General features: G+C 34.4%; 32 protein-coding genes, 2 long non-coding RNA genes and 3 other non-coding genes across 70 annotated transcripts; 22 read left to right on the top strand and 15 right to left on the bottom strand.

Annotated features, from left to right (window-relative positions):
* Positions 1-7,620: 7,620 nt before the first annotated feature.
* LGT8 (glucosyl transferase family 8) lies at positions 7,621-9,251 on the top strand. Its single transcript, XM_022295498.2, has one exon. The coding sequence runs from the start codon at positions 7,829-7,831 to the stop codon at positions 8,924-8,926; it is 1,098 nt and encodes a 365-aa protein (XP_022151190.1). The 5' UTR covers positions 7,621-7,828; the 3' UTR covers positions 8,927-9,251.
* Positions 9,252-13,199: 3,948 nt separating this feature from the next.
* On the top strand, positions 13,200-16,962 carry LOC111019115 (neurofilament heavy protein). Of its 5 annotated transcripts, none has more exons than XM_022295405.2 (8): positions 13,200-13,301; positions 13,668-13,771; positions 13,878-14,007; positions 14,237-14,914; positions 14,990-15,415; positions 15,560-15,624; positions 16,013-16,220; positions 16,554-16,962. In XM_022295405.2, the coding sequence occupies exons 3-8, from the start codon at positions 13,963-13,965 to the stop codon at positions 16,581-16,583; spliced, it is 1,452 nt and encodes a 483-aa protein (XP_022151097.1). In that variant the 5' UTR covers positions 13,200-13,301; positions 13,668-13,771; positions 13,878-13,962; the 3' UTR covers positions 16,584-16,962. The 5 variants fall into 5 exon arrangements, with proteins under 5 accessions (XP_022151097.1, XP_087974084.1, XP_087974083.1 ...); XM_088117958.1 differs by lacking the exon at positions 13,200-13,301 and adding an exon at positions 13,352-13,370; XM_088117957.1 differs by lacking the exon at positions 13,200-13,301 and adding an exon at positions 13,377-13,578.
* A 145-nt stretch (positions 16,963-17,107) lies between these two features.
* Positions 17,108-20,123, bottom strand: LOC111019114 (formin-like protein 4). Its single transcript, XM_022295403.2, has 2 exons — positions 18,651-20,123; positions 17,108-18,566 (listed from the first exon to the last, which is right to left on the bottom strand). Exons 1-2 carry the CDS (start codon positions 19,871-19,873, stop codon positions 17,258-17,260), a joined length of 2,532 nt encoding a protein of 843 aa, XP_022151095.1. The 5' UTR covers positions 19,874-20,123; the 3' UTR covers positions 17,108-17,257.
* Positions 20,124-27,723: 7,600 nt separating this feature from the next.
* Positions 27,724-28,896, bottom strand: LOC111019068 (two-component response regulator ARR5). The gene is made up of 4 exons (XM_022295352.2): positions 28,650-28,896; positions 28,462-28,541; positions 28,272-28,349; positions 27,724-28,185 (listed from the first exon to the last, which is right to left on the bottom strand). The coding sequence occupies exons 1-4, from the start codon at positions 28,810-28,812 to the stop codon at positions 27,829-27,831; spliced, it is 678 nt and encodes a 225-aa protein (XP_022151044.1). The 5' UTR covers positions 28,813-28,896; the 3' UTR covers positions 27,724-27,828.
* Positions 28,897-37,133: 8,237 nt separating this feature from the next.
* LOC111019240 (zinc ion binding protein) lies at positions 37,134-42,246 on the top strand. Of its 4 annotated transcripts, none has more exons than XM_022295586.2 (12): positions 37,134-37,289; positions 37,787-37,900; positions 38,017-38,141; positions 38,227-38,273; positions 38,342-38,442; positions 38,859-38,946; positions 40,310-40,423; positions 40,855-40,963; positions 41,136-41,295; positions 41,421-41,492; positions 41,630-41,743; positions 41,833-42,246. In XM_022295586.2, the coding sequence occupies exons 1-12, from the start codon at positions 37,188-37,190 to the stop codon at positions 41,923-41,925; spliced, it is 1,239 nt and encodes a 412-aa protein (XP_022151278.1). In that variant the 5' UTR covers positions 37,134-37,187; the 3' UTR covers positions 41,926-42,246. The 4 variants fall into 4 exon arrangements, with proteins under 4 accessions (XP_022151278.1, XP_022151279.1, XP_022151280.1 ...); XM_022295587.2 differs by having other exon boundaries at positions 41,142-41,295; XM_022295588.2 differs by lacking the exon at positions 40,310-40,423.
* Positions 42,247-43,516: 1,270 nt separating this feature from the next.
* LOC111019150 (zinc finger MYND domain protein) lies at positions 43,517-47,492 on the top strand. The gene is made up of 7 exons (XM_022295463.2): positions 43,517-44,107; positions 44,526-44,666; positions 44,752-45,117; positions 45,231-45,473; positions 45,786-45,878; positions 46,779-46,979; positions 47,077-47,492. Exons 1-7 carry the CDS (start codon positions 43,793-43,795, stop codon positions 47,287-47,289), a joined length of 1,572 nt encoding a protein of 523 aa, XP_022151155.1. The 5' UTR covers positions 43,517-43,792; the 3' UTR covers positions 47,290-47,492.
* A 5,673-nt stretch (positions 47,493-53,165) lies between these two features.
* Positions 53,166-53,978, top strand: ZFP5 (zinc finger protein 5). Its single transcript, XM_022295526.2, has one exon. The coding sequence runs from the start codon at positions 53,272-53,274 to the stop codon at positions 53,890-53,892; it is 621 nt and encodes a 206-aa protein (XP_022151218.1). The 5' UTR covers positions 53,166-53,271; the 3' UTR covers positions 53,893-53,978.
* Positions 53,979-60,660: 6,682 nt separating this feature from the next.
* Positions 60,661-63,240, top strand: LOC111019086 (IAA-amino acid hydrolase ILR1-like 1). The gene is made up of 5 exons (XM_022295371.2): positions 60,661-61,125; positions 61,664-61,789; positions 61,933-62,247; positions 62,346-62,474; positions 62,562-63,240. Exons 1-5 carry the CDS (start codon positions 60,754-60,756, stop codon positions 62,940-62,942), a joined length of 1,323 nt encoding a protein of 440 aa, XP_022151063.2. The 5' UTR covers positions 60,661-60,753; the 3' UTR covers positions 62,943-63,240.
* Positions 63,241-63,988: 748 nt separating this feature from the next.
* On the top strand, positions 63,989-64,061 carry TRNAR-ACG (transfer RNA arginine (anticodon ACG)). The gene has a single exon. It is a non-coding gene; the product is annotated as a tRNA-Arg (tRNA).
* A 1,069-nt stretch (positions 64,062-65,130) lies between these two features.
* Positions 65,131-68,747, bottom strand: EMB3108 (DEA(D/H)-box RNA helicase family protein). Its single transcript, XM_022295441.2, has 8 exons — positions 68,273-68,747; positions 67,653-67,940; positions 67,392-67,505; positions 66,842-67,302; positions 66,112-66,436; positions 65,766-65,918; positions 65,422-65,473; positions 65,131-65,283 (listed from the first exon to the last, which is right to left on the bottom strand). Exons 1-8 carry the CDS (start codon positions 68,597-68,599, stop codon positions 65,255-65,257), a joined length of 1,749 nt encoding a protein of 582 aa, XP_022151133.1. The 5' UTR covers positions 68,600-68,747; the 3' UTR covers positions 65,131-65,254.
* A 66-nt stretch (positions 68,748-68,813) lies between these two features.
* POL{LAMBDA} (DNA polymerase lambda (POLL)) lies at positions 68,814-73,144 on the top strand. Of its 4 annotated transcripts, none has more exons than XM_088117313.1 (14): positions 68,814-69,078; positions 69,165-69,302; positions 69,531-69,830; positions 70,082-70,160; positions 70,250-70,380; positions 70,813-70,875; positions 71,030-71,209; positions 71,300-71,353; positions 71,584-71,672; positions 71,963-72,053; positions 72,159-72,239; positions 72,450-72,517; positions 72,691-72,808; positions 72,905-73,144. In XM_088117313.1, exons 1-14 carry the CDS (start codon positions 68,968-68,970, stop codon positions 73,001-73,003), a joined length of 1,602 nt encoding a protein of 533 aa, XP_087973439.1. In that variant the 5' UTR covers positions 68,814-68,967; the 3' UTR covers positions 73,004-73,144. The 4 variants fall into 4 exon arrangements, with proteins under 4 accessions (XP_087973439.1, XP_022151134.1, XP_087973440.1 ...); XM_022295442.2 differs by having other exon boundaries at positions 72,724-72,808; XM_088117314.1 differs by having other exon boundaries at positions 69,534-69,830.
* Positions 73,145-73,757: 613 nt separating this feature from the next.
* PRIN2 (Serine/Threonine-kinase) lies at positions 73,758-74,870 on the top strand. Its single transcript, XM_022295555.2, has 3 exons — positions 73,758-74,018; positions 74,115-74,210; positions 74,297-74,870. The coding sequence occupies exons 1-3, from the start codon at positions 73,794-73,796 to the stop codon at positions 74,489-74,491; spliced, it is 516 nt and encodes a 171-aa protein (XP_022151247.1). The 5' UTR covers positions 73,758-73,793; the 3' UTR covers positions 74,492-74,870.
* Positions 74,871-74,980: 110 nt separating this feature from the next.
* LOC111019215 (Putative thiol-disulfide oxidoreductase DCC) lies at positions 74,981-76,729 on the bottom strand. Of its 2 annotated transcripts, none has more exons than XM_088118124.1 (3): positions 76,320-76,729; positions 75,568-75,735; positions 74,981-75,194 (listed from the first exon to the last, which is right to left on the bottom strand). In XM_088118124.1, exons 1-3 carry the CDS (start codon positions 76,645-76,647, stop codon positions 75,178-75,180), a joined length of 513 nt encoding a protein of 170 aa, XP_087974250.1. In that variant the 5' UTR covers positions 76,648-76,729; the 3' UTR covers positions 74,981-75,177. The 2 variants fall into 2 exon arrangements, with proteins under 2 accessions (XP_087974250.1, XP_022151245.1); XM_022295553.2 differs by having other exon boundaries at positions 74,981-75,349; positions 76,320-76,724.
* Positions 76,730-76,799: 70 nt separating this feature from the next.
* Positions 76,800-76,873, bottom strand: TRNAN-GUU (transfer RNA asparagine (anticodon GUU)). The gene has a single exon. It is a non-coding gene; the product is annotated as a tRNA-Asn (tRNA).
* A 374-nt stretch (positions 76,874-77,247) lies between these two features.
* On the top strand, positions 77,248-77,321 carry TRNAV-AAC (transfer RNA valine (anticodon AAC)). The gene has a single exon. It is a non-coding gene; the product is annotated as a tRNA-Val (tRNA).
* A 6,630-nt stretch (positions 77,322-83,951) lies between these two features.
* On the top strand, positions 83,952-87,286 carry LOC111019208 (cyclin-D1-1). The gene is made up of 6 exons (XM_022295541.2): positions 83,952-84,360; positions 84,658-84,744; positions 85,435-85,533; positions 85,614-85,815; positions 85,895-86,025; positions 86,143-87,286. The coding sequence occupies exons 1-6, from the start codon at positions 84,115-84,117 to the stop codon at positions 86,371-86,373; spliced, it is 996 nt and encodes a 331-aa protein (XP_022151233.2). The 5' UTR covers positions 83,952-84,114; the 3' UTR covers positions 86,374-87,286.
* A 3,819-nt stretch (positions 87,287-91,105) lies between these two features.
* LOC111019054 (protein PLASTID REDOX INSENSITIVE 2, chloroplastic) lies at positions 91,106-92,516 on the top strand. 2 transcript variants are annotated; one of them, XM_088117364.1, is made up of 3 exons: positions 91,106-91,503; positions 91,590-91,688; positions 92,156-92,294. In XM_088117364.1, exons 1-3 carry the CDS (start codon positions 91,108-91,110, stop codon positions 92,159-92,161), a joined length of 501 nt encoding a protein of 166 aa, XP_087973490.1. In that variant the 5' UTR covers positions 91,106-91,107; the 3' UTR covers positions 92,162-92,294. The 2 variants fall into 2 exon arrangements, with proteins under 2 accessions (XP_087973490.1, XP_022151033.2); XM_022295341.2 differs by having other exon boundaries at positions 91,119-91,503; positions 92,166-92,516.
* Positions 92,489-93,732, bottom strand: LOC111019055 (uncharacterized). 2 transcript variants are annotated; one of them, XM_022295343.2, is made up of 3 exons: positions 93,268-93,732; positions 93,060-93,184; positions 92,489-92,861 (listed from the first exon to the last, which is right to left on the bottom strand). In XM_022295343.2, exons 1-3 carry the CDS (start codon positions 93,668-93,670, stop codon positions 92,751-92,753), a joined length of 639 nt encoding a protein of 212 aa, XP_022151035.1. In that variant the 5' UTR covers positions 93,671-93,732; the 3' UTR covers positions 92,489-92,750. The 2 variants fall into 2 exon arrangements, with proteins under 2 accessions (XP_022151035.1, XP_087973492.1); XM_088117366.1 differs by lacking the exon at positions 92,489-92,861 and adding an exon at positions 92,903-92,938 and having other exon boundaries at positions 93,268-93,670.
* LOC148209327 (uncharacterized) lies at positions 92,756-93,782 on the top strand. The gene is made up of 2 exons (XR_015787184.1): positions 92,756-92,896; positions 92,983-93,782. It is a non-coding gene; the product is annotated as an uncharacterized LOC148209327 (long non-coding RNA).
* A 6,626-nt stretch (positions 93,783-100,408) lies between these two features.
* LOC111019117 (nucleobase-ascorbate transporter 7) lies at positions 100,409-106,042 on the bottom strand. 6 transcript variants are annotated; one of them, XM_022295412.2, is made up of 16 exons: positions 104,856-106,042; positions 104,469-104,510; positions 104,013-104,188; positions 103,426-103,523; positions 103,138-103,314; positions 102,938-103,038; positions 102,677-102,752; positions 102,509-102,568; positions 102,207-102,391; positions 101,970-102,066; positions 101,788-101,874; positions 101,624-101,682; positions 101,431-101,522; positions 101,270-101,347; positions 101,016-101,176; positions 100,409-100,895 (listed from the first exon to the last, which is right to left on the bottom strand). In XM_022295412.2, the coding sequence occupies exons 3-16, from the start codon at positions 104,125-104,127 to the stop codon at positions 100,677-100,679; spliced, it is 1,605 nt and encodes a 534-aa protein (XP_022151104.1). In that variant the 5' UTR covers positions 104,128-104,188; positions 104,469-104,510; positions 104,856-106,042; the 3' UTR covers positions 100,409-100,676. The 6 variants fall into 6 exon arrangements, 5 of the variants coding, with proteins under 5 accessions (XP_022151104.1, XP_087973344.1, XP_022151105.1 ...); XM_088117218.1 differs by having other exon boundaries at positions 104,013-105,095; positions 105,171-106,042; XM_022295413.2 differs by lacking the exon at positions 104,469-104,510.
* Positions 106,043-106,175: 133 nt separating this feature from the next.
* On the bottom strand, positions 106,176-108,609 carry LOC111019118 (RNA-processing, Lsm domain-containing protein). Its single transcript, XM_088117219.1, is given in 4 exon segments — positions 106,176-106,614; positions 106,730-106,853; positions 107,925-108,005; positions 108,108-108,609. Coding segments are annotated over 4 exon segments (651 nt in total). The 5' UTR covers positions 108,506-108,609; the 3' UTR covers positions 106,176-106,566.
* Positions 108,610-112,752: 4,143 nt separating this feature from the next.
* TBL27 (TRICHOME BIREFRINGENCE-LIKE 27) lies at positions 112,753-114,826 on the top strand. The gene is made up of 2 exons (XM_022295366.2): positions 112,753-113,377; positions 113,509-114,826. Exons 1-2 carry the CDS (start codon positions 113,152-113,154, stop codon positions 114,597-114,599), a joined length of 1,317 nt encoding a protein of 438 aa, XP_022151058.1. The 5' UTR covers positions 112,753-113,151; the 3' UTR covers positions 114,600-114,826.
* A 1,281-nt stretch (positions 114,827-116,107) lies between these two features.
* LOC111019212 (Acyl-CoA N-acyltransferases (NAT) superfamily protein) lies at positions 116,108-117,969 on the top strand. 4 transcript variants are annotated; one of them, XM_022295547.2, is made up of 3 exons: positions 116,108-116,274; positions 116,445-117,156; positions 117,432-117,969. In XM_022295547.2, the coding sequence occupies exons 2-3, from the start codon at positions 116,522-116,524 to the stop codon at positions 117,697-117,699; spliced, it is 903 nt and encodes a 300-aa protein (XP_022151239.1). In that variant the 5' UTR covers positions 116,108-116,274; positions 116,445-116,521; the 3' UTR covers positions 117,700-117,969. The 4 variants fall into 4 exon arrangements, with proteins under 4 accessions (XP_022151239.1, XP_022151240.1, XP_087973968.1 ...); XM_022295548.2 differs by having other exon boundaries at positions 116,451-117,156; XM_088117842.1 differs by having other exon boundaries at positions 116,108-116,270; positions 116,451-117,156.
* A 1,895-nt stretch (positions 117,970-119,864) lies between these two features.
* On the top strand, positions 119,865-120,580 carry LOC111019213 (MLP-like protein 423). Its single transcript, XM_022295550.2, has 2 exons — positions 119,865-120,079; positions 120,158-120,580. Exons 1-2 carry the CDS (start codon positions 119,893-119,895, stop codon positions 120,427-120,429), a joined length of 459 nt encoding a protein of 152 aa, XP_022151242.1. The 5' UTR covers positions 119,865-119,892; the 3' UTR covers positions 120,430-120,580.
* Positions 120,581-122,296: 1,716 nt separating this feature from the next.
* Positions 122,297-124,986, bottom strand: UMAMIT36 (nodulin MtN21 /EamA-like transporter family protein). Its single transcript, XM_022295389.2, has 7 exons — positions 124,734-124,986; positions 124,573-124,641; positions 124,073-124,189; positions 123,574-123,829; positions 123,312-123,470; positions 122,886-123,037; positions 122,297-122,643 (listed from the first exon to the last, which is right to left on the bottom strand). Exons 1-7 carry the CDS (start codon positions 124,934-124,936, stop codon positions 122,490-122,492), a joined length of 1,110 nt encoding a protein of 369 aa, XP_022151081.1. The 5' UTR covers positions 124,937-124,986; the 3' UTR covers positions 122,297-122,489.
* A 10,805-nt stretch (positions 124,987-135,791) lies between these two features.
* LOC111019104 (protein RICE SALT SENSITIVE 3) lies at positions 135,792-138,314 on the top strand. Its single transcript, XM_022295390.2, has 7 exons — positions 135,792-136,015; positions 136,104-136,154; positions 136,230-136,415; positions 136,570-136,678; positions 136,796-136,837; positions 137,170-137,226; positions 137,719-138,314. The coding sequence occupies exons 1-7, from the start codon at positions 135,879-135,881 to the stop codon at positions 138,193-138,195; spliced, it is 1,059 nt and encodes a 352-aa protein (XP_022151082.1). The 5' UTR covers positions 135,792-135,878; the 3' UTR covers positions 138,196-138,314.
* Positions 138,315-139,422: 1,108 nt separating this feature from the next.
* LOC111019059 (uncharacterized) lies at positions 139,423-142,605 on the bottom strand. Of its 3 annotated transcripts, none has more exons than XR_002602496.2 (3): positions 142,176-142,533; positions 141,659-141,763; positions 139,423-139,643 (listed from the first exon to the last, which is right to left on the bottom strand). It is a non-coding gene; the product is annotated as an uncharacterized LOC111019059 (long non-coding RNA). The 3 variants fall into 3 exon arrangements; XR_002602495.2 differs by having other exon boundaries at positions 141,642-141,763; XR_015786990.1 differs by having other exon boundaries at positions 139,423-141,763; positions 142,176-142,605.
* A 5,773-nt stretch (positions 142,606-148,378) lies between these two features.
* LOC111019200 (transcription factor) lies at positions 148,379-149,110 on the top strand. The gene has a single exon (XM_022295534.2). It carries the CDS (start codon positions 148,685-148,687, stop codon positions 148,958-148,960), a length of 276 nt encoding a protein of 91 aa, XP_022151226.1. The 5' UTR covers positions 148,379-148,684; the 3' UTR covers positions 148,961-149,110.
* A 1,470-nt stretch (positions 149,111-150,580) lies between these two features.
* Positions 150,581-152,939, top strand: LOC111019155 (RING/U-box superfamily protein). 3 transcript variants are annotated; one of them, XR_015787067.1, is made up of 2 exons: positions 150,581-151,313; positions 152,210-152,350. XR_015787067.1 is itself a non-coding variant. In XM_022295469.2 (2 exons), exon 2 carries the CDS (start codon positions 151,677-151,679, stop codon positions 152,736-152,738), a length of 1,062 nt encoding a protein of 353 aa, XP_022151161.1. In that variant the 5' UTR covers positions 150,912-151,313; positions 151,501-151,676; the 3' UTR covers positions 152,739-152,939. The 3 variants fall into 3 exon arrangements, 2 of the variants coding, with proteins under 2 accessions (XP_022151161.1, XP_022151162.1); XM_022295469.2 differs by having other exon boundaries at positions 150,912-151,313; positions 151,501-152,939; XM_022295470.2 differs by having other exon boundaries at positions 150,912-151,313; positions 151,513-152,939.
* A 475-nt stretch (positions 152,940-153,414) lies between these two features.
* On the bottom strand, positions 153,415-168,543 carry LOC111019153 (AP-1 complex subunit gamma-2). Of its 4 annotated transcripts, none has more exons than XR_002602503.2 (20): positions 168,134-168,543; positions 166,773-167,075; positions 166,476-166,617; positions 165,900-166,073; positions 165,195-165,374; positions 164,498-164,652; positions 163,702-163,792; positions 163,033-163,196; positions 162,131-162,185; positions 161,610-161,732; positions 161,364-161,462; positions 160,029-160,156; positions 158,127-158,231; positions 157,735-157,991; positions 156,005-156,247; positions 155,746-155,921; positions 155,018-155,122; positions 154,606-154,730; positions 154,312-154,510; positions 153,415-153,619 (listed from the first exon to the last, which is right to left on the bottom strand). XR_002602503.2 is itself a non-coding variant. In XM_022295467.2 (19 exons), the coding sequence occupies exons 1-18, from the start codon at positions 168,163-168,165 to the stop codon at positions 154,635-154,637; spliced, it is 2,628 nt and encodes an 875-aa protein (XP_022151159.1). In that variant the 5' UTR covers positions 168,166-168,543; the 3' UTR covers positions 153,921-154,510; positions 154,606-154,634. The 4 variants fall into 4 exon arrangements, 2 of the variants coding, with proteins under 2 accessions (XP_022151159.1, XP_022151160.1); XR_015787066.1 differs by lacking the exon at positions 153,415-153,619 and adding an exon at positions 153,921-154,084; XM_022295467.2 differs by lacking the exon at positions 153,415-153,619 and having other exon boundaries at positions 153,921-154,510.
* Positions 168,544-169,696: 1,153 nt separating this feature from the next.
* LOC111019143 (putative alpha,alpha-trehalose-phosphate synthase [UDP-forming] 9) lies at positions 169,697-174,890 on the bottom strand. 2 transcript variants are annotated; one of them, XM_022295455.2, is made up of 5 exons: positions 174,734-174,890; positions 173,446-173,928; positions 170,976-173,062; positions 170,607-170,880; positions 169,697-170,507 (listed from the first exon to the last, which is right to left on the bottom strand). In XM_022295455.2, the coding sequence occupies exons 3-5, from the start codon at positions 172,958-172,960 to the stop codon at positions 170,184-170,186; spliced, it is 2,583 nt and encodes an 860-aa protein (XP_022151147.1). In that variant the 5' UTR covers positions 172,961-173,062; positions 173,446-173,928; positions 174,734-174,890; the 3' UTR covers positions 169,697-170,183. The 2 variants fall into 2 exon arrangements, with proteins under 2 accessions (XP_022151147.1, XP_022151146.1); XM_022295454.2 differs by lacking the exon at positions 173,446-173,928.
* Positions 174,891-181,909: 7,019 nt separating this feature from the next.
* Positions 181,910-188,023, bottom strand: LOC111019199 (potassium transporter 6). 2 transcript variants are annotated; one of them, XM_088117721.1, is made up of 8 exons: positions 187,268-188,023; positions 186,658-187,150; positions 186,491-186,544; positions 184,986-185,246; positions 184,840-184,892; positions 183,614-183,731; positions 183,257-183,511; positions 181,910-183,133 (listed from the first exon to the last, which is right to left on the bottom strand). In XM_088117721.1, the coding sequence occupies exons 1-8, from the start codon at positions 187,316-187,318 to the stop codon at positions 182,064-182,066; spliced, it is 2,355 nt and encodes a 784-aa protein (XP_087973847.1). In that variant the 5' UTR covers positions 187,319-188,023; the 3' UTR covers positions 181,910-182,063. The 2 variants fall into 2 exon arrangements, with proteins under 2 accessions (XP_087973847.1, XP_022151225.1); XM_022295533.2 differs by having other exon boundaries at positions 187,277-188,022.
* A 9,328-nt stretch (positions 188,024-197,351) lies between these two features.
* Positions 197,352-201,742, top strand: RSZ21 (RS-containing zinc finger protein 21). 2 transcript variants are annotated; one of them, XR_002602499.2, is made up of 7 exons: positions 197,352-197,509; positions 197,783-197,895; positions 198,620-198,708; positions 199,735-199,969; positions 200,097-200,222; positions 200,739-200,987; positions 201,120-201,742. XR_002602499.2 is itself a non-coding variant. In XM_022295362.2 (6 exons), the coding sequence occupies exons 2-6, from the start codon at positions 197,807-197,809 to the stop codon at positions 200,743-200,745; spliced, it is 546 nt and encodes a 181-aa protein (XP_022151054.1). In that variant the 5' UTR covers positions 197,352-197,509; positions 197,783-197,806; the 3' UTR covers positions 200,746-201,073. The 2 variants fall into 2 exon arrangements, 1 of the variants encoding a protein (XP_022151054.1); XM_022295362.2 differs by lacking the exon at positions 201,120-201,742 and having other exon boundaries at positions 200,739-201,073.
* Positions 201,743-201,870: 128 nt separating this feature from the next.
* Positions 201,871-204,634, bottom strand: LOC111019077 (spermidine synthase). Its single transcript, XM_022295361.2, has 9 exons — positions 204,353-204,634; positions 204,083-204,159; positions 203,860-203,982; positions 203,332-203,436; positions 203,110-203,182; positions 202,946-203,017; positions 202,674-202,869; positions 202,327-202,453; positions 201,871-202,230 (listed from the first exon to the last, which is right to left on the bottom strand). The coding sequence occupies exons 1-9, from the start codon at positions 204,522-204,524 to the stop codon at positions 202,165-202,167; spliced, it is 1,011 nt and encodes a 336-aa protein (XP_022151053.1). The 5' UTR covers positions 204,525-204,634; the 3' UTR covers positions 201,871-202,164.
* A 3,140-nt stretch (positions 204,635-207,774) lies between these two features.
* EMB1220 (pre-mRNA processing ribonucleoprotein binding region-containing protein) lies at positions 207,775-212,043 on the top strand. 3 transcript variants are annotated; one of them, XM_088117728.1, is made up of 9 exons: positions 207,777-207,998; positions 208,112-208,185; positions 209,078-209,140; positions 209,236-209,390; positions 209,787-210,679; positions 210,780-210,850; positions 211,321-211,423; positions 211,542-211,617; positions 211,751-212,043. In XM_088117728.1, exons 4-9 carry the CDS (start codon positions 209,280-209,282, stop codon positions 211,856-211,858), a joined length of 1,362 nt encoding a protein of 453 aa, XP_087973854.1. In that variant the 5' UTR covers positions 207,777-207,998; positions 208,112-208,185; positions 209,078-209,140; positions 209,236-209,279; the 3' UTR covers positions 211,859-212,043. The 3 variants fall into 3 exon arrangements, with proteins under 3 accessions (XP_022151139.1, XP_087973854.1, XP_022151138.1); XM_022295446.2 differs by having other exon boundaries at positions 207,778-207,998; positions 209,253-209,390; XM_022295447.2 differs by lacking the exons at positions 211,321-211,423; positions 211,542-211,617; positions 211,751-212,043 and adding an exon at positions 211,200-211,245 and having other exon boundaries at positions 207,775-207,998; positions 209,253-209,390.
* A 1,073-nt stretch (positions 212,044-213,116) lies between these two features.
* Positions 213,117-214,682, bottom strand: XTH33 (xyloglucan:xyloglucosyl transferase 33). The gene is made up of 4 exons (XM_022295449.2): positions 214,199-214,682; positions 214,006-214,106; positions 213,723-213,931; positions 213,117-213,640 (listed from the first exon to the last, which is right to left on the bottom strand). The coding sequence occupies exons 1-4, from the start codon at positions 214,413-214,415 to the stop codon at positions 213,277-213,279; spliced, it is 891 nt and encodes a 296-aa protein (XP_022151141.1). The 5' UTR covers positions 214,416-214,682; the 3' UTR covers positions 213,117-213,276.
* Positions 214,683-219,712: 5,030 nt separating this feature from the next.
* On the top strand, positions 219,713-222,086 carry LOC111019071 (U-box domain-containing protein 19-like). Its single transcript, XM_022295354.2, has one exon. The coding sequence runs from the start codon at positions 219,773-219,775 to the stop codon at positions 221,825-221,827; it is 2,055 nt and encodes a 684-aa protein (XP_022151046.1). The 5' UTR covers positions 219,713-219,772; the 3' UTR covers positions 221,828-222,086.
* Positions 222,087-226,241: the final 4,155 nt, after the last annotated feature.

The following is a 226,241-nucleotide window of genomic DNA, read 5'->3' on the forward strand; positions in this document are numbered from 1 at the left end:
TGATATATAATATTAATTAGTATTCTTCATTCATACTAACCGTCTCTAACTAACCACTGCCTATCTTCTTCTTGCACATATTAATATCCATGATCCCAGAAATTAACATCCTCAATTTTATTTTATTTCTTCGATGAAACCTACTTACAGATGATATAATTGATGTTTTAGGGTGGGGTGAATTTATTATAAAAAAAAAAAAAAAACCTTAAGCTATGAGATAATCTTCTCACAAAATCAACTTTTGGAGGTCTTTCCTTAAATGATGCTGTTTTGGGGGAGAAATCAGGTAGCCACGTGGAAGATGATCATTTGTTATTAGGGAACGACCCTAAGTACATTTTGTGCAGTTCTGCCTCGGAATCATCCGAGGTGGGTGACAACCATTTTCTCCAAGGAACAAATTATCATCACGAGTAAGTGTCTGAGTTCAATCTGCTCGAACTCGATGTGTCCAACCTCATATCCAACCTGGGTAACCGCTTGTCGAAATCCCTATCGGAACTTAATACCCATAAATAGAGAGCTTCATTTCACCATCAGGTATGAAATTTCTCGCAAGCTACCCACTTGAGAAGCTAGTCGCCAGAAAGAAAAGAAGCGACGAGGAAGCGAAGCTGTCGTAGAAGCTTTGCTTCCCCCTGTAGTCGTAGTACTCGGTTCGTTGCTACTTTGATTCAAAAAGTCACCGACGGTTCCCGACTTTCTCCGATTTCCGCAACCGTAATCATTTGTCACTCCGATTACTTCATCCATCAACCTTTTTTTATTACTAGTGGATTAGCACGTGCATTGCACGAGTTTATTTTTCTTTATTTTTTATGTTTTTTTTAAACTAACTTATTTATTATTTTGAGTTTTAATTAACAATTGATTTAAAGTATAAATTAATTATAATCATTCAAAATTGTTTTTAATAATACGTGTAATTTATTTTGATATTTATGTCTAGTAACCTTTCAAAAATCAAAAATAAAAGATAATATTTAATAGTAAAATGGATTAAATATATATATATATACACACGGTATCAAAACATACAAATATGAATTAAATTATAATACATTTTGTATTCTATTAAACATTTAAATTATTTTATGTATTTATTATTTGAATTTAAAAGTTTTTTAATCATTTTATGGTATCTAGAAAAAATCATTATTACTGTATTTTTTTAATTGAAATTTTTTATTTCATTTTTGAAGATAAATATAATTTGTTTATATGAAAGCTTATTTATATATAAAAACGTTGTGTATTTTATTTTTAATTAAATTATATTAATTTTTGTAGTAACTATTTAATAGTTACTATAAAATTATGGTTGATACTATTTTTTGCCATAAATTTAAGATAAAATTAATCAATAATTATTTTATATTCAAACATGCATGAGTTTAAACATAAATAGCAAATGAGGGGAATCATTTTCGTGAGATATATGATTACCTCTTGCAAATATATGAACTATGATGACTGCTTCTCGAGATACAAATATCTATGGTTGTTAAACTACATTATTGTTCAATTACTCCAAAAAAAAATTGAAATTACTACAACGATTGTGTGGAGCAAAAAGTATATAGAGAAGAAAACTCAAAATATTGTAGATAGTGCATCAAAGATTGTGATGATTTGATTGGGAATAAAATGAGGTTATAAACTTTTGAGATTTCAAACCCTTTGTATTCTATAATTAAATGTTATTAAAGATAAACATATTTAATTTTATAATTAATTTTGTATAAATTGAATATAAAACTTTTCATATTCTAGCATTTACTTCGTTTCCACACTTGCATCTCATTTGTTTGATTTTTAATATTCTTAACAAAATTATAATCCTTTCAAAATTTAAGAAATTGAATTTAAAAACAAATTTTTATTACTTTTAATATTTCAAATTTAAAAGTATAATTATTCTCATGTTTTTATTTATTTAAATGGTTATTCTCACAATATGAAATTACACTATATATATTTATTTAAATTAGAGAGATACATTATTAATTAATTAAAGAAAAATAAAATAATCTAAGATTTAAATAATTATAGAGAAGGAAGAAGTTACAAGGTTTTTGAGATTTTCAAACTCTCGATATTGTACTATTAAATTCAAATGAAAGTAAAAACATATTTAATCATATAGTTCATTTACGTAAATAAAAGCAAAACTTTTCATTTTTTAGCATTTGATGTTTATTATTACGTTATTGTAAGCTTTAAAAAAAGCAATAAATTTTTTTATGGTCTCTTAAAATTTTTTATGGACTCTTAAACTTTTTTTTTTTGGACTTCTGAACACAGGAGAGCTCGAACCTAGATTTTAAGCCTCATGCCACTGCACCAACACCCGAAGGTTAATTTATTGATTAGAATTCATAGTGATTCTATCAATTTAATGATAATAGTTGTACAAAAAAATAATGACATGGTAAAATACTAAATTTGTAACCTATCATCTCTTCATCGTAAAAGTAATTAGTTTGATTTCTTATATTGAATAATTAATTTTAACGTCAAATTAAAATTTGATATAATTGTTGTACATTTGTAATTAATGTTGTTATTAATATATAAATTTATTAACTATTAATATTTTCAAAAAATAACAAATAAAAGGTGGTTAAATCAAAATGAGGTTTGTGATTCATAAAACACAAAGGGCAAGATGATGTTCTAAAAAATGATATATTTGTAATTTTACACAACAAAAAGGGTAATATGGTCTAAAAATATTTTTCAAACATCTATACTTTTTAACCTAGTATAGATATAAATATAAATATGATGGACAATGAATAAATATGTTAAAAGTAAATTTTATTATTTTGAATGACAATTTTAGAAGTTTTGCATATGTATTTTAAAACTGAAAAACTTACCCATAATTAAAAATAAATCAAATGTCATTGTTTTAATGACATTTTTATTAAAAAAAATTATTGAAGGATCTTTTTTTCTAAATAGAATGTTACATATTTTGAAAACCCTAATTTTACTCCCTCATTTTACCACTCTCATGACCATCACTCAAATAGGATTTGGGTTGATTTTCTTCCACTGCATGCATTCTCATCGTTGCACGCCTCGACTCGAAACCGATATAGGAGAAAGAATGGGTTGATTTTCTTCAACTACATGCATTCTTGTCGTCGCACGCCTCAGCTTACTTCCTCATTTTACCACTCTCACAACCATCATCTAGAAACAAATAGGATTTGGGTTGATTTTCTTCCATTGCATGCATTAATTCTCGTCGTCGCACACCTCGACTTGAAACCGATCTAGGAGAAAGAATGAGTTGATTTTCTTCGACTGCATGCATTCTCGTTGCCGCACGCCTCGACTCGAAACCAATCTATGAGAAAGAAGGAGAACAACAATTTTGCGAGGACTTATTGTAGAGTAGTGAAACCATGTTTTGAGGATGAAAACAATGGAGTCGGGATTTTAGAAATTCAATTTTAAAATTGAATTTGTTTGTGCAACTTCCGCCTCCTTCCGTCGATTCACATCCTGTTGGTGGAAATCATCACACCAAACTTATTTAGAACCAATCACCACACTGAACTATCTCTTCTCCACCACAATTTATAGAATTGGAAAAATTGGATTTTATAAGTTAATAGAATTTGAAAGGGTTTTTATAAATAAAAAAAATGAAAGGTCATTGAAACGGTACTCTAATAAAATCATAAATAAACGGTTGGAGTTATAAAATCGTAAATTAATTATAATTTTCAATGCACATATCAATTTAATTATATTTTTTAATGCACGATTGTGAATTACTATGAATATTATTTATGTAATTTAGTTAAATTTAAAAGGGTATTATGGACTAAAAATGTTTTTCACAAATCCTTCCTTTTTAATATAGTATAGATTTCAATAGCGGTACGCTCTAAAAAAAAGTCAAGGAGTTGCTTGCATTCTAAAATGCCCTATATAAAGGGTTTGCCTCCTTCGTGAGTTGTTCCCTTCCCTTTTCTAAAATGCCCTATACAAAGGGTCTGCCTCAGCAAATGGACAAAGTGGACCGCAGTTTTTCGAACTTAATATTGAGTCCGAGTTGCTTACTGATTTGAGCGTCAGAGATTTTGTCTTCTTGTGCAGGTCTTCCTTAAAGTTTCAGGTCGGAGCGAGGACAGAGTTCGAGCTTGGCCTAGTGAGACATTGTGCAAATCTTTGCATAAACAGATGCGATAAGTGGTGCACTCCAAGATATGCTAAGAAATGCACTAAAGCTGCTAAAAAAACACATAAAAAATACATTAAAACTTCATGCGCTAAAGTCACACTATATAGGTTGGCAGAGCTATTTTAACGCAACATAGGGTAGAGCTATTTCAATGCAACATAGGTTAGAGATAGAACCGAAATATAGTGGTTACAGGTGGGCATCACCAATAGTCTCACACGCCATGAGGCCACCTTGGCTAACCACTTAGGTCGGTCATAGGTTGATCACACATCCGCCAACAACTTAGGTCGGCCTCACCTCGACCTTGCGTAGATTGGCTATGCCTTGACCATTATAGGTCGGTCGTACCTCAGCCTCACTATGAAAATAGGTCGGCCGCACCTCGACCAACAACTTAGATCGGCCATAGGTCAATTGTATCTCGACCTCACTACAGCCACACATAGGTCGGCAACACCTTGCATAGATCTGGCACATCCTGACCATTTTAGGTTGGCCATTCATCAGCCAAAGCAACCTAATAACCTCCCATGTCCATGAACTTCCAAGGTATGCATTTCCTCTCAAGTCACTATTTACTTCTCTCAAGTCACTATTTACTTCTCTCCAAGGTGTATGTATTTCCTCTCAAGTCATTATTTATGACTCTCCTCTAAAGCTCATATATTGAGAGTGTAGTATAGGGCGGTGCCATGTTGGCATCCACTCACCATTCCTTTTGTGTAGGTCACCTTTACCTCAACTTCCTGAGCCAATATCTCACGTACACTATCAACTCTCTTAATCTTTCAAACAACAAGATCTCGTCCTTCCCTTGTTCATAACTCATCGGATCACGACTTCTCCTAGCTAGATCCAACCTCTCCTTGATTACTGGACGATTGATCTACCTGAGTCAATGTTCTCTCTCTAATGTCGGTCTTCTTTGACTTGAGATACAAGTCGATGTACCTTAAGCATCTCATAACGATTTTGCAACGTGGCTCTTTTAGCTTTCTGCCACATAGCATCTATATATATATACACACGTACTTTAATTGATGTGCTAATTTAAATTTAGGAAAAATACATGGGTCATAAGTTATGTAAGTCATAAGCGAGGCACGTGTGCGCAAGTTCCTTGGTGGGTGTGGCAGCTGTTATATTATGTGTTAAATTTTAATTAAGTGGAATGAATAATGATGAAATATTATTATTATTATTATTATTTGTTTTTGAAAATTGAAGTGATGCGCGTAAGGCATTAAAATGATCGTGCGAGGGGGGATGTTTACGTTGGAAAAATTCAAAAAAGATTTAAATGTGATATTAAACATTAATGTACCAAAAACCAAACAGGCGTGACAGACATGTCAGGCAATTTAGTGGACTTTCTCAAAACCCCCTCTCCTTCCCTCTTCCATTTCCCTATTAAATTCCCATTTTCATTTTTTTGTTACCAACTTTCGTCATTTATTTATACATTAAAAACAACCGTTGATTTATTAAAATACAAAAAAAAACGTAATTAAATTTAAAACTTAATTGGTGGAGATGAAATTTGATAGGAGGGAGGTGGTGGCAGTCTGAATTTCTGAAACGGAAACACCGATACAGAGAAGAGTGTCCACATCAATTCAGAAACGCTGAGCTGGCTTTAAGAATTTTCACAACTGGACTCCACCATATTTCTCCATGGGTTTTTTTTTTCTTTCAAATTTCAAATTTCAATTTTCAACCCAACTTATTATTATTGCGTCATCCACGTTCCTTCTTATTCTTTGCTTCTCTTCTTCTCTCCGTCCTCCTTTTATTTTTTTCTCTAAACTTTTAAAAAAATTAAATTAAAACAAACTTTGTACAGAAAATTGATTTGAATTTGGAGCAATTATTAAAGCTTTATGCGGCGGATATGTGTTCCTTGTTGGAATTGGTCTGTTTATTATTATTCGCTCGCTTTCTCTACCTCTCTGGCCGATGCTGATTAAAAACTTCGGCCAGCCGAAGAAACCGTCCACGTTGCACTCTTCCAAATACTGACAGCTGTCCCCCACTTTGAATTCTCCATCTTTTTTATTTTATTATTTTCATTTTCATTTTTGAATAATGATGATAATAATTAATAAATAGTAAAATAAATAGTATTTTGGTGGTTGGTGTTTGTTTGGTGGTGCCCAAAAGCAATGCTTTTCGAAAGGATTTTATTCAATCGGGTCGCTGATGCCCTTTCCCCATTTCCCATCTTTTCAGTTTCATTCCTCCCCACTTCCCTCCCTTCTAATTAAGATGGAGGAGAGGATTCGAACTCGCAACTTCTTGATTTGAGATATATATTAATTACGGTTGAACTATGTTCGTTTTGACTTGTAAATATTAGTTTCAAGATTACAACAACAAAACAGTAATAATATTTATCCTTGCCATATTTTATTTTTATTTTGATGTCTGATTGTATTTTGATTTTTGATATTTCCAATCTGTATGTTCCAGGGGTGACTGTAATTATAAGTGTTAGTAAGCTTAGCTGACAGCTTACTCATAGTTGTATAAATGTGACAGGTTTATCCATTAATAAGATTAAGAGTTACTTTAGTTATTGGGTGGAAATCTTAAAAAAAAAAAGTTATTTTTTAAAAGTTTAATAACTCTTTAAATTTAATAACTAAAATATAAATTTATAAAATTTAGAAACTAAAATTAAATAATAGCATGCAAATAAAATTTAAACCTTAGATTTACTATTCAACATATATTGTTTTCTAGTATATATCATATACATTTTCCTCCCATTTTTATTCTTTTTAGGTAATAATTGGGACGAATATAATGACTTTAGAATTGAAAAGTGTTATTTGTTGTTATCATCAAGTAAATACAGCCACATTACAAAAAGTTTCACAGGATGGCACTATAATAACAGATTCAATCATGCCTGTCCTTAATTACAGAATTATTTTTATATCCCTGCCTTGCAATGCAACTAATCACACATTTAAAAAAAAATGATTTTCCATTTGATATTCTCACTTCACATGGCTCCGTCATTTTTAATCTAAATGTGAAAATAATAAGAAAATACATTTAGACTTCATCCCATAATTAACCATAAACTCATATAACTGACAAGCACATGGGATTCCCTTCCCCGAACTCAAAAAATAAAATAAAAATACTTCATCGGTAGAGGTAGAGATTATAAATATTAATATTAATTAAACTAAATTATTGAGAGTGGGAAGGGAAATGGTCAGACTCAGAGGTGTCATTTTAAATGGTAAAAATAGTGCGTTGACGTAATTGCCCTTTTTTGTAAGAAAGTAAAATAGTGAAATTAAAAAAAGAAAAGTATTCCTTACTTAGCGAGGCAGACAGCGAAGGAGACAGCCAACAAATTCCATTTATATAAATATGTAAATGTAATCGATTTTTTCCCCTCACTCACACTTTCCTCTGCCCTCTCTCGAAGAGAGAGAGAACGCGCGGAAAACCGCGTTTGGTAAACTCGAACAAAAGCAAGGCCAGGCCAAGCATCAACATTATTCAACCACAACAAAAATTTATAATCTCAATTCTTCCTTGTCTTCTTCTCCCATTTCCCTTAAAACCCCCCCGATTCATCTTCTTCACTCATCACTCATCGCCATGGAACCTCTGATTTCACGATTAGCCCTTTCTCTGCTGCTTTTCCTCCCATTTTGCTTCGGGATTCGGACTTTTCGCTCCGGCGAGGATTTCGGCCGATTTTTTGAGGCGCCGGGGTACCGGAATGGCGCCGAATGTCCGGCTTCCTCCGGCGACCCGTCCTTGGTGCACATCGCAATGACCTTGGATTCCGAGTACGTCCGCGGCTCCATGGCTGCGATTCACTCCGTACTCAAACACGCATCCTGCCCGGAAAACGCGTTCTTCCATTTCATCGCCGCCGAGTTTGACCGTGCGAGTCCTCGCGAACTCAGCAAACTCGTCCGATCCACGTTTCCCTCACTCAGTTTCAAGGTCTACATCTTCAGGGAGGACACCGTAATCAATCTGATTTCGTCATCCATTCGGCAAGCCCTAGAGAACCCCTTGAACTACGCCAGAAATTACCTGGGCGACATTCTTGATTCCTCCGTTGACCGGGTCATCTACCTTGACTCTGACGTGGTCGTGGTCGACGACATTCACAAGCTCTGGAAAATCAACCTCACCGGGTCGCGGGTCATCGGAGCGCCCGAGTATTGCCACGCCAACTTCACCAACTACTTCACCGACAAGTTCTGGTCCGACCCGGTTCTATCCCGGGTCTTCGCCTCAAGAAGGCCCTGCTATTTCAACACCGGAGTTATGGTGATGGACCTCTCCAGATGGAGAATCGGGAACTACAAGAAGAAGATCGAGAGCTGGATGGAGCTCCAGAAGCGCACAAGGATTTACGATCTGGGGTCGCTCCCGCCGTTCTTGCTTGTTTTCGCCGGAAATGTGGAGCCGATCGACCATCGGTGGAACCAGCACGGCCTCGGCGGCGACAACGTCAAAGATAGCTGCCGGACACTGCATCCGGGTCCGGTGAGTTTGCTCCATTGGAGCGGGAAGGGGAAGCCGTGGGTCAGATTAGACGCTAACAAACCTTGCCTTCTGGATCATCTATGGCAACCCTACGATCTGTACAGACTTCCGCGCATTGAAAACAGAGCACAAGATTCGGCTTCACCAACACCCTCATCGTCTTCGACATTGATTAATTATTTAAGTTATTAGATTTGGAGATAGAATTCTTTGGTACAGAGTCACCAATTCTTTCATTGATTAGCGGTGTACAGATTTGGGAGATGGGTTCCGTCACAAGTCGCAGGGGAAGAAGATCGATTAGTGAGACCGATCTGGTTTCACTTTTAATTAACCCTTTTTTATTTACACAGGATTAAAATTCCATCATTCTATTCAATTTATATTGGAGATTTTTGTGTGTTTTGTGGGGTTGGATTCTTTTTGTATGTAACGAGAGGAAGGAATTGATTATTCAGATTTTTGTTATCGGAAAGAAAAATGAATAACAGGCTGGTTATTCTTATTCTTATTCTTATTCCCCTCTGTGTTCAAGATTTTAGTCCTCAATTTATTTTATAAATTTATTAGATTTTCATTCTACCTCGTTTCTTTTACCCAATACTCAATCAACCCGCTTTAGAATTCTATGTTAAGCCGAATAGGCCAAGAATTTAATTGACAAAGGATATTTAAAAGACATGATTTATAGACTATAATTTTGTAATTAAAAGTAGGAGGGGGAGGTCCCCCAATAACTATTATAACTTATTCTTTTAAATTTGTAGTTCTTATGTAATTAGGATTTAGGAGATGGTTTTGCTTTTTGGTAGCCCAAAAGTTAAAAAGGGAATGTGATTTGGAGTTTGGTTGATTTAAACGCCAAGAGAGCAGAACGAGGCTTTGGAAGGTAGGGAATTCGGCACTTGATTTAATGTTATTGGATAATATTTTTCCACCACGATCTTCTTATTTCATAGTCATATTTAAACATGGCACAAAAAGAAAACAGAGAAAAATTGATAATCATATTTTAGTTAAAACCACCTGTAAAGATATGAATTTTGACTGTTCTTTCGTTCTCTTTTTTTTTTTTTGTTGAGAATGTATACTTTAACTAATTAAATTATATCCAATTTAGCCACCCGTGAATTGTTATAAAAGTAGAAGTGAATCTTGACTTTGTAAATTATTTTCTTTAGTTGTTAGGCCATGGAATTAATGTCAAATTACCCAGCCTTACTACACAAAATTCTTTACTCCATCCAATAAAAAAAATACTAAAGAAAAAGAAAAAAAATGCTGTATTATTCGGAATTTTAAAATTTTAATGTAATATATAAAAAAAAAAACATAATTTACAACGTCAAGGTTGAATTATTCAATTAATTTCCTACGTATAATTTGTGAAACAACATAATTTGCCGGTTCAATGGTTTAATTTTGGCTGAATTGCCAAAAGTTATTGATTAGAAATATATCAACCAGCCCAGCTTTCTTTTTTCCTTTTTTTTTCAATACTATTTTGGTTCCGTATCCTCGTAATTTAAAAAATTTTATTTCGGTTCTTATACTTTCAATTTTTGTTTATTTTAGTCTTGTACATTTAAAATATTTATTTTGGTCACTATAATTTAATTTAAAAGGAACCATTTTGATTAATTTATTTTCATTTTAATTATTCTCTATTAAAATTTTAACGTTCATAGGCATAATTTTATATTGAAAGATTTGCATGGTATATAAAATTGTGTCAAAATTTTGCAAAGGGATCAAAAGTGTCACTTTTAAAAATTACAATGACATGAACAAAACATATAGACTACATTGAATCAAGGTTGAGGGTACAATGGACATTTTAAAGTTACACTAACCAAAATAGCATTTTAACTTTTTTTTTTCCTAAGCTTAATTGGGAATGAAACTCCTATCAATAATTTAATAACATTCTTTTTTTTTTATCTCTGGTATTTAAAACTACGATATCCAAAGAAGAAAATGCATCATTTTGAGGGAGTGAAATCCAGTTTTTTCTGAGTGGTTTAGTTAATAAATTTAAATTTCGTTGTACTAAAGAAAATAATAAATAAAATTTAAAGCATATACAAAGAGGAAATATGAAAATGATAGTGAAAATAAATATCACAAAAATAGTATTTAAATAAATTTCATAAGCATGATGTCCCATTGCATTTCAATAATAAGCTTGTCTGTTTTTTTTTTTCTCAAAAAAAAAAAAGAGAGAAAGAGAGAAAGCTTGTCTGGATTTTTTTATTACCTTGATATTTAGGCTTTTTTCAAATATTATACGATTATTTTCTTTTAAATATGAGAAATTTAAGACGGTTAGACATGTCATATAAATAATTAGATTTACTTTAACTCACGAGCTTAAGATTTTGAATTCATTGTTTTAAAGATTCCACATTGAAAAAGAAAAGAAACCTTACATATGTTTATAATAGACATGGACTACCCCTTATTGTCAATTGATTTTGAAATGAAACTCTATGAATATTAATATTGTATCAAATTAGTTGGTAGTTGTCTATTGGTCATTTAATCATATTTAAGATAGACCTTTAAAATATTATTTTGATAATTACTTGGTAGTTGTTAGATGCTAGGTTTTTTTTTTTTTTTTTTTTGCTTTTTTTAGGTACAAAATGCATTCTATAGTATAGTAATTATCCAATTCATTTAATACACGTCTATTAGGTGAAATAAACAATATTTGTACATACTAATAATTTCAAATTAGTTGGCACCCCTAGCCCATCATTTTTATGTTAGGTCATCCTGTTATTAATTATTGTTATTTTAAATACGTTCACAAGCAAGGGGGAAAAAACAAGCGTATACTCTAATTGTTCTTTTCTTAAGTTTTCATATTCTTTCTCATCCCAAAAGTTGGTGAGAGTCTATTTTGCGACGCTTTTATTTCAGGATTTTTGTTTTTTATTTTTTGTTAAAAAAATAATACTTTTTTTATGATTTAAAAAACGAATAAAAAACAAAAATTAGGTTAACATACCAACACTTAATTTTTTTTTCCTAAAACTTCTATATGATTTTAAAAAATGAAAAAGGGAAAGTCAATACTAATTATCAAACGTTTCTAGTTCTAAAAATTTGAAAACAAAATACAAGAGATTGACTACATACCGACACTTAATTTTCAGAATTATTCAATTTTTGGAGGTCGGTTGATTTTTTATTTTTAGGAAAAAAAAAAGAATAAGAACAATCATTTCAATTAAAAAAAAAAAAAAGGAACCGTGTTTTTTGTAATTTGCAGTTCGGTCACATGTCAGCAGGTTCGAGGAAAGAGATTTTGTTAAAATGGCATGGCAACCGTCGGATCACATGTTCGATGGTTCAGATTTCTTCTCGAATGAGATGTGGCAAAAGAAATTAAAGTGAGAAAATGTATAATATAATATTGTGTTATAAAAGTACAGCAAGGACTGTACAGTGTCAGTGATTAGACATTGTAGCAGAGATGGGTATACTTTCTAATTTGCATACAATTAGATTTATAACTAAATGCATAATTGAAAATATCTTGGTAGATCTAATTTCACATTAAAAAAAGCATACAATATATTATTCAATTATATCATTCAGCAATAGATTTGAATTGTAATGGCCACTTGTTTGAATATGCATCTCGGTGGGGTTGAAGATGCTTATTCTTTTTTCCTTCCGCAAACAAATCTGAAAGCTATTTATTTGTTTGATAAGAAATAAAAAAATTCGAACTCATGATTTATGCAAGTGACGATTATCGTTAAGCTAAATTTATGTTCGCAGAAAATATCTCTTTTATTTTTAGATCTCTATTTTTTCTTTTTAGCTGTCAAAATTAAATTAGGTGACATCGGATAAGGAAAGAAATATTATTCTTTTAATTATAAACATTTCAGTAAAAAAATATCTACTACAATTTTAAAAGCGTCTTTCCAAACACTTCCCGCCAAAATACTAATCAAATCTATTATCACAAGCCACTTTTAAAGGGCTCTTGACTTATTCCAAAGTTTTTTCTTTGAAGTCCCAAAAATGATGATTGCAAGTGGAAAAAAAATTTAATGGCCACTATAAAAATGTAGTCTAAAACGTAATTTGTGAGGGTTGTATCCAAAACGAACAATAACATATTATAATGAAAATATTTATTTTTAGAGTATGTTGTACTTAACAATTCTCAAGTTATATCTCCGTACCAAAAACCACATTAGATTTTGGTGAATTTATACTTTCGGAAATATTATCATACACATAATTTGTACGGAAACCATACGCCATGCCACATAAATTTATGAAAATATTATTTAATAAATGACAAAAAAAGCTCTGAAATCTCAGATTTGGGCTGCTGAAACTCCGGCCCAAACGGCGGATAAGATGGGCAACCCGAACCAAAGAAGAAACATAAATGGGCCAAGGGAAAGGGATGTATAAAACGACAGCGTAAGAGGCAGTGATTAGATAATAAATGAAGAGAAGAGAGCAGCGCGGTGTGACAGTCAAGACTTTCTTTCTAATACACTCCTTCCACAAAAGTGGGCCTTACTCAATCCTCATGGTGTAGTATTATAATTATTAATTATTATTATTATTGATCCGATCCATCGTCTCCACTCAGCGACTGCGAGTATGAATTATGGAGTTGGAAAGAGGAATTAAACAAAAAGATTTTGGCTCTTTTTGATCTTCCCTTTTCCGGAGGATTTTTACTTTACCTTTTCACAATCATTACAACTTTTCCCCAAAACAAATCTCTCGCTGTATCTTGATTTTTGCTCCCCCCCAGCCACGAACTGCTGCTCCAACTCGGTTTTCTTTCCTGGATCTGAGTGTGTGTGGGCGCTGTTCATGGAGTTCTTTCTTTTCTTTTCTTTTTTTTTTTTTTTTGAAGTACAATGATTGATTAGGCATATTACTTTTGCAGTTTCCGTAAACAAACAAATTCTTTTCAATGCGGTTTGGAAAGGTGGAAGGAACTGATTAGGTGATAATGGAGGTGTACAGGGAAAAGGAGGAACCCAGTAAAAGGTTAAAACCTCGCAAACACATGCATATTATATCCACACTTCTTCTTTTTGTCTTCATTTATCAATTTTTTTTCTCTTGATTCTTCGCTTCTTTTATCCTGATCCAGTGGGCTACTCGTCTCCATTTCTTGTTTCCACTGAAATCCCGCCGCCCTAGCTCTCTGCTTTCTTCAATTCTGACATTTCGAATCTATGGACGAATCTGCCCTGGTGGATGTTCTAAACGACGAAGATAAGGTACGCCAATTTTCGCCCTAAATTTGTCCAAGATTCCCAATCATTTAACTTCTTCTTGCCGGTTACTACTTTTTTTTTCTCTAATTTATTGTCGTTTGCTTCTGGATTTGTTGATTAATTTCTGTTTATAATTGACGAATCCTTGTATTGTCTATGGTATTTTGGAGTTACTGTACCGTTACTTTGCTTGAATATACGGTTGGATTTGGTTATGGCGTCGTGTTGACAGGTGGAAGAAAATGCTTCTGGGAAACCACTTCTTGAGGTTTCGGTTTCCTTCGGTAGGTTTGAGAATGATTTACTGTCTTGGGAGAAATGGTCGACCTTCTCCCCCAATAAGTACTTGGAAGAAGTTGAGAAGTACGCAACACCCGGATCTGTCGCTCAGAAGAGGGCTTACTTTGAAGCTCATTACAAGAAGATTGCTGACAGAAAGAGCAAGTTACTGGAGCAGGAGAGGGAAGAAATGGAAGGCAATACAACAGTAGTGTCAGATGAATTGAACGGTGGAGAAGATCTAATGAACAACAGTGAAAGACTTGATTCAGAATCTGAGACGTCTAACCACCAAGTTTCTGCTGTAGAAGTTGAGCAGAACACGACGTTAATTGGTGAGGTTAGTGGTGTTTATCAAGATGAGGTGAAGGATGATGTTGAAAGTACCGCAGAATGTGAAAGTTCACCAAATGGCGAAAAGGAACAACCTGATGGCAGATTGGAATGTGTTGGTTCCGAGACAAGCAAACAAGAAGAAGTTGTTGTGAAACAAGTAGAAACTCTTCCAGTTGAATCCCGGAGCACTAAAGAGCCTCCACAAAAGTTGGTCAATAAAATCTCTGCAGTATCTAAGGTCAAACAACAGGTTCTGAAACAAAATCGACCAAAACAATCTAAGGAGGTGAAACTAGTATGTACTTCTAAATTGTTTGGAGTTACTAGGTATGGATTCACTGACTTCAATTTTGTTCATTTGTTTGTGCAGACCACTCCAGTAGTCAAGGAACGAAACAGTGCAAGTGTCAAGAAGAAACAGATATCATCCACAGCCAAAGCACCCCAGATTTCCACCCCCAAACTCTACAAGACAACACCAGGACCCACCACACCTGTTGCACGGTCTCCTGTGCCTCGGTCTTCCACAAAGAAGGGAAATAATTCATCTTTGTCAAGGAGTCAAAATCTGTCATCTGGAGAAGTCAAGAAAGTCGCTCCTAAGTCTCTGCATATGTCCCTTAGTCTGGGAACTCCCAACTCTGATCCGTCTTCTGGTACCGGAATTAGAAGATCTTTCATCATGGAGAAAATGGGGGACAAGGACATTGTAAAACGGGCATTCAAAACATTTCAGAACAGTTTCAACCAAATGAAATCATCTCCTCAAGAAGAGAAGTCTTCTGCTCCTAAGATGGTTAGATCTTCTTGCTTTTCCAGATGTAGATAATTCCAGAACTGCATATCTAATCTGAATTGATTGAGCAACATGTGATCGATTTATTTATTGTGAAGTTTTTCATTACTTGAAATTGTCATTATCTCTCAATGCCATTGACAGGTTCCTGCAAAAGAAAAAGAAATAAGGATCTCCACTTCCGTGGCCGCTAAAAAGGAGAATGGAGGGTATTATTTTTATTATATTTACTACTTCTGATATGATAACAACTGAACTTTTGGCTGCATTGCTTGCATGTATAGGTTATACGCACAGTCAATCTCTTTCCCTCATCATATTATTGGGAAACCTAATTTTGTTCATTTGTTTCTTCAATTCAGCAATTCCAACTCATTATTATGCTGCTTTCTGCCAATTACCTAACCTTTTTCTGAATAACTGTGTGAATTAGTCCTAAATTTTAGTTCTTTTTTTGGATGAGCAAAAGATCTGATAATTATCTTCCCAGAACCAGAAGTTAGTACCTAATTTAGGCCTGAAACATTTTATCACTTCTTTTTAACAAACACACATACTGCCCTCTTGCATTAAAATGACAATAATTTCTTGTGATAGGTTGAACAAAGTAAGTAGTACAATAAGAGGTACAGAGAGCAGAACTGCCAGAGTTGCTCCATCTCAGAAATTTGAAGGAAAATCCAATGCAAAAGTGGCAGGGAGAACTAACCTCCAATCAAAATCTAAGGTTGCCCCATCTCAGAAAGTGGAGGATAAATTTAATGCTAGAGAGGGAGGAAGAACAAATCTTCTATCAAAACCAAAGGTTAGCTCAAGTGCGGTATTTAGTTTTATCTTTTTTTTTTAATCACTTCATTGTTATATATCTGCTCCTGCACGTAATAAACAAAATAAAACTGGTAGATGATTAGTGGGTTTTTCTTGTCTCCCATTTTCACATTTCAAAGAATCAACGATTCTTAACATATATGTTGGGACCAATTATCCCGTAGGTGTCTAAGAATGGGCCTGTTTTTCTTTCTTTTCCTTTTCCCCTCACTTGAAGCTAAAAAAAGTAGCAGAATTATTGCTTTGCTTGGTCTCTTTTTCTTTAGAATGCTTTAAATATTAGTATCACATATGCTATTTGCTTATACAGGATGCTTCTAAGAATAGGCTGCGCTCTTAAATTTGTTGATTGGAAACGAATTATCAGCTACCAGGAAATGCATCGACAATGGGAACTGAATCAGATTGGACGATGATGAAAATTACTTCTCCCTGATGGCCCCATGTCATGAACTCATTGTTTTCCCTGAAAGTCCACCCAGAGTCTGTAGATTGGAGTGGGTTGGATCTACAATGAACAAGCAGACGACGTCATGTTTATGAGGTCTATTAGCAGTATACAGGAAGGTCGGGGGTCCCGAAACAGCCCCCATTTATATATATCTAAAGGGAATCTCTTTGTATGATGTTGAATTGTCTTGGAATTGCCTTATTTTTCTTTAAGATAGCTGCAAATGTTATATATATATATATATATATTGTATACTTTGTAGTTTGTAGTCCCCAGTTGCTATATGATGTTTGATGATACTACAATTTTAGATTAGATGGACAACTTCGGATTGGCCATGTTTTTAACTTTATTTTCATGATTAAATAATACTCTTGTTGTAAATCAGGATCTTAACATTTGGCTTCTAGATCTGGGAAACGAAAGATTTAGCTTCTATTAAACAGTTTTAAGTACATTAAAAAAATGCTCTATTGTTACATCTCTGTTCCTGATTTCGAATCTTATATACAATAATTTAACAAGAAAACAAACAATGCAAAACATTTACGAATAAGGTTTGCTCAGAAATCATTGTCTGAATCACTAGAATTGCCTCTGGACTTGTCTGACATAAAATTTTCCGGCAAGTTTGGGAAGACGGCTTTCGTTCTCCCCGGTGATGAACCCAAATTTACTGCTGATGTTCTTCTCCTTTGGAGATTTCGAGCAATTTCAACACACACCCGATCCACCATTTCTAGAAAATCTTTAACTATGATGAATAATTGAAGCCGATTTGCTTCTTTATCTTTTGAACTTCCCGCCTGATAATACTCTGTTGTCTTCTTCACAAGCTCCATCACCTTCGTCAGTTCTTCCCTCAACACCTTCAGCTCACCCTCTGCTGCTTCATGAAACCCTCTCATTTCTTTTGCAAACCCACCTCCATTATTCCCAATCTGAGCCAAAATTTGCCGGATTTCTGCGGTGCGGCCTATCAGAGACGAGGTGGAGTTGGCGAAGCTCTCGTAATCGATCCCGGCTGCTTTCTTTACATTAGAGAACTCAGCACTCAGACCTCCCACCACTGGCAATCCCAACATCATATATTCCTTTACTCTGTCCTCCTTCGAAGTAGAATTTTCGGAGCTACTGAAGCTGTTGTCGCTGCCATGGCTGCTGTTACGGCTCAAGCTCTTGTTCCTGTTTAGGACACACCTTTTCCCTTCTGCCCTTATAACTTCTTCCACCACAAAGTGAAGTAATGTGGTTTTCCCGTCAGTGCTTCTAACATCAGAGAGCTTCCGAAGAGCTGTAAGATTGAAAGCTCTGGCATTTCCTCTCGCAGTTCCTGCATTCAGGCGATTCCCAGCTTTGAGGATTGCTTCAAGCAGTTTCAAAAACAGCCCTCGAGTTCTAAGCTCTTTGCAGGCCGATTCCAGAGTTTGTAGAGATTCCTTCAAATGGAGGATATCCGAGCCGTAATTCAATCGGAAAAGCATGGCGTTGAAGCGCGTAAACGCAGATGGAACCGATTTGAGGATATGGAAAAGGAAGGATTCGGCATCAGCAAGCTTCTGGGGGTCTCCATTGTACGCAAGAATTTGGGAAATTTCTTCTTTGGTCGGAGAAATTCTGGCGAGTTTTTCAAGAATCTCTGTTTCGAGGCCTTGGCCTTCGTTGAGGGCATCGAGGATCTCGTTGCGTGGAATGGTTAAGGACTTGACTACAATGGCTATGTTCTGAGACTTTTTGGGTTCAAGAATGAAGATCTGCGCTGGCCCTGAGTTCCGGCCGCCGGCGTTTGCTGAAGAATTAGCCTCACTCCGGGGGGATTTCCGGTTGGTCGCCACGTATCCGAACAGAGCTTCCATAAGATCCCCATCAAATCTGTACCCATATGAAAATATTAATCAGTACCCAAAAGAATTTACTCGAAAGAAAAGAATATTGATGGTTTGATTAGATGATTACTTGAAAGAACCGGCGCTCATTTTGTCCCAAACCATGGAATGATCGGCATTTGCAGTGTTCACTTTATCCCAATGCAGAGGCTTCATTTTAACCTGACCATTATCCGCTGCCGTAGATGAAGACGACTCTGCTGACGATTTGGCCCCTTTTGGAACTGCTGCGGTCGCCCTTAGCGGCAATTTGGAACCGCCGGCCTTGGGCGGCGGAGGTGGTGGTGCTGCCGGATTTCCCTTGGATGGAATCGGAGGAGGAGGTGGTGGAGCTGAATTGGTCTTGGCTGGAATTGGGGGCGGCGGCGGCGGTCTTGAATTGGTCTTGGCCGCAATCGGAGGCGGCGGTGGTGGTGGTCTCGAATTGGCCTTGGCCGGAATTGGAATCGGCAGCGGTGGTGGCGGAACAGCCAAGAGAGATTGTGGCGGGGGCGCCGCCGGCTGCGGCGGCGGTGTGGACGCAAGAATTGAACTACTCGCTGGTTTTCCAACTGCCTGAACAGAATTCGCAGTAAATCGCGGAGGATTGGTAATATGGGGCGGCTGTTGCGGCGGCGGAGGGGGCGGCGGAGATGTAATCCCAATCCGAGTCGGCTCCTCCTCTTCCGGTGCAATTTTGACATGTGAACTCGAAGACTTTCCTCGAAGCAGCGGAATTTCTTGAACAGGCTCTGACTTTTTGCTCCGATTTCCTTTAACATTTTCTCCTTCTCCATTTCCATTACTCGGATCAGAGCTATTCTTGGATTTCCTTCTCTCAAGTCTTTTCCAATAAATCACATCCAACCCATTTTCATCCACAATAAATCCCTTAAGATTCCCATCAAGACGCGAAAATTCACTCTGAGTCTGAGAAACTGCAGCCTGCGACACCGGCCCCGGACCCAAACCCGGACCCGAACCCGGAGCTACCTCCTTTTTCCGTCTTCTAATCAGATATCTCTGGATTAAGAAAAAGAACAACGTCGAAATCAGAGCCACACCCACTGCAGTGACGGCCACCGCCGTCGCGATGGTCTTAGCCGACGTGGACGGCGACGGCTGGTGGAGTGAGGAGGAGGGCGGCAGTGGCGATGGTGGGGGAGAAATAATTGGGAATAAAGGGTAGGAAGTTTCGATATTTTGAGGGGGACTGAATTGGCAATAACAAACAGGGGAAACAGAGAGAAAAAATAAGAAGAGAAGAAGACGCCATGGCTGAAACTGAAGCTGAAGCTGAAGAAGCAGAGCCATGGCGGAATTGGGAAATCAGAAAAGAGAGAGGAAAAAGGGGGAACAAATTAAATCGGGGCGAAAAATTGTAAAAGATGGAAGCTTTGAAATTGGCAGCAAAAAGATCTAAAAAACATTGTCGTGTGTTTTTGGTGTTTGGTGGCTGACAGTTTCAAAGCGAGCAGTTAGTTGTTGTCTCTCTTCAATATTTCCCGGGCTCCTAAATTAAAATAAAATTAATCCTCCCATTAATATTCTTTTAATTATACAGCTGTAATATTCAGTTGCAAATATATTGCATAATTCAAATAAATCTTTTTTTTTTTCCTTCCCCTGTTGTTTATGTGATTTGCCTATTAATATAGGCTTTGACATGGAGAAATTATTATTATTATTTTTTAAACGACTCTTCAACTTTGCATCACGCGTTAAGGAAACTTCTTTTTAACAAAATAAAAAGTAGTTAAAAAGCCATGGAAGGAGTAAAAGTTAGTGGATTAATAATTAAATAATAATGAAGGGGGGAGGAAATTAGGGTTTTATTTTTTGGAGAATGTGATTGCATGATGATCCTGTCAAAGTCAAATGAATACAAGTTGCTATGAGTGGCCAACTGATAACGATAAGTTTTATAATTACCATTAATTTTATTTATTGAATAATTGATAAATATTTCCTTTTTCTTTTTTGGAAAAAAATTAATTTATGCAACCGACATTTGTATAAGTAGAAGCTGACCGATTTTAATTCTCCAATCATTCGTAGAGGCAGAGTTTCCAAAATGAAATCTCATAGTTTGACAAATTGGGATAAAGAAAATTAGTATACGAGTTTACTAAATCAATTTATGACATACTTGAAGGAGCCCTGTATTATACTATAAAGTTTGATGTTACATTTACATAAATATGCAAAGTTGGAAAGAAAAAATAAAAGGGTAAAATCGTACTTTTCGAAAACATTTATTCAAAAGAAAAGCATGGGCCATGATTATAAGTGAGGGGGAAGAAGGAAGATGGAAGAGGGTAGGGAGTTGCTCACCAACTTTCATTCGTTTCCTTTATTTAGTCTTTCTCTCCATAATTTATAATTATTGGCTTGAGCTAATTCGAGCCGTTGAATAAATGAATTATCGTCACGGTCCAAGTGGGCCAAAAGCTGAATTTCAAAGAATTTAGAAAATCTGTTCCAACGATGATAGTCATTTACATAAGACACTTATTATACAAAGCATGCTAAGTCACATTTTAACATTTTAATTAACTCGATAGATAAGATATTTATTACCATTTTAAAAGTTTGGACACATATCTTATCGAATCAATCATAAGACATATGAGAATGTCAAATGATAGGGGTTGAGTTTGATACATCAATCATCTACTTAATATCATTTTATGAGTCCACGAGATGAACCTTGATTTGGTGAATTGTATTTTGCCTATAGTTATTGTGTGTGTATTGTATATATACTGAGGTATTCTCAGTCCTAGTTTATTAAAATGATAAGAGTTACACTTCGATTCAGAAAGATGATGAATTAAAAAGTCGAAATATGGGTGGGTCAATTCTCCATCCTTGTTGAACTAAAAAAAAACTTCTTAATAAATACACATTATAGCACTCCAAACTTTATAGTTTTTACTAGGTAAAATATTATCTTAAGTTTGAAGTATAAATAATTTGTCACGTTAATATCTTAGTCAACAATTTATAGGTCACTGATAATTTTGTTACTTCAAAGACCGATTAAAATGAACATTATTGAAATTTTATAGGCAAGAATATATACTTTTTGAATCTCAAGGGAACAAATGAAAACTAAATTCAAAATTCAAACATCAAAATAGTTATTTTATCTTGTATTTCTTTAATTCCAAAATTTTAAAATATTTCAATTATATTTATAAACTTTCAATTTTAATTTTAATAAATTCTAGTTATTAATTAACTTATTTTTAATACAACATATGGATTTAGATTTAAATTAAATAAGTACCTTAATTAGTTCAACATGGTGAAATGCAAAGAAATAAAAAAAAAAAAGTCGGGCAAAAAAAAAATTCTGATAGATGGGCGGGCGTTTGTAATTTTTTTTTCTTTTTTTTTTTATCATTCTACTTTGCTCTTTTGTTCCACGGTGTGCCAAATAATCCCCTGTCAGTCTAATAAGTTATAATATCAACACAAGAATTAGAAAAAAAATAAATAAACCAAAAAAATAAAAAAAATTTAAGAAAGTAACCACAAAATTTTAAAACTTAGAAGCTAAACAAACAAAATCATCAAATTTAGGAGACAACATTTATTATTATTATTATTATTTTTTTTTTTAACTCAACAACGGTGAGAAATTCCAACCTTTAACTGTCATGGCAATAAAATAAAACCTATTAAAGACAAAGACACCCAAAATATGGTATGATAGTGTTTACTTTGAATCCAACTATCATAGCTTTATTCAACTTGAAATGTCTCATACTAATAGAGATAATTGTATCTCGTCTACATATTATGGATCACTCATTTCTCAAACCAATATAAGACCTTGTTTGTACTCCTTGCAACTCCAACAAAATCTTGACTAGTTGATCTACATAGGCTGATGTCGGTAAGAAACAAAGTCTTATAGGTCAACCTATTATAATCAACCAAATTAGAGATAAAAAAGAACTGCATTCACAAGTATAACCCATAGTTAAAGATAAGGGGTGGGGATTTAGTCTACTAAAGAAGCCAAATTTTCAGAAAAGAAAGCTTAAGGATGAAACACATTTCCAAGTTATGAGAGATAAAATTGGAAAAAGGCCAAATCAAATTGGGTGAGGTGAAGGAATTGACATTGATGGCTCAATGGGTTCCCTTCTTTCCGGAGCACTGAAACTTTGACTCAATCCATAAAGTTGCAGTGTGAAACCACAGAAAATTGTAACCCAACAGACAAAAAGATACCCTTAAAAGAGTTCCCATATGACATTTGTCCCCAAATAAAAGAAAGCCAAAATAAAGGCTAAGCCTCCCCGTGGCCTCACCATGAAGTTTCGATTCACCATTTCGTAATTTAAAAAATTATATTGATCTTTGTATAATTTCATTCATAAGTTATTTACCTATTAGTCAAGTTTCAAAAACAAAAACTAAAAATGAAATAGAGGTAAATGATGGGATTAGTGGTGAGTGATCAAAAGAGAGAGAATGGGATGATTGTTATTGGGCCTGGTGAAAAAGAAGAGGCCCTTTTGGTTGTGTAAAAGCAGGCGGGCCATGGGCCATATCTGGACCACTTGGAAATTGGAATCCAATGGAGACCAACTAAAACCAAAACCAAAAAGATAAAATCAATCAACTTGTAATGTTATGTATTGAGGTGATTTTTTTAGTGCAAAACACACCCAATTTGCCAACCCCTCAATCTCTTTCCCTTTGTTTAAAGATACGCCCATCTCACCCCACTTCATTAATTAACACACAGATCAGATCAGATCAGATCAGATCTTCCTCTTCCTCTTCCTCTTTTTTGAGTTATAACAACAATAATAATAATAGAGGGTTGTTGTCATGTAAGTTGTAAGAAAGTCGAGGAGTTTTTAAAAATGGATTTGAACAAACAAAATCGAGTCACTTCAAATACTCACATTACATTACAACATGTCAATGTCAATGTCAATGTCAAAGTCAAAATCAAAATCAAAACGAAAACGAAAAAGTGTGTTAAGAAAAGATGAAGGGGTTTTGAATAGGGGTCCCGTGGGAATGGGGAGGGGCACAATTGTTTAATGTATGTCGGATGGAGTGGGAGTGGGAGTGGGAGTGGGGTTGTTTTCTCACAGGCATTTCTACAAACAAGACATATGCAAATATGAGGCCTCCCACGGACAACTTCCCAATGCCATAACACATTAATAAAACTTAAGTTTTGCTTCTCCCAACAATGAAACTGCGCCACTTCATTTCTGCTTCTTCAAATATTCTCTTTAGCAGACAACATCTTTCCTCTTTGCCAATTTCCCAAATCTCATCTTTTTTAAACTTTACTCGGTTCCGCTATATTTTTTACTCAAATTTGTTTCCATACATGACAAATCAAAAAACATATCAAATTCATGTACTTCTATTAACAAATATTTGAAAATTAAAAGATACAAAAATACAAGAATTTAAGTCGAAAACTCTAAACGGAGTCCACGAAAGAAAACACGCTACGAAGAATTATTACAATCTCTCGCACAATTAGTATACCATACTCGAATTGTTTCAATTGTGATGAATAAAGCCGTAAACTATTGACCCTTTTTTTATAACATTTAGAACACACTTTTTCTCATTGTACCTTCCTACATGGGACAATAACTCTTTTAATATTTTGATAAAACATTGCATAAATTTAAATTTAGTTGGTATGGCTATTTTGGAATTTTGAGTAATTTCAAATGAATTTGATGGTGAGAGTGATTTCAAATCTTGCACGATTTGAAACACTGTTGTTACGTGCCAAATTTTTCATGCCAAAATGTATAATTTCACATAATTTTAAGGTAAATGATGTCTTTAGTTTTGTTATATTTTAATTTTCAATTAATAAATTAAGATGAAAATTTTATACTAGTAATTTTTTCTAATAATAAAAGTTAATTCATTTCAAATCTTTCTTATTCTAAACCAAATATGTAATTTAAAATCATTTATCATATTTCAATGGTAGAATTTAGAATCACTAAAGCGAGCATGCTTTCTAAATACTAAAATGTTGAAAGGATCATGACTTTTTAGAAACAAAATTGAAATTTTAGGTACTTATTAAACACAAAATTCTCAATTTTGAGACTTATTTAATATTTGTTTTAAGTTAATGAATTTGAGGCCAATATCTTGAAAATTAAACCAACCAGAGTAATATAAATTAATAAAATAAATTCAAATCAAATCAATTGTTTTATACTAGAAAATTGAGTCGACTCACAATACTTCGTTCCGATCAGTTTTTTTTTTTTCCTTTTAATCAACCTTACCATCTCTAGACCACAAATGCATGTTAAGAAACGACTGTGTGTTGATTTTTTTTTAAAAATAATCAAACGTGCTGCCAATATTGTATTACAAACAACTCAACGATGAAGTGTTATGATCGTCTCTCCATGTATTAAGGAAGCACAATTTTGGAAATAAATTTTAGAAAAGCATTATTTCGAAAATAAATTAAAAAGAACCATTATTAAAATGACCCAATATTCTATTATGTCTTTTTTTAGTGCAATAAATGAACGGATAATAATAATAATAATAACAACAACTTTATTGAAAGGAATGTGACATCTAATTTTTGAACATTTTTCAATGTATAAAAGTAGGTTTGATTGGAAAGAAAATCCCCAAATTCATAATTCATGAATTGATACTATTCCTCTTTTAGAATTTTAAGATTAAAGATACTTGTCTCGATGCATTTAATATAAAAGAATGAATTCGACAGAGTTAAAAGTAAAAATTTAAAAAGTTTTTTCTTTAATATATTATAATTTTAGAATTCAACTTGTACAATTGATTATGTTGGACTTAGTCTTTGATCAAATTGATAACCATACATGATACAATATACTTTTATTTTGCTAAATAGCAAATTGGTTGGTATGAATTTTTTGTCAAAATCAATTTTCTATGATTCACCTCAATCCCCATCTATTCAGTTAGATTTTTTGTTTGAACTTATGAAATCCCTATCTTTTCCTTTAGATTTTTCGTTCCAACCTACAATACTGCATTTTGCAGAATAGTCAAATTTTATATTCTTTTTGTTCAATTTATGCAATTTTTTTTTTCACCGAAGCCAGAAATTTAAACCCATTTGATAATAAATTTCATTTTTTACTTTTTTTTTTTCAAATCATGTTTGATTTGTTTAGTATATCTTATGACATTTGAATTTTTAGCTAAATTTAAAAAGGAAACAAAAGTTTTTAAAAACTATTTTTTTTAAATTTTTAAATTTAGCTAATATTATAAAAATATTAAAAAAATAGATAATAAAACAAAGAAACATATCGATAAAAGTAAAATAGTAAAGTAGTGTTTATAAATTTGGTCACGGCAAGATACCCTAATTTTACAAATTTAAGGGCAAATCTTAATAAAATGTTAATCATTATGGTTTATCTTCCTCCTTCAATTCTTCACTAATGCACTTTTTATAGTCTTTATTCATACACGTAGATCAAAATGTTATACATCTATCTTAAAGTCATATTTGAATCACCTAAAATTTGATGGATTAAAAATTGATGGATTAAAAATATATGTATTTTAAAAGTTATCAATAATTTGAATCCTCTTCACTTTCATGCCAGAAACAATTATTAAATTAATTTAAATCGAAGTTTATATTTGAGAGATATGAAAAGTTTGTAATATTTTTTAAATAACTATTGACAAAGAATTTAAATTTACTTAAAATTTCGTGGATTAAACTTTCTCTATTCATTAATTGGCCTCTAAAAAATCATTTGTAAAATTAATTTGAATTAAAAATAGGCATGAATGATAGCAAACTCTTGGAAATTTACGTCTCAAGAAAAAAGAATCTTGAAAAGGTCTCCTATCAATAGTAACTTGATTTGACCTCAGGGGCCTAAGCATTATTTATTAAAAAAAAGACCGGCACGAAAATAAAGGAGTATTTTTAATAAGTAGCAAAATTATTTATTATGTTTGTAAATATATCACTAATGTTTTTATTTTAACTGCTTATAGTATAGTGAATGAAGGTGGAGAGAATGAAGATTGCTCCAACTATGTTTAATTTTGGAATTTTATGATTGAGTTATCTAAAAAGAAAGTTCACTATTGATTCATCCATGTACCTCTCATCTCTATTCGGACGTTACATGTCTATCAGCTTTCGCTTGGTTTGTTCCCGAACCACATCATATTGGAAGAGATTATGCTCTGATATCATTTGTAACATCCTAAGTCCAGGATTCAGAATTTGGATTTGATATCTATTTGCCCCAACCATATTTATCTAAGCTATTTAGAAGAGCGAAAAATATCCATAGAAACCAACACGAATCATTTTAGCATGTTTTGTCATCACTCACACTTCTTAATAAATGTAGATCATCCGATCGAAGATTGTTCCAAAACAAACATACTTAACTTTGCTCCAAACCATCGAAAAAGAAGGTGCACATTGTTAATAATATATAGTAACTATCAATCATTCTAAACATCTTTTAACCATGTTTCTATAATCTAAAAATATGAACATCTTTTAACCATGTTTCTATAATCTAAAAATTTGATGTCATATGTATGGTTTCATCCATGTATCTCTACTATCTACTTGAATTATCAGTAGTAATCCAAAATAAAGAGTAGATAATATTATTTTATTTAATATTTGCAATTAATTATTAGTACTGATCCAAAATAAAGAGTCGAGAATATTATTTTATTTTCAACTTAACTATAATTCAATTAATTGAATTAAACTAAGGTGCGATATATTATTTTATTGAAATCAAATATTATTTCTGATTTTGGGAGACAAAATCTTGCAGTGTCTCTACCACATCTCAATCATATCCGCTGCAATCTCATTACTAATTGGTCATTTTTATCATAATTCCACCGAAAATTAACCCCAATTTAACAAAATATCCGGGAGATTATTTTTTTATTTTTCAATATTTATATGATTGAACTCTATGAATTGTACATCACGCCTTGGCCCCGGAGGATCGGACAACCCCTATGCGTTGCGTTTTAGTAATTAACGGCGATTCCCTAGCCCTAAATAACATAAGCGGACAAAACTGGGGTTTCCAACAAACGACCGTTAAAACTAACAGGACAGGGGAAAGAGGAAAATAAATAAATAAATAAAAAGGAAGATGTTTAATTTTTTCAAAAAAGAAATAATAACAGGAGGAGGAGGGGGGATATGTTGCTATTCTCGCAGGGTATTCCTGATTCATTGAGAGTCATTTAGAGCCGTCGGATTGAAGAGTAGACGTCGGAGAAGATGGTTCTGACGAAGATGGGGTGGATTGAAGCGAATCTGACGGCGATGGAGATGGAGCGGAATCGGATGATGAAATAGACGGTGACGATGAGGCGTGATCGCACGGCTCTCGTAGCTTCCTCTTGTTGATCCCACTCCTCTGAGTCGCAGTCTTTTCGTCCCCCACCATATATTCCCTGAGCCGCTTCACATCTGATAACTTCACCGGCTTCACTATGAAATCCTCCGCCCCTTCCTCCAAACATCTGTCTATACGCGCCACCACGTTCTCCGACGACATAATCACCACCGGTATCTCCCTCAGAGCAGAACATTCCTGATCACCGCCAATTTCGCTCGATTAAACCAATTCCACTTTCCAATTTCTTCAATTTTAATCAAAACTTAAATAAAAAATAATACCTTAATTTTCTTGAGCAATTCGTAACCAGTCATTCCGGGCATGCAGTAATCGGTGATGATCATATCCACCTTCAACCCCTGATTTCATTCAATCCCAAAAATATCAAAACCCAAATCTCATACATCGAAAAATTCAGAAATGAAAACCCAAAGCTCTCAAAAAAAGACTTCAAATTTCGAGTGTACTTACATCATAACCAACAGGGGAATTGGTCTCGTCTTGCAATCCAAGGTATTGCAGAGCTCTAATTCCACTATCCACCGCAGTAACTGCCAGTCCGAAGAAAACCCAAAATGAATATCCCGAGAAACAAACAGAATCCAGAGAGGGAAAATGAAATTGGAAAGAAATAAAAGATGGGCCGGATATGAACTGACCTCGGCAGGCGGTAAGGCGGAGAAGACGCTCAATTACTTTACGGTCGACGAGGCTGTCGTCGACGGCGAGAACATGGACCTCGGAATCAGAGGTGGGGATGCGATCTAAGGCGTCGATCTGGTCCGGCCTCCGCCGGCGGGAGAAGACAGGGGTTCTGGCCATGGAGAGAGAAAGACAGAGAGAGATAGAGAGAGAGAGAGAGGTCGTGTTGTGTTGTAGTTGTATTGTGTGGAGTAGGTTAAGGTTGTAGGGGTGTAATATAAAGTCCTATGTGGTATGTGTCTGTTGGAAACACAAAACTGTGTAGTTGTGTGGGGACTCTGTTTTTTTTACATAACAGGTCTCTATCGGAAATCAAATCTCTCCCTCTCTCAGAAATCCCAAATTGGCTCTTTTTTAATATTATTTTGTTTCACTTTCTTTTTTCATTTAAACTTAACTAACGTTTTAAGATACAGAGGATGAGATTCTCAAATCCACTTGGGTCAGATCTCCAAATAAACGCAATCTTCCGATATCTCGTCCTGTCGTTGTCGCCCACGAGATTTTGAGGGGGTTTTTCCGGTCAACATATTGGACTACGTGCACCCGCGTTGGACTCAGGATTGAGTTGACCGAGGTCAACGGAGGACGACGCCGTCAGATCCGAATGAGGAAATGACCGCGCGGTTCCATAACAGAACAGAACAGACAGCATCTGTCATCTGATCTAATCCCCCAATATAATTTTAATGTAAAAAGGAGGGGGTAAAAAGGGGAAAATGAAGGAGAAAATTACTGCGGTGTAAAATTTGGGAAACCGAGGCGGTGATTTAGAGACACGACAGGAACAGAACAGTAGGTGGTACGAGTATGGTGCGGCCTGTGTTACACGTGCTGCCCTCGTGCCTTTTAAAAGGAGAAAAAGGGAAAAGGGAGGGAGGAGAAGTCAAGGACTGCAACAGGGTAAATTGAGTAAAGACGACAAAAGAGAGAGAATTTGGAGATTTGGGGGAGTCCCAATGAAATCTAGAGTGGGACCCACGACATCTTATGTTGTCAAGAAAAACCTTTTTTTTTTTTTTTTTCGCTTAATGCTTGGACTTTTTCTTAGTTACCCTAATTTTTAAAATTGAAATAGGAGAATGGGAAGAATTGCATTAACTAGTACCGTAAATAAAATCTGGGGACTGGGATTTCTGCAGCTTGACTTGTCTTCCCAAGATTGATTTTTGCTTTTGGGGTTTCTTCAGCCTATTTTCTATTTGTAGGCTACAATTCAGAATTTTCTTTTTTAAATATCAACAGTCCGTAATCTTGATCCTACGGCCTACGCTCCATCAACATTAACTATTTACTTCTCCGCCTCACCGTCACCGTCCCCCACTGCCTCCATTTATTGCCTCTTCACCCTTTCCGTTCCTATTTAATTTGCATCTTTTGGTTTTTTTCCCGATATTTGATTATTATTTCATCCTTACTTCTAAAATTGTAAATAATTTATTGAGTCTGGCATCTCTAGTCAAAAGAGTGTTTGAGCTATTTTTCTCTTTGTTCATCAGCTACATCTAATATGAGCTTCACGATTTTTGATCATTTTTCTTGATCAAACAAGTATCGTTCAATTTCAATTTGATTGTTCAACTTTTAAAAGCGATGCTCTTGATTTTTTATCATTGTCGGTTGAGTTGATAATTGGTTGATTTAAAGGAAATTTTCACATGTTAGTTAATTTGCTAGAATTAATTTTAAAGGAAATGAGAGATTCTTTGTTGGTGACAATGCTATCGACTTATTCACATACGATTTCAATTGAGTTGAGACCAACGACGAATTTAACTATAATGATATGAGGTTAATAATTCACGTGTTACCATGTTAATTATCATGTCACATTTTCATATTCTAATCGAGTCAATTAATTATCAACTTAATTCAATTAAAAATAAAAAGTAATAGGACTTCATATTGTTTTTGATATTTTAGAAACTAAATAGAAGAAAAATCTAAATCTCAAATACAAAAAGAAATGTCATTGTGACACAAATAGAAAGGATGACCACATGAATGAATCGAAAACACATATATATGAGAGAGATTTTAAGATCACAAAAGAGCGTGGTTAGGAAATACTTAAAATAATTGATGGAAACAATTTATACCAACAAGGTGACATTCTCATTTCCAGTAATTTAATCATAACAACTCGAAAATTAAGGTACACGATTTGGATAACCTTGGATAAACTTCTAATAAAGACAAAGTATTATAAAAACAAAATGCGTGTTGATCTAATATGAAGAGTGAAAATTGAGTTTTGAATTTTCACCTTTTACATATTTTCTTCAATGACTTCACGCGGTCGCCCGTACATGAAAATTGGGCCAGCTGCCCCTCCCTAAAAGTCCAAATAATTTAATTAATTTATTTCTTGGTGAAACAATTTTCTTTAGTTTAACCATTATATATACTTTAATTAGTTCAATTACGTTTAGGAATAACGCTATAATTTTTATTTCATATTACATACATTCTATTAGATTTTAAGTTATGTCTTCAATTTTACCACTTATAATTTAGACTTAATTTTAAATTAATTCAGTATTAAAAGTCTCAATTTAAAAATGAGATTTAGTTTTAATTTGATTCCTATTTCTCATGATTATGTTACAATTTACAAATTGTCTTGGAACCATTTTTCCCACCTCTTTCTCCTCTAATTTACTCCATTTAAATCCTCAAATTGGTTAACAAGATCAACAAGATAGAAAATATAGCTCATTTATATTAGTAAATAGAAAGTATGCGACCTTGCTAACAGTAAATGCAATTCATAAAGTTTGACTATATTATATAGACCAAATTAAAAAATATTTAAATCCATATAAACGAGATTGAAACTTTAGTCAAAATCATATGGATGAGTTTGAAACCAATCTCAAATCATCATATGCACCAGAATTGTAATTTAATCTATATTTTATTACCTTTTCTAGTATTATCATTAATATCATAAGCGATTAAGATGATGAAATGTCAAGACCACGTCAATGAAGTTGGGATAATTGTATGTATTTATTAATTTTTCGTATTAATAATTTAATTCCTTTTGAAACAATATTATTCTCACAAATATTCTAAACTAATAACTCTGCCAACAAAATGTATACTCTATTTAGATTCTAAGCAAGTAACACAATTTTTGTTTACATAATATTTAGGAACGTAGTAGCATTGTACCCCGTTGGAGAAACATCATTCTAACTCAATACAACTAGAGTACATCTTCTATAATTAGACATAACACTCAAAGGCGCATTGATTCAAACCTAGGCCCTATACTCTAACCTTCCCTTTTGTTATTATTTCTTACTTAAATTAATGAGGAATCGTGATAGGGTAAATCTTTAGGGTATTATAGTCATTGACAATCCGTTTGTTTATTCTTTAACGAATTACTTTGATCAAAGCATGCCTCAATTTCAATGTGGTCCACATGAAGGTGGTACTTACTCTACAGTCTACAATATCATTAGGCTTGGTGATGGGAGATGTCGGTAGCAATTGCTTTGTCAAGATTGTATGACTTTAATTGGCAAGAACGAGATTCAAAAGAGGAAGAGAATGAGGGATTGAGGTTTGAGAGTAAGCGTTGTAAAAGAGGCTCATTTGCTTGTATCAAAGAGATCAGAGGTGAACATATAATCTTGACTAAGAAATTTGTATATGTGCACCGTTGGTTTTGAGAGTGGATTAGACCGCAATGTTGAACCGCCATAATTCTTCATCTGCTCGATCTTCTTGATTGACGATTCTTTGTTATTTCTATTGTTCATGCGTTGATAGTTAAAAATATTATGTTACGGCTATATTAAAATTCCCAAAATTTCTTCGATAAAAACTCCCATCGCTAATATATTTATGGAAAAAACAATACTTAGTTATTGATTGGTTAGTATATATGGATCATTATTACATCTATTCCCGGACCGAAATAGGAATATATACAATAAAGAAGTACAACAGAGATACAATGGAGAAGATTCTTTAATTTTTTCAAAAGATTAAATAGTCTTACAGAATTGTAAGGGTGATTAGCAGAAAAAAAAAATAAAAAATAAAAAATCACCAGATGAATAGCTAAGTATTATTTTTGTTAATATTATTAGTTTATAGTGTAAGTTTTAGAATATATGGAATGATAGACAGAGAAAAGGACGGCGTTTGCATGCGTTTTTTGTTTTCATTTGGAGTTGTACCTTTTTGTATGGAGCTTCCCTACGCTACAAAAAACAAATCTTTTCTTTAAACAAAATTATAAACGAATCCTAGGTTCCCATTCAAGTAGAAGCTACCGAATTCAATTTATTTTTACAGTTTACTGTTCATTCCCATGTTCCCATCTCTCTTTTTTGACCTATTTTTATAGGGGAGTCTTTAACTCAATGGATCTCCGATAACTCAACCTAGCTCGACTCCTGATTAGTGGTTTAAGAAAATAAGGAGGCTCACAGGAACCGTTATCGCAGGAGTAGGAACATGACAATTATTCCATATTTTACCACTAATATTTTCTTTTTCCTACTTTTGGATCTTGGAAACTACCATATATGGTCATGAATAAAACTCGAGTCATAATTTAAATATATTTAGCATAATATTTGATGCAACTTTCAAAATATTTAATATTTAACTATAATACCAATCATTAAATTAAGTGAGTCGACCATTAGAAATTTGTTTTTAGTTTGTTCTGAATATCGATAATGTTCTCCTTCTTGCAGATGTGGAACTATGTATGTTTCCTTAAAACAAAAGAAAGTATCATTGAATGGATGTATTTAAATAGTCATTTATTCATCTACTATCGACCACATCTAGAGTTTACATTCATGCAAATCAATTCATCTTCTTTAGAACAGTATACCGTTGGTTTGATAAAACTATAGTATGGATTATATTGTGGAATTATATTAGCACTAAGACGACCTTTCTATAGTTTCACATGATTATCTTGCGTCGTTAATTTTCATTGTTTTTTTTGTTTAGCATGCTAACACAGTTAAATTTGTTTATTTTTTGAGATGACGGCAATAAAGATCTTTTTTTTTCTCGTTATTGTTGATGTGAGATTATATTCGTATCGAGATGTAGATGTTTAATAATACGAATTTGTGTTAAATGAAACAAAAGTTTTAGAACTTTATAGCAATAGAAAGTTTATAATATTATAAACAGGTATTAGAGAGATCTAGATTAGATATGGCAAAGCACTTTAAAATTTGTTCACTTTGGACACGGCAAAGCCAGAGATAGCACGACACGATGATTATAATAATTGCAATTCTCAGAAGAAGAAAAAAAAGGTATAATGGAAAAAGGAAAAAGGAAAAACAGAAAAAAAGAAAAGAAAATGATGCGTTTAGTCAAAATTGGAATCTTGATCTGAGTTTGAGATTATGGGCCCACTTCCTCTCAGAATTTGCCACGTTTATTTCAGAATTAATTTATTCACTGTACTTCATTAATCATCAGAGTTGGCCAATAATGTCCGCTCTTCTGATAATAGCCTTTAATTATTTTCCCATCTGTACGGTACGGTCATTCTACAAAAATATCTTATTAATTTTGATTATTTTCTTTTGTAAGGCGAGATTTCATTATCGCTGAGTTAAATTTATTTCTGAAGATTTTTCTTAACTTAAGAATTAGGATAAAGGGGAAGAAAAATAATATATTCTTTCATTTTTGGGAATAAAATTGTGTGGATATGCTTTTCACTTGTACTACAAGCCATCTTTACCATCCAAGTCAAGGGTTTTTAAAGTGGTCCTTATTGCATGATAACAATACCACCTCCGACATTTTTATGGTCCTTTTTATTTACTTACCAAACATCAACAATAATTTTCTTCATCCTTGGTTGTATGTCTAATAAATGATTATGGTAATCCAACATATCTACCCATGCTATCCAATTTTTCTCTTTAAAAACTAACTGCTGCATAATCAAAAGCCTGAACTTTTTTACAGTAACGTCCTATCGTTAATTTAATGTAGTTTTAGAAGGCTAATACTAAGACTAGTGAAAGCACTTGAAGGGGAAAGAGTAAAAATTTAGTTGACCTACCGAATATGGGTTAGAATACAGAGTTTGTTTGGACTAGGGTATATGAACCTAATGGAAAAGATATCATCAGACCGCAAAGGCATGCAAAAGCAAAACATCTAACAAGATTTGAGAACTTCGAGTAAATATTTTTAATTACAAACTTCCTTTTCATACTCTAAAGTATTTTCATTTAGTCTCTAAACAAAGCCAAGATTTTAGTTAATAGACATGTTTTGTTTTTACTCTACGTTGATTAATTGGGGTTAAATTAATTACCTTCAATAGGAATATAATTCAAAGTTGGTGAAAATATAAATAGTTTGATGATTAAACGTTTATGATACACAATAAAATATTATAGCTAACGATAAATATATCTATTAGATTCAAAATTAAACATTCAGTGAGCATATAGTTATTAGAATATTTCAAAGTATATAAAGCACACAAACTTTAAAAATTCATAGACCTATTAGATGCATTTTAGATTACAAAGATTAAACATAAATCAACTTTTGAAACTTATAGATACAATTAAAGCTTACAAATTAAATAGGATACAATACCGAAAGTAGGTGTAGAGACTAAATTTTAAAAGTTGAAGAGAGAAAGTAGTGAACATAGTTAAATATTCTTCGAAAGAAAAGTACTTTTTTTTTTCTTTTAAAGAAAGAGAAATAGTTAGATATTTTATTTTGATAGCTTATAAATGATTAAGTTTACTCTAATTCATACATTCATCAGGTAGTTTAACCAATTTAATTTTAAGCAGATTAGGCATAATCTCTTCAAAGGGAGAGAGTGATTAAATATGTTATATGGGTTTGCGTCGTACGAGAAAGGATTACAAAAATGACATACAATGAACTTAACTCAGCATCTTTTGCCACCTCAAACTTTGGAGAGAAGATTTGATTTTGCTGTTTCAAATTTTGTATCTCATCTCCTCAGATTACGACAACTCACCAATCCTCTTTCTCCCCTTTTAATATTATCTTTCTTTCTTAAACCAATTTTTTTTTTTTTTCCTTCTCTCCTTTAATGTTTTTAATTTTAATTTCCCACATATTCATTTCAATTGGGTGGACGGCACCCAACACACTTGGCACTTCTTTACTCCAATTTTGACACAACTTTCACTATTGTTTCATATATTCATTGTTACATACTACCCTACTTAATTGGGTAAATGATTCATTTTTAATTTTTTTTTTATTTATGGTGTGAATCAAATTTAACTTTAAAATAGTGTTGATTTTGTAGGGTCGGAATATTTGTATCTTTATCCATATTCCATGGGGTGCGTATTCATGATATTTTAAGACATTTTTCTCTTTTTGTAAAAGTTGTGGATTTTCTTTAATTCTTGTGAGATTTGTTGACTAATTAATTTATCATGTGTACCTATTTTAATTTGCATCGCAGTTATAAATTAAATGAATTGGTTTATATGTTAGATTACTTTTAATTCCAAAAGCCATATTTGAATATTTCTTGATAAATTTGGCCCGGACAAATCTACAAAAAGATATAGTAATTTTATATATTGGACCATTGAATTTCGACATATTAGATTTCTCACAATTGTAAATGATATCGGTGGTCTCAATTTCAAATTTTCATCTTATTTATTCATGTATCTTAATAAGAAATCAACATCAAAATCAATATTGTTATTTAAATGAGTTGAACATCTCAATTTTATAGAGACGTTTTAAAAGTTTTCAAAAAAAATATAAAATTTGAAGGACATTATTAGAAGGAGTAAAAAATCAAGACATACATTATTTATTATTTATTATTATTATTTTAATAAAATATCAAATTTCAATTAACTTTGAAAATTTTATCACATGGGATACAATACTTACCATCCTTCCTTGTTGCACATTTCACGACCCGTTTTGCTTTTAATTTCACATAAAAAATCTTATATCAATGGAGATGTTGTCTCTCATTTATATATTATATATTATGATATTCTCTTTATTTAACCAATATGGGACTTTGGTTACATTCCCAACAGATTTTCATGCTATACTAAATTTGGGGAGGCAAGTTTCCTTATGTTTGCAATCCAAGTACTATCTTCACTAGTGATTCAATTTCATCACCAATCATCTTCATGGTCGTGTCAAATCAAATTCAATATGAAATTACCGCAAATTGAGATGATCAACAATACAGAATACGTAGATAATCAAGAAAAGCTAAAATAATTTTTATTTTAGAATTTGTAATTTGTAAAAATAGCCATGCGAACCATAATTTTATCACATATTCCATTAATAATTGTAATTACATATAAAATTTTAAAAGCTTTAATTGCATAGATCCGAGTTCCGGTCCAGAAGAATGGAAGAACAATCAAGGCCCAATAGGCCCATATCCAGTGCGCTATGGGTCATTTGATTCGAGCCGCGAAAGAATTCGTCTACCGGGAAAAATGGAGTGCGCCGGCAAGGGACGAGGAACTCGTTGTACGGGCCCGGCCAAACGACGCTGTGGTCGCTGCGGAGCCGTCGCTTATTGTTCAGTCGATCATCAGGTTCCTTTCTTGTTTAAAAGGCTTCCTGAAATTTTTCATATGAGTTCTGTTTTAAGTTTTAAGACGCCTTTTGACTGAGTAATTCCGAACTTGGTTATTCTCGGTTCATACGATATCATAGACTTGGAGAAGCTTTCATAGTTCGATATTCGCCCAAATTTGGGCAAGTTCTTCTTAGGTTTAGCTTAAATTGGTGATAGTTGCAATTGCACTTTGAATGACTTCTCATTTATGCTTCATCATCTTGTGAGATATGATGTTATTTTATTATGAGTCTAAGAACGAAGGAAATCAGCTTGAGGTTATATTATTTGCCATATTGAAAGTGAGGAGGATAGGAAATGCCACTGGAGCTGTAAAGTTACTTGACACTCTCCCTGTCGCACTGTTTCCTTCTAACACGGCGAAAGAGGAGTCATTAGTTTAACTTAATCTTACAGCTTGGTCAAATCTTTTCCTTGTTTCAAGCCATTACTCTATTTGACCTTTGCCCATAGGTTGAACATTGGAATGATCATAAAGACGAATGCAAAAGGTTTGAACAACAAATGGAAAGAGTAGATGTCTTGAATGAGTTTCCTTTCACATTTTCCGAGGAGGCGACTATACAGGTAACTATCTTCTAGTTAGGATATTGAATTACCCTATGCCTTCGGCCATAAAACTGATTTTACATGTTACTTTGAACATAATTGGTTGAATTTCTTTTTTTGTTGTTTTTGTTAAGTTGTGTCAAAAGCAGGAGAGCAGGTGTTCATTCTTGAACAAAAGGGCCATCCACAAAGTTGGAATGTGGTTCTACGAATGTCCTTGTGGGGAAAGGGAACCTGCTACATCTTTTAATTACACAAGGTCTCTCTCCGCTAGTTTTTCAATTTATTGAGAGACCTCTTACATTCACCGTTAAATCTTTCTACAATTTCTATTTCACTTGCAGATTAAATGATAGTTGGATTCTACCTAAAATTCTTTGTCCGTGTAGCGGTATTATCTCTCTTCTAGCTCTATACTGTGAAATTAATGCCCCTAGAAATAATCAAATAAACATGCAGAGACGCTATCTCCAATAACAAAACATTTACGCAGTTGGAAGGACTATTATGATTGGAGATGCATTCCCCTTCACTCTCCTGTTGCTCTGCTTCTTCATTGGGTATGTTAAACTAAGTAATTAAGTTAGTTAGCTTCATATTCAGTCAAATATCCTCATATAATCTTCTCACGGATTTTTACGAAGTCGAAACTTATGGTTCAAATATGATTTTTCATATTTGCATCTTGTTCAATCTTCTGGATCCCATTTAGTCTAAGATTCCAAGCAAGAAACTTCCTTTTGTGTTTTGGCAGTTTTCCATTCAGTAATGTGGGCTAACAGCCTTACACTAACATATGCGGGGTTTGAAATTATCTAAAAGTTCCATATGAAAAAGTTCCATATGAAATGACGTAAAATAATTGGACTAAATTATTGGCATGAACCTAAATACATTACCTGAAGAAATGCTGAATTCTTTTTAAGAATACTGATTATATAATCAACATTTACGTGTTGTCTGTCTTGTAATTCAGCCACTTACAATAAGGCATGCTATGCAAACCGCTGGTTTGGAGCCCATGACTCCAGAATTTGGTGACACATTATGCATACACTATCTAGGTATGGTTTACCTCCAAGTTTCTTTTTGATATCCAGCTTATAATTTGATGCTTTTTTCCTTTGAAGATACTAGCCATAAGAAATGACTTTGGCTATATAACCATACTGGATATCTAATTATATGCTTCTCTCATACGAACACACCGAGCGTAACATGTGACTTTGGTTATATATGTTTTTTGATTTTTTTTGCAAGACATAAAATAGTTCTTGATGTGACTGAATTAAAGAATACCAACTTTTCTGTATTGGAACTTTTAGAGCGCACCATACACTGGACACTGAAGATGCTCTAAAGACACGTTGCTTTAATGGGAAACCATTCTTAATGATAGTTTTCAGGTTCTCCATTATATAAGATATTTTAAGTGACGAAGGATGCAGATCTAATTGAACTGGGAGAACTGATGTTAATTGCCGACAATATATTGGAGAACCATTTTTTTATATTTTTATTTTTTCCCCTTAAAAAATGGTCCTCAATATTACGCTTCACTTCTCCAGATTGGACTAGGAATGCTTTCTTCAATATATCCCAATTCATCAATAGCATTGTTTTAATTAGAAAATAATGTATTCACGCAGTGGTGTGTTCCAAAGAAGATTAAGTTTTTTGGGTGGCAAGTCTTACTTGGTAAAGTCAATACTTTGGATCGGACTCAAAGGTTGTCTTCCTTTTGCCTGGGCCCGCAGTGGTGTGTTCTGTGTAGGAATGCCGCTGAAGATCTTGAGCATTTGTTGTGGACTTGTCAGTTTGCGCAGGAGTTATGGTGTCGTTTTTTTAGAGGTTTTGGTGTTGCTTGGGTTCGTTCCAGAGATTGCAAGGCGATGATGGAGGAAGTGTTGTTATTCCCCCCCTTTCATGATAGAGGCCGCTTTCTCTGGCAAGCGTGCTTTCTGGCTCCCTTATGGGGTATCTGGCTGGAGAGGAACAATAGGTTGTTTAGGGGTGTGGAGAAATATGTGGATTATGTTTGGGACCTCATTAGGTTTAATACTTCCTTATGGGTTTCGGCCACTAAGGCCTTTTGTAATTATCCGTTAGGTCTTAATTCTTTTGGATTGGAGCCCGTTCTTATAAGGGTTTCCTTTGCCGGGCTGTTTTTTTTGTTTGCCCTTTTTGTGTATCTTCTTTTTTCATTTCTCTCAATGAAAGTGCAGTTTCTCATTAAAAAAAAAAATTTAGAGAAAATAATGTATTCACGGGGTCCTTTTTTGCTGGAATTTAGAACACCCACAGAAATAGTGGAGACCAAGAATTGTAAATATATTTTTAATATTGCAGTGCCAAAATATTAGTACATATGTCTCTCCAGTGGGGATGTAGGGCATTATGGAATCTAAATAATATGAATGATTGCAGGAAGAGGCCAGTGCCCTTCTTTAACTACAGGCACAATATGTGGATTAAACAAACCAACTCTTATTGAAAGATTCTTACCCCTTCAAGTGACTGCATTAACCAACAAACAAAAGAGTAATTCTTTACACTCCTTTTACGTTTCCTGGAGGATTGCTCTGATCCTTGCTAAAATTACCATGGTCATGTCATCATTGCTGTTAGCCTTATAGCATATTTTTATGACATTTATATGCCGTATATTGGAATGAAAACATATGATAAAGTTGATATAAATGCTGTTTCTTTGTGATAAGTCCGTACTATCCTTCTAATGATTTTCATGTTTGGTTGTTCCCCCGGGTATGCCACTTAAGCTTGAGGTTTTTTCTCTTTCAACTTTTTTCATCAAGATGAGATGCTTTTGTGCACATTTTATGAATGTTTTCTGTTAGTTAAAAAAATCTTACTTTATGATGCTATTAAGTATTAAGTGATTCTCATACATATACACTAGTAATCCTGTTATATTTCATATTTAATATCATCTTTTGGGCTCAATGCATCAGGGCCTGAGAAGGAGCTTCTACAGCTTCCTGTCTTTGCTGAGTTGCTTGCACTTTTCCCTGGGGTGACATTACACATAGCATTTGTTGGGCCTAGCATTCCCGAAGAAATGTAAGTTGTTTGTCTCGAGGACAGGATGGATTCGAACATGTTACATTGCAATTCAGAAAGATTGAAGACTTGGTCTTTTCCCACATCTTTGCTGTGTCTTGGGCTATTAACTATCAATTATGGAACACTTCACGATATCTATGACTATTTATTTGTGCTTTGGGATTGCTAGGAACAGTGAAACCATTGACCTTTGCAGTTATGCTAAGTGCCTTCAGATGGATTGCATTTGCAAAGATGTCGACAGGGATGTATATTCTAATAAACGTCCAAGGTTGACATTGAAGCTTTGGAGAGGGCTTTACCATGATTGTTACAAAGACATTACCAAAGTTAGTTTCTTTCTCCGACTCCCTCCCAGAAGAAAACTAACTTTTATGTTCCATTTTTTTCTTTCACGCTCATTTTTCATCTTGCATGATTACTTGGTTATTTCTCTCTACTTTTCTCGGGACAGGATTATTATCCTCATTTAATCATTGCTCCAAATGCTGGTATTGCTGCCTATCCCAGTTGGCTACCTACCATTGTATGTCGATAATCTTGCCTAACTACCTTATGACTATGCATGCAGTAATTTTAAAATTCAAGGCTTATTCTTATGCTCGTCTTCTTTTCTACTCATCACCGACAGCATAGTTATTTGGAATTGAATGAATGCAACAGGAACTAATTAAGGAGATCAATGTTCCGGCAATATTTTCTGATTTCTGTGAAGAGGCTTGCCATCTTGGAGCTTCTTGTTTGAGCAGTGTTATAGGCCACTCCATTCCTTTCCCGGTGTGCCCACCATTGCCCCCTCTTTCAATATCAAGAACACTATCTACTTATTTTTGTTTGTTTTCACTAAATATCCTTCCCCCTTGCAGATTCAATTAAACCCATTCCGGCAACCAATAGCTATGGAAGACACCGCTCTGTTTCTTCCTTGCTACTCCAACTGCTTCCTCTACGGTTTTTGAATCTCCCAAAACCACCAGTTTTGCTCCATCTTGCAGAGGTAAATCAAGTGGTTGCTTGTTTATTAAAGTTTGTCTTCAATCGTCAATACATCTCCAAGGTCTTTGCCTATATAATTAATAATATATTAGCAGCCATGTGTTGTATTGTATGATTGACAGTTTTTTGGATTAAATTTTTTAGTCCAAGAATAGATGCTTACGGACTTGATCAATAGTCATGCCTTTAGGAATGAGTGCCATTTCTCCTTTATTTTTATTATTTTTTAATGTTGAACTAACGAACAGTATATAATATTACTATATATAGCATTTCTTTAATAATTGACCATGTCGACTTGAAGCCAACTCTTGGGCGGTTTCGAGAAATGCCCATTCTTCCTTTGGAAGTCAACGTTCATGAATATCTTTGAAGCCTATGATAATTTCTATTAAAGTCAATGAAATATGGATCCAATATTCCAAAGATTCTTTTTTTAATATATGTATATATTTTATCATGGACTTTTTTTATGCTTAAGTGATGAATTTTTTCCCTCCATGATTGGATGAATGTGAATTGAGATATGAGAGTAGTCTGGGATTAAATCCTTACCTTCTAATATTTCTTTTAATGAACTCACGTTTATTTGTTTGTTTGTTTTTTTTTTTGGGGTTAAAACAATGAACTCTCACCTTATTATTGTTATCTTAATCGACATTGAAGATGAAACTATACATTCATTTTACTTTTATTACCCTTTTCCCAACCATATGGAAAAATAAATTGTGGCTTAGCTTTATTTATGGGTCTCCATTGATGGCGCCTGTCCTATTTTCAAGCTATTGCCATTTATCTCCATTTTTGAATTGGTTGCATAAAACACCCAGAAACCAGTGCTGTATGTAAATTACAAGACTGCTCTTTTATCAGTCAATTTTTAAATTTTGTTTGGAGCTCCTTAATTTTTTCCATTCCTTCTCAGAAAATTTCAAATAATATCTGGTTTATGTGGTTTGCCGTTGGAATAAGTTTTAACTTGATTCTTGATAAGGAAAAAAAAAAAAAGGAAAAAAGACATTTGATTCTTTTATAAGGGTGAAATGAAAAAGAAAAGAAAACGAAGAACCATAACACAATGAGTAAATATACTCTCTTTATATAATTAATTTGGACATCTTCGTTCACAATATATTTATTGTTAAAATCTGATTTAGTTAAAGTTGTATGGACTAAAATAAGTATTTTAAAATTTCAAGATAAAAATTTGAAGGATAAAGTCATGGAATTAAATATCTGTTTTCGACACTTTAACATATCTATCGATATTTTCATATATCATCAACATCGACATGTGGGATAAATTGATATTTCCATCCAATTATAAAATAATATGAAAAATATCAATAAAATGTCACTAATATTATTATAAATAGATAAATATTAATACTAATCGTTTTTAATTTATTTATAAATAGAGAATATTTATTTATTAATTTAAATATTTTTTACGAATTTTAATTTATATAATTTTTACAGAAATATCCCTCTAAACCTCGGGTAAAATAGATATTTGAGAAGTTTGAAAATCATATATTAAAATGGAATGTTTCCGAATATCTGTTGGGTATTGCTTCGCCTTCCGGACTCGTGAGAGTTACTCGCGCGTCCGTCCTTGACCAACCCAATCCTCAATCGGATCTTTGGATGAAGATCAATTACTCCTAAACCCGATTTCCCAAACTCAATTCTTCATGGATTTCCCCAATAAACATCATTCTTGACTGTTTCCAAATGCTCGATTATTCCTAGGGTTCGGTTCCCTTCTCTGTAACTTTAATCCCAAATTTCGCTTCGAGCTTGGTCCAGATTCCTGAAGATACCAAATCCATGTCTTTTTCTTTACGATCAATATGGGTATTGGTTCTTTGCTCTTTAGCGTTAGGTTTCGGTGCGAATTTGGGTCGGGCTCTGAAGTTGCCCTTCAGGGTCAACGATGTGCTTCCGGTTCTCCCGCGGCAGATATCGTGGCCGGTGCTCAATAATCTCCACACTGCCGTGGATTTGTTGCCAGCTTATGTTGGGTCCGTGACTCCCAGTAATGGCACAATCGAGTGGAAAGGAGCTTGCTTTTACACTAACGAAGCTCGGATTGAGTTTACTGAAGGCGATAGAGGCTTGGGAGGCGGCCTTCTCCATCTCACGGTTTGATCCTTTTGTTCTTTTACTTTTATCCTTCTGTATGTATTACCATATTATACAACGACCGCGAGTTTGCCTGTCCAATCTGCATTTTTCAATTAAAGCTTAAACTCGATGCCTAAGCCTTGGGCTCCCCTTGGATGGTTATTTTCCAAGCAACTTGGATTAGTTTGTATACCAAATTGTTATAGTTTCGACGTTTATGCAATATTTCTAGTTGCATTTAATCAAATTCTACTTTCACGGGGGTAGACGGCCTAGAGTTTTTGCTGTTTATGACTTCGTATTAGTGGTTTGTGGAAGCTTAGTATTTTTCAAAAAGCTTTTGACTGATCAGCTATAATAAGTTTAGACTTACGAGACTATAGAACCTATATTATGACTTATATGTCCTTGTTAATTTCTTCCCCCCACTTTGTAGACATCTGCAGCACACAGCTGGACTTGTATGGATCTATATGTTTTTGCAACTCCCTACAGGGTTACATGGGACTACTATTTCTCTTCACGGGAGCACACATTGAAGTTTGAGTCATGGGAAGAACCTGCGGAGTTGGAATATGTATGTTTCCATGTTCATTTTTCATTATCTAATGCTCTAAAACCTTGTCGCATATTGCTAACTGTGACAGCCGACACTTGAGCAGGTAAAGCAGCATGGGATTTCTGTTTTTCTTATGCCGTCTGGGATGTTGGGAACTCTCCTCTCTTTGGTAGATGTGTTGCCTCTGTTTTCCAATACCATATGGGGCCAAAATGCAAATTTAGCTTTTCTTAAGAAGCACATGGGTGCTAAATTTAGAAAGCGATCCCAGCCTTGGCAAGCAACCATAAATCCAGATGATGTTCATTCTGGTGATTTTTTAGCAGTGTCAAAGATACGTGGACGGTGGGGAGGCTTTGAAACATTAGAAAAGTGGGTAACGGGTGCTTTTGCTGGCCATACAGCAGTTTGCTTGAAGGATGAAATGGGTAATCTTTGGGTTGGTGAATCAGGACACGAGAATGAGAAGGTATGAAAACTTCATCTGGCAGCTTATTTAGTTCAAATGCATGTGACTATGAGAAGCAAATAAATGGCGCTTGAGCTTTTAATTCAAGGGGAAGTTTCTCATGTGTGTAATAGGGTGAAGAAATTATTGTGGTGATTCCATGGGATGAATGGTGGGAGTTATCACTCAAGGATAACTCAAATCCACAAATAGCATTGCTTCCTTTACATCCAGAAATTCGTGCAAAATTCAACTCTACTGCAGCGTGGGAATATGCCCGAAGCATGTCTGGGAAGCCATATGGTTATCACAACATGATTTTTAGTTGGATTGATACCGTAACTGACAACTTTCCTCCTCCTCTTGATGCTCACTTGGTAGGTTTTCGTTTTCTTTCCCTCCTGTAATGTTTCTGTGGTAGTGAAGCTTTTGTTTTATCATCAGTGCTCACACACTTCTGCTCATACTTTCATCAGTTCACAGTTCTATTCTTTGTAGCTTTTAGATGTGTGAAATGCATTGATTCGTGTTGCACGGGACATGGATTAGGATATTATATATGTGTGTGTCAGTTATGCATGCATGCAGCACTATGTATCTGCGTAAATATGATGTGCATACACATCTATGTAGGCATGTTTAAAAAATCCTTTCAAGTAAGCTTCTTGCTGACAACTTCTCGTTTTCAGGTTATTTCTGTCATGTCTATGTGGACTAGGTTGCAGCCAGCATATGCTGCAAACATGTGGAATGAGGCTCTGAACAAGCGGCTAGGTACTGAGGTATGTCAGCAATCTTGACCCATTTTATGTTGATAAATAGAGATATGGAGAAAATTTTCAGCACAAAGAATTTTAAGGTTAGAAGAACTTAATAGGAAAAAAAGGAACCTTTTTACCCCCAAAAAGACTACTATTCAAGTGGAAATGAAACAACTCTCCTAGTACTATTCAAACCTTTGATAAGATAGTTAATCGTCAACTGCAACTGCCCCACTACTGGCTGTTGAGAATAAGGAAAAATAATTAAATTCCTGTTCACAACCCAGGACCAATATGAGAATCCCAGAACTTCTCCCGGGTGACTCCATTCCATGCCTTATTTTGTGGAGAGCCTGAAAGTAGCAGCTCTATTTCATTGGATTCAATCCATAATTATGGACTACTCATAGATGAACCGAGGGAATGGGGAAATCTTCACGGATCTGTGGGACCCACCTGATTGTAGTTGGAAATCCCTGATTTAGATAGGCTTGGTGACCGGGACAGAAGTAAAAACTTTGTGATTTAGTTTCGGGGATGAGAAATTCATTGCGCACCATGAGCCTGATCCCACCCCTATCCCCAAATTAAGCATTAAATATTTTAAAGATTAACCATTTAAACTAATATGAAATAAATCATCTTGAATGCTACTCTTGTATTCAAATTGCAAATTACTGAAACTGGTCGACTTCAATGCATCTGCAAATATACCTCCTTTATCGCATTTTGGGTACAAGCATGGAAGATTTTACAGATAGATCAGGGCATGACAGGTCATATGTCCGTTTCAAAGTTTGAGAACTTCTTTGTTAACAGTTGAGGGACAAATGTTCAAAAGATTCCATTAGCATGTTCTTTATGAAAACTTCTCATTCATATATGATTACTTAGATTACTAACTTCCTCTGTTTCATTAAGGATTTGGACTTGCACGATATCCTAGTCGAGACTGAAAAGCGAGGAATTCCTTTTGATCTACTGCTTACGATTCCGGAACAAGATGAATGGGTCTACAGTGATGGGAAATCAACGACATGCGTTGCCTTTATCCTTGCAATGTATAAGGAGGCTGGAATATTTGGTCCTATAACCAGCACCATTCAAGTAACAGAGTTCACTGTATGTCTCAAAATTCTTGAACATGTATCAACTCATGATCTTGACTTGCCTTTTCCTATACTGTTTTATCTGAACATTAAATTCTGTTGTTTTGCAGATTCGGGATGCATATATGCTGAGGATTTTCGAGGACAACCAAACGCGCCTCCCAAGTTGGTGCAACAATGAAAGTGATAAGCTTCCGTTTTGCCAGATTCTCGGTGAGTACAAAATGGAACTTCCTCAGTACAATTCCTTAAAACCTTATGCCAATATGAATGAAAATTGCCCCACCCTACCCCCTATATATGAACGACCCATTCAATGTTAAGCCCGCCTTTGCTCATTCTCTACAATGATTATGTAAACCATGTAAACATGGCATCGAAGTCTGAGATCATTCGTTAAAACATCCGATAAAAAGTGTTTGAAACCTACTATCTGCTGCTACTTTTCCACGGGAGACATTCTGTATTTGTACATAACTTTAGAAGAAACGTTGTTATGGTATTTAAAAGACTGGGTGTTGATTCATTTTCTGTTTGCACAACTTCAGAAACCTATGCCTATCCACCTAGTCGAATTGGGTCGTTTCTCACCTTAAAATAGTGGGGTTTTCCTCCATTTTTGCTCATACTGCATTCAAAATTTTGCCAAAGACGCGAGTTCAAGATTTCATGCTCAGATAACTTCATCTGTATTCTGTAGTGAATTGATGTTACATTTTCGGTTTCGGCTGTTTGTCTTTCTTTCCCATTGAGGCACAGTTTGAGCAACAAGCTGTTCTTAATGAAATAGAGAGGAAGATATAACGGACAACCAAACCAATCATAGGGAGGTTAAAATATTTAGCATCGTACCAGATTGTTCGACTTCTACGGCGTTGTTCATTATTTTATTGTCTAAACGAAGGTTCCTTTTGACACCTTCGTTGAAGAAGCCTGCCAAGCTTTCTATCTTAAGACTCATTTGTCTTTGGTGACGCTGCATTTGGACCCAACAGCCACTTTGAAAACCTACCTTAAAAATTTCTTTCTTTTTTCCAAGACTGAGACCATTTTATCATATATTTTATAGAGATCTGAACACGAACCTCAGAGTGGGCGACAAGTATAAACAACTTGGTTCTGCAGTAAACCAAACCAGCAACTAAACAACTTGGCTTCGTCTTCAAATCAAAATCTTCTTGCTTGAAATTCCACTTCAATTATTTAATTAAAACCATCCATTTTCTTCCAAATTGCACGGTCATAAAGCATAGTTCATATGAATTGGTAGCTATTTGGAGTTGGTAGTACAGTTTAGCCATCTCATATGAATGGTATGACTAGCATTGTTCGAGTTTGTCACAATTTTGACAGTGTAGAACAACTATCATCTTATCGACACATTTTAAAGTTCATAGATTTATTAGATATAATTTTGAAACTTTGGACCAAGCTTGTAATTTGACTTTGATATTACTCCAACAAAAATTTATCTCCTCCACTCAGAGAAAAACTTATGGTAAACATTTTTCTTTCGGAATGTGAACAACCATATGCAACCCCCACCAACCTTGACCTCAATTGATTCTCAAGATCTTTTAATCATTATTCATTATTTTTATTTTTATTTTATATCGATAAAAAACGATTAATGACTTATATAAGATTTATGGCTCAGACAAATAAATTATTTTTAAAAAAAATCTCTATTTTTCTTTCTTTAAGCTTTAAATATTGAGAAATCCTAAAAAATGGCTACATACATGATATCATAATGAAAAATGATATATCACCATACTTGGTAGAACATATCATGTCCATATTACCCTTGCATCATTTCTTCATTTAGCAAAATTTCTACATTGTAAAGCTACCAAATCTACATTATCAAACAACTAAATCTACCTATATCATTTAAACATTTTAAAAATATTATTAATTTGTCTCCAACATATAATCTAATTAAAATATATAACAAACCTAACTAATTGGGTAGTAAATTCTGTTGCAATCACATCTTCTAAATATTCTTACACTCATCAATCCTCATTTTTTATCAACCCAACAATCTCAAGTTCCTTGAGACATGGAGGGATCAACAAATCGAGCATTGTAAACTTCGAGTCTCCGATTCCGTGATCGAAATTTATCTGGTAAGCATTTAGATTATAAGAAGAATTCAACTCAACAATACAAGAACTGAAGGTTTTTTTCTTCTCCTTGATAGTTTTCTGCCACAAAATATGTCATCCAAACCGTTTGTTGTCATATTCATTCGAAGTGAAGCTCTACCCTAGCTTGATTCTTTGGATGTGCAGATTGTGTCATTTGAATCCCATTTTAATTTGTGCATTTGAGTCCTAATTTGCAAAAACTAGAAGCAAACATTGGAATAATCGATATTTAAGGTAATATAATTATTGAGAGTTGAGAGAAAGTAGTAGAAGATAGGGAAGATGATTGGAAAGGAAAATGAGTCTCCTTCCTCATGAGTCATTATAGTCATATAATGAGGAGTCATATGATCTCATCTCGTTTTTTGTAGCCAAGAAAAAATGTATCTTTATTTACTCTATCTTTATTCTGTCTAACACATATTTTTTTTTATTTCTGTCTATACACTTATTTACCCTATATTAGATAGAGATTATCTTTAACCATGGTAAAAACTAAGTAATGAATGGTGCAAGCAAGTCACTCATTACAATGTAAGTAAACTATTTTCAGTACTACGTAAGTATTATTATATACGACGTATGAATAAGAAAATACCTTAGCTTCATCCTCTTCCAGGTGCTTCACCACGTTTCTATTTTGTCATTACCTTTATTTGTAACCTTTTTTGTATGTTCTTTTTTGATCGATTACGTTTTTTTGGCAAGAATGAGACGGTTCGCGAGTTTGGTATTAATTTTCGTGTCTCCCAATCTAGCTACCCCCTCCATAGTTTTAAAAACAGTATTCAATCTTATTTTTTCTACTCATTTTCCACTTTTATTTACGTTTTATTAGGTCATATATTTTTCATATTTTTCTACCTTTTATATATATTTTTTCAAATCATTCATTTAACCGATTTTATTTTTGAAATTTTGAAATTTCTAAATCTAGATTTTATTTTTGAAAATTTTGAACTTTAATTCACTATTTTATTTCCTAAAATTAAGCTATAGCAAAAAGTTGTTCCAAGCTTATTTTTGCCACAAAATTTAAGGGGTAATGGTAGGATAATTTAACTGGGACGATATATTTGTCTATATTAAATTTTAGCATTGAAGTATAACTGATAGCCATTTTTGTGATATTGGATACTTTTGACCCTTTTTCAAGTGGAACTATTTAATATAGCCATTGCTCTAGTTGCCCCTTAAATATTTACCCTTTTTAAGTGAAAACCGATTCCCGCAACCAGTCCTTCATGGTTCTGCCCACGCCTTTGATTTTTGAGTGGATGAACGTTCTAGAAGCAATTTTAGAAAGAAAAAAAATATATATATATATATATATATATATATATATATTTGAAGCAATATTTAAATTAAAAAAAAAGAAGAGAGAATCAATTTTCTATTAGTATACCCAAAAAAGCACCCATATTCGTTGTAAGTTTCCCCATTCGATATTCAAGATAACTCCATCCACGAAAAGATAGAACAAGGGAGAGATAAAAAAGAGAGAGATCTTTCATCTTATGCTTCAATCAAAGGCATCTTATTAAAGAGAGATAATTTTGTTTTCTTTTGTAAAATAAGATCAACCGCATTCCACTCTATCAAAACCCAATTCAAATAAATAAATAGAAATTAACTCAAAATAAAATAATGTTTAAATTGGGATAAACGTTTTTGTTTTCCAACTCCCCACCGAGAGCTTTGATTTTTCAAGCTCTCAATTCAAGTAGTCTTAAACATTGGGTTTTGGGAAATGGAATATCTGAGACAAGAAATTGCATGGAAAGAGGAATGATTAATTAGTGGGATTCTGTTCAATCGTCCAAAATAAGAAGAAAAGAAAAAGTTTTATGTGAAATTAAATATTAGTTTAAAGAAAAGAAGTAATGGATATGGAGAGACGAAACCATATAGAGGCTTCTAATCAACTTCCCTTGTCTTTGTCTCTCACCTGACTCCGATCACTTGAAAGATCATCAATTTTGAAAAACTAAACCCTAATCTTCCTTTGTCTTCACAAATTTCAAATTGAAAAATACTGTATTTCGTTTCGGAAAGTCAAGATGCCAACAGAGAATCAAGTATTCTTCTTTTCAACCTGCATGAATGCTTATCATTAAAGATGTAGGAATGGTAGAACATGGGTCGGGTCATATTATCTGATATTTCAATCAAAACCCATATTAGAAATGAAATGAAAATTGAGGTAAAATGAAATGAATTATATTCAATCAATCAAACCAACCCCACCCACTACCATATATATTGATATTGAATTATTGGTGATCCATTTATATCTATCTTTTTCCTTTCCTCAATTTTAATATATTCCACATGTTGTGATAGTGAAATATTGCTTCATGACAGCATGCCTACTTGGAAACATTTTTCTCCAAAAGTAGGAATTTTTAGACAATGGAATACTTGGAAAATCCAACAGTTTCCAACAAGCCCTACAAACTGGGCCCCAGAAACAACACGTGTCCAACCACAATTGTTATAGCTTAATTAATTATAATTTATTATTTATGTGTGCCTCATTCATAGGATAATATTAACTGAAGATAGACCAAAAAAGAAAAAAAAAAAAAACATATGCTTTTGGAGGTGATGATAAAAATTAAATTAAATTAAAATTGAGGGCTTTGCCTGCTCTAAGAAGATATGCCCAGATCTCATCTTAGACTTTATTATTATTATTTTTTTTTTCTTGTCACAAGTATATATGCTTACATCATTCTCCACTTCTTAATATTCCTTTAATTTGTTTGGGCTTTGCCAACTACCTCTCTAATTAACTTTTTTCCCTTTGTCATTTTGGTCAACATTCATCAAAATCTTTGTTTTATTTATTTATTTTTTAATTTTATTTTAATTGTGCTTCGCCTGGCTGGACGATAATCACAAACCAATATGTAATTAACCAAATTAATTAAACCCACCCTTCACTTCATTGCTCAATCCTTAATTTTCTATATTCTTTTTATTAATAATTTAACATTTGTTCTATAGACTGTACTAGATGGGACTTCCCACCGACACCCCCTTAAATATTTCCCCGAAAAGAGTTCACTTTTAAATTTGTTCCACATCCTCTCCTTTTAAAATTTACTCTCACTGGACATGTCATGTCATTGATTCATTAATAGGTAAAAATTACATAATTTTTCAATAATTATATATCAAAGTTTGGAGACCAAGAGTATGAAAACAGAAATATAAAAATTGAGGGATTAAATGAAAATATAATTGTTTAATATAAAATATTTTTAGTTAAAAAATTATTTTCAAAATTTCCAGAGAGATATTGATTGAATTCATTTGATTTAGTAAATGTGAAAATAACACACAAAATACAAATTATCTACCAAACGTGCCCTAAATTTAGGATTGGTAATGAAAATATGGTTTGAAAACAAGCTCCCAAATAAGAACTTTACTTTTTAGAAAAATACAAAGAATCCAATGAACTATTAATATTGGGTGGTGGTTTTAGTTATCCATTGCAGCTCAGCTCTTTCCTTGAAGGTGATTACATCCCCCACCTTCTTTGACTTTTCGTCTATGTTGCTTTGCTAATATTAATTAATTAAGCTAATCTTCTCTTTGAAGCATTCGAATATTTGTTTTGTTTTGTTTAAACAAAACCCATAAGTGCTGCCTAAAATAATTGCATTCATTGATAATTTTTCTATATTAATTAAACTTTTCTTCTTCTTTTTTCTTTTAGTGCGTATCTATAACTAAATCCCCCCTTTGATGAGGAAAATTCCATGTATATCTATTACTATATGCAAAAGTTATTTGAACGCAAATATTATTGCATGACAAAAAAAAAAAAAAAAGACTTCTTCTCTGCTCTGACTTTTCCTTTTCCTTTTCCCCTCCCTTTAAAAAAGCCTTATTTTATTGACCTCTTGGCTTGCCGTTGCCGTTTCATCGATTATTATTAAATTAAAATATTTATTCTTTTGACATGTCACACACTATTATGCAAAATTAGCACCATATCATTGTAACCCAAATTTCAGTATAAAAAGAAACCCATCTCTCTCAACTCTCAATTCTCAAGTAGTCCCAAAATTAAATTCAATCGCTTTGCTTCCCATAAAATTATTTTTCTTTTTTTTTCTCTCTCTCTATTTCAACACCAATATGGGAAATGAATCATGGGGTTGTAATTTGGAAGAAGGAGAAAGTGGGTTATTTTCTTCAGGTGGTTGTGGTGAGAAAAAAGTGAAGCTTTTTGGGTTTGAGCTGAAGCCATCAAAGAACGACATGTCGGGTTCGGGTGAAGGAGATGAAAGTGTGAACTCTTCAACCACCGTGGAAAGATCAGAGGCCGCCATTGTTGTGATTAAGAGGCCAAAATTCGAGTGCCAATATTGCTTCAAAGAGTTCACAAATTCTCAGGCTTTGGGAGGCCATCAAAATGCCCACAAGAAAGAGAGATTGAAGAAGAAAAGGATGCAACTCCAAGCCAGAAAAGCCACTCTCAGTTACTATCTACACCCATTTCAATTTCAGACCTCCAACAATAATAATTTTCTCTACTCCCACGATTCCTCTCAAATTAGTTTCAGCCCAAACGACGCCGAGTTTATCCATTTCGATCCCCAAGAAAGACGGTTGTTCACTTTGACGCAGCCCGACACGTCGTCCGGACCACCCAACCCTCTCGTTTTCTACTCCTCTTCTTCTTCTTCTTCTTCTTTGCCTCTTTCCAAACAAAACCCTTCTTGTAAATCTTTGGATCTTCATCTTGGTCTCAATTAGCTTCTTAAATTTAGCTCCTAATCTCTTGTAGCAATCGGAATTCTAAATTAAGCCCATCAATACAAATTTTATGATTTTTTTTGTTACCATTACAAGTTTGGTCGAGTCTCTCTCTTAGTATATATATATGGTTGAGTCTATTTAATTTTTATTAAGTTCTTAAATTTTAATTAGTGGCATCATGAAATATTTATGGTTAAGTTAGGATTTTAGGGGTGGAGAATCGAACTCACGACCATTTAGTCAGAATTAAGTGTGTTTGTTTTAACTAGTTTGAGTTGAGTTATTATGTTTATATTGATATTAAGTTAGGACATTTTATTTAAGGTTTATAGTCAAAATTAGCCCACCGTCAACTTTAGAAATTTATGAAACGTAAACTAAATAATTGTAACCTTAAAAATTTATAATGATTTGTTATACATTTTTTAAACTACAAAAACTAAATAAACACAAAGTTTAAAATTTAATGGATGAAATTTTAATTTAACATAATATTTTAGAGCCGAAAGTATGGTTTTTATTTTTGGATGCATAAAAAATACGTATAAATATATGTAAAATGGTTGCGTTGATTTGTATTATAAAGCTAAAGCATATGATGTGGTGGTGTTAGCTTCAATAGAGAAGGGTGGCGGTCCAAAGAGATTATATTAATAGAATAGAATATTATAGAGAGCTTAAATTAATTAATTAATTAATTGTTAGGATAAATCATTAATTAGAATAGTCTGTGTTACTAGATCATCCCTGGTTCCCATAATCCATTAAATAATGTTTGATTAATTAATTGATGCTAACAATTAGTCAACCCAAATCAACTAATATCACTTAAAATATACAAAGGCATTTGACTGCTCATCAATATCGACTTTGTTTATATATTTGTTTATACTGTTCAGAGAAAGAGCACTAATTAATAAATATAATAATATATTATATTATAATAGTATATTGTCCATCTACTCTTCCACATGTTTATATAAATATATAAACATGGGAAATTTATCGGTGCAAAGATTATTATAAATTAATTCTGATGTTATAGAAGTACCGATTAATTTTATGTTCCATGTGAAATATATTATTCGTTTCATATTTATATATTTTTTAATTTCATTGACTAAACAATAAAAGGGATAAAAAAAAATTTGAATATATCTAACTTTCGGTCCTTGGATTTCGAGTATTTATTAGGTGAAATTTGGTGCGGAACGCTAGAAGACAAGAAGAATGAAATATTAAACCCACTATTGGATGATAATTTTATTTCTAAATTTGTGTTTTTGTTTAAAATATAGTAGTTTAATTTATCAATATTTTCTTTTGACTTGTCTTTTACTTTCCAACAACATATTTGAAATTACAGCTAATGCAAACATGTTTTTTTTTTTTATAATTATTTTTAAGTTTTTAAAATTTGATTCAATTTTAAGAGTAATTCTAAAAAGTGAAATTTTAAAAAATTTGATGAAACAAGATGACAAGATGATAAGATAACAAAGTACATCGTATTTTTTTTTGTTGATATTTTATATTCTGTTGAACTATTCTCTTGTTTATATCAAATTATTATTAGATTTTTTTTACGGGATCAAATCATTATTAGTTAGTTTCATTAATTTTGCCTTTATATCAGAAACAAATATTCAATAAAGTCATAATTAAAATATTTTCAAACTTCAACGGCGAAACTTTGTCCCTTCGAAATTCAAAAACATTGATGATTTTTTACCACCTTTCCTTTTTTTTCTCCCTCCTCTTTTAATACAGTTTTTACCACCTTTTAAATATGGGAAGGCAGGGCTGATATAACTATTTTAGGTAAGTTTTTACTTTTATCGGTAGAATTTTGAAATTTCGGTTTTGATCATACTTTCTATTTCAGTCATTTAATTTGAAAAATCTCAACTTTCATAAAACTTTTATTAAATTTTCCATAATTCCATAGTTACGATGATATATTATTTAAATTTGACAATTGCAAGAATAGGAGATTCAACTATCAACTTTAACTTTAAGAATACTAATAAGTGCTTAATCTATTTATGTAACTATACTTTAGATGAGTCAAATTCATAGTAATTATTAGGTTTAAATACTATTTTTGTCTCTTACTTTTTCCTTGGTTCAATTTGGTCAATGTTATTTTAAAATGTATATTTTGGTATATATACTTTTAATTTTTGTTTATTTTGATTTCTATACTTTTAAAAAAGATCTTACAATGGAAACTTTTCATACAAAAGTTCAAAAAATTGTGAGTGAAATGTCATGTTAAAATTACGAAAGAAAGAAAGAAACAAGATAAATTGACAAAGAAAGGAGATAAAAGAAGTAGTTACAAAAATCAAAGAATGAAAACGAAAGATGGTTAAAGATGGAAGAGGCAAACCCACCAAACTTAAAACTTAAAAGAATTGAAGGACCAGAAAGCAAAAGTTGAAGTTTAGAAATGAAAAAGAAGCAAAAGTTGAAGAAAAAGGTGGAAGAGTTTTGGCAGCTTATGCAGGGTGCAGAGATGAGGTGAGTGAGAGAGACAGAAGTAGAAAAGAGAAGAGAATGAGGCCTATAATAATAATGATGATGATGATAATTTGGGGCCGGTCCGGCCCACATTCCTTTCACAGTCACAGTGGACGGCGCGGCATCTATACTATAGAAAAGGACCATGGCCTGTTTTATTCACTCCACCCCCCACATTAACCCATAACTTTCACGTGCCATTCCTAACCCAACCAAAACCAAACATCACCACGCAACTCCTCACCCATCCAATTCCCTCCTCTCATCTTCCAAAAGGGGAGGAGACCTCAAAACCGGACTGGAAGTAGTGTTCTGGCTAGGGTTTGGGAGTTTGTAACTCTTAAAAGTCTCTACTCTAAGTTTGACACAGTCACTTGCGGGCCCTGACTGACTAGGCCCAAGATCGCACCTATCTCTAAAGTTCGTAGATGAGACTCAGGGAAAGCCTAACACAAAGAGTATTGAACCTTAATAGGACGGGTGTTGAACCTCCCTTTCCTTTCATGGTCTGGGTTTGCTCCTTTTTGTAAGTTCGGTTGGTGACCTTTTCGATGCTTCGACAAATTTCGTCATTCTTTCTTTCTACAAATCTATTTTTGTTGTGGGGTGTGTTGTCTCCACATTAAGTTAGGGAAGAAGAAGACCATGGGAGGCATAACATCTCCATTTGTATGAAGTATTTTAGGTGAAATAAAAAATAAAACCGTGAGGGTTATGTCTAAAATGAACAACATCATACTATTGTGAGAATGTGGAGGTTTCTTGTCCGAATGGACTCACACCACATAGTTCTTAAATGTCCACCTATGTACACAATAATATGATAAAATTGTACTCACCTATATATCTCTTCCTTCTCTAACTAACGTAGAAATTGTCTTTTTTCTTAATATAAAACGTGCGGGTGAGAATTAGAACTCATGATTTTTTCGTCATAGATAAGTGTCTCAACTAGTTGGACCCAGAAGATATTGAAATTGATACGTGGCTTGTGAGCATATGTATTTTAATTAATTAATTCTACATAAAAGATACTGTCACGAAATAAAAGGATTGATTTGATGTACCATGTGGGTTCTTTCACATGTTTCATGAGATTCGATTGTGGATGCTTAAAAACAAAACGAGATACAAGTTCAAAATAAGGGCAAATAATTCTTTTACTGCAAAGTTAAAATGTACGTTACCCTAAATGTTGGATAACGGAGAGGTTTTGGGCAAGGAGTACCACAAAATAATTGCCGCTGCTTCTGCTTCAATAAACCATACAATACTTTTCAGTCTCTTTTTTAGTTTGTCTTTAACTCCAAAATATATCAATTTTACTGCTTATTGATATTTATCATTTTTTTTCTTTATGCGGGAGTGGGGATCAGACTCACGATCTCTTAATTGGAAGATATATGTCAATTAAAATTGACCTAGGTTCATTTTGGCTTAATATTTATGAAATTGAAGAATAATATCTAACTACTTCGTATTTATGAACAAAATATCTCAATTTAGGTTTGAATAAAAAATGCAATAAGAAGCTTAGAATGTAGGCACCACCTTCAGGCTTCTATTATTAGAGTTAAATATAACATAGTTAATTAATGCATTTTTATTTGACACTGGAATTATTTAACTATATAAACTACTTTATATTATTTTTAGAGATGATATCTTCAGAGTTATTTTAGAAACTTATTTGTCTAAAATTTTCTAATTTTACTTTTAGATTTTTTCATCGGATTTTATTTTAATTTCGAATTTACTCCTATTTATTGCATTTACATTTATTATAGTTATTTGCTTTTTTTTTAAATATAAAAGATTTAATTCCATAAATTATTATCATAATCCTTTAATTAATTAATGTGGGTCTCACACCAATTTTCAACCCAAATCTCTTAATTCACTCTTTTAAAACCTTAATTTACTCCTTAAAAAAGATTGATATTCCCTTAATTTACTCCCACACCTTACTCAATCTTCAAGGACAATTCAAAATCAGATAAACATATTTTGGAGCTTCAATGAGCATATATCCGCATATTCAAAAAATATATTCAAAATCACAGTATATGTCCACTTATATATCTGTATATATACATTCAAAATCACTATAGTATATATCCGCATATCTGCATATATACAAGTTGAGTTATAAGATATATTCACTTATATATCTGCATATATACATCAGAAAGCCAAGATATAAATCACAAACGGTATATATCTACCAGTATAATATTGTAGGCAGTATATACCCACCAGATTCTTAGTTTTTTAAATCACCATCAATATATATCTGTATATATAAAACTTGAGTTATAATATATATCCTAATCTAATCACTATACTATATATCCTCACATATACAATATTTCAAACAAACGAAATCAGAAATTGAAACTTATTAGATGGAGTGCAAAACCTTCAAATTGGAGATGAACTGCTCTAGCAACTGAAAAAAAATGGAGGAGGTTGGAGACGAAGGCAGGCAGAAACTAGTGGAGAATAGGAATCGACGAAATGAAATGCTCTTGCGAAGGCGACTGCCTCCGGATAGGAAGGGAGAGCGACGACGGTCGGATAAGAGGAATGGAGGTTTCGGAGGAAGGAAAGAAAAACTAGGAAGAAGAACGGAAGTTTTGAAAATTTGGAAGTTTTGGGATTTTTCAATTTTGGAAATGTAATTAGCACATTGTTTTAAGGGATTTCCTCCCACTTTACCAATTCTATATTTTAATAATTATTTAATATTGAGATAGATCTTATGGATATATTAGTAATTGAGATTGTTTCATGACAAAATATAAATTCTATACTTTTCTATCTTTTTACGTAATTATGATTCCTAAATAGAATATCTATGTACTATTTTTACTATATTTTTTAGTTGAATATACAAAATAACTTATACTCTTATGAAATAAAAATGCTTATTCTATGGGAGAAGAAAAGACAGGATGATATACTTTTAATATTGCCATTTAAAATGTGGAATGAAAACTTAAATCTTACTCTACAATGAAAGAATAGAATAGCGAGTAGGAATGAATTTCATATGTCCCATAAATTTGATGTACTGCGAAAAATCAATTTATTAATTGATACTTGATAGCAACATAATATGCACGGGAAAAATCTTGTCCAATCATGATAAAATAACACCAATCAGTTTTGGAATTTTGAGATTTTTTCCACAAAAACTTACGGACTTCCCCCACATTTTCAAATATCCAGCAGGGAGACCATTCGAAATTAAAAATCAATAGGCCACTTGGTCTCTCAAAACTAAATTTTAAATTCCAAATCGAGTTTAAATGATAAATGATTATATTATAAGAATAATAATACAGACATGTGTGTCACGTGACTAACATTTTATTTTATTTTTTCTGGAAAGGAATTTGTACGGGTAGTTGAGCCATTACTTCATTTTAGGAAAAAAAGAAAATTATTAAATTTGCAATGAAGTAATCAAAACTATTTTGTAATACACAATAAATGGAATAAACCATTAAAATTTCATATTCTTAAGAAAACACTATTAAAATTTCAAGAAAACTTTATTGTAACTAAATACTACCTTTTTAATGTCAGCGGTTCCAATTCCATTATTCATTTGTTGACTCATAAGAATAATTAAAATTCCAATAAATCGCTACTTTACTAGTTTTTTGTTTAGAAATTTTAGAGTTTAGTTGTAATTTTCTTCCAATATATTTTAGTGAATATAAAGAAATGTGTGAAACTATTTAAATTTGAATTTAGGAGGCCCGACAAAAGTATAAACTTTTTAGACCACATCTTGTTGAATTCCATACTAGGTTGAGGTTCTATACAGGTACCATTGGATGTCCTACAAAACTCCTATTAAATACAAGGCATGCATGAAAAATGTTTTTCAAATATTCTTCAAACGAAAACTATTGTAAAAATTACAATACTTTCTAAAATTTAAAACAGACCGTGACACGTATCTAAATTGCTATTCGATGAAATTGCAAGTTTATGGTAAAATTTTGATAAATTTTATGAAGTTTAATTAAAATAAATGTCAAAGCGAGCATAGTTTGAATCTCTCCAACGTTGTATTAAAAAAAAATTTTAATTAAAAAAAATTTTAAACTGAAATAAAATAATTTAGCTAATTTTTTTATAAAAAAATCAAACTAAAAAATAAACAAATCCAAAAATGTTCTGCTAAAATAGGATTCAGCCCAAAATTATTTTTCAATTGATTTGATAGAAGTAGGAGGGGGCAAACGATCGGGGATACTGTTCATCAGTTGAGTACAAATAGATGTTCGATTCGCTTTATTACAACGTCTTCTCCTCAGCCATATGGAGTTTCTCTACTCCATATTCATCACCTCCATTTTCTGCTTCTCTCTGAAGCTTGAAGCTACCGCCCATGGAACCAGCCCCAGTTCCCTCCACACGAATCAAAATTCCTCACTCATACACCAAATTATGGAGCTCGCCAGTGATCCCAGTACTTCAAATTGGATAAAGACAATAAGGAGAAAAATCCACGAGAACCCAGAGCTTGCTTATGAAGAATTTGAAACCAGCAGGCTTATTAGGCAGGAGCTTGATCATCTCGGCGTTGCTTACCGGTGGCCAGTCGCCGGTACCGGCGTAGTGGCTTCGGTCGGCTCTGGTTCTCCTCCCTTTGTCGCTCTAAGAGCAGATATGGATGCTTTGCCTATTGAGGTCAGGTTTGGTTTATTTAATCTTTCTTCCTCCGCCATTATGCTATCTTCTGCTCGATGAAATGACTCGACCCAATTGATTCGTTCTTCTTCATCTCCATTTTTGGAACCGGCTTAATGGGAATATGCAGTCTGTTCTCGTCAGTTTAATCGTAATTTTTTATACAACTGACAAAAGTGGATTATAAAATGGACCCCCGAAAGACTATTTCATCAATGGGGGTGCAGAATCAAAGTCTGGAAAAGAACTAAATACGTCCAAACCATGTCAGAATTATTAATTTAACAAATAATTTATGAACTATTTCTGAAGTGGAAGAAGAAAGCGAGAAGCACTTTTAGTCAAATATGGTGTCAGATGTAGCAGAGTCTATCAAATAATTAAACAACCAGCCATTGAAACTATAGTTCTTTTTTTTTTTTTTTTTTTTTTTTACTGTGGAGCTTGTTCATATAGTGATATACAATGTAGGAAGAGAGACAAGTTGTGAAGTTTCGATGAGATGGGTGGAAATTAAAATGATGGAAGTTTTGTTTAGGAACTGGTGGAATGGGAGCATAAGAGCAAAGTGAAGGGGAAAATGCATGCTTGTGGCCATGATGCTCATGTTGCTATGCTCCTTGGCGCTGCTAAGATTCTGCATCAACTGCGACAGAAATTACAGGTTCTCAAAATACATTGCAAGTACTCCCCACTTCCAACAACTTCTGATTCATTTGTTTAGAAAGAAGATGATTATGGGACTCAAAATTTGTCCCCTTTTTCCTTTTTGGTTAATATGAACGAACATGTTCCCCTTCAATGCAGGGCACTGTTGTTCTTATATTTCAGCCGGCAGAGGAGAGAGGAGGAGGAGCAAAAGACATGATAAAAGAAGGCGTTCTTGATGATGTTGAGGCTATATTTGGGCTGCACCTTGTGCATAAATATCCGGCAGGTGTTGTCGCTTCACGTCCCGGCGAATTTCTTGCGGGATGTGGAAGCTTCAAAGCAAAGATAAAGGGGAAAGGAGGACATGCAGCAAGCCCACAGCATTCAATTGATCCCGTTTTGGCAGCTTCATCAGCAATTATTAGTCTCCAAAACATTGTCTCGAGAGAGATTGACCCTTTAGATTCCCAGGTACTTTCTTTCAGATGAACATGAATGAAAAAGGCCTCAAATGGATTCAATTCAGCCGTTTGTTCTTTTTCATCTTAAAGGAGAATTGAAAGTTGCAGGTGGTCTCTGTGGCTATGGTTCAAGCAGGAACTGCACTCAATCTCATTCCGAATTCGGCCACCATTTCTGGTACCTTCAGAGCTTTCAGCAAGGAGAGCTTCAATGCTCTCAGAGATAGGATAGAAGAGGTAACCCCACATCAGGATCTTCTACAAAACAGATGAATTGGGCACTGATCCTCGTGACTGAACTTTTATGTACACTTCTCATGGCAGGTCATAAATGGGCAGGCAGTGGTGCATCGATGCACCGCAGAGATTGATTTTATGGGCAAGGAACACCCCACGATTCCTCCAACTATAAACGACAAGAACGTTTACGAACGTGTTCGACGTGTCTCTATGGAAATTGTAGGAAGAGAAAAAACAGAAGTATCTCCAAGCTTCATGGGAAGTGAAGATTTTGCCTTCTTTTTAGACAGAGTCCCGGGATCATTCTTTTTTCTTGGGATATATAATGAGAAGATAGGAGCTATACACCCTCCACACAGCCCTCAGTATACAATTGATGAAAGTGTGCTTCCTATTGGTGCAGCAATTCATGCAGCATTTGCATATTCATATCTTTTGAATTCATCATCGACATCCCATTCTTAGCATGACCACGAATTGGTGCAGCAATTAGTGCACTAAATTATCTTTCAGTTCATCTTTTAAATTCATCATCAACATCCCATTCTTACCATGAGTTGGTGCAGCAATTAGTGCACTAAATAATCTTTCAGTTCATCTTGTAACTCAGTTTTTGTTTCCCTGTTCTGCATCTTGAATAGGGGAATTATTTTAGTTCTAGGTCCTGGAATGTTATGTTCAACATTAATATTGTTTTGAAACCCGTTCTCGGGTCTGAACAGATTGGCATGGTATAAAATATGATTGTTCTTAGTTATCACAAGACAGTTTGCTTTCAGTTTCGTTAGTTGATGTTTGTCCCAAATAACTCATTTGGATTGTGGAATATTATTATAACATGTCAACAAAAAAAGCCTGATAATCAGGTGAAGAGGAGAAGGATAACAAAACCCAAAGAGACAAGGAACACCCAGAGCCTGAAGGCAACAGAAAAGTAAGAGAGCTATGGAACATGAAATATCTCAGATTCTTTCCTTGACAATGAAGATGGTAAGAAGGATAAGCAGGAGGCCAAGTGCCAACGATGGACTGGTAAAGCCGGTGTTGGAGCCGAGGGATGGCGGTGGCAGTGGCGATTGTGAGGGGGATGGGGGCATGTACATGCCAGCCATAGAATCATCTGCTGCAACTGCAACTGCAACTAAGGCGAGAAGAAGAGCAGAAGAGGTTGTGAATATGACGAGCTTATTAGCCATATGGTACAAGTGTTTTGGAGTGGTTTGATGAAAGCGTGAAAGTTTCTAAGTTTGTTGCTTCTTTCATAGTGTAACCAAATGGGTGAAACATTTATATATACATATTTTTATATTTGAAAATTTGGTATTCAGTTATTAGAAGTTGGAACCATTTGGAATGGCTTTTATTGTTCGTTATAGACGAGAAACTTAGTAGCTTTGGACGACGAATCCTATTGGTTGACAGCTGTCCAGTGGTGGTTCAGAAAACAAATAGAAGTCACTGTTTTAAAAAAATAGATTAGATTTTATTTGTGTGTAATTCTAAACAACAAGGACTCCATGGCCCAATGGATAAGGCGCTGGTCTACGGAACCAGAGATTCTGGGTTCGATCCCCAGTGGAGTCGGTTTCATTTTTCCTTTTTCCGAATTGGCTACAAATTATAATGCCCAATATATAGGAAGCCCCAGTGGGAGTAGACTGCTGGACCATACCCACCTAAATAATAAATAGGAATAAATAATAATAATAAAGGAATAATTACCCAAAAAGGGTTTATTGCTTCTTAATTTCTCTCTCTCTCTCAAAATCTTTTTAGAATAAACGAAAAATTATTTACCCTTTTGGTTTTTTTTTTTTTCCTTTTAAAATCTCAGCATATCCCGAACGTGAATATTTTAGTGTTTGTGGATAGATGAACTTATTTGGTGGTCATTAATATGAATTAAGATTGCAACGTTCATTATGCAATAGTTTAATTACGTGTTTTAAGATTGCTATGTTTATCCATTCGATCCTTATAATTTTTTTTTAGTACTCCGATCCTTATAATTATCCATCTGATTGCGTTATAGGATGAGATCTAAAGTCGAAATCTTATAACTCAAATTTGTCACATTAACCTAATCTCGAAGATTTAACAAATTTATTAGTAGATAAACTGTTTAAATCTATTTCTAAAACCTCAAGCAACCTGCAGCTGAAAACTCAAAAAAAAAAAAAAAAAAAAAAATCCTAAAAAGTGAACAAAATAATAGTAGTCTAGAGTCTAGACATTGAACTTCTTTTGTAATTTATCGAAAACTCCCAAATGTAAATATATCACCAGTCTTTTCAAACTTTATTTCCTCGAGAAATGAGGTTTTTTTTTTCTTTTTAATTATGGAGATGAAATTAAAAGCCATTGATATATCATTTATCTTTCCCCTGCAAATAGTAATGCTGGATATATTTATATATAGAAGTTAGTAAATATATTTTTAGGCATTCCTTTAGCATTTTGTTGAAGCAAGAAATTCCCAAAATTTAACGACTCTTATGACAGTCTCACATTTAATCTATTAGCCATTTGGAGAGTTTCAGTATAAATATTTTTCCAAATAACACATTCTGAATTATTTTTTCTCCCAAAAAATGAAGCTAAAATTTAACCATGAGAATGTACATTCATAATCATCATACTCTAATCCCCGCAATTAAAAATTTAACTTTGGATGCAATATAAATAATCTATAAAGATTAAAAGTCTCTTTCGTTTTCATTGTTTAGACCATTTGTCATCTATACAAAATAAGAACCATATTATTATTTCTCTGCTGTTCATGCCAGAGCGCTCTCTTTTGCAGAACCTGCAAAAGTATGATAGATATATATATATATCAGCTTCCATAATCACTCAATGGGAATTCAGTGTTTTCTACATTCACCCTGGAGTTCTTTCTACTATCATATATTTTCAGATTGTGGCTAGTAGAGATCAAACTTACCTTGTTTTTTAAGCTTGTTTCGGAAGCTCCGTTTCCTGCTAAATGCTGCCTCCTGCACCGAAAAAGATAACGAAGAGAAGTTAAAACTTGACCACTGAAGAAAATTCAAGGAATTGGATCCATAAAGGAACCAATATAGCAGCAGTGAGAAGTGACTAGTAACTAGTAAAGTGAAGCAAATTCTATGTAGATATGGTCTGGGACTGGAAGACAATGATATTATGTCCTCTGGTTGTATTGGAAAAGTTAAGTTGAATAGCATCTCTGCTCGAGGCGTTAAAGGTAGAGTCGTAGAGAAGGAGGTTATTATCAGAGTGAGAAGTAGTAGTCAGTCTGACAATTACCACGGGTTGAGACAAGTTTTCTGCTCGGCGAACTGCAGCAACGAGATCGCGGTTAGCTTTAGTGTACAGGCTAGTGACAAGTCCATATTGACCAGCTCTACCAGTTCTACCAATCCTATGTAGAAAATCTACCGCAGAAGTTGCAAAGTCCGCCTGAAAAAGGGAAAAAAAAAATCTAGAGTCGTAAGGCCATACTGTGCAAAGTATTTGTCATTGTAAAATAATCAAAACAGCAACCCACTAATTTTGGTATTACATGAATCCTTTAGTTCATTCTTGAATCCCAAATCATAGATCCGGAGATGCTATAGGCATCAGATGAAAATATTTATTAAAAGAGAAGCACCTGAATGACATGGGATACGTTTGGAATATCCACACCTCTGGCTGCAGCATCAGTGCAAACAAATACACCACCTTTCTCTCTGAAATCAGCTAAGATCTTTGAGCGCTCCTCCAAACTGCGGTCCTTGTGGTAACGGAAACATTCGATACCGGCCCTCAGCAATACATTGTCCACTGCTTCGACGGTTTCAACTGTGTTTGCAAACACCATAGTTCGGATGGCACCACCATCAGGATTCCTCTGTTTTGATTTAGGTTGATTCACGGCCTTGATGAGTTCATCTACCTGATTATCAAGTGACACTTCAACCCACCTCTGCTCCAATCTAAACTAGAATATAGAGAGTAAATTATTCACCTTAATATGCAGCCAATTGCAAAAATGGCAAAAAGGAAAACTTTTAGTGAAGTTTGTAAAAGCATACAAATAATTTCAAAAACCCAAGAACAAAGAAAGAAGGTTATAGTTATACAGTATAGCTTGGACAGGACTTCTGAACTGGCACTATATCAAAGCATTCCAAGCTACCCAAGTGTTAACTCATCGTCTCAGGTAGTCAGCTTATACATGACCATTTTAAATTTTTTATAGGAAGGACAGTGAAACTTTAATTAACTGAGAAAAAGGATCTGCTAGAGCACAGAAATTGTGATTCACACAGTTATATATAGCCCTTTGAGAAAAAACCCTATGAATTTCACATGTGATCACGACCAGACTTGGGCAGTACCTGGGACTGTGGCAGTGTAGGTATTTCCCACTAACCCAGCTAGCATCTGGGAACATTTTTCGCAGCACTGCACCGGCAGTCTTTTTCCCATTCACAGGAAGAGTTGCAGCAACAAAAATGTATTGTTTACTACGCTCATAAAATTTTCGCACTCTTCTCCAGTCTTTTACTCTCCCAGACACACTTTCGGTTTGCTCCTGTATGTCGTTGGAATCAACATCTTCCTCATAACTTTCTTCCCCTTCCCCATCCTCTTCCCCCTCAGAGATGGTTTCAGTTTGCAAGTCATTCTCATCCTGTAAAATAAGCTCTGATGAAGGGTCAGCTTCTAATTCCACGAGCCTCTTTGGAGATTCTTTTGAGCGAGACAATAGTTTTTCTTCAAACCGGAGCAAGTTTATCAGACGGATGACCTTATTCTGGAAGCTGCCAACAAGAAGCATATCTGCTTCATCAAAAACCTGCAGCAGTGTCAAATGGAGCAAGTGAATAAAAAATTACATCATGCAACTTAAAAAATACTTTTAAGATTGAAATGAGAGAAATATACCACGTGCTTCACAGCGCGAAGAAAATCCAAACGACGACTCCTGTTTGGTTCAATATAATTGAGAAGAGCCGCTGGAGTCGATACAATAATATCTGGCTCATGAATTGGCCAACCCTGTTATCACATTTCACAGTCAAGATAGATACTTATCACCATGGTCAAAGTAGTAAGATGCATTCACATTCCTTAAGAAAGTGAATCACTAGGCTTGTATAACTAAATTTAGATCAGTCATACATTATCTTGAACAATATTTTTTACCTGTCTGCCACAGACAGCTGTAACTCTGAGAAGCGATTTTCCATGTTCGTCGCAAAGCGTATTAGCCATTTGAACCACTTGCTCACACAACATTACATTTGGACAAAGAACAAGAGAAAGCTTATTAAACGAAGCCAAGTCTTGGTCGCTACCAGTCAACTTGTTATCACCATGTTCACTGCATATCCTATTGATTAGAGGTACCAGATAACCATGTGTTTTTCCGCTACCAGTTTCAGCTGCAATGACCACATCGTTTCCTGACATTATAGAGGGAACGCAAGCAGCCTAAATGGAACAAGAAAACGTCAGAAGTGATATAAAGTAGAGAACAATAAAAACAGTTGCAGTAACTTCCATTGACACAGTATAGATCTTAAATGTACTTAAGAGACTAAGTTATTTTCTCATACATTTCAGTGATTTCCAATATTTGTTTTTTTGTTTTCAGGACAACCAAAAGAACACAGTGAAGGGTGAACAAGAGGGAGAATGGATTCAATCCCATTGAAACAAATCCAATTCTATAACAAGTGCTAGCTATCCGATAATCACAGTGAACCCAATAGACCAAATTTTGCTGAAATTCTAATTTTCTCGACAGGAACAGGTTCGGGTACCTGAATCAAAGATGGCATCTGGATTCCAGAACTAACAAGAGCTCGAGAAACATTATCAGAGACACCAAGTGACGTCCAAGAAACACCTTCTGCCGCAAAAAAAGTATCCCTTCCAGTTCCCTCAGCAGCAGTTGATGCAGTAGAAGCAGCAACAGTTCCAGCAGCCCTCGATTTTTCAGAGCACCGTTGTCTCAAAGAAACCAACCCAATTCGGATGGAACATGAAGTAGAGACCAAGGAGTTATAATTTTTGAATGAGAAAAGCAACTTAGACGGTAGCGCTAGTCTCTCTAAATGGAGCGCCGAAGCAGAACGATACAGAAGCATTGGTTCTGTAATCGGATTGAACCGAAAAAAATGCTTACTTACCTGCTGTCTGTATTCAGTTATGTTATCCCTATCTTCTTTATCCTGCGAAATGCTAAAGACAGGAAATTTAATTCTAGGGTTTTAGGGTTTAAGGGAAAAACCTTGGGTTTCACAGCAATGATGTTAAGCAGGAAGACGAGATTGGGTCTAATCAGACGGTCTACTGGACGTGTCTGGGGCCCATTAGGACACCTGTGAACTGATCCACGAATCATCGTCGCGCTCTTGGACACGTGTCTTGTCAGTCATAGTAAGAAAATGGAAAATTTTCTCTAGTTGTTTCGGTTTTATAATCAAGAGCACAGTCTCTTGCAGAAGAAGCTTTAATGGCGCCAAAACGAAGCAAGAGCCAAAATGTTTCTCAGGACCCACAGGGAATGTTCGCTGGGATGGTTGTCTTCTTAGTCGAAAAGGGAGTGCAGGCCCGCCGATTGCAGGTTTTACATTTCATTATCTTTCTCTGCAACTTTGTATTGCGATGAATTTTTAAGTGGTTATTTGGGTATTGGTTCCGTGGTTGAAGATTTGGAAGCAGAAATTGGTCCAAATGGGTGCTAGTATCGAGGAGCGTTTGTCGAAAACGGTCAGCCATGTATTTGCTTCGAGCTCGGACGCTCTTCGGCAAAAAGTGGACGGTGAGCGTTTGGCGCGCTTTAAAGGGGTGAGTCCTGCTTTTTGCTGAGGCATTAATTGATGCTACTGATGCGGCGATCGCTTGTGAATGGTCATTGACATCTTAACATTTTTAGATTACTGGTCATCGTCGTTGAAAATATGTGATATTCTGCACTCAGAAAGTGGTTTTCTTGAAGTGCATACAAGAAAAACTTATATTCCTCTCTGGGGTATTTAAGGTTTATGAAATAGGCTAATTACTGCATACTTTCAGAAGGTTCTCTCATACCAGTGGCTAGAAGACAGCTTAAGTTCTGGGAAGAATGTGTCAGAGGACTTGTACAACGTAAAAGTGGGTTTAGATGGAGAAGATGGAATAGATAAGACCGAACCATCTATTTCCAAAAGACTCAAATTGTCTCCCAACAATTCGGAAGCAGTGAGTGCTGAAAGTGGGGAAGATGCAAAGTCTTCGACTTCACTTCCGATGACTACTATAGATCTTGAGGACTCCAACTTGTGCATAGGTCAAACAGTAACTAGTCCAAGGACTTCTGATTCTATTAAGAGCAATGTAAGTTTCTTCAACTACTGATTCACAGTTTGATGTTGAAACGTGTTGTGTCCTGTTTTAGTTTCAACATGTTATTTCTTCCACAGATGTAATATGTCATTTAGAACTTGCTCACCAGTTCAAGTTATGAATGTTCAATTATAGACATATGGTTTGACCATGGAAGTATTCATAAGTAATTTCCAGTTCTCTTTTTAGACTACTCACATCTGAATTAATTATTGTGTTCTAACAAGGGAAAAATTTTGCAGACATCTGTGTCGTACAGTCCACCAGATATGAATAAGAACATAACTGAGATATTTGGAAAACTTATCAACATATACAGAGGTGAGAGTGACGTCCTTCAGACTACTTGGCTGCTTCTGTTTCCACACTTGAGTTTCTGATGGCTTGTTTTCTTATATTTGAAATTAAAGCATTGGGTGATGAACGAAGGTCATTTAGCTATTACAAGGCCATTCCAGTAATTGAGAAGCTACCTTTCAAAATTGAGAGCATCCACCAGGTCAAAGACCTGCCGGCTATAGGAAAGTCCTTGCAGGATCATGTGAGTGCAACAACTATAGTTCCAATTACTAATGACCAACTATTTTCTTTCTCTACAGACGCATTGCATTATGTTGTATGATGCTTTTCTTCCTTCTTTGTGTGGAATTCAGCAATATTTTTACTTAGATAGTACCTTGCCTCAAGTTACCTGCTATCAATCTGCCATTTCATAATATCCTTTCCCATTGAATCATGTCATGTTCGGGGTGGCCACATTTGGCTAGGTTGTTTCAGGAACTGAGATCTTTACTTAGATCACTTCACCTCTGCTGGACTTCATAGGAAGTCCATCTCAGCATGGGAGACAGGACATGTCCCTGGTTGAATAATATGCTCCCTCAAAGATTTTGCTATTCTTTGTTCTCGCTAAATGTACTGTAATTTGTATATGCCTACGGATTGATCAGAAGATTTTGCATTGTTCCTGCAGATTCAAGAGATAGTAACAACTGGAAAGTTATCTAAATTGGAACACTTCGAAACAGATGAAAAGGTGTTTGCAGGTTTTTAAGAAAACCTCAGATCTTCTATTCTGATGAATATCATTGACTTGCATATGCTTGTTTATCTTTGTAGGCAGTAATGATCAATGTGCATATTTTTCTTACCCCTTGTTTACATGTCCTCTGTCTTATTAACCATTGTAGGTCCGGACAATCTCACTTTTTGGGGAAGTGTGGGGCATTGGCCCAGCCACAGCTTTGAGATTATATGAGAAAGGATATAGGACCCTGGATGACCTGCAGAAGGAGGAATCCTTAACCAATGCACAGAAAATAGGGTTGAAATATTTTGATGACATTAAACAGAGAATTCCACGCAATGAGGTCGACTGCTTTCCTCTGGATTTTGCAATATTAGCTGATCTTATGGGTAAAGTGTGTTCTCAGATTTCCTGAATCTGTCTGATTTGATAGGTTCAAGACATGGAGAGCCTTCTAAAGAAGGCTGGGGAAGATGTTTTGCCAGGGGTGAGAGGCAAACCTCCCTTATAATGTGAATCCAGAAACAAATGGTTATTGGCTGTTATTGTAATTTTGCTTGTAATTTCGTATGTAAATGCTTTTTATAATCCATAACTTGAATGGTGTATCGTTTTTTGCTATTTTTGTTTTCTTTCAGTTGCACCATATTAAAGCACTACTGTACACAATTTGTGCTTACATTGACATTTTACCTATGAGTTATGTATTTATTTTAGGTTGATATTCTGTGTGGAGGATCATTTCGGCGAGGGAAGTCTTCCTGTGGAGATATGGACATTGTAATCACACATCCTGATGGGAAAAGGTTTCAAACATTCCCTCTTTCCTTTTTTTTTCTTTCTTCATTTGGTGAGTCTCAAATGAGGAGTTTATTTGTGATCATTCTTGGAAAATCTTGTTTGCATTTGATCTTCTCGCCGTGAACACAAGGTCACAATGATATACCTGTTTCAGTTGTGTGTCAATATGATGCTACCTACTATCTTCGTAGTTCATAGTTGGATGGGACCACTATCCTGCAATTTCACTGTAATGATCCTGATTTGATCCATTTTATTTATAGTTTCTTGAAAGTTGTTTTCTCTGTTATTCCAGCCATAGAGGTTTTCTACCAAGATATGTAAAGCATTTAAAGGATATAAAGTTTTTAAGGGAGGATCTGATCTTCAGTACGCACAGTGAGGAGGTCATATTACCCTTTCCCCTTTGTTTAAACTTTTTATGGTTCCAAGATGCCATGATATGCTTTTCTAAATCCCTTCATTTATTGGCATTGTGGAACCACGAACAGGGAACTGATTCTGGTGTCGACACATATTTTGGCCTTTGCACATATCCGGGAAGAGAATTGCGGCACCGAATCGATCTTAAGGCATAAACCCTCTTTATGTGCATTTTTCTAATCTGATCTTTCTTTGGCCACTTCTCCTCTGGGATAGAATGTTAACTTTGAAATAGTTTGTTAGAGAAATTGTGATTAAACAAAACCAAATTCATGTCAGTTAAGAATGAAGTGGAGGTTAAAAAAATCATGCCTGGATGCTTCCTGATGTGATGTGAACTATATTTTGGACTCTTGTAGGTGTATCCAAGAGACATATATGCATTTGGATTAATCGCGTGGACGGGAAACGACGTACTAAATAGAAGGTATGTCCATTTGTAGCTAAACCTATATGTTGACTTTGAAGTTGCTGCTTGAATCGAGTAAACGTATAAATACGAGAGACTGAAATTTGAGGTTGTGATAAGAAAGGAGAAACATCACATAAGGTTTGAAATGTATGCTTCTGTGACAGTTGAATGAAATGTTTTTTTTTAAGGTACTTAGACTGGGTTTACACTACACTCTGCAGGCTGAGATTGCTAGCAGAATCTAAAGGATTTAGGCTGGATGATACTGGACTTTATCCATCTACTCAGGGATCTGGTGGTAAAAGGGTAATTGCGATTGCCTTATTACTGAGTTTAGAAGGAACATGGCCTTAAAATACAGGGCAGGCTGTCCCTAATTCTTTGTTGGTGATTGTGGCACAGGGTGCAAGAGGAAGCGCAACTTTGAAGTTTGATACAGAAAAACAAGTTTTTGAGTTCCTTGGATTTCCATGGCTTGAACCCCATCAAAGGAATCTTTGACTGTAAAATGTAAATATCAAAACAAGTGAACTTTCCGGAGCGTTTGTGTTTGTCCATAATGTTAAAAAACAATCATTTACCTTATAACATTTATATTATCTGCTTTTGGGCAATATAAACCGTCTTTAAAAAATTATTGAATTTTTTCTTTCCTTCAATTAAGATGGTTTTTAGGCTACACCATTTATTTAGTAAAATTTTAAAATCCTCAGTAGAACCCTCCATTAAAAAAAAAAAAACATTAGAAGGAATTATAAAAATATCTCAAAAGGGATATATATACACACATTAGGTTCAAAATTTTAGATTAACAGACATAGTTTAAATTCGTAACAATTTAATCCCCATCGTAAATTCGTAACAATTTAAGTGTCAAATTTTATCCAATAACAATTTAATTTGGATCCTTATTTAGTTTATCCATATATATATGTATATAAGAAATTTGAAAAAAAATTTCACCATAAGTTCAAAGACTAAATTGGTGATAAAAAATCAAAGAATAAATTGTTACTTTAGAAAAATGGTAGAAACCATGTTTTTTTACCAAAATTTTATAAAAATGGCATAAATTATAAACTTATATAATTTTTAAAAAAATAAAGATATATTTATAAATACAAAACATTTGTAGAGAATGACGTAATTTGTGACATTGCATCCACGTGGAGGCGTGGGAGTGGGTGTACGGTTTCGTAATCCGAAGTGGTGGGTGCAAAGAGAAGATGCGTGTTGCGTTGATAAACCCTTGGGCTTCAGCTTCGGCCTTGCTAAACCCGTGCAGATAGAAATGGCATCCATATGGACTATAGCTCCTCCCCTCCATCTCCCTCCTTCTCTCGTTACGCTAAAACCCTCCATCATTCCACTACGCTTCTTCCCCAATCCTTCTGCTCCTCTCCACCGTACACGTCTCTCGCCTACCCTCAACCTTCCATATCCACTGCCCGGAGAGCGCATTTGCAGGGCCGCCGAATACAAATTTCCGGATCCAATTCCCGAATTTGCCGTCGCTGTAAGTTCCCCTCCCACACTCCCATGATTTACGACTCCTTTTCAAACTTTCTTAAGCCTATGTCTCCTCCTGCTTTCGATTTCGATTTCTCTTCAGGAGACGGAGAAATTCAGGGCCCATCTCCTCAACAAGCTCTCTAAAAAGGATATGTACGGGGATTCGGTTCCAGAGGTCGTCGGAATATGCACCGAGGTATTTCATTTCAGATCCTCTGCCTTGATTGATAAACTACATCTCTTAACGTAACCTATGGCTATGGCCTTGATCGTGTTCACCAGATATTCAACACCTTTATGCACACCGAGTATGGTGGCCCTGGGACTTTGTTGGTCGTACCTTTCATCGACATGTCTGATACCATAAACGAACGAGGATTACCTGGAGGACCGCAAGCTGCTCGTGCTGCAGTAAAATGGGCTCAAGATCATGTTGATAAAGACTGGAACGAGTGGACTGGTGATGATGGAACCTAAGATAAGTCCTCCTTCTACTTGTCTGCAGAATTCATTTTGTTGAGATGGAATGGAGTTTATTAAGTCCAATTTTGTGAGAGCTCAGATGGCTGCTTTCTTCTGCTTCTTTACCAAAGTGATTGTCAAGTCATCTGAGTGCAGATTTGTACCACAACAATGAGGCTACAACTTGGACAAAGCAAATAGAAACTCTTCATTTTCTAACTGAATCCCTAAGTTTGTGGCTCTGGACAGACTTTACCATAGTGTATTTTGAGGAGGCTTGAGCAGTCTTTGAAATCTGAAAACATTGCCAGTGTCTTTGTGGGGAATCTTTGATATGAATTGTTTTATCTGTATAGTTTGATCAGTGCAGTAATTGAAGTATCTAGATTTTGAATTTTGAATGTTGCCCGGGGAGCTGGTCATTACAGTACTCACCATGGAACCAGTGCTTCCATCCAAGTGAAGTTTTCTATCAAACTGTTAGTTCTAAAATGCATTCATTCGTATCAAGTTCGCATTCATTCGTATCAAGTTCTTTAGTACAAAATGGAGGGACTAACTTCTTTAGGTGGGGGTCAGGAACATCTTCATCCAGTAACATCTAAAATTTACAAATTTCTATGTCCATAAGAGAGAATGTAATGGACAAGATTCAATACCGATGATGTCGATCAAGCAGTTCCTCCCTATCAATAAAACGCTCAAGCAGATCTTCCTCCTGCAAAACCAAGCAATCTTCAGCCTTTCCAAACCAATCATAACGATGTCTAGCAACATGGTCATACACAGCGTCTCTAAGAGGAGTTGGAATTATCAAGAATGCGCTCAAAGCTGAATACGGGAGAGGCAAATACGACAATACCTTCAGAGCAGCTGAAAACCAAAATTTGCTCAAATGTTAACAATATATGTTTGACTGAAGTTTTCTTATATTAGTAGTAAGCCAATCTACAGAAAATAGAAAAACGCAATCTCATTTCTTAAAGTTCTGAGAAGAAAGGCATTTCATTTAGTAGGAAACTCATCAGGTGAAGGATCAAAGACATCAATGGAAGTTTATAACGGTTATCTATCAATGAGGTTTTAAGTACCGGCAGAAGCTTGGTAGTATGAACCGTAGCCCTCGACGAACAAAAAGCGACGGCTAATATCCTCTCTGTCTAGACCACTTAGTCTCAAATATGGTTCAGCAGCTCTGGACTGAAGGCAGCAAAATTTGATCTTCTTATATTTGTCTGCTTTTATCACCCACTTCACACCTGCAAGAAATAAAAACACAACTAAGTGAGGATAAAAACAGAATGCCGTAATTCTGCCTCTACAATTTTGCATGCTGAAAGTCTGGAAGTGAAATGGCATAAAAACAAGGTGGAAAACTAAAAGTTATGTAACCTGTAATTCAACACGGACAAAACTTCCGATCATTACTTCACAAATAGATTGATAGTGAACCCTGACGAACAGAATGCAGGAACGGGAGGATTTTATTTAATTACGTGGGATAAAACTTCTTTGCTTCGTTCTCAAACAAATTACTACATATAACACACCAAAATGGAGGAGTGCGGCTTCGATCAAGGTGTTAAAGACGGGGTTTAACTCACGCATTCACAATACATCGAACAGTTCGTAGAGTGTATAGACAAAGACGGATGAAGTAATTGAAGCAAAGAAAGTAAAGATGTCAAGAGGGTTAAGGCATAAACCTAAAAGACGGAGTGGTTTCAAATATAAGATATACAAAAAAATGACAAAATGTTCAAGAAAATGACAATCTGTATGGCAATGATACATTCACATCAAACAACAGAGCGAATTAGAGAGAAAGGAAAAAAGATTGTACCGCGATGGCAGAGATGGCAGACACCGTCATAGACAACGACACGAGGCTGGAGGAGAGTAGGAATCATAGTGTTGGCAACTGAAGCAGTGGAAGCAGGAGAGACGGCGTCGACCAGGTCCTCAAAACCTTCTTCAGGAACATCGGCGATATCCGCAGCGGTAGCGCAATCGATGCCGGCGGAAGAAGGTGATGCCGGTGAAGATTTAGAAGAAGATTTGCACCGGAATGGGGGAGAAGAAGATGCAGTAGTAAAGGAGGATGCTCTGATCTTCGCTGTTGATGAGAACAAAAGGTGCCGAAACCGATTCGTCAGAAGTTTGCTCGCCATTTTGGATCGTCGAGTCACCGGCGGTTTTCTCTGTTTCTAAACATTACGAAAATGGGAGGAAAAGGGGTCTGGGCCAATTTGTAGCGTTAATGGGCCTGGAAGAGGTAGACGCCTAGACGGTGAAATTGATAAAAAAAGAAAAAATCGTAAAACGCTAGAAGAAGGACTTGAACCTTCGACCTTGTGGTTAACAGCCACACGCTCTAACCAACTGAGCTACCCCAGCTTCTTGTACAGCAAAGCCACATTTAATAAACTTCTATCCTATTTTCTTTTCTTAATAAATAAAATAGAAACCTTCTTTGTTATGATATTTTTTTTAATATCCACGTCACATATCCCAGGAGACGCCAATTTTCACTTTTTGTTCTTTTTTTTTTCAATTAGTATTTCATCTTTGAACTTAGTCAAAGAAATTACTAAAACATCGGCTTATGCCATCAAATGGTGTCGTGGTGTGGTTGGTTATAAAATCAGTCTAACACACTGAAGGTCTCCGGTTCAAGTCCGGGCGACGCCAATTTTACTTTTTGTTCCTTTTTGTTCTTTGAAATTATTTATAATATAAATAATATTACAAACTGTATGATGATGTCAAATGGTGTCGTGGTGTAGTTGGTTATCACGTCAGTCTAACACACTGAAGGTCTCCGGTTCAAGTCCGGGCGACGCCATTTTAATCCTTTTAATTTTTAAATATTTTTTCCTCCAGTGGGGCGGTCTCTTTAAAATTGGGCCGAAAAAGCAAAGACTTAATCTGGGCCGAAATATTAAGCCCAAAAACATCGACGTCTAAAACTCGGTTACACCGTACAATTGATTTGATTCAAAAAATAAGAGCATCCCACACGCAATAAAGACCAAAAATCAGTCTTTTATTAGGTAAGAGTAGCTTTTCGGAGAGCGTCCCATAAAATATATATATATATATTACAAAAGCCATAATCTTTATTTCGTTTTCACTTGAATGACATTCAACTAAAAAGATTTTCATTTTTTTTCTTTTTAAAAACTAGTAGTGATGAAATGTAGCAGAATTGACACCCCATTTTGTCAAATTGAATGATTGAAAGAAATCCCACAAATTACTCCTCCTCCTTGACTTGTATTTCTAATAGTAGTTGGGACATTGTTTTAATGAGAAGAATGAACTATGCAAATTTGCAATATACAACCCACAAAGAGAAAAAAAAATATTTATTCTTTTCCTCTTTCATTGGGTTTTATTTGTTGGTCAGTTTTGGCAGCTTGGCTTTGGTACATTTCTTTATCCCCCAAAACTTTTTGAGGTTTCGTCTGCGGATGAAATAAATAATTTCATCAGCAACAAAATGGGATCGCCATCGCCACTTAAATCAAATATATTTTAGTTAAAGTGCATTTTGTTATAGTGGAGGAAGAGCTCCAAAGTATGGACAAAAGCCGCCTTGGCTTTTTTTCCCCCTAATTTCGTAATATTACAATATTTTGCTTTTATGTATTGTTAAAAATTTAGGGAAGACTTTCGTGGATTTTGTGTTCATTCCCTGTCTTTTGTTTTTTCCTTTCATTATTTTTAATGATAAATAATCATATATTTGATAAGCCTTCCCAACTATTATAAATTAGTTTTTCTTTTAGTACAATACGTGGGAGTTACTTAAATCAGAGATACATGTTTTAATCGGTTGAGTTATGCTCCGGATTACACTTTATGAGTAGATCTTTTATAAATATCATATAAATGGTAAACTATAAAACAATTAATAATAATGAATAAAATAATTTTGATTTAAAATTTTAAATACCCGAAATATTTTTTAAAAATAATGGCAGACGTGTAATTAGTGATTCTTAAAAAATATATATTTATTTTGAAACTTATTTTTAAGAGGGAATTACAAAAAAAAATGAAGAAGAACTAAAAGAAATATGTTTGATATATATAACATTAGGTTTAAATTTTTACAAAAATGACTTAAATTACAAACTTATTCATGGGACCAATCAAAATTATATATTTATTTGATGTTATTTAGTATAATTGTCTTTTTCTAATGCTTCAATTCTTATTGTTAAAATTAAAACCCGTTTCTTGAAAGACAAGATTTTGCTACGTTTGAATTTATAAAATAATAATTCATATTCTAAAAATAGTAAGATGTGTACTCAGAAAAAATAATAAAAAATAATAATAATAAGATGAAAAAAAGTGCTTTGTAATTAATGTATATTAATTATCAGTTTTTTTTATATATAAAAGTATATTATCAGTTTTAACGTGTACTAAAAAAAATTATCAGTTTTAACGTTTTGAGCAATATATTTTTATTTATTTTATTTCAGTTTACTTTCAAAGAAACTTATCAATTTAAATAATTGCATTCTTAAAAGGCAAAAAAAAAAAAAGGCTTTAATTAATATTTAAAGCCAAATAAAATAATTAAATCAAAATAATTTTGATTACCATTTGATTGTTAATTAACGTTCAAGATTAAATCAGAAAATTTAAGAATAAATAGCAGAGGCAGAATATTGATGTGAGAACTCAATAATTTGTTGAGTTTGTTGACTATGCCAAAGGCCTCCCTTCGCCTTCCCAAATCATACGTCCCTTCAACTAATTACCATCTCCATCAACTCGTTTTCTGTCTTTATCTCATTTATTCAACAATTCTATTCTTTTATTTGATTAATCCATCCCTTTTAGGATTATATTTCAGTTGGATTATTTCGTTTCAGAACTCGATAATATTTATGTTTCTTATTTTTGTTAAAATATTGTATGAAATGATGATAAATAAGTAAGAACATAGGGATAGTAACTTTTTTTTAATAGAAAATAAGTATGCTAACCAATTAAAAATATGTTCAGTTTAGTATAGACCGACACTAAACTTAACCATACAAAAGGGAGCATGAATGATAGAAGCCGAGGGGTAGGATAGGACCATTAATCTTACTCTTAAATCATATTTTGATATTCAAAACACACAATTATGCTTATTTTATTTTCTAATTTTGCATAGAAGTCTCATTCATCATAACATTTACAATATATTTAAAAAGATCCCATTTTTATCCGTCTCCTATGTAATTCATACATTTTCTCTCTTGATAAAAGCAACAAACAGGAGTGATAATAATTATTAAACAAGCTCTAAATTTCAATGCCTTAATCATAATAAATTTATGGAATTGACATTATTTTAACACGTATCATATATCCTACCCTAATTCCTATGGCTATAGCTCTATTATATAGAACCTTATTATACCAATACACACTCGCTTCTACCTAACTTTATAGAGCCATCATCATCATTTTGCACCTTAAAAAATTTTACATTAATGAACACTTATCCTAAGTTTCAACACGTTGTATTTTTTTAATATTTAGAATATCAACATCTCACCGACCATTCCTACAAAGAGATAAAACGGGACCAACTAATACATCTTTTGATCAAAGTTGAGTTAAATAATATATTTTTGTCACACCTCGCTGGATTTTTTTTTTTCAGCTACCTTAAAAAAGAACATTTTTGAAGCTACAAATTTTCAATTTAGAGAAAATTTCACGTATTTTTTGAAATATCAAAATTTTTATTTTTTATGTAGGGTATAATATTGACTTTTTTAATATATGTGTTTTATATCTGACTTTGATTCAAATTATACTATTTTTGTAAAATGTTAAACTTTGTTAAAAAATAAATATTTACTTTTATGTTATTTATGTAAATGTCCGTTCTATTCTTAAATGAGAGTAAATTTTGTTGATGTACTACAACATTTTTTAGTACCCATGATTGTCTTGTCAAAGCTTTATCGATTTTACATTAACATTTTGTTAGTACATTTAAGTCCTATGGAATTGGAATCAATTTCAAATATTGTGGTTACTAAAATTATTTTTAAATCAAAATTATATATATAAAAATAATACTATTGATTGACGTTGTGATATGAACAATTTTGATGAGAATGAAATAAAATTGTGGGGCCTATAAATTTTGGAAGGGACATAGGATCTCATCAATGAATCTTAAGCTCTCAAAATTAGGAATCTCTTTTCTATTTCCGATTTGAAATGTACTTACAAGTTGCAAAAATCATTCTCATTAGTATACTCATTTTCGTTAACGTTACTCGTGTTAATTATACCTATGAGATGGAAATTAATTAACATTTTTATTTTCTTAAAAGATGCATATAAATGGGATGTTTTTAACAATAAGTGTCAAAAATCTTATAATTTCAACATCAAGGAGATGGATTCAAATTTCGCCTTGCATCAAAAGAAGGCGAGAAGGATCAAACAAGAGGATGAAAGGGAAGGAAAAAAAAGGGGAAAGGAATTGAAAAAGGCCCACCTAAAACGAGCAATCTTATCTTGAAGAGGGGGTTTGTGGGTGGCAAATAATACAAGTTTTGAAGTGTATAAAAAGAAGAAAACAGTGAGAATGAAAGTGATGTTCCCACTTTGGGAATTTTAATTTTGAGTAGTCCTTTGACATATTATATATATATATCTAAGTTGTCATGGCCATGGTGGCACCATCTGCCTCTCATATATCCTATGGTTTGGGGGATATTTTTCATCAATCACCCAATACAAATACATATAAAAATAGCAAACTTTCTAAAATGTTGGATTATTTAGATCTTAAATTAAATGTAGTTATTCGGGACAACGAACCTCTCCATAATTTCTACAGTAATATAATATTGTTCACTTTGAATTAATATAGACTCTCCTTACTTGTTACTTTTGATGTCATCCAAAATGCTTTATACCAATAAAAGTATTGTCCTTACCAATATTGTAGAATCTCACGTTCTCCTCCTGCTATCATTGATGCAAAAAAAAAAAAAAAAAAAAAAAAAACAGCTCATGTTATGTGTTTGTAAATTTGTTATTTGTAAATAGTAAAAATATAGTTTTAGGAGTTGGGAGAAAAATAAATCTACCTATTAAGGGTAGAGTCGTGTTAAGGGTCCCATCTTGAAAAGGTAAGGGACCTAACAAATGATTTATAAGTAACTGGACTATTTCTCATGAATATTGATATGATATCAGAGTCCAAAAACTCAAACGAGCACCTGGTCAAAAAATGGGATCCGACGACCCAAGATTGATGAATCCAAAAGAGGAACAATCTCGAAGGACATGTTATCCCACGTTGAAAAGATAAGAGACTTAACAAAAATATTGATGACTCGACTTGTAATATCTATACAAATTCAAATAGCGAAGGTAAACGCACCGCTTTGAAGTGTCAAATTGTATTAATAAGAAAGTACTTTTTTTTTTGGGTCAAAAAATGGTCCTTGGCTAAACAAAAAGTTAATGAGAGAGAGAGGGTCACGAGATGGAATTGGCATGGGTTGGAGTTGGATTATATTATTATTGGAGACAGTTTCTGAGAGGATGTTGGGTTAGAGCCATTTCGGGGTAAGATGTCATCAAGGACTCAGATCCAGACAAGTGTACGGTCATTAATGTGATTTAAATTTGGGATACACAATTGGTTGGCCATTGATTCAGCTAATAAGCAAGTGTCCTTAAGATGAAAGGACGAAATACAGCACCTCAGGCCACTCATCACCCATCAACTTTGCCCTGTATTTTCCCCTTGTCTCCACCCTCCATTTCCCTTCTCTATTATTTCCACTTTATTTTCTTCCACATTGTCCATTACCAAACATACTCATCTACTCTACAGTCTCTACTACTCATTTCTCTATCAACTTTTATTCATAGGTTCTAACGTTTTTCAAATTTTTCCAACGCTCAAAATGCCCTTGTTGAGGGTAGTCAAATTTGCCAACGGCCACATGCCAAAGGGAGCTTCATCCTACGTGCCCATGTTGAGCTCCAAATAGTGTCTCAGGTAGATTCATCATCATAAATTTTGTTGTAGAATACCCTCCTTTAGAAGTCAATGCTTCTTTAAACCTCGTAGTATTGTTCTTAATTATGAATAAGACATGTTGATCTAATGAAACTAAAACAGGAGACCTGTGTTCTACGGAAAAAAGAATTAAGTATATAATTGTTTCTTCTAATGATAGCTCTTTTACTAAAATTTTATTTGTATAAAATTCAAACAAAAGAGACTTGAGTAGTTGTGGGTACGTATTATATCTTGTAGTTTTATAATGGAGGTGTTTTCAATTGTGTAATCTTAGATAGTCATTATTAGGTATTTAGAAGCAAAATAGTCATGGTAGATTATATCTTTGCAGTGACTTAGTACCAAGATTTTGTGGCGAACCAATATAAACTCTATGATGTTAAGTTGTTATATCCCTCTCTTATTACGTTTATTATCATTATGTATTTATCTGCTTTTAATCTATCGAAGAGGAAAATTAAATAGGTCATATTTGCCTAACTTACCGGAGGGATTAATATGTGTATATTTTTTTTTCCCAACAAAGCATTGATAACAATAGTATCTTTATGTATGTAAATCTTCGAGCTAGATTAGGTCTACATTTGGACAATTTGCCTAGTAATATTAGACATCAAAAAATTTGTAGAGTTTTAATAACGTAGGTAGATAGTTACCATGAAGTTTTGAACCGATCATACCACTGAAGACTTTTTTTTTTCCTTTTTTTTTTTTTTTTGCTTATCTTGAATGACTACTAGACTAATCAACGAAATGTTGTAACCACAAATATCATTAAATAAAACCTGATCCACATGAAAATCTAATTCAATTTGACACTATCACCCTATAATAATTCGACTTAGAAGTAGATAACTTTAACTCATTTCTTCCTTTCCAAGTTTTTTTTTGTCCTTCTCCCTTTCATTTTCCCGTTTGTGGAGATTGGATTACACCAACAAAACATGGAACATGTCACTATACCAACTTCTCAATTTGAAAAAAATAATCAACAAGAAGCCTAAAATAAATATATAACAAGAGGGAGAGAGAAAGACAAACTATTGAATAATAAATAAATTGAATGAATTCATATTAAAAAAAATGAATTTACGTATTTAATTCGAATTAGAAAAACAATTAAGCTCATATTTTGTAAGAGGTTAATTTCGCTGCAGTCGCTCGATCCTAAGAACAAAATAAAAATAAATTAAATAACTGACATGTGTTATTATTCGGGGCTGGATTGGAACTGTCCTCCATTGCACAAACATTCTTGTCAATAAACGGGAACCCGTTTTTCCGGGGTAAAATGTTTCCCGCACTTTTTTTTTTCTTTATAGTTTTCTTAAATATCAAATATTATATTTAAATTAAGAAAATAAAATAGCAACGCGATTATATTTACATCATATATATGCAGACAAACGATGCAACCCTCCAAGCCCCAACTTCAACCAAACCCCTTTTTCTTCACATCACACCGGCGTTAAAGATTCCGTCCACTTCTCCGATCTCTTCTCCGGCGACTTTTCAATCTCCCTCATCGGGACGATGGGAAGAGAATGAGGAGCTAGAAGCGGCGATCATGTCCGTGTCGATTTCCAAGTGCTTCTCCGATTTACTCTGCCAGGAGGATTCCTCCGGCGTCTTGTCCGGCGAGTCGCCGGGATGTTCTTCCGACCTCGATTGTACAGCCTGCGTCGAGGAATCTATTGCCGCTTTAATAGAGGACGAGCGGCACTTCGTCCCCGGTTACGACTACTTGTCCCGCTTCCAGTCTCCGTCGCTGGACGCCGCCGCTAGATTAGACTCTGTTGCATGGATTCTTAAGGTGCGGTTTTCTTCTGTGATTTTCCGTTACGTTTCACAATCGGTCAGAACTTTTCCATTTATTACCAAAATGTCACTCCTCAGTCCTCACGTGACGGATATTGCATCGATATTACCAGAATTCGTCGACGATAACTGCTACTCAGTCCCCGGCGTAGATCCGAATCGATCGACTCGGCGTCCGTGCCGGTGGCCGTCGGCGAATCTGTTTAATATATTATTATTAGTAGAACAGTAAACTTTTAATTTATCTCCGTCTCCGTCGCACGGTGGTTATATATCCGATTATCTCTTGCAGGTTCAATCCTACTACGGTTTTCAGCCGTTGACGGCGTATCTCTCCGTCAACTATTTGGATCGCTTCCTTTGTTCTCGCCGTTTGCCGGTGAGATTCTTTAGAGAGAGAAAAAAAAGAAAAGGAAAATCATTAGGCCTTGGATTATTGAAGATTCAATATGATCACCACGATATTCTTGCGATCATTGCTTTTTTTGTTTTTTCGTTTCAATGGCAGTAATTATATTTTACTTTTTCAACCATGAAAATGACTAGACTATGGCGATACTGAGCTACAACATATTACTAAACTCTATGTATTTTCTTGGTATTCAGATTAAGACAGCGATATTTATTTTAAAAATAAGTAATCACGTGACAAAAATACAAGTTCTCGAAATTCGAGATATTTTCTTTTGACTCACCAATTAACTTTACAGATGGTAGCTGTAGTTTGTACGCTTTAGGAAGACGTACTTTTAGACTTTTTTGGGAATTGGGGAAATATTTAATCAAATAATAATAAGTGAATTATGAGTGAGTATTATTGTGAAGTTTCACTTTGTTATATGGTGCTAAAGTCGTGAAAGTACGATTTTATATTCATGATGGCTTTTACAAACTTTTGTTTCTCCTGCCGCGGCACATGCAATGTGCGTGCACAGTACCGGCAAAGGAACGGATAGTAATTTGATATGACGAACCACACATGAACTACCAACCGAAAATGGCGCTGGCATTTATTATTTGCTTATCTCTTCTTAATGACGATGATGTTGATTGTTAATTATCTTTTCAGCAAACAAATGGGTGGCCTCTGCAACTCCTCTCGGTTGCTTGCCTCTCACTGGCTGCTAAAATGGAGGAACCTCTGGTTCCTGCTTTACTGGATCTTCAGGTTTATTTGATTGGAAATTAATTAATTCTTCATTATCTTGGTGGAAATTGGTGGGATTTTTAATGGATTTTTTTTTTCAGGTTGAGGGGGTTAAATATATATTTGAACCAAGAACAATATGCAGGATGGAATTGCTGGTGCTGAGGGTATTGGATTGGCGGCTGCGTTCTATAACGCCGTTCAATTTCATTGCGTTCTTTGCTTGCAAGCTCGATCCCTCCGGGGATTTCATCGGCTTTCTTATTTCGCGAGCTACAGAAATTATACTATCGAATATCCGAGGTAATTATAAATAAAGATTATTGAAGCAAAAACTGTGGCTCTTTTTACGGACTGGAAGTGATTTATATGTGGTCCACAGAGGCTATGTTTGTGGAGTACTGGCCATCGTGTATAGCGGCGGCCGCGTTGCTTTGTGCAGCAAATGAAGTCCCGAATTTGTCTGTTGTCAATCCAGAACAAGCCGAATCGTGGTGCAGTGGTCTAAGGAAAGTAAGCAACCGGATTGTGATTACGTCGGGCATGTGTGTTTTATAATTATAAAAAAAAAAAAAAAAAAAAAGAAATGTTCACAGGATGCCAATTTGGAAAGAATGTTTATATTTGCAGGAAAATATCACCGGTTGCTACCGGTTAATGCAAGAGATTGTGGTTGATAGTAGCCGGAGCAAGTGCCCCAAAATCTTACCTCAGTTTAGAGTGACAGTCCGCACTAGAATGAGATCAAGGGACTCACCCTCCTACTCCTCCTCTTCATCATCTTCGTCATCACCAAACAAAAGGAGAAAATTAAACCACAACCACTGGGTAGATGATGACAAAGGTAACACCGAAGAATGAGGAGTCAAACAAAAAAAAATTGGCCCACAACTTTGTCTAGAAAAGAAAAAAAAAGGGTAGAATCCTCGATATTTTTTGGGAGGGTTTAGAGGTTAATTAACATAACTAGAATGGTGAGTGTTAATTATAGTATATAGTTGTATGGAATCTCAGAGTTCGGTGAGCTGGGAGATCTCAATAATTTATTTATTTTATTTACTTTTTTTGTTGGTGGGCAATTGCCATTCATTAATGGCTTTGCAGATTCCCAAGGGGGAATGGAAGGGAAGGGGTTTGTTTGATTTTTAGGGAAATGGCGAGAGAGCGTTGAATAAGTGGAGTCGTGTAGTGTGAAAGAAAAGAGTTGGGGGGAAATTGAGGATTTCAAATTCTGCAACTGGGCAGTGAGTGGGACCTACTCTTGCCTAGAGAAGAGAAATCATCAAGTGGGCGGTGGCATATGGATTGAAGTTTGAAGTTTGAAGTCAGAGGTGGTAGCATTCGGCATTTGCATCAAAGTTTTCCCATCTCCAACAACTATATTTTGCTCCCCAAGGTATGGGCAGTAAATAAATTGACAGGTGGCTCCAATTTACGACTTTGAGTGGTGTGGTTATGCACACGCTTTTTGGTGCGTGGCATGCTCTTCTCTTGTGTCATGTGTGTGTACTGAACTGGAAGTGCATCTTTTTTTTTGGTACGGCCTTTAGAGCCAATTCGGCCCGGCCCTTCTGAGTTCTGAGTTGTTCTCTTCTCACACGTATATGTTGGTCATACATGTGTGACAATTTTTATTCTCTCTTTTTTCTTTTTTTCCTCACTTTTAATTTATTTATTTTTCACGGATCCAAAAAATCCCATGTATACGAAAGGTCTTTGGGGCCTTTGAATGCTTGTTGTATTGGTTTCAATCAATGTGATTAATTTTCACTCATTTCTCTGTCTCTATGTGACTCTGCCCATGACATGTGATTGACAATCAATAGTTTGTAGCTTTGTGAATTGGATTTAGCCCCGAGTATATCACAGCTTGAGAGCGGGCTCTCCCTCAACTCAACCACCATGGCTATTTTGAATTCAAATCAATGGGGGGAGTGGGGGAGTTATTTAATATTGGTAAGTTGTGTGGGTGTAAGTAGTACAAAAAACAGAGTGGGGGAAATTGTCATTTAGCCCTAGATACCCGACATATATGACGTATTATTTTGTAAAACCATGGCCCTTTTTATATATCCATTGGGGTAAAGGCAGCCCATGCGTTTAAGGCATCTGCTACAGCTTCTTATAGACTCCCACCACCACCACCAAACCAACCATTAGGCCACTCTCTACTCTCTACCCTTCTTGGACCACTTTTCTTTTTATTGTATTTTTGAAAAGACATAGTGACAATTATTACGGGACAATTTTCTGTTGGATGGGTACTTTTAGATTGCAACATATTCCATTGATTAGTCATCTTCTAGGACCATCATGTTGCGTCTACGAAATTTTTTAATTATTCCTAATTTCCTTGCTCCTTGCTCAAATAAAGGTAGGAATCTTACCTTACGAGTCTAACTTGACAGTAATTGAGAAAGACCAACCATTAGAAAATTGTACTACAAAAGAAAAGAGGAGAAATCTTTTAATTCATTTTTTTCTACTTTTATACAAAAAGGAATTGGCCTCTTGAGGAGTACCTTTTCTTTGCTATGATGGGGTTTGATTATTTGACAAACTTGGCCACTTCTACAACTATATTTTGCCAATTTTGTCAAAATTATATTCATTAGTTCGGTGTCTTGCAAGTTTGTTGACATTTTAATTGCTTCACCAAGACTTTTGTCTTATCATTTCATATTAAATAATGTTTTTTATTATTTCCAGAAGGAAAAAAAAAAAAAAAGGGTGAAACACCATGCTTCCTATGTACGTTCTCGAAAAGTATTTATTACCTGGCTGTTGAATAATTAATATTTTGTCTCTTGCTATATTTTAAAAACTTTATATTTTGTGCTTTTGTTTAAAATATAATATAGTACATATGTACAGAATACTTCCAACCACACTAGCTATTGATTTATTGAGTTAATCCTCTCTCTACCAAATATAGATGACATCTTAGGAGAAAACACAGTTAAAAGACGGGAAGAAAATAACATGGAACACTTTTAAAATTTTGTTTTTTTCTTTATATAATTCTAGATTATCTTAATAAATATCCAAACTTTAGATCATGTCACTATCTAATGCACATTTATTAGTTGAAAATTTTGCATACATTTACTAAATATTGTGGATCCCCATAAACAAAATATACAATCGAACCGCCAGAAAAGAAAACCACTTCCAAAATCTTTTATATCATCCGATGGTTGCTATTGAATTACCATTTGAAAAGGACTCCACAAATCAATTAAATGAAATGTTTAGGAGATGGGTTCCACTAGAATTTGGACTATCCCCAACACCCATGAGAGCCACGCCACCATCTTCTCCACCAAAAAGGCAGCCATTAAATTATACATGGGCCAGGATCAGAGCCTAATGATCATAAATTAATATTATCCAGCCGAGGCCAACCCCAAAATCTTCGTAAAGGTACGCACAATAATCTCCTCTACACTAACCAAAATCTAATTGGGGTTTAATTTCAATTGGGGAAAAAGGAAATTGGAATGAAATCCCATTTGAGATATTTATATATATGGGTTTTCGTGTGCTTTTGATTGGTCCAAGTGGGCAGAATCCAGCGAATATTTCCAATAAGGCAAGGCTGCTGCATAAATAGAGATGGTCGGTCACAACATGTTTGATAAAATGCTTGAATGAGTCACATGAGAAATAGGAGGGAGAACTGAGAAGGGAAGGCCAAATCGAGGCCCTTCGAAGCTATTTGAAACCGCCAATCGTGGGAGATTGATGGTGACTTGATGGGTAAAGAAAAGTGAAACCTACATATATGAGTTTTGGATTTTATCTGCCCAATTGGTTCCCACCATCATCCCTCATCATTAATCCCAAGTAGTAATGTAGTATCTCAAAGTTTGGTAAATCAATCTATGTGATCATCTAGTGGCAGCTGGAGCTATGATTGACCCATTATATATTTATATGCATCTAGGCTAAAAACCCAATGGTAATGTTCTTGAAGAACACAACCAATCAAATCATCCCACTTGTATCCAGCTTTACCCAAAAAGTTTTCTTATGTTCCCATGATATGTTATTAACGCTTTCTCGTTGATATAAAGATGAGATTTGTATTATAAATAGAACGAGTACAACTCCCAATAATGGTAATTAAAGTAGTGAAATTCTTTATCAGAAAAATTAGTGTAGAATTTGAGTGTTAGCTTGGTGTGGTTTAGAGGATGTTTATGAGTAATAGATAGAGTTAAGTGGTAGAAGTAACAGTGAGGAGTATAAATAGGAAGAAAAAAAGTGGAGATTGCTAAATGCCATGGACTAGTTGACGTAATGTTTAGATATGATAGAGGGAATTAGGAAGGAAAATGAATGAAGGGTCCCAAAAAAATCCCCTTTTTTATTTTGGCATCTTAGCTCCTTTTTGTTAAATGGCATGCAACAGTAGCTTTAGGCAGGCCAGTAGCATATTGTGTGTTTTCTCTCAATTCAAAATGGACTTTAAAGCGAGGAATCCTAAGTTGTTAAGAAAATTCAAATAAAAAAGGCCAAATTCTCTTTTGCACTCTGATCCAATTGAAAGGTATTGTTTTGTTATATATATGTGTGTGTATATTCTCCTTTTAGTGTGGGTTTTAAAATTTTTCCAGCTTTGAGTGGTGGGGATGACAAATGTTTGGTCCTTGCAGCAAAATAGCTTTGCTTTTTCTTTTTTCTGAAGGGGGATTTTTGAATAGTTGGCTTTAAAGTTTAAACAAAACAAGGAATGTGGGTTTTGCAGCAAAAAAGCTCATAGGCCCCTTTTCGAAGTGAATGGTTGAAAAGCTAAAATGATTCTGAAATTTCCTGAGATATGCCTTGAGATTTTTCTAAATTTATATATATATATATATATATATATATATATATATATTTGTGCTGAATGCAAGACAGCACTACTATCAATGCCATGGGGTACCCCTTTAGCCCTTTGTCACTCCCACTATTAACATCAATCTCCTGTGCAAAAGAAGAATGAAACAAAAGCAAAAGCAACTCAGAAAGAGAGAAAAAAGATTGTTTTATGTTCACGTACAAAAAGAGAATGTCACCTTATAATATTCACTCTTGTTTTAATTTCTTCCTTTTTTTCCCCCACTTAAAAATAAAATCATCTCTCTCCTCTACCCTAACATTGCAGAATCAGAGGTTTATCATAATAATTTTGGATTTACATACTTTGGATTCCATACCAAAAGGGAGAGAGGCAAAAGAAAAGAAAGAGACCATAGTGGGCTTTAATTTTTTTCAAGGGAGCGTCTGTGGGTATCATTTAGTTCTTCTCTTTTTTATTGTGTTTGCTTTTTTTAGTTTTTTGGTGATGAATAAAATAGTGCAATGTGAGCATGTGCATGGACCTGAAGGGCCATGGCGTACAGTGGACACAAAAAGGGTCTTCTCTATAATCATCACTGTTTAATGTTTATCTTCCTTACTTTCATCATCATTTTTTACTTCTCTCTCTTTTCTTTTCCTCTCCTAATTTTTATTTCTTTTTCTTCAATATAATATCTTCTTCTTTTTTTCCGCTTTCACAATTTCTAAACACAAGCTGTTTCCCATTCTCTTAATTAGGTAAATTTTGAAATGAATTGGAGATACTGGGCTGCATTTGAACGGAAGTGGGAATTTAGGTGGGCTTTTTGGGCTTGGTCCAGTTTTCTGACTGGGCCCGAAATTGACCCTCTGTGGGCTTTTCAAATGGACGGACGCCACACGAAGTTAGGGCTTAGCTTACGGGTGGGATACGCCATCCAAATCCATTCGATGGCGCTCCACGGTTGCGCTCTGCTGCTGGCCTCTGCCGTCCCTCCCGCCAAGATCACATGCTTCAACGGTCTTCTCCATCCGACATTTTCCCCTTTCCCTTCTCTCGTAAAGCCCTTTGTTAATTGTACCTCTACTTCGTCCTTCAGTTACAGAGCCACTCCGCTTCCGCCCAAGTTCGTCTACCCCGATCCGATTCCTGAATTTGCAGAAGCAGTGAGTTCCCGCATAGCGCCTTTGTCTCCTCAAATTGATTCTGGTTTAGGCGTTGATTTCGAGGTCTTTTCTTTTTTTCTTTGCAGGAAACCCGGAAATTCAGGGAATATCTATCGAAGAAACTCGCAGAGGATCGCGCGACATTTGGGAACGACCTCGATTTCGTTGTGGAGGTTTGCTCCAAGGTAATCATTTCTTTTTTTTTTTTTTAATTTGCGTGACTGTTAGTGAAAAGGTTGTAATTTTATTATTGGGTAATTAGAATTTAGAATTGCCTTGTATTGATGTTTTGAGAAAATGTGTGAGGGGTACCTGTTTGATGAAATGTGTGAATGAGGCTATAGTTTGCTTACGAGTTAGTTGAGTCGTGCTTTTGCCTTCAAATGTTTCCATGGCTTGAAATGCATTTCCCAACGGTTCAATAATTGAGCCCTGAAGAAACATCGGAACTGCCTATACAGCTACAGGGCGATCATTATTTTCGAGACAGCTTCCATTAATTGCGCTGAATTTTTCTGAACGTTTGACCGATGCTCCCATTATTGATATGCTTCTTGCATTTTTTGATTTTTCAAATCAATACTCAATGAATATTCCAATTTGAGTTCAGTTGTCCGAATTTATGTGAGCTTAACATGAATGTACGTGCTAGTTTTGAGCAGATATTTGGTGAATATTTGCATGTGGAGTACGGAGGTCCTGAGACATTATTGGTGGAGCCTTTCACCAATATGTTCATTGCTCTCAACGAGAGGAAATTACCTGGAGCGTCTTTGGCCGCAAGAACTTCGCTCCTATGGGCTCAAAATCATCTAGATCAAGATTGGACTATTTGGAACTCAAAAGGGCCAAAACCATCTAAATGATTTTGCTTCTTGTAGTTACATTTGTGAAGATCCTTCTTTTTGTATCGTATCTAGATTTTTCTGTTCTTTTTGCTCTTGAATTGAAGATGATGGAGTAAAATTGTACGTTCATCACAAGATACTCCAATACAATGTCAATTTCATTGATATCTTTGTTGCTATACAAATGGCTTATTTCTTGCAATACATGAATCATTCTGTGGCTGTGGTCTTACACTGAATTGGAAATTTGGATGCCCATTTTCAAGCTTTCTGCGAAGCTACCTTTCCACAATTGAGAAGTTTTTTTGCCATTGCCACAAGCATCTGAAATCAAAGTCCACTATTCTACCGTATGAACCACTGTCGCTTGTCATGATAAAAAGGGTTTGAAACATAAAATCAGCTCGCAGCTTCAGAGATGCTCTGCAATGATGGTCTCCAAGTCTTTGACCTCCCCACAGTAGCGTTAGTTGCTGGTGTTCTGATTCGATGTCTTTCATGTTTGACTGCCTGCAATGTTTTTTCAGAGAGATTATTATTTATTGGTAATGATCTTATCTTGAATATCATCTGAAGTTGGAAATGACCTGCAGTCACAGTCATATTTGACTTTTTTCATTTTCTGTTTCAGCAATCACTTCTAATTCAAAAGGAAGCAAGCTGGGATCAAACAGTGGTTTAAATTTAATCTGGGCTGTTGATCGTTACCTGGTGGTTCTTCTCAGTCTCTTCCGCTTCCCCGCCGGCAGTTGGCATCTCCGGCTTCTCTTCCGATTCCGGCAGTGGCTTCTTAGATTTTGCATGCCTTTTTGCCCGCAACACCTTCATAACCTCTGCAAGTGGAAGAAGAGAACAACAATAGTCAAAAGCTGAAGTTAAGAAACAAAACCCTTCAAAAGAAATGGAAGAGGCATACCCTGAGTGGTGACAAGGCGATAGGCATGGCCGAGAGCAAGAGTGTCGTTGGGGCGGAGAAGCTTGACACGGGTAAAACGCACCGTTTTGGGCTCCTCCCGATTGTCTTGCTCAGATTGAGGCAAGGGAATTATAAGAGAAACATAGTGACCAGGATTAGTCCTCATGACCTCACTGGCCATCACCGGCCAATAAAGCCTCTCAATCCGGCCACTTGGGTGCTGTATAACCAGCGCCGCCGCGTCAACCGCCTGGCAATTCCCCATCTGAATCTGGTAGATTGAAAGAGGAAGAAGAAGAAGTAGATAGATAAGGGAAGAGGGATAGAGAAACAAGTCTCTTTCTATACAGCTGCTCTTTGTTTGCCAAATGGGTCTACTTGGGAGTGCAGGCCGTCCATTCATATATCTCACACTTCCCAACTAACTTAATGCAACGTGGGTCAAATTTATATCGGAAATTGACAATGTAACGTACGGAGATTAGATTATTCAAGTTTTTTTTACTTTTCTTCAATATCTTCCCTTCCCAATCCCATTGATAAAAAATTTGAACTTTTTTTTTTTAATGAAACGACAAGTCGGCAACCCGCACAGCAACCGGCTCGATGGCGAATTCCACGTGGAGAGATGCCAGAAATCGTTTAACTTTGGACGGACTTGCTCAGCGGTGTCGACGGAGGTCAATGTTTTTGGGCTGAATTAAATAGATTATAATTTAAAACTCAAACAAAAAACATAATTAAATTATTATTTTTTTCTTTTTTAAAGAAGGAACTGTTGAAGACGGCAAAGCGTGCGGGTTCATAAGATTCTCAAAAAATGGACAAAGACACAGCACCATCTTATCCGCCTGCCCAAGTCAGGGAAATTTTCTTCATACTGTGTTAAACAATTTGGGAAGTTTTTCCTTTTTCTGTTTGGATGACGAGAAAATGCTGTAGAAACAGTGAACAAAAAGTGTCTGTATTTGCAGATTCGACAACCATGGAATTCGAAATTTTAACCCTGTTCCTGTTCGTGATCGAGAACTAATCATTAATTTATTAATTAACGCAAACCCACTTGGATTATTATAATTTGCAACATAATAACCACATAACTCTTTGGAAGAAAAAAAGAATGATATTAATTTTCATGACAACGAGAAAGGAAAAAGAAGTGGGTGTCGTTTTTACCAACAATTAATGCAAATCTTTGGTTTTCAATGCTGAAGCTCTCGGTTTCTTTATGGTATTTATTGAGGAAAGGGATGTGGAACAAATCACTACAACTCTCTTTTCAATATATTTTTTTACGTTAATACATTTGTTGATGCTGAATTTGTCAAACTCTAAAAATTGGGGTTGCACGGAATTGAGCCAGCCACGAAAGAGCGAGTAGTACGATAAGAAATCTGCATAGAAAAACGAACATTTTGAAACTCAAATTAGTGAATTGTCTCTGACATAATAGCATACTTGTATCAGAGGAATGATGTTCCTTTATAGACATTGTTAGGGACGACAAGTCCATTAGGATCGTTTCGATGGGAGGTTGGAGTGGTTGCAGATTGTTAGATTTGAGTCTTATTTTTCCACTTGGGTGAACAAGCTCACTATTCTTCCCGAACTGAATTGATTGGTCCATGTAATCGTGTCATTTTATGCTCCAACAACATTTGATAAACAACATTGTTAAAGCCACCCGTTGTGTTATACTATTTTTGTTTCTTTTAATTTAAAATTTGAAAATGAGTTTCATGATTAATTGCCTTTTTAAAATGGAAAATATTTAATTTTAATAATTGGTTTTATTTGTAAGTTTTTTTATAGTACAACTTTATTTGCAGGCGTTTAACAATGAAATAATGAAATAGTTTTTGTCTCAATTTAAAAATTTGAAGGAAAAATTGAATTCCTCCGAGGCTCCTACGGCTAGTTTCTAAACAAAGTTGAAAGAAAAAGTTTATTCATTATTGGAGTTGGAATTAATTCCATAAAATATCTTAATTGTTAAGTTACGTTCATATTAGTTTTCTCTCTCTTCCTATACAAGTAAGATCTTATTGATGTGCTAAATATTTTTTTCAAGAACAACGTAACATTACACATTTTCACTAAATTAATAATTATGAGTATAAAACTACGATCAAAGTATAAAGGGATTGGAATCTTTGTTTAAGTAGATCTACCAAACTTTTTCTTGGACAATTTAAACAAGATCCGAACGATATATTATTACATATACAAATCTAAAAGTACACCAACATTTTATTTAGCAAAAAACAAACGAACATTAAAACTCATGTATAATTATTATAAAACTTTTTAACAATTGGATAATATGAATTCATGTCATATATATAAATTTAGAATTATAACACATCTTTACATACTAACGTTGGCATATTAATTATAACCTCTTTTATCAACAATGTGTCATGCAAACTCAAATTCCTAAAACTCATTTTTTTATAAATTCAGATTTGGTTAAAATGGTGAGTAATGACATTAATAATACATGTTTTGGGTCTCGAATTATGAGCTGAACATTGAGAGAGAGAAAGAGGCGATCTTTGACTCTTGTAAAATCTGGGTTTGTCTTTTATCTCTCTCTGAATTACCAGTGTTTGAAAATTGAATTAAAAAAAAAAAAGTTTGCTGAAGTAAACATCTGTCTGATTAATGAGAGTCGATGTGAAGGCATGTGATGTGTTGGAAATTCTTCTTCCTCATATTAAATAAAGAATAGGCCATTTCTTGTCCCAATGTTGACTCATATATATATATATATATATATATTGCTCAACTGCATATACAAATAAAATTAATGAGTAATTATTATTGCTGCCATGTACTGCATTTATAAAATTGAATTGAAGTTGGATATATTTAAGTTCAAACCCATTAATAATAATGTTATTGAGCAAGTTGCAGGTCAAATTTTGTGTCATTTTCTAAGGTTTTAGACATTCTAATGGGCAATTAAAGGAATACCCACCAAACAAATCCGTGTCCCTTGAGGTTGAGGTCCATTTTTTTTTTGTGTTTGTGGGGTTCTTCCTTTCCTTTCCTTTTCCTTTTGCTTTACTATAAATTAAATTATGTCCTCTCCTCTCCTCAACAGGACATCCTTATTATTTATACTATAGAGTTTCTTTCTTTGCATCCCATAATACATTAAAAAAAAAAAAAACACACCTCGGAGAGAATATTTTGTTTGAGCACAAAATTCACTTAAACTAGTTGAAAATCAAACCTGTAAATGATAGATGAGCACTCCGATGTTCAAGTTAGTATAGGTTTGAAATGATTCACTCTCAAAAATAATGTCGGGATTCGCATGTACCTGAAGATAAATTTACCTTGGATATTTATATGTGTCTGATGGTTAGATTGTAACTGTCTAACGATATCTTGTCTCGAGGAGTCTAGCAGAATTACTTTCGAAATCATAGACACCTAGGATAGAGTAGTGACAATCATACCATTAGGAAGTTTTGTAGGTAGCGATATTTCCAAACTTCCATTTTCGAACTTTAGAAATAAGATAATTCGCTATGGGCAATGGTCCTCTGATCGAGTTCAAACATCTTTAAACCTAGAATTTGTGTCACTTCAGCAAATCACACGTGGTAGAAGTTTTACCCTCCTCAACAAATTTGTTGAAGGGTAACAATTATTAGAATGGGGGTTGGGTGGAGGAAGAGAAAATTTTAATTTACTTAAGAATATATGTATCATGATCACTACATATATTATTATTCTCTAGCTAAATAATGGAGGAATAATACAATATATTTATTTACAATATATGAGCATATAATATAATGGTGGCTTTAGATAATGCAATGGAGCATCTCTTTTGTTTTGCCCTCCAGCTGATGAGAAAAGACTTTAACCTTAAAAGAGAATCCTTCTTTTTAATGCCAATTTTATTGGAGCCATCACAAACTAATTTGTGTTAGGGCATCCCCATAGCTCTTTAATCAAGTTCTTTTTTTTTTTCCATAAAAAAAACATAATTAATTAAGAAACTATTTTCAAATATGCAAAATGTTTGTTGCTATCATTTCTACATTATGTTTCTTAACAAATGATTGCGTCAAACCTTGAGTGATCTGCTCGAGAAAGTGCCATTTGTGATCATGGCCTTACCCACCAAATTTAAAATAATTTGCAAGAGCTGTGGACTGTGGACTCAACTTTTGGATTCTGCAAAAGATTTGGGTTTTTGGTTAAAATAATTCAAGATATTAAATTTATCACACCCAACTTTTTTTTAGTTCAAGTTTGGAACTTTCGATCTTTTTATCCATAAACTATGTTAACTTTTCTTAAATTTTTAATACAGTTGGTATGATTTAATATGGTATTAAAATAAAATTATTTGTTTAAAAAAGTTAAATCGTTGTAAAATTAATTATCTAGTTAAAATGATTCTCAATATAATACATTTTTTAGTACAACAAAGGTAGAGATTTGAACCTCCAATTTTTTAGAGGTAAGGATTGATATTACTAACTAGTTGAATCAATGCTCATGTTGGCTTAAATAATAAACAGTTAACCTGTTATATGAAAAAGTAACGACAAAAACCTATTACATACAAGATCGAAAACTCAGACTTAATAAAAATTTCTTGAAAGTTTAAAATTTTATTTGAAGTTCTATGAAACATGAAGATTAAATAAACACAGTATCAAAATTATAATTTAACCTATTAGATAAGAGATCTAGGAAAGCGATCTTCCCACATGAAAGTTCTCTTTCTTCTTTTGTCATTAAAACTAAGGCATTTGGGACAATAGGAGCATCCTAGAGATTCTGCCCTTTGAGATTGTCAACTTCAATTAGTTAGTTCCAATTAATCATACAAGAATATTTTCCCACTAATATTATTCTTACGTAACATTAACACCTTGACCAAATTAATGAGAAAGACAAATGGAGGCAGTAGAGAGTTGATGATGATGATCCACAATCCAAAGCTATACCAAATTCTTATCCATTGAAACCCCAAACAGGAAAAGAGAATATAAAGAGATGTTTCACCATGCTCAAGCCCTTTTACACATGCATAGATAAAAAAAATTGATCTTTTTCTGAATACCCTTTTGAGTGGCATAGTTGGTAATTTGCTTTCCACTGATGTTGTCTTTAGAAGACAAGATTAAGTTGATGTTAAGTCACCAAAGTTGATGCATCTCAGAAAGAAGGCGAAATTTGGGGGTTTGGCCACTTCTTATCCTATCACAAGTGATGGTAAAATCAAAATCCTTGCCTTTACGTTTGTTTTATAGCAGAGGCCTGAGGGGCAAATGATGGATGAATTATTAAGGGGGTGGTGGGCAAAGAACATCGCCCCCCCCCCCCCCCCCCCCCCACGATTTCTTGAGCAATCAGAGAGTGACAATACGAATTACAAATGGTCACCTTGTCACCCAACTAAGCCATGGATTTGATCACATCACAGAAGCTTTTGCCTCTGTTTTTGGGGACATTTGGGAGGAACATGTTAGGCTAATCACGTGTCTTTAACTCACACTTTTGGTTTCAGATTAGAGGTTTAATTTAATGCTAATCTCTCTTTGTTTTTTAGCCCTTTTTTTGGTTTTTTTAAATTGCCCTCTCTCTTTATAGTAGAAAACAGAACCCCATTTTTGGACCCAGCCCCCTAAGACAATGCCCTGCCACTGCCACTGCCACAAGCCACAAGCCACAAGCCACAAGGGGCTTGGCCTTCAGAGATTGAGGTTTCAGTTCATCCATGGCTGGAAAATTGGACCCACTTTTGTGCCTCTGTTTCCTACTGGGTTCCTTCTCAGTTACCTCCTGCCCCACCACTTTTGGAAAGTTACCACCTGGTTTACTGACAAATGAAAGCAAAATTATCTTGAATAATTGCACAGCAACAGCATCACTCAATTTTGAAACTGGTCTTTCTTTCTTCTAAGTCTATTCAATTTGAATTCTTCACACCTAACAAATAACAGAAGAAAGGGGCTGATGGTCCCACGATTGATAACTTTGTTGAAAGGCCCTTGAAAGTGAGAAAACATATGGAAGGCCCTTGAAAGTAATTGGGCATTTTGCCTTTTGTCCATTCCCATATCGGGACAAATCAGCCTAACTACTGCATCTTTTGGACGAGATATTTGTGTTTGGATCCTCAAACCCAATGTTTATGTTAAGGGCAACAGAGTTGGTGAGGGCTTGAGATCTCTTGACCATATTGGTTTAGAGGTCTCAAGTTCGAGCCTGGTCAGCTTTAATACTAAAAACCTTTGATGAGATTTTGGAAACTCTTGGTTATACTAGTTTAAAGATCTCAAGTTCAAATCTTCTGGCGAGCTTAATACAAAAAATCTTTGATGTTCTCCGAGTTCATGCCTTGGGACAGGTGCCCCTAGGTACAAGGGAGCAAAGCTTCGACTCCCAATTCTCAAAAAAGAAAAAAAAAACAAAGATGCATTTACTTTGCTTCAACATTTATCTCATATGGGTTGTATCAAGGAGTATTTCATATTTCAAGATTATGTCTTTTCTCCTTCTACCTTATATAGGTTTTCATTTTTGGGCTTAGTTTAATCAAAGTGATTCATGTTAAACACACATCACATCTCATACAATAAAACAAATGTCTCAAGACATCTGAATTAAGTATAAATGGCTCAACTCAAGGCACCCATAAACTGTATTAATCCAGTTGTGGCTGCCCATATTTTTTACCTATAGTCCATGTGAGTTTAGCTTATAATGAGTCTTATTTTGTAACATTTAGTTATATGGATTTCTATAATCTATATTTAGATTGTGCAAACTGTAAAGGAATGAAATTTAAAACACAATATATGATTCACAGTTAGTGAGTAGATTAAAAATTTAGGTTCCTATACAAATAGTGGGATTGACAAATTTGTAATTTAGAATAAGTAAAAATGTATATGAGAGATGTAGATTTGGATTCTCAACTCAAGTCTATACAAAATTGATCTATGAGCTACACACTCTATGATTTTTTATTTAGATACAATAGCAGCTACTAAGGCAAAGGGAGAAGAAAAGTTTTAAGTTTCTTGTTTCTTTTTCTCATTTCTCACCATTTTTTCTATACCAAAGAAAACTCTCACCATTTTTTCTATACCAAAGAAAATTCAAGTTGAGCATGGCATAATTAAATTCTTTCCAAACTAAGATCGAAGAATGACAAAAAAGAACTTAATGTTTTCTTGAACAAAATTACATGTAGACGTTAGCTAAAAAAAATATGGGCAAGGCTCACAAATGGACTTTCATACACTCTTTGCTATGCTGTCCATGGTGTAATTAGAGTGAAAAACAAGGACTGGTATTGTTAATCTCACGCTCCATATTGGCATCGCCTTCAGCTTGTATGTCATGACTTCAAAACCAATCTGGAAGTGAAGTCAAACAGATGGGAAAAACTTGTTGAGATTGAAAGGAAGGGAATAGAATTCTTCGCTTCTCGTATCGGTCTTGAACGAGCGGAATCTGTCCCACCAATGCATTCCTCTGTCCTTTTTTGTTGCATTGTCCTTGCTGTGTAGCGTGACATCAAGGAACAGAGCTAGAAATCCAGCAACAAATGGCTCGGATGCGAAAGGCACGTTGATCATGTCGTTGAACTGAAACAAGGAGATCAAAACTAACTCTGAAACCATTTTGTATACATGACTAAATGACATTATTATCAAATGGTTTTTTTTTATTGATGCCGAAGTGAAAGAGGTCAGGCGGATTCATACCCATCTTGCTCTCGTGTGGACTGGACCGTAACCATTAAGGGTGGTGTACTCATTGAAGTACTGAGGAATTGATAGTCCCATGAAAATAGAGAAGCCTAATATGAATTTTGTCCTAAAACTATTGAGATTGCAAAACTGAAGGAAGCTGAGGCCTGCTGAACCTGCTCTTGCACCAATGAAACAAACCAGATCAAGTTAACCGTTTTGATTCGGAGTACAGTAGAGAAACTTTCTAGGAACTTCACAAAACGTACCAACATAGGCAAAGAAAAAGCAATATAGAGCTGCAATAATTGGTGCAGGGATCGAAGCGAAGATGGCTCCAAATTTTCCTGAATATGCATCCGCATCCTGTTGTTAATGCATATTAATAGAAACAAAATAATGACAATGATGATGAATGGAACTTTCTTACCCAGGATTGAAAAGAATAGCATAAATCCAGCAGATATTTGGACCACTCTCCGGCTACCAACGCGTGTTAATGCTAACAAACCGGCATTCTCACTGCAAGGAGAAATTAGGAGATGGCTTTATCATGTTTGAAAAGAAAAACAGAGAGACCGATGAATGAAGTCTCTTAGTTTTAGTAATAGGAGAGATCTTACATCGACACCGACGACCCATTCCCAGTGCCAAATATACCAGAGAACAGAATGGCCACTCCCTAAGATAATGAGAAGAAAGAAAAACAATAAGAAAAATTATCAAGGACTTGTATCATGTGGTTGTTTTGCACATTTTCTCTTGTATATGCAGTGACTTTATATACCTGCCAACCGACACCACGGCTAAGAACAGATGGTGGGAGTGGAGTTGCACTTGCATATCTAGACACAGCAAAGAAGGCACCAGTGGACTGTCACACCCGAAAAACATTATACCGAAAGTAAGTTATGATGTTAAAGCTTCCAACAAATATATGTTCATAAGCTCTCACAAATAATGGACAACCTCCACCAGCGCAACAAATGAAGCAGCCATCATCGCAAAAGCTTCTCCTGCATCGAATGTGGGTGCTCCCCATTGAAAGGGATACGGAATACTAATCCTATAAACAGTTCGAGATTCAGTCAGGCGATGTGTTCATATATATACCAACAGTTAATATGCATTCCCAACCCACTATATAAAGAACTTCAAAATGACAATATAAAGTGACTTGACTTGGGAGAGAGATTTTAGTCTTACCATGGAGAACCGCCTATGATTCCTGCACGGTCAGTACGACAGCTCAGTTGAGTCTTTAGACTAACATTCTTATATGCACCGCCCACGGTGAGTAGATGGGCGTATACCCAAACAATCACAACTGAAAAAATAACAGCAAAACGATCGAATACATGTCGTTCGCCATGTATCATATGAGGTATATACTGCAAAACAATTTAGACGGTACTTTTAATAAGATCAAAATTTTATCTTGGACAAGGTCAATAATGACATTGCTCAAAGATCCTTCAGTAATAATGGATTCTAAGATTGGATAATACCTGTGAAAATACCACTAGCAAAATGAGCTGTGGAAGCCCAATCTCCACACATTTTGATAGCTGCAAAACAAACGAGAAAATGATGTAAGAAAGAGATTATAAAGAGAGATTTAAGAGAATGTATTATATATTTCCTCAGTTCCCTTCAAACTGTTACAAAATACATACCACTGGGAAACCCAATTCATACAACCCAAATCCTGACAAGGCTACCAAAGGAACAGTAGAGAGTGGACTCAAAAACCTGGACAAGTACAAAAGATTATGATTTTGAATTAGAAGAGCTGAAGAAGGTAACAATCGTTAGAGAATTTCAAAACCAAGTCTTCATTGGATTAGAAGCTCTCTGTCAAAAATCCACTGAAACTAATTACATAAGGATTTGCACCAGAAAAGCTTGATAGAAGTAGAACCAAGCTAAAATGAAACCTTGCAACGTTTCGCCAAAGGCCACTAAAGCCAACAACAATCTGAAGAGTTGAGGCAACAATAAGGGCACCCTGAATTCCACGCATAATTCTCTCGAATTTCTGATATTACGGATCGTGTTAAATAAAGTTATGGTCAGCTCAAGTTAAATAAGGACCATGAGAGTAAGATTTTCGCATATGGTATCACAATAAAGTTACCTCCTGGGGATTCACAATATCACTATATCGACCCGCCAAAATAATTGAAATTGTTGTTGGCACATAGGCATAAGATGCTCCTATTACTGCAGGTAAACGAGTACCGAAAAAAGTTTGCAGAAACGTGTTCAAACCAGCGACAAACAGTAGTGTTTGGATCATCTTTGCTTTCTCCTCCTGAAATGAAAATTTGTGCCAATTTGAGTAGTAATAGAATTGAGATCCACAAGTAACATTTATCAAGAAACAAGAAATACTTCAAATATTGATCGCAATTGTAAAGCTTACATTTCCTCCTCCCATCTGGGGAACTAGAGAGGTTGGAATTAGCACTGTTGTTCCCAGCATAACCAAGTAATGCTGGAAACCAAGTAGAATTGCTTCGGCTGCATTTCAAATTTAAAATAATTACATTCAACAACTGTAAAATCTTTTTTTTTTTTTTTTTTTTTTTACAGTTTATGTTAGTTGTTGATGATCTTGTAGTTCATTGGGAACGATTAGCTGTTTCCTCCTTTATATGCAATCAAAATAAGAGAAACAAAAAACAAGGAAACATGAAAGCAAACATCAGAGTTGAAATTTGAAGTGGGTTTTGAATACCAAAACCTGATTAAAAACTAATTTGTTTAGCTTTTAAAATTTAGCTTAGATTTTGAAAGCATTTGTAACCATGGTTATTAAACAAAGCCTAAATATTCATAAAATCAGTTATGTATTTAACAATGAGGAATGGGAAATGATAACTTAACGAAAATAGTGTATATAAGCCAAATTTTAAAAAACAAAAGGGTTATCAACAGAGGCTAAATACTCATAAAGCCAATTATGAATTTAACAATGAGGAATGGGAAATAAAAACTTAAGGAACTTACGCCATGGAGGGGGACTGGTAATGCAGTAAGAAATATTTGGTAGCTGATCTTTTACTGGATGTGGCTGCAGCTCCTCCTGTTTCGGCGGTGGCGCAGATGTTCCACCTCCTGCCATGCTTCTTTGTCTTTTCCTTCCCCTCTTCCAAATAATCTACTACTTTTATGCTGAGTGTTGTCTTATAATGTTATGAAAAAACCCACCCAAGAAGCAAAAATATAAGGCAAAAACCAAGAAGTCAAAATCCCAAACAAAAGCTATGCCTTTACCCCACACGTAAACCAAGAAATGGAACAACAAAATCAAATAGAGGCCAAATTTTCACAAGGCAAGAATTGGAGAGAAGGAACTTGGAAGAAACTTGGGAGTGTGAAAAATGGGAAAAAACGAGTTTTGACAGCACAATACCCAACATAAAGGTGAGTTAAGGATGTGAAAAGAAGGAAAAAGAGTGATACCTCTCTTGGAGCAAGAAAGAAACCAGCACACCTCTCTGTAACCTAAAGCCAAAAAAGCATCTCCTAGTTCGTTATTTTATTGTCAGTCTTCCTACTTTTCTTCAATCACGTAAAGATAAAGTTTTTGTATCAATTAAAAGTTTTCTCCACCATCTCCTCTGCGAATCTCTGCAATTAGTTTATGCAATTACCATTACTTGCAGAAGGAAAAACAACTTATTCCATTCTTCTCCAAACTGAAACCCCATGGCTACCATTTCATTTTCATTAACTCATTGACGCAAAAACACAAACAACTGATGACCATAGATTCATAAAACAGCAAAAACTGGATTACTAGAACAATAAGGCAAATTCAGAGTTCAGACCCAAGTATAAGACTCTTACTGATCACCCATTGAAGTATCCATGTCTGATACGTGAAATCTCACAGAAAACAAGCAACAAGAATCATGAACCCATCATCACCCTTGAAATCTCACCCTTGAGAGCTCTTTTACTTAATGTGATTGGGGAAGACGTTTTTTTTTTTCTCCCAAGAGCTGTCAACTATGGACAAGTCCTCTTGTTTCAGAGAATTGCTTGAGCGACTAAGATTGCAGCAGATCAGAGGGAATTCTGGTTTGCCTTCACCAATTACAATAAGCCATCATCATGACACAAATTCAAATTCACACGTAAAGTTTGCAGTAACACACCCACCAAGAGCAGCTACTCTGGAAATTTGCAGATTAGCTTCGTTCAGACGAAGATGAGCTTCGTTACTCTAGAATTATAAAATGAAGTGAGATACATCCACATTTAGGTTGGTTTAAAGTAATTTTTATTCGATTCTGTACAGAATAATCAACAGGCTGAGATATAATTTTGAGATAAAATCCGGCTAATGACTCACAAGGATCAGGATCAAATTCCTTATTTAGTCAGTGATGTCAACTTTTAACAAAGAATACGATTCCATTAGAGAATGCCGCCCGTCCATCAATGGAAAATCAATAATTCAAGTGCCTACAAAATTTTCCACCCTTAATATTACGGTTGCTCCGTGGGGTTTTTATTTAATCAAGTCGTTAATTTTGAGAGCCAAAATTTTACAATTTTCACCCCAAAATTCTTTGTTTAAAAAGGAAAAAGAAAAACCCATGATTATTTGTACTGTACTTGAAATTTGAAAAGGAAGTCTTTGACCGTCCGAAAGGGCAGATAAAAGGTTACCATTTTATTCCCTGAACCAACGGGCAAAATATATTTCTTTCCAAACGTCACAGCATAAGGATTAAGAATTAGTTAGCCAATTTCAAAAGAGGAATAAAGAAACAACCCATGATGGGGCCATTAGGAAAAGCAATGGAACCAAAGAGAAAATAAATGGCATGAAAAAGAAAAATGCAGCGTTCTTTTGGCGCCATTCCAAGTACCCTATTGAAGCTTCCCATTTGCCCTCTTTCTCCTACCAAAAATAACCACAAGATCTACTAAACGTGTTCTACATTTCTTACAAGTACTTTTTAGGTCTTAACAATCGATAATCGAAAGACAAGCAGATAGCGAGATAATATAGGGGGCTTATCTTTGGCCCCAAAAAATATCAATGTTCAGCTGTTAGCCTTATGCCTGGCGCATCGACTATTTCAGAACCTGTCCTAGTTCTTTGACACTTGATACTTAACAGAGAAAAAGGTTGAGAGGTAAAACAAGAGAAACCAATGCTGGCAACTTTCCAAGTACCATCAGGATTAGTTGTTCCACATTATGATTGAAAAAGAGGTGGACAGTTATTACATCCAGTTTGCCCATTCCAAATTTGATACATTGCAGGAGAGCAAATCTGGGAAAGCTTTAAATATGGACTCCCAAAAAGCTTTGCCAGGGTGTGTCCAGTGCAATCCATAAGCAGGAGAAAATCAACAACCAGAAGTCCAATAAACATAAAAAGAAAATTTTGGCAACAGATTGGGTACCACTTAAACACTAAATCCCTTCATGATTGCTGACACTGAGATGACTCTAAAGAGATTATACCTTCCCCATCAGCAAAAGGCTCAGTACAGGCAAATTTGCCCGTCACTCAGTAACGAAGGATAGGGATGAATAATCATCACTGCCCACCGCCACGAACTTGCAACCGCTTCCTTTCCAGTTCAAGCTTTCAGGAAAAATTGGATGTGTAAAGAGATTTGTGGAAGGCATTTAAACAAAGAAGCAAAAAGCTAGTAAGCTAGTAAGCTAGTAATATCAATCAAACAACCGGAGGTTCTTACCACTTTCTTCACCCGCTCATTTGCAGCGGGGGTGCCTCCAGTAACGGATTCTGCTAGGTAGGGACTGCTAACACGTACTTCATTCATTACAACTATGACAGTCTTGTCCCAACGAACGGGAAGCCTAGAATTACACCATCAATCAGAATATCAAAACAATAATGCAGAGGCTGCCAAAAAAAAATAGCGACAACAGAAAATGATCGTGCAATAAAAAGTTTAATATAAATCCTATCATGCTTTTGTATCTCATTTATGTTGCATCTATAGTTTTGTATGTGCATGCTTCATAAAATCAGATCACTAGATGAGCATAGTTGCCTTTACAACCCCACCAGCTTTCCAAAACATTCTATAATTTTGAGACCCCATAACAATAGACAAAAGAGCAAATGCATCTAGTTTAGCCACATTAATAATAGTAAAATTCATCGAGTTGCGCATATAATTTACATATCATATTATGTATAGTGTAAATAAAACGATTTCACTATCAAAATGAAAAATGTTCTATCAACAAAGATTATAAAAGAAGGGAAGTTCTTGGTACTAACCAGGCCGGGCCGTGGAAATAAAAATGAAAACTTTGGTACTACTAACAACTTTATTACCTTCAATAGTTCGAAAAAAGACCAATATTGTAGTCAATTGTTTCATAGTTTCAATTAAAAATGTGAACTACATATAGTCTTAGTTAGTGTTATACCATCCAAAAACCAGTAAAACTTATAAAATGATTTCTTTAAAGATTCCCAGCAAATCATGGTTGATGGCACAAGCCGAATAAGTTTTGATTACCTAATTTTTTCTATTATCCCAACATCAATGAGATAAATGTGCAGGTGAAAATATTCATAATCACTAGCCCTGTTATCCAAAACCTTGGTTTCAGACCCCCTCATCCCCATAAATTAGACTGTTTTCTAATGCAACCAATAAATTTGAAGAGAGAGTAAATAAACTAATGCCCTAAACAAGCTCACCAATCCATCATATAAGATAAAGAAAAGGACTCATGACTTCTCTTCAAATGAAAACAATATATAGAAACGCGGCGTAAATGAAAAAATTACATAAACAAAGAAAACTAATAAAATTACCCCATGCTACAAAAAAAATGTGTGGAAATGGAGTACAAAAAAATCTTCAATAGACCTTCCAAATATTGTTACAACCAAAATAAAACTGAACTTACGTTTTAGATAAGGCGTCAAAAATACTTTGGGCCTCGCTGGTCACACCCACTCCTATCCTCTCCGCCTCTGCCTCTGCTTGCCTGTAAATTGCCCCACGACCGGAGCACCAAAAGAAAATGAGAACACATAAATCAATCAGAAGCTAGTAAAATACAAAAATTCAGAACTGATTATTGACATACCTAATGGCCAGTTCCTCTCGAGCACGGAGAGAATTGAGATCGAGGTAACACTTTTTGAGATCAAGAGGATCTTCGCCATGTCCCAAAAACGTAAACTCCTTTATATAATTGGCCTTCAGAAGCCTTATATTCCTATGAGGTCCCGGCTTTGAACCCTCCTGTGGCGGCAGCAAAAGAAAGAACAGAAAAGCAGTCAAGGAATTCAAGAAGAAGGGATTGAGATTCAGTTACGTGATTATATGAATTAGAAACCCAGAAAGGATATGAAGGACGAGGATGTTGGAGGGGCGGTCAAAGGTAATGACTTGTCCTTGAAATTCATCGCCTAAGGTCGTCTTAATGGAGAAGAAGGACCCAACTGCGAAGTCATCCCCATTGCCGCTACCATCCAGTGCCATTATCGCCTTCTTCTTCTCTATCAAAAATTGGAACCGTGCTTCCTCCTCCTGAAGGAGTTGGGTAACCACTGTAATTTCCTAATCCCATATAAATTAGGGCTTCTTTTCAACAATGGTTCTAAATTAGAATTATTAACATAAATAATCCTAACTCTCCCATTAATTAATCATATGAATTTAAAATGGGAAGAGACTACTTTAATTTTTTTTTTTAAAGGACTGTACTTTAATAATTACAAAAATAGATTAAAAAATAAAAGGTCATCTAAATTAAAAGTTCTTTTTTTATTATTATTATTATTATTATTATTATTATTATTATTATTATTTTGAGTTCTAAGAGATTTCGAGACACACAGTTGACAAATGGGTCCAAAGAAGTCTGACCAAAGTGAGACTAAATCAAGTAAAAAGTATTACTAGTTTGCTTCAATAAGTATTTAAATCAAGTTACGTTGACCTGAGCTAAACTAAAGTGAGTTTACATCGTCGTCCTATTGATCCTCACGAATCCGCTATGGAGTTTGGCATCATCAATTGAATAAATGTTGTGAAACTTTAAAAATCTATCTTTACAACCAACAATGGAAATTCTTATCTCGACCTACTTTACTCTTACATGACGCGGTGTGGGACTCAGAGATATTTTAGTGCTCCTAACAAAATCATTTAATAATTTCATATATCATTAATAGCCATATTTGATGTTTAAGCCATACATTTTTTTACATAACCTCAGTGTAATTAGCATGGTCATGTCCAAATTTTCATTCAGTATTTCTTAACTAGAAAAATAAATAAGATTTTTTTTCATTTTTATCCTAAATTTTATAATCTAATCTTTAGGGTAAAAGGTTTGAATGATCTTGGTTTAAGTAGGCTAAATTTAAAAAATCTGTATTTGGAGTGTAGTTTAGGAAGTCTATATTTAGAGTGCACTTTAAGAAGTTTGGGTGTGTGAGATGTTTAATTATATTAAATCAAATTTTCATTTAGACCTTTTTCTAATTAGTTACTTTTGTTATTTTAATATAGTTATGGTAACAATAAAATATTGTTATTTTAGTTGGATTAACATAAAAATAAAATATATTTTTCTAGATTATTTTAAAATCGTAAGTTTATATTTTAATATGACTAAATTTTAAAGGTGTATATCATACGTATATTTTTATTATTTTGAAGGTGGTTAATTCGACCGTCTAATATCTTTTTTACGTGGCCAATTTAGAATTTAAGACTATTTATTTTACTAATTTTATTTTTGTAAGTTTGAAGTAAAATATGTTTTTTACTTCAAATATGAAATAATTTTTTAATGTTAATTGTTAATTCAAAATTAAATAATGCTTTTTTATTTTATTTTAATACTAGTAAGTCTAAAACATATTTTGACTCTCTTAATAAAATTATATATGTTTTGAACCATTTTTAATTAAATATAAATAAATGAAAGTTCATAAGCAATATAGTTCATATTACAAATTTAGTTATTGAATTAATATTATTCAAATCAAAGTCAAAATCCCAAATTTAAAATAATATAAACTTAAAATCTTATGATTTTACAAAATATACGATAATGTTTAGTTTAGAAAAGATTTGTATTACAATTTTGATTTTGATTTAAAAAAAAAATTACAATGTTAATTTTAACAATCATAACATCTAAAATATTTGTATATCATCTATATTTAAAAATATAATTAAAATAAAAGTGAGAACGTATTTAATTTTTATAAAATTAGTAGTAAGAAAAAAAATTAGTGGAGGACTGCGGTCGAAATCAAAATGTGTGAAAGAGAAGGAAGAGAGAGAAATGAGTTTTGAATCTTTGATCCTTATTAGGTTGGGCTCCTAAATATTGGGCTTATAAAATTGGACTATTTTCTTAAGCAGAAGCCCAAAGTTTGAAACTCAAGAGCTTGGGCCTCTTTATGTCTCCGGGACCAGATTGCGGAATGTTTCTCAGTTCGTAGTGATCAGTTGCTTTCGGATAGGTGTGAGCGCTACGTGTCAATAATGGTGCCATATTTTCAAACGCCCATGCCCAATTTTAAAATTTCTTAATAACTTACCAAATTTGTCTAATCTTTTTACATTCTTTTCACTTGTAACATTAAGAGAGGGAGAGTAGTAAGATGAGGTTAGTTGGTTGAGTTCTAGTTGTCAACACATTAGTCCTTACCTTATTATTTTTTTTACTAGAAACATGGTTATATTTATTGTTAGAATATTAATATACAAAACACCTGTTTGGTAACGTTTCGGTTTCTTATTTTTTATAAAGAAAAATATTTTGTATTGTCTCAACATCCATGAATTCAATGATGATCAAACAACGTTTATATTTATGTTTTGCAATAAATTGAAAACCAAATCAATAAATAAGGAACTTGTTTCGATTGTCTCCAAAATTCATCTAATATTTTGAGAATGTTGTCAAAAAGTAGAAACGAAAAACATGATTAGTTGCAAAATACTTAGGCTTCTTAATAAAATTTGAAAACGAGAAACGAAAAACAAGATAAAAAATGTTACCAAACATACCATAAATTATCCAGAGATCATCAATTCAAACTTCTGAATTCGACATTGATTTAGAGCGGACAATGACCCACATTCCAACAAAACCAAATTGCAATCATATTGCTCCCTTCCTTATCTTCCTTCCCCTTAGCTCTACCCCTGTTCAACATGAATTTATTGAAAATTTTGGATCCAACCTAAGCTAAATGGTGACAACAAACCATATAAATTAATATTATATATATTATATGCTCATCCCTCCTCCTGTCATCAAATCAAAATTGAATTTAAAAAAAAAAGAAACGCATCTCTTCAGCCACATGCGAGTTCTGACAAAACCATTTAAACAAAACAAAAGCCCAGCCAACCATGTGACTATCAGACAACCATTTTTTATTAAATACCAAGTACACGACATTCTAATTAAGCCATATATCAACGTCATCGAAGCCTATGTCCTAGTAAAAATTTAATTGAACTGTGTTTAGCAATGAATTTCTTATTAATGCATACACATTGGGAATTAAAATGGCTTATTTATGCCATAAATACAGTTTATTATTCTACTGTTTGAGACCACAACATTAAACGTACGGTTTGAAATATCGTGACCTTAATAATTGAACTTAATGCATTGTATTTAGGCTTTCAAATCAATTACTGTAGATGAAAAGTAATTCATAGTTATCCATTATACTTGATCAAATCCTTTCCATCAGCAATTCTTTAATGTTTCCTTTTTTATATTTTTTTCATCGGAAAACAAACCATGTTTGACTTTTTTTTTTTTTAGGGTAAAAAGTCATTGGAAGGGTGAGGCAGGTGAGCGACTAAAATAATAATATTATTTCTTAACATCAACTATTTAAAGCGGGCCCTGGGATTCCTCCATTCGGGTTCGGGTTTGGTTACTGTACTCCATCATCAAATATTACGTTATTTTTAAGTTTTTTTTTTTCTTTCCGGTTAATTAATTGTCAATGAAATTAAATGTGTTAATTTTAAAATGTGCTGGAAAATAAAGAGAGCGGAAGGCGAGTTGGCTTAGCTTTGTATGTGGTCATCAATTCAATGATTGGTGTTATGCAAAAAGACTCCCAAGTCCCTTGTAAGATGTGCTTTCCTACGGAACTAATGAAGGGCTGTTTCGGATTTTCAGTTGACTTAAAACGTGGAGAGTACTATGATTAACTCCACCGGTGGAAAAAAAATGGACAATCACATAGCTCGTACGAACCCAAACCAAAAAGGGAATTATAAAACAAATGGCAAATTACATTTTTGGTCTCCATCTTGCATTTAATTTGTCTTTTAAAGTGACATTTTTAATATGTAAACTATTTAATTTATGAGTTAACTAATAGGTAATTTATACGGAAAGATGATGTGATAATTAACATGTTGAGAAAAGTTTGAAAAAAATTAAATATTTTTCATTAAGGTGTGGACATCAACTTTTTATTAGGCTTCTTCAATTGGATAAAAACAGAAATAGATCTGGAATAAATTCAATAATCTAATATGTTAATTTTAATATTATTTTTCCATAAAGACAAGACAATTAGTGATCAACTCAACTCAATTACTAAATACAAATCGAATCTAGATCCGAAAAGTCAAACATAAGAACAAATTTTCAAAACTTCGTAGAAAAATAAATGTCATTTTCAAAACATTAAGAACTAAATACAAATTAGATTCAAACTTCATAGTTCTAGGGCTAAAGAAATCGAGTCTATACAGGGGCCAAAGTGTAATTTGATCAAATTATTTTAAAAAAACAAATCAGATAGAGAGAGAAACAAAGTAATAAACGCGAAGCCTCTGGATTCTCTTTCTATCTTTTTTTTTTAAATTTAAAAAAGCATGGTTCCACCAATGAGAAGCCACCAAGTGTTAGTGGGTTTAGGGTTCCAAGCCGAAATCCACGGGAAAATGGAGTCCTTGTCTGCAAAATTGACTCCACCAGAATTCCCACTCCCTCTCCGGCCAAAAAACCAAACTGCGAGGAAAAAACTCATCAAGTGGAGAAAGGAAAAAAAGGAAAAAAAGAAAAAGATTAGAGCTTTTCGTCTCTGTCTGTGCGTTGAAGTTGCAGAGATCCAGAGGTTTCCGAAATGGGCTTAATTTCAAACTTGTTGAAGGAGAAGAAGCATTCCCAGTTCATCAAAAAGCTCATTCCATGGACTATTTACGCCCTTCTTCCCATAGCCCTCTTCCGACTATACTTCCATCCCATCCATCTTCCAGATTCCTCCATTGATCAAATAACCCAAATCGCCGTTTCATCATCCTCTTCTTCTTCTTCTTCTCTCTCACCTCCTCCTTCCTCTGTTCGCGAAGGTACGACACCAGTGAGCGTCTTTATTACTCTGTAATTTCAGGTTCTGGGTTTGGTACGATATGAATGGATGTGTTTTTTTTTCTCTCTCATTTACTAACAAAGAATCTGCAAATTTGATTGCTTTCCGCAGAGGAAGTAAATGCGATTAATGAAACTCCATGCGACTACACCGACGGGAAATGGGTCCCCGACAAGTTGGGACCTTTATACAATGGCTCGACCTGCGGTACAATCAAAGAAGCCCAAAATTGCATCGCCCATGGCCGCTCTGACTTGGGGTTTCTCTACTGGCGGTGGAAGCCCCACAGATGCAGCCTCCCGAGGTTCGACCCCAACAAATTTCTCCACCTCATGACCCACAAACATATCACCTTCATCGGCGATTCCATGGCCAGAAACCAACTCGAATCGCTCCTCTGTTTACTGTCCTCTGTTTCCACTCCTAAACTCCTCTTCAGAGACGGCGACGACAACAAGTTTCGAAAATGGTATTTCCCCTCTCATAATCTCACGCTCTCCGTCTACTGGTCGCCGTTTCTGGTCGACGGTATAGAAAAATCAAACACCGGCCCCAATCACAACAAGCTCTTCCTGAACCGCGTGAATGAGAAATGGGGCGCCGATTTGGACGATTTCCACGCGGTGGTGTTCTCAATCGGCCATTGGTATCTCCATCCGGCGGTGTATTTCGAAGGGGACGACGACTCGTCATCCGTAATGGGGTGCCATTATTGCCCTGGTTTAAACCACACGGAAATCGGCTTTTACGACGCCCTGAGAAAGGCCTTGCGGACCACATTTCAGACCATAATCGACAGGGGCAACGAAATGGACGTGTTTTTGGCGACATTCTCGCCATCCCACTTCGAGGGGGAGTGGGACAAGGCCGGGGCGTGCCCCAAGACGCAGCCTTTCGAGGAAAACGAGAAGAAATTGGAGGGAATGGAGAAGGAAATAAGGGAAATAGAAGCAGAGGAAGTGGAAGAGGCAAAAGCGAGAGGGAAGCAAATTGGTGGGCTGAGAATCGAGGCGTTGGACGTGACGAAGATATCGCTGTTGAGGCCTGATGGGCATCCGGGGCCTTATATGCATCCATTTCCTTACGCCAATGGCGTTGGGGATCGTGTTCAGAATGACTGTGTTCATTGGTGCTTGCCTGGGCCTGTCGACACTTGGAATCAAATACTTCTCCACATTCTCAACAGAGGGAGATCACAGTGAGACTCTGCCTCAGGGCATTCAAATTTCATTACATTTATCAAACATTATTATACTTGTTTAATTCTCAAATCTCAATCAATCCAAATTCTTTTGAATTTTTCCTTGTGTTGTTCTGAAGGATAGAGCTTTTTTTATCGTGTAAGACAGCTTCGAGCTTCACTTTGTACTGTGTGAAACGTACAAAAGTGAATTCATTATGAAAGGTATTGATGGCTTGGTTTTGGACATTTTTTTTTACCTTTTTTTGGGGCAATTTTTCATCACATTGTTGGTTGAATCGTGTCTTTTTGTCCTTTGGGTTGTATGGAAGTTGATTCATTTAAGGAAATTATCTCTAAGAGGAAATTACAAGCAATACATTTCTACTTGTAAATGTCACCCTAGTCCCTGGCTGGCTGTATTATTAAATTTGTTTGCTTAAATACAAATTGTCTATGAGAACAAATTAAAAGCAATACCTTTCTAGTCAAGCGAGCATAGTTTAACATAATTGATATATTTCTCCATTTAAGAGGTTCTGAATTCGATCCCACCTCCACATGTTATACTAAACTAAAAAAAGATGTCATTTTTTGGTTCATCATAATTTTATTTTTTTATAAAGAAATGCAAGCAAGCTCTTCAAAATTAGAAGTCTTCATTGCACAAGCGATTTGCGCTTCTATGGATCTTCCAAGTAGAAATTCCTCCAATCCATTTCATGAAGTTTGCAAATTTCTATAAGACTTGAATCTTGATTGTTCAACAATCTCTCAATTTCCATCAAATCAGTTTCAATGCAAGTTGGAAAGCTCTCCCTCTTTTTGCAATTGCTTTAAATCTTCCAAAATTGCTATTGCTTCCAGAAATTTGATGCTCATTTGGTGACGAACACGATACCACCAACTAAGATAACATCAACCAGTCTAGTATGACACACTTCTTCCTGCATGGTTAGAGATTGTCATTTAGATTCAACTATATCTTATTCTGTTGTTTGAGTTAGCTTTCGATATTATAAGAATTTTGACCAGAAAATTGCAAGTTGTCTCCTTAAAAAATCACAATTAATTTTATTAATAGATCCCTAACTTTGGATGGAATTTTAAAATAAATACAATCCCTAAATTTTTGTTTTTTTATATTTAAAAAAATTTATGAGTTTATTGTACCACCAAATTTAAAGTTTAGGTTTTGATAAAAACACAAGCTTCAATTTTATATCCAGATCAGTTAATTTTCAAAAAATTTAACAAAAATGGAAAGTTCATGAATTTATTTGGTAACAAACCGAAATTTTATGAATCTCTTAAAAACAAACCTGAAAATTTATTTGACAAAACTTGTAATCTAACTATTAATTTCTTTTATTTTAATAAGTATTTATTATTGTTATTATTTTTTTAAAAGATTTTAATAAGTACTTATTAATTGTATACATTTGGAAAAAAATATACTAATTTGTATATATTATCTTTTAATATTACTAAAATTTAGACAGGCTAGTTATGCTCACATTAGCCATCACTAATATTATTTTACAACATCCATCTCTGATTCTCTGATGGAAAAATCCTATGTAAAATCCGACGATCCTCACATTTCATTATCGATTTCTCGTGCACCACTCTATTCAACGACGCCAATCTTCAGTATCCATGATTTGGCAACGCAATCTTCTCCTCCGTCCTCGTGGGTAAACCATGTTCTCTTGAAATTAAAATTAACATCCAAAAATTTGAGAAACCGGAGCAGAAATTTTCGGAAAATTAACTATATTTTGTTTTTGTTTTTATGGTCCATGATTTTTAAGTTTTTGACTTCATTTCATTAATCGACGAATGCAAATTTAATAATCAGTTTCAGTTTCAGTGATGACGGTAGAATCGGATCTTATCGATTCCCCAATCCCCTGCGGCTGCGATTAGCGAGCTCTGCATTCTATGGCCATAGCCTTCTCCTTCTCGCTTCCCTTGGATCTGCCACTGCCGCACCACCATCGCCTCCTTCGCCGCCATTTCATACACCATCAAACTTTTCCCTCTCTGCCCACTTCTTCTTCTTACCCATTTCCCCGTTCCCTCAAACCTGAGAATCACACCTTTAAAACCTCATCATTGAACTCCTCGCTTCTCGAAGACCCACTTCGGACTGGTCGATTTCTCACCAACGACGAGTTCGAGAAGCTCAAGCTGCTTGGGGATTTTAGGTATTTTCAGGAATTGGAATCTGGGTCCCTCTCGGTTCGGGTTATGAGGGATGATGAACTTGATGCCACTGTTGGGTTGCTTGCTGAGTCATTTGCAGAATCCATGCTCTGGCCTTCTGGGTATATTTCTTTGCTAAGATTTTTGGTGAAACAGTATTTGACCGAAAGGAGGGCTCTGATGCCACACGCAGCCACGCTTATTGGGTTTTACAAAGGCAAGGATGAGGATGAACAAAAACCTGAACAGTTGGCCGGCACTGTGGAGGTTTTCTTTGACAAGAGGGGTGCCAATGCGTCTCCCCCTACACCCACTCCTCCCAAGAACTCGCCTTACATATGCAACATGACAGTTAAAAAGGAGCTTAGGAGGTATGTTTCACTTCTTTGAGTTTCCTTTTGTCCCCAAGACTATGAATTCAAAACTTGAATGAAATTCTGGTGCTATATATAAGTATATATATATTTAACTTAATTATGGTTAAGTCATAAAAGGCCAAAAGGGTATGACTAGAACTACAAAGAGCAATGAAGGAATAGATGAAAGAGATGATCCAAAATTCTTCTTCCTCTAAGCAGAGACTTTATAAGACCTATTTTAGAGGTACATGATTAAATCTAAGAGTTTGAAGTTGTGGAATTTTCAGGAGGGGTATTGGGTGGCATCTATTGAAGGCTGGCGAGGAAATGATTTCACAAATGAGTACCTCAAGAGAGGTGTACCTGCATTGTAGAATGATTGACACAGCTCCTTTCAACATGTATACGAAAGCTGGCTACAGCGTTGTGCAGACAGATACCGTATTGATCTTGTTGATGCTGCAGAGGCGCAAACACTTAATGTGCAAGAAACTTCCTGCCATGACCATGAGCAGCCCTTCTGAATCAGATGTTCCATTTTGTCTTGAAGAATGAATTTGGTAAATGGTATGGAGAACTTGTTTCATATTCTGCTGAGGTAGATAACGCCATCACATATTTACCTTCCCACTTTTACTAATTTTTTTTTTCCTGTCTCCTCTTAAAATCTAAGGAGCATGTAAAATTACTCTGTACATATTTGTAGAATACCGACTATAACTTCAAGATCGTTTTTATTAACTTCTTTCTTGATTATCTTTTTCTTGTTAAGAGGATATATTTATGAAAGTTGGGATTCAATAATGCAATGATTATGTTTGGTAAGACTTTTGTGTTACTGGATAATTGCTGAAAAAAGTTAAAACTATTCAATGAGATACTGTAAGTAGTTGCCAAGATGGATTGCAAGCTGAATGAATGATTCTAAAAGTAAATGATTGTTCTTCTCAGCATTTTTGAGGTGTGTGCTAGCACGCTCCCTAAGTCTTAAGCTTCTTACTTCCCCTGAGATCTGAGACGTGCATAAGTCGTGTACTCATAGAGTTAGGAAATTCTAAAAATATGATAATATAGACTGAGCACAAATACACCTTCAGTGAAAATATCAGGGAAAAGGGTATTCTAGTTAAGTCGTAAGTTTAGTAACAAGTTACATGATTTCGCATATGGATTACTATCTATTTCCTTATTGTTTGATAATATGGGTGTTTATGCAACTCATGGGATATCATATCATAGATAAATAGCTTCCAAGACCTAACTTCATGCTCTACTTTACTTTCATTAAATGAATTTTAGCCAGATATGAAAAGAAGGAAAACAAAACCCAATCATGATTATCTTTCTTTTCCATCACAAGTGGCTTGCCCAGTTGAGTTCGGTTGTTGCCAACAGAAATCTTCATTAGCTACTACTTGGTATTGGTAACGTAAATTACTTTTGTAAGTACGCATCTGTTGAACTATTAAGATGGTTCTCTCTTTATGATTAATCTTTAGAAAGATTTATGGTTCCGTTCCAAGGCTTGTTCGTCCTTTCAAGCTTTCAGCTTTGAACAGGAAATGTACGTTCGAGTCTAAGATAATATAAAGCAGTTCTGTCAGTAGTTCACCAAATTATTATGGTTTATACATTTCATGAATGTGTTGTGTGTAACTGATAATCATATGGAACCATATGATAATGGGAAGGTTGGTATTGTAATCTGCAGTGATCTCAAGGACCATTGTGAGATCCTCAGCAGTAGGAGAGGGTGTACAAGTTGATCTTAAAACTGCCCCTGCTAAAATTAGGTTGAAGAAGCACGATCAATTGATATCACGACTCACAAGGGCGAGGAATTGCAGAGGACAGTTTACAGTTTAATTACACCCATTTCACCAATATTGTTATATACACACATTTTATGCATATTCATGATTGTCCTCATGCGTGGGCATACAATATTTGGTAGGTGGTGAGATTATATTACGTAGATGTTGGGGGCAACAAAACGACCTTCCACGTGTTTTTGGTCGAGGAATGTCACATTATCATAATAGTCTGATGTATGAATCTAGCTTTTGTATGACCAGTATATAGAACTAAGATAACTTCAAGAATGACTCGGATACCTCTCCTAGCCGAGCCGACAAATAAACTACATAGGCTCCGACCTTCTTAAAGGTCGAGCCAACCTATATGAATCCTAAAGACCGACCTTAATAAAGGTCGAGCCAACGTATATAAGACTGTGCCTAACTACTCTTTAACCGTATTTCTGACAATACGCCTGTAAATAGAGGGTCCCGCCCCATATATTAGATATAAGATTCTATTCCTCGTCTAGAGAGCTATAGATCAAACTCATATTGATTTGAGTATTGGAGTCTCTTTCTCTCGCTATGAAGGTCAGCCCTCCTTCTATTTGTGCTTGACGACTAAAATTGTGTAGAAACAGTTGAGATACTTGCCATGAAGGTCAGCCCTTTGATTCGTGCCTGACGATTAAAATTATGTAGAATCAGTTGAGATAAGACATGTCAAGTAGTCTCTATCTTGAACACCCCATTCTTTCTTGTTCGTGAGTCGGTAAGTAATTAAATATGCAGCAAAATGTGGAGGGGAAGTTTGTGGTTAGTAGCTGTCCGTCAGACCAGACATTAAAGTGGCAGTTGAACTTCTCCTAACCAATTTAAAGCTCCCCCCCCTTCACCACTGCTATATATTCACGCGTGTCTCTGTCCTTTCTCAACTCACTCTGCAACTATGGCCTGCGTTGGAAAGCTTGAGTTAGAGACTGATGTGAAGTCGAGTGCGGACAAGTTCTGGAATAACATGAGGGAGTCAACCATCATCTTCCCCAAGGCCTTCCCCCACGACTATAAAAGCATTGAAGTCCTTGAAGGCGACGGGAAAGCTGTCGGTTCCGTTCGTTTAATTACGTACGCCGAAGGTAAAATGTTGCAATAACTTTAGCTTCTTTCTTATCATACTTGGAAATCATTCGTCTCGACGTGACTTCATGGATCAGGTTCTGAGCTTGCTAAGGAATCGAAGGAGAAGATCGAAGCTGTGGACGAGGAAAAGAAGACGGTTTCTTACAGTGTGATAGAGGGGGATCTGCTCAAGTACTACAAGAGTTTCAAGGGGCACATTTCGGTGAGTCCCAAAGGAGAGGGAAGTTCAGTGAAATGGAGCTGTGAGTATGAGAAGGCGAGTGAGGAGATTCCTGATCCTCATATCATTAAGGACTTTGTAGTGAAGAATTTCCGTGAGCTGGACGACTACACTCTGCAGGCATAGACCAAACGGCATCTCATTTAAGGAGGATGTTTCTAATGGCTAATGCCGAATAATGTGGTTCCTCTAATCTGCGTTTGTTGTGTTTAATGTTCTCTTGATCTGCTTCTTGGCGGTTAAATGAATATAATAATTCTCTACTTGTTCTTTCTAAGTTTGCATTATGCACAATGCATGCACTTTTTCCTCAGGTTTAAACTCATACTAAAAATGAAAAAAGAAAAAAAAAATGGAAAGAGTAAAGTTATACATGGATGAGGGGATGGGGACGGAATAATAGTTTGTCTTAGATTTAAAAAAAGGAGAAGAAGATATATACAAATATATATATATATATATATTTAAACTAATTTAAATTTTATGTTTTTTTTTAATTTACCCATTCCCTCAAAATCTTTGAATGGAAAGATTATACATATGAAAAGTTAGTTAGAAGGTAAGAAGCTCCTCTATAAAAATTTTGGCTTCACCTATAAAGAAGATACATTACAAAATATCATTGAACAAGTCTCAGCTTCTCTTCCCCAAAGCAATTATTCAGCCAAATAAGTTATGATATAAAGCAATATTCTGGCGGAAAAGAAAAAGTAGCATAAAGTAATATTATGCAGGACCAGAGGGTGAAATTACATATTGTCCACTTGAAAAAAGAGTTAAATTTATTAGGGCTAGTTCGATGACATTTTTGTTTCTCGTTTTCTGATTTTGAGATGCGTTGTTTCCACCATAGAAATTTTGTAACAAAATCAAGTTTTTTATTTCTTGTTGTTGTTTTCATTTTTTTCCAAAATAGAAATAAAATCATGATTTTATCATTCTTGAGTTATAAAGTACACAATAAGTATTAAAAAGTAATAAATATTACATAAAAATATGAATATTTACTTAAAAAATAATTTTTATATAAATTCTACTTTATCTCATTGAAAATTTTAGAAAAAAGAAAAAAAAATTCAATAAAAAAGAAGAAAAAACCATATATAATTACATGTTATGTTTTTATTATTAAAAAAATAGAAACATGTAACAAAAAAAAAAGGAATGTGACTCAACTTGACGGCCCTTAATTATTTACGTTTCTTTACTTGGTATTTCTTTCTTGAACTTTTGTGAGTGGCCTGTGTGGCCTTCTTTAAATATTAATAAATGTATGATAGTTGTTAGTAAACCAATTTTTTTAGGAATAGTGTTTTCACCTTTTAAAGAAGCCTATTTGATAATATTTCTAACTTTCCTAATATAAAAAATATTTTGAAGTATGTGTAGAAGAAGAACATATATTAATTGATGTTTTATTTCCCAAAAATACCATTTTAATACTTTTGGTGCAAATATATATATATATATATATCTTTAACCTTCCACCATGAACTTCTTTTTTCACAATTTTATACCTTTCGTCTCATTTTCTTTTATTAACTTTTCTCTATAAACACAAAAGCTCCTCTCTTTTTTATTCATCAATCAAAGTTTTGATTGATAAGCACATTTATATGACAAATAATAGAAAAAAGGTAAAAAATCAAGAATTTTATAAAAGAAATAATTAACGGTCAATTTTTTTAATAGTAGTTTATTTAATATAGCTAACACCTAAGTCATCCAATACATATGTTATTACTCTCTTCACACATACACTTCCTCTCGTTAATTACCTTCATATATACAAGTTTTCTATCTCTTCTTAAACTCTCGCTTAATTTGTTTTTAATTGTAATTATTTATGAAAGTATCTCTCGAGCAAATATTATTTAAACAAAAAAATTACATTTACATGAAAAATAAAAACTTGAATTTTCGGTTTAAACTGTTTATTGAAAGTTATTGCAATCAAGTTCCAATGATCAAAAGAGGAGATAAGTAAAAGAAATAGAGAAAAAGGATGGATCATACATTCATAACAAAAGGATCCCATAATGAAGACAGCACAATATTATATATACAATTGGTCTCAACGCCAAGATTGAGATTCCACGAAAGCCAAAAAGCAGCTTAATTCTGATGACCAGATTCCATTTCAAATAACATATGATCCTGATCATCTTTCTTTTTTTAAGATATTTTTACACTCTAGATTCTTCATCCAGAAGTGGAACTTTGGCCGAAGACAAATCATTGCTCTTGTCATCTTTCTCTTCTCCTACTCCTTTGTCTTCGTTAAGTTGCCCCCACATTACTGTATAATATCCCATTCCTGCTATAAATGCTGCCATCACACTGCATAGCCAAAACAACACAATTTTTACTCTCTTTCAGCAATTATATCATAATCCTGTAACAATGTGACTACTGGTTTTATACGATAAACTTTGATTTCCACCATGCATCCAATGGTTAAATAGTTTTTCATTAGAATTATGTCTCTCCTGTATATTAAATTCCTAACTTTTAAAATTATCTAATAAGTTATTGACCTATTAGATACAAGTAATTCTCAAGAGGTAGAAAAATGGTTGTACCTTCCATAGTGAAAAGTGTCACCAAAGAAGGTGGCACCGAAGAAGGTAGCGAAAAGAATGCCAAAGGGCTTGAACATGGGCACGTAAAAAGGCCCTTTCATCTGCATGCACCATATTTGCACACGGTTTCGGATTAAACCGCTAAAAGTTCCCTGCAAAATCCATCATTTTTACTATTAGAATAAACGGCCGAGTAGTTTTTTATATTAAAATACGTGACTCATTGTCATGATAATCAAATCTTGTTCTTGAAATTATTATATAAAAAAAACTTTTTTTTTTAATCGTTATCTATTAAGTTGTAAAATATTTAAGGGTGCTAGGATAAGATTAGTCACCATGGTTAAAAGAGCAAAATATTTTTCTTTTCGGTGACAATTTTCAATAGGGACGAAGATAAGATTTTTTTGAAACTGTTCTTCTTACCGTTGCAATAATGAGAAAAAGGTCAAAGCTGGTTTTGATTCTCCATGCACTCGAGTCGTCCACTACAAGGAAAGCCACTATTGCGGACATAAATGTGCCCACTATACTATAAAAGGAGGCCACTTTCATCACTTGTGAGTATTGTTTTACTACTCCCAACTGACCAAGAAATGATCACAACCAAAGGATATGTTAAAATAATTGCAAAACTTTGAGGGGAAAAAAAGAATTTCACAGGTGTGTATTAATTTGAATTTAAGACCTGGATGATGTTCCATAATGAGATGCATAAAGAAGCAGCTGCTAATAAAAGGCCACCCAAAATCCAGCGCTCTGTGGTGGAGGTGAACACCAAAAGCTTTTGTTTGAATTGTAAACGAAAATTAGAAGATGAATAATGGTGTTGTCGTACAACTGGGCCTAAGTAGAGCTCCTCGGTCGTCGCCCCCACAATTGATATTATTGTGCCAACTACTTTCACAATGAAGCTCCGACTATTCCACTCAATCTTTGTCCTCCTAACAAAAGTTTATAATATATCTAGGTTAATCAATTGTTTTGAGATGAAATCGGTATCAATGTCCAACAAATTTAAACGAATATCTGGATTAAGATTGATAGGTTCAAAAAAGTCACCATCTCGAAGAGGTTTATAATATGGATAAGCTATTCTTCATGTTTATTTAATATCAGAAGTAGGAGCAATATATATTGGTCTTAAAGAAAATAAAATGAAAGAAAGAGGAAGAGAAAAAAAAAACCTGAGAAGGACAGAAAGTACGAAGGAAATGGCTGGGATCATAAGGCCCATTGCGCATACAACAATTGGAGAGCTGTAGCTTAGGCCCATAAATGCAAGGTTCTGAGAAACACATATCCTACAATAGAGAACAAACAGCAAACAACAAAAATATGAACTTTATATTAATTCTCTGAATATCAGTAAATTTTATTCTAGCCAATATTAATTACGTAGGTTTCCTTCTCCAAACAATTAAACTTACTAAAAATTTCATCGTCAACTCAAAAGTCAAGAAAATGTGATACAAACCACAGTAAAAGGACAAGACCCAACTAGATTTCGTACTCCTGGTTCTATAAACGACTAAATTTACCATAATTTATTAGCTTTAAGTCTTTTTTAGCAAGGAGAGATTAAACATGTAAAATGGTATCAGAACAATATCAAAGCTGACTGCATCTTCCTCCGAAGTTCACTGTTTTCAGAAAAGAAAAGTTAGAAAGGAGAGAGACTACGAACCCTGTGAAACCCAAGAGGAAGATTCGGATGAGGATGGGGAAGGTAAACAAAGATTGTTCTGGTTCGGCTCTGCATACAACACACAAAGTTGTAATTAAATAACTGAGAGTTGTTGATTTAATTAGAAGAATAATGAAGTTAAGGGATTATGGGATTGGAACCTGTGGTTGTAATGAAAGATGAAGGAATAAGGGAGAAGAATGATGGAGGCAACTGCGTTTGTGTAGACAACATATACAAAAGTGCTCATTCCATAAGTAATGGCCGTTTTGGCCATTATAGTTAATGCAATAGTGGTGCCTTCCATGGCGACCATGGCCACAAATGGCACCACTCCCCATATTTCACCCCTAAGTTCCATCATCTCTCTGTGTCTAGCTATTATGCAGGTTTTTGGAGATGGTCTCTTATTTATGCTCCACAGACCACAAAAATGGAGTGATTTGTGAAGAAAGAGAGAGGGCAACCTTTCAAGGCGTTGTGCAGCCACTTGAGAAACGGAAGCAGCAACTCGAATTTTGGGTAATTATTAAAAGAGGGTGACGTGAGAAAAAAGCTGACTAGATATATGTCTGTTTTTATACCATATATTTGCCTTTCCCTTGGCTCTTCTTTTGTTGAACATGAGACTACACGTCAAGCGGGTCACTATAAAAGCCTTTTGTTAGGTTTTCCTTCCATTTTTTAAGATTTAAATCTGGTCGTATTTGTTCGTTTTGGTTCATGTACTTTAAAAATATCTCTTTTAATTGACGTAATATTTATATAAATAACTGTCAATAATAAGGTATCTAAAGGTTATTCTCTTTGAGTTTTTGTACTTTTAATTTTTATTTATCTTGGTGTCTGCCTTTTTAACCTTTATCCAATTCCGTGCTTTTATTTTCAAAATGCTTATATCTCCATTAAAAGAGTGACCATGTGGTCTTTTTGTGCTTTTCTTTTTCGACCATAATTTTAGTCTTATATTTGTATAAAATGGTATTAATTAGAGTTAAAACTTTATAAACATAAACAAAAATGATCATTACATAGACGTTTTGAAATATAGGTATTTAAAACTGACAAAATTTAAAAGTAGAGAATTAAAATAGTAGTTAAACTAAATTTTGGTTAGAAAAAATAAAGAAAGAAAAAGACAAAGTAGCTTGCGCACATCGAATGCGTGGCCGACATTGAGAGAGGCCCCACTTAAAAAGGAAAAAAAATATCTTTTGAGGTCCCACCACATCAATAACGTCATCGAAGAACGTTTCGATTTTTCCCACAGTTTAATTAGGAAACCAAAAGCATGTCACCGTTTAGGGTGTAAAATAAGGAGGGCAATTGCTAAAAAAGAAATTTTAAAACTAACAATTATTAAAATTTGGAAGAAGCACAATTACACCAACAACAAAGTAAAAGTCTAATATATCCTTTACGAACACAGAGTCCAAACGCCAGGATCAAACAATAATACACCTAATATATTAATGATATACCTTCCTATATAATTTGATGTACGTGATTACTAGTATTGATATATTAACTATATACTTGATATAAGTATTGATATGTTACTTGTCTTTACTGTATTTAGTTTCTCGGTTGAATTAGCTTGTGTTATTTGCATATTTGAGATGAAATATCTATCTTTTGTAACATAAATGAATTTTTTTATCTGTACTTCATATAATGTTGATATACCTAATTTGTTATATATTACTCAAGGAGTCAATAATAATGATATACCCAATTATAAGTGCTGATATAATAATGATATATTTGATATGAATGTTGATAGATATCTCTGATATAGTTATATGATTTGAAATATTGATATAGTTAAAAATTTGAGAGGGTTAAAATTGAAATAACTAAATTTAATTATTAGATTTCAAATATTTTATCATATTTCCAAAATTTGAAAATTATTGTTATATATAAATGTGTCGAATATTTTAGCTAAGGGTACCCATTATAAATTTCCAAACAAAAAAAATATATAGTTGATTTCATTAAATAAAGTATTGGATGGACTTGAACTCGTAAAAGGTCGGCGGCCTTTTTATGTCTGTAATGAGTAATGACATCAGCATTATCGTCTATATTGTATACTACTTTGGTTGAGAAATATGATTATATGTCTTGCCCTTGGCTTATCTTAAATAAGCAAATTAGAGCCCACCTTCCCATAACCACAATATTTCACTGCTTATAATAGTAATAATTATTTTTAGGGGTAAGTTACAAATATGATAAAAAAATTTAGTAAAATTTATAAAATAGTAATCCCATTTAATTTTTCAAATACAATACTAAAAAAGAAAAATAGGTGTCCAATTTTAAATGACAACTTTACCCAAATTATATACATTTATAATACTAGTTCGAAACCTCGTGCAAATGCACGAATATTTTCTATTTAATTTAATTTTACAATAACATAAGTAAATGAGAAAAAACAATATTAGTATAATAATAACAATAATAAACAAAAAAAGAAAAAAATTAAGATGTATATATACAAACTTCATTAAAATATAGGTACTTTACTAATTTAATCATTTAATCTATGAATGTATTTAAATTACATTGTTTTGTACCTCTTAAAGAATTTTATATTTGATTAAGAAATGTATAAATACTTTAATTTTTTATTTTAATGTTATTTTATCTAATTTTGGTCCATTATTTTCTAAAAATATTTTGTTTGTTTATTAAAAATTCTAAAAAAATTTCAAGCTAACATTTTGTTATATATTAAATATTTTAGTTTATACTAATTTAAATTCAAGTTAGTATATTCCAACTTTTTAGATTTCATACAAATTATTGTACATAATTAATTTATTAATTTACTATTTACAATTAATTAAAACTTTATGACCTTACACAAATTTTTTTTCAACAAAATCAACATGAACTTGTAATAGATCAATACATTATTATTATTTTCTCAAAAAACATTCTAAATACAGACAAAACAATAGTAACAAAAAAAAAATCAAAGTTTATCAATACACTAATCTAAAATATGTTATGCTTAACGATCACTATTATTTTACCTCATAAATTATGGAACGATGATCTCGCAAGCCTTGGATTCAAGATATAGTGTCGACACATGTATTCTCTATGACTTGATGAATATGTCGCCAACATGATTTTGAGATGTTTTTGAGATTGAATAATATTTGAGAGCAATGTTTTGAGAGAATTAAGTGTTGTGAAAAAATAGTGAAAGAAAGTATGTTTTTATAGTATTAGGAGATAAAACGTTACAAAACTCTTGTAATTCTATTATAAATTGTAATTAAAGAAAATAATTTAATTTAATAGTGTGAAAAACATTTTGTATTCTAACCTTGTTTAGATCATGGATATTTATTATTATATTATTATTGATAATTAATAATCAATAATTAATTTAATATTTATAATAAATTATTAATAACATAATTTGTAAATTAATAAATTAAGAAAGGGACAAAAGCGTCCAAAAATGTTTCTCCCAGATCCTCCCATTTTAATATAGTATAGATATCTATAATATATCTGTAATATATTTATAATATATATGGATATTGAGATTATGCAAGTATGATTAAGAAATGCTTAAATGAATTTGGTAGCAACTATCTATACCTATAAAGTACACTTTCATTTTCAAGATGGTAATCATAAAAATTTTAAAATTAAGCATGTTTGGCTTGCACGTGTCCCTAGGGTGGAATGAGCATTGGATGAGTTTAAGTGTCTCGAACCGATTAGCGGTCTATCCACTTCGTTGTCCTCTCACGTGGCAATGTTGCTTTACATCTCAAACAAAAGTCCATGAAACATGTAGAAAATTAATTCTCCTACATAGATGATCATAGTGAAGTTTAAACACTCATTCCGTCTATATTATTTTGAATTATCTTGAATGAGCCAACCCACGATGGTTATTACAAAATATATAATTAAAAAGTAAGATATTTTGAATTTTTCAAGATTATCGTTTGTATTTCGCTCAATTGGGGTGCTTTCCTATTGCCTCCATTTTGTGTATGTTTCTCACGTTCTAATGAAATGGTTTCGATATCTTTTGAAAAAGAAAAAAAAAGATTATCGGTCGTAATTTGTTAGTCTAGTTAATATGTAGCCATAACGAGTGGGGCTACATATATTTCCATCCAATTTAACCTTAATTTTTCATAACATATTGAAAATTTCATCAACATACACGAAGAGAAGCACACCTCTTGAAAAATTCAACTGTGAACTAATACACATACATATCGAAGATGAGAGAATAATTAAAATAGAAAGTAATGAAGATGTTTCAATGTTTGTATCAAGTTATTTTAATTTGGATGAGTTCTAATGGAAGTTGACCCCAACTGGGCGTCGGCCCCGCCATGGCATTTGGCCGTGCACTTTGGCGTCATGAAATGGCCACACACTCACTTTGCCGCTGCTCTCACACCACCGCCAACTCCTTGGTCGTGCCTCCCATCTCTCTGACTTTCCATTTTCTTCCCTTACAAAATTATATCATGAATTAGGGTTTATGCTACCAAAATTATATATATTATAATGTAGCTATAGCTGGGCAACTCATTTTAATTAAAAATTTTGTCAATGTTATTATTTTAGCATTTTACTTACAATGTCTAAGGCCAACTTCTTTTTCTTTTCAGAAGTATTTGAAGAAAATAATATAATTATATGGGTATGCAAATATATAGAATGTATGAATATATATTGGTCTCAATCTCAAATGATTGACATTTTGAAAAACTTCAAATGCAGCCAAAGGGGAATAAGGGATATTGCAGGCCATGTCTTGTATAGATAACTAAGTGCGTAATTAATTATATCTTTCTCGATTCACATCATTTTGAAAATTTCACTTCTTTCTAACACTCCATTTTCGGAGCATAATTGCTTATTTGACATCATTAATGTCAAACATCAGTACTCGATCTTTGTGTGTGTGTCGGTCCAATAATTTTAACTTTTTTAATTCTTTAAGATAGAGATCAGCACATTTTCTTGTAACCTTTACTTATTTGGTTTTTTTTTTTTAAGGTAGAGAATATTGGTCTTGTTGGGGCATCTTAGGAGACACGAGTAGCCCAGATCCCCCAATATATTGTATTTGTAAATCTGGGCCAATGATCCCTTTATCCAATAAGGCTCTGTTGTTCTTGATCTTATTCCTTTCATGTTCTCAGCTTTTGTTTTTCTTCCCTTTCACAGCTCAAAGGACAAACCAGATTGATTATATTCTTCACATCCCAAATTTGGATGCTTTCCTATATCACTTAGTTCATGTACTGTTAAAGAAATTTTGATTAGTATAATCTTTTTTTCTTTTATATCTCGGTGAGTATTTGTATCCGTTTATGAGCACATCAACTAATATCATAGGATAACTGCTTGACTTACTACATAACATATTAAATATTTTAGTAGATGGGTATCATTGGAGTTTGAACTATATTTCCGTCTAAATTCAAGGTTCCTTTGAACCAATAGACCAAATCCATGATGGATTAAATTTGACTGATATATAATCTGACTCTATTAGATTTATAACAATTTTGTTTTGAAAAATTATACATATTTAACAGTAAGGTGTTTGTTGTTTTATTTTTCAAACGTTTTTAAAAACCATATAGCTAGTAAAAGTTCCAAAAATGCAGACATATCTTTTTAGAAATAACTTCTTAATTAATTTAGATTTTAAAACTTTGCCAGGATTGTTCTTTGAACTGGTATATATATACTAGTTTATATAGAGCAAGTTATTAAATTTTTCTAGAAAGCACCTTAGTAAAGACAAATTATCTAATATATATATATATATGTATGAATTTTTTTTTTATTATCCAAGAGTCGATGATCCTTTGTTGAACCTAAGACCTTAAACTTATTCCTTGAGGTCTCAAACCACTCAAACTATTCTTTGGGGCATATTTACATATGTATCAAAAATTTACAAAAGTAACAATCATGTTGCAATAGTTGCTTTTAATAATTTGATTGAGTTGAGACACAGAATGTTAGCGAACAAAGATAGAAAGAGAAGGAAATTAGAGGAGGAATTTGAATATGTGGGGGAAAGGGGGTCTCCCTTCAACCCTTATGGTTTTTGTTTAATCATTAATGTTTACTGTTTGGTGTGGTGGGCTCTCCATCTGATAGTGCCCTAACACTGGATTCCAATTTGTAATGTTTCTCCTGTAGATCAAGAAGACAGCAACAAACATTCAGTATAATTCACATCTCCTGCACCCAAAAAATAAAAATCAGAAAAAAAAATGGGCCTTCAAAATTTCATTTCTTGGGTCCAACCCAGCTACAAGAAGAGAGAAAAGATCTTGGAGAAGAGCATCAAATACCTACACAAATTAAAGCTTCAAACACATTCACTTCACACTATGGTTTAATTTCAAGATTGAGTTGAGAAAATCACAGATTTTTTATTAGGAGCGTAAATGGTTCGATTTTCTCTTCGGATTCAAAAGGGTTTTGATTCCCGGGAGCCAATTAGAATTAAGGACATCTTTTTGATTCCGATTCCAATTCTGATTCTTGTAAAGCTAGCAAAGGGAATAGATTTTAGAAGAACGGTAATAAATATATATATGGTTTGTTGAGTTAAAATGGAAGTAGGGAATATTGGGGAATAAGCACAAATTTTTTGAACAGTGGAGAGGTGACAGATAAAATGTACCTATCTCTCGTTGTGTCCCACGAAACACAGTCCCAAGTTGTCCTGAAGCTACAGAGGCTGAAGATGCCAATTCCATCTCCGTATGCTCTTATAATGGAGTCACTATCAAACCACTGTTGACTAAAGCAACCAACATCATCAAAAATGGCTTCCCACACCCAAATTAACTTCTCTCTACAAATCTCCTCATCTCTCCCATTTCCCACATACAATTTTTCAAATACCCAATTCCTCTATCTCTTCTTCTTTAATCACAACCCAAAAACTCGATTATGTTAGCTAGCGGTATTTAATCATTTGTTCATATTCTTAATAGTTACGCGTGCGTAACATACACAGGTCAACCAGAGTGAAAGTGAGTTTGTTTTTAGCCACACCCAGCTTGTTGATTCTTTAAAAGCTTGCTTCTTTGGGGTTTGAATGGAAACATAGTGAACCAATTTGGTCACGTGAAGCCTTGGAGTTAAACTGAAATGGGATTCAACAAGATATAATGTATATCTTCTCTACCCAACCAAACTCCTTTTTTCTTGCTTTGTTTGTTTGTTTCGTTGATTAGGGTTGGAGAGGGGAGAGAGGGACAAGAGGATGGCGTAAATGAGAGGTCTTTTTCACCCAAAAATGTGATTGGGCAGAGACTTTTTGGGCATTTGATGTTATTTTTTTCTTTCTTTTTTGCATTCAAAAGAGTTGAATGGATCGCAATCACCTTTGTTTGGTTTTATGGACTTGTGCTTCTTTTCTTTTCAAAGGCTGATAGGTTTTTGCATGGTAATGGTGAGGGCTAGCTAAGTAGTTTTGTTGATGGTGTCCAGCTACTGGACCCTTTCCCACTTTGCACATGCATGTACATCACCATTCCAATGAAAAATATGCTACTTTTAAAGCAAGTAGAATAAAGAAGCACATATACCCACCACTTCACCACCAAACACATCAAACCCAATATTATCTTTTACTCCATTTCATCATCTTTCTTTTTTTTTAAGAGATACTATTCATTGACACGGTACGTAAGGAACATACAAAAAGAAGGCTCAAACGGATGTACTCCAGTTGAGAGAAATTTTAGTTATATTGTAATTACAAAAGAGAGATGATTTTGATGACCAAGATGAGGCTAGAATCTTGGAGACAGCCGCCTGACCTTAAACATTTAGTATCAGAAAACACATAGGAATTAATTTTTAAGGTAAGTGTCCATAATAAAATTTGAATCTATTACTTCTCAATTTATCCTGGCACTTTTGGACCAACGAGCCACTGATGATGGTTAAATCCATTAATATAATTGATTCTCCACTCTAGTTTTTAACTTTATTTAAGTACCCGATAGCTACCACATATCTGATCATAATTTATAAAATAAGGTATTTATTATCATTTCAAAAGTTTTGATTCCCGGGCCGCCGGAGTGAAAGTAATAGTCTTTTTGTTTTAGAATATAGGATTATAATTATGCGGTAACATGCCTCCTATTTGATGAACTCAACCAAGGGTTAGGTTATTGTATTGTGCAATAAGGAAAGGTTACCAATTTTTTTCTACCTCTTATAATTCTCTCGATCTAAACAGAAGCCTACCAAACTTCTTTTCAATAATTATGAGAGCACGTGTGTAGATAGGGCATAGTTTTAATACCACTTTGTTAAGGAAGAGATAATTGGAGTTCACTTTATGTTTGCTTTTACTTTTTCATGATAATATCTAGGTCTAAGTCTTAACAATTTCACTTTTTAACACTCTCCTCGCTCAAAACATCTTTTAATTTACCCAATCAAAATATACTGTCCTTAATTAACCTCTCCTCCACTCCTCAATGAATACAACTCAATATCTATATCATGATCTTTTTGTTCAAAGATCTATTAATGTACATCATGTTTCAATTTTTCAGAGCAGTGTTGTTGGCAAGATATAAATATTATGTGTTTCTTCTTTTTTACTTTTCTCTCTCACGAATTTTTAAGGTTTCTTAATTAGTATAGAGGATCACGTTCCTATTTTTCACAACAGTATTGTTTAGCGGCTTTGAACATTGGTGAGAGTTAAATATATATACACAATTCATTAGCGAATAACATATCATTCATCATATTTATACCTTCAAAAGCTAAGTTTGATTATTAAAAAAAATTTACGGACAATATTAATCTTGTCTTTTAACAATTTTGTAAATAAGTTAAAAGAAAAAAGATGCTAGCATAAATATTGCTAGATTAAATACTTAATCTTTATTAAAATTATGTATATTTTGAGTGATAATTGAGTAACAATGACATTAGTTTTAATTTTAATTTATGATAAATAAATTAGAAATATCACGCACATGTTAAAAAGAAAAAGAGTAGTACTAAAGTGATGAGAACGTAGCCAAAACAAGTATACAGCAGTAATCGACATATATCTCCAACCAAAAGGTTGTGAGTTCGATCTTTCCCTACTTGATGTACTCAGAGAAAAAATAGAGAAAAAACAAAGGTGATGGGAACGTAGTTCAAGGTCAAAAATTGAACTTTGGTCGTCTTTTTACTTTACTCATGGGAAGAGCAAAAGGGTTATCTGCAGACGCTCAACGCTCTTCCATCTGAATACCCAACAAAGAAATATGAGCTTCCTTGATGAATACCCTCCCACTGAAAACCTGCAAAAACAACAATTTATTTTTTACCATGCAATTGCAAACCCTAAAAGTTGTAAAAAGGGCAACTCTAAAAAGTCTGCTCCTTTGCCAGCTTGTTACTAAAAAAGACATCTTTTTACCCTAAACCCGTAAAACCAAAACTACCCCACAATTATATTATCCCTTGGGTCATCGTCTTTATAAATATATATATATATATATATATATATATAAATAAAAAGAAACAAAGAATAGGCGATGGGGACAGAGGTATGGGAGAGGAGCAGTTGTTTCAGTACTTTTAATGGGAAGAGATAAGGATGGATGGATGGATATTTGATATTCAAAGTTGAATGACTTATAATTTTTTGACCCAATCAGATATATATATATATATATATATATATATATATATTATGATGATGATCTGAGGCCTGAGGATCAGTGAAGATGATGGCCTTTAAATTTCTGTCGTGCTTTTCTCTTCCCCCATACCCAAAACTTCTCTGTTTCCATTCCATCTTCTCAGATTGTGTCTGTATTATATATATTGTTCAACCCATTTACCCTTTTGTTACAAAACAGAACAATAAAATTTAAACCAAAAAAAAGAAAGGCAATTCAACACTACTTTCTGCTTCATCACTGACATTTATGTCCCCAATCAACAACTCTCTCCGTACATTCATGCATTACTAACTAGCATTATAAAACCCTAATATATGGAGATCAAAATGCTTAATTTTGAGATATCCCATGAACTGATTTCAAAAATATCACTACCAATTAATAAATCTTCTTGGGTTGTAATTGTAATTGTAATTTAAGCAAAGAGCAGAGTTACACGATGGAGATTTAGATAAATCTTGAAAATCCTTCTTGGTTGCGACTGCAGAGTTAAAATGCAAAAAGTTGGTCAAAGAGAAAGAGCATTACAGAGACTGCCAAAACTTTCTTTGTGTCAGACTGGGAGTGCAATCATGGAAAGCTCCCTTTTAGCAAACTCTTTTTTTTTTTTTTTACAAGGATTCGCTGTGAAAAAAGGAGACATCTTAATACCCGTTCGGGTTCTTCCTTTAATCATTAATGCAAAGATTAATATGTAGATTCTTGTTCAATTAAGATTCCTTACTTCAAATTAATCTCCATTCTAAAGTAATTGGAACTTGGAAAGTATATAGTAAAGCTCATAAAAATTAGACTCCATTCCTCAACTCTTAGGTCATATTTAAATTCAACCCCACCCCAAAAATAGGGTACTTCAATCCTATATATTCCCACTTAACAAAAACGGAAATTTTGCAAAAGGAGTTTAAAAAGGTTAGGTTTTGAGCACTCAAAGTTAGAACTTTTTAATCCATGCCAGTGAACCGGTATAATCTTGTAGTGTTAAACTTTTTCTGTCTCTATCTCTTACTATTTGGGAAAAAGTCAAATAGTTCACGTTCGAAGAACTTATAATCCACCTATTCATTGATATATATATTTTTTCCATAAAAAATCTCTCATATATATAAATAATAATAACTGGTGATAGTAATGCAATGGTATTCTGCATCCTGGAAAAATGACAGAATTAGAATCAGAAGAAACATAGATGGTCTCGAAAGTATAGAAGAAACGATGAGTAGTGTACAGTGTACACACCATCAATTTGTACTCATCTCTCTCAGAGCAACCAAATCCAATTCAAGAATAATAATGAATGATTGTAAGATAATTAATGTCTTCAAAAACTAAAAAATATATATATTTTGTAAACCAAACTCCAAGCCGTATACTACAGTGGGGAACCAATGAGGACCCTTGTACAAGTTCTTTTTAGAGATAGAGAGAGAAAGAGAATCACATTTCCCTTTAATTCTCACAGATATTGGTGAAGCCCTTTATATTCTCTCTTCTCTCTTTCAGTACACCATTTCACCCACACAAATACACAGGTGGTAATCTCAATTAATTTTGCTCCTTTTTTTTTGGATGGAACAGCGTCTTAATTTGTTAGCAACTACTCATCTTCTTCAACACACTCTCAGAAGCTTATGCATCCACCATAATTCCCAGTGGGTTTATGCCGTCTTCTGGCGGATCCTCCCTCGGAATTACCCACCACCAAAGTACACCATTTTTTCATTTTCTCCACCATTTTAATTTAAATTATTACATTACTTGAGTTACCCTCTTTTTTTTTTTTTCCTTCTGCAGATGGGAAAATCAAGGTGCTTTTGATAGGTCCAGAGGGAATTGGAGGAACTGGTATTTCTTTGAATTTCTTTTCTTATCCATTAATGGACAAAATTTGCTAATATTGATATTACCATATTATTGTAGGATATTGGTGTGGGAAGATGGCTTTTGCAATTTTGGGGCGTCGTCTTCGGCCGACGAGATGGATGGCGGTGGCGGCGGCGGTGACTTTCCGGGCTCGTCTGTGGTGTATGGGTTACAGCCATGTCGGGGACTGCAGCCGGAGCTTTTCTTCAAGATGTCGCACGAGATCTACAATTATGGAGAGGGGTAATTATTAAAAAAATCCCAACTTTAATATCTTTTGTTTTTTCCGCTCCTCCGTAATTAATATCCATAGGTTTCAATCTTGGTTCGAATATTAGAAATGGATTTACAATGTGTCATCTTCGTCTAGTATAATTTTGTTTCAATTGTGAGGCAGATTGATTGGAAAAGTAGCGGCGGATCGGAGTCATAAATGGATTTACAAAGAACCAAACGATAATCAAGACATCGAATTCTTACCGACATGGCACAATTCCGCTGACTCCGTAAGCAAGAATTGCAAAAATAATCCATGCACAGAAATGAAGAACACACATAAAATTTTCTTTTGATTGTGTTAATTGTCATTGGTTATTTAATTATTTTTTTTTTTTTGTTTGCAGCATCCTAGGACTTGGGAAGCCCAGTTTCAGTCAGGCATAAAGGTATTCAATCATAATAATATGAATTAATTGAGATTTTATTGGTTCTAATGCTTCCTTTCATTCACCCATCTTTTGATCTCACATTGTAAATTAAGTGGGAGTTAAAAAGTGGTGAATGTTATTGTCACCTAATACAATATGTGGGGATGAAAGATCGAACTTACCATCTTTTAATTAAACTATGTTGGCTTTGACGAATGCTATTATTAGTTGTATCTCTAATTAGCATATATTTCATATGTTATATGTGACTATTTGTCTTGGATAAATTTATGGAAGAAAAGAAAAAAGATGCAGATCATGAGATGACAACCTCGTTATTGTTTTTTCAGACCATAGCTTTGGTCGCAGTCAAAGAAGGCGTCGTTCAATTGGGAGCAGTTCAGAAGGTCTCTCCTTTTCTGACAATTACTTCCTGTTTATTAATAGACTAAACATTTTTATTATTTAAAAAGTTTTAATTTAATATTTGATTGTTTTAATAATTTTTTTAATTATATATTCTCATTATATGGCTAGATGTTCTCTGTTAAAAAAAAAAAGAAATCATATGGCTAGATGTTAAATATGTCTAATAGTAAGCTTAGACTATTGTCTAGCGATCAGTTGACAACAAATCTGGAGGTGTTAACATAATTAAATGAATTTTTCTCTCCTAGGTAATTTAATTAATTCTTTTAAATTTCGGACCACTTATTATCTAGATCTATGACAGGTTAAAATTTAAAACTTTCTTTGGTTACAGCTCTGTTGAGTTGGTTCTTCCCTATTTTGATATGGGTCTTAATCCATCTCGAGATCTCAATATTTCTATCGATATCTCAATATATACCACACTAACATCAGTAACTAAAACGTATATTTCCATTCATGTTATGTAGGTGACTGAAGACTTGAATTTCGTAGTACAATTAAGAAAGAAATTCTGCTACATCGAGAGCATCCCGGGCGTTCTATTGCCTCACCCGCTCTGCTCATCAATTCCATCTAATTTCAACGTAGACGCGGCCGCGATGGCTACCGCGGCGGCAGCCTACGAGAGCGCGGAGTTAGGGCGGTTCGAAGGGACGAGTTGTTTCCCAGGTCCAGCAGAGCAACTAATGTACAACCACATTAATTTGAACCCGGGCCAGCAGGTCCAAATAACACCATCAATGAGCAGCCTAGAAGCGCTTCTGGCGAAACTACCATCAGTGATGCCGCCAGAAGCAGAAGCAGAGCCGTCGGACCAGAAAACTTTGGAGCTTTTGGCAATGGAAAAAGTGGCAAAAGTAGAGATCCATGATGAGGATGAAGATGAGGTTGTATACACCCAACTTGTCCGTCGTTATCATGATTGTGATATAAGTTATAACTAACACAGCTGCCATATTAATCATGGCTTTTTTTTATTATTCTTTCTTCTTCTTCTTTTTGCTCCTTTATTGTGTGACACTGGTTTATGATCTCTAAGTAATCTTAGCCTTTTTTGTTTTTAGTTATAGTATGATGGGGTTCTCTCATTATTCCTTGCCCTAAAATCAAGATTAAATTTGTTTTACTTTCATTTCCCCTGCATGCATGCCCTTTGTAAACCAAATATAATTAATCTTTTGTAGTTACCACATTTGTTTGCTTGTTAGAGTGGGACACATCATGCATTTTCAACTCATGTATAGGTGTATTAGTTATTACATAAAAGATGACATTATTATTATTATTATTATTATTATTATTATTATTATTAAAAGGATAGAAAAATGAAAGAAGAAGATGACATAATTTTGCAACCATGTGTGTTAATAAAGTGTTTTTTTTTTCTTTTTTTTGGGCCTAACTTACAGTTCTGCTTCTAAAAAGCCGTTGATTAGTTGTATATTCTTGATTTATGAGTAGGGATTGAGTAATTTAGTTACCAACATCGAGTTTAGATTCGGAGCAACATGGATTGATTAAGATGCGCTACAAGAAAATTGATCATTTCATCCTTTGTGAAAGTCACTATCTTTAAAAATATATTAAATAAACATTGAAAAATACTTGTTCTCCACTGGTAAAGAACAATTTTTTTTTACCCCTATTAAATATCTAACAACGAGAAAGAAATGAAAAAACATAAAAACTTAAAAAAAATGATGAGTGGTGAAATATTTAATAGTGGTAAGGACAAAATTACTCCTGATCAAGTATTTTTCATAATTCTTTTTTGCATCCTTCTCCATAGATTGGTTCAGTCTTTGAAAAATTTCAAAATAGATCATGTAGAAAAAGCTTATTCAAAGATTCCACCTACAAAAATTAATATTTCTCATTAGTTTTAAACCCTCATAATTGTGAAATTAGTTGTAAATACCTTTTTCAAAGGCTTTCTTTATTTTTCTAAGGTTGTAATACTATTTTCAACGATTTTTAAACCTTCAAGTTAATTCTTTATTGGCACTTATAAATCCTTAAAAAAAATGAAGTAAAGATCAATAGTATTTGTAAATCTTTATTGACATTTGTAAATCCTTCAATAATTGCTTCATTTGTCCTTAAATTCCAGAATTTAAAGTAGCATTTGCAACAAGAGACACATAATTCTTCAAAGCTGAGAAAAAATTAAGTGAGAGAGAGAAGGGGAAATCAATACAAAGATATGGTATTCATATTTACATATTGTGTACAAGCTTCTAGACTAAAGATCCATTTTTCGAATCTGAAGTCCATGAAAAATATAACATGACGAAGTTTTAGGCATTTTTCACAAGGACAAGTTAACAAGGTAACAGAGACACTGCTTCATCAATTCCAGCCTTTATTTCAGAAACCTTTTGCTTCCTCTTCTCTGAAGGTATGATACATTCATATAGCAAAAAACATCAGTCTAATTTTTCTCTAATACCAAATGAGATATATATAAAATAAACTTCAATTTGCGAGCATCTAATAATAGTAAAAATTGAATTATAATTGATCCGTAATATTCGTAATATTCGTCACAACTAGGTAGCTCTTAGAATGTGAATCACTTTATCCTTCAAGAGAAATAATATATAACATCATATTATAAAAATCATCTAAAGTTAGAAAATCGCATAATATATGAATCATTTAACCTCCACCAACAAGTAACAAAAAGATTAAAAAAGTAGTTATAGGATATCTTACATATAATCACCACAGAACCTTTCTTTACTACTCTAAAATAACAGATATGAAAAATATAAGAACAGCCCCACTTCCAATTATAATTATTTCAAGTTCTAGTACATAGATATGTATGATCAGTGTGGAAGCAGGATAGACACTCACAAATTTAGAATCAATCATGAGAAGAAATAACTCCATTTGTATTGAAAATTCTTCACAAAAAATATACACTTGGTTCACAAACTCTCTCAAACTATTTGTTTTTTCTTCTCCATACTTGCTTGAAATACAATCCAAGAGGATACTATTTATAGGACTCCGTGAAAGAATCTAGACTCGACATTAACTCACATCCTATGAACCTGTACATTCATGAACATATAATTAACCTACCTTAAACAACTAAATACATTAATGTAGTTAATTAAATAATAGTTCATGTAGATGTATAATGTATCTAGAAATGTATGTCCCCAAGGGATAGCTTGGATGGCTTGGGACTTCAAGGAAAAACCTTAAAGTTTTAGGTTCAAGCCACATGGGATGCAACTTCCATCAAGTGATGACTCTTTGCGTATGTACGGGTATGGGGGATGATGCCCATACCCCCCAGGTATAGGGGCATAAAGGCCAGAAGGCCGAACCATAGAATTTAGGATGGCAAGTCACAGATGTTAAACCCTCACACAACCCTAACAAACCGAGATCAGCAAACAACTAAATCTTTTCTTGGTACTCTCTTGTACAAAACAAAAAGGAAAAATAGAAGTCAAATGAGGAATAAAATATGGAGATGAATGTTACATAAGCTATTTTTCACAATTTTCTTCTTCAATACAAATGATATCAACCATTCAACATTAGGGAAGCAACAGAAGATCTCAATTGCACTTGGTAGCTCACTGTTAAATGGTCAAATGCAGTTGAGGCTACTCATCAGATTAAAAATAAGATTTTTCTACAACAAGAAGATTTCAATTGATACTTGGCAAGAAATTAGGATAATGACTTAAACTTCAGTTATCTGCCCCCCAACCCATTATTGTAATCATGAAGATTTTTTTTTTTAGTGTTACTTATTTGGACGCAGATGCTAAGTCTTTGTAGGGTGAGTAAGAAGTACTTCCAAAAAATATTGTTTTTTGGCTCCTCAGGACAGAGAGAAAAAATAGAAATTTTAAAATTAAGTGTAGAGATTATTTTCCAGGTTTAAGAGATTCTTCGGTACATGCTTTGAAACCCTCAATTACACCCTTTGATACCTTAGTTCTGAGACAAAAATTACAAAAAACAGAACCATAGCTGTTAGGACTTTGAATTTTTCAAAAGAATCACAGACCAAAACAGAACCATAACCCTTTTTTTTTCTAAAATTTTTCTCGCCCCATAGCAAAAATTTTAGATTAGAGAGGTAACAAAGTCTAAATTTAACTTGCAAAGAAAGAAAAACATAAAATTTCTTATTTTCCAACTTATCTTTCTCTATCTAACATATTTCTTTCTAAAATCATAAGGTAAAACTGTATATAGTTGTGTCCCTAAAATGTATAGTTTTTCTCTCTTGAGATTGTTTTTAAGTCCAAACTTTTCCTATAAATTGGAAGAATAAGGTCCCACTGTAGTCAGAAGATGAAACATATTGAATTTTTCAGTAAGGAAACTATAAAATGAGATCTCAATTTTACCCATTTACCTTCCTGCAATACATACATATTTCAATTCAGAATTGTAGCCAACTTTTGAGCAATATTTGTCCACGTAATTCAGAAGCCCCCTTGTCTGATCAATCACCCCAACAAAACTTTCAGAGGTGGCCTAATAAAAAATATGTAGAATTTATTTTACTGCTATTTTTACATGAAAACTAAACAAAGATCGTAACGATAGGAAACAACTCTAATTCACTACTCGGCTTCTCCAATTCCTACCAACCAATCGCACCCAAGAAACTGAAATCACGAGCAAATTTACGCATTAGACGCTCCATACAAACGAAATTCAGGCGTTTGTCAAAGTATTTAGTAATTAGGTTTGGTGAATCGCAAATCCGAGAGAAAGTGAGGAAAATGGAAACAATAGGATCGAAACAGAAACAGAAACGCCCTAAATTCTAGCAGAACGTGATAGAAGAATAACACTCCCGACGAAAACACCAGATGCAAAAATAAATCGGAAATCAGAAATCGGAAGGGAAAATCAGCAGGAATAAAAGGGGAAAATCAGATACCTGAGTGATGAGGCACTCCGCAGCGGGTGGCGGCGACTCGACGATGCCGAGCGGCGGCGACTCGTTTTTAAAAGTGAATAATTTCCGAAGTTATTGACTTCCGATTAAAAGTAATATTTTTCAAATGTTTTAAATGTTTGTCGATGAATATATTATTCTGTAAAATGGTGACAAAGGAGATTCACTTTAGAGTTTTCCATCCTTAAATTATCAAATCGATGAAGATCTTTCAGTTTTGATTTGATGTGCCTTTTAAGTTAGACGATTCATCGAGAACACGATGAATCACCGTTCTTATTGACTTACTAAGAGTTTGAATGGTGAGTAATTTCGTCAATTTGGCTAGCTGGATCTCCCATCGACAAATTGTTTTTTTAAAAGCTTTCATTTGACGTCACTATCTATCGATCCAGTCAACTGATGTCTGCATCATTACTATGGAAACAAAATTTCATTAGCCATTTTTCTGTGAAGCAAAGCCAAGTCTTTTTAGATGACATTCCATCTTGCATTTTTCTACTTGAGACTGTTTTTTATTAGCCCAATCAAAAACCACCATGATATTAGACTGTTTTTTCCTCTCCAATTATTACATATATTGTTAAATTTTGTATTGGATAAGATGTTTTTTTCCTATTAAACAATAACAATGATTTCTAATACATATACTTGATTTGAAATATCATTCATACATCTGAAAAATCTAGAAGGATAAAATCGAAATAACTAAAAATTCAAAAATTTTACAAAAACCAAAAATTTGTTATTATATTTACAAAATATAGCATATATTTTAGCAAACCATTACAAATTCCCAAATGTTAATTCATTTAAACATTTGTTCAATAGTAAAGTAGCTTTTGGGTCTTGGGCCTTCAGGCAACTCCAATTGCAAGGCCTCTATTTGTGACCAAACAGCCCAATTGATTGTCTCAAATGGGTTCTTGTAGGGGCTAACCGGCCCAATCTCTCATAATCACGCCAATGAAAAATCCAAGCAGCACTGAATTACCACTTAGATTATTAAATTTAAGAAATTTTTTGGTCAGATGAACCTGCTGACTTCATATATGTAAGGTCTGGCTACCTACGGATCAATACGAGTCCGTTTAACATGTTTTGTCCTCACTTACATACTTTCTAATAAATCAACTACGATGTCACCTAATCGAAGATTGCTTCAAGCCAAACACACTTAATTATGAAATTCTTATGATTGAGCCACTAGAAAAAAGTGCATCTTGTTCCATGATCTCAACATCTCTATCATTTGGATATAGTACCGATTCATCTATGTATTCCTCGTCCTCTCTATTCTGATGTCACAATATATGATATTTTTATCAAAAAACGATTGATTAACGATCTAAAGATAACAATCAAGTTATAGGTTTGAATCTGATCCTAGATCTAAAAATAACAATCAAGTTATAGGTTTGAATCCGAACTGAATAGGATGGTAAAGCACTGAGGGAGTGAAGAATGGGGACAGCAAGAGGGTTGAAGTTTAGCCCCAGGTGTGGAGGCAGGAGCATCTTATAAATATTGGGATGCCAATTTTAGTGTTCATGTGCAACCATGTGCCTTCCGCTCCCACCACAATAAAAGAAACTCATGCCATTTACAAACCTACCAAACACCAACCAGCCATATATCACTTCAAGCTTCTACCGTCGTCACTTTTACTCTTAAGCTTAACGCTTTGTCAATCCATTCAAATTTTATCTTTGGGTACCAAATAGTTGAAAACAAAGTTAGTATTCTGATAGAGTACACGATTCGATCTAATCTTATAGAAATAAATAGTTTCGCGTACTTGCGAGGATTTATATTTATAGAGATGAGCTCCCGACAACACTCCAACGACTCTCTGATAGTTGCTTGGAAAATACGTTGCGTTGTCGGAGAACATCCTCATTGTCTTCGTGTCTATAGGTGCCCTTCAAGGTCGGCTCATACCTGTCGGAGGTCGACTAGAAGGTAATATATATGTAGCTCGGCTCGACTTTCTCTTTTCGAGCTCTAGAGACTTGTATTAACCCGAAAGATGATATTAAGTCATCTTATTGTTCTACATGTGATGTTGACACGTGACAAGTGATAAATGATCCCAACAGATCAATTATATAGAATACTAATACTTCTTCTAATATGAGTGCAGCAATTCTATAGTATATACGATCTCTTCATACATGCATAATTTATTAGAAATGGTGAGGAAGACATCATTTTGGATGTTAATTATTACTTGATATAGCCCCAATGAGAAGAATTTTTTTGTTTCAAGTCTTATTCTTAATTTTAGTGTTAGATATATCCACATACAAGTCAATAACACTAAACCTACACCTAAAAAGAAAATTGAAATGTGAGGTAAAATAATTAAATTAAATAGAGAGATTATTTGAATGGTTTAATCAGCTCCAAACGGCAAAATGTCATTTTCGAAAGCCTCCCCCTTATAATAATGATGGAATTCAGTCCACGACGTGAATAATAAATTGCATTAATGTGGATGTACGTGGAAATGTCTTGTTTTTATTTGTGATTTTCTTTTCTTTTTTTTTTTTTTTTCCATACATCTGTTTGAATGGTCTTTATCATTTCCCTCACATGCGTTGCTTTATCCCTTGTCCTCCTCATATCCCTCCAATATTTTCCCCCTCCTCCGTATGCATAATTAAAACCCTACTTTTTCATTCATGTACAATGAACAACTATCTTTTCAACTATATATATATATATATATATATATATATATATATATATATATATATATATATATATTTTTATATTTTTATATGGGTATTATACTATCATGAAATGACATTTTCATATAGTTGTAAGTTTACTATCGAGATTTGTTGAACCACGAATTAAGTTTCGGTCTTTGGTGTCGGTAGCTTTAGTCAACTACACAAACAAAAATATGTATATAAAAAATATGCACATCGGTGTAGTACTAAATTTAATACACTTTGATGCATAATATAGCAAACAATTTCGTTGAGAGAAGCAAAAAGTCAGATTACGAGAGTACCTCGTGTCCAGTCTTTAATTTCCTCTTATTTATGTAGGGAGTCTTCCCTTGAGTTGGTTTGGGTGAACTGACTCGATTGGATTTGGTTGACTCTAATTTAGTTTGGTTTGGTCTTTTGACTCAAGTGATTAGACTCATGTCACTTGTCGAAATTTAATTGAGCTTTGTAGGATAATTCCACTCATAACCAGATTTGAAGATATATATTTTCAAAATACGGAAGAAAAATATATAATCTAGGAATTTCTATATTCCAAATATACTTTTTATCAAGGAAAAAGCCAACATAGGTTAGATGGATATTTAAACTTGGGTTATAATATCTTTATGCATTGAAAAATCATAGGGATATGGGGATCAAAAGTAAGTCTGTCATTAGTGAATGGACAAATTATGTTATATTATGCCACATCAATTATATGAAGTTATTATTATGAATGATGATGTGTGTTGCCTTAAAAATGTAAGATAATGTTTTTTCCTAGCTATTAAATTATATCTAGATTTCAAAGATTTTTTTTTTAAATAAAAGTACATCTAGAAGGATATGAAATAAATTAATTGCACTATGTTATGTAATTATGAAATGAAAACATATTAATGCTAATAAATATATTATTGCTCCATACTTTATGTCGAGAAATTAAGACCCAAACTTAATCGTTGATTTTTGTTAGTATCTTAATCATGATTAAGAGAAAATAATCCTCGAATAAAAATCACTCAGTATGAATTATAAAGTGAGTTTGCCATCAATTCGTTAGCTCAAGTATAATTCAACAATCAAAAGGTTGGAAATTTAAATCTTCACCCAACAAAAAAACTTCAACTTTCATCCTATCCCCAATATCAAAGTTCCAAATTTTTTTTTTCTTTTAAAATATAGATGGATGGTTGGATGATATATTTAATAAGATAACAAAAATGATTAGAGGAGGATAAAGAATCTATGAATTGAATCTCATGACATGAATCAATTGATTTGAAATATATAATAATAATAATTTAATTGCTTGGAAATGTGAGTCTAACTAAGAAAGAGGTTCATAGCATACACATAAACACATCTGGCAGCAATTGCAGAATCATAATGATAAAAGGAGGATGAGGTTTTAATTTTTGAGTTATGATTCAGAAAATTGAAATAATTTACATTAAATAATTAGAATGTTTGATTGCCAAATCGGGACATGGGAACATGGGGTTGATGCAACATTTTTCTCTTTTATACAAAAATAAAAATAAAAATAGAAAAATATATTTAACTTATTATTATTGGTCGCCACTTGCCTCTAAATATAATATAATCTATATATGCATATAAAGAAAAGAAGCATCTGATTATGTCCCCTTCACCTTTGACCACCACTAAAATCAAACATCAAATTTTTTGATGATATTAGACGCTATCTCAAAACAAAGGACCACCTCTGATTGCAATGCAAGATTCAGACAACATTCTTTTGCAGTACACAATGGCATAATTTATCCAATTAATTCAAATTATATATATATGTATATGTATGTATGTATCACTCCCTTTTTATCTTATCATGAAAATTACTTTAAATCTTATGCTACATTACAATCAACTAAACTATATATTTGAAGTGGTGTTGCATATGTGATTTTCTATTTTTCTTATTTGTTGACTAGGAAACAGTCCACCAAATAAAAAAAAAAAACATCAACTCATTGCATGTTTATAACAATAGAGTTTGACCAAATTATTTGGATTAAATAGGAAATTTAGTTTTGTCGACTTGCGTAGAGTGACTTCCCACGCGTGACAAGAAAAGAGGGTAATTGAAGATTTGAGGAATATAGTACATTGGATTCTTTAGGTCTAATGAGTCATACTTCAAAACATCACCAATATCGATCTTAACCAATCTCAATCTGCGGTAGCAATGAAACTGTTTCTAACCTCTTATGCACACCAACATAGATCTCATGTCTATAATCTTATGATTAGTTAACATCATTGAGTAGATCCTTACATATCAACGCTTATGAATGGACTCTGTATGCAATTTATTTGAGTTTGGATTCTCATCTTTAGAACTCACCTCGAATTCAGTAACTTGAATTTTAGACTATGTGATTCTCTCATCAACTCAAATTCACCAAAAAAAAATTGAGAAAAAAAACTTAAATTATATAGATAAAACTGTAATTTAACTTTTGAAGAAAATATATATATATATATATATATATATATATATATATATATTAATAAGATTACACGTTTGTATGACAGGTTTTATTTTTCTTTTGTTAAATAAATTCTCAACAAATTCGAGGGTTGGCAAATAGGATTATTTAATTGAAATGGATTGTAATGTGAATTGAATCCCGTTATTGGCAACCCAAAGCTACCAAAAATATGATATTTAAAAACGGAAAAAAAAAAAAGGAGAAAGTGGGACCCAGTTATAGGAATGAAATGTGGAGATCGAACGGTGGAGAGGAAAAGGGCTTCCCAAGTAATGGGTGGGCCATGGCCCAAGAAACCTGGCTGGAGGATAAGATAACACTACTTCCGGCCCGGACATGTGCGCCCAACTTCCTTCACAGCTATCCAAGCCCTTAAACTGGGGCCCGCACCTGAATTTATTTATGATAATTCATTCCGTTCATTATTACCTTAGTATCGTACAAAAATCAACCATATTACAGTAATTTCTCTCCTATTGGTAACAAAATAGTGAAAGGGCGTGACAAGAGTAATGTCTCATAAGAAGAAGAAAATCAGGAAAATTATTTACAGATATTTTCAAATTTTATTTTAGACCTAAGTGGAAAGTGTAATGTGGAGCGTGGGATGAGGGTAGGCGATGGTATCCGGACACGTGTGGGAAAGACGAGATTCGAGGACTACGAGGACAGAATGAGTAATGGCTGGCGTTAGCGTGGCCACCCGAACCTAGCTGTCAGACACGTGTGTGGGTCGTTCAAACTTCAATCCCAACCATCCTGGGCCCCACCCCCCTAACATAACGACAAAAACAACTATCATTTCTTTTTTTTTTTTTCTTTTTTCTTTTATAACACACTCTTTCAGCTCTTTTATTTAACTTTTTTCTAAATTTGTTAAACTAAAAAATAAAAGAAATGATATTTTTCTAATATAAAACACATACATTGCCATTTACATACAACTCCACTCTAATTTAAGGAGTTTTTTATTTCTTCTAACAATTTTTCCTTTTTCCCTTTTCCTTTTTTTTTCTTTTTTAGTTCAACGTATTTCTTCCAATAATACATTGCAATTCACATGGTCTTGGAATATCTCTCTCTCTATATATATATACATATTGAGTGTTAAGGTGAACACTTAAACAAACCCTTGTATTCCAAAAATTCCTCATTCAAATCCTCTCTCAGTTTCTCAGTTTCTACAATCAGTTGAGGATACAATATTTGGGCTAGCTAGGCTTGTTGTTAATTTAAGTATATTGTTGGGAAAATGGAATACTATTGTGTATCTTCAACCGACGCCAAAGGAATTGGGATTGGGAAGGTGAAGTGGCAGAGGAGGGGGAGGCGCGGCGGCCGGCACGGCGGCGGCTCTGTGCAGATGAAGATGAGGAAGCTGCAGCGGCTGATCCCCGGAGGGCGGGGGCTGAAGCCGGACCGCCTCTTCTTGAAAACGGCGGATTATATAATGCAATTGAGGTCTCAAGTTAATGTTTTGCAAGCACTTTCCAAGATTTACGAACCCACCCTAATTTCTAAATATTGATATTTTTTTCTGTTTTCTTGTAATCTTGTATCCAGAAAAGAAAAAAAAAAATTCATTGGCATTTTGGCCATCTTCATATGACATACACATATATGGGATTATGTATGTATGTTTGTGTAGATAATATCACATGACTAATTATCTCTGTTATCAATGTGCCCTCACCTTACATTCTTCAAATTTCATACTTTTATTTTATTTTCTCAGAATTATTGGAATGAAGAAACTCGTGAATATCCACATAATATTCTATTGGAACAAATTCTATTAATTCGTTGGGTAGGATGGCAGAAAAGGGAAAAAAATATATATAAATATGATCATGGCATAGTATAATAATTCTTTTTATTAATGTTTACAAACTTGAATTTTAAATCTCTGGTTTATTCCATTTTTTAATATATTTTGAAAAGATGGAAACATGGATATGTAAGAGATAAGAAGAGGAGAGGTGGATGAGTTGCAGCCACAAATAGTTCCAAATTTGGAAACTTTGAAGGAAATTATATGTGAAAATGGAAAAATAAAGGGGGAAATTAGAAAGTGGAGTAAAATAGAACCTCAATTTTTGGGCACAGAACAACACCCATTGGTGTTCCAAAATTCACAGACAGAGTGCGTTTTGATTGAGGCACCTCAACATTCTTTTGCCCTTTTTTTCTTGGGACTTCAAAACTTAATTTTCTACGCCATCTAATTACCTTAAATTTATATTATTCAGAAATTATCATCACAAAAAACAAGAGATTTATTGTTTTATCATTTAAATTCCTAAAATGTATACTTTAAAATAATAATAATAAAATTTGAAATTGAACTAGGTCACATGGAGTCAATGACCTAAACAAGTTGAACCATTGTGAAACTTATTATTTCATCTTAATTTCAAATCTTCCTTGGATGCATCTTTTAATTTATTTGGGAGGACCGTCAAAATCTGACATGCACGAGGCATCATGCATGTCTAGTAATAAAACTTATAATAAGTAAATTAGATCTAAAGGATGATGGCTAGGTTATTTCCATTGTTATATAATTTCAGGAGTACAAATTTGTATGATGTAATACGGGTGGCATAATATTTTTGCCTAGTCATTATGACTTCGTTAAATAGCAGAAAAATAAAATATAGAATTATTTGTGAAAAACTAAACAAAACTGTGAAATTTTACAGTTTGAGTTGTTGAGCTATGTATATATATTAATATTAAAAAATGTACCATCCACATTTTGGCAATAACTTGATTACAGAATCGACAAGCCTCATGCAATAATACTCAAAAAGGTTTCTTCTTCCATTACATATTGACTGAGAAATTAATATATATATATATATACACACACACTATTAATTAATTGCAATGGAAAGTTTATAGATAAGTCAATATTAATATAATTCAATAATAGAGATATCCATTCCCCATTGAAGTCGAAGATTCAAATTCTCACCTTTCACGTTTCTTGTTGATTCAACAAGAAACAATTGTCCATAAATAAAATAATATTGTAATTTCTTTATATAGAAAATAAACAACGTTATAATTTTGATCGGTAATATTGTCGTTTTCTCATGTAATTAAGAAACGAAAGTAATATAGGTTTTATATAAAGATCTGCTAAAGACTTGAACCATATAGAACTTACTACCGGTGTGACAGAGAAAGTTAATCAATCCATTAATTTTTTTAGAAAATAAAAAAAAAATGTGAGATCTATTAGACACGAAAAAATTCAAAACAAACTCAACACAAGATTGGAAGAAATAAGGCATGAGAGTGAGATCATAACAACTAAACTACCTTGACATATGGTAATTTTTTTAGCTTAACAATATGGTAATTTTTATTTTATTTTATTATTATTTTTTTTTTGAGCTCGTTTGGGATGGTTAAACTTCTACTCCCACACCTACCCAATGCCTATCCCATACGCGAACAGAATCCAATTTTAAACCACGTCGGTGGATACTCAAAACTGTGTCCCAAACAGATGACTAAACACCGACCCATAGTCTCTCCTTCTGGAAGCTGCTAAAATTTTCACACCTGGGGCTGGGGACCTGAAGCGAAGCAGTTGATTTGTGTGTCCAATTCTATTGAAGCTTCACAAATTCAAAAGCTTCGATCAGAAATCAGCTTTTTCTTTGGTTTCCCCAGCGACCCGTTTCGCCATTATCGGTTACGACACCATCCACTGCCCTTCCAAATATATCAGGCATCTAAAACCCTCGACGAGTGCGGGCCTCTGCAGCTGAGCGATTCTGTTTGGGCAGCGCCCGATCGTGTCGAAACTCGGAATCTTATGGCACATGCAACGCAAAGCCCCATTTCTAGTTGATTTCCCAATGACCCAGGTTGGTAAATTTCATTCTTCTGGTTCCAATTTGACCATCAGTTCAAGTTTAGGCGTTTTGGGTAGCGAGAAATTTCTGTCTATATCCTAGCATTTTCATTTTTACTGCAATCTTAGTTCAGGGCTGGTTTTGATTTTTATCTCCCTTTTGTCTTCAAATTTTTACCCACATTTGAACTGGCTGGCAGTGCAATATATAGCCTGCCAACTGCTTGCTTGTTTGCCTCAATGCAAGAGTTGCTTTGGTTTCGAGGAAAACGAGGAGGAAGACGACTGATATTAGAAAGATTTCAAGTAATTGGCTCGGTGTTGGATCGAAGGAAAAAAGAAAATGGTGGTGAACTAATTATGTTGGCGTTCTAAAATGTCTTTTCTTCATCCTCAAACCAGAGTCTTTCTGGTTACTCCCTCCATTTCCCCTCTGCATTCCTCTTCCCCATTGGCATACCAAAAACAACCAACTCCACCCACTTCCTCTAGCAGTAAAATAAGCCCTGCAGTTCTTTTAGTCATAGTTATTCTGGCTATTCTTTTTTTCATATCTGGTATTCTTCATTTTCTAGTGAGATTTCTTGTAAAGCAACGATCTCCATCATCAATATCTGAGTCCAATAGTAATAGGTTCCCTGAAATGTCTGAATCATCTGCTTTCCAAAGACAGTTACAACAGCTCTTCCATCTTCATGATTCAGGGCTAGATCAAGCCTTCATAGACGCCCTCCCTGTTTTCCTCTACACAGAGATAGTGGGTTTAAAAGAGCCATTTGATTGTGCTGTATGTCTTTGTGAATTTTCAGAACTAGACAAGCTAAGATTGCTCCCTACTTGCAGTCATGCTTTTCACATTGATTGTATAGACACATGGTTGCTTTCTAACTCAACTTGCCCTCTTTGTAGAGGGACCCTTTACTCTCCTGGGCTTGCCATTGAAAATCCCATATTTGGTTTTGAAGACTCAGAGGGAACAGAGGGGTCTGCAGAGGATGGAAGAATTGGTGTTCCTACAGCTCAAAAACCTCCAGAGAACGACATGTATGGTGAAAAGAGAGTGTTTTCAATCAGACTTGGGAAATTTAGGAACTTGAATAATGGAGGAGTGAGAGGATTGGAGAAAGGAGAGGGAGAGACCAGCAGTAGCAGTTTGGGGGCGAGAAGATGCTATTCAATGGGGTCCTACCAGTATATCGTGGCTGATTCAGATTTGCAAGTGGCCTTACGAACGAGTAATCGGACTGGTGGGCGAAGTATGAGATTCGTGAGAGCTAGAGATTCTCAAACTGGGAATTCCTTGATTGATGATGATGCTGAGGGGAAGAAGATTAACATTGGAAGTAAAAATGAAAGCTTTTCTGTTTCCAAAATCTGGCTGTGGTCAAAGAAGGCTCGACAGCCGATTGGTTCAGACGTTCATCTGCGAGCTAATTAAGGTTCTGGGGTTGTGCCAGAAACAGGTAACCTAAAGATAAGTTGAGTGAGGTCTTTTACTGTGTGTTTGTACTCTCTGCATGATATCAACGACCCCATGTATAAGAAAATGATAATGAAACGAATCTTTAAGGTATGGCTTATCATATGGTTATACTAATTAGAATGCAGTTATAGAATTATGGGCAGGCTTGCTTTTTAATTTTATTTTTTTGGAGTATGTGAATTTTAACCTCGAACCTCAAAGGAAGGGATAGATGTCATTTTCCGAGCTATGCTTTATGTTGGCTTGCGGAGAACTTTTGTCAACGGGAGGATATTGAATGGTGTGCATTCTTTGAGATAAAATCAGGTGGTTCAAGATTTGCAGAGGGGATCGTGGCCATGGCTCTTTTCTTTATCATTGCAAGGCCCCAAGTATGGGCTGAATTGAAGAACTTGAGGCGAAGATTGTTTTAAAGCATAATAAGACCAAAAGGTCACATCATTACTTTAGACTTTTGAGAGGTAATTCAAGAGAATTATATGTGCTTAATACCAGAGGAACTGATTATTTACTCGCTTAGGTCATAAATAGGGGTCAGATCTTGAGAAGTGATTCGACAAATTTTCCCAATCAATTAACATCGCCTATTAAATTTCACCAATTGGCAAGGCGGGCAAAAAATGAATGCAAAGAACGAAGACAAAAAAAACTCACATATCCATGTAATTCCTGCCCGTTAGAAATACTCTTGGGTATGGTTAGTTCTTTTTGGGGGAAAATGGAAAAGGAAAAAAAGTGTTCTTACATATCTATTTGCTTATCAATATATTCATTTCGTTTTTATGGACCGCAATTGCATACCATGCCACTTGTTACCATCCGAGTGCAATTCCCATCTGACAAAAGAAGGATTTTAGACGCATTTACAAGTTTTCTCTGTAGAATGTTGAAATTTGCAATAATAAAACAAAGTAAAATAATAAAGAAGAAAGCAAGACAAAATAACGAGAAGAAAGCCAGATATTCAATAGCAAATGGCATCGCAGTAGGTGGTTTCAACTTTCAAACTTCCAAGATTAAGATTTTACCTGCTACTTAAAATATGTTTGCACAGAAACTCGAGCCTTGCCCGGGAGATTTGATTATCGATATTATAATCATAATTGGTCGCCTGATTGAGCTACCCTACCACACAAATTTGGTCCAGAATCCAGATATACTTCTAAATTAATGAATTAAGAATTCAAAACAAAATTCAGTAGGTCCGAACCAAATAGAGCTTCTTTCCAGTAGAGGGAAAAGGAAAAAAGAAGAGGGTCCAAACTGGAGAGCTCTTTCAACTGGGGAATTACATCATGGTCCTGCATACATATTTCCTAGAAGCTTACAAGGGCAAAAGCATGAAGAAGGAAGATATAATATTACAAGCTCATCTTCCAATAAGAAAAGAAGACTTCTAAACAAATCAAATTGAATTCCTTTTTTTCTTCCTTTAAATGTTTCGCATGTTTATTCAACTTGGTGACTGTGGTTGGAAACGATAATGCTGGAGAGTAAAAACTTAAAAAACAAGTGGCAAGAACAGTACCTCCAATCCTTAATGTAACACTTGAGCTCCCACCTCTTCATGCAAGACAAAATTTTTATAACCAAATCCCCGTACAATAACTTGAAATAATGTACAAAACCACTCTGAAAAGAGATTCAGAAACAAGAGAGATGGAGGGCCAGAGTGATGTCATTGGATTTATAGAAATCCCAGGGAAGCAAAATCAGCCATCAATGCGCTGCAAATCAAACCGTCCAATTTGATGAATTGAAGAATAATATAAGAAACTAACGCTACAAACAAAATGAAGACTGAATAGGGCCAGTTTATCACCATCTTTACACTTTCAGAGCCGTCTAACATCACAAATTACGAGGGAAATTATTGACTTGACCCTCCTCCAAAATATCTTTGTCATCCACCTTGTACGCTATCCTTAGGCGCATCACAAGATGCTTCTGAAAACATCAATAATATTGTAAATTATGGGAGGAAGTAACAGAGCAAGCATCAATTTTTGGATAAGAAATTGAAGCCGACTAACAACAATTTTATGGTAATTCTAATAAAACGCAGTCACAACCGTGCCACAGTACATTGATATCTTGAATAAATCATTTAGTAGTAAAGATTCTTAGAAATAAATAAATAAACAGATGCAATGAAAATCATTCAACTGCCATGCGACACGCTACAAATCTAAAAATTCCAAAACAGAATTTTATAAGTTGAAAAAGAAAGATACCTTCCCATACTGGCTATTAGTCACTCTCAACTTTTGTGTGATAGACCCATTACCACCTCCAGGCAGAGTACTACCACTAGCCGGATCTAAATGCAATTGGAGGAACTGTTTCAAATCCCCAAATAAATGTCAGAACCATTGGTTGACCAGAAAATTTAAGCAGATATGAGGTAAGCGCCTATTATATTAAGATAAACTAGCGTGACCCTACTAATTTGAAGATTCCAATTCATGCATGTGGATGTGGCAACAACAATAAGCTAGGACAAGGCGTCCACAAAAGGCGCAAAATATTGCAAGCAAAATATTTCAAGGGGAATATGAGGTGAGGAGATTCCACAAAATAAGGTGGCTAAACACAATCTTCTAAAAACTACAAGCCATAAGGCAGGAGGAATAACCACTAAGCACTTTAAAAAAATAAAAATAAAAACCGTTGCTACTTTGATCTTTACTTTTTGTTTTTAAAAATAAGCATATTTGTTAACCATTTTTTTCTCGTGCTTTCTATGCTCTGATATCTTTGCCAAATTTCAGAAGTCCAAATAATATATATAGCTTTCAAAATTTAGCTTTAGATTTTAAAATTTACCTAACATTTCAAAATGCTATTTGAGAAACAGAGAACAGACAGTATGTTGTTGCTCAAGACACTATGAAATACCTTAATAATTAACTACCAAAGGAGATATCGGGTGAATTTGGTTAGTCACCCGATAAGTTTTTACCTTTGGAACTGCTGCCTGGAAAATGAAATTTGTATAGGTATTATGAGATAAATTCGTAAATGTGGCATGGATAAATGTCGTTTGTGGGCTCCCAGCTGCCTTAGAGAAATCAAAAGCTATTCTCAATGATCCGCTTTCGTATGCAACTATAGATGGATAAACTGAACCATTCTCATCTGGAAAAAAAAAAAGCTATCAAAATTTTGACGAGATTCATCTCAACTAAAGAGATTCGAAGCACCAATGACAAGTTTACCACCTGCACTTGCTGCGTTAGGGGACAAGGCACTCAACAAATCAATTGTAGGAGCAGGTACAGGAGCAGAAGGTTTGCTCGCAGAGAGAGGAGAAAGAGAAGAGAGTCCATCCAATTGAACAGTAAGTGATTTGTCTTGATTTGCTAATATGTCAGTAGCAGATGCAGTACTCTGTGTAGGTGGCGTCCCAATAGATAAAAGATCCAATAGAACATCAGTTCCACTTTTTGGAGCTTGATTACTTCCTGAAGATATTCAAAGTTTCCAAATAACAATTATGGGTTAACATTTGGACTGTCCATGAAGAAAGTAGCGACAAATTTTTTAGAAACATTCAAACTAAAGTTCTTCCAGATACACCAACAGTAGTCTAGTAGAGCATGCAGAGTATTTTCATAATTAAAAATACAACATCGATTGAGTGGTAGGAATATTTGTTAAATATCTAAAATTATGGCCTCACAGTTGACAGCCCTTCATAAAATTATGCAAACAAAATATTATAAGCACTACCAAATCACACAAATAAAATTCTACCAGATTTGAGAACTGGTAGTTGTTGCTTGTTTATCACCACTGTATTTATCTTCGTGAGAACTAAACCTCAAAATAGCGGAAATGAACATTCAACGTGAATGGAAGCAAGAACATGTGGAAATGAACATCCAACATCCACTCATAGTCATTGGGGACGTATTTGCAAGCTGAAACCAATGGTAGATAAGAGAAATAAACTTTTTTGGTCCCAAATGCAAGGTTAGGTATTTGACTAATCTGTGGATAGAGGTTTGGTAGATTTTCAAAAGATATTATTGGTTAAAAAGACTCTCAACTCTCATTCCAGATTTGGTAATGAATAAAGAATCAAGCTTATCAAGGTTGATAATGATAGACGTATGGTCAAATCATTATGGAGTTCTAAAAGAATTGGCTGGACTAAGGTGCAATCAAGGGAAAGGTCCAGCAGCATGCTCATTTGTTGGGATGAAAATAGAATTGGTGTTAAGTCATGAAAGATTACAGAGAAAGAAAGCATCTATACATGAAATTAAAGTCCCTGAATTCTTATATTGACTCCCCTTAGTGTATTTCGGAGGGGATTTCAACATTATGCATTGGTGACTGGTCATATAAACGATCTAGTGGTGGGAGAAGAAGTCGCAGAAAGAGGTTTAATAGCATTATTGAAAACTTTGGGAATCCTGCTTTTTAATGGGTATTGGAGCAGCCTTTTCTGCTGAACTCTTCTGGGCTTTCCTTCCAAAATTTTGGTCCTTGGGACAGTGGATTAGCAGTTGTGTTTTGATGGTTTTGATTTTAGCTTTTCTGGCTCTTCGTTCTTTCCTTCTGGAGATAATTTTGTTTCTTTGGGTTCTTTTCTTTGTTCATCAATGTTCTATTTTTAGCTATTATAATTTTTGGCATATTTTGCTTTATTAGTTTGGTTGCGTGTTCTTTTCACCTCTCTGATAGTTTGTATCTTTGACCTTCTTTCTTTTCCTTTGTCGAGGAAAAATTTGTTTCGTGTTTCAAAAAAGAAAAAAAAAATCAAATGAGCCATGTGAGGCATGGTCAAGGATAGCAGTGCTGAAAGAAAATTGTAGAGTTTGTAAATCCTAAAAACAAGTGTTAAATCGAGGAAAATGAAAGTAGCCGCTTGATGCAAAGTAGAAGTCAAGAAGTTCACAGAACGGTCAGGATAAAATAGATATACTATGCTTTCAAAACTAACCGGATTGCTCTGGAGCTGCGGTCAAATCAAGCCCAAGAAGATCCTGAATAAAATCACTACCAGAAGAGCTAGGCACAGGGACATCATCCGAACTTAGATCAAGTAAATCAACTAGAGGAGCAGCAGATTTGGAAACTCCATTTGGAAGAGTAATTGCAGCCCCATTGGAAGTCGAAACTGATGCTGGCATAGAACCAGCCCTTTTTCCAATGAACGTAGCCTCATCCAAAACTGGCATCCTTTCAACCAATGCAGACCTGAAGATGCGCGTCCATCAGCTCTGTAATATTTAATGAAGCTCTAATATCGGTGCATAAAGTTAAATTCTTCCTGTAATGAAATTTGGCGATTTCATATTAGGGAAAGAAATAAACATCACACTGAGTAGATACCTCATATTCTGATGATTTGCAATGATGGAATTGAATTCGATTGATCTTTGCTGCAATTCAAGCACAAGGCTTCCTTTATATTGAACAATTAAATGGTTGACCCTCCTGGAAAGAATAGTCATTAAAGATTTCTATTAAAATTACAAAAGGAGTCATGAAAGATTTGTAACATTTCATCATAGATAAATATATTATGCCTCGTGAAAATTATTGAGGGTACTCCTCATCTCATTGACCTTTTGGACGTTCTTATTTCCCTAATAAAAGTCTATGTTTCTTATGAAAAAAACACACCCACCCCACCCCCACCCCCCAAATTGAATAGAATGAAATTTCTTGGAATCATTCTGCAGTAACACCTGATCTCCAGCAGCATGTGGTGCAAATTTCTCAGTTTAATGGCGATTATGTTGTGGCAAATCTGATAATTTTTTCTTTTTATCAGATAACACGTTCAGCATTCTTCATTCATCAGGAGAGGGAAGATTTTCTGGCATTGCTTGGTTTGGTTAACATCTTATGATAACTATAATGAGCATTTTGGAGGTTAGGAGCTCCATATATTAAAATGCTTCATTGTGTCTCAATTAATCCTAACCTCATGAGAGTCGTTTTCTTATACAAACAGTTGCTGTAAGGTTCAGTTGTAAAGGCCGGGAGAAAAGTACAGCTTTTCATAGAATTTGGGTAGTGGCTAGTTTTTTCCTTTTAGAAGCATTCCATCACTTCGATGGTTTATAATTTAATTCTTATTTCCTATCCAGAAAAGGTTATTTTAACCGAAATTTTTACCGATACATTGCATGTTCAACAAAAAAATTGTTTCACTCCAAAAAAAAAGATCTTTAAGAGATGAGAAATTTAGTGTCTTAGCTCCCAAGGGGCAGCCCTGTTAGCCAGGACTTGGAGTCTCTTTATCATACTAGCTTAGAGGTCTCAAGTTTGTTTGAACTTTTGAGTGAACTTAATACAAAAAACCCTTGATGTCTCCCAAGTATGGGCCTTGGGACAAGCACGGATGCCTCCGATATAGGGGAGCAAAGATCCAGCTCCCAGTTATTATTTTATAAAATTAAAAGAAAAAAAAAGTCTTGACTGTAAAAAACATCAAAAAAAATTGTTCCACCCCAAAAGAAAATAAATCTTAAAGAGATGAGAAATTTGGTGTCTTGATTATAAAAACAAATAAATGTTCAAACCAAGTGGCAGATGTCCTTAGGTAATGAAAGGAGCATAATGACGAGTTATTGTTTCTTTTTCCATCTAGTTTAAGCAACATTTAGAACTAAACGAAAAAGATATTTCCATAAGAGAAAATAATCTTTCATCATAAGTACACAGACACAGACACATCATAGACACAGCAACACACCAATTTAACAAATTTAGGACACGGAGATGTTGGAGACATGTTATTTATTTCTTAATTTTTTAGATAGTCTGGTGGCAAAGGTTGGCAGTGGTAGCGGCAGCGGCAGCGGCGAAGGGCTTCTCATGCTTCTCTATTTCATGGGATTTGTGGGAGGCTAGGGCTTCTGACTTCTGTTTTGTTTTTTAGTTTTTCTTCTTTATTTTTTTTAAGTTATGGACTTTATTTATAGGCCTTCTGTTTAGTTTTTAGGCTGGGTCAGGCATGTCCAGACGTGTTCGGGCCGTATCCCAGACCAAAATAAAAATTAAAAAAAGAAAACTAAGACACGTAGATTGATGCATCGGACAGGACATATCCATGTCCAACACGGACACTCTGCCTAAAATGGATTTTAGTGTCAGTGCTTCCTAGCTTCCATCCAAGGAAATTAAATGTCTTTCAACCAAAAGGCAGGGAGAAATAAATCTATTACCAAACATTCAGAGGGAATTTCATATCATCAAAAAAGATTGGCACTAGCATTCACGTACTCTGAACATGATGGGAAACGAGAAGAGAGCTTCAGCAAAGCAATCATAGCCATTGCTTTGGTCGTGAGATCTGAGCCATGGCGTTTAATAGCAGTTTCAGCAACATCTACAGCATCAGATTCCGTAACCTGAGAAGAAATTCAGTTATTCATTAAACAGATCCAGAGAAGAAATCCACAACACAAGGAAGCCCAAAATGATAGAATTTGCAACTAGAAAATAATATGAGCTGCATTATTGGATTGGCTTAGATCCAGGGCAAAAGGATTTGGTAGTTTCAAAACCACCACCATGCTCCAACCTATGATGTACCAAGAAAGATGTACGGTCTAACGAGGCATTACTACCCAGAAGGAAAGATAGAGAAACAAAAAATAAATCTAATGGAGTTAGTCGTATCGATTAGCATATCTTTACTGGAAACAGTCCATATTAGCAGATGAATTAGAAAGCAATGACCAGAAAAATACAAAAAACAAGTAGAAGGAATACAAAGTCATGGTCCATGGAAATGACATTTGAACTTTTACACCAAACAAAAATGATTTTACCACAGATATTCAACATTATCAATCGAATTCCAGAAGATATCCATTAATTGTTACAGATTTTTCTTACAAGCTTCTCATGCTGAGGTTAAACCTAGGTTTTATTTATAAGAATTAAGAACAACAATTATCATTAGGTATAATTACCATTTTAAAGGCACATACATTTTTTACATAAGAAACACTTGTATTGAAAGTGAAAATGCATATTTAGTGAACGAAGGCTGCTATCCACCAGCCCCTAACTCAAAGAGTCCAAGCACAAAAATAGAAAAAGCAACTGAAAAAATAGCATAGGCATAGTTGCAAAGAAAAACAAAAACATTCAACTAAAATTAAAAATTAACTTGGATATAGTGTGTTCAGGATTTGTTTTGTACTTCCTATTTGAGTTTGTTTTTGTTGTTAGTTTTAGTTTGTTAGTTTGTTAGTAATTGGTTTCTGGTTTCTTAGTTAGTAGGCTCTAAAAAATAACAAAGATCCTTTGGTAGAGAGTTCTTGGAGATTTCTGATACTAGGTTGCATCAAACTTTTTTTTTTAATTATCCTCTTCTAGTTATTGGTGCCAATTAGAGTGCTTTGACGTGAGCCCCTGGGCAAGTTGTGAGGATTTCTAATCCTCTCTTTCTTATTCCTTGCTCTTTAATGAAACTGGTTTCTTATCCCCTTGGGAAAGGGTGGAGGGGTCATGGTAACTAGCTGGCAGCGCTGAACCTTATCCATCCCAAATCACAAACAAACAAACAAGCACGAAAATCATATATAGGAGCACAGAAAGAGTGCTTACAACTATGGAGTCCTCTACATCAAGCATTCCAATATTATTTACCAGCATGTCGCCATATTCCCCAATGCACCAAACTGCCACTCGAACAAGACTTTCCTGCTTAACATGTCAGCATAGGCATAAAGGAATACCCACTTGTATACTTGGTGTGGGGGTGTATTTGAGAGTGTGTGACTGCGTGTTTGTGTCTGCATGGTGGGGGGAACAATTTGGTGTTTACGTTATCAAAAGAGAACGACTGAATACCTGTTCACTAGATATCTGAAATGCTCTGTATAAGGCCCTTACAGTATACCCGTGGAGGTCAGATGCATTGCTTATCACGACAATAAGGGCATGCCATACTTCATCTTTAATAAAATTTCCAGCCTACTAAGCAAAGCAGAAATATCAGAATTTTTATCAAAGGGAATATGAAATTCAATGTGCTGTAACACTTGATGGCAGGTTTATAGGATAGGATGTCACAGCTCTTTGAATCAACAACAAATTGAATGGATTCCCGGAGAAAAAATTAAGAAACAAAGAAAAAATAAATGAGAACACTCAAAAGAGGAATCGGCACCCAATGATAAGAAACAAAGCGCTGAAACTGTGCTGTAGAAAGAATTGTGGCTCCGAAGTTCATTCAGCAGACTCGGGAAATAGAACATTAAGAAAACATTTGAATTGATATCTATGACCATCCAAAGAATGCAAAAGACAATAATCAAGCTAGAGATAAATCAAAGATTATCAAGACTAACATATGAAAATTCAAATTATACCTCAGAGAGAACCTTCAGCATCTGATCAATGTACCAGATTTTCTCTGGAGAGTACCTGAAGCACCAGGATAAATGTTAAACAGAAACATCATCGCTATAAATCTGTCTATTATCTTTCTTATATATATATATACATAAGAGAGAAAAAGTTGTCTCAAGTTAGTTTCTACTAATCCTAAATCCTTATACACTTGGCTCTCCCAAGACAAAAGACAAATGGAAAAAAAAAAGGAAGAAAAGACTTGTGGTGTTAAAAAGTAAGGAAATGAAAACCAATAAAATACCACATTTCAAGTAAACTAGTTTAGAGTACAGTATCGAAACTTGCTTAAAACTTAAAATTATTAACCCATTTAGAGCATAGTCACTTCTTTTTTGTTCGAACGGTGACCTCTATGAGTAAGATGAATTGAAGATGTATCCAGATGATATCAGAAATTATTGACTCATTTTAACCATTTTTAACATTATGAGAAACCACTTACATTTCATTTCATTAAAGAATGAAATATAAAAAAAGGAAGGTGAGGCCCCACGGCAACTTCAATGGAGTTACAATAAGACACTTGGGTCAGATGAAATATAGGAGAGTAATCACAAAACCGTTCAAGCAAGCACACCCTGAAGAAGCTAGAAAACCAATAGTATTCCAAATCTCACTATCTAATTACCCACATTGTAAAGATCACATATTCCTTTCCAATCCCAATTCCCACAAATTGGCCTAGTAACAGTGGAAAATCATTAAGGCCAGCTTGCAAGAAGAATGAGGGAGAGAGGACAGAACGTCACAGGAGACAAGGGAATGTCAACTTGTTCACTTTTTTCTTTTTCTTTTTTTTTTACTGAAAATGGAAAGAAAAAGGCAGTGGTTAAAAAATAACATCAACTGTAGAGCTCACTTTGCAACAATTGAGCAAATTTTTGCAGTAAGATCTCCCTTAAATTCTTGATCAGCAACTTCCAGGTAATCAATAAGCTCTTTTGTCAGAGGCTTGACATTGCTATCATTTATTAGAAGGTAGACAAGTTCAAGGGCCCTCTTCCGAATTGAAGCATCTGAATCCTGAGACACAAAACAAAACTCAAAATGTTTTCAAAGTCCCACTGTTTCCTCCACAAGTTTGCATAAGAATTTCAAGAAGGTATAAGCATTACACAGTTACGTGTTTATCCAAGATTTTCTATGAATTACTCAAACCAGTATTCTCCAAATAGCCTATTTCCAGTTCCACGCAGAGTTCACCCAGAATTTGTTATAAATTGTCACTCTCAAAATAGTTTACAACTAATACCAAATAAGATAAAATTAAAATGAGAAAATATTAACAGAACAAAAAAATCACAAGTGTGAATCTGTGATTACTATCCCAAACTCCCATCACTTCGCTTACAGCTAGTTTGACAATTTATTAATGACCAATGGCCTGTGCAGTCAGAGAATGATGGGAAGACTTGGAAGACTAGATTCATTCATAGTTCATAGGAGGAAAAGACGATTTAACAAAGAAACAATACTTCAAAAATGAAAAAGTCAAAAGAAAACTGCATGAACAAGAACTACAAAATACCTTTACACATTCCAAGATCGTTGTCCGATGTCTCTGCACTGCTTGACCATCTACTATGATAGCCTTCATAAGCATGTTTAATGCTACATATCTAATAAACATTAAAAGAGCAAGAGGTTGATATATTGGAGATTAGCCAGCGGTAAACAATTATAAATTGAGTTCTAGAAATGCATTCAATTAATAGTTAGGTCCTAGGCAATTGGCCAAACTTAAAAAACACCCTTAATCCATAACCTCCATTTCAATCGGTTATATCGATGGTGAAGCAACAAAACTTCCTGTTATTGTCAATAATATCTTTATTAAGTATGTATGTAATGGCAAACCTTGATGAGTCAATGATTTGTGAGATTTGATAGGAGAGAGTTACAGAATCTTTAGTAACAAGATAATGAAATGGGAGGAAATAATAGACAAATCTAGATTTAGTGCTTCTCTTTGGTGCTCTATTGCAAAGATTTTTTGTAAATTCAAATCTTCGTAATTAACTCAAATTGGATCGCTTTTTTATAAGCTCCACAGGAATTCATACTTTTGTAAGCTTTTCGCTAAATTAATGAAAAGCTCTTTCTTTTCATTCCCAAATAAACCATGACAAAGTGCAACATTAGGCAATATACCATCATCATTTGCACACCATAAAAATATAAATGTAAATTTTGAAACAAAAATATCAAGTTGGTACGGAAAAGATGATTATTTCACACAATTTCATACACTCTACGCAATAGTATTCTCATGGAGGCAACTTAATACACAATAAAACAGAATACTTGAGTGTTATCAACAGAACCTGATATTGTTATCACGATTAGACAAGAATCTTCCCAGTATATTGATAGCGAGAACACGTAAGCCGCCACTATCTTCTATACTCATTATAGTTTCAACACACTCGTATAGAATAGCATTCCCTGAGTTTTTGTTTGATTCAGTTTTCGTTGCCACCTAAGAGAAAACACTTGTCAAATTTACACAGGAAACAGAAAGGAGAAAGGTTGTTTGAATAAAAGTCACAACAATCAGTGGCGGATCAGGTATCAGCATGAACCAGTATAAAGTAGAGCAACGGTCATATGGTCAAAAAAACATAACCAGGTGAATTAAATTTTAGAAAAGAAAATAAGATTGACTCCATTGAAATTTTATGCCAAAATCAAATTATAAAGCTATACGGTAAAAATACGGTGTTTTTGTCCTACATGACCAGAAAAAAGTACAAGAAAAGTGACCTATCAATGACCTAAGTTCAATAGGATGCTGTCTATATCTCTAGTGAGAACATAAAATCTAGACAATTTGCATGATGCTTCCTCCCATAATACCAGGGATACTTGGAATAAGAAATGGAGAGCGATAATAGGTCTATGTCCGAAAATAAGAATACATCTGAGATGTCTATTTTCTACAGTAAAAGAACCTGCAAGATCCAGGAATTTAATAATATGATAGTAATTTAAAGTTTGCCTTTGTTACTGGCTGAAATTTACCTGTGCAAGTATATCATTCATACAGTCACTAGCATCTTCATCTCCTTGGCCCAAGACGCGCAAAAATTTAAGCAACCGAATATGGAGAAATGGGTCTGTTATTCCAGCAATATCATACTCGGGAGCATATGGACTGTTCACCAAATCCTTCAATGTCTTGACTACGCCCTCTGTTGACTTCTGTAGGGAGGTAAATAACATTTCTAATATAAACAAAGACCAAAAATCATAGTTCCATTATTTAAATGTAACATAAACATTGTAGTATACAGAACTCATTTAAAAAAAAATACTAGTAATCCTTGATTAAAATACTCCAAGAATCACTAAGAACATACAAAATGGCATATTACTCGGTGTAAAATTTACAGAGTATCGCAACTCCTTTAGCCCATATAGCCTTGAACAACAAGTTGCTTTTCTTTACTGATGGAACCAATTAAATTGTGGGCTGATTAACTTACAAGTTCAGAAGAGAGATAGAGTTGGTTGGCTGCAGCTGGTGTATCATAAATGAATCAGACTGAAATGAACCACGATAAACAAATCCAACACCATAACCAAGAAGATAGATATCATTAAATGTCACCCAGCAAGCAAAGAATAGAACACCAGTCTCATCACAGTCAGTCACCAAGTTCAGAAGAGTATTAACAATCCATGCAGAAAAAAACATGTCAACCAATAAGGGCATGGTCAAAATACCTTTCTAAAATATTCCAGGGCTTCTGAGCTATGTTTGCAAAGTTCTGTACAAAGTTGAACTCCTGTTATCATAACCCCATGGTGCTTTTCTTTCAGTAAGGAGGCAGCAGGGTTAACAAAATTTTCTGCAAGGTCTGGTACTTTCCTTATAATCCTTATAGAACATAATGCTGCCTGCACTCACCATCAGATACTCTCAAGTTACAAGAATAAAACAATTTAACAGCAAAAATAGAACCTTTTTAGTATTTGTGAAATTCCTGAAAACGAATTAAAAAAACTTTGCTTAGTCATGAAATGAGCAACCACAACAGTAGTAGCGGTAATAGAGGAAAACCATATAACAAGTTCAAAAGCTTAAAACCTGACTCACATCTTTTTCACCTATATGGAAGATGTGCTCTTTTTAAAAGAAACTATTGCAATAAATAGGCAAAGAGTTGTCGAACATAAATGACTAGAACAAAATAACCTTCATCCTCGAACAGGGAAATAGAAGCTTAAACACATTACTATATACCCTACTTCTAAATCAGAAGAATTAAAACATTGCACATTATTACATGCAACACTCACTTTCTTCCTAATATTTGGGTCACGAAACTGTAGCAGTCTTTCAACTTCTGGTGCGAGATCACGAGCCATTTCAGCTGAACAAATATTTCCTAAAGCACAAAGAGCAAGTCCTACAATGTACTGGTTTGAGTGGTTGAGATCTCTGAGAGCAATTAAGGTAACTGCAAAAGCTTAAAATCTTCCTTCTTAAATGTTCTTGCAGATAATATACCTCAAGTAATTCTCAATATAATGAACTTCCGAGAAAAATAATAAAGATCTAAGATTACTAAAGCAAAAATGATGAAGACTGGATACTGTTTTAATGAGTTTGTGACCAACATAAGAACTTCTTGTCTTTCATCCAGAAGTAACATGAGGCCAAGATACCCAATTCTCTTTTCTGGGAAACCAGCAGATGCAATCAACTTCAGGCATTCCATTTGACCAAAATGTGTGGGATAACCAAGCATGTGAATGAACATGAGCTTTGCAAGATTTCGATGCCTATAGTCATGATCATTTTCATCAATGGCAGCTCGAATAGCAGCACACTCTTTTCGAATCACAGCACGTTCCTCAGCTGCAGTTTTGCAAGCACGAATAGCCCGAATCATGTCCCTGTATTAAAGCATCAAGTAAAATAATCATATGACAGAGAGAGCCTTTGGCTAAAGATTTATTATGTGACTTATAAAAGATAGCAACGCAACTGATACGCCAACCATTTATGAGTTACAGGTCAATGAGGTAAAGCTCAATATAAAACAAGTAGAAATTGGAAATAAAGGAGAAATTTCTTTTATTAATAAATAAAAGTAGCACTATCTTCCGAGTGTATAGTAGTTGCATAGTTGGAACCTCAGGATATAACATGAAGACACATAAATATTTCTTTATAACAAATATTTCAGGATTTGTTACTGGATCAGAAGTTTCAAGGACTGCTAATTCACAAAAAATCTCATGAAATTCGAGCATCAGGGCAGATCAAATATTTAAAAGCCGACTCACAAGATAGCACTTCAACTACAAGTATTTTCTAAAATCCTTCATACCCTTCCAAAGATTTCATGCTCACATCAAACGTAATAAATATTTTGAATGCGAATTGGAAGAAAGAGAAACTTTGGAAAGGGCTGCAGAAGTATGTCGTACTTCGTGATGATCACAGATAACCATCAATAAATGGGCAATGAGAAGCAATAACCCTAAATTGCTAGGTACATAATTTTGAACGAACCCAGATACCTACAGATGCCAAACCACTGTGTGAGTGATGATTCAAAGAACGCGCTTCACTGGTTACGTATAACTACCCTCGTATTTCGATAACTGACTCAGAATTGGCCCCTAAATCTAGCCCGCTTAAACTTATTGAGTGAGGCCACTAATAAAACCCAACAAGCATGACACTGCTATTGGAAACCCCAACCTAAGCACTTGTTATCAATTCCAGCAAAGAGAAAATGCAAGCTTCAGCTGCTAAATTCCTAGTCAATACACAAAAACGGTCCTACACCTCAACTCCTATATCACGAATTGCCTAATTACGCAAGAATTCCATTCCGAAAACCAAAAGAAAACGGAAAACAGTCCAATAACAACAGGTGGAACAAATAAGAAGTGAAGTAGAAAAGTGATCTGCGAAAATGGGCACAATACGGTAGGAAACTCACCTGAGACGCGTCCCGGACGAGAAGGGATTCATTGTTGACTCCCGGTCGAAGCTCCAACAAAGGTATACAAGATCGGAATGGATATCAGGAGTAGCGGCTAATTAATCAGAGGTCTCCAGATTAAGCAGCGATTTGAATGTTGTGAAGACGAAATCCGAGATCCGAACGGGTCTTGAAGAGATCTGAGATGGGGAGTAGAGAGAGTTTGGATCTGAAGATATGTTCGAGCCTGTGTCGGGCTTTCTCCTTCCTACTTGTGATGAATGCGCTAGCTCTTCGACGTTGTGAATGTGATCAAAACTTAGAAGAGAACATAAAATTGAAAATAATTAAATATAACAAATCAAATAAAAGGGAATGAACTGAGAAACACACACACTGAGAATTTTTTCTCCTTTCCTTTTTCCTTTGGGGAACAGTTTTCATTAACGTTACCCGTGTGGCGGTTTTAACTGGATCACAGCCGATCCTGAGTGGGTGAATCTGGCATAAGTCTTGTACTGTCTATCACGCGCAAAAGGACCAACTTCTCTTCTGCGTAACAAAACGACGTAGTTTAGGGAACATTTGCACTTTGCATTGTGGTCACTTTATTTTTTATTTTTTAATTTAGATAGGTGCCTTAGTCTCGGTTATGCTCGCATTGGCTTTAAAAGCTATGGGTTAATAAACCACTTATTATGTTGTTGGGAGAGGCATTCCAAATAACAAGTTGATAGAGTGGCTTTAATTAATTCTTATATATTGTAATTCAAATAAATTGGTAAATAGACACAGTAATTTATAAAATAGATTTATCATAATTCATAACTAATTGAATAGATAAAAGTACGAATAACGTTCACTGTGGTCCATGATAATTATTCTGATACATGCTTATCTATATAAACACAAATAGGTGTTGTATATATATATATGTAAAAGCAGAAATTGGATTTATCGCCAGTAAATAATCAAATTGTTTTATAATAGCTCATCTAATTAGGAAGAATATACTCTCTGTAGGTTGAGGTATTTATTATTATTATTTTTTAGTTGGAAATATATGTCAATTACCGAATTGACACTTATTTTTTAAAATTAATATAAATTGATTAGGAAAGATTAATGAAGGTTAAGTTTACTCCTATGCTTAAATTCATTATTTTGAATTATGTATTCACCTGAGGGATAATCTTCTGAATAATTATTAACACTTTTACCAAGCTATTTTATAGAGTTGTTTCTATCAAATGATTGGCTTTCTTTATACTGCCCATTAAATCACTTTCAACAGCCAATACTATCAAGGAAAGAACAAATCAATTATTCTTAAAAAAAACAATAAGATATAATTAAAAGATAATTGTCTAAATAGATTTCTCCTGATTTTCATCTTCAATAAATAAATAAATAAATAAATAAATATATATATATATATATATATATATTTACACTGCAGGAATAACACTGTCACATTTCCCCAGTTCCCTTCATATCATTGCACGCAATACACACAACTCACAAGGGGTTTTCAATAAGCTAAAATTTGCTACTGCAATAAAATAACAAGAGAATCACCCAAAAAAGAATGAGCATCAAATTCATTCATACTTTATGCAATGCGGCCAAGAAAGAGTTCTTCCTATACACAAGTTAATGGAGCCCCCTAATGTATAAAACAAGCCACTATTGACATCTCGAGAAGAGGACAATTTTAGTGGGCGTCAGTTAGTTATAAATGATGTTATTATATACAAAACGAAACTCTAGTTCTCAAGGATATTGATGAATACACCAATATCATTTTTCAAGTTAATCAAACCGGCTCAAGAGCAGAAAACTGCATCACCAAAAGGTGACAGGATCCGTGCATCATCAAATTCTTGCCCATAACCAGACTCCAAACGCAATTCTATGAAAGAAGCAACCATTCGTGTGGATTCAGCGAATTGATCTTCCGTGCCAGGTGACTTCACAACCTCCAACTCGTACGGTTTCAACCCAATCCTCTGTTCAAGCACTCCAGTAATGGAAAACATCTTCTCTCTGCCACCAACTATTTCAAGATTCAAAAAACACTCTCAAAAGAAACTCGCATTTGTGGTAGATGCCGAGGTCTCGGACGTGAAGAAAAGGCAAGGCCTTGCAGCAATTTCACGACGTCGGAAGTATCATCGAGGTAAAACTTCGCCTTGCTTGGCTTTCGCCCAACAGTGCAGGCAAAAATTTCTGGAGCGGAAGGCAAGGATGGACTAGAGACTGTGCTTAATATGCTTTCAAACATATCTTCATCTGATCTATCATCTCCAATGCACATAACGAAATCAGGTGGTCTTCCACTATTCACCATTCTCGAGAGAACCTTTTCTGCGACCAACCCTTTGCTTACTCCCTGCGAGTAACAGCTCAAGAAGATATTACACTAGAGGTATAGTATACATACTAATTTGATAAGATAAACCAGGTAGAACCAGGAAATCAAAAAGAATACCTGTGGCTTCACTTCAACAATATGCTGGCCCCTTTTAACGACGACTGGATCGTTGGCAAGTACGTTTTCTAGATGGTCCAGCAATTCCTTAGCTTGACAGGATCCGAAGTCGGAATCAGCATCTTGATGATGCCAGACTAGAGCACTCTCTTTGGTTTCTATGCACGAGCCATCTGTTGCTTCCGTATATAGTCTCATCACTGGCTCTACAATCTTAATCCAATCCAGATCAGAAGACAACGGACTGAGTTCCCATTCTGAAGTTCCACCCCACCTGCAAAATGTAAGAAGCTTAGGAATTCGACCCCAAGAAACTTACACTAAAAAAAGGCAAAAGCTTAACATGAATCGAACATTTTGACTAAATACCTTATAAAGTACCCATGTTCTGCTGCAAGTCCCAACATCTCACAAGAGGCAAACCACTGACCTAAAGAACTTCTTCCCCTCCCACTAACAATGAACACGGTGTTACACGGGTCATTGCAAAGCGTGGTCAAAACAGAGATAACTTCAGGGCTTGGTGTCTTAATTATAGAGCTTTGTGAGATAATAGTGCCATCGTAATCCAAAAATATCGCCCTTCTATGTGTTCTTTTATAAGCTGAGACAATGTGATCAATTGATAACTTTCTAAAGCCAGGAGAAAGAGAAACAACTCTAAAACGCAGACCCAACCCAATTCCCCAGCACCGTTTACTGTAGTGATCTAGACATGCTCTCTCTAAATCTTGCATAAAACTGCGAGACCAATATCCTACATCATGGGAACTGACATATCGATAATGTTTCTCGTGCCGCAACTGCTTCTCTGACTCCTGCATGGTTATGGCCAGTTCCAAGGCATCGGCAACAGCATCAATATCCCAAGGGTTAACCCTGATAGCCCCACTTAAAGAAGGCGAGCAGCCAATAAATTCAGACACTACAAGCATGCTCGTCCGAGGAGAACCAACTTCTATGCCCATAGCCTCATCCATATGGGGAGTTCCTTGCCTGCAAACAACATACTTATATGGAACCAAATTCATACCATCCCTTACAGCACTCACTATGCAGCATTCTGCTAAAGCATAATAAGCAGTCTTCTCAAAACGTGGAACGGGGCGATCAATCAGAATTACTGGTTTGTAGTTATTTGAACCATAAGCTTCATTGATCCTTTCAGCAGCTAAGTACGTTTCCTTCTGAGCTTCATGTACATCTTTCCCTGAACCCCTTGCAGGGTTCACTATTTGAACCAGGACTATTTTGCCCCGCAACTCAGGATGCTGCCGTAAAAGCTGTTCAACGGCGAGCAGCTTCAGGCTTATACCCTTAAAAATATCCATGTCATCAATACCAAGAATTAATTTCTTCCCCATGAACTGATCTCGAATTTCTCTGGCTTTAGCAGATGTAGATGGAAGATTCATCACTGATTCTAGCCTACCCATGTGAATGCCCACAGGCAGAATTTTGATATATACGGTGCGGCCAAAATAATCTAGTCCAATATGTCCCCGCTTAGATTCATAGTCCAGGCCCAACATTCTGCTACAGCAAGAGAGGAAGTGACGAGCATAATCAAACGTATGAAAACCAACTAAATCACAATTTAGCAGGCCACGGAGAATCTCATCTCGAACTGGTAAAGTACGGTATATTTCTGATGACGGAAATGGGCTATGCAGGAAAAATCCAAGTTTAACTCGATTGTAGCGCTTCCTCAAAAACGTCGGAAGAACCATTAAATGATAATCCTGAACCCAAACAGAATCTTCCTCAGGATTGATGATCTCCATTACCTTGTCAGCAAATATCTTATTTGCAGAAACATAGGCTTGCCAAAGCAGCCGATCGAAGCGGTCACCGTGTTCTGGGCACATGGGTAGCATGTAATGGAATAAGGGCCATAGCTGCTGTTTGCAGAACCCAAGATAGAATTTCTTCTGGAGATCATAAGGTAGAAATGTAGGTACACACTGAAAATTGTCGAACAGCTTCTGAGCAACCTCTTCCTGTTCGCTGGCATCGATTTCAACTTTGAGGGAACCTACGTATATAACCTCTGTCTCAGGTGAAAACCCATCCTTTGCCTGCAATAGAATTGAATCCTCGTCTAAACTGAAGCACCATTTGCCAGACTGCCCATCTTTTTTAGCTTGCAAGGGCAACATATTTGCAACTATAATCTTCCGCTCACGGTATACAGATGAAGACTCCGAATCTCCGTCGTTGCTCCCATAATCATCCAATTCAGAAATAATTCCGGGAACAGTCATTACTCGTGGCAGGGACCTAGGTGTACGAGGAACATCCAGTAAATCTCCCGAAGCCAGGTCTAAAAAGTTTGAGGACGATCTTGATGCCATGACTCGTTTTTCGTTTGTTCTTTCCTCTTAGTGGCGAATCATACGGAGGGAACCAGAAAGACAAGAACTTGATCTGCGAATAAAGTGCAAGCACCCTCAAACCTACACAACGGACAACAAACAATGTTTAAGTCTCACATCTTTACTGGGTAAATTTCACTTACGCGAAATTCGATAGATCAGAAATCATGAGCACCCAAGCAGAGAATCAAGCAGGCACAAACTATACGTGCTAGTAGACTAGAACCGATAATTAATAAACAATTCCAACAGCCAGAGTACAGTTGCAACAAAGCGAATTAGCTATAAAGAGCAAGAAGTCATAGCCAAATTATATGACCTAATTTTGATCAGAAACTCAGATGTGATCCACAGAGAAGAAAAAATTAGCATTTAAACAGGAAAAATGAATCTGCTTAAACGCATTGATGTTTGAGAAACAGCATTATATGGGCAGAAAGTTCTTTGTGAACATTCTAAGGTACCTATATTGGACAATACAATCCCATCGCAGCCACTCGGTTTATAATACTTCTGCAATTCAACGCGTTTTATAGAGGAGCGATGAATGAATCCTTATACAGGCAGTCCGCAGGCTGGAATCATTCATAATCCCAATAGTGGCACATAGCTATTGATGATTGCAATTATTCATCCCAAATGATTTCGTGCTTACTATTACTCTGTCACTCACTTCCAAGGCAGTCGTATTAAAAAAAATGTAAAAACATATGGCAAAGGAAAATTTTCTTGCTGGCAAATAATAATGCCATGCATTAACTTTACTCTTCTGGAAAAGGGAGAACAAATAAGCTTCCAATCAGGAATTTCAGATCCAATTAAATTCTGCCAACTACTTTTTCCAGCTATATGCACAGGAAATATGTCCAATCCACCAATAAAGTTCATTTCGACGAAAAAACCAAATAGATAAACGTTGACGATCACTAGTTAGTAGTTGATACCATCTGTAAACCACGAAACATTAGAAAACGAAAACAAATAAATGCTTACATTAGAAACATTAGAAGTTAAAAATAAACGAAAACAAAAGATCAGTTATGACATCTGTAAACCACGAAATCGTGAACTGTGAAGTAAAAGCTTTCCGAGTGGGGTGTGACCGTGTGTCTTGGTACGCGAAGAGCATAGAAAACGATAAGAATGTTGAAAAAGCCACCACTGAGCGACCACATTTCCAGATCTCAGCGTAAGAGAATACAATCACTTCAAAAGAATCCGAAAATGGAACTCTTACCGGACACAGTTTCAAAGATGAGAGAAATTTACGAACCACTAAACCACAATTTGATCAAACATATTCCCAGCCCAAACGAACAAATTATACAACAGAAATGAATAACTCGCATACAAATGAACATAAATTTCACTTTCTAAACACAAAAAATAAAAGAGTTCGAGGACCGTGTGAACACCTTCAACCTCCCTTTTGGTGGCCGAGATACCACGAAAAAACTTCGAAAGAACGAAAAGTATAAGGTAATGAATTTTGTACGTATTCTATTTTTAAGCCGCAACGATGAAAAAGAGAGGAAAAAAACCGAGGAAAATGATAACGTCGTGCCAAATAAAGTACAAACCCCATCTGGCTGTAACAATTAAAAACACACACGAAACAACAACAAAATACGATGGATCGAATTCCGTTTCCTACGTGTTCCTCGGCAACCAGAGGGAACAAACAGAGTCTGAACAAGACTCAAACAAAGTCGAGCCACAGATCAGAAGACTAAAACAGGGTCGAAAACTCACAGTTCCGGCGATCGGAAGGGGAAGAACGTGGCCGGAGCTAGAGGTGGAAGGAAACTGTGCCGGTGCGTGACGGATCAGAGGGCCGGGACACAGAGAGAGTAGAGAGAGAACAAAGATCGGAGTTGGAAAAAAAAATGGTATAAATAGAAATACAGTTTATCCAAAAGAGAAATTGTTATTATCATTGGCTCAGGCCTCAGCCGGGTCTTATTTTTGACCAACCCTCTCCAGCGCCCCCCCCCCCCCCCCCCCCCCCCCCAGGCTCTCGGTTCGGACTTGGTTCGGGGAGGAGCAGTCGGATTGGTTTGGAAAGATTTTCAACTCTGCAGGTTAAATTACCCAAATACCCTCCCCACCGTTTTTGTATATATCCTATTCTTTTCCGATAAGAAGATAATATCCAACTTTCCTTTTTCTTCTTTTGAAACTTTAAAAAGTACGAAACGTATTCTCAGATTTTATTGCCGAAAACGTAGTCTTCATTTTCATTCTTTTTCTTTCTTTTCCTTTTTTTTTTATAAAGATAACATAGTATTCTCTCCATTTAATATTTATGAAGGTATCATTTATCCGACATAATTTCGGGTTTTTTTTAGGCACTTACCTTCTTTCTTTTTTTTATTCTAAATTCGAACTCCTGAAAAGTCGATAATATATTTTTTAATTAATTAATAACACTTACGTTAATATCATAAAAATAAATATGTATTTTTTTAATATATGGTAGATTTTAAAATTTTATAAAAACAGTATAATCTAAATCAAAAGATAAAATCTACCCATAAAAGTGAAATTTATGGTGTATATTAAAAAAATCAAATGTTGTGATATTTTTTTAAATACAAATTTTTTAAAGATTTTTTTAAATACATATTGTTTGGCTTTTTAATTGACCACTTATAAATTATAATGTGTAATAGCTTATCTATATAGTAGTCACTTAGTTGGAATATTATAATACAATTATTAAAGAAAAAATAATATTTTTAATTAAAAATAAAATTTACCAACTCTCTCGTTTATCCAGTAACCTATTCCTCTAGTAATTTTTTATTGTATTGTGTCAAACCTTCATTTATGAATTGTTTAATACCATTCATCACTTATTAATTTAATATTATATCCCGTCCATATTTAATTAACAATATTTATAATAGATAATTACTAATATTAAAATTGAAGTCTATATATTAACATGAATTCAATAGTAATTGACATCCATTTTGAAAAAATATTAGAATTGATGGAGACACGTCTAAAAATGTTTGATTTCGACCAAATGTATCACTTTAAAAAAAGAAAAAAAAAATATATATATATATATAAAAGTGAAAACGAGTATAATTTTGTAGTAATTAGCATGTAGTTTCAACCCAGAGGTTATAAGTTCAAATCCCCTCGTCATGTTGTATTAAATAAATAATATATATATTATGATATGGACTCAATTTCAAATAAATTTTCGAATTTCCACGTTGGAAATTGTGTCTAGGAAGGCTGAAAAGTAAATGGGACACTTTGGGTATTTGGATAAAAGTAAGTGGGCGGCGAGTCTTGATAATTCTTTTTTCTTTTTTTTTTTTGGAGTGCATTGTAGGCCAATAGGAGGAGCCGTGTAGGTGTTAAATAAAAAACATTATCTTCCAATAGTGTATTTCCACACCCTTTTTAAATATTTGAAATTTCAAGAACCATATAATACGATAATAAGTGATATTTAGGTCAAATCTTGATAAGCTCGAGTTAGGCCACCACTTTAATAGCTGCTTTACTGTTTACTCCCCCTAACAACAATATCAATTAATATATCAACCTTATTCAACAACATTCATACATGTAAATAATAAAATCAATGTTAAAATAATACTTTGTTTGTTATATTTTTAATTTTTGTTAGTATTGATTTCTATACTTTTAAAATGTTCATTTTGATTTAGTTTCATGTACTTTCAAATAATTCATTTTGATCCTCATCTTTTTGTAAAACGATCATTTTGGTTCATTTATTTTATTTTTAATCTCATTTTTATTTATCACAATTTCAAAAGAACACCACACTCAATATATTTATTGAAATGTAATCGTGTCGTAAATGAACATTTTGAAAAAATAGGGATTAAAATGAATAAAGTTGAAAGTATAATAACCAAAATAAATTGAAATTAAAAGTACAAGACCAAAATAATACTTTAACTTAAAATAAAATTTGTAGTTTTTTTATGGTAACTAATAAACATACCTCAACTAGACAATTCATATAACATCGACAAAAGAAATTCAAATATTTGAATCCTTACTTCAAAATATAATATACAGCATAGTGATCTGAAATCATTTCAATTTTAAGGAAAGAAGTAGATATTATTTACGACTCCAATTGAAAAAAGGAAAAGGTTTTCAAAATATTATAAGCATATTTAGATAGCTAATTGATTTCCTACTTTGTATTTGTTTTTAATAAAGTAGTTATTTTTATGATTGTCTTTGCTTAAAAGAAAATCATAGCGTAATATAAAAAATGATAACAACGAATGATACGGGCCGCGGGGGCAGTACCAGATTTCGTCCATGTCAGCCACATCCTAATGCCACGCCATAACCGACCTTTCATAACTTCAAACACCAAATAGCCATTTCCATATTATTAAAATAAAAATGACCATTCAGAAACTATAATTAATTTTTTACTTTCTTGAAAAAAAAAATCTCCCCAATCGCCAACCAAAGCCCATCAAATGACGGCGATCTTTTGGATATGCAAGTAAAGCAGGTATTAATTGATTATTAAAATTATAAACAATCCTTTATATATATATATATTTTTTCTTTTTCATTGATTTTTAATTAATTAATTAACGAGATTAGAATAATATTTTGTTGACTACGAGTTTCCACGTAGCCAGCCACGGTGCAAGCTTATCAGTTATCACAAGCTTAGGCTTAGTCATCTTTTAGTTGACGGCGATGGCAAATTGACGGTATTAATGAAATCAAGATTTGATACTTAATGCTCCTCCCTTAATAATGGTATTAATGCTATGGATAATACCTAACCCTTCCTTAAACAAATTTTAGAAATTATTTTAAACATTTTACCTTTTTTTTTTTAACAGGAATGTAATTCTTTTTTTTTTCCAAATATCTATGTAATCTGACAACATTTAATCTGGACAGGAATCACTATATTTGACGTGACAACAAATAATATAATATAATATGATTGATTTGAAGCTTATTAAGATCTAGTGGAGATGGAGGAAAAAGGCAAGGGTAAGTGGGTAAAACAACAGGGGGGTAAAAATGGTAAGTGGGGATTTATGAGTTGGCTATTTATAAAGACAACTGGAAAACGCAGGCGGGGCAGATGAATCTGATCGGGGAAACCACAAACCAAACCGGTGCATCTCACCTACTCTACTGCCCTACTGCCGCTAAATAAATTATTCATCATTTTTATATAATACCTATTTTTATAAATTATTTCGAAATAATTCGTCTATGCTGATTGCTATTTATATACATTAGTGAGTACATTTTATTACTTTTACTTTTAAAGATATTTTATAAAATACAAATCTCTCTTCCAGTTCTTCTAAATTTCTCTCTCTTTTTAAATATCGTCTCTCAAATTCTTGGTCCTCTAGTTTTCTATTTCTTTTTAAATACTATTTATCCCACTTTTACAAATTTAATATAAACGATAATTAAGAGATATATGAAGTTTTTTTAGAGAGAAAAAAGTTATTTTAGAAAAGTAGAATTTATAAAGATGGAGAAAAAAATAATTTGGAAAATATAATGAGAAGAAAAGGAGAGAAAAATTAAAAGGGAAGACAATAATTAAGGAAATCATTGAAATTAAAGGATAAAATAGAGATAGACATATATATGTTTTTTTTTTAATTTGGTATAGGATTTAATTTTGATTTTTCCCGTTGGCTGCTGCCATTTTCCTCGTCCCGCCCACTTATTTCCAGGCAGTACGGAAAAATCTGCCACGTGTAAGATTGTGAGGGGTGAGGGCCCACTTACCTCGTCGACCTAACTTGGGGAGGCGGGACCCACTTGCCTTACCCGCTCCGTGCCTCCTCCCCTCCCATGGAATGGAGGTGGGGTCCATGTCCAAGCGACGAGACGATAGACCAGAGGTGGACACGTGCAGTCCACGTGAGGGGAGTAGTGGTGGGGCCCACCGGGGGGTTTTTGAAAATAGGGGAAATTGAAATGATGATGGGGTGGGGCCCACCGGGTAGCCAGGAGTTGGAGTTTTATCCGTTTGCCGCGTTTTACGTGCATAGTGAGAGACGGTTGGGTTAGAATTAGACTACTGAGTATTGAGTTTTTGAGATTTCGATTTTTTTTTCTCTTTTCTTTTTCCAATTTTAAAATAAATAACGTGGGTCCCACGCCTCTGTCGAATGTTCCAAACGTATCTTTCACGCTTCCATTTCGAACTCTATTATATTCTCCTTCTCCCCTACCCTAAACCTAAACCCAATACCTCTTATTTCCATTTACCGAGCCAACCTAATCACCCCTATTTTCCAATTAAGTAATCTTCTTTGCTCACTAATTTACAACTTTAAATCTTTAAACGTTCCATTCTAAAATAATTATATTACATCTTTCGATGTTTAAGTATTAAATTATAGTAATATGCTGTTCATAAAGAGGAGATCGAAACTTCAATACATAGTGTGCAGTTACAAGTGGTATTTGTTTCAGAAAAATTATATAATCAATCCTAAAGACTTTAGGTAATTGTGTTGGAGGACTAGCATCAAAAGGAACATAGTATTCAAGACCATGACCTTATAGAGTTGTAATTAAGGATTTGCAATTTCTAGATTAGGTAATTGCTTTCAGTGAGTTTTACTTATTTTGACATGGTTTCCAAGATTAATACTATTAGATGAAGAATTCTTCCATGAATTACGTAAAAGACATCAATCACTCATAATGAAATTCAAAATTTTAAGATCGAGAAAAAAAGAAAAACGGTGTTGGTAAACAAGGCTTTGATACCAAGTCTGATATCAATAGTAGAGAGAAAGCATGGTAAAGAAGGATAAAGAATACAAGTGCCTATTGAATATCTTATCTCTATATTATTAATGAGTGAGTTAGCAATGGTTTATATAAACGACCTTTAAGAATAATAACAATAATTGAGGACTTAACTAATAATAACTCATACAGCCATCCATTGATTCATGGTTTAACTAATTCACGGTATCTAGGACATTGTAATTTTAGATTTGTGATACTTGATATCATAATGCTCTTCGGTGTAAGTTTTTTAATGGATTAAATTACAAGTATGGTCCTTGAATTATTTCGGTTTAGTCTCTTAAATTCATACTTGATAAAAATATCTATCCAAAATTTTTAAGATGGTATCTATTTGCTTTCAAAAGTTGTTATCAATTTAACATTTACATGCCACACTACCCATATTATTTAATGGTAAAAGTAAAACGAGCGAAATGAATGATGTATATATCGATTAGACATGAAACTAAAAATTCAAAGAGTCTATTAGACATATTTTGAAGTACAACGACCATATTGATACAATATTACAAATGTAGATACATATTATAAATTAGTTAAAGTACCTAACATAATAAACATTACTCAACGATTAAGACATCCACTCATTTTTTTTCAAATCAAAGATTTAAATTTTCATCTTATATTTGTTACCCTTAATTTTAAAGTTACCAAACTTATAATTTAATATTTTTTCAGTGAAAGAGGGAAGGGAATGTCATTTGGTTATATTGTTTTTGTTAATTAAATAAGCAAAATATAGTTTTCAAGTAAACCAAACCGCCTCTTCTTTTCAAGAGAGTCTGTAATGGAAAAGTACAAAGCCCTCACGCCAACTGTTATATTAAAAAAAGAAAAAAAAACAATATTTTATTCGAATATTGTAAATAAAAAACAGAATTTAATATAAATTGGACAGTGTACAATGAATTGGAGGTGGTAAAAGTAAAGGTATGTATCTTTGTCACGTTGACTTTGAATTTAAATAATCCATATGGCTGCTTACGTGGAAGGGTCGGGATGGATAAACAGATGAAAGAAGATGATTGGTCGGTGCTATTGCTTAACTGTCACAGCCTTGGACTGGACACGCAGATTTTACACTATAATTTAATTCATTAATTTAAATTTTTAAAATAAAGGGTCACAAAATATCTGTTAAATATTAGACAATATAGAATGGAAGGATATATTTGAGATTTAGAAAATAAATTAAGGGTAAAATAGAGAAAGAAAGAAAAATTAAAAAGAAATTAAATAGGCACGTGGCACTCGCATGCTTTTTATTTATTTATTAAGGCCGCCGGTCCGCCACCTCCAATGTGGGCCCAGCGCGAGGATGGTGACCAACCAGGCACCAGTTCACTTCACACGCTCAATTGCGTGTCGAAATATCAACTTTTTCTTTTGTAAATGACTTCAAACTTCAATAAATTATAAACTATTTTCTTACAATTGTTATAGTTATTTATTAACTATACTTTTTTTAATCTTAGAAAGAAAAATATAAAGACCTATGATATATTTTACCATTTTATTTACATTAAAAAAAAAGAAAACTTTATCGAATGGATTATAGATTATTTATTGCTAAAATTTGCACATAATCTTAAGAGCATATTTGAAATTAAAAAAAAAAACATCATCTACTAATAGAATTTTTTATTTTTATTTTTTGTGATAAAGATCTAATAATAGACTTGTTTATGAGTTCTTAAATACTTCACACGCTCAGCACGTGTAATTAAGATAGATGGAATATATGTAGTGTTGATATAGTATGGAGTCACCTACATTCTAGAATGACATTAGAACTACTAAATTTAGACAATTTAAAAACAATATAATAATTAATATAGCAAAATACAACTGAAAATAATATGGTGGTGATAAAAACTCCCTTCAATTGAAAAGTCCCAAAATCACAACTAACATATCTGTTGTTAGGACGTCTCATTGACATTACCAATGGTGACAACGCAACAAAATCAAAAAAAAAAATGAAGAATCCATTGATGAAAAAAACGAGGAAAATAAATAATGAATTAATGCTCAAATCAAATGAATTGCTGGATCAACCAAAAAAGAAAAAGAAAGTTTTGTGTCATGTTCCACATGCAAACATTTGACTAATTGAATTATGTTTTGTTATTCCCATTTTCCTCAAATCCACACTTGAATTTTATAGGCTTTTTTTTTTTTCAATATTTTTACAGATATTACAGCTTTCTATACCCATATCTATCTACATAGAATTCTAGTATTATTATGGTTAAAACTAAACAAGATACATCATACCCACCTCAAGGGTTGATGATGAATGTGATGAACCTACAGGGTAGTTAGCTTCTCTGCTGTTCTTCCTCAAGAACTCGTAAATGAAGTCGATCGACACCCTTTTCAGCATGCTCGATCCTTGTTTTGCTTTCATGTGCGACCGTCCTAATATGTAAGCTACTCCTCCTTCCCTTGCTTCCATTAGATTTTCTAGTTCTGCCATTGCATCGGTGTTGATCTTTGGGCTCTCGGGTACGATGAAACGCACTCTTTTCCTCAATTGAATTGGAGCTGGCGACCTTATTTCCCTTGCGTCTGAAGCTGCATACAGTTCTTCAGAGTCTGCGTCGTTATTGTTCTCAGCCATCTGAATTCTATCTTCATGGGTAGAAGATGTCCCGACGACTGTCATATTTTCACCATCTCTGTCAAAACCGTGTTTGGAATCACTAGACTCTGGATTCCCTGACCTCATAAACTCTGCTATGCTGCATATAAGATCATTCTCAAACCCTACGTCGTCTTTGTGAACATCTCGATACCCATATCGTACAATGCACCTATAGAGTCTATATTCGCTCGTACCTATACGACCTATTAGAAACCGTTCCTCAGGTCTAACACGTGGCACCGGGACATGTTTGATGCAAAGGAAAACGAGAACCTGATGGAAGGCAGGAATATTGGTGACGAAGTGGGTGAAGATACCCGGGATTCCTGAAACAAGCTCCGTCTGTATGAGACCAATCCCACGAACCCTTACGATGCCTAGGCTGGGACCCAAACTAAGCAGCCAGTTGATAGAAACCTTGTTTTGGATGTCAAATTCATACTTCTTAAGAGTACCATAGTGCCAGACATACATAACAATCAGCAAGACAAGAGAAATAGCGATGGGAACCCAAGCTCCTTCAAGAAATTTGATGAGAGAAGCTGAGAAGTAGAGAGATTCAATGCTGCCAAAGAAGAAGATGAAGCCTATTGCAAGAAACACGCTTCGATGCCAACACAGGACGATAACAAGAGACATCAAGCACGTAGTAACCAGCATGACGGTTATCACTGCCAGACCTGTTCCCCAGAAAATGAACCATCAATCACGTTTAAAAACAAGAAGAAATAGAGTTTTAGTTCAGAGGGCCGAAAATTATGTGCAACTGACAGATGACTGCTTTAATATAACCAGAACCATACCTGAGGCATGACCCAAGCGCTTTGTGTCTCTGAAACCTATGGTAACAGCCAAGCACAACAGCATCAAAATCCAATTAACCTCCGGGATATAAATCTGACCGTGAACTTTCGAGGATGTATGGACAATTTTAACTTGCGGAAAGCAACCCAAAGCGGAGCACTGCTTTATAATTGAGAAAGTTCCGGTGATTATAGCCTGGCTTCCTACTACTGCAGCAAGCACAGCGATTATAAGGACAGGCCACCTCAATTTCTCTGGAAATGGAAAACAAAAGTCAATTAGCCAAATATTTTCAAAACTTGAATTAGATCTGAAATAACTTTCATGTGGTGTGGAAACCCATTCTTAAGGCCTACCAGGTACAGATACATAAAACCCAATTACATTTGGAGTGGTATGATTTTGAGATAGATAGGCAGCTTGTCCCATGTATGCTAGGAGGAGAGATGGATAAACCATAAAAGTGAAAGCAATCTGCAAGGGTTTTAAACAAAACAGGTAACTTAGAAAATGGTCGAGATGAAGAAGACATGCTTCAGAAAACCAGAACACAAGCGCAGATTCTTGCAAAATCAAACATCAATTTTCAAATACGCAGTGTATAGAGGTTGTTAGTAGATGATAGGTTATCAACGATCTAAGTCAGAAACACAAGAGCACATGTTATACAATTCAACGGGCAAGATGCTTAAAAAGTATAATGAGGCAAAAGTGCACAACTGTCTTAATATAGAGATAACTCTTGTGAGAAGGCATCTTTTCAGTTTGTGGGACCAGGTTTATCCTATAGAATTACATTAGTAGCAGAAATTATGAGGACTGGCTGAAATATGATAGGAAACGATAACGCAAATATGATCAATAAACACCTGAATGTTACATGAATAATATGTATCAAAGGAACCATAAAAGATGGAGATATTGGCAAAATAAAAATACAAACACGCTAGCGAACGGTAATAATCATGGCCCAGTTCTACTAATGATCAATTCTTCAATTAGTCTTATCTAGAGTTATAGGTGGGATACTGATCGTACAAACAAGTCACTGGTGGGAATTCAAGAAAAAGATGAAGAAAGGTGAATGGAATTTCTCCCCCTCACCAATCTTCAGTTAGACACTGATATAACAAGCAAGTTAATGATGGGATCATGAAGCAGACACTTGAAGATCAAGGAATTTGGAGAGTTAATATAGTTTCTGTATTTATGCTACAATAAAAGAGAACCGTTGAAGCCAATATTAGTAACTTGTAAAGAGACATGCTAAAAGTCTTGGGCTACACACGAATGAAAAAAGGAGGCATAAAGGAGATAGACATGGGCTACTCATCAAGCCTTAAGCATGAATGGAAACAAGATATCCTACTTCTACAGAGTTCTTAACTATTCAAGAATCAAGACAAAAAGAAGAAATATAATGTAATTGAGATGGGAACTAAGGTACCATCATTAAAGCTCGATCATAAACTGATGGCAATGACAGTGGGGTGTACACTCAACGATTTGAAAGAAGTGTAATTTAGTTTACAAGAAAATTCCTAAGTATTAGTAGACCCAATATTCAAAAGTTATATTGTACCTTAATTGATAGCTGTGAGAAATGCCCAAGGTCTGCAAACATCGCCTCTGAACCTGGAACAGTGAAGAGATAAATTTGATTAACAATTGAATGATTTTGCTTGTAATGGCGCGACATGATGAACAAAACTAAATGCATGCATTTACCAGTAATGCACAACATAATTCCACCAAGTGACATCCAACCTCCTTTTTGTGTTTTCTTAAGAAATTGGAACATGTAACGAGGAGAAATTGCTCTATAAACACCAGGATTCCAGTGAATAATATTGTACAAGCCAGTGGCACTGATACACAATAGCCAAACTGTCACTATGGGAGCAAACAAGAAGCCTATCTTGTGCGTGCCGTAGTGTTGAAGAGCAAACAAGCCTATCAGTATGATGCATGTGATTGGGACTTCTATATCTGCAGGAACATAAATTTACATGAGGAACTGGTCTGACAGACTCCAGTATTTAACAGTATAATACAAACTGATGGGTCAGGGTAATTGTTGGGCAAGAAACTAACAAAATATAGTTGAGCAAAACTCAATGGGCTATCATATAGTTCTTCTGAAAATAGTCTAATAGAAATAGTCTAATAGATTAGTATCTTTGCTCATAAAAGAACCACCATCTAGTATCACAACTAATTACTTGTGACACCATCCACAGTGTACATTCAGAGAGTGATATGGAAGCCGGGTGTGTTTCCGGAAGTTGTGGAAGTAGTTAGTAATGGACTAACTATGATAGAAAATAAGGTACTGCACAAAAAAAAAAAAAAATCTATTCACTATGAACCAAAATAGCAGGCTGTAGGATCAAATCATTATTTATTGTCATTACTTCTAAAATCACTGGCTTGTAAATAATGATTTCAACTGCACAGCGGTCTTATTCTTAAATCTTAACCTTTACAATCTACTTTGATTCCATGCTTATAAGTTATAACTAAGCTCCATGCTTATGATGTAGTCTTTCTTTCTAGTTTTCCACAAGCACCTCAGAAAAACAAAAACTTTTTTAAGCAAATGGGAGGGTCAAAGAGATACCCGGCAGCTCACACGGTATTACCCATACTTAATTGTTAAACATTATTCCTACACTGAGAGTCGCTACAATTTTTCAATCTTCATATAATCACAGTTTAAACTTCTTCGTCATTAAAGTCCAACGCTTCTTTATCCCCACTTCTTTGTGAAAGAGAAGATTCATACTGCCAAAGTTCAGTCTTCTCCACAGTGCTCCCCCCTTCTTAAACACTACCCTCCAACAGTTATATAAGTAGTGGTATGTCATGTCCTATCCAACACAGTAAGCAATTCAATGCAATCGATTGCAACTTGTGAGGAGACTTGTCAGTATGGTCTCCCAAGTATAGCGATCAATATTGTTGACAACTGTTTGTGATGATTGCATAACATACTAAAGAAATCGACAGTGACCCTCATTCATAAGAAGACAGGTGAAGTTGGATACTCAAAAGAACATTTTTAAACAATAGCCAACAGTTTGGACAAAAAATTGGGACCATTCGTTAGATTTCAGGGAAAACGGAAGCTACTGGCGATTTTCACTTCTAATTTTACCACTGAACCCCCACCCCAGTCCTCAGAAACAAACAAGTCATGTTCCAATTAAAAATGGGCAAGGATAAGTTCTTACATTTGTGATGCTCTTTCGACATGGTATGCTCGAGGCCAGAAACCGCCGAAAAAACTGACAGGAAGTTGAAACAAGAAATGAATGATAAACCACCATCCAATTTAAGAAAATTAAATGGAAATCGAATGGGCGAGCAACAGTGAGATTGAAAATTAGTGAATGATTACCAGAAATAGCCGGTGTCAGGATGCCATCCCCAATCACCATGCAAGCCCCAAGTAAAGCAAGAACGAGCAAGAATTTCTGCAGAATCCGACGCTTCTCCAACGCAGATTTGAGTTTGAACCCAAAACTTTCCTGAGGCGGTGGACCGTGGATATCCATCTTGTACTCAGCGAGTTCAGCGTCAACCAACTGAGTATTGGGCAATGAGCTAACTCGGGCGTGTCGACACAGCAACGAATAGAGAGCGAACGTCCCTCCCTCGCCATTGTCATCGGCTTTAAGGACGATAAATATGTACTTGAGCAGAGGAACAATAGTGAGAGTCCAGAAAACGAAGGACAAAACGCCGTAAATCTCGTCGTTGCTGGTGGTGTGCTCGATATCTTCATCAGCAAAAGTGTTCTTGTAGACATACAGAGGCGAAGTCCCCAACTCCCCATAGACAACGCCAAGGCTCTGATAAGCCATCATCAAAACCGTCCTCCATGAGTCTTTCTGCGAAAAACGAAGACAGTGAAAATCGAAACAGGGGTTGAAACTTGTAAGGCCAAATCTCCCAAAACAGAAATGAAATCAAAGGCTGAGGACTTAAATGCATGTTACAGAACGTACAGGACTTACCTTCGCATTCTTCTCATTAACCACCCCACTTTCCAGATCCATAACCAGAAGGGGGTCAAGTTTTTCAAAAGTTGAACAGAACCATTTCTCTACTCCAAACTTAAATCCCTATTTGGGGCAACTTTTAGGGGGAGGCGAAGGAAGGAGACGGATAGAGAAACAAAAAGTATTTTAAATCTTTTTATACAATAGAAAAACAAGGATTATATTATACAAATCAAATTGGGTGACTTCGCAGATCCACGATGAGTTGCCTAAGAATGCCAGATACTCAAGAAACCCATTATTTTAAAACTTTGAGAATTAAATAACAATTTCAGCAGAACACACTGAAAACGGAAGTGCTAAAAACGCCCTTCAGTAAGTTTGGAGAAAATACAGGAATATACCAACAAGAACAACAACCCAAAAGTCTTTGAAACTTGAAAGAAAAAACATATATTAAATACACATGTCTCTGTAGGGAGAGAAGGGGATGTGATTGAAAAATGGCAAGAACAACGAACACGAAAAGCCTGAGAAAATCGAATATGTTCCGTAATCATTCAGAAAGAGACGGGAGGGAGAAGAATTCAACGGTAGTTAATTTGAAGAAGTTCGAAGAGAGTTGAAGAAGAAACAGAGATAGAGGAGAAGAAGAACCAACAGCTAATCAACGCTTCTCTGCGATTAAGCGAAGAAGGAGGAGGAGGAGGAGGAGGAGGAGGAGAAGGAGTATATTGGTTATTGTCAGGATTTGGGAGGACAGATGCCATTGTGGGTATATTTTGTTACCTTCCAAAAGGTTGAATGAACTCGGTGAATTTGGGGCGAGTTGACTCAATGTGAGAGATGATGACGTAACTGACATGGAATTTGCTGCACACATAACATAACCATGCCAAATTGCCAACCACCGATTATGACTGCGTTGATCTTCATTCTCCCCACGGGAACAACAAAATCGAACTAAATTTTGTTTAAATCACATCTTCACTCCAACTTAACTTCCCATCGCAAAAACGAGCAGCTAATTGACATATATCTAGATTGTGAGTTCATATTTAAAAAATATAATTAAGAATGTAACGATAACGGAAAGATATATTTTATAAGTATAGACAGTGACTATCAATATCATTTCTTAATCATGTTTCTATGATCTCATGATCCTTCATTTGATGGGGTACGGATTCATCCATGTATCCCTCATCTCTAATTCGACGTCACGTAAAGAGTCTAATTTATTTTTAAAAGTTAAAAGACCTATCAAATACAATTTTAAAAGTTCAGTATTTATTGAAGATAAATTTGAAAGTTATAACGTAAACTTTATAATTTAGACTAAAAAGAGTCTAAAAAGAAGATTCAATAGTCAACACTCAAGACTCAGGTTTTTTTTAAGTTAGATTCAAAGGATTTGTTCTAGAAATAGAAACCAAGTCAAAGTTTTCAAGCAACAGGGCAGTAAATAAGAGGATTGGGAAAAAATGAAAAAACTAAAATAGGAAAAGTATTTTAGAAATAAAAAAAGGTCATAGAGAATAAATCTGATGAAGGCTTTGGCTTTGCTGAAGTTGGGAAATTTGGATTCATCCTTTTTTAAGGGAATCCCTTCGAAGTGAAAGTCCTTCAATTTTGGATTTTTGCTCTTACAAGTTATACCACACTTCAGGGGAAAAAACTCCATCCCCTTTCGATTTATCCTCCTTTTTTTTTTTGGAAAAAAAATTAAAAACAATTTGAGAATGCCAAAAAAACACTAACCCATTTACTTCTACACTTAAATTCAGTTGAATTACGTGTGATCTTCCGCATGATCCATAAATTCTTGGGTTTTTAATTTTCTAAAAGTAAGTCAACTTACATGGTCATAATTTAATGTTTATAGCATTAGTTTCTATACTTTTTAAGATCAATGAGTAATTGATGGGATCAAATCATGCTAAATTTATGTCTAATAAATTAACATGACGTGGACGACATTTATTAGTTTGTTTCAATTTAGTTGCAAAATCTAAAAGTACTTGTTTTAATCAAAAATAGACTAAAGCATCAAAGTTTTAAAAGATAATTGAGGAAGAAGATCCTATAAGACAATGAGTTGGCACTACGAAAATTGTGTCAGCATGACATTCAAAAGAGTAAAAATTCTCAAGTCAAATTTTCTCACGTATCTTATTCTTTCTCCTTATGAGTATTTATTTAAAAGGAGAAATAACCTTTGGCATCGTGTGCCCATCGCAACGGTTACCTTCGAGATTCTAGACGAGAGATGCGCCACGAGGCAGGAGATGCAATTAGGCGATTTCTATTAAACTTCAAAACATTAACGACTAGTTCGGCCATGGATAAAGTCACACTAGTTTGGAAGTTCGATATTCATTGCGTCTAAACTTTCCCAATAAATATACATAGAATTGGACGACTGTCAACTTAATGATCACGTGTCAACTGTCACCTAATCGGATTCGATGGTACTGACATTTTTATAAGTATGGGTAAACTTTTTGCCGTTGATTACAAATTCTCCATATAATGCTGTTGATTTTAAACTTTCAAATATTGTTCTTAGTTATATTTACAATACCAACGGATGAGACTTCAAGGGGTGTGAAACTACATTCATGGTAGATTTCAAAACATAAATTTGAACCAAGTTTAAAATGGTAGAGCTAAAAGAATATATTTATTAAGTTAAGGAAGAAAATAGTAATTTTGGAGTGGTGGCAGTGGAAGTAATTTTCTTGGTTTGGTTGTTTGAGTTGGTGGGGGGAAACGGTGCGTATTGGGTGGGTTTGACTTGTAATACTCAACCTGGTAGTAGTTTATTTACTCCATATGTCTAGAGAAATTAAATTAAATGGGTCCAAAGTCCAAAGCGTAAAAGATTGATGGTTGAAAAATTAAACGAAGATAGAAGGTAACGATAATTTCTACAAGTGGGGAATACGTAAAAAAAAAAATAAAAAAAAAAAACAACGAAAAATCATCAATAATGCTTTTTGACCAAACATAAAAGGGAAAAGAAAAACAAGGCAACAAGGAAAGTTGATACAAGTTTGTGATAAGAAGGGTGTCGGTTCATCAAAGCTTCACATTTTTCAAACTGATCTTTTTCTATTTAATTTTTAAATACTATTTCTATTTAAACTTATTTTTATCTCTATATTTTCAATTTTGTTTCCTTGGTAATCATCTACTTTCATACTTTTGATCCCTATTTTCAAAATTTTAATACAAACGTTATTTGTTAGTACACAATAAAACCTTTTAATACACATCTATAATTGCATTTGAGATAAAAGTAAAAATAAAACTATCAAAATAGTCACTTTTTAAAAGTACAAAAACCAAAATAGATGTTTTTGAAAGCAAGGAGACTAAAATGAATAAAATTGGAGAGTAATACATAAACCAAAATGAACGTTTTGAAAATACATTAATCAAAATGAGCCAAAGCTATACTAAAATAGTATTAAAATTGTTTATTTTAAATTTATTTTTATCAAATTACAACATTTCTAAACTTTAAACGCGCTTATTTTACAATGCTCTAATTAGGTATTTTTTTCCTTTTTACCTTTGAAAAAAAAAAATGTCTTTCGCTATTTTAAATATCAATTGCTAACACCGTTGATAAAAACCAACCGAACAATAATGATGTAAACATGCCATGATGGTATGTGAACTAAACCAAAAATAGTCTAATATATCTAATATACATATCTTATTAATATATCTAATAATAATATTAGCGATCAAGGTCAAATATATATAACTATAGTCTAAAGTTGAATATTGTAGCAAGCTTAAATAAAAAGAATAACTAAAGTTACTAAATTCATAAATTACTTTCTTTTCTTATTTAAAAGATTCTATTTTAACATTGTAATCCCTCAATCACAACTACGCTTTGGAAAAAAAATAAAAATAAACAATTAAGTAAAGTCAACGTAATGTGGTTTTCGTAAAGTTTTACCGCACGTAAAACTATATGGAATAGAGGTTAGGGTGAGGTGACACCCACTCTAATAAAGTTGAGGCTAAAAATGAAGGTTCCATTTTCATAATTACTATTTTGTTTGAAGGGCTAATATCTGCAAATAATATATAAATCAAAAAGGAAATTGATACCAAAGTAGAATTAAACTATTTTAAACATTATAGTGCAAAAAATAAAATAGATAAAAAACATAGTAAAATATCTTATAATAAAATTGGTACGTTGAATCATAAAAATGGATCGCCCCTCTAAGTTCTGAAGATGTTGACAGAGGCTCATAACATACACAGAGAAGTTATGATGCTCAAGTCAGTTTAAATAAATCTATTATTTAGAGAGAGGAATAGTACCACCTACTTAAAAAGTGAAGTGAGGTTTCTATTTATAGGTATTGGTAGTCCGCCGATCCTACTTGCTTAACGGTTACCATCATTTCAAAACTCGCGGCGTGTTGTCGAAAAAACAATTAAGAGCATGAGAGGAGCGATATTGTGATCATCAACTTATTCTTTACCAAAGTTGTTAAGATCTATATTGGTTAGTTTGACCTCTACGAAGGCACGGACGACCATCCAATGTATTTGTCGGCTAGAACAAAAGGAGGGTCGTCGAGCTACTTTGTCTTCTTTCCAGACTTATGTATTCGTGTTGTAGATTGTTGTGGTGACGTGACACTTTTTAACCTAGTTAACACGTGTAAGCTTGGTAAATTACCTCCAACATAATATAATAGTAAAAACAAACTCGTAGATAAAACATCTACTACCATTCTTAAAGTCATGGTTTCATCATCCACTCTCACCATACAATTGTTTGATAACCCTTTCCTGTTTTTATATTTTTACTTTCTCGAATATATATAGTTTGAGTTATTTGTCAAATTTAAAACACAAAAACAAGTTCATAAAATTACTGTCGGAGTAGTAGTGCATTTTAATATTTCCTATATTTAGAAACACAAGAACCCATTATTTATTTGGGTGATTATGGTTTTATAAAAATGAAGTGAAAATCGTTTTCATAGCCAGACAAGGGGTGCCCCCATCAGGTAGTGCCTGATAGGTTATCAGAAATTGGTCAATATAAAAAAATAATAATAAAAAACAACTCCTTTTTGCCCAATAAAAGTTGCCCTGGCCTTTGCCACCCCACCTATTTTTATTTTATTTATTTTGCCTTTTACTCACAAACTAATCCCTTAGGCCTTAGGCCGTGTTTGGCTTGAAAATTGACATCACCACTAACCATTCATTACAATTTAGCTGACCACACATCTTCTATTTCTATCTCAGTACGTAATTGGGAGCATAGTTTTAAATATCTGTCGACACGTCGATATTTCTGTCAATATATCTATATTTTCATAGGTTTCATGGGCTCGATATCGAGGATAAATCGACATTTCCATCGTAGTATAAAAAAATCGATAAAATATAAAAAATATCAATAAAATGTCACTAATATATACATAATATTAATATTAATTATTTTTTAACTTATTTAGAAATATGAAGATGTTTATTTGTTAATTTAAATATTTTTTACAATCTTTTAATTTCTATAACATTTTTACAGAAATATTCATAGACATCGACATTTAAAATCTTGGTTGGGAGTGATTATACAATTAGTAATCTTAGAAAAAACTGATTTGAGTATAATTTATTTTTCAAAATCACCATCATACCTTAAAAATCAATTTAAAATGATTTTAAGATTTTTTAAATGATACTTGGATGATATTTAATCAATAATTTATTTACATATTAAATGACAATAGTAAGAAATTTACTATACTTTTTTAGTCCTAAGAAATTTACTATACCTGTGCAACAACTAATAAGAAAAAAAATAATCATTTATCTTATATTTAAGATTTAAGCTAAATTTTTAGATAATTTTTATTAGGGATGAACAAGACATATGTAGTCTCTCACCTTAATATTCTAGTTTTAATTTAAAAGTTTAGTAAACAAATACACTTCTATTTTTTTTTCAATTAAAAACAGTTACTAAATATAATTACATTCTTATTTATTAAAAAAAATGAAATGGTAAACAAAAATTTAACAAACAAAAGAATTTTGCTCTTAATTGGGATCTTGAAACAGTCAATTTCCGCCAACATTTATTTTTTCCTTCACAAACGTGAGTTGTTGATCTTGAGAACATGGAGGACACTAAGGAAAATAAAAATTAATAAAATTTCAAGCCCAACTGGATTTTACTAAGAAGTTTACCATATAATATAATATATATATTTTTTAATTAATAAAGAAAGGTACGGTAGGAATTTCAACCTCACCTCCCTTAAAAAAAGAAGATATTATAATATTTCAATTGAAATATGCTCAAACTGATAATAATAATTTTATTGGTGAGGGTACTGTGAACCTCCGAGTTCCACATACGTCAATATTAATTTCTCTAATTCCTATAGTCTAGAAGGAGGGATTTAATTGCATTATTGTTGCGGTTTACTTATAGAAAAAAAAAATCTCCGATAGAAGAATAAATTAGTGGCTAAATTTTTTAAATTTTTCTTAAATGGGATTGAAAATAAGAAAATTAGAAAAAGAAAAAGATATACAATAAATAAAGTTATAATAGAAGATGATGGGAAGATATATATTGGTATTTGGTTGAGGATTGTTGGCGTATGAAATCAGACTTTAAACCGTATATTTGAAGTGAATCTATAACGTATCTTCCATTTCCCAGATGATACTGCAATTACATCAAACACGCCATTTTGCCAATTCTTTTTTGCTTTCCGCTATTTTTTTCGTGTTTCACATTTCGCCGCTGTTTTCCTCTCGTTGGTTTTAGCATTAGGTAGGTAACGTAGGCGTTTCTTTTTTTCTTTTTAATTTGACAATAAAAAAAATGATTCTCAAAATCACTCCAAAACACACTTTACTAATGTTAAGTATGCTTCCGGCTCAAATTCGGACCACAATTTGAAATAATTCAGACTTATTCGACATTTGATGACCATGATATTTCCATGCGACCTCCAAGCTAAGTATGAAAGTTTTTATGATTGAATCACAAAAAAAAGGGACATTTCATGATCCCTCTCATTCAAATTTGGTGTCGATTAATTCATCTATCTCTCCTCTTCGAATGGATAAGTTAGAGCAAGATGACTTTTCCTTGGTGCTTTTCGTCTTCGCATGTTCGAGCTAAGATTTGAACAGGTAGGGAAGAGAGTCATGTGTGTATTTTTTTTGGTTTATGATGTTTATGCTCGTGTTTCTTATGCTGTTTGTGGTTGTGTTTGTGTTATTTATTTATTCATTCATTTTGTGGTTGATCTTCTTAATGTTCCTGCAATTTTTTCCAGGTCTTGTTCTTTCTTTTGTGTTTAATCTCAAGTTGTGATATATCCATTCTTTTCCCTTTGCAATATACCTCATTTTTGCAGAAAAAACATATTATATAATTGACATTATTTTAACAATGTTAATTTGAAATGGCTTCAAATCAAATCAAAATCTATCCGAGTTCTTAATTATATTAGGAATAAAAGTTAGGTGCATTGTAATCATCATAATACCATTTCTACGTCAAAACTGATTTAGTGAGTATAACTCAGCGATAATTGACATATATTTCAAACCAAAAGGTTGTGAGTTCGATGCCCAACCCGACATGTTGTACTAAAAGAAATAATACCCTTTCCCTGAAAACATTCTTTAAATTACTTTTATTGTTGGTGTATTTAGAAGTAATGAATTTTATCTTGAAATTTTTGATATTAGTAAATAATAACTGACTAACATTTAAAATATAGAAATAAAAATATGATGTCTACTAATAAAGTCACGTCAATTAAAAAAATATAAGTACAATTTTTTTTTTAAGTATTCTCGGGACAACTTGTTGAAGTTTGTAAAGTGTCAAGGACAGTTTCAAATACGACAAATATATTTAGTAAAATAAGTAAAATGACAACCATATTTAGGTTTTTCAAATATAGTATTTTTTCAATAAAAAACCTACAATATATGTGATTTATATGTGTAATATATCTACAATATATTTGACTATTGATATAGGTCTATGATATATTACTGATATAATAATGATATACAATTGATTTACTTATAATATAACTATGATATCTACTGAACTTCTAATATGACTTACCACTGATATACGTACGATAACCATTGATTTACCATGTCGATACAATATATTATATATCTGTGGTATATACTTGATATGTCTCTAATTTACAATTGATTATACAAATGATATACAACTGATATAACTTCTTATATATGATTCACCACTAATATAACACTGATATATATTTGATATATACTTAATATGTTTCTAATTTCCCACCGATATACCTCTGATATAACCATACTATCTACTAATATAATTATGATATTTGTGTTGATATAATACTATTATATCATTTTTTTCATATGAAAACAATGGTGCAAAAAAAATTTAAAATATAAAGTTATTGTATAAAAAGTTTATGTGGATCATGTACATAAAAAACAAGTTATAAATATTTATAAATTTAAACGGTTGATATCTCTTATATTTAGTATCTAATTAATATTAATATAGAATAAATAGTAGTGATATAGTAATCAACATTATTGATAATATTAGTATATATCAATCAATAAATTACAATGGAAAACTATAATTTAAACCGTTGATATACCACTAAAAATTAAACAGTTAATATACCCTATATTTAGTATATTAGTTGCAAATATACTTAGTATATCGTAAATTAGAGGTACATCAGATATATATATTAGAGGTATAATACATACATCTGATAATGCATATCATGGGTACAATATGATAATGTATATCAGAAGTACATCAGATGTATATCATATATAGATTGGATGTATATCAGGTATAGATATACATTAGATTTATATGAGTATATCAGATATCATACGGGCAAAATCAAAATAATAAAAATTTTGCTATATTTGAAATTTTGAAAACATAGTGACATTTTTTGAAATTTATGAATTATTTTTACTACCCTAATTACCCTCAAATTAGATCACATGAAATATGGAAATAGAATACAATTTAGGGGTAGAGAATAGTTCCAATGTAGTTTTTTCCGGATAGTTATTTTCAAATTTGAAGTCTTCCATTTTGATTCGGTTAGTTGAACAAACAACACCAAAGAAAACAAATCTTTTTATTTTTCATTTTCAACACAAAATTTTACAATGAAAGTCAAACTAAACCTTTACAGAAGTTGGTAGACCAAAACTAGACGGTGAAATTTAATGTATAAAATTAAATTTGGGGACGAAAATATAATTTAAGACTTTCTAAGTTTCCAGTCAATGGGTATTCTGAAGTCTCATTTTTTGTTTTGTTGAAATTTGAAATTAAGTAATAAAAGTTACTCTGACCGATTACAATTTTTGCATTTTTGATTTTCATTAACGTGTATTAAATAAATAGATCAAATATATTATTTTAGTATTACATTTTCAATAAAATAAAAGATTCCAACTACACTTTTTTTTTTAATAGCGATTCCAACTGCATCTAAAAAAAGCTAATTAAATTATGTAAAAACAGACTTTTTTTTTAATATCTCGTCTTTGTTAAATTACAAAAAGTTTAAATGGAAATAAAAAAAATTTGTAATTTAATAGTCAACTTGATTTTAATTCAATTGATTAAGGAATTTATCTTAGACTAAAATGTCGCTAGTTCAAATACTCATTGTATTAAATATATATATATATATATATATATTTAAGAAAAAGAATGTTTCCAATAGAATTTTAGCAATTATTAAAATTTGAAACTAAAATAGCTCAGCAATGGTTAAAAAAATTACGTAAAAATATCTAAACAATTGTACAAAAACCGTTGTTTTATTTTCAAATATCAAATAGGATGGATTGACAAATGACACCCATTCATTGATTCAAATCCTTTTATTTCTAGTCATACACAAATTATTTTAAAAAAAGGACGGCCGATTGAGGCCCAAAGGACTCCTCGGCCGAAATTGTACAGTAGAAGTTCGTGCGGCCCAAATCGGTAAGAGCTGCTCGGCCCAATATGGTTGCCATGGCATCGACTACCGGAACCAGTCTCACTCATCGCTTGACTGACACCTTCTGCAGACTTCCGAGCATCGGAGCTCTGCGACTACGCCGGCGCCGCTTCTTACCTTATCACCGGGGGATCTGATCGAACTCTTTGACGATTTTGAGAGATCGTTTCTCTTGGTACGCTTCATCTGCGCGATCGAAGAGCACAACCCTAACTTTTCTCCATGTCTTTAACCGTTATTATAATCCTTAAACTAGCGCTCCGATTTCCATTTTTTTTTCCCTCCATTGTTATTGGCTCCTGCAAGTGCTGCCGAAGGAAACTTCTCTTTGTTTATTCTTTATGTTTACTAGCTCCTTTCTGTTGTTTTCTTGTCGTTTTTAGGAACGATTTCGTCTTCTCAAACTAGCATATTTCCCCGGGATTGTTTAGTCTTTTACTATTTTCAGGTGGTTCTTCGCTTGTTCGGAACAATGACTCGAGTTTACATTGGTAATCTGGATCCACGCGTTACAGAGAGGGATCTTGAAGATGAATTTCGAATGTTCGGTGTTCTTAGGAGGTAATTTCCGTTTGAAATTTTTATATAGAGGCATCCTTCACATGTTTTTATTTTAATTAACATCCTTTTGACTTAAGACATTCACCAAATCGTCCGAAAGGGGAAAATTTTAAGTCCCTGGGTCTGTCAGTGGTAGTTTGGTGGTATTTACGTTATAGCCGATTTTAGTAACTGGACTCAGCATTGGCCCTAGTTTTTGTATGGCGCTTAACTATTAATCCGTGGCGTTTTAACCTGGCCAAAGCCGGACATCTCATCACTCTGCAGGGGAAGAAAAAAGCCGCATTTTGTCACTTTTCATACCAGAACGTCTATTTTAAATCTGTGTATTACCATAGAATATAGGCTGGTTTTAGCCTGCCAGCAGTGGGAGTTCAATATTTGGACTCTGTTCTGTGCATTAGACCAATATTTTCGTTCTCGTCAGTATAATTTGTTTAAGAAACTGGAACACGGACTCTTCGAGATCTTATGGCTTTTCTTGAGATTTGTGGGATCAATCTGCATGGCCCATATCTCAAGGCTCGCAGTAATTCAGCAAAATGCAGTGTTATATTTCTAAAGGTCTAGATCTTGCATCAACTATTAACATGAGAAAGTTTACACTTTACAATTTGTATCCTCCACTTGCTTTAATTTAAAAGAATATATCTGCTCCCTAGTCCCTTGTTCCATCGTATTAATCTGCATTCTGAATTATTTGTCTGTGAATATAATAATACAGCGTTTGGGTTGCTAGAAGGCCTCCAGGATATGCATTTATTGAGTTTGATGATCGCAGGGATGCTCTAGATGCAATACAAGCATTGGATGGTCAGTTCGAAATAAAATTTTGATTTTTTTCTAGCAGACATCAAGTTTTGCTTTTCATTCATTCTATCAAACTATGGTTGCTTTCATATGTATATATACACAAACCTTTTCTCAAATACTAGTGAACTATGATCAGCGAACTCAGTAAGTGCTTTTCCCCCCTCACCTTTATCTGCCATCTAGTTCTCATTACCACTGCAAATTAGATTTTTATAATGGGTCTAGTTTAGTATCAATTTTTGTCCACAAAAATGAACTAAATCATGGAAACCGAGTGGCTTATTTAAATGTCAATTTTATTCTTAGAAGGCACCTTAATGAAAAAAGAGTGTAGTGAATGGATCGATCTCTCCAATATGCTTCAAGGTGTGATTTTGGGAATTCTCGTGATTCTAAGATATGGAAACTTGAGGCCTTTAGGGTTATGGAAATTGGAAGCCATTCTTTTAAAGCATGTTTTGATGCCCTCTTTAGTCTATCTTGAACCAGCACCTGATTTATTTGGTGTGGAAGGCTAAAGTGCCTAAGAAGGTTTAACATTTTAAGTCTTCCTGTGGACTTTATTCCATAATGGGCTAAACACTTGCAATAAGCTTCAAAGCCAGTGCTTCCTGACCTCTAGGCTATAGCTCCTAATTTGTTAGACTTTTCTCCTCTCTATGGTGCTCTAAATCAAAAGATTTTTTGAAATTACAATCTACCTTTGATCCAAGCCAATTGGGATCCTTTTCCGTAAGTTCCTAGGGCTTGTAGGGTGATTCATTATCCCCCTACTATTTTGTCTCTCACTAAATAAAGGTGCTCTTTTTCAGTGTTAAAAAAAAAACTGTTTGTACCTCTTAAATCCTTAATAGTTATGGTACTATACTTTCTTAAATTTACTTGAATTGAACATTCTTTAGATTCTTGGATTTGGTTATCTGGTTTCTATTCAATTTTTTTGTTAAGTTCCCTATGGCTGTGTTTAACTTAGTTTCATTGTCTCGAGTTTAAATTTTATATGTGATTTTCTGGGCTCTTTAACAGGGAAAAATGGTTGGCGTGTGGAGCTTTCTCATAACGCTAAAGGCAGTGGAGGTGGTGGCGGTCGTCGTGGCCGTGGTGGTGGTGATGATCTGAAATGTTATGAATGTGGTGAACCTGGTCATTTTGCTCGAGAATGTCGCTCCCGTGGGGCTTCACGAAGCATAGGAGGTGGTCTGCGTCGTAGTCCTTCCCCTCGTCGTCGTAGGAGTCCTAGTTATGAAAGATATGGTCGCAGGTGTGTCAAAGTTGTGCACACGTTTTTTTTAAATACAACAAGTGATCTAATTGGTGCCAAACCAACGGGTGGTTTCATTAAACTTTGGATTTTGATGTTCTATCACTTTTTTCCTTATCTCGTATAGGAGCAACAGTCCTCGTGGCAAAAGATCCCCAAGACGCCGCAGCATTACACCTCCTAAGCGTGGTCGGAGCTACAGCAGGTCTCCTCCATACCGCCATGCTCGTCGCAGTTCACCTTATGCTAATGGGTATGCGTTACTTTTATAACATGACAACTAGTCGGTAAAACCTGTGTAGCAAATTAAATTTTTTTTTATTGCAAATAAATGTTTGTGACATGGAGGTCAGTATAATGACGTTGCCCATTGATCCAAACTTAGGCCTCCAATAGTGAAAACTGAAAAGTGGAGGAGAATTCTTAGCTAATTAGTGAGAGATAGAGAACCATATTTCCTCAAACAGGTTGATCCTGGGCTATCATTGGGAGTATAGTAAGAGTGAACTAGGATCAGTGGATATAATGTTCTCTTGAAAGGCACTGGTACTTTTGTAATCTGAATCCAGGTCATCAATGAGCCCCATTTGGAGGCCTATGACATCCCTGGACATTGAGCAAGTAATGAATATATAACGTCTTTAAAGTACGAATGATTATCTACAAATGCAGGTCGACACATAGCTGATTCAGCTATAAATTCCATGACTTCTCCTTTTTTAGATGCATATGCATCAATCTAAGAGTTGCCTGTTTATCATTATTGCAGAGATTGAGGCTGGAATCAAGGCTGATGCAGTGCTGGTAGAACTTAGATGATGGTGTTTCTGCTATACTGTAGTTCTAATAGGAATTGTGGAGTGAACCGGAATCATGTAGTTAAGTTCATCTCTGACAATTGGTTCTCTTTGAAACCTGGATATGGATGGGTGTCTACGAAGTATTTTAAGAGCCACGAAATGGGGTTCTGTTCGGCACCATTTTGTGTTGGCTCTCTTCCGCCTGCTGAAACTCGGAGGTCTCTTCTTGCTTTAAAAATCATATATACTACCTAGAGTTTTATATATACCTTACCATCTATTTATTATTATTATTATTATTTCATTGGATGCCCCTAAAGATCTATCTGTTGGTTGTTTTTGTTTTTGAGGTGTGATTTTCGGCTATAAATGGCATCGTTACTCAGCTAACTGCATCTTAGTGCATCACGGTTCTCAATATCTACTCTGCTCCACAATCATCTTCTTGTTTCTACAACTGGTTGCATGCTGTTTGTATTGCACTCTTCTGCAAGAAGGCATCCCATTTATTTAAACCTTTTTAGCTGGTTGAAGAAGATGAAGCTGGTTTTATGTGATTGTCTGCTCATCATCTTCTCGTCTATCAGCGTTTTACGAGCTTCTATGCATGCGCGAAACTATCCTGAGATTCTTCTTTTATAACACCAGCATCTTGTGAGCTTCAACTCGTTTATTGCTCTCCCCAACTTTTGGCCTGCTCCACCAAATCTTGCACCAATCGTACTTCTCATTATTAAAGACTGCTAGTGATTTGCTTTTAGATGGTGAAAGCAGTTAACATCATGGTTCTGGGCCCTCCAGTGTTTGTTGACTACTCTCTCTCGTTTGTAGTTTGAGGGTCTAGGACTTTGGTAATTGGGAATGCTTTGGTTGGTTAGAGTATATTTAGATTCTATGCTATGTTTGTTGTTTGCATTGAGAATTACATCAAGACCAGCCCGTTTCAATTAAAGAATCATTGATTTTATTGTGAGGTATCTTCTTGAACTGATGGCTTCATAAAATCTCTCATCGCCCCATCTGATTATACTGGAAACTTGCTAACTTTTATGGAATTGAATTCTAATGTTGTTCGACGGTAAAAATGCCAAGACGCAGGTATGAGAAAGCAGAATGAAATCCCAAGTGTTATTTTCTTGAACCTTGAATGAACCTCAGATACCACATTACAGAAGGAAAAAGATGGAAAATTGTGGGGAAAACAAGAGCTGTTTCTATTATTCATAAAGCCTCAAGAAACTTTATGATGCTGAATCAAAATAAAAAGCAACCGTTTCAATTTCATTTACGCCACTGCTAACATCTAACTTCGTCATCAAGGAACTATAATTTAAGCCTCAACTCCAAGACATTCAACCAATCTTTGCTTCTTCATTGCTGCTGTGGGAGCGATACTCATTTCACTTTTGAATCGATAATCTTCTTAGCAAAAGAAGGCAAGCAAAAAGCTGCTGTATGAATCTGAAGATATCAACAAACATGGAAAGATATGTTTGAGTTCATGTGAAATGGAAGGAGTGATAAATCAGGATATGAAAGGGTGACAGAAGATCCAACCTCGGAGTTGTAAAACTTGAGTGGACCTTTCGCAGTTTCGCTACCGTTATCCTCAATCGGGTTGACCGGATGCTTGAAATCAACAGGGGGTCCTTCAGTTGAGCAGAGCATAAACCCAATCACTCCACTGAAACATCGACCAGGTTGATTGTTAGAAAAGCAATTAAGAACAGAAGCATAGAAATTTCACAAGACCAATGACAAGACAGAACTATATTCGAATGGTGAACTGTAAAAGAAAACTGAGCTTTTTGTATAAATTCTAAGTGAACCAGTCAAGCAGAAAGTAAAAGCAAAAGCCCGATGCTCGCAGGCCCGGGGGATGTCAAATTGTTAAAGCTGTGTACCTTGGATATGTAGGAACTGTAGTCCACGCATAGTTGACAGAGCCTTTGAATATTTGGCGACAGTTTGTCACAATATCTTCAATGATGTGCATGTGAAGCCATATGCTCTCTGCCTGAGTACACACAACACCTCCCGGTCGAAGAGCTTTGGCAACCGAAGCAAAAAAAGGTTTCTCAAAAAGCTCTTGTGCAGGACCTGAAGGATGACAAATGAATGACATTATTTTCAAAACAACCAACATTGTTCCGGGATATGAGAAGGATATGATTACCAATAGGGTCAGAAGAATCCACAATAATTGCATCATATGTGCCTTCAGGAACAGCCTTCAGAAATGCAACCCCTGCAAAATGAGAAGCATGCCGATAAACACAACAATTCAGATAGAGGGGGTGGGGTTATGGGAACTGAAGAGAAAAATGATTGATCATATACCATCACCAACATGAAGTGTGACGCGAGGATCCTCATATCCAACAGCTACGCGTGGGAAAAATTCTTTGGAAACCTGCAAAGGTAGATGCAGGCAACCGTATTCGATCACAATAAGAAGTGTTTCCTCACATTTGTCATAAGCATATGAGCACCACAGGTCCACAAGTATCTATAGCAAGTTTGTACTCGAATAACCGATAATCCTGGGAAGTTATTACTTACGTCAACTACCATCTTGTCAATTTCACAGATATCTATCTGCTCAACAGATGAATGGCGAGACACCTCTCGCAGGACACCACCATCTCCTCCACCAATAACTAGAACCTAATAAGATAGAAATTGAGTGAAGAAACAAGAAAACAAAACACAAATTAGCATAGCCCCCGTCACAGCATTTCCTTGCATGGATCAAGGACAAAAAGTTTCTTTCAGGTTTGCAACAAGGAGAACATAAGGCATGATAAGCTCGAACTAGTAAAAATGGCATAGCCAGACATCAATCGCCCGCATGGATTATTTCCAGGAGATAGTACGAAACAACCTTAAAACTTAATATTTGATATGAATCTCAGCTGCAAATAGTTATAATGAAATATCCACAAAAATGTCACTGACATCCCCTGCTCCGCATCTCGTTTCTTAATAATCAAAGGTATTAGACCATATACCATCCAGAGTATGAAAAAACTTATGACTCCATATACAAGTTCTAAAACATTCTCAAATTATTCCACAAAGAGAAAAAACCTTTTTGGGGTTTGGAATTGAGCAAAGTGGAAGGTGAGCGATCATTTCTTGGTAAGCACATTCATCTCTCTCTGTAAGCTGAATCACCCCATCCAAAACAAGAACCTTTCCATATGTTGATGACTGCAGGGCACATAAACCAAAACTCCAACATCAGCCCATCGAGGGCAAAATTCACAGTGAAAGACAAAATATCAGAAGATTCATCCTCATATAACAATACCTGAAAGACCAAAACATTCTGGTAATCAGACTTCCCTTGGAACAAAATTTTCTCCACCTTCAAGGAGTGTGCCTCTCCTGCATGATATCGAATCGTTTGATTTTCTCAACGAAAATGAAAGCCAAAGCGAAAAAACCCAAAGAAATATATTTGCAGGAAGAGAAAAACTGGATTCCGTGGTATTGTTCATCAATCATCATCTAAACAAATCTCAGCAGCCAAACAGACTACAAATAATGAAAAATATGAGATTAGAGAAGAAAAACTCACCAGGCCACATTGGGCTAATCTCAGAAAACCACCCAGGAATTACAGAGGAAATACAATCGGGCTCCTTCTTCCCCTCGGTCGCTGTGACCAAAGCGGGGGCTGATACCCCATTCTCCTCCGGCTTCTTCGCCGCCGCATCGGCAGCCGACCCAACGCCATGCTCCGCTGCCATAATTCCTCCTTCACCTCACTGAAATTCCAAACCCCAAAACAAGGCCCAAGAGGGGAGTGCTGCTATCTGACCCGTTTGGCTGAGACCTGTGAGCACTGAACAAAATGACCCACTTCTTCATCCATTTATATAATCGTAAGGGTTCCGTGAAAGGATTCGCTTTTGGAGAAAAAACAAGTTACGGTTTCTTTTTCTTTTCCCTTTTTTTTTTTTTTTACTCGCCTCGATTTACGCATTTTCCCCCATCCCAATCTTCAATCTTCGTTCAATTATATTCTAAACAAAATAGATTCGAAATTTTTCATAAACCTCCAAATATTCTGGCATAGTTTTATTTTTATTTTTCTCAATTACAAATTTGATTCCATGCCTTAATTTCCCTTTGGTTTTTATGATTTGAACGGGTTTGATATAGCAATTTTTTTTTTTAAATCATGCTTATTTCAAAATTTTTACATAATTCTCTCTCTCTTTTTAATATTTGTCTAGATGCCTAAATGTTCATTAATGATATAGTATATTTCTAAAGAAGTCTATCATTAATAAACAGAGATATTTCATTGTTGTTTTAATATTTTCATGAACAAATTTGGGTTGAGTTCTGTTCTTTTTTTAGTTATATTTGAAAATTCACATAGTTGTTATATTTACCATTAATTAGATTTGTTTTGCCACACCTGTACCAGCACTCTTATAATCAAACTATAGAGATTAATGGAATATCTTGAAATCTAATTCAAACCGTATAACCTAAGCTGAAAACTTTTATGAAGACAAAAATGAAATTATGCCAAATTAAAATGTGTAATTTAAAATAGTTTTTAAATTTTTAACCAACAAAAAAAAAGTTGTTTTAGTTTTTTCTAATATTAAACAAATTATTTTAATTGTTGTCGTTAATTATTTATTTTCTTAATTGGCTTTTATTTTAAATTTTTTGGCCAAATTATAATTATTAAAACTAATTTTCACAATTGTTGCACGTATCTTTTTCTACTTACTCAATAGAAGTCGCCTCAAAACTACCCATCTAGGCATATCTTTAAATAATTTATTTCTAATAAAAAAATCGTGAACAAAACTACGTGATTCGACACTGTTTTACCTTATTTATTAAAATTATGTGTGATATTTACCTTATTTTTTCTTTCTTTTTTACCGCATATAACTTATTAGTGAAACTATACTTTATATGATGATTAATTTCAGAATTAACTCGCAACTATACTACTGTGATTTGGTACGTTGTATAATTGCTTAAATATATAAAAAAAAAAAAACATGCTTTGAATTTTGTTTATCTGTAAAACAAAAGGTAAAAAGCATAATGTGGCTGGAGAAATATTGTTCTTAAAGTGGCTCCAAAGAGATTTATAGAGAATCTGTTCTCTCTGTACTTATAATAAAAAAATTTTCCCTAAAATTTTGTACAAAGCGTATTATGATGTATGATGATGAAGGCTTTGAGTTAATAATCTCAATTAGACAAATTAATTTCATTAATTTGATTTGATTAATTATCATCATTTCACTTTATTTTGGCAATTTTAATATAGTTGGACTAGTTTAGATATCATAACATAAAATCACTTTATTTTGATTTGTCTTTTAAGTACTCCATTCAAAGCCAGTAATCAATTCCCCAAACCTTTGGTTATGAGTGGAGCCAACAAGTTGCAAAAGGAACGGAAAAAGTAGCCCCTCAAAGCTAGCTAAAGAATAAATTCCAGTACCAGTGACTATATCCCTTCATATCCAACCGCATATAATATAATTACTTTATATTTACCGATTTGAATTTAAATTTAATTCAACTATAATCGACACCCCTCTCCAAGTGTTGTAAAAAAATTTACTTATGTTCAATATATTTCTTGACTTAAAGAGTTTCTCAAATAAATGGCAACAAGTATTTACTATTGAATAATTTACCGGATCCCACATATGGTACCCTTTTTATTTTATTTTTGTTGATCCCTAAAATAGTTATGGTGACATATGAAGTTGTAGATGGCAATTGGCCTCAGTCTACTGTTCCTTATATAAACAAAAAAGAAACAAGACTTAAATTACCAGTTTAGGTTATGGGGAAGTCAAGTTGGGGCAAAATACGTTGGTCTCCAGTCGCCAACTTATGTGGAAAATACAGAAGAAAAAAAAAAAACAAGTTAAAATGAGGAAATTGAGAAGTTGAGGTTGCAGAGATTGTTTGATTGAGACGACAAGAAAAAGCATGCATCATTTTCAATCATAAGAACTGGACAAAGATTATTGAATAATTGTTGAATTGGGGCCTCAGGTGGGGGCTACCTCTTACTCTCTTGCATTTTTGGATCACCCTTTTTTTGACCAATTTTTCTTTTTTCTTTTTTCCTTTTTCTAAATGGTTGTGCAATATCAAACCCATTTTGATTTTCCAACTAACATAGTCAATGCTGCTTGCTGACTACCTCCCTTTCATGCAACCAGCCTAAACCAATATATTTTTCATTATGTTTCCAATCATTGGAATTTCAACCCGACTTCGACACAATCATACATGTCTTAACAAAAATAGATAAATAAACTACCACTCAATCTAAAAATATTATTAATTGTCAACTAAATATTTAGTCCAATTAAAATATTATTGATTGATTTATTAATATATAGATTATAAATTTTGTACAATTGTTAGGTAACAGTAATATATTACGTTGTCAAAGTGGTAATTGGCATATACCTTCGATTCTCCATCCCAACATGTTATACTAAAAAAAAATTATATTATGTTTTAACTATTTTAGTTTTGAAAAAAAAAGAAAGAAAAGAGAAATTATAAACAAAATAATAATTTTTTTAACCGTAAATTTTAAAGTTTCAAATTTAAATTTGAAAATGTTGAATCCAATTTTCTACCATTTGAATTACAAATCCAAAAATACGTTTAAAAAATAAATTTGCCAAACAAATGTTCAATCTATATGATCAAATGAATTTAGAAACAACAACTAATAGGGATGCTAAGGAAAAATCGATAAAATCGACAAAACTGACCGAAACTGATGGTGGTTCGATTTTCAGTTTTGGTTCAGACATTCAGAAAAACAAAAATCAATCGGTCAGTATCGGCCGGCTTACGAAGACCGAAAAGAAAATCGAGCCGAACCAATTTGAAAATTATGCTTCGTTAATAGCAGAAGCCCAGCCCATTACATTCTCTCCCTCATTTAAAAGTTAAATCAAAGCCCAGCCCATTTGACAACCACCCTATCTTCGTCTCTCTCCGATCTGGTGTGAGGACGTCACGGGCTCGTCGAATCGCTGCTTGGAGAACGCACCGCCTCTCGTGGTAATCGCCGTGGAGAGTCGCCGACGCTCGGGTCTGACTTCGCGTGGGTTCGCCGGAGGGTTCTGCACCGCCGCGAGGTGATGCCGCCGACTTCCTATACATCGCGCCACCGTCAGTAGTTTACCGTGTTCGATCGTCGTTAGGTATTTTCTTTTTCTTTTTCTTTGGGATAAAGGCATCGGAGTGTGATTTTATACATTAGGTTTGTGTATATATATGCTCCCTTGACCATGGAAATTGAAATTTTGTTATTCAGCTATTCTTCAACTTGGTGCTGAATTGTTTACGACCAGGAAGGCTTTGTAATCTTCTAGCGCAGTTTAGAAAATGGTCAGTAACCTATTCTCTCTTTGGTTTGCGGCTCTGACACGTTTTGATTTCAGCACTCTCTTCTGAGTTAAGAGTGCTCATTAGTTTTCAGTTTTATTACTGTTAATTAGTTACTAATTCCTGCTGTTAATTAGTTGTATTACTGTTGTAAGAGTGTTCTGGTTCGAAGCCTTTAGATCATCTCCCTCAGTGTTTGATAAAATCACCATTGTTCTACTGCTTCTCACGAGCGATTGAAAAACAAATCGTGCCCTAGTCGCTAGACTCATAGCTCTGATACCATGGCCATCAAAATTAAAAGAGAATAGGACAATGACAAATGCAGAGAAATAGTACTAATATTCTCTTTAATCGAGAATTAGTGAAGAGTACGCCGAATACAGCCTATTATAGGCATGGGTAGTTCTGCACTATTATCTGACTGATTATCAGCCCTTTACAACAGTAATACAACTAATTATCAACAGTAATTAGTAACTAATTAACAGCAATGAAACTGAAAACTAATGAGCACTCGTAACTTTCTGTATGCTGGTCTGTATCAGTTGCTATGATTTTGCGTGTAAACTTGAGTTGACTTATCTACTAGACATTGTGGGTTTGGGAATATATCATTGAATCTGTAGCTCAGTTCTTAGTCTTCTGCTGATGCTATGTTGCTGTCGTTCTTCCTTCAATTGTATAATTGCGTAAGGGATATCTATATAATTGAACAAGTTGAGAATCGTTTCTTTTGTTTCTACTTTATTTTAAAGCATTTATTTTTTATCTTTTTTATTAGGCATTTCAACTTGACATGACGCTACCTCTTTCCGTGATTTATTAGAATCTATCTTGAAAATGTTAATTATCTTGATTATTAACTGTCGTATTCTTTTCTTGTGTTTTGTAGGCTACTTTGGCTGATTCTTTCCTAGCAGATCTTGATGAACTCTCTGATGAAGACAATTTTCTGGTAAGTAATGAATTTTACTTTCCTTTCTGGAAAGCAAAGTCATAATAATGCTATTAGTAGTGTAAATCCATCTACCTTATATTTTGAGGCAATAGTTATTGGCTGTCTACAGGATGAAGAAGATGTCGATGCTGAAAATATGGAAGAGGATATTGATGGGGACCTTGCCGACCTAGAAAGCCTTAATTATGATGATCTGGATAGTGTATCAAAATTGCAGAAAACGCAGAGATACAATGATATAATGCAGGTTAGTTTACATGATAATTTCCTTATTGATTAGGGCATATGCTGTGGCTTGAAGATAAAAGGGTTGGAAGAAACCCAATGCATGCGTTGGATCCCTGCTGTCTTGTCTATTTTTTAATCTTTTATTGAATGATAAGTTATGGCTTATGGGTTATTGTAAAATTGTTGGATGTGTCTTCTTGGCAATTCATTGTTTCTAAATAATATTACATTTGAAGATTGTGAAAATCTATGCAAGTTATGATGACCGTTTCAATTTTACTATCCACAACAATGATGTTACTTGAACCATAACTCCTCTATTTGAAATGTTAAATATTTTAGTGTGCATACATGATATTATTTGTGATGCCTCATTTCCAAGTCACTAACTTTTCTGTTGCCATCTGAATGACAGAAAGTGGAAGGTGCATTGCAGAAGGATTCTAACATCTCCAATCAAGGATTAGTCTTGGAAGATGATCCTGAGTACCAACTGATTGTGGAGTGCAACTCTCTGTCAGTGGATATTGAGAATGAAATTATTATTATTCACAATTTTATACGTGATAAATATCGATTGAAATTTCCAGAGCTTGAATCACTTGTGCACCACCCAATCGATTATGCTCGAGTTGTTAAAAAGATTGGGAACGAAATGGATTTGACTCTTGTTGATCTAGAAGGCCTTTTACCCTCTGCTGTCATTATGGTTGTCTCAGTTACTGCATCCACCACAAGTGGCAAGCCGCTTCCAGAAGAAATTCTCCAGAAAACAATTGATGCATGTGACCGAGCTCTTGCTTTAGATTCAGCAAAGAAAAAGGTCCTTAATTTTGTTGAAAGTAGAATGGGATATATTGCACCAAATCTTTCAGCCATAGTTGGAAGTGCTGTTGCAGCAAAGCTAATGGGAACTGCTGGTGGTCTTGCTGCTTTAGCTAAGATGCCTGCTTGCAATGTTCAGCTTCTTGGTGCAAAGAAAAAAAATCTTGCTGGGTTTTCCACAGCGACCTCACAGTTTCGGGTAGGTTATATTGAGCAAACAGAGATATTCCAATCAACACCTCCTCCTTTGAAGATGCGTGCTTGTCGACTCATAGCTGCAAAATCAACACTTGCAGCACGTGTTGACTCTACCAGGGGGGATCCTACTGGGAAGACTGGAAGAGTTTTCAAAGACGAGATCCTTAAGAAAATTGAGAAGTGGCAAGAACCTCCACCTGCAAAACAACCAAAACCTCTTCCAGTCCCTGATTCAGAACCCAAAAAGAAGAGAGGTGGGCGTCGACTAAGGAAGATGAAGGAAAGGTACTGATATGTTACATGTGTCTTTCATCTCTCTAACTATAGAAGCTTTGATTTGTTGCAGTTTTTGGTGTTCATGGATTGATGTGATTTTCCTTGTCAGATATGCAACAACAGAGATGAGGAAGCTAGCCAACAGAATGCAGTTTGGGGTGCCTGAAGAGAGTTCTTTAGGTAAAGCATTCTTTAAATTTTGAGTAATCTGGATAGATGAAATTTTAGTCCTGCTTCTGCTTCATTTCACATTACATGTCAGTATGGATGCAATGTTGGGTTGTTCAATAAGCATGAGTTGCCAAGTTGTCTGGTGAACCAGTAAATTTTCTGAATTGCAAGTAACACTACCATAACCGTCTTTCCCTCTCTTGAAGAAATATTTCATATCAGAATTGGTTTTATTTTCTTCTGAATACCAGCATATTTAGAAATCTGTTCTGGATGGAAAAAGTAGTTGTTTGAGCATTCTGCAATAATATTCTGCACAAACATTTCACTTTCTTCATTCTTTCTGCACATAAAACAGGAGATGGATTAGGGGAAGGGTAGAAATCTGTTCTGGATGGAAAAAGTAGTTGTTTGAGCATTCTGCAATAATATTCTGCACAAACATTTCACTTTCTTCATTCTTTCTGCACATAAAACAGGAGATGGATTAGGGGAAGGGTATGGAATGCTTGGGCAGGCTGGGAGTGGCAAGCTGCGTGTGTCAGCTGCTCAAAGCAAGCTTGCCGCTAAAGTTGTTAAGAAGTAAGTCATGGCATTGAGCTGGTCCTAATATCTTTCACACACAAAATCCTCCCCACCACAGATATCTGCAGCTCACTATTGGGTTATTTTTTATATTTTCTTTCTAAATTATTTTCAGGTTCAAGGAAAAACGTTATGGTAGCAGTGGTGCTACATCCGGGCTGACATCAAGTTTAGCATTTACACCTGTACAAGTCGGTATTTCTTGCGTTCCTCACCATATCTTCCTATGTTATCTAAGTTAGCCTCAACAAGTAATTGTCTTTTTCATGACACTGGCCAGATGCTTAATTTCTAGGTTGTAAGGATTTCCTGTTTTCCTTGCAGGGGATTGAACTGTCGAATCCTCAGGCTCATTTGAACCAGCTAGGCAGTGGAACTCAGAGCACCTACTTTTCCGAAACAGGAACATTTTCAAAGATCAGGAAAAACTGAGTCATTAGACATTAGACAATCAAATGTCCTTTTTCGTGCTCTTGCTGTAAGCATACATGGATATATACGTTTATGACGACACATTGTAATTCAGTCTTAAGAGAGAGCCACAGGAATTTATGTTTCTATAACACGAAGGTTTTTCTCCTTCCAATAGTTTGATCATGCTCATGTTTTTTGGGACAGCTTTACAAGTGTTGAGTTATTAGCCTTTTGGCAAGCCCGTGATATATTATATTGGCCTGCCATACACTGTACCTGGTGGTAGGACAAGAAAGTTAGTCTCTTAACCAGTGCCATCAAATAATAGTCAGCACATCATGAAAACCGTCTGATTTCCATGAGTTGAATATCGTCAAAACTTGTACATCCCAGTACACACCCATGAGAAAGTTTACGACATTGATTTTGTGCAAAGTTAACGTTACAAGATTAGTGCACTGTACCCATTGAGTAGCCCACGTGCGTCACGTCAAGCATCCAAGATCTTGCCGTCTTAATGTAATATTTCTTTTTCTTTTCATCGAGGACAGGGTGCCTTTATTTCTCTGTAGGTGTCAGATCACATTGATTTTGGTGGTTCAAAGAGGGAGGGAGGTGGGTTCTGTGGCGTCTATGGAAGATGCTTCTTATTAGATTATAAAACCGATCTTCCATTTCCATGCACTTTGTAAAGCCTATAGGAGGAGTCAATTTTTAACTGTAAATGTACCAGGTTCTCCTTGCTTTTCGACGGCTCCAGTGAAGCTCTCTTTTATTTCAGTACGAAAGTTCATATTGGAATCAGTTTTCCGGTCAACTATCGACCACGACCAGCATCTCTGTCTTTGAACCAAAATATGGGATTTTGCCATTCCCACGTGAGATGTTTCTTGCACTATCTTGGGCACATCTTTCTACATAAAGTAATTGCCCCATCCTACATCTCTCTAGTATCTTGCCAAAAAGACAACTTTTAATATTTTGAAAAGTAGAAAAAACCTCTATTTTTCTGCAAAAGTATCTAAATATTGTTCGGAGTAGAAAATAGAAATATTCACGTGGACTAAAACTAAATGGTCGTCTTCTCTTCATTTCTACCTTCTTCCATTTAACTTGTGAAAAATATAATGATGCTCGACGGGTAATTTCTATCTACCGGTCAAGAAGTAGTATTATTCTTTTACTTGTCTGTGGAACAATAATACTAAACAAATATGCCCAACGGATAATTGTTTTTCCAAAAAGAAAGAGAGGAAAAAAAAAAAAAAGCAAAAGAGAAGCACAAAGACAAACGTGTTCCTTCTTCCATCCCATGTAATACACTGGAGGCTCCCCCTAATGATTATGGTATAACAAGGCTACAACACACTCTTTTCTTTCTAACCTAAAATTTATGAGAACACTCAAAAGAATGATGTCAATAAGTAAAAACATATCTATTTGCACTCTGGTGCCACAACCTTGTATCTAGATGTATCTTTACAATAGGAGTAGAACATTAGCTTCCTCCTTGCCCAATCCATTGCCCCCATTTGCTGCTGTGTTAGCTTGATAAATTCTGGCCCCTCCACTGTATCTGGGCTCGAAACATTGGCTTTGGAATCTGATATGCTGCCACTGATCTCCATTTCTGCAAAAGAAGCTACATATGGCGCATACTTGTAGTCAACTGGGTATTTTCCCCCATGAGTTGCCCACTCTGAACCATCCCATATTGTGACAAAAACTGACATTGGTTTTAATGGATAGAAAGCTTCAGAATTGCGCAGCTCTCTAACTGGTACGTTATCCACCAGAAACCTGCTCAAATTTCTGGGCATCTTTAGAAAGAAGAAACAGGGGAATCTGATTTTCTTTTAGTGATTTAATTTCGTGCACTTACACTATATGATAATTGTTCCAAATGATGGTGTAATCATGGTGCTCCACGCTGGGATCAAACCAGAGATAAAATTTCTCTTCTCTTCCTGTCTTGACACTTCCATTGGCATAAATATTTGTTTGAATAACCCAATCTTTTCTCTTGTCATGTCCCAACAGCTCAATGTCAATCTCATCGTGAGAATGGGGATAGGCATCTGCATTCGACAGCTGCATATGGCTTCCATCTCTTATAAACCAAATTGGTCACCCAAACAGAGAGCAATAGAAAAAAGGAAACTTACATAAAATGCCACTACAACCCCTGAAGTGAGCCCTGATGGAAGCTTAATTGAAGCACTGAAAAATCCATAATGGTATTTGTTTCTGGAGACCAGACCAGCACCTCCAAAAACGAACAGAGAAGAACATTATGAATGCAAATGAAGTCAGAAGACTAAAAAGAAGCTAAAGATCAAAAGGGGACTTTTCTTTTACCAGAGACTTTGTCTAGAGTGAGATTGAGGAAGGACCCATTATTCATCAGCTGGATATTTGAGGCCCCAAACATCTTGGCAAAGCACTGATCGATTGAGACATGAGGGACGAGATCCGTCAAACGTGGAACAGTTGGAGGCGTGTAAAAAAATCTTCCACAAGAAGGGACTGCAAATAACATCCACAAGAAGATGATGCCCAAAAGGGGAAACTCCATTATTCCTCTGGAAATTTCCTTCCTTAATGAACAAAGGGCTGTGAAGAATTGGGCTTTTATATTGGGAGTTTCTAAGAGAATATGAACTTTCTTAGTTGTTCAATAGCTGGCTGATGGCTCGCCCCTTTCCTTCCTTCCTAGTATCTCTCTTGGGCTGATTTTAAGAACTTTGGCCAATATGGCTTGTGGGGCTGTCTGAAAGGTGGGGTGATTGAGGAAGACATTTACTAAACTATTTTCTGATTTGCTTTTTTGCCAGAAAGAACAGTTCATGAACCAGAGGCTCACTTTTGAATTCTGATGTTAGTTATGGGCACTGTGATGGGCCACAAGAAGGAAAACCGACCATTTTCCTCGAATAAAAAAAAGGGACATTTGGAATCTCCTGTTGCAAAGCCAAATTTTTTGGCTCATTATTGTCAAATTGGAGGTGATTAGAGCTGATTAGACATCTAAAAGACATAATAACGTGTCTTGCCACTGATTTTGTAGCTGGGATCGTGAGTTGGAGCTTGAAATCGTGATCAAAACAATCATTTTATTAAACAAATTCAAACATTATAATTGAACTTGTTTAAAAAGAAGGATTCTGATTCTCCCCATTGGGCTGATCTAGCTTTCACTTTTTTCATTGAAGGGAAAAGTTGTGATGTGAGTAGAGACAAAACACCTGAGATCTCCAGCTACTGTGCTAGAGATTTGTGTTGGCCAAGCAAAAGTATGAAAAAGAGAAGAAAGATTTGATTGGGGAGTAAAGTTTGGTTTGATAAGGAGCTGCTGAAATTGCCATTTATTTGTCTCTTCATTGGCCAGAAGTGCCATAGCTGGCTTTGAGAGGGAGAGTTTGATTTGATTTGAGTATTGATATTGACATTTACTATTAAGGGACTTGCTGTATTATTATCATTCCCTATGGTCTAACAAACTATACATAAATTGAAATTTTGGTTTCTACTCTGGTCTTAGTTTGGTATGTTATTATAGGTTTTGTTATATATCATTATTAGAGGTTAACAATTTTCTTACCCTGCAATTTTTTTCTTTAACTTGGTGGGAAAAATTGATGAATTTTGACACATGTGTCAATGTTATTTGAGTAGCGTCCTACGGTTTCATCCTAAAGTTAAATAGTTAATAACTAACATACATGAACTCAACTCTATAGATTAAGATATATATCTTCGATAAAGTTTAGAAAACGTATTATGGGTTCAAAAAGAAAATATAGTATATATAGATATTGTAGCTTTGTATATATGTAGCTATATAAAATGTACAAATGCGATTTCTGAATTACATAAATTTGTGAGTCCAAGCGCTTCTTCAAATTTGTGCATCAATTTATGAATTAGTATCAACAAGTAGACGAAGAGAGAAGTAATTGATTAATGTGATAGACGACTTAGAAGTCAATGCTTTAATTCGCCGAAACTTTATAGCTATTTATTTGCCACACCACTATGACATAGGCCTAGTTTTTTATTGGGATATTTTTGTTTTCAAAAAAATATTTGATGTCTTAATTATTTTTTAAGAAAGTGTAATTTTATTTACTTATTTCGATGATATTTGAAAGAGTTATAATTAATTTTAAATTTCTATTCAAAAAGTAGTTTTTTTAGAAAAAAAAATTGACTTGAATTATTATTCGTGTAACAAATTGAAATACAGTAAGAACGCCAAAAAATATTCTCAAAATAATAAAACTAAGCGATAAAAATAATTTATGTGGCAATATATTTATTAATAATTTTATAAAAAATATGTTTAAAAAAATTAATAATAATAATAATTTTATAAAAAATATATATTAGAGTTAATATCCACCGTTTTTTTTTAGAAAATAGAAATATCATTAAGCCACATGGACAAAAGGTGAAATTACATCAATCTCCCCAAGACGTAGCACCCAAGGGGGAATTTCATGAAACCAAGAGCACGAAGACAAAGAGTGCAGGGAGCGCTTAGCGAGCAAATCGGCAAGGCTGTCGCAGCGGCGAGGAACATGCACGAATTGAAGGAACTCAAAAAAATAGATATTAAAGTTAATATCCACACCGATGACTCATATAAAATGAAATTTCTTGAGATTAGTAGGGCGATCCTAATTACATAAAACGATGGAAGGTATGGAATTTACACTTTTGTCATGAAACAAACTTATTTAAAATGGTACCCATCACCTAAATTACAAAACTATCCTTTTGTATATACAAATTAATATTGATTGATTTTTAAATTCTAGAATTCATTAATTGGAAGATTATATTGCTTAATGATACTTTCTAAAAGAAGCTAAAATACCAAAGCATCCAAAAATATCTCCAAATCCCTCAAATTCGAAAACTTTCAAAAATATCCTTAAATTCCCCAAATTCGAAAATAGTGATGGTTCGTGTCTTCTTCTCTATTCGTCGGGATTATTCTAATTCCGACTGCTTGCGCCTTCCGTTCCCGTCGCCGAGCAGTCCGTTTCCTTTCTACTGTCGTTCCGTTTCTGTTCGCTCATTCGTCTCCGGTCCCCACCTCATTTTTTCTCCGTCGTCGGAGCAGTTCGTCTCCATTTATCCCGATCAAAAAGTTTGCATTCCAATATATCATAATATATCATAATGTTGAAAATCTTGTTTTTTTTGTTTGTACTGTACCCTTTTCTTGTATTTTTTTTTTGTATATATTCCAATATATCCTAATGTTCATTCCATACCCTAGTAGTATCCAATAGTTGTATATATAGGGTTATATGGGAATATCTTATAGTGAGTTTGATCTTAGCATGCACCATAACAAATTTGTGCATTTCCCTTTTTGTGTGTACGGATATATGGGGATATATCTTATAATGGTTGCCTTGCACTCTTTACCTTTTTGTGTATAGGGATATATTCGGATATATGGGGAAAAAGTGCTCAAACGGACAGAAACCTGTGGAATCAAATCTGAAATACATCTTGTGGCTTCCAAAAACCGATGGGAATTTACACATGAAGAGAGATTAAATTGGATATTTTTTCCATTAATAATAATGGTAAATCATGGGAATAAATCTTTTTTGGAGGGGTGAATAATTAGTGTTGAAATTTTGTATGGGACCCACAATGATAGATTACAATTTAGGGATTCAAATCTTTTAAATTTTCAAAAAAAAAAAAATAACTATAATAAAAGTAAATATAATAAATAAAGGTAAAATCGGTATTATAAAAAAATCCTACGTGTATAAATCTAAAAGTGTAAAATTGGAAAACTTTAGATATTTGTGAAATTAAGTTTAAAAGACTGTAAACATTATTTCTTTTGACTTTTTTTAGTATATTGAAACATAAAAAGTGGTATGGCCTGGCCCAACATAGACTAAAAGAATGGAACTCAATATATGTAATTCAAAATATTTTAATGAAGTTAAAAGAAAATAAGAAAATAAAAAGAACAAGTATCAAATGTGAAAAATAGAAAAAGAATAGAGAGGAAAATAAAACTGCATCATTGTGCTTAGTTGGGAATTTGTATGGAAAATTGAGAGGATAAAACTATATTCATGTTAATAGAAGTACGAATCCAATCCTGGGACGACTTCTTTCTCAGAAAGTGCAGCAAGTACTTGAGTTATTTTTGAGTATCATGTCCCATGAATGAGTTGTCAAGTGCCCCTAACCTAGAAGGGCAGTCTATCACAAGATCGAGGGGAAGTCCAGAGCCAAACCCTCTGGTTGGGGAGCTCCTGTTTGTTTGATTTATTCCAGAAAAAGCGGTAACTTTGTGCATTGATTATCGGGCGCTAATCTAACCATCAAGAACAAGTGTCCACATTGATTGCGGAACTTCCTAAAATCTCTCTAATTCCTAAAATCGAGAATACATATTTTAATAACTAATTTTATTGGTAGCAATATTAGAAAAATATTAATATAATATCAGATAATAATTATTATATCGTGGGACACCTTCCTTGGCCTGTCATGGATCCTTCCCTACTGTCCACAATCTATTTCAAGGTAATTTCTTATATTATCAAAATAATAAAACTAATATAATGAAAGATTATTTATGTTACAATATAACTTTTAATAAAAAAAATTTAAAATTGATATTAGAGTTAATATCCACACACACAAGAATTTATGTTGAGGACTCATATAAAATCAAAATTTGTTCAATTAAATAATTTTTTTAGTATATTGAAACGTAGAAAGGTGGTTTAGTTCAACATGGTTTAAACCGAAGAGCTTAATATATATAGTTCATAATATTTTAATGATATTAAAAATAAGATTAAAAAACAAATATCAATTTAAAAAAATTAAATGTAAATTTGAAATAAAATGATATTTACAAAACAAAAATAGATTATGTGCAGATTATGAAAACAAATTAAAGAAACACAGATTATCCTAATTATTTAAATGAAACAGTGTTATATATTATACATTTAATGTAAAAATGATTTTTAAAAAATGGTACCATACAAATAACATATAATAGAAACTTTATTTTATTTTTATTTTCTTTTTGCATGAGGATGGGCGGCCCAACTTTAAACAAAATGGGCCTGGCTAAGGGTCATATATTTTCCTCTCTGTATATATTTTTTTAATAATTCGAACTCCCTTCTTCTCTCTTCCTATCTGTATATATTTTTTTAAAATCATATTTTTTTTCCTTTAAAGATTTTTGAGGGTTGAAATTAAAAAATATATATATATATATATATATATCGAAGGAGAATTTAAATAGGTGAAAAAATATATGATTTGAGGATTCAAATCCTCCCAAATCCTAAATTCTCTCCCAAATCTCAAAGATCTTGTAAATCTCTCAAATTTACCAGCATAATAAAAAGAAAACAGTTTATATGTGACAAATGGACAGAAAAATAACTAATTTGGAATTTACAATATTTCAATATTAATTTTACTTTTAGGAATATTAGAAAGAAAAAAAAAAGTCCACTTTAAAAAATTTCACATAAATCATAAAATAAAATAATTTTGGTCAAATTTGAAGCAATTATTGGCTTAATAATTTTCACTTAAAAAAATCCAGGTTAAATGTCGGCGAACCTCATGTGTCAAAGTCTACTATAATAATTTGGGACACGTGTCTTCACGAGAATGACAGTAGTACATGTAGATTTCTACGAAGTTGCCCTACCATAAATCCAGGACGTACACCTGTCCTACCTTAATTCAAAAATAGCATAGATCAATCTTCCACCTACACGTGTCCACAATCTATTCTAAGATAATTTCTTAATCAGTTATTATATAATGGTATCATTAGCGGCGGAACTTGAGACAAAAACAAATCACCAGAATCCAAACAGCAACTTTTTCTTCTTCTTTCCCTCTTTCTGTTAAATGATTCAAAAATCAAATGAATCCGATCGCCGGATACTTACGTTCCCGGCGATTCAACCCTGCCAATGCATAGCTCCGGCGAAGCTGTTGACGTCACTGATCAATGTCACTCGAAACATTTGTGGTTACAGATCCAAATTCTTCGGCGGCAGCAAGCGAAACGCGAACGCAGCGATTCGCCAAATCGGAATCATCCTCACGTTCCTCGAACAAATCCGAGATGGAGACTCAGATCTTCCCGATTCCATCGTTTTATGCTTCTCCGAACTCCATTTTATCTTCCAGAAGATTCAGTTTCTCTTGGAGGACTGTGCCCTAGAAGGTGCTCGTCTGTTCATGCTCATGAAATCGGAACTCGTGGCCAATCGGTTCCGGGTCTTGGCCCGATCCGTCGCCGTAGCGCTGGATGTTTTGCCCCTGTTTTCGATCGATGTACCGATCGAGGTTAAGGAGCATTTAGAGCTGGTGATGAAACAAGCACGAACAGCGAAGTTCGAAGTCGATCGCGGAGATGAAGAGATTATAAACGAGGTAAAATTAATTTTGAGTCTATTCGAGTATGGTGCTGCTCCCGATAAGAGTAAAATCAAACGCGTTCTTGATCATATTGGGATTGAGAATTGGAGTTCGTGCAACAAGGAGGTGAAATTCTTGGATTCAGAAATCGAGTTCGAATGGCTGAGTCGGGACAAGACAGATGTTGCCTTTCTCAGCGATCTAATGGCTTTCATGAACTACTGTAGGAGCATCTTGTTCGATGTTGTCGATTGCGATGCAATTCGACATGTCGACCGATTCAGAACCGACATTCTCCATTGTTTAAACCCAGATGATTTTCGATGCTCAATCTCGTTAGATTTCATGATCGATCCTGTGACAGTGGCGACAGGGCATACCTACGATCGCTCTTCGATTCAAAAATGGTTGAGGGCTGGAAATTTCATCTGCCCCAATACAGGGGAGAAGCTGAAAAACAGGGAACTAATCCCCAATTTGGCTCTCCGTCGTATAATTCACCAATACTGTACGGAAAATTCGATCCCTTTTGCAGAACCAGGCAGGAAAAAACGCGACATTACTAGGACGGTTGCTGCGGGTAGTTCTACGGCGGAGAAGATTTTCCGAGAGCTAGCGAAATTTTTAGCTGACGTGCTCGAATTGGGAACGTCAGAAGAGAAGAACAGGGCCGCTTATGAGATCAAGCATTTATCCAAAGCAAGCATTTTTAATCGTTCTTGCTTGGTGGAAACTGGTTTGATTCCAAATTTACTGAAATTGTTGAGATCATTAGATGTATTGACGCAGGAGAACGCCATTGCTGCTGTATTGAACCTCTCGAAGCATTCGCAAAGCAAAAGTGCAATAGCGAGCAACGGGGGTTTGCAGGAAATTGTTCATGTTCTACAGATGGGCTACAGAATAGAAGCTCGCCAACTCGCTGCCGGGGCTCTGTTTTACATGGCTTCAATCGCAGAGTACAGACGGCTAATAGGGGAAATCCCAGAAGCAATTCCGGCTTTGACGGACTTGTTCATGGACACAACAGATCGTAGCAAAAAGAACGCCATGGTTGCGCTATTCGGGCTTCTCGTACATCCGGAGAACCACCGGAAAGTGCTCTCCGCCGGAGCAGTTCCTCTGTTGGTCAATCTGCTAATGACATCCGGTAAGGAAAACCTCATGACAGATTCAATGGCGATTTTGGCCTCTCTGGCGGAAAGGCCCGATGGAGCTGCTGCAATTTTGCAGTGTGGGGCTTTGAATTCAATCATGGGGTTTGTGGATTCGTGTAGTTCTATAGCAGGGAAAGAGTACTCTGTTTTTTTACTGGTAGCTCTGTGCGTTAATGGCGGATTGGAGGTAATTCCAATCATGGCGAAGAATCAAACTCTGATGTCATCGCTGTACAATGTTGTGAGTGAAGGCACATCTCGCGGAAGATGGAAGGCAAAATCTCTGATCAGACTCCTCCATGCGTATTGTGAAAACGAGTCCTCAAGCTCCAGCCCAGTTGTTCATCGACTTCCACAAGATCGAATGGTTCACGTCTGGTAAATTTTTGAAACGTTTTCTGTTTGATTTCTTTGAGGAATTCTTTTAGGGTAAATACTTAGGATGTGAATAAGTTTCATTTTGTTTAGATTGATTGGATTTGTTTGGTATTAGCTCGTGTTTTTAAGAGCTGATAACAAATAACTATGCATCAAATCAGCTTCATTTTCTTCTTTGAAAACTCTGTACAGACATTAATAATTATTCGTTGTTATTCTTTTTCCAATTTATTGCCAATAAAGGTATTTGAATTCTTTGCTAATCTCAAATTGCATTACTTCCACATTTACTTCGAATTTTTAAAATTTGTGCGTTTGCTTCCCGATCTGAAAAGTTTGATAATAGATTCAAAAATTGATTCTGAATTGAAGAATTGGTTGAAATTTTATTTGAAGGTTCTCATAATAATATAAATAAAATAGATATATAATAGTCGTCTCAGTTGGATATGAAAACTTATTAATAAATATATGATTAAAAATTTATTTAATTGAATAATTAAAAATAGTATACAACTTATAATATAATATTGTTCTTATTTTTAAACAAAAATAAAATGAGTTTATAACATAATATTACATTAATAGAAACTTTATCATAACTACAGTAAATATAGTCACAAGATAATCTCGTTACATATTAGATTGATATAAGTTTGTGATATATGAAATAATGAAAAAAAATACATATTAAACTTTATCTTGTCATGTATTACACCTCACATATGTTAAAGGTTCAAATTAATATTACATATAAAGAAAATTTCAAAAGAAGTGTCAAAAAAAAAAAATTCAAGAATAGGAGGAAATATTGGAACGTCAACCTATTTGTTTTAAAAGAAAGATCAATTATCTCAAATCATTTATTCAAAAAAAAAAAACAATTCTCTCAACCTCAACCCATTTGTTTTAGAAAAGAATTATCTAAGTCGTGTTTCCGAAAATTCCTATCCAAACAGATTTTTTTTTTTAGTGAAATGCTGCCACGTTGATTTACAACTTAGGTTAGAAGGAAGTGATTACAATCCAAACCTTATATTTGGAACCAAAATTTCATCAAACAAATCAAATCTGTAGCCTTGAATTACAAATTTGATGATGGGCCTATGTTTGGGCCAATCTGGTTTTTAAAGTCTTTTTTATTAATAATTAATATTTCTGTTCATTTGAGCATATTTTGTTCACTCTTTTTTTTTAATATAAATATTTCGTTAAAATATTAACTAACTACTCGTATCAACCTCAATCTCTTGTATTTAAACGAGATTTTTTTTCTAATAGGTATCGTTTTTGTCTGGCTATTAACGTTGGCTTTTGCTATTAAATTTTGGAAGGAAAAAAAAAAGGAAAAAGTGCACAAATTAAATTAAATTGCTAAATATAGAATCATGAACTAACTAATTGATAAATATTTTGTTTTTGAATTTGATTAAGAGTGGGAAAAGAAGAGTGACATATAAGTTAGCCAGCCACGTGATCAGTTTCTTAAATATCTATTTGCTTATTTTGAATTGAGATTATTAATAGCATCTCCGAATTACTTTTAAGAAAATTGTTGGGAACAAAAAGTTAAAATAGATTGTTGAATGAAAAAAATTAAAAAAAAAAATCAAGATATTACATCCTTTAAACACGTTTTAAATTTTAGTATTTAGGCCAAAGCGAGCCTCCAATCATGAGGTGAATTCGATCCCGGTCTCCACAGTTGTATTAAAAAAAAAATTAGTATTTAGGTTCATATGAGTGATATTCGCCCTTCCATTTGCATTTTAAAATTGATAGAAATGTCCATCCACAAATATCAATATTTACTTTTAATTATGAAATATGTACTGCTATTGATGTTACGTTTTGCCATTAATTTTTTTTATAAAAAGAAAAGGAAAAAAATGGACAAATTAAATTGCTAAATATGGGCCCAACTAATTGATGTATATCCTGTTTGAATTTCGATCGAGAGCGAGAATTAAGTTAGCAAGTGGAAGAGCTCCACCATACGTGGGGAAGAAGATTCCAACATCCAATTATTCCTAAAAAAAAATCCAATTAATACTAAAAAAAAAATCCAATTGAATTAATTTTTTTTTTATCGTAATGTTTACTGGAAATGAAAAGAAAATAAAATTTTACTGAAGGTATCTAATAACCTTGCTTATGCTCGCCAGCCGCACGAGATCCTTGTAGCTTTGCCTGCCCCGAAAGAAATGGAGGACTTCATTCATGAAACCTCTTTGCTTGCAGGGCAGGAGTGGAAACGTCTGAGAGAGCGCTTGGCGAAAGAATCGTGTAGTGCGGTGAAAGGTTTTTCGTTGGGGTTTCCCGCCCCCCCTCCCCGGTCTTCACCTAATTGTGGACGAGGGGAGGTGAGTTGACAGTATCAACTCTCTCTCTCGCCTTTCTTCAGCTTGTTCCTGTTTGTCTATTCGGGACGGGGCAGGAGAATCTCTTTTGCCAGCTCAATCCTCACGACAATAATTCTGTATGCTCCCCGTTCTACCGTCCAAAACAAGACTCACTAAAGCTTCCAAACTTGCCAAGAAGTGGCCTATTCCTACAGTATTGGTCTCTATCAACTAACTCAAGCACTAAAGAGAGGGGAAGGGAGGAGAGTGAAGAGATGAGCACTTTTCAAGCAGCTTTCCTTAACGAAGTCATCTATGTGACCAATGCACGCTTCAAAGAAAGCAAGGATGCTCGCTAGCTGCTCAAGGGGATTGAAGTCGCTTCGCCAGCCTGACTGGAGAGGGCGGGAGGTTTGAATGAGTGACTTCCCGTTTTTCAAACCCTCTTTAGATGGTTCTGTAATATTCCCGTTGTTGGCGCCTCGAAGCCATTTTAGATACGACAAGACAGCTCAGGAGGAGTAAACAGTTGCCACAACCTAGGGTGGGGTGTTTTTGAAGGGATGTGAATCCCGGAGCGGAAGCGGACTTTCGTTGCTGATTTTAGGGATACAAAATCGAAATTGAATAAGAAAAATGCAGGGGAAACTCAAACCTTTGAAGATCGTTTCTTCAATGAATTCCCCTCGAACACCACCATCGGATCTTCCTCGCTATCCTCTTGGGTCTCGGGATCGTGCTCGTGGTAGCACCTTGATAGAAGAGAGGGAGAGTTTGAGAGAATTTTGAGAGAGAGTTGGGGGAGTTTCTCTACCTTGGTTCTGTTCTGTAACACACTTCTACTTCTGCTTCTCCAACACTTGGACAGGAAGAAGAAGGGTGACGTGGGGTAACTCCCCACGTCACAACTCCTCCCACTCCCCTGCAATTTTGCAGGGGGGTTAATATTAATAATAATATTAATATTAATATATATATATAATATATATAATAATAATTAAAATATATATATAATAATATATATATAATAATTAATATATATATAAAATTAATTAATCAAATTAATTAATATAATTAATTATTAATTCAATTAATAATTAAATAAATATATATATACATAAATAATTAACACTTAATTATTTATTATAAAATTAGAATCATATTCTAAAACATTTCTCTCGTATAACCTATAGTTTTAATGTACATCTTATGCACATTATTTTTAACCTATAGTTTTAATATGAATCTCATTCATATTAATTTTATTTGAATCTCATTCAAATAATATCTCTCATAATATATAGTTTTAATTCACAATTAACTATATATTATAATGTATCAATATACATATAATCCCTTAAGTAATTTGAACAATTCAAATTCTTCCAAAAACTTGATCCTCGTTTTACCCGTTATGAGCTAGCAAGGGGACCTAATGGACCTACAGATCCGAAGCTCCAACGATGCAAGATTAATCGGTCAAACTCATTGACCGAGTTAATCTAGATTCGTTAACTACGGGTCATTCCACTAAAGACCCGCAGTTGCACTCTTCTCACTGCAGAATGTTTTCGTGTCCATGGATATATGACCATTAATGACGAGTCAATCCTTCACGAGTGTTCGTAACTCAAGTTGGGTCAAATTACCGTTTTACCCCTGAGTTACATCTTACTCCTTAAACTCCACTGCTACTCTAATGAACAACCCGGTTATGGTTCAACCAATAACTGGAAGTCCCTCTCGGCCAATGAGAGGGTGGGGCCCCTTGTTCAAGTCCCGGAGTCAGCATTTAAGGGAACACTCATCTACTCCCCTAACGTCGGGAAGGAGTGAATTCCATCTTGTGAAGTTATGTTCCCAGCTCCCCACTCGGTCTCGTCCCCAAAATGGTAGGAATGTTGAGTCGGCAACTCGGGCCACTCTCACCCATACAGATCAAAGAACGAGCCCTCACGGGCAAAAGTCCATAACTCACTCAGGATTGAGAATGAGTTGCCTAGTCATCCTAAGAAATGACAATCTATTAGTTAACGGTGTTACACCTAAAGATTGCCTATTTCGCGGTCCGGTCTT

The sequence above is a fragment of the Momordica charantia genome, assembly GCF_013281855.1.
Source record: "Momordica charantia cultivar OHB3-1 chromosome 9 unlocalized genomic scaffold, Mcharantia_2.0 BLBB01000009.1, whole genome shotgun sequence".
Classification (NCBI taxonomy): domain Eukaryota; kingdom Viridiplantae; phylum Streptophyta; class Magnoliopsida; order Cucurbitales; family Cucurbitaceae; genus Momordica; species Momordica charantia.

Excerpts from the sequence above, each read along its gene's own strand:
- LOC111019071 (XM_022295354.2), top strand. The coding sequence starts at position 219,773 with ATGATTCAAAAATCAAATGAATCCGATCGCCGGATACTTACGTTCCCG.
- PRIN2 (XM_022295555.2), top strand. The coding sequence starts at position 73,794 with ATGGCATCCATATGGACTATAGCTCCTCCCCTCCATCTCCCTCCTTCT. Across the intron at positions 74,019-74,114 it reads TTCCCGAATTTGCCGTCGCT|GAGACGGAGAAATTCAGGGC; the intron begins GTAAGTTCCCCT and ends ATTTCTCTTCAG. Across the intron at positions 74,211-74,296 it reads TCGTCGGAATATGCACCGAG|ATATTCAACACCTTTATGCA; the intron begins GTATTTCATTTC and ends CGTGTTCACCAG.
- EMB3108 (XM_022295441.2), bottom strand. The coding sequence starts at position 68,599 with ATGCTTCTGTATCGTTCTGCTTCGGCGCTCCATTTAGAGAGACTAGCG. Across the intron at positions 65,919-66,111 it reads ACGTATCCCATGTCATTCAG|GCGGACTTTGCAACTTCTGC; the intron begins GTGCTTCTCTTT and ends TCCCTTTTTCAG. Across the intron at positions 65,284-65,421 it reads AAACAAGCTTAAAAAACAAG|GTTCTGCAAAAGAGAGCGCT; the intron begins GTAAGTTTGATC and ends ATACTTTTGCAG.
- LOC111019104 (XM_022295390.2), top strand. The coding sequence starts at position 135,879 with ATGGAACAGCGTCTTAATTTGTTAGCAACTACTCATCTTCTTCAACAC. Across the intron at positions 136,838-137,169 it reads AGTTTCAGTCAGGCATAAAG|ACCATAGCTTTGGTCGCAGT; the intron begins GTATTCAATCAT and ends TTGTTTTTTCAG. Across the intron at positions 137,227-137,718 it reads AATTGGGAGCAGTTCAGAAG|GTGACTGAAGACTTGAATTT; the intron begins GTCTCTCCTTTT and ends CATGTTATGTAG.
- LOC111019086 (XM_022295371.2), top strand. The coding sequence starts at position 60,754 with ATGGAGTTTCTCTACTCCATATTCATCACCTCCATTTTCTGCTTCTCT. Across the intron at positions 61,790-61,932 it reads AACTGCGACAGAAATTACAG|GGCACTGTTGTTCTTATATT; the intron begins GTTCTCAAAATA and ends CCTTCAATGCAG. Across the intron at positions 62,475-62,561 it reads TCAGAGATAGGATAGAAGAG|GTCATAAATGGGCAGGCAGT; the intron begins GTAACCCCACAT and ends TTCTCATGGCAG.
- RSZ21 (XM_022295362.2), top strand. The coding sequence starts at position 197,807 with ATGACTCGAGTTTACATTGGTAATCTGGATCCACGCGTTACAGAGAGG. Across the intron at positions 197,896-198,619 it reads ATGTTCGGTGTTCTTAGGAG|CGTTTGGGTTGCTAGAAGGC; the intron begins GTAATTTCCGTT and ends ATAATAATACAG. Across the intron at positions 198,709-199,734 it reads TGCAATACAAGCATTGGATG|GGAAAAATGGTTGGCGTGTG; the intron begins GTCAGTTCGAAA and ends GCTCTTTAACAG.
- LOC111019114 (XM_022295403.2), bottom strand. The coding sequence starts at position 19,873 with ATGGCTCTGCTTCTTCAGCTTCAGCTTCAGTTTCAGCCATGGCGTCTT. Across the intron at positions 18,567-18,650 it reads ATGAGCGCCGGTTCTTTCAA|ATTTGATGGGGATCTTATGG; the intron begins GTAATCATCTAA and ends ATATGGGTACAG.
- LOC111019143 (XM_022295454.2), bottom strand. The coding sequence starts at position 172,960 with ATGGCATCAAGATCGTCCTCAAACTTTTTAGACCTGGCTTCGGGAGAT. Across the intron at positions 170,881-170,975 it reads GAACATGGGTACTTTATAAG|GTGGGGTGGAACTTCAGAAT; the intron begins GTATTTAGTCAA and ends TACATTTTGCAG. Across the intron at positions 170,508-170,606 it reads TTGTTGAAGTGAAGCCACAG|GGAGTAAGCAAAGGGTTGGT; the intron begins GTATTCTTTTTG and ends TGTTACTCGCAG.
- LOC111019215 (XM_022295553.2), bottom strand. The coding sequence starts at position 76,647 with ATGGCGAGCAAACTTCTGACGAATCGGTTTCGGCACCTTTTGTTCTCA. Across the intron at positions 75,736-76,319 it reads CTGCCATCTCTGCCATCGCG|GTGTGAAGTGGGTGATAAAA; the intron begins GTACAATCTTTT and ends TATTTCTTGCAG. Across the intron at positions 75,350-75,567 it reads ATACTACCAAGCTTCTGCCG|CTGCTCTGAAGGTATTGTCG; the intron begins GTACTTAAAACC and ends TTTGGTTTTCAG.
- LOC111019213 (XM_022295550.2), top strand. The coding sequence starts at position 119,893 with ATGGCCTGCGTTGGAAAGCTTGAGTTAGAGACTGATGTGAAGTCGAGT. Across the intron at positions 120,080-120,157 it reads TTTAATTACGTACGCCGAAG|GTTCTGAGCTTGCTAAGGAA; the intron begins GTAAAATGTTGC and ends TTCATGGATCAG.
- ZFP5 (XM_022295526.2), top strand. The coding sequence starts at position 53,272 with ATGGGAAATGAATCATGGGGTTGTAATTTGGAAGAAGGAGAAAGTGGG.
- TBL27 (XM_022295366.2), top strand. The coding sequence starts at position 113,152 with ATGGGCTTAATTTCAAACTTGTTGAAGGAGAAGAAGCATTCCCAGTTC. Across the intron at positions 113,378-113,508 it reads TCCTTCCTCTGTTCGCGAAG|AGGAAGTAAATGCGATTAAT; the intron begins GTACGACACCAG and ends TGCTTTCCGCAG.
- LOC111019150 (XM_022295463.2), top strand. The coding sequence starts at position 43,793 with ATGTCTTTTTCTTTACGATCAATATGGGTATTGGTTCTTTGCTCTTTA. Across the intron at positions 45,118-45,230 it reads CAGGACACGAGAATGAGAAG|GGTGAAGAAATTATTGTGGT; the intron begins GTATGAAAACTT and ends TGTGTGTAATAG. Across the intron at positions 45,474-45,785 it reads CTCCTCTTGATGCTCACTTG|GTTATTTCTGTCATGTCTAT; the intron begins GTAGGTTTTCGT and ends TCTCGTTTTCAG.
- EMB1220 (XM_022295446.2), top strand. Across the intron at positions 209,141-209,252 it reads CTGATGAAGACAATTTTCTG|GATGAAGAAGATGTCGATGC; the intron begins GTAAGTAATGAA and ends GGCTGTCTACAG. Across the intron at positions 211,618-211,750 it reads TAGCATTTACACCTGTACAA|GGGATTGAACTGTCGAATCC; the intron begins GTCGGTATTTCT and ends TTTTCCTTGCAG.
- LOC111019055 (XM_022295343.2), bottom strand. The coding sequence starts at position 93,670 with ATGAATGGACGGCCTGCACTCCCAAGTAGACCCATTTGGCAAACAAAG. Across the intron at positions 93,185-93,267 it reads TCGCCTTGTCACCACTCAGG|AGGTTATGAAGGTGTTGCGG; the intron begins GTATGCCTCTTC and ends TTCCACTTGCAG. Across the intron at positions 92,862-93,059 it reads AGACTGAGAAGAACCACCAG|GCAGTCAAACATGAAAGACA; the intron begins GTAACGATCAAC and ends AAAACATTGCAG.
- LGT8 (XM_022295498.2), top strand. The coding sequence starts at position 7,829 with ATGGAACCTCTGATTTCACGATTAGCCCTTTCTCTGCTGCTTTTCCTC.
- LOC111019068 (XM_022295352.2), bottom strand. The coding sequence starts at position 28,812 with ATGGCCAGAACCCCTGTCTTCTCCCGCCGGCGGAGGCCGGACCAGATC. Across the intron at positions 28,350-28,461 it reads ATTCCCCTGTTGGTTATGAT|GGGTTGAAGGTGGATATGAT; the intron begins GTAAGTACACTC and ends GAATGAAATCAG. Across the intron at positions 28,186-28,271 it reads AATTGCTCAAGAAAATTAAG|GAATGTTCTGCTCTGAGGGA; the intron begins GTATTATTTTTT and ends GGCGGTGATCAG.
- LOC111019208 (XM_022295541.2), top strand. The coding sequence starts at position 84,115 with ATGTCCGTGTCGATTTCCAAGTGCTTCTCCGATTTACTCTGCCAGGAG. Across the intron at positions 85,816-85,894 it reads TATACTATCGAATATCCGAG|AGGCTATGTTTGTGGAGTAC; the intron begins GTAATTATAAAT and ends TGTGGTCCACAG. Across the intron at positions 86,026-86,142 it reads GGTGCAGTGGTCTAAGGAAA|GAAAATATCACCGGTTGCTA; the intron begins GTAAGCAACCGG and ends TTATATTTGCAG.
- LOC111019077 (XM_022295361.2), bottom strand. The coding sequence starts at position 204,524 with ATGGCAGCGGAGCATGGCGTTGGGTCGGCTGCCGATGCGGCGGCGAAG. Across the intron at positions 204,160-204,352 it reads GATTAGCCCAATGTGGCCTG|GAGAGGCACACTCCTTGAAG; the intron begins GTGAGTTTTTCT and ends GATATCATGCAG. Across the intron at positions 202,454-202,673 it reads ACAGTTCCTACATATCCAAG|TGGAGTGATTGGGTTTATGC; the intron begins GTACACAGCTTT and ends TCGATGTTTCAG.
- LOC111019240 (XM_022295586.2), top strand. The coding sequence starts at position 37,188 with ATGGAGTGCGCCGGCAAGGGACGAGGAACTCGTTGTACGGGCCCGGCC. Across the intron at positions 37,901-38,016 it reads CCGAGGAGGCGACTATACAG|TTGTGTCAAAAGCAGGAGAG; the intron begins GTAACTATCTTC and ends GTTTTTGTTAAG. Across the intron at positions 41,296-41,420 it reads GTTACAAAGACATTACCAAA|GATTATTATCCTCATTTAAT; the intron begins GTTAGTTTCTTT and ends TTCTCGGGACAG.
- LOC111019153 (XM_022295467.2), bottom strand. The coding sequence starts at position 168,165 with ATGAATCCCTTCTCGTCCGGGACGCGTCTCAG. Across the intron at positions 161,733-162,130 it reads TGCTGAAGGTTCTCTCTGAG|GCTGGAAATTTTATTAAAGA; the intron begins GTATAATTTGAA and ends TTTGCTTAGTAG. Across the intron at positions 155,123-155,745 it reads TCCAGGCAGCAGTTCCAAAG|TTCCTCCAATTGCATTTAGA; the intron begins GTAAAAACTTAT and ends GATTTGAAACAG.
- XTH33 (XM_022295449.2), bottom strand. The coding sequence starts at position 214,415 with ATGGAGTTTCCCCTTTTGGGCATCATCTTCTTGTGGATGTTATTTGCA. Across the intron at positions 214,107-214,198 it reads CACTCTAGACAAAGTCTCTG|GTGCTGGTCTGGTCTCCAGA; the intron begins GTAAAAGAAAAG and ends TCGTTTTTGGAG. Across the intron at positions 213,641-213,722 it reads TGGAACAATTATCATATAGT|GTTTCTGGTGGATAACGTAC; the intron begins GTAAGTGCACGA and ends AAATTTGAGCAG.
- LOC111019115 (XM_022295405.2), top strand. The coding sequence starts at position 13,963 with ATGGACGAATCTGCCCTGGTGGATGTTCTAAACGACGAAGATAAG. Across the intron at positions 15,416-15,559 it reads AGTCTTCTGCTCCTAAGATG|GTTCCTGCAAAAGAAAAAGA; the intron begins GTTAGATCTTCT and ends TGCCATTGACAG. Across the intron at positions 15,625-16,012 it reads GCTAAAAAGGAGAATGGAGG|GTTGAACAAAGTAAGTAGTA; the intron begins GTATTATTTTTA and ends TTCTTGTGATAG.
- LOC111019199 (XM_088117721.1), bottom strand. The coding sequence starts at position 187,318 with ATGGATCTGGAAAGTGGGGTGGTTAATGAGAAGAATGCGAAGGTAAGT. Across the intron at positions 186,545-186,657 it reads CCTGACACCGGCTATTTCTG|TTTTTTCGGCGGTTTCTGGC; the intron begins GTAATCATTCAC and ends ACTTCCTGTCAG. Across the intron at positions 185,247-186,490 it reads GTCGAAAGAGCATCACAAAT|ATATAGAAGTCCCAATCACA; the intron begins GTAAGAACTTAT and ends ATGTTCCTGCAG.
- LOC111019117 (XM_088117218.1), bottom strand. The coding sequence starts at position 104,127 with ATGGCAGGAGGTGGAACATCTGCGCCACCGCCGAAACAGGAGGAGCTG. Across the intron at positions 103,039-103,137 it reads ATATTGTGAATCCCCAGGAG|AAATTCGAGAGAATTATGCG; the intron begins GTAACTTTATTG and ends CCGTAATATCAG. Across the intron at positions 101,348-101,430 it reads GCTATTCTTTTCAATCCTGG|GAAAATTTGGAGCCATCTTC; the intron begins GTAAGAAAGTTC and ends ATGCATATTCAG.
- LOC111019200 (XM_022295534.2), top strand. The coding sequence starts at position 148,685 with ATGGAATACTATTGTGTATCTTCAACCGACGCCAAAGGAATTGGGATT.
- LOC111019212 (XM_022295546.2), top strand. The coding sequence starts at position 116,522 with ATGGCCATAGCCTTCTCCTTCTCGCTTCCCTTGGATCTGCCACTGCCG. Across the intron at positions 117,157-117,431 it reads GTTAAAAAGGAGCTTAGGAG|GAGGGGTATTGGGTGGCATC; the intron begins GTATGTTTCACT and ends TGGAATTTTCAG.
- LOC111019054 (XM_022295341.2), top strand. The coding sequence starts at position 91,222 with ATGGACGGACGCCACACGAAGTTAGGGCTTAGCTTACGGGTGGGATAC. Across the intron at positions 91,504-91,589 it reads TTCCTGAATTTGCAGAAGCA|GAAACCCGGAAATTCAGGGA; the intron begins GTGAGTTCCCGC and ends TTTTCTTTGCAG. Across the intron at positions 91,689-92,165 it reads TTGTGGAGGTTTGCTCCAAG|ATATTTGGTGAATATTTGCA; the intron begins GTAATCATTTCT and ends AGTTTTGAGCAG.
- LOC111019155 (XM_022295469.2), top strand. The coding sequence starts at position 151,677 with ATGTCTTTTCTTCATCCTCAAACCAGAGTCTTTCTGGTTACTCCCTCC.
- UMAMIT36 (XM_022295389.2), bottom strand. The coding sequence starts at position 124,936 with ATGATGGAACTTAGGGGTGAAATATGGGGAGTGGTGCCATTTGTGGCC. Across the intron at positions 123,830-124,072 it reads GTACTTTCTGTCCTTCTCAG|GAGGACAAAGATTGAGTGGA; the intron begins GTTTTTTTTTTC and ends AACTTTTGTTAG. Across the intron at positions 123,471-123,573 it reads CATTATGGAACATCATCCAG|TTGGGAGTAGTAAAACAATA; the intron begins GTCTTAAATTCA and ends TTTCTTGGTCAG.